Source organism: Pleurodeles waltl, chromosome 8, assembly GCF_031143425.1.
Source record: "Pleurodeles waltl isolate 20211129_DDA chromosome 8, aPleWal1.hap1.20221129, whole genome shotgun sequence".
Classification (NCBI taxonomy): domain Eukaryota; kingdom Metazoa; phylum Chordata; class Amphibia; order Caudata; family Salamandridae; genus Pleurodeles; species Pleurodeles waltl.
Window position 1 is genome coordinate 134,819,408 of NC_090447.1, and position 288,358 is coordinate 135,107,765.

The following is a 288,358-nucleotide window of genomic DNA, read 5'->3' on the forward strand; positions in this document are numbered from 1 at the left end:
TGAGTCCATGCGTAAGCGACTGCTACAAATCACCTTTTACTATTGGTTTTCGGTGAGGTACTGCTAGTAAGCCGGTAAGGTTTGGACAACAGTTACAAATAGTTGTAGGAAGAGACCTAGTCACCTACGAACGAAAGTACTGTCATCCTGAGACCAGCAGTCTTGCTCAAAGCAAGAGTCCAAACTACGACATGGCGCCACCAACGATGGTGTTTAGGCACTAATTTACGGATACCCTGACTATCACTGTCTCACAGACAACAGGTACCCTCAGTACCATTATACGGAGACGTCCGTGGTCTTTGGGATAATCCTCCTCAGCAGAACAGGTAACACCTGCTTAGGCTGTAGGTTGTTCGAGCTCGAACTCACAAAAGGAAAAACTTCCCCTATTTTGGTGTTCCGTTTCTCTAAACAACTATGGCTAATACCATAGACATTCCTGCAAATGCTAGACATGCTCTTACACAACATTTATTAGCACATGGCCTTACAGAAGAGGGCGGGGAAGTTACTTTAATTATAGAAGCAACTGAAGCATACCAAACGGAAACATTTTATTGTTGGGTTGCCTTTCCTGAGGCTGACCAACGAACGCACACATTTCACACTTATGACATTGCGGACGTACCCGTAAGGTACGAAGCATACCAGTATCATGAAATATCGCTCACATATCAGGAGCATCAAAACTGGTTTGAAGGCGCCCTACCACATATACTGCGGCGGGTGAGGCTAGGTCCTTTAAGTAATGAAGGGCCTACGTGGCCCATGTTTGCCACATATACACCTCATCCAGGCATTCAGACTATGCCGCTTGTAGATTTAAGGATATTATATAATGAATTAGTGGCATTATATAGACAATTAGTCCAGTTCGTAATGCGAACTTTGAACACTACACCAGCGCGTCCAGCACCGCCAGTAGCTGGTGGTTATCAATTGGCTACTGGGATTAATCCACAAACGGTGCATACCATTATGGGTAAAGTGCCCTCGGATCGAGAAAAAATACCGTTCTGGATTGCTCAGAAAACAAATCAGCTGGAAGCTGTGTTCCCCCATACGGGGCCACAGGAGAAACATAGATTGCTCACTATGTGCTTGCCATTCGGGATGGTTCCCTCGGTTGATGAATGTGCCACTTGGGGTACAGTCTCAGCTGCCGTTTATACTACCACGCATGGTACCCCTACACTGGCCAATTTGCCGGAAGTATTGAAACAAATACAAAATGAGCATGGGGCTGCACCAGCCCTAGATCTGGGGATGAAATTGATGCGTAATTTTGACGCAGTCTCCTCGATAATATTGAGTAATATTAAAGGGGAAGCAGTAGCACTGGCGATACGTCAGCGTCTCCGGGAAATTCCACACCAGGAACAAGAGAGACAGCTACCCAAAATAATCTCTGATACCTATACTAGTATAGGACGGGATGGGCTGGGAGCCAAACCGAAGAAATTGGACATACCAAGTACCACCCATAAGGAAGGTACGAAGCAAGCACAAGAGGGCTCTAAAAAGCACTGGGAAAAACAAAAAGATTTCAAGGATAGGAGAACTAAAAGAGCTGATTCTCCTCATCCGGAGTACTCCGAAAGGAGATATAATCTCAGAAATAGGGATAACATTAGAACTCCAGACAGATATACTGATTCATGTCCTTCTCGTTCCTTTCAGGACGCACCGGATAGACGTAGCGAGAGAGGGGGCCGTCAAGATCGACGTCCGGAATACGTGAAAGAAAAGAAAGACTCGCCACAGTCTATTGTTAAAAAAGAAGAAAAGACTCCTCAACAAAAGCCACAATTTAAAAAGAAAAAAGTGGCTGCACTGACCATTAAAAATGCCAGTAGTATTGAGAACACTGTTGAGGAACAAGAAGTGGGCAGTGACTCTGTTGGACAGCGCGGCAGAGGTCACGATATGTCGCCAGAATCTGAAAGATCATCTGGATGCGACAGCAACTAGCGATTACATCGCAGTTGAAACGGCGGATGGCCGCGTATTTCCACCCGATCGGGTTTTTGATTTAACGATTCAGATAGAGGGAGACGTGGAACGCATTATTAGTGTAATATTCTGGGATGATCTTACTAGTGATATCCTGTTGGCCGAGAGAGACTGGCCACCTGAACATGTCCGCATGCTCCCACATGGGGAAGATGTCATTTTGCCTTCTTTCTCCGATCTTGTTCCGGAGACAGACAAACGAGCAATAGCTGCTGAATGGGCTTTGGCGCAGGCACCTGCATTATACCGTAATCATGTAGGATGGGACAAGGACTCTCCTTGCCATGTTATTCCCGTTCGGTCTACGCCACACCCGCAGCCACAATATCCTGTTAAACATGAAGCAAAAGCTCCGGTGACGGAGATACTGTCACAACTTGAATACCAGGGAGTAATTGAGCCCTGTACATCGGCAATGAATAATACGCTATTTCCAGTTGTGAAACCTGATCATTCATATAGAATAGTGGTTGATTATAGGCACTTGAATAGTCATACACGCACTTATGCTATACAAAATTCACACAGCACAGCGCTGATAAATAGTATAGTGCGTAAAAAATACAAAACTACATTGGATATATCTAATGGTTTTTTCTGCCAGAATTTAGCACATGAAAGCAGAGACCTAAGTGCATTTTCCTATGGTTCCCAGAAACGCTTTTGTCGTTTACCCCAAGGCTATCAAAACAGCCCAGGACTGTTTTCGGCCCGTGTCACATCGATCTTACAGGAACTTGATTGCGAGGCATTATCATATGTAGATGATATCTATCTCACTGATGACACCCTTGACATTCATCTTGCCAGGGTCGATCGGATAATTTTGGGATTTGCCGCCTTCGGATATAAATTTAATTTTAAGAAAAGCAAGATAGCGTTTCTTAGTGTATTGTTCCTAGGATATGAACTGTCGAACGAAGGGAAGAGCCTGGCCCCACACTTCCTAGAGAAGTGTGCTCAGCTACAGCCTCCGAACACGCTTAAGAAATTACAGTCATTACTGGGTTTCTTTAATTTTGGCAGAACATATATTCCAGATTATGCTTAACGCGTAAAACCATTATATGACTTAATTCAGCCCAATTATTCTGGCAGGCGATGGACAATTGAACATACACACATCCTAAGGGACATACAACGAGACATGCTAGAAGCTAGACACTTGTACACACGGGACAATAAAACAAATTTGGTCATCAGAATAATAGCTGGTGCCCTCGGATTTACCTATGTCACCTTTAATGAGGGTGACACGGTGCCAATAGCATACAAATCACATTTGTACTCCAATGCAGAAAAACGTTTTGCTCCTACTGAAAAAATTCTGACGACAGTTCAGATTGCCGTCATAAAGGGGAGACCGCTTGCCCATGGGAAACGCATTGTTGTTGTCTCCCCGGTTCCGGCCTTAGAGGCTGTCACTAAAGCGAGCGTTCCTAACGCTAAGGCGTTGCATCCACGCTGGATTCAATGGGCAACATCTCTGACCGCCACTGATGTTGATTATGTGTTTGATCCCAGACTTCAGACACAAGAATTTCTCCCTTACACATATTGCCAATAGACAGTTATGATACCATCATTTACACTGACGGATCGGCACAACCGGCTGTGGGTACTAAACATCAATACTCGGCAGCTTGCGCAGCCGTGTGCGGGGTAATGGAAGACGGAGTTTTTTGTCCTCATAACACATACACTCAGACCTTAGGGGACTGCACAGCCCAGTTGGCCGAGCTTAAGGCTTTTCTTCTAGCGCTCGAACATTCAGAGCCAGGAAAGCAGACTTTGATCGTCTGTGATTCGTATTACTGCGTCCAGTCATACAATGATTACCTCAATCATTGGATACTGAACGGGTTTAGAGATTGTAAAGGGAACACCATTAAACACAAAATATTGTGGGGAAGGGTGGCTGATCTTAAGGATAAGCTGCCATGTGTCCATGTAGTTCATACATTGGGGCACCAACGTGTAGGAATACATGTTGCCGGTAATACATTGGCTGACGAAGCAGCCAAAGCTTCAGTAGCTACGGCTTCTGTGGCTGCAGTGACTCGTTCTCGGATGAGGTTGGATAATGAAATACTGCTTGCCGTTAAAGCCTCAGCTGCAGGCAAGCCCCTTCCGAAAGGATACCCTACGAACTATAAATATCATATCAGTGCACAGAATGTTGCTTTTGCAACAATTCCAGATGTTGGTGATCGAGTGATCCCAAATGAAGATCAGAGATTGGAATTAATTACAGCTGCACATGAGGGTGTCGCTTCTGCACATGCTGGTATACAGGCCACTATCACCATTCTACAACAACGGTACTGGTGGCCTGGTCTATGCAGACGGACTAAACAGTATGTCCTTTGCTGTGACATTTGTCAGCAGATTAAGGGCTCGACTATCAGACGCCCTCCGCAGACATCTCTCTTAGTGTCAGACAAACCACTCCATTGTGTGTACCTGGACCATTGTGGTCCTTTGCAACCTGATGGTGCATACAAATACATTTTAGTGGCTGTGGATTCCTGTTCTAGATTCCTGTGGGTATGGCCACAGCGGTCGGCTGACGCCCGGACTGTTATTAAAGATTTGCTGATCTTTATCGGTACATATGCGGTTGCAGCATTCCATTCGGACCAGGGCCCTGCATTTGCCTCTAAGGCTTTCAGGGACACCATGAGGACGATGGGTGTTGAACTCCATTACTCCTCACCATACCATCCCGAGGGAAATTCGGTCGTGGAGAGGCGGAATCGTGATCTAAAGCAGTCCTTAACAGCTCGAGTATTAGGTTCAGGCCGTAGTTGGTTACATCACCTATATGGGGTCCAGAGAGCACTGAATAATCTGCCAAGACGGTCCTTGAGGGGAAAGTCTCCATATGAGGTTCTCTTTGGGACAACTATGTATGTTCCCGATCTTGATGCCCCTGGTATGGTGGCAGCAGAAACACCATTTGACATAAAAGAACGTCTCGCTGTTTTACAGGAGCTTCAACATTTCCGTGATGATAAATCATCTGCAAGCGCTGCCACCTTGGGAATAAGGGATTTGGCGAAAACTTCGACTGGCTGGATTCCTAGTGTTGGGGATCTGGTTCGTGAGAAGATCGCTGTAAAAAAAGAATTTGGTCCAGCATACAGAGCACCTGTACCGGTCTTGGGGATAAAATACTCCAGGACTGTCATCCTTCGGCCATTATCTGGTTCCAAATCAAACAGATTCATCTCCATTGATGACATCAAATTACACCATGTGGCCGATTCTTCACAGTAGACCAGGAGGTCCCTTGGGTGGTTCCCGATCCCCTCTCACTACCCAACAGGACATCCCTCTACATAGTAGGATGACCATCGCTACTACTGACTATGCAACTATGTCAGCTGCTGTTCCGGACACCTCCTCGAACATGGGGAGGGCGGAAAATGAACTTTTGTTGGTTCCTGTTACAACTTCGGAGAACGCACCGCTACAGGATTTGGCTGTATTTTACACAAACACTTCCACGACTGGTGACATCATCTATCATGACCCTCCGCGAACAATGGATGGGAATTCGATGAGTCCTGTGTTTGCGGAGACTTCCTCTGGCTATTTTGTGGACATTGATGATTTTTCTTCAGATTTATTCTCAACTGTGACTAACAAACTTTCCAGAGGTAGCAAGTTCTATCAATGGCTTAAAAAGAACTATTTGATATATCCATGGAACTATCTCTGGTTCTGTTTGACATTTATTGCATTGTTTTTTTGGATTGGTTTTGTGATTGTTTTCTTTTTATTAATTAATGGTCACTATATTGCTGATCGCTCCTCAGTGGAGCCTGTTGATGTAATTTTAACACTGCATCTTTCATCACATAAGGTCCGACGTGATTTGTCCCCTGTCAATATTACAGCTATTCCAATTTCTGATGGGATTGTTTGGGAAAAAGTTCCGTTCGATATATACGGGCCTACAGAGATAATTCAAATACCATACGTGTTCAAAATTTCTATGTCTGATGTTATTACACCTAAAGTTGTCTCTGATGATTGGGATGTCCGAACAGTGGATTCCATGCTAAATGAAATGAAGGACTACTCCGCTTTTGGTAGTGATGATGTATATGATTTTACAATGAATTATGGTGAAATGTTTTGCTATAATAATTGGGGACATCACTACCTGCACCGAGCAACAAGATATAGGCCTCTTTTTAACTACACACAATGGGAACATTGTTCAACACCACGGGTGGGGAGTCCAAAGTATTACAGTGACAAATTCACATACTTTTCTGGGCATGATACAACAAAAGCTGAATCTTATTATTTTAAATTGCCTAAGACACACATTAGAAAATTGTTGCTAACAGATACAAAATTGATTTATTCGGATCCCTTTATTTCCCGACTTTCAATTGAGGGTTATGAATATTGGAAGAACACTATCGATTTGAAGAGTGTATGGGGGACGCAGGATTGGCAGATACAGGGTAGGGAGGCTTTGTTTCGAGCTTGCTTAATTCCTGTGCAAATGATTTTTTTAAATGACACTGTTGAGCAGACATCATGTCTAGGATTAGCCAAAATAAAGGATCTAAACACGCCCAGTATCCCTACACCGACAAAATTTAAAGATTGGCAACACTTTCTAAATGTTTCTGATAATAGGCTAGATGCATTGGTTAAGGGTGGTGACTATAATTCTTCACTTTCCAGTCCCGGGGGACGGTTGGTATGGCCCACCGATACTGATGAGTGTCAAAGGCGTTTTTTGAACTCTTCAGGGGGTTTTTCCATTCATAGACCAGACCCTCGCTTTTTGTCAGGTCAGCATGCTGGTATAATTACAACTTACAGTGTGGGCAAGCTGTGCCAACAATGGGTACAAACGAGCACCTTAACAGCGGTGAAGCAACACCTGAATACTATTTCTGACAGTATAGACCTACAAGATTTCCTATTAGGTCCTAGAAAGCGACGCTCGAAGCGGTTTTTATATGCCATGTATAATGAAGTTTGGAAACTTTCTCAAATTGAGGCTGCTGCACGTTTACGGCAACTTGATAAAGAAAATTTGGAAAATACATTAGCTGTTGTCGACAATGGCATAAACACACTTTCCAACAGTATTTATTCCCTGTCGAATATAGTGTCATCCGCTATTGATATCACTCAGACTGATTTGTCTCGGTTATATCATGGGCAAACACAGCTGCGTTCCATCATGCAGCTGAGTTGGGCATTGCAGACACTGAAAAGTGGCCACATTCCATGGAAATACCTTAATGGGAGTGAACTATTTGCTGTTTTTAATTTTTCCGGAGAACAAGTGACAATGGCTAAAAGAGAGGCTCGTTTCACCTTGCTTCAAGTAGAAAAATTAGATAAGTTGCCCTTCACGGTAGCAGAGAGTCCTTCAACTATCTGGCTCTTACACTGCATTATTAATTTACCGTTTTCAACGTTTTGTTTCTCGAACTGCCTGAAACATCTTGCAGTGGGACGATATGAACGGCTAGGAGATAGCTTTATTAAGGAAGAGTGGGAGTTGCCCTTTGAGTATCGATGTCTGAACGGCGAACAAGAGGTCTTTCTTAGCGGAAGTGAATGTGAGACTAATGTTCGTCATTCCATGATATGCAAACAGGTGTCTCTTCACGGTCTTTGCAATGCGGGGGTCGCAAATTTGGCCTGTTTTCTGAAGGGTACTCCCGTCCCCTTGATTCGTTCAGTGTTTCATGTTCTTTCTAATGGGAGTTATGTTCTTCTGAGCGATGACAGCTGTTGCGGCTTGCGACCTGGAATTGCCTACGCAATCTCAGTCACGAAGGTCGTTACGTGTTGTGGCCATGTTTTGTTTCCCCCCACACGAGAGATACAAGTATCTGAAATGTGGCCCCACATTGTTACTATTAATGTGAACTATGACAAGTTGAGTAGACTGAAGGCGCTATTGTTTCAAACACAGGTCGCCTTGACATCCGCAAAAGAGACGTATGCTCTCCAGGTTGCGAGATCATCAGCCGAGATACAATCCCTTTTAAATACCGATTTCCCCATACACTTTGGTGAGTTGGTATCGAGAATATTCAATGCTTCAAGCACCACTGGGATTGTCCATTTCTTTAAGGCTGTCGGGTCTGGTTTCGTGTCCATCTTCCAGACTGTCTTCGGAGTCATCCCATCAGCCATCCATTCACTCTTTTCCAGTGTGTTTGGTGGCTTTCCAATTATTTTGGCTTTAATTGGCGGACTACTACTGCTATATTTTCTGATTCGCGGTGGTTGTTTCTTTCCAGCGACACAGAGCAATGGAGCCGCTCCCGTCAACCCCGCTGTGCCGTGAACGCATGGTTCGGATCTTCGGTACACCTTTGCTGGTGGAACTAGAGTTTGACTGGTCATTGTCATTTCGGCCTGTACTATGGTGTGTACAACCGGTGTTCCGCTGCATATGGTGTCTCTTTGAACATCTGCCTATGGTCTGTCTTGCTGTTGCACCGACATCTCCTGTGGACCACGAACTGCTGATGTCCCCGATGAGGGTTCATACACGGTCATGCCCCTTGAGACTGAGGTTGCTCCGCGAGGCCACCTATGAGCCTTCTGTTATACAAACTAACATGGATGAGAACGCTGCAGCGAGTGTCGATGCACCGATGAATATGGCTCACTTCTGCTCTGTGGATCCGTTTGTCCGCCCAGCTCTCAATTTCACTCCAGACGATGTTGACTCATTTTTGAGCTCCTTGAATGGTGACTTCGATTACATTCTTCAAGATCATGCATATAGCACAAAATTTGATGAATTTGCTTGCCAGTTCCCGATTCTAATAAAAAAGGCAATTATACTATAAGTTTGCTATACTTGTCATGGTTGATATTAAAGTATCTGAAATGTTTTTTAAGAAACGAATTTTATAACACAGCATTCGTTAAGTTTTTTGCTTTTAGTTCAGTAGCAGCTTTTTAGCGATTGGGTTTTCTTTACCTTCATCATACCTGTTACGGCAATGGGGAGGGTGTAGTGAATCCTAGTTTGTTTTAACGGGTTAACAGGAGTTAGCTTAGCCATAGGCTTGTAAACTCGTGCCCCCGTCACCCAGTGACTTTTAACCTACTTAGCTTGCTCTGGCTTAGTCCATTTAATTATTTATTTCCTTTAAAATGGCGGCCTTGTTTATAGTTAGGCCACTTGTTATGGGTTCCATTATCAGTGTCACTGCGCCAAGGCGTCAAGATCAAGCACGAAAGACAAACATACAGTAGGCATTCACACTTAGGGATTTTCCCTCTCTATACTTTCGAGGGATTGTTGATATTAATTGCCGTCCCAAGCATGCCTGTTATCTATTTTTATGAATAACACTTATGTCAGGGGACCTTGTAGATCTGTATAAATACTACACACTTTTAGACAGATAATCAGAGGGATTCCGACCAGAGGGCATCGCCACCATCGCTGATACCGATGCTGCAGTCATCTTGACACTGATCCAGTCTTTGTGTCCCTGCGGAGTCTGAGATAGAGACCTCATTCCAAGGTAACAAGGGTTGGGGGCTCCTCTCATGGACACGGTTTTGGCAGATTAGGTTTAACGAACCCAGCTCCTCCTTTTAAGGTAGAAGGTTAGACCTACTCTCCTTAGGGTATTAGGGCTTATTCCATCTTTTAAATATACATACATTTTTATCTTATATTGCATAATGGTGGGGGTCTTTATAACAATGACTCTCCTCTTTACTATACTGTTGCTTGGTATATTCATTATCCTAATCATTGCAGTTCATGCAACTTATCACAAATTGCAGTTATGTTGAATAAAAACTATTATAACTTTACTGCATCTGTGTTATTACCTTTGTTGGTATGAGACATTATAAATCTGTGAGAAAAGGGTAATTTCCGTTTTAACCACGACAACCCTGAGATATTGTATTTTGAGTCCATGCGTAAGCGACTGCTACAAATCACCTTTTACTATTGTGTTTTCGGTGAGGTACTGCTAGTAAGCCGGTAAGGTTTGGACAACAGTTACAAATAGTTGTAGGAAGAGACCTAGGGGGTGATTCTAACCCTGGCGGTCGGTGTTAAAGCGGCGGCCAACCCGCCAACAGGCTGGCGGTAAAAAATATGGGATTCTGACCCTGGCGGGAACCGCCAACACAGACAGCCACTTTAACACTCTGACCGCCACGGCGGTACAAACAAACAGCGCGGCGGTCACCGCCAACAGACAGGCGGCAGCCAATGTACCGCCCACACTATCACAACTCACCAATCCGCCACCTTTTCCGGGGCGGGAGCACCGCCGATAAAAACACGGCGGAAACAGACTACGGACGGGAAAACGCTCACCACTACGCACTCCAGGAGGAAGGAGGACAGCATGGAACCCGAATTAAACATCCTACCTGCTCTCGTCTACCTTCTCATCTACCACGAGTACGAAGTCCGGCGCAGACGACAACGGTGAGTACTGCACCTACGACACACGGGAGGGGGAGGACGAAAGGTTACGGGCACACACATATGCGACCCCCCCCCCCCAACTATGTACACACCAATGCAGAGCAACAAGTCACAGTGACACCACCCAAACACCCCTGAAAAATGCTAGGACATAATCAAATTTGGAATAAATATTTATGTACCAAAAAGCTCCTGAAAATTATCGTACAACCATGAAAGATATTCACTACAAAACTAATGACATACACATCAGTGTATAACTGAAGTAACAAGTCCTGCACATCCTACGAATTCATCATGTCCGTGGGCCAAAGTTTGGAGAAACAAGGGCAAAGCCCACACAGGAGACCTGAGTCCTTTGGAGAGAACACTGCAGGGGCATCAGATGTAAAAACTACAGGCACCTCAGGGGGAAGGGAAGGGGGAGGCACCACAGCCACATGAGTCCACGACGCCAGATCCACGAGGAGCCACCATGCCCACTGTACCATCCTGGGGAGTGCAAAGCCACAGTCTCTCAATGTCTCTACAGTGGGTGGGCTGCCCACTGTACCATCCTGGGGAGTGCAAAGCCACAGTCTCTCAATGTCTCTACAGTGGGTGGGCTGCCCACTGGACCATCCTGGGGAGTGCAAAGCCACAGTCTCTCAATGTCTCTACAGTGGGTGGGCTGCCCACTGGACCATCCTGGGGAGTGCAAAGCCACAGTCCATCAGGTGGATGACAGTCTCCACTGGTCAAGGAGGAGGCATGGTGGGCACAGTGAACCATAAACAGTGATTGAGACAGCGGTGCCCAGCGGAGCGGTGATTGAGAAGAAGGGCCCAGCGTAGAGGTGGAGAGACAGCGGTGCCCAGCGGAGCGGTGCTTGAGATGAAGGGCCCTGCGGAGCGGTGCTTGAGACGGCGGTGCCCAGCGGAGCGGTGCATGACAGGAAGGGCCCAGCGGAGCGGTGCTTGAGATGAAGGGCCCAGCGGAGCGGTGCTTGAGATGAAGGGCCCAGCGGAGCGGTGCTTAAGATGGAGGGCCCAGCGGAGCGGTGCTTGAGACGGCGGTGCCCAGCAGAGCGGTGCATGACAGGAAGGGCCCAGCGGAGCGGTGCTTGAGATGAAGGGCCCAGCGGAGCGTGCTTGAGATGAAGGGCCCAGCGGAGCGGTGCTTGAGACGGCGGTGCCCAGCGGAGCGGTGCATGACAGGAAGGGCCCAGCGGAGCGGTGCTTGAGATGAAGGGCCCAGCGGAGCGGTGCTTGAGATGAAGGGCCCAGCGGAGCGGTGCTTGAGACGGCGGTGCCCAGCGGAGCGGTGCATGACAGGAAGGGCCCAGCGGAGCGGTGCTTGAGATGAAGGGCCCAGCGGAGCGGTGCTTGAGACGGCGGTGCCCAGCGGAGCGGTGCTTGAGATGAAGGGCCCAGCGGAGCGGTGCTTGAGATGAAGGGCCCAGCGGAGCGGTGCTTGAGATGAAGGGCCCAGCGGAGCGGTGCTTGAGACGGCGGTGCCCAGCGGAGCGGTGCTTGAGAAGAAGGGCCCAGCGGAGAGGTGGAGAGACAGCGGTGCCCAGAGGAGCGGTGCTTGAGATGAAGGGCCCAGCGGAGCGGTGCTTGAGACGGCGGGGCCCTGTTCAGCGGTGCTCTTCTGCACCGCGGGCCCTGTTCAGCGGTGCCTATTTCCACGGCGGGGCCCTGTTCAGCGGTGCTCTTCTGCCCCGCGGGCCCTGTTCAGCGGTGCTCTTCTGCCCCGCGGGCCCTGTTCAGCGGTGCTCTTCTCCCCGGCGGGCCCTGTTCAGCGGTGCCTATCTCCACGGCGGGGCCCTGTTCAGCGGTGCTCTTCTCCACGGCGGGCCCTGTTCAGCGGTGCTTATCTCCACGGCGGGGCCCTGTTCAGCGGTGCTCTTCTCCACGGCGGGCCCTGTTCAGCGGTGCCTATCTCCACGGCGGGGCCCTGTTCAGCGGTGCTCTTCTGCCCCGCGGGCCCTGTTCAGCGGTGCTCTTCTCCACGGCGGGCCCTGTTCAGCGGTGCCTATCTCCACGGCGGGGCCCTGTTCAGCGGTGCTCTTCTCCACGGCGGGCCCTGTTCAGCGGTGCCTATCTCCACGGCGGGGCCCTGTTCAGCGGTGCTCTTCTGCCCCGCGGGCCCTGTTCAGCGGTGCTCTTCTCCACGGCGGGCCCTGTTCAGCGGTGCCTATCTCCACGGCGGGGCCCTGTTCAGCGGTGCTCTTCTGCCCTGCGGGCCCTGTTCAGCGGTGCTCATCCAGCAGGTCAAGGGAGCCAGACCTGGCCTGGACTCCTGGCTCAGTCGCCCTCGGACCGTGACGTTTCTGGACCCTTCGGGGACGGACTCTGGCATCCTTAGTGTCCTCCTTCCCAGCTGGGATGTGGCATGTGGGGTCCACCTTCTCCGCGCTCCTGCTGCCCTTCCGCTCCTTTGATGGGGCTCTCGGGCCCTTGCCTCCCCTAGATGGTGTGGGTGGTGAAGTGGCCGCACATTGCTCCTTGGGGGCAGCCCTGTCGGTCCTCACACGGCGGCCCTTGTTTTTGCGGGTCCTCTTGCCGGGGGGGGGGCTGGACGTGTCCTTGCTGCTGATGGATGTGTCACTGCTGGCAAAGGGTGGGCTCCAGAACCCATGCACAACAGTGACACCCGAAGCTGGGCTGGTGGTGGCTGCGGTGCTCTTGGGACTCTTTGAAGATGGATGGGGGAGCTCATCGGGGGGAAAGAGGTCAAGGTTAGCCAGGAAAAGTTTTTTAGGGCCAAGGTAAAGGGTAGGAGAAGTGGAGATGGAAGTGGAGGTAGAGGAGGTGGTTGTAGGAGAGTCAGGTGTGCTGTCATTGGGTGAAGGTGCTGGTGCTGTAGGCTGTCGTGAGGTGGATGGCTGTTGGGTGGGTGTCTGCCTGCGTTTGTGTGTCTTGGAAGAGGGGGTGACAGACACAGTGGGAGAGGACACAGGGGACGTGTAAATGGCAGTGGGGGTGGTGACTGCACGAGTGTGGACTGTACTGGAGGGTGAGGTGGTGATGGAAGCACTGGCTGATGTTGGGGTGCATGCAGGTGTGAGTGTAGACGTCACAGGGAGGGAGGAGGGAGACGAGGAGGAGGGGGACACAGGGGTGGCAGTGGCTGTTGGCATGTCTGCATCTGGGTGTTGCTTGGGTGAGTGTTTGTGGGATCTGTGGTGCTTGTGTTTGGATGAGCTGCTCTTGGGTGTTGAGGTGTGTGCAGGCTGGTCTGATGGTGTGGATGGGATAGGCTGAGGAACAGGAGACAGAGAAAGGCTGGAGGCAGTAAGAAGAGGGAGGCTGGAAATAGGGACAATGGCTGCCGTCAGTGCTGAGGCCAGAGCAGTGAACGCTCGTTGATGGGCAGCCTGACCCGAATGAATGCCCTCCAGGTACGCATTGCTCTGTTGCACCTCCCTTTGCACACCCTGGATGGCATTCAAAAGGGTCGTCTGCCCAACAAAGAGCGTCCTTACCAGGTCAATGAGCTCCGCACTGAGGGCAGCAGGGGCAACAGGGGCAGGGGCTGAGGTGCCTGGGGCGAAGGAGACGCTCGCCTTCCTGGGCGAACCGGCACGGAGCGAAGACTGAGGGGCTGCTGGGAGGGCGGGGCTGGTGCGCTGGGTGGCGGCTGTACCTGTAGAGGCGGGGGGCACGGATGTTGCCGCCACCGCTAGGGAGCTCCCATCCGAGGACGTGTCGCTTTCGCTGCTCTCACCAGCGGTCCCCGTCGTGGTGCTCCCCTCGCCCTCTGGATCACTGGTGCCCTCGGTGTCTGTTCCTGGGCCCACCGGGGCCTTGTGTCCTGCAGCTCCCTCGTGCTCCGATGCCAAATCTCCTCCGCCTGATGATGCTAATGCACACATGCACAAGAAGATGAAGAGAAAGGGTGGGGGGAGAAAAAAGAAGACCAGGTTGAGTGCATGCAATGTCAACACCGTTGGCGGAGAGGACAGACACAGGAGCCTAATGCACTAAGCCGCGCATTCGGGGTACACTACTCAGTACTACTGACTAGGACAACAGGCCAAGAGACGTCAAACGCGCACATGGGAGATGCTGGACCTTCAATGGCTGTACTTGTCACCCTACCGAGGTGGGGGCCGGGGGCACAGGGCCATGCCTAAGGGAGAGGACTACACTACAGAAAGCGCCCTGGCCTAATGTCACCAACAGCCCTCCTCCCCCACCCAGACGCCTCCACTGCGCAGAAAGATAGGAGAATGTGCTGATACTCACCCCCTTGTGTCTGCTGTGATGTCTTAAAGCGCCCATCCAATTCTGGGTAAGCCACCGCCAGGATCCGGGACATCAGGGGGGTCATGGTGCGACTGGCACCCCTCCTAGGTTGGGAGGCCATCCCCAGCAGTGTTTCTGCGGTCTTCCTTGTTCCGCGGCGGATGTCCTCCCACCTCTTGCGGCAGTGGGTGCCCCGTCTGTTGTGGACCCCCAAGTTCCGGACTTCCTTGGCGATGGCACGCCAAATCTCGATCTTCTGATGGGCGCTGACCTATTTGACATGTACAGGGTGGAAAGGAGGAAATCATCAATGACCTGGATGTTAGATGTGATTGGCCCCCCCCACCAACTTTGCCATATGGCACATGCTCTCATGTGTTGTGCGTTGCACTCCTCATTCGCCCCCCACCCCACCAACTTACATCCACCCCAATCCACACAGGCATAGCCCATTCCATGTGCACCCGGTGTACTCACTTGTTGGTCTGGAGGACCGTAGAGTAGCGCATACTGGGGGAGGACCCCATCCACGAGCTTCTCCAACTCTTCAGACGTGAAGGCAGGGGCCCTTTCCCCAGTCGCAGCAGCCATTGTATCTTCCAGACCGAGGTCACAGCAGCACTTGCAGTATAGGTCCTCTCCTGTGGATGATCAGGTCTCGAGTGATTAAGCAGATAGAAAATGGCGGTCACGCCCGCGGCGGTGCGTACCGCGGCGGTGCGTACCGCGACCGTCGGCGCACTTCGTCATTGGCTCCTGAAACCCATAGCCTTCAATGTTAACCAATGCGGCTTTGCGCCGCGGTCTTCGACCGCCTACCGCCACGGTGTGCCCCGCCAGCGCATTGACCTCACATCCCATTGTCCCACTTCACAGGTCAGGCAGCCGCCATTTCAAGGGCCTACATGGCTTAATTTTGACTGCGACACACAGGCCTAGGCCTTGCATTGCCACACATACACGCCTTTCAACCCATTGCCATTCTTTAACTGTGCAAGCTGTCTGTACGTACCTGTGGTTTGGCTGACTCTGTGCTCCATGTTGTCCTTCCTAGGCACCGTCCGCTGGGACTTGCGATGAGAAGGAAGAATCCTCGCGTGTACCGACCGCTGGTGGACCTGTCGACAATGGAAGAACGCCATATAATACTTCGATACAGACTTGACCGTGCCACTATCCATGAACTGTGTGCCCAGCTGGAGCCAGCCCTGATGTCCCCCATCCGCCAACCCACAGGGATTCCCCCTTTGGTGCAGGTTTTGTCAGTCCTCCATTTTTTGGCAAGTGGGTCATTCCAGACCACAGTGGCCATGTCATCTGGAATGTCTCAGCCTATGTTTTCAAAGATTTTGAGTAGAGTGTTGTCTGCCCTGATGAAACTCATGCGGAGCTACATCATTTTCCCAGAGGAGGGTGACTTGCCTACAGTGAAGGGTGATTTCTATGCCCTTGGACATATCCCCAACATCATTGGTGCCATTGATGGGACCCATGTGGCTTTGGTACCCCCAAAAGACGATGAGCAGGTGTACCGAAACAGAAAAAGTTATCATTCGATGAATGTCCAGGTGGTCTGTTTGGCTGACCAGTACATCTCCCATGTAAATGCCAAGTTCCCAGGGTCAGTGCATGACGCGTATGTGATGCGAAATAGCAGCATCCCCTATGTGATGGAGCAGCTACAGAGACAACGTGTGTGGCTAATAGGTGACTCTGGTTACCCCAACCTGCCTTGGCTACTGACCCCAGTAAGGAATCCCCGGACAAGGGCAGAGGAACGGTACAATGAGGCCCATGGGCGAACTAGGAGGATCATCGAAAGGACCTTTGGCCTCCTGAAGGCCAGGTTTAGGTGCCTGCATATGACTGGGGGATCCCTGATGTACTCACCAAAGAAGGTGTGCCACATCATCGTGGCCTGCTGTATGGTTCACAATCTGGCATTGCGACGTCAGGTCCCTTTCCTGCAGGAGGATGGTGCAGATGGTGGTGTTGAAGTAGCTGTGGAGCCTGCGGAGAGTGAAGAGGAGGAAGACTCAGAGGACGACACAGACAACAGGGACAGAGTAATAGCACAGTATTTCCAGTAGCACACAGGTAATGATCACCCATGCCATTTTACATTTCCTGAAAGCCTCCTGCATCTCAACTTTGTCGGTTTCCCCCCAGACCTATGGACATGATGTTTGAATTTCCCTTCCCTTTTCTGTGCTGTATGAGCCACTGCGTGACCTCGGCTTGGTTGGCCCATGGACTAATGCTAAGTTACCTCGGTATGTGTAATTCACAATGTTCACAATACGTAATTGATATGTAATGTGTCATACATTTGTAAATAAGACAGCCTGAGTCCTGATTGATTTCAGTGCAATGTGTGATTTATTATTAGTGCATAGATATTGGTACATGATGGTGAAACAGTGATGGGTGGGGGTGGAGTAATGTCCATGGCGGAGTCCAGTTCTCAGTCTCACAGGTGCATTGTCCATATGCCTGTGGCAGGATGGAGCAGGGGCAGTTCAAGGTTTGACAGGGTGGCAATGTGGGACAGTGGGAGGACTTCAGGGGGTATGTGATGCTGGCGGGGGACTTGACATCCTACTCTGTCGTTTTTTTTTATCTCAGGCTCCTTTTGCGGGGCGGTTGTTGTTCAGCAGGAGGTGGGGTTCTGGGGGGCTGTCGTTGTGGTGGGGCCTCCTGTCCACTAGCGCCGGCGGAGGTGGTAGGCTGTTCCTGTTCCTGGCTAGTGACAGGGGCCCTGTGTGATGCCAAATGGTCCCGAAACGTGTCCTCTATGCGGTTCAGGGCCTGGACTATGCTCCCCATAGCGGTTGAGATGTTGCTGAGTTGGTCGCTGAACCCCATGTAGTGTTGCTCCTGCTGTGCCTGGATCTCCTGGAACCTGGCCAGTACCGTCGCCATCGTCTCTTGTGAGTGGTGGTAGGCAGCCATGATGGTGGTGAGGGCCTCTTGGAGAGTGGGTTCCCTGGGCCTCTCCTCCCCCCCTGTCGCACAGCAGCCCTCCGAGTTGCCCTGTTTCCCTGGGCCTCTGTCCCCTGGACGGTGTGCCCACTCCCACTGCCCCCAGGTCCCTGTTGTTGTTGGGTTGGTGGGTTACCCTGGGGGCCCTGTAGTGGTAGACACACCGCTGCTTGACCTGTCCTAGAGACAGAGGCATGGGCCCGCTGGGTGGGAGCTGTGCGGTTGTTCCCAGAGGGGGTTGGGTCTGCAGTGGCCTGTGTCTGGGTGAGGGGAACCGACTGCCCAGAGGTCCCCGATGGTCCGGGCTGGTCGTCAGGTTCCAGGTCGACAGAGCTGCTGTCATCACTAGTGGCCTGTTCCGGGGGTGGGATGGACATTTCTGGTCCCTCCTGACCGGTGTGTTGTCGTTCGGGTCCTGCATGGGGTAAGAGGGTATGGTTATTGTTTCTGTGTGTGCATTAGCTTGCGTTTTATAGGTGCCCTTGTCCCCCAGTGCTGGCATTCCCTTGGGGGAGGTGTTGTGAGGGTGTTTTGTGGGGGGGGGGTGATGGGTATGTGCAGTGGTCATGCTTAGGTGATGGGTGTCCATAGTTTGGGGGTGGCATGCAGGGGTTGGTGTTGGGTGGGTTGTGCTGGGGAGACATTCTCAGGGAGGATGTGTGCTGGGGGGTTGGGGGTGAGGGTGGGGGTTAGCATGCTGGAGGTGGGGTGAAGTGGTTGGCCTTGTACTTACCAGAGTCCATTCCTCCATGTACTCCAGCGAGGCCATCAGGATGCAGGATGTTGAGTACCTCCTGCTCCCATGTTGTGAATTCGGGTGGAGTGGGTGGGGGTCCCCCGCCAGTCTTCTGCACTGCGATGTTGTGTCGCGAGACCATCGAGCGCACCTTCCCCCGTAGGTCGTTCCATCGTTTGCGGATGTCCTCTCTATTTCTGGGATGCTGTCCCACCGCGTTGACCCTGTCCACGATCCGCTGCCAGAGCTCCGCCTTCCTCGCTATGGTGGTGTGCTGGACCTGTGAGCCGAAGAACTGGGGTTCCACTCTTATGATCTCCTCCACCATGACCCGGAGTTCTTGGTCCGAAAAGCGTGGGTGCCTTTGTGATGCCATGGGGTGGAGTGTATGAGGTGTGGGGTGGTGTATGTGATGATGTGTGTGTTGGTGTGTGGTGCTTTGTGCTTCTATGTGGTGTGTGTGATGTTGCGGTGTGCCTCTGTGTGTCTGGCTATCTATTCTCTGATGTGTCTCTCTCTCTCTCCTTCGTCTCTGGTTTTTGTTGGTAGGGGTTTGTGGGTGATGTGGGTGTGTGTTTTATATGGTATTGGATGTGTGGGAGTGGTGTGTGTATGGGTTTCAGGTGTGTGCCTTTCAAATTGTCCAATGTGGTAGGGGTTTGTAAAGGTGTGTGTATTTTGACCGCGGCGGGGTCTACCGCCAATGGAATACCGCGGTTGAATGACCGCCGCGTCGATTTGCGGGTCATAATGGGATGGGCGTATTTCTGTTGGCGTGGCGGTGGAGGTTTGGTCTTCTCCAGTTTACCGCTGGCCGCTGATGTGGCGGACTGCAGTGGAGGGCGGATTTTCGGAGGTTTTGCAGTTGTGGGTCAGAATGTCCATGGCGGCTGACCGCGGCCACGGCGGTATTGTGGGGGCCTTCTGACCGGCGGTAAGCGGCTTTTACCGCCGAGGTCAGAATGACCCCCCTAGTCACCTACGAACGAAAGTACTGTCATCCTGAGACCAGCAGTCTTGCTCAAAGCAAGAGTCCAAACTACGACACTGGCTTGCACTTGGGAACACTCGTGGGCACGGGCGAATCCTCTATTGCTAATAGAGGTTCAAAGCGATTAGTACAGAATAAGCTAGGGACCACCTTGATCAACGGGGTCAGTGGTAGGAGAGTTGGTGTGTGTGGTACATGTGGGAGACCCCACTGGGATACTGGAGGACTCGCTATGTTATGAGTGGATTTTGGGAAGGGGCCCCTACAGTTATGCGGGCCCCCATCTCCATCAGCCCCTGATATAGTATCTATAGAATCCCTTGACCCCTTCTTTTTAAATATCTCTGGGATTTTTCTATCCTTAGGGGGGCCTCTCTTTGGATTATTTGCCCCTATAGTTGTTTGTGTACCTAGCATAGACTCAACTTCTTTAACTAGGAGGTCTATTTCATCCAATGGGTTAGACCCGTTGGGTGTACCCAGATTCAAAGGTCTACTTGGGCGTTTTTTGCGATTTTAGTACCCTTGGATTGCGCTGGTAAATCTATAGCCTTTCTTTTCCCCATTCCAAGAAGATGCCCGTAAGATAAAATAAACACAAAATACAGTGGTAAAAGAAAAGAAAAGGAAGACAGCTCCCTTTCTTATGAGTTGAGTGTCCTGTCACTGGAGTAACTGGCCCTGCCTAACAACCCTCTTCCGGGGATAGCTGCGTCTCACTCGTTAGCTGGGTGCTTGTTTTGGATTTGTTTGGGAACAGCCCTCTGGGTGATATCCTCCGGATGCCTGTAGAAGCTTATGGAAGAGGCCTACTGTTGTTGTAATGCGGATGAAAGAGGGGGGCCCAGCCCAGCCTCCTCCGGTCTCAGACGGGCGCAAGACGGGCCCGCCCTTGGCCCGGGCTTTGCCCGGGCGCCGCCCGCACGCATCCCGCGCGGCGGGAGCGCTGAACAAAGTTTAAAGGGCTCCTGCCCTGACTGCTCCTCCCCTCGAGTGACACGCTTCCCGCGGCGGCGGGAGCGCTGAACAAAGTTTAAAGGGCTCCTGCCTTGACTGCTCCTCACCTCGAGTGACGCGCTTCCCGCGGCGGCGGGAGCGCTGAACAAAGTTTAAAGGGCTCCTGCCCTGACTGCTCCTCCCCTCGAGTGACGCGCTTCCCCCAATGGCATGTATTTCTACGAGCTTTCTGGAAACAAGGGGTTAGTAAGATTTTCCAATAATCACTTCTCCATATGGGAGATCAAGGACAAATTCTGGTGGCCAATCTTTTATGGCCAGTAAAACATCATAAATAGTGACAAAGCAGTCCCAAAAGATAGCGTCAATTGTGTGTTCAATGTCTCCCTGTAACCTTATCGTTACTTCATACACCCTTTCGGGTGTGGAGACATGCGTGTACGCAGTCTCAACCTGTAAGAAGTCATCAGTTGCTTTAACCTCCAGATGCTCTTGACGATCCAGCAAACTATTGTGACCTCTGCTGCACTGTCTAGTAGTGCCAGTGCCCACTTCCTGTTCTTTAGTAAAGCCCTCTTCCTGAGTGACATGTCATATTGCAACTGCTGCTGCCTTTTTCTTTTTTAACTGGGGCTTTTGTTGGGGAAGTTACTCTTCTTTCTTAACGGAAACTTTTTTATAGTGAGTCCTGAAAGGAGCGAAATTGGTGTGTATCTGTATATTGATACCTGTCAGGCTTTTTTATATTATCTCTATTTCTAAGATGATATCTATTTTGAGGGGTTTCTGAATGTGGAGATTCTTTTTTCTTTTTTAGGCGTTTGCTGTTTTTTATCTCAGAGCTTTTTGGAACCTTTAGGTGCTTGCTTAGTAGAAGCTTTATTAGATCTACCTTGTAATTGTGGTTTAATGGGTCTGGCCCCCAGACTATCTCGACCAATACTAGAGTAGGTCTCAGCGATAATCTTTTGCAGCTCACGTTCTTGATCCTGTACAGGAACAACATGGAGCCACATGCGCACTGCTAGTGCAACTGCTTCCCCTTTAAGGTTACTTAATATGATTGAAGACACAGTGGCAAAATTGCCCATTAATTGCATTCCCAAGTATTGGGCTGGGGCAGCCCCGTATTCATCTTGAATTTGTTTTAACACTTCTGGAAGATTGACAAGTGTTGGTGTACCGTGTGTGGTAGTATAGAGCATGGCAAATACAGTGCCCTATGTGTTGCAGTTATCTACCGTGGGAACCATCCCAAATGGCAAGCACATAGTGAATAGTGTATGTTTCTCCTGATAACCTGTATGGGGAAAAACTATTTCCAGCCCATTTATTTTTTGAGCTAACCAAAACTGAATTTCCTCCCACGTGGTGGGTGCCTTACCCATGATCGAATGTACATTTGCAGGGTTAATACCGGATGTAACTGCATGCGGTTGCACTTGGGCAGCACGTGTTGGGTTAGTATTTAATATTTGCATTTCAAACTGTACCAACAGTCTGTATATTCCAGTGAACTCTGTATATAAGTGGCAAACCTCAGCTACAGCTAAGGTTGCTGCATCAGGGTGTGGTGTATATGTAGCCCATGAAGGCCAGGTTGGGCCATCATTGCTCAGATGACCTAACCTAAACGTGGAATACTGTATGTGGTAGGGCACCATCTTGCCAATTATCATGGGTCTTGATAAGATAAAGATATTCTAAATATGCATAAGCTATGTATTGTGCAGGTATGTTTTCAGTTGTATAGTGATGAAATGTATTTGTGTTCCCACAACTGCTGAAAAAGTGACCCAAGAATAAAATGTTTCTGTACTGTAGGCTGGATGAGCCTCAACAACAAGTGGGACTTGACCCCCCGAGCCATTAGGCCATTTGCCAACAATTGTACAGTAAGTGGTGGTCATATATTTACTGAAATTGCTACCCGTTCGCTATGTTAATGATAAAGGTGTTTGTTCAGAGATAAGGATATCAACGGGAGATTCATCCTTTTAAGGTGTAAGCTTGAACAACTTACAGCATTAGATAGGTACGACCTACTTAGCTGAGGAGGAAATCCTAAATACCACGGACGTCTCTGTATATAGTATCAAGGTGTCTTTAGCCTTTAGTGAGACTGAGATACTTAGGAGGATCCGAAAATTAGTTCCTGACCAAACGTTGGCAGCGCCATGTTGCATAGGTTCCTATTATCCTAATTAGGCTACTGGATTTGGGCGGCAGAATCGCAAAGATTGTGGGGTATTAAGTACAGTTTCACACCATGTGATGCCTTTCGGCCTAATCTGAGATTTCCAGCTAACTAGCAACGACTTGTCTGTGCCCAAGAACAGAGATGATTGTGGCAACCGGGTGCATGACAAGAAAGATTCCTAAGGTGAATCGTGGTCAATCAGATCTCGTCCCTTTCTCTCAGTTACATTAGTCTCACATAGGCAAAGACAAACAGAGGCAGAATATAGTTCAATAAGGGTTTATTAAAGTAACTGTATCTTAGATAAAATGCCATGTATTGCAATAACTAGGATGTTAAAACACAATAAGAACAAGATTGTGAAAAGGAGAGTGAAACACAAAAACAGTCCCAACATACTGTCACTAGGAGTGATGCATACCTTTCCTACCTAAGCTATGTTAGAGCACAGCATTATAAGCATAATCATCCCTTCAAGTCCCCCCCTGGGAAGATATCATCCCCCACACCTGAGCAAGGGAGCCTGTAGTCTAGAGAGACACTGTCCCCATACAGGCCAGAGATTCTGTAGTCTATGCAACCAGCTGTTGCGAAGGCAATCAGCATGCAGTTGTGGTCATCTGGCTGGAATCTCCCTCTAATGTGTATTGGACAATGGAGTGTTTTTATAATAAAGTAGTTGACATTCTAAGTAAGGGTCCCCACGTAGGAATATGTATGTTTCTGTAAATGTTGGAGACACAGCGTATCACTTTTGTCGGCAATACTATCTGACTGCAGCCTTGAGGAAAGTACAAAGTGAAATGAATGTCCTGCTAAGAACAAAAGGCAAAAGAACAATTAGATAGAGAAAATTAAACAACACTGTAATTGTGACTATTGCTAGAAAAATAAAGCAATGCTGATTAAAATGTAACTAAGTTAAAGTGCACAACGGCAGGCCTAGTTTACTAAAATAACGTGTCTAAAATATGGCTAAAATAGCTATACAACAAAAGGAGGTCCTTTAGAAAGAGCTCACTTGCTGGCAGTGGTGGGTGCCTTGCATCTGTACCTCCTGGATTCTTTGCTGGATATCCATGCTTGTGAGGGGGTAATCTGCTGCTGGAAAGTCAGAAGTATCTGGGTCTAGATCTTGCTCTGGCAGGGCCTCCCTTCCAGTGACTGACATCGGTGTTGATGGGCCTGCTGTTGACGAGCCACAGGAAGGGGAGGATTGGTTTTGAAAAGCCCAACTCAGGGCTGTGTGAATGTCTTTCAGCATCCCTGTTACGGAGGCCATGTTGGTAATGTAGGCCTCCATCTGTACTCGCATGTCCCTGTGGATGTCCCTCTGTAACTGATTGTTTTCTCAGAGTTCAGTCAAGGTCTGGCCCATCACACCTTGGACTTGCTGATAGAAGTGGCTGATGGTGTCCAGACCAAGATCAGCCCCATTGGCCTCAACCCACTGGCCCACAGTATCACTCCCCCACACCCTAGCCGCACTGGCCTGTGCCCTTGCCACAGGGGCCCCTCTCAAACTTGTTCCTGGACCCTCATTGTCCGAAGTGTTGAGCTGCAATTCAGGATCCAGGGCTGGGGACACAAGATGGTAGACATTGTGCTCAGTATACAGGTTTGAGGTGAATGGCTGCCTGTGATGTTGAGGCAACCGGGCTGGGAGGTGTTGATGTGGGCATAGTGAGACTCACTGCCCAGATGGATCAGAACCATCTTCCTCGTCCAGATGTCCAGGAGTGTTTCTTCACTGAGGGCTTCACCCAGGGGGATAGTGGCTGTCTCTTCTGTGGCCTCTGTATGCCCAGTGACAGCTTGACCTCTTGATGTTAAAGTTAAAATGTTACTGGTTGTATTGTGACATCTACCTCCAACTGTTTAGGGTTTCAGTAAGCACAGACCTTGTGCAGAGTTAAGTTGCAGTTAATACAATTGTGGCAAGTACCCATGGTATTGGTTGCATTGACATGACATTTGTGGAGCATGTCAGATCTTTCTGACTGAAGCAGCTGCTGAAATGTGCAGACTATTAACACTTGGGCGGATGGCCTGATAATCACATCTTGCCACAAGTGCAGGCAAAAGAGTAGCAATGCAAGATATGGCTTTGGCCATTTTGTAGCCTAGTTAATTGTGATGCAGGCAGACTGAGGAGTTTGTATATGTATGTGACTGGAGTCATCATGTGCTTAGGACAGTGTGAATGTGTCTGCTGCCAATACCATTCTGCTTATGCATCTTGAGTCCTTAGGGATCATTGTTTTACACACTGGGTAATCTGTCCTTACTGTCCTCAATAGTTTTATCTTGGTTTAGCAGTTCATGATGGAGCTAGGTAGCTAGCTACATCTCTGAGTTGAGCATGATCTGTATCTTGGCCACTCCCAGGTGGGTAAACTTCAATTGAGAGTCAGCAAGCAAGGGTATTTGGACAAGTGACCACTGGTCTGGTGTTTGGATGGAGAGAAACAGTGCCTCCTGGGATTTACAGTCATGTCACTCTCTCTCCTGTACAAACACATGACAAATGTTATCCTCCCAGGTGGGAAAAATTACTTTGAGAGTTCTTTAATAGATGGATTTGGACAAGTGAACACTGGGCTTGTAGTTGGAGTTCAGGGCCTGTTGGGCTTTGCATTCATGTTACTCCCTCTACTTCCCACCACTATACAAATGTTATCCTCCCAGGTCAGAAACTTCAATAGTGAGTTAACAAACAGGGGTATTTGGGCAAGTAAACACTGGGCTTGTGGTTGGAGTTAAAGAATCAGGGCCACCTGGCCTTAGCAGTCATGTCACCCCCTCTACTTCCCATGCTTGACAAATGTTATCCTCCCAGGTGGGTACACTTCATTTGTGAGTTACCAAACAAGGGTATTTGGAGAATTGAACACTGGACTTGTGGTTGGAGTGACAGAGCCTCCTGGGAGTTGCAGTAATGTAACACCCTATACTACACACACTATACAAATTTTATCTCCCCAGGCGAGTACACATACTGTGTTAGTTATCATACAGGGGTATATGGGCAAGTGACTACTAGTCTGGTGTTTGGGGTTACAGATACAAAGCCTGCTGGTAGTTGCATTCAGGTCACTCCCTCTACTTCCCAACACTTCACAAATGGTATACTTTCAGGTGAGGGAAGAGCATTGGAGAGATTACAAACAGGTGTATTCGGGCAAGTGAACCCTGTGCTGGTGTTTGGAGTTGCAGACAAAAAGGTTGCTGGAAGTTGCAGTCATTTTAATTTCACTACTACACACACAATACAAATGTTATCACCCTAGGCGAGTCCACTTCAATTGATAATTGTGAAACAGATGTATTGGGGCATGTGCCCACTGTAAAGATGGTTGGAGTTACAATAATAGGGCCTCCTGTGAGTTGCAGGCAGGTCAGTCCCTCTACAACACACCCTTGACCATTTTTTTTCCCGTAGGTGAGTACACTTCAATTGAGAGTTCACTGACAGATGTATTGTAGCATGTGACCGCTGTGATAGTGTTTGTAGTTACAGGAGCAGTGCTTCCTGTGAGTTGTGGGTGAGTCAGTCCCTGTACTACACACTCTTGACAAATGTTATCTCTGCAGGTGTGTACCCTTGAATTGATGTATAAGAAACAGGAGTATTTGGACAAGTCAGTCTGGTTGGACTGGTCTGGTATTTTGAGTTATGAAAATAGTGCGAGCTGGAAATTGCAGACATGTCATGTCAGACCATATACTACACACACTATGCAAATGTCATCTCACCAGGTGAGTGCACTTCAATTGGGAGTTGCCAAATAGAGGTCTTGGACAAGTGAACACTGGACTGGTAAGTGGAGTAACAGTAAATGAGGCAAAAGGTGTGCTATGAGCATGCCTGACAGCATTTCTGTGACATATTTTTGTGTTGTGAGTTACCAGACTCCACTCCTCCAGGTAGTCCTGTCAAGCCATCAGGATGCAGTATGGCCAAGACCTTCTCCTCCCAGGGAAAGGGTATTAATGGTGTACTGGGAGGGCCAGCATCAGTCTTCCTGGCCTTCAGCTGGTGCCTGGAGACCAGGAATGGGTGTTGCCCCTGTGGTCATTCCTCTTCTTCCTGGTGTCCTCCCTTGTGCTCAGGGGGGTGCCTCCAGCATTCAGCCTGTCAATGATCCTCTCACACATTTCCATTCTCCTACTAAGAGGAGTATGCTGGACTTGTGCCCCAAACAATTGTGGGTTTACTCTTATGATTTCATCCACCATAACTCTTAATTTATCTTCAGAAAAACAGGGATTTTTGGAACATGACATGGTGGTAAAAAAGCATGGGTGACAGTGACTTATTAAACAGGGCAAGTGCAAAACGGTGTGAATGGACAAAAGTGTGTGCAGAGTGTTCAATAGTATAGTGACAAAAGGGGTGCCTGATATGTGGACTCTGTGGACAAAAAGCATTCTGGCTGCTGTGTTTTCCATTGAAAATGCAAAGGATTCTGGTATATGAAGTGATATGCTTTATGGTGTCCTTTGCAGGTGTGCTAGTGTGGTAATGTGTGTTAACTGTGTTGTTTTCAAATTCATCCAGTGTGCAGTTGTGTATTGCTTTGCAAACTGCGAACCACTTTGGTTGGGACCGCCATGGGGGACTGCCACAACTGGAAGCGCTGGAGGTTGGACTGCCTATTTCCAGGGCACCGTGCTGCTGGTGGTCTGCCTTTTTTAGTTGCCAGACATTGATCTGCCTCTATAACTCGTAATTGGATGGTCTGAAAGACCGCCAACATGGCAGTCTACTCAGGACCGCCAACATGGCAGTCTGACCGCCAAACTCAGAATGAGGCCCTCGGTCTCCTGCACACACAAAGGAAACTAGCACTAGGCCTTCTCTGCCTTTTGTCACTATACACACTGTTTGGAGGATTGGCAGGGTAAGGGGAAGAAATTTCCAGAGCCAGATTTGTAGGCAGGAGAGGGAGTCACCCCACACAAAAGCTGGCACCAGGTATAAATATTGAGCGTGACTCTTCAGAACACTTCTGTACCTGTGGATGTTACAGTAGGACTGTCCTTGTTCCAGAAGACTATCCTGTTGCTTGACGACTGCCTTGCTGTATGAGAAGGAAGACTGGACGTGCTTGTCTTCTTCCTTGACTAACTAGAATGACACCAAGGGTTAGCTGACTAACCTCCTGTGAAGCTACATGGACACAACACTCTTCTGAGCTCTCCCTGCAAATGTCTCATGGACTTGCTATGACTAGACCTGCCTGGAACTGCAACTGGACCTGCCTGAGCCCTGCAGACCTCTGTTGAAGTGATTTCTAATCCCCAAGAGCTGCCGCCCCCTGTCTTGGACCCTTATTGCCATCAGAATGTGCTCTTACTAAAGCAAAGATGGAAATCCTGAAGATTAAGCTCCTCACAAACATGAACTGGCCTGTTTGTGCCAAGATTCTGCCACACGCGATGACCACAAATGCAAAGTTCCATTGAGACCTGCACTTAATGCCAAAACTAACCGCTCGCAATGCCTGGAAATCGAGACCTGCACTTTGCAATAAGCAATGACAGCCTGCAATGAACGACACTGGAAACCTATAACAATGACCACCCACAATGCTTGACTGGCAGCAACAACAGTCTGTGAAGCCCAACCTGATCTTTGCAGCCTCCTCCAATGTGAACGGTACTCTTGCTGTGGGACATAGAAGGAACTTCTCAGTGGGACTAGCCTGGTCCCTGATTCTGGCCCATGCTCCATCCTGGTCGGTCTGAATTTGGAACTTTACCCCAGGTCTAACACAACAGTATAACTGTGAGGGGCGCATTGTGCTTTCAGGTGATATTTGGACTAATAACTTTACAATTCCATATGTCTGGTTCTACTGGTTGATTTTTTTTTGTTCTTCTATCAGTTTATTTGTTGAAATCTACTATATAACTCTAAAATGGTTTGGAATTTTTCTTGTGCTGTGTTTTCACTTTATTACTGTTTGTGTGTGGCATAAATATTAGTACACATTGCCTCTAAGTAAAGTCAGACTTCTTTGTGCCAAACTACACAAGGGTTCAGCATAGGTTTCTTTAGCAGCTTTTGTGGTTCAGCCCGATGGGGTAGTGGTTATTTCCTGAGTTGACCCTCTACATCTCAACCAATGACCCAATTTCTTAAATCCTGGCAAAACATTTTATAACATGTATTTCCAGTAAAAAATAGTTTATAAAATGTAAATGCAATTTATGTTTTTTTGTAGAAAAAATGTTATGTGAAAGAAAGTAAGAAAAATGTTGAATAGCAATGAACTAAAACAATAAAAATGTTGTTTAAAATGCTGTACTGTGTCTACATAAATGAAAACATTTACTTTAACTATTGTGTAATTATTTGATAATAAATGAAAAACATTAAAAACTATCCATTTCACCAAAAATGTAAAATTCATTTTTATCATTGTGAAATGTGTTAGACACAAGAAATATTGGGAAATTGTGTTGAACTTTGGATGTATCAAAAACAATATTCTCACTCAAAACTCAGGAGCCCTGGGGAAAGTTTTAAATTTATAGAAGTCAAATGTATTATTCCCTCTTTGACCTATACAATTTTGAAGAAAGTGTTGCACTTTGGAGAGGCATTATTACTATCCCACACCATCCTAAGCAACATTTGTGAAAGTGATGAACTTTGAGGGGGCCGGATTTACTATTCCCACTTCAACATAAGAAACATTGAGAAAGTGGTGGAGCTTTAAGGGTTCAGATATATTATTCCCACTCCAACCTCAGTCAATAAAGGGAAAATATTTGGACTTTTGAAGAGTTACATTTATTATTCACTACCCAAACTAAACAACATTGAAGAAAGTGTTTAATTTTGGAGGGGTCGGATTTACTCTTCTCACTCCATTCTAAGTTACATTGTGAAAATACTTAACTTTGGAGGGTCAAATTTACTATTCTGACTCAAATGTAAGTAAAGACGTGGGAAGTGTTGAATTCTAATATTTCCAAATTTCTTATTCCCACTCCAATTTAAGAAACACTACGGAAAGTGTTAGAAGTGGGATTGGCCAAAATTACTACTACCTTTCCAATATACACAAACATTGATAAAATGTTTACATTTCAAGGGATCTCATTAAATATCACAAAATATCACAAAATAAATGTAGAAATTGTAATTGAATAATGAACTTGCGATGGAGATTATGAAATGTGTTAAATCATTAAAATATTTCAATACAGATGACTCAAAGACAATAGCAAAGCAAACACAATTTGAATGATTGATACAAATTACTAATAAGTAATATTTTTCAAATAAAGTACAATATACATACATAGTTAAATATGAACATCATAAATATAAGGAATATTATAACATATACTCCTTAATAATTCAACTAAAAATAAAATAGCAACAAACTAACCAAAGAACACCAAAACCTAAGAAAAGCTAACAATTAATTCAGTAATATATTGCTACCAAAGTAAAAAAAAGTTCATCACATAATTTTTTTTTAAATGGGTACCCCCTTTCAAACCCAACAGCCCATCAAATATAATATGATCAAGCATATCCTAAAAAACAGAAACCACTGCTATAAACTGAAGATTACAAATATACAAATAAAATAAAAGCTACAGAATATTCAAATAAATGATATGGAAATGTAATTTTTTTTTAAACAACCTATAATTAAATAGATAAACACTAAATGCTTACAACTAATTCAATAGTTAACCAATTACCAATAAAAAATATAAAAAATAACAAAACATATATACGATAAAACACTTCTCACAATACTGCTCTACTAACTCAACGTCCCACCAAAAAGTAAATAATATTAAAATAATTCTATATGCAATAGAAACATATTGTAAAATCAAAAAGCTTCAAAAAATGTACACAATACAAAAAATAAAATATATTTAAAAACAAAACAGTACACTAACAAAAAATAGGTGTTATATAAAATGATAGTAAAAAAATATGTTTTACATTAACATTTTCAACAAAGTGAAAAAAGTTAGTCTTTGCTTTTATATTATGTCCCATGATATTCTTGACATCTCAAAATGTTTCCCACCACACTTTGTACCAGTGATGATTCTTGAGTCGATATTAATGTGGAACACTGGTTCTCCCACATTTAAATGGGACGAGTGAGCCAAGTCTTTGCGTAAAAGAAATCCACCATTTTTAGGCAGATAACCTGCTCCTGAAAACCTCTAAATAACTGAATAAAACTCAAAAGATTACATTTTTGATTGTGCTAAACTCTAATATTTGAAAACAGTTGATAAAATGTCAGAAGTTGATAGAATGATGACAGTAAATAAAGCAACAAAATATGAATTGGAGCTGTTTGTGTACTAAATTCCGCAACAATATTGGTCTTGTAGCATTGCTTGATAAATAGCTCACGTTACTTTTGTTAGTTTTAACAGATCACTTGTCATCACAGGTGGCCAATTAGGTTCTGAGGTTGGCATGGGAAGTGCTTGCTTATCCTACATTAGAATACTACAGTCATTTATGTACGTCACAATCATTTGAAGATCCTACCCTATGCCCTTCTGTGTTAAGACACATTTCATTCAGAAAAGAAATTAATTATACTTATTTGGCATCACACTTAACATACAAAATATATTTTTATAGTGAAACATGTATTATTCGTGCAGTTTCTTTTTCTGTAATTGCATAGTACGTTAAAGCCTTCAGTATGTATTCTGTGCAGATGTTGTCTGCGCTCTGCTGGTCACACCACACCTGCTCTGTTCAAATTATTTTTTAGAAGATTGTATACTTTCTTTTGAATTAAAAAGTGAAGGCTTTTGAAGAGAAAATAGTGCCTTAGACTTGAAAATCCTTTTCACTGTGTCTTTTATTCTAGATCAAATGCATTGTGTGCATATTATTTTCAATACTAACTGGATAAAAGATGTACTTAATAAGAGAGGCTTCACACAATGCTAGGTTCTGATACAAAGTGAAGACCGTGAACCTTAAAACATTCCTAAATTGTTCCTGCCAAGTCTGTTTCAAGTTTATTGAACAGCAGTGCTGCCAGTACTAATAAATATTGAGAGACTGCCATTCCTTGTCAGACATAGGTGTTTGAAGTCATCCTGTTGTTTTACTTTGCAAGTAAAAAACCTGTAAAAATTTCAGAGAATGCTGCTTGTGCAGATCCACATTTTAGAATTTGAGGCCAATATACTATGGGGGTAACTTTCAGTTTTGCGGCTGGAAAAACACCGTCCGCCAAACTCCCGACACAGTGGCTGCTGTCTACATGGCGACCTCCCCACCAGTGTTATTAAGGGTTTCCTGCTAGGTTGGCCGATGGAAATCTAAGTTTCCACCCACTGGCCTAGCGGGAAACAGGCTACATCATTGTCTCCAGCTCGTAATTGAGCCAGTGGCAATGCTGTAGCGAGCACGTTGCACCAGCTCCCTCACAATGTTCAATGTCTGCTGGTGGTGCTGGGCAGTGGGGTCCTGCACTGCCCATGCCACGTGCATGGACAGTACAGGGGGCCCCCTGTGACCCTCTGCATTTGTTCTCTGCCTGCCTCTTCATGACGGTGGTACCGCCATGGAAAGACTGGCGGAGAACGAGTCATAAGACCGCCACACTCGTAATCAGGCCCTATGTGTTGGCAAGACTAAAAATGAAAGACAATAAGAATCAACCAGCATTTGAAACATAAATCGCCAAAATTTGGAAAGGAAGTTACATGCATGGTGAGACCCACCAGAGAAGGCTAATTGTCCATTTTCCTAAGCTAGTGAACATCACTAACGTGCACAACCCTATAACAACTGTTACATGTGTCTTCAAAGTCCTCAGAAAGAAAATTATGGAAGGATAACTGTCATAAAGATAACACAGAAAAACTATTGACATATGCAAAACAAACACCTTGCACACAGCCTTGAGGAACCCAACATAAAAGGTCAACAAGAAAGGGCATGAGCTTTATCAAACATAGCTTGATCAAAAGAACCAAATACACTTGAGGTACATGAGGCATAAGAGGTCAGATCAGCTGGAGGGAAATACAATTCTCCACAAAAGAAAATAGAAAAAGAAGACCATATAGCAAATGATGAATTAACAAAGCAAACCTAAATGCAATGACCATGTGAAATTGTACATATCTTTCACTATCTACTATCACAGTGGATCACATGTTTTATGGTTAATGTGAGAAAATGCCCTTTTTGCTTGGTCATAACCCGTTTTTCCTGTACATTGTTAAGTTGTTTAGACTCTGCATGGTGAGACACTGATGTCAAGGTTCCAGTGCATGTACCTTGGTCCCTAAAACATGTAAAGATTGGCAAAATCCTTATCAGCATATTTACCTCTCTTATAAGGCTATAGCATATGGTATAAAACTATTCCCATGGCATGGCAAGTTAATGTCACATGTGGACTGTAGCACTTATTGTGCCGTCCATTTATATGACAAGGACAGCATGGCTTAGGTGTACCATTGTACACCGACAATTGCAGTTTAGTTCTGCAGCGCGATCTGACAAAAGAAACCTTTTTGACAGGGGAAATACCTTCCTTTAAATATAAATGTCACCTCTAAGTAGACCTTGTAGCCCACAAGTAGGATGCAAGTTATTTAAAAGGAAGAAATGCAGAAATGTAATGTTACCATGTTCCTGCAGTGAAAAGCAGGCTGTGTTATGAGAGAACTTAAGTCCAGATGAAAGTATTAAATCTGCCATGTTGGGTTTGGGACCAACTGGAAACATGTTTTACTGCTATTTTTAATATTTATCAAATGTTCAATTCAATTGTGAAGTCAGGTTTTTAAATAAATATTTATGAAAGCAACTGTTAGAAAGTTACATTTGTTTTGCCTAAAGTGCTTAAATGCTCTGCAGCAGACGTTCCAGCAAGAACTTGACCTTAATGAGATGTGAAAGCTGCTCCCAGCCAGAGCAGAGACAATGGCCTGCAGGAGGTGTTTTCCTCCCCTGGCTGGAAGACCAATCTGGATGGGCCAAGGAAGTTAATTAAGAAACCTACCCGGTCATAATGTAAGGTGACACCTGGAAAGAAGCGGCCTCTGTGCCTCCAGTCAGGCTGATATCATACCCAGTGGGAGGAGAGCTTCCCCAAGAACCAGTTTTAAGTGGCCACAGAGGAGATGACTGCTCATTACCTTGGTCACACTCTTGGTGGGCAAACAGGCTTGGAACAAGGTCGAGAAGGGTTTTCCCATTATGGATTGTGGGATTAAGGTTCACTGTGCATTTGATTGAGGTAGTGAAACAGAACTGCTGCAAAGGTGGGTAGGGTTACCCCAGGGAATATTTACCCATCTAATTAAGGAGGAGTCACAAGTCACCTACAACCACAAGCGGGCACCCAAGGCGCTATCCTCAGAACACATTCATGACCTGTGCAAGTAAACAAGAAAGACTGTACCTTCTGTTTGAGACCTGTGAGGAGAGTTGAAGGGGTGTACCTGATCCCACGTTTGCCAACAGAAAGATGTGGAGTGCAAGGGTTAGTTGGTTGACCTTCATGTGGCTACCGGGGCAAAACAAGCTACAAGTGGCATTTTCCTGAAGTTACCAACTGCACCTAGAACTGGACTGGGTCCCGCTGGTGGCTTCTGCTGAAGTGATTGCTTTCCTTGAGGTCCTGGGACCTTTAACAGTGTGTAATTTGATTTTTAATGTCTCTAAGACGTTTTGGACTTACAGACCTCTAAAGGGCTAGGACCAACCGCCCAGGCAAATCAGCCAAAGAAGTGTCTCTCTGTGCTGAGCAAGTATGTTTGTCCTGGTCAAAGATTCCCCACAGCACCAAATTAATTTCAGTGGTTCTCTCAGTGTGATGATTTTTAACTCATGGAATTCTTATTGGACACAGTCTGCAACCTTGTACCACTGGAAGATTCTGAACTGGAAACCTGGCTAAGGGCCTGATTTAGAACTCAGCGGATGGGTTACTCCTTCAGAACTGTGACTGATATCTAGTCCGCCTAAATCTAAATCCCATAGGATAGAATGGGATTTTGATTTTAGGGGATGGGATATCCGCCACTGTTAAGACGGAGTAGCCTGTACACTAAGATCTAAATCAGGCGCTAAGTTTGAATGTAGAAATCCTGAGTAGGTGAAGATGTGAAAAGTATTCAACCAACAAAAGGACTTTTCGGAGTATGAAATTAGAATTTTCCTACTCTGGACTTTTCCTGCCCAAACTGAAGACTTCCATGGGAGATTGTACAATTGCTAACTGACCTTGTGGAACTCTTCTCAGATACAGAGTGCAACATAGGGGCTGACTATAAGTTTGACAGTCCCAACACGGGACCGCCAAACTTGTGGGGAGGACACCATAGCCATGGCGGTGGTATTTCCCCCCACCCTATCACAAGATTTCTGTCGGTCTGACCTGGCTGATCGGTGGAATTCTTGAAATAGAGCATTCCCGCCGGTCAGACTGGGGGAAACAGTGCTATGAGATAGAACTCAGCTCCCTTAAAGGAACCAAGTGCTATCTCATTGCACAGAGGGGGCCAACCAGAACCCTTTGGGGCCAAAGCAGACAGTGCACATTCAGAGGGTGCTGGTCAGGGGGACCCTGCACTGCCCATTCCAATGGCATGGGCTGCACTGCTCATGCCATGGGCACGGGCATGGCAGTCAGTGCACAGGACCCGCTGTTGCCCCCAGCCCTTGTTCTGCACCAGTCTTTCCATAGTGGGGAAGCTGGCATGAAAAGTCTGGCAGATAATAAGGTTATAATCAACAGGGCGATGCTGAGTTCAGCTCCACCATCACTGACTACAACCAGGAATGCCGTCAGCCCTTCAGAATCTTGGATTCTGGTGGAGATGGCGGTCTGTTGGCAGGTGTGCTCACCAAACTCGTAATGTGGCAGTCAGACCAACACAGACCCGGTGGTCTGACCGCCACTGTGAGCCTTGTGACCACCACTAGTAATCAGGCCTTAAATCCCAGGAAAAAATCACTGACTTGTACAAACTGACTTGGTGTATCTGACCCACGATCCATCACTGTTGGCCTAAAATCAAACCCAGGTCCTAGTCAACCTCGAGCATACACTGCAATTGTCGTTTTACTTTTTTCTTGGCATTTTTTTACTTATATCTTACACAATTTATATCTCAGGTTCCCCTCGTTAGATGTTTTTGTTGTAAATTTACTTATTAGATTTTCTCTATTTTTATAAATTTTAGTGGCTTTTGCATTGTGTTATGTCTTTGTTTTTTTAATTGCTTTGGTACTCTTAAATACTATAAATTTAGCATGTCTAATCTGTTCCAGGCTACAATGGGTTGAGCTCAGGCTTACATTTCTGAAGCCTTTAACTGGATTTAAAAGGTCAGTGACTTTTCTGTTTGTAGTGTACACTCATCCAGCTCAATTGATAATTCACTTTTTCACAGTTAGTGTGTCATACGTGAGAGATCCTATTAGGAGGAAACTATCATTACAGATTTTTTTAACTATCATAACTATAATCTGCTTTGATGTGACTATGAATGGGATTTATCATCTTGGTACAACAGGCAATCAGTTAAAACAAATTGCATATTAATGGCCTTGTACTTACCAAAATTCTAATTCTTGTGGAAAACAATACAGCTTTGTGGGAAAGTCATCCTTTTTGCCCTGGTCAACCCCAAACTTTTTGACTGATACTGGTGGTTACAGACTCTGACTGTGCCCTGGGCCCTGCCGACCAGTCCCAGGGCCAGTGCTCTGTGTAAAATGGTATATGCAAATTAGGCTAATCATAATTGGCTATGATAACTTACCTATAAGTCCCTAGTACATTGTAGGGCATGTAGGTTTAGAGACTCCAGGATAGTTTGTGCACCCATAGGTGCACTGTTGTGGTGCCCAGTGTCATTTTAAAGCTAGGTTTGCCATACCTGGCTGCCTTTAAAGTAAAGTTAACCTCAAATTCAACTTTGGAATTAAAAGTACTTCCAAAGTCTTAAACTATCTTGTTTTTACATATGTCACTCCCTAAGGGCTACTCTAGGTGCCTCCAGGGTTGGGTGGAGTGCACATATATATAGGCAGGGACTTTATAAAATATGTTTTATAAGCACTGCTCAGGGAAAAACAGCCAAAGCCATGTTTCCCCATTGTAGTGAATGGGCTCTACAGGATAACATGGAAAGACTTTATTTAAAATTAATAAAGTCTAATTTCCCCAAAATTTGGTATAAAAATAAATGATATAATAAATCCAACAGCTCACCAAGTTTGGATTTCTGGTAATTAGTACAAAGACAATTATAACTTTTTCTGAAAGTTACCAACTTCAGCCCAGTAGTTCCCTTTCCTTAATGGTCAACCTCTGGCAGCCTGAGCCAATCTGGCTTGATGAGGTGTGAAGCGGTCCAGGCTGAAACAAAGGAAGCATCTAGTGGGAGGAGAGCTGTGACAACAGATGGCAGAGCAGGATGGGGGAAGAATAGCCAAACTGGTCTTCAAAGGTGGGAAAGCCACTTGGGACAGTAACTGAACCTTCCTCATATCTTGCTCCCCCAGACAGATGGGAGCCCCAATGACCAGAATAAGAGAGGGGCTGGAAAGGGGTGTGCTGGGGAATCTTTGCCAAACCAGTGGGTGGACTCAGCCAGATCTAACCTTTAAGGAGAAATATTCTCTTGTTGGATTTTTAGAGGTTGTTGCTTTCTAGGACTGATTTTTGCCACACTTCACAGGAAGTGGTCACCCTGGAAGGTAGTAGCCTGCGTCCCATTAGAGAGGAGCACCCCCTGCTTCTCACCCCAGGAGCAAAAATAAATATGGCAGAGCTTCCCCATAATTTAGAACCCTGCTGGAAGATTCTAGAGAAGAGGAACTGGCCTGCTGGACCCTTGGCCTGCACCTGGAGAACTGCACTCACAAGGACTGCACCAGCTGCACACTTTGGCTTCACCAAGAAAAAGACTTTGCCTTGCCTCTACAACTCCAGGAGTGGATTCCCTTTAAGTCACAGGTATAAAGGAGCTAACCAGAATCCCCTGCATCAAGTCCTGTAAGAAGAGCCCAGCTAACCAGCATCCAGTGGCCATATGAGGATTCTGACCAGGTGCATTCTGGGAACTGTAGTCCCAACTTCTAAGAAGAAACTCAGACCTCCTGGAACCATGGATCAAGTGTGTGGGTATTTCAAGGATGTAAAAGGTAATCCGGAAAATGATGCAAAAGTTTGGAGAAGTTTGGAGCAACTTTTGAAAAAAGCTCTTTAAGGTGACTGACCCGTCGATGAGAGTCAAGCCAGCAACGTTGAACCGTGACCCAGCCTGAATTTCAGGTTCACCCACTAAAGCTGTAGAGCCTTTCCTCATTGACAAGACTTCCAGGAGCTGACTGGGACCCCCAAACTGAGTCAAGCCATCATTGTCAAATTGCAACCCAGCCTGAAGAGGAGCCTTGCCCAACGCTGAGAAAAAAAGCTCCAACAAAGTGATGAAGTCAGAAGGTAGCATTTCGACGAAGGCCCTACTGTATTCGAGCAGGGCTTCATTTCAGCCAGCCTCAACACATGTCCCTGGTAGGCACTTTTGTTTTTTAGGAGCTAGAAAACCTTTTTTCACATTTAATCTGGAAAATCCATATCTCTGCTTCCCTATTTTTGTTGTTTTTGTGTCATTTTAAAGATAAAACTTTTTCCTATTTTCAAAAATTGGTGTTGGAGTTTTTTAGTATGTGTACTGTTTTACTTATTTACTGTTTTGTTGATATTACATGCTTTACACACTTGTCTCCAAAGTCTAACTGCTCATAGGCCAATCTACCAGGGGTTGAGCAAGTATTAATTTATTGTGACCTTGACTGGACCTAGTGGGAGTTTGTGGCCTATTGATAAGTGTAGGTACCTAACTGCCCTTACCAATAATCCACTTTCCAACAAGCTTCAACAAGAACTTGGTGTACTCCTCGACAATATCTTTCTAGATTGTCCTTCCTTAAGTGAATACATGTTTATCTGATCAATTCATTGCAATCCAGATAGTTTTAGAGGACCTCATGAATTCCTAATGAAATGTAGCCTTCCTACTAAAATGACACCGTTGAAAAATATTCTTTATAGCCATCATTTGTTTTACACCATTAAAAGTATGGACCATATAGCATTACCAATGGGTTCTAAGTGGCATCAAATAGACAACAAGAGTGAGGCTTGAGTCATTGTGAACCCAGAGGTGAAAAATATCCCTGCGATTCACTTTCTACCCACTAATACTTTTATTATGTGGGGCCCCCTCAGATAACATGTCCCTGCTTTGAACTGCTACACAGAGGCAGAGGAGAAAAGGAGGGAACCATACAAAGCATGGCCTCTTCTCTTTGTCCCAAAGAAAAATACCTGACGTCCTGTCATCCACACTACCACTTTCTGTTCTTCCCTTCCCTCTCCTTCATAAACTGTGTTCCCTCTATTCCAGCACTGCTTTGACATGTTCTCACCTAGCACAGCCAAGGCACCCTGGAATTATTTAATGATGTAGCAGCAGTGACTTACAGGATCTGTAGCCCATAGTTTCTATATCACAGAAATTAATTATCAGATTTAGAATCTAACATTTACATAAACAGCTCTCAGAACCATACATAGTATACATAATTATGGCAAGTAACAGTGACTTACTTAAGGGTAAACCTCAAGTTGTCTATGGTATCTCTCAGAACCCCCAGGTGAACAACATCTCTGTAATTCCCTTTTTACCTGTCTGAAACTGTACTTTATGCATGATCCCCAAGGTCATCTGTCAGTGCTTTCAACTGCTACATGGGACAAGAGATTAACAGGGGAGCTATACATAACACATCCTCCTCCATGTCCCAAATAAAAAAAAGCTATATCTGCAAGCCTTGACCAACTCTGAGCCACCTTCCCTGCCTTCAATTCCCCTTCTGCAGCTGTGCTTTTCGCTTTCATTCAAAGCAGACAACATGATTTTTGCTGATTGGAAGGTGATATATCTGTCATTTTGGGCATTGCCTCCCCTGTCTTTTTTTGCCTTTGCTTCCTTTGTTTTGACTGTGTGCTGGACTCTGTGTTTGCTGTTTTTGCTGAAGCACATTGAGGGGGTGGGTCTGTGGAAGCACTGTGAGGTAGAGAGGAGAGACATTCTGACATCCTTAGAGGATCCTCAGGGACTTACCTACTCTATCATGAAGGACGCCCTACACACAAGGTATGGTCTCACCCCTGAACAGTACAAGGACAAGGTTAGGTCCTACAAAAAAAGGAATACCAAACCTGATTGGTGTGTGTAGAAACTTTTTGCAGGTTACTGGATGGTTGGATGAAGAGCAGTAACGTAACAAGTTATTAGGGGCTTTACAAATTAATTGCTTGCAAGCACTTATACGGTCCTTGTTTTCCAGAGCTGTGCCAGCACCTAATTGACAGCAAGCTGACTGACCCCAGAAAGCTTGCTCATGAAGTGGACCGATGGGAAAGCACCAGGGTCCAGAAGAGGTATGGGGAGACCATGCCAAGAGTGGCCAGGGTCCCCATCAGAAGAAGTGTTAAGAGTAAACAGGGGGAGTTCTCTAAAGAGCCCCAACCTAGTTCCCAGGGTACAAATTCACAGCCCCCAGTTGAAAAGAAACCATGGGTCTACAGTGAAACCTGCAGAGAGGGGTCCCCGCAAATGCTTTGGGTTAGGTGGGTCACATGAGGAGGGATCTCAAATGTCCCAAGGAGACAAAGGCACACTGGTGCTCAGTCACAGGGTTTGGCCAGTGTAGCCCTTGGGGAGGAGTTGGTTCTAGGTGGGAGGGAGCCAGCTAAAATGACCCTTATCTCACTAGGGGACAGTGGGATAGTTCAGAGGACCCTTGTGTCTGAGAACACTAAAACGTACAGGGAATGGGTGACCATCAATGGACAGAGGGTGGAGGCTCTGAGAGACAAAGGAGCCAGTGTGACTACTGTGAGAAATCACCTGGTGTCTGAAGAGCAGGTAGATCCCCATGCATTCATCAAGTAGTTGCTGTAGACAACTCAGAGCGTCTGTGCAGAGTGGCGCAGGCTCCCTTCGAATGGTGGGGGGTTTCAGGTTCCTGGAGGGTAGCTGTGAGTCCAACCATGCCTGTGGGTGGTCTGCTTGGCAATGACCTGGAGGATTCCCTTTGGAAGGAGGTGGAACAAAGGTCTCTCTTGGAGATGTTGGGTCTGCTGGGTGGGTGTGTGTCCATCCGGTCAATGGTAGCCTCTCAGGGTGATCAGGAAGCCCTGGAGCCTGAAAGAGTGGGCCAGGTGTCTGCCAGAAGGAGGAAGGGCAAGGGGCTAGGGAAACCCGCTCCAGAAGTTCCATTGGTCTGGGAGGAGGCTAACCCTGAGGGGGATCCCCGGAGACTACAGGGGAACAAGTGGCTTAACTGGAGGGGGTCCCTGAGCTGACTCAGGAAGCAGGACCAAGGAAGCATTCTGTGAGGCACAGAAAACATGCTCTACTCTGGAGGGTTTATGGCACCAGGCTGCAGTCCAGGTGTCTGGCAAGGAGTCAGGTTCACATATGATTTATTGGGGCAATGGCCTCCTATGTAGCGAGCCAAAGGTTGCTGAGCCTGGGGCAGCCCGTGTGCTGGTGGTACCCCAGTGCTTCAGATCCTTCCTACTGGGATTGGCTCATGATGTGCCTTTACCTAGACATTTGGGGCAGGATCACACCTTTGAGAGGCTTGTCATCCCCTTTTACTGGCCCAAATGCAGAGGCACTAGGATGCTCAGTGTAGGTCTTGCCAAACTTGTCAGACAAGTGGCAAGAGTGGGGGAAATGTAAGGCTCTTCTCCAACATTTTCCTGTTGTCAGAACCCCCTTTGAAACAGTTGGTATTGACATTGTGGTGCCTCTGGATCCCAAGACGGCCATGGGCAATAGGTTTAGCCTGGTCTTGGTAGGCCATGCCGCCAGGTACACAGAAGCTATTCCTTCGAGACCAATCACTGCCCCTGTGGAGGGATGTGCATTGATGGGGGTTCTTACCAGCATGGGGTTCCCCAAGGAGGTGGTATCTGAAAGGGGTACCAACTTCTTATCTATATATATGAAGTCTCTGTGGAAGGAGAGTGAGGTAACCTACAAGTTTACCACCCCTTATCTCCACCAAGGAAATGGTCTGGTTGAGAGATTCATCTGCCCCTTGAAGGGCATGATTATGGGCCTATCAGAGCACTTGAGGTGTAAGTGGGATGTCCTCTTGCCATGCCTTCTGTTTGCCTACAAGGAGGTGCCACAAAAGGGTCTTGGATTTAGTCCTTTTGAGTTTCTCTCTGGACACCCTGTCAGAGGACCTTTGAGTCTAGTAAGGGAAGGCTTGGAGAAAGCCTCAAGTAAGCCCCCCAGGATGTATTCAGTCACATTCAGGCTTTTAGGAACCAAACTGCCCATTTCAGGAAGCTCGCTCAAGAGAACCTGGAAGCAAGACAGGAAGATATGAAACATGGTATGACCTGGTTGCCACTCTGGTTGAGTTTCATCCTGGACAACAAAAGTGTGGGTGATGGCCCCAGTGGAGCCTCGCACTCTCAAAGTCAAGTGGACTGGGCCTTTTGAGGTGGTGGACTGCAAGAGTGATGTCACCTATCTGGTAAACTTGTGGACTTCTAGGAACCCTTTGAGGGTCCTACATGTGAATCACCTCAAGCTTCACTTTGAGAGGACAGAGGTGACTATGCTCTTAGTAACAGATGAAGGGGTGGAGGAAGAGAGTGAGCCTCTTCCTGATCCCTTGGCTGCCAAGGAGAAGGATTGTTTAGTGGAGGGTATACACCTCTCCCCCTCACTGACTGTAAAACAGCAGAGGGACTGTCGTCAAGTGTTAGGACAATTTGCTTCTCTCTTTTCCCTGATCCCAGGGGTCACGCACTTGTGCACACATAATGTGGACACTGGAGAGAGTCCACCTGTGAAACATAAACTTTACAGGGTGACTGACAAGGTTAGAGCCAGCATAAAAGATAAGGTATCCAAAATGTTAGCTCTTGGGATTATTGAGTTTTCCAGTTGCCCTTGGGCCAGTCGTGTGGTCTTAGTCCCAAAGGCTGCTGTTCCTGGTGTCACTCCAGAACTTAGGTTCTGTGTGGAGTGCCGGGGACTCAATGTAGTCACAAAGACTGGCGCTCACCCCATCCCCTGAGTTGATGAGCTCATTGATCGGTTAGGGGCTGCCAAATATCTCAGCACATTTGATTTAAAGTCTGAATATTGGCAGGTTGCTCTGACTGAGGGGGCCAAGGAGAGGTCTGCATTTTCTACCCCAGATGGGCACTACCAGTTTAGGTTGATGCCCCTTTGGGATGCAAAATGCCTCTGCCACCTTTCAGAGGCTGGTTAACCAAGTGTTAGCTGGATTGGGAGATTTCAGTGCAGCCTCCCTGGATGACATTGCTGTGTTCAGCTCGACTTCGGAGGAACACTTGCAGCACCTCTGCAAAGTGTTATAGGCCCTGCAGAAGGCAGACCTCACTATTGAAGGGAGAAAGTGCCAAATAGGGCAGGGTTATGTGGTGTAGTTGGAACACCATGTGAGGAGAGGGCAAGTGGCAACCCTACAGCCAAAGATTGATACCATCCTGACTTGGGGGTCCCCCCCCCCAAGACCCAGGCTGAGGTGAGAGCCTTTTTAGGTCTCACAGGTTACTATAAGATGCTTATTAAGGGGTATGGCATCATTGTTGTTCCTTTAACAGAGTTAACTTCCAAGAAACAACCAAAGAAAGTGATCTGTACTGAGACTTGCCAGACAGCTATTGATGCCCTGAAGGCAGCTATGCGCACAGTACCGGTGCTGAAGGCACCTGACTTCTCTAAATAATTTGTCATACAGACTGATGCTTCAGAGCATGGTGTGGGAGCAGTGTTGTCAAAGCTAAATGAAGAGGGCCTAGACCAGCCTGTAGCCTTCATTAGTACGAGGTTACCTCCCCGGGAACGTAGGCAGAGTGCTATTGAGCTTGAAGCTTTTGCTGTGGTCCGGGCACAAAAGAAACTAAGACCCTACTTGTTTGGGACTCACTTCCAGGGTCAGACAAACCACAGGCCCCTCAGATAGTTAATGCAGATGAGGGCTGAGAACCTGTTGAGGTGGTCCATCTCCCTACAGGGGTTCTACCCACTTTCAGCCAGGAGGGATATGTGTTAGACCTGGAATCCTTGGCATGATCTCCCCCGGTCTTTTTTTGCCTCTGCTTCCTATGTTTTGACTGTGTGGGCTACTCTGTTTTTGCTGTTTTTGTTACTCTGGGGACTTTACCTCTGCTGACCAGTGCTAAAGTGATAGTGCTCCCTGTGTAAATTGTATGTGTAATTGGCTTTTCCATGACTGGCATATTTGATTTACTAGTAAGTCCCTAGTAAAGTGCACTACAGGTGCCCAGGGCCTGTAAATGAAATGCTACTATTGACCCTGTAGCACTGGTTGTGCCACGCTCATGTGTAGCTGTGTAAACCTGGCTCAGAACTAGCACTTTTTTAACCTACCAATTTGACATGGCAAGTGGCCCAAACCTTCCCTTTTTATACATGTGAGGCATCCCTGAGGTTTGCCCTAGGTAGCCCCATGGGCAGGATGCAGTGTATGTGAAAGGTGGAAGATGTAATGTGTTTTACATGTCTTAACATTGAAATACTGCCAAATTTGTTTTTCACTGTTGCAAGGCCTATGTCTCTCATAGATTGACAGGGGGCTGCCTTAAAATATCTTTTAAGTGCAGTTTCATTTTGGGAGCAGATAGAAATTTGGAGTTTGGTGTCTCTGAACTCAAAATTTAAAAATAAAACTTTTGGTAAAGTTGGTTTTCAGATAGTCAGTTTGAAAATGCTGCTTTTAGAAAGTGGACATTTTCTTGCTTAAACCTTTCTGTGACTCTGCCTGCTTGTGTATTCCCTGTCTGGGTCAGACTGACAGTTGGGCTGTTAGTGAATCTCTGCTAGACAGTAACACACAGGGAGCTGGGGTGTAGCCTGAATATCCTGAGCAGCCATCTGGGCTAGAGTGGAATGAGGAATGTTCACTTAAACTTGTGCCTTCCCTCATACAAAGTAGTCTCCAACCCCCTGGTGTGAGTCTGGAGCCAGGCCTGGGCAAGGCAGGATCTTGTGAACAACAGAAACTTTCCTTTGAAGTTTGCTTACTTCAAAGGCAAAAATGGGTATGAGTAGTGGACCCAAAACCCCCGATTTTCAGATTACTGCTGGAACCAAGAGGAACCTCTGCCAAGGAGAAGAGCAGAAGCGCTGGAGGAGGAGTAATGCCCCTTTGCCTGTTACTATACTTTGCTGGGTTGGTCTGCAGTTGCTGCTTCTGCCTGAAAGAGGACAAAAAACTGGACTTTGTGGTATATTACTGCTTGTGAAGTCTCTCCAAGGGCTCTTGCCTCCTATTTTGAAGTCTCAAGGCCATCAAAGACTTCCCTTGCTAGCATCTCAACTCTCTGCTGAGACTCCTGCCCTGCCAAGTGGTGCCCTATCCAGTCCCTGGGCCCTTGAATGGTGAAGCTGGTAGAAAAAGGACTGCATTGCGGCTAGAGAAATGACGCAACACCTGCTTGTGGCTGCTGAAAATGACACAAACCCTATGCTGTATCACGGTTTGGCCGAATTTCTCCTGCATTATCGCTGTGCGTCAACATCATCATGAACCTGCATGGATCCAAGGTGCCCCATTCAGAAATCAACGCATCACTCTCTTTCTCTCAGGGAATCGATGCATTGCAGACTTTTCTGATGCATGCTCGCCTGTGCAGCTTTATTTTTTACGCAAACCAGGTACTTTGTGTAACAACGTTTCCACTGTTTTCTATGCAGTACGACTCTTTTTACTTTAAACATGTATACCTTTACTTGTGTATATTGGATTTTTGTCGTTTTAATCTTGTTTAATTTAGATAAATTTTGCCTTTGAGATGAGCCTGACAGTGCCCAGGGTTGGGTGCAGTGTAACTATAAGCAGGAACTTTATAAAAGTTATTTTCATAAGCCTTGGTGAGGGAAGAAAAGCCACATTTGTTTTTCCCCATTGTAGTAAATAGGCTCCATACGCTAACATAAAGAGACTTTATTTTAAAATAATAAAGTCTTATTTTCCATATTAAGAAGCTATACATAGCAAGTTAGGTTTCAAATTAAGAGTTATAATAAATCAAACAATGCACCACTGTTGAATTTAATATTATTTGGACAGGGAAAGAGTTTTAGAACCCCTGCTGAATGTTACCAACTACAGGCCTGTAGTGCCCCTCTCGGATTGATTAACCTCTGGCAGCCTAAGTCAGGCTGCCTTGATGAGGTGTGAAGTGGTCTGGGCTGAACAAAGGAAGCACCTGGTGTGAGGAGATCTGCCTCAGCAGATGGTATAACAGGATGGGGGGAGAGCAGCCAAACTGGACCTCAAAGGAGGGAAGGACATTTGGGAGTGCAACTGGAACTCCCCCATTTTCTGCAGCCCCAACCAGGTGCCCCTTGATTAGATTAGTAGAGGGCTGGAAAGGAGTGTGTTAAGGGAAATTTAGCCACACCAGTGGGTGGACTCAGCCAGATCTAAACTCTAAGACTGAATTTTTGCCATCTTGGATTTTGAAGGAGTTTTGCTCCCTGGGATTAACTTTTGCCACACTTGGTCACTCAAGAGGGTGGTGGCCTGCACATGATTGGACAGGAGCTCCCCTTTGCTTTCCATCCCAGGAGCAAAGATAAATGTGGCAGAGCTGTCCTACTCTTCAGATCCCTACTGAAAAAAAGACAAGAAGAAGAAGGACTGCCTTGGTGGACACCTGGCCTGTATATGGACACTGTACTCCAAAGGACTGCACCAGCTGAACACTTTGGACTTCACCAAGAAAAGGATGTTGCATTACTTCTACAACCTGGGAAGGGACTCACTGTAAACTACAGGTAGAAAGGAGCTGACGAGAGTCCCCTTCATCAAGTCCTGCAAAAATAGCCCAGTTGACTAGTGGCCATTTAAGGGCGTGGACCAGGTGCATTCTGGGAGTTGAAGTCTTTACCCTCAAGGAGCAGTTCAGAGCTTCTGGAACCTTTGAGTGAGTTGTGAACACTTAAAGGACCTTAAAAGTACTTCCAAAGAAAATCCAGAAGTTTGGAGAAACTTTGGAAAAAAGCTTTATAAGTGGACTGACCCGACGTTGAGAGTAAAGCAAGCCATTATTGACCACAAACTGGCCGGACTTGCAGGTTCGTCCCACTGAAAAGCTCCGGAGCCCTAGACTTCCAGGATTTGACCCAGGGCTCATGGTGAGGCAATCCAACGACATTGCATCTAAATCGGCTTGCTGAGGAGGACTGCCCGACGTTGTGGAAGAAAGCTCCCAAAATGTTTCTAAGTGATGAGGGAAAGTTTGATAAGGCCTCCCGTGCAGCGTATCTGAAGAGGGCTGCAGCGTGGTTGGCCTCAACTTTCAACTTGGTCCTGGTCGGAGGAAATCTTTCCAAAAAAGTTTCTAAGTACGAACGTATTGACTGAGGCCTCCCGCGCAGTGTGTCCAAAGAGGGGTCCAGCGGGGTTGGTCTCAACTTGTGACTTTGCCCCAGTCAGAGATAAATCTTAAAGAATTTTTCCAAGTGTGAAGGTAAAACTTTATCCAAAGCCTCCAACTCAGTGTAGCCGAGTAGGGCTCCATCGCAGTCACCCTCAACTTTTGACTTTACCCCGGTCAAGTGCGACCAGATGTCCAGAGTGGTGCTTTTTGTGCTTCTAGGCACTAGAAAACATTTAAGGCCTTATTGTGAGATTAGTGGTCTCAGTACTGCCATGTTAGTGGTGGCGGTCGTACCGCCAACAGGCTGGCAGGGAAGACCGCAAACTTTTGTCCATGATGGTATTCACAACAGAATACAGCCAAAGCAACGCTGGCACTGCCACTGTGGTCTGTCCGCCACAGGTGCCAGTTGCCACCTGCAGGCCGGCAAAGACCATGTTTCTGTCGGACAGATTATGAGGTTGCACACCGCCAAGGTTCCCGCCGCCGTCGCACCACCACGAAAACCCAGATGGAAACCAACTGTTTAAAAGGAGACATTCAACTTCAGGAACATATACTCGTATGGAGCCCCGATGAAACCTGAACTACACATCTTCCCGCCTCTCGTGCTTTAACAAAGACTTCACAATCTGCAACAACAGCAACCTTAAGTACACACTCTTACCTGGTACTGTTGTAGATTGGCAATTTTTGTTCACTCAGACAACAGACATTCGAGAAGGGGGTGCGAGGCTGACACTCACAAGTAACTGCACACTTACTTGCATACCCACATACAGTCACACACACACTCGCATATACACAACAAATGTGCCGGGGCCACCAAACACACACACACATACACATGTCACTAACATACTCAGGTACGAACAGAAACACTGCACAGGCCCACTCTCACACAGTACCACACAACATGTCACAAACACAACACAACCGTATCATCCCCAATCACTTGGCAGGGACCCACAGGTGACACTACCCAGGGACACATCACACATACATCACAACGTAACACCAACAGGCAAAAAATACATACAAATCCACAATCATACTACTTATCGATCCACTTACCAAGAACACCGTATCTAACATTCCATGTACATAATACACACATAGTCAAAGCACACAAAGGCGCACAGCACACCAACAAACACATCTCCACACAAACAGCACATAATACCAACACAACAAAACCTCTTGAACACACAAATGTCCATCACACAACACATACCATACCACTTTAAGACAAAAGCACTGTACACAATCTCACATGGGGTCAGATGTAGGAAACTCCGATTCGCAAAATCGGATGCAGAACGGTGTCGCAGACACCGTCTACGAATCTCAATGGGGTTGCAAAGAGCCACCTCATTAATATTAATGAGGTGGGTCGCATTTTGTGACCCCATTGAGATTCCCTGCACTCACAGGGATGGTGGCCTGCTAGAGACAGCAGACCTCCATGTCTGTGACTGCTTTGTAAATAAAGCAGTTTTTTTTTTTGTATTGCAGCCCGTTTTCCTTTAAGGAAAACGAGTTGCAATACAAAAAAATAACTTAACCATTTGGTTTCGGTTTTTCAGAGTAGGCAGTGGTGCATTGGACCACTGCCTGCTCTGAAAAAACATTAACGGCAACATTCACAAAGGGGAAGGGGTCCCAATGGGACCCCTTCCCTTTTGCGAATGGTTTACCACCAGTGTGACACTGGTGGTAACTGCGAATTGCTTTGCGACCGGGTTCGCGGTCACAAAGCAATTCTGCATTGCGGTGCAAGTCGCAAATAGGAAGGGAACACCCCTTCCTATTTGCGAGTTGCTTTCCCATTTTGCGACTCGCAAAATGGGAATGTGCATCGCGATGCGCGTTTTGCATGGTGCCAACTGCGATTTTCGCAGTTAGCGCCATGCAAAACGCTTACTACATCTGGCCCATAGTGCCTAAACAACACATGGAGCCCAAACAGAACACACATGCACACATACAGACACGCAACTAATGTCAGCCAGGAACAGCTCCATACAAGGGAAAGAAATGCATGACAAAGATGTAATCAGGAAACCAACTACATGCTCATTTAAGTAACTGTTAAGTAAAAGAAAAAAGGCCACAGGCCAGTCAATTTTTCAACAGTCTGTGTGCACACAGTCCACAGATGTGTGCCCTGAACTTGACTTCTGACTGCCATTTAACCTGCACAGGTAGATGCTATATAGGGCAAGCAGGCACCTCATGGGTTTTCTGGTATAGGAGGGCAAGAGGGGAGTTTGGGTTTAAGTTTCAGAGGGGTGCCTTTGGCATCTGGCTTGGGAGCGAGGGATTAGGGTTTGGCCTGAGGTGTAGGGGACGGTTGGCTTTTAGGAGGAGGGGTTGACTTCTTGGCAGGGGGAGGGGCATGGGAAGGTCTTGGAGGTGGAAAGGCCTGACTTGGGAATGGACACAGAACGTTTAGGGGTATCACAGGGTTGGAGAGGAGTAGGGAAAAGGGCAAACTCCAGAAGGAAAGCTTTTTTAGACACCCGGGGATGGTCATAGCAAAAGGGTTTGGGTGTGGAGGGAGAGGGGGTGATTGTCTGAGGTTGGTGTGGAGGTCTTGGGTACATGTTTGTGTGAGGTAGGTTTGTGGGTGTCTGTTGGGTGGGTAAGTGAGGGCATTTATGTATATTGGGAGGAGGGGGTGGAGGTGCTGGGAGATGATGTGGTAGGTGGGTGACTGTTGGGGTGGTGACTGCAGGTATGGTGGATATGCTGCATGTAGGTGTGTCTGTGGTTGTGGTGTCTGTGGGTGTGGTAACTGGGGTGGATGTTTGAGGGTACGCTGTGGTGCTGTCTGTGGGTAGGATAGGTGTAGTTGCTGGATCTGTGAATGCTGGTGTGGTGTCTGCAGGTGTGTTAGGTGTGCTGTTAGTGATGCTGAGGGTGGTGGGAGTGTCAGGACAGGTTATGACTGTTGCTGTGTATCCAGGTATATGCTGCTTGTGTGCATGCCAGTGTTGTGTCTTGTGGTGCCTATGTTTGTCTAAGCTACCCTTGGATGTTGAGGTGGATGCATGCTTGTCTGTCTGTGTGCTTTGACTGGGTTGGGGAGGGGGGTTTGGGATTGGGAAGAAGAAGGCGGAATGGGGACGGGAGACAAAGGAAGACTGGCTGACATCAGTGTGGAGGCTAGAGCCTGAAAGGATCTCTGTAGGCCAGCCAGTGAACTGTGAATGCCCTCCAGAAATGCATTACTCTGTTGGACTTGAGTTGCCTGTCTCTGGATGCATTCATGATGGTCAACTGACCCACCGAGATCAACCTCAGGAGGACAATAACATCCTCACTGAGAGCAGCAGGGCTAACAGGAGCTGGAGCAGAGGTGCCTGCGGCAAAGGAGACACCCACCCTCTTGGGTGAGCAGGCACGAGATACAGTATCATCACATCTTTGTCTTAGAAAGCCCCAGGTAGGAACCATTTGGAACCTACATCATGTCATAACTACAAACTTCCAACAATCCTATATGACAACAGTCTCACCCACAACATGAGCCAACCATCTGACTGCTACATCACCATCCTATCAATTCAGCTTGAACACAAACTATTCATGCACAAGCTGAATTGGCAACATACTAAGTCTCGCTCTATACAGATCATCAATGTGTATCACCAAATCAGCCTTAGCAAATGCTGCTAACTGACGTCACAATATCATGTCTACCCCTAATCCACACTTGCCCAGTCCATCACCAGTACTCATGTTCCGTGAAAGTATACTCATCTCCCTTCAAATACAACACAGCATGTTGCACTGCAATCACATACCTAACATGTGACTCTGTTCATAACATTCACATTGTAAAATACCGCAGATGAAATCATTACATATGGCATAACAAAATAGTAAGGCTCATAAAGGTACCTAGCATGTTATTTAAACATCTATCAAAAGTCCTTTACAAATGTTTAGATAGAGTTTCTGGACCCACTCATCATACTGATTGACACAGAGACAACAAATTCATGTCCAGCAGTAGATGCCTACTTAGCACACAGGATATACCCACAGAAAACCACAGGGAGCATATCAATACTATTTCACTATTCATGCCGAGCAGAAAACTCTACATGACCACATTACAAAACCTAAATCACTAATATCTGTCATGACATGTGTGACCTAACATCTTAGGACGGAGGTAACACTGTCATAACCCACTTCTAATTTGACCATGATGGACACATACACCTAGAGTCCAGAAAATTGACTGACAACATATCCCATTCCACCAACATATTTATGTCAAATGGAACATCTACTACTAGTAAGTCTGGCTGAAATGAGCTGATCCATTACAAAATCTGTCTTAATAGCCCCAGATTAGCAAAGGTAAGTATGGCAAGGTAGAGTCCTCAACATAACAAAAGGCACGGAGTATCAAATAACACATGATGTCGGCACAAAACAGTGTATGTTGCACTCATATATGTATGGTACTGCCCTATGTAGCATGGACATAATATATGGCCTAAAGGATCAGCAGGGTAGCCCCCTACCTTCTCAATACCATATACATGATACAGAACATTTTAGAAGACATGTCAGTGAAATGTCTTGTACTGTTAATGTATAATTACCACCATCCTTTTTACTATGTAGTATGTCCTCCCTAATCAAACATCACATTTGCCAACGTATAGTTCAAACATAACAATATGACATCCTTCACACCTCAGAGGGTGTGTAGTAAGTATGCCATGTCAAATTCCTGATTGGGATGGCAGCTTCACATAAAGTTTCCATCTATTTCAGAACACAGGATTATTTGTCCCTGTTACTCATCTGTCATACCCTATGTAGCACATAGAACTAGATCCAGTGGAACAGGACTGGTCAGAGAACTGGACAACTTACCAATTGGGTATATGGAATGTGGATCAGTAGGTGGGGATGATGCCACAACTGGTGGAATTTAGGTATAGCAGTGCAGAGGTACACATATGACACTGGCACATGTGCACCACCATATGCTGTCATACTATTTGGTAAACATAGGTGAGAAACATGTCCCCATACACAATACAATGTCCACATGTGTGTGTCAATGGAGGCAACAATAGTTCTATGTCTTCCTAGGAGACCCTTTACCTGTAGCACTTACCACTTTTTATTTTATTTAACACAAGCTTTATTTGGTCTTTAACCATCATAGCAAAGAGAAAACACATAATTCATATAAATATATGTACAGTAAAATCCATAAAAAATAAGTAACAGCAATAAAAACATAATTCATTATTAACAATAAGAACCAATAAAATCTATCAGCGCACTACTCAGAGCATACCTAAATTAAAACTATAGCAGTTTTAAAAAAATGCATTCGTATATAACATGTGGCCTCAAGAAACTTGATAACTGTATGAATCAGAGTAACAGAAGTATCGCTCTTTAAAATCCTGAGAACTGTGACAAATTGCCTAAAACCCAACGTCTGACAAGCCAGGCGAAACCACTTGCGACGAGGAAGGGTGTACGCTGAACAGAAGAACATAAAATATTCAACTGTTTCCGGAATAGTTTTACAACATGGACATAATCTAGTTTCCGTCTATAGCCTCCGGCTATTAACAAAAGGCAGGAGCGGTAAACACCCATAACGGAAACGAACATACAAACTCTTCCCCATGAGATCTAAAAAGGACTTGAACTCAGGTACCATTTAAAACCAAGAAAGGTATTAGTCTATCATTCATGTGATAAACCAAGGATGTAATTATTTCTGTCATGAGACCAATATGCTTTTTTCAAAAACAATTTATGGGTCTTCTCTAAATCCTGTGGGTTCTCCCAATAATTCCTAAGGCCCAGGGTACAAAACCATTCGAAAACATGCCTGAACCATGGGATTGATGTCACATTGGGTCTGTTTAAAAGATCAGAAAAAGAATCCCTGTAGCTAACAAGCTGGGGAGTCGTCCAAATTCTTACTCAAAAGAGTAGTGGTTTCAAAGCTATCACGTCAGAGATGCGATTGAAACCAAGATCCAAAAAAATGGGTATCAAGGGGGTACTGCCCGGGCACACGAGTAATGCTCTGGCAAAATTGTTATCACCCACTGCCAATTTAAAAGTCTTACAAGAGCCCCACACTTCAGCGCCATAAGTAGCAGCGTTCTGTGCTTTGGCTTTGGCCAGAGAAACCGCTTTTGTAGTTATGCTCTTATAAAAACGCAGAATGGCCCCAGATCTATGTTGAAGAAGGGATACACTCTTGTTGATCTGATCTTCTCAAAGCAGTTTGTTAGAGATCCTCACACCAAGGTAATCTATTGAATTTACCTCCCCCCAGAGGGGGCCCAGCTAGAGTGATAGTACATTTCTTAGCTGAACGAGATCTAAGTACCATTAATTTGGTCTCACAAGCATTTAGTTCCAACCCATAATCATTGAAAAAGGTTGTGAAATTATGCACTAGGATCTGGAGACCCATTGGGGTCTTAGAAATAAGGAGAGAGTCATCTGCAAAAAGCAATATAGGAATCTTCTGATTATTCAAGCTTGGAGCATCGTTTTGGCATAAGGACTCAGCTTGTACCACCTCATTTATATATAAAGTAAATAAGGTGGGTGCCAAAACACACCCTTGATGAACCCTCCGTTGAATAGCAATATGGTTTGTCTATTCACCCTGGTTGCCCCACCTCACCTGAGCATATGTGCCCTCACGTAATCTTTGTAAGAGGTGGATTATGTTTGGTGGAGTACCACTTTTGTATAAAACATCCCATAATTTTCTTCTAGGGACTGTATCAAGCGCAGACCGTAGGTATACGAAGGCAACATACACATTTTTGTTTGGCAAGCGTTACATATTTCCAATAGAGGAGTGCCAACCTAAGAACCTGATCCATAGTCCTAGTTTTGGGGTGAAAGCCTGCCTGAAGTGGGGACATCACGTAACAGGAATCAACCCAATATGTAAGTCTTCCCAGTAGTGGTTTAACCAAATTTGTTTGAAGATTATCAATAAGACTAATCGGCCTCTAGTTGCCAGGTGAACTCACCAATCCCGTTTTATAGATAGGAACTATTTTGGCCCCTTTCCTCATACTGGGTATTAAGCCCCCCAACATTGTCACAGCTTAGATACTTAGACTTCATACACCAAATGACAGAGACTTATACATGTGTTTAGTCAGTACTTCCCCCCTTGCAGCTACTGTGCTGCCCTCAAATGCCCAACCACTTCAGGGTAGTCCACTGCCAAAATGCGGGCCATAATGTGGTCAAGATCTGACGGGCACTCCCTCCCTCACTGGGAGGACATCCCAAGCTATGCATCTGTGGTCTTCTGGGCCCAGCATTTCAGGTCCTCCCACCACTTCCTATAGTGAGTGCTACATCGGCTCTGGACCCTCGGGGTTCGCACTTGCTTGGTGATGGTACACCAGATTCCCTTTTTTTGATGGGTATTGACCTGCATAGATGCACAGAAAAAAGGAAAAAGTAATGTCCACATGCACCATACCAACACAAGTAGACAGAATACTTCAGTGACAGCAAGTAGGCAAACATTACCATCCTCTAAGTTGACAATCATGCAACATTTTGCATCTGCATGCATCAACACCTTCACAACTTCACATTTCAGGTACACCATTATATACCCCACCTTTCACACATTGGTAAACCATTGGACTCACCTGCTCTTCTGGTGCACCATATAGATGTTCAAACAGGGTTGGACCTCCTCCACGAGCTTGCCCAGCTCTTCTGGGGTGAAGGCTGGGGCCCTATCACCTGCAGGACGTGGCATGATAGCTCCCAGAGGCAGTACACAGCAGCTCAGGCAGTGGAGGTCTTGCTGGCAGCAGTGTTAGGAGTCAAGTGAGTAATACAGCAGTAGATAGCGGTTACGTACGCCATTTACAGGACCGTCACCGCCGGCAGACATCGCCATTGGCCCAAGTCCACCAAAGGCTGTAATGTGTTCCAGTGGCAATTTCCACTACGGTAGTGACCACCTACCGCCATGAAAACATCCGTTAGCAGAGTTAGGTCACTTCCACATGTCCAGAACAGTAGGTCAGCGGCTGCCATTTTGAGCACATTTCATGTACAGAAAAGTATTTGAATCTGCGTCATTAATAAAATCCATTGTTGTGCTAATTATCAGTAAGGACTGCCTTCAGACGTATTTGTCTATTTGTGCATGTCAGTAGTTAAAGCAATGTAACAGAGGGATTTGTGGTGATATAAATGTACACCTATTCTTAACATCCTATGCGCGTTAGTAATGTAGATAATGTGCTGCAAAATGTGTTTCACATGTAAAATCGGTTAGACTAACAAATACTGACAGTCACAGATAAATATGCATGTATTGTACATTAGATAATTGAGGAAATGTGCACCAAGGGGAGTGTGATAGGATGCACAGGAATATGTGGTCCTATAGATGTTGGATGTTGTAACCAACCTCGGTTGCAGATATGTGTGAGTTGTTTATGGACATGTTCATTGTGTGTGCATTGTTCATGTAAAATACACATTTTATATGTTTCCACCTAGTTACCTTGGCATGAGCAGAGGAAGACAACCTCCAGTGTACTGCCCACTGGTAGTCCTGCACACCATGGAAGAGAGACATACTATCCAGACACATCGCCTGAATAGGCATACAATCATGGATCTCTGAGATCAATTGGAGACTGATCTGATGCTTGCCATTTGCAATCCCTATAGCATACCTCCCATGGTTCAAGTAATGTCAGTGCTGCACTTCCCGTCACTGGGTCCTTTCAGAATACAGTGGCTCTAACTGCAGGGATCTCTCAGCCCATGTTTAGTCTGGTTTTTAGGATGTGCTGTCTGCATTGTTGAAGCACCTGGATATCTACATTAGTTTCTCCAATGTGCAGATTTGGCCTATGTGAAGGCAGAGTTTTATGCAATGTGACACATTGCACATGTGGTTGGAGCAATAGATGGCACCCATCTAGCCTTGGTTCACCCTAGTGCCAATGAACAGGTATACAGGAACTGGAACAACTACCACTCCATCAATGTTCAAGTAGTGTGTTTGCCAGATCAGTACATTTCACAAATCAGTGCAAAGTATCCAGGACCAGTCCATAATTCCTTCATCATGCGGAACAGCAATATCCCACTGCTGATGAGACGACTCAACACAGAGAGGGCTTGGCTGGTTGGTAAGTCAGATTTGATGTGTGTTTGCAAAGTTTTTCTCCTGCTATCACAATAGTGCATGTCCTCAATATGTGTTTGTGTTTTTCCACCTATTTGCCTACAGGTGGCTCTGGATATCCAAACTGCCCTTGGTTGTTGACACCAGTGAGGTACCCAACCACGCCAGGGGAAGTCCGCTGCAATGAGGCCCATGGAAGGACAAGACGTGTGATGGAGAGGACTTTTGGGCACCTGAAGGCAAGATTTTGATGCTTGGACAGATCAGGAGGATCTCTCCTCCACTCACCGAACAAGGTATTTCAAATAATTGTTGCCTGCTGTCTGCTCCACAACCTTGCCCTGAGACATCAGATACCATTTCTACCAGACGAGGTACCATGCCATATACCATGCTTGAAGCTGTTAAACAATGTTGGTAGTGATTGGACTGCTGATACCATCTTATGTTGTCTGATTATTGACAAGGGTATTCATCTTTGTTGCCTACTGAAGTGTCTGACATGAAACATGTACATAAAAGAGGTATACAATGCACACTAGTGTCAAAGTAGTGACACAGTATGGGAGTAAGCAATAGAGATTGACCTGTAACTGGATGTACTGCATGTACATTCACTTTGGCATCTAGATTTCCACCCTCAGGTGGGTATATTTCAATCGTAGGAATCTTTTTTCTAAGGGCATTGTGTTTGGGCACTCAGCTATAGCTATGTTTTGCTAGTGATGATAGAGGAAGTGGGCTATTGCATTGCTGTCATGGCATTAACTGTTTCACACTTGCACATTCAGGATGGATTAGACTGGTAGTGTCCCATGCATGACATCTCACATTCGGCGCACCGTTCAGATTTTCACGGTGGTGGGATATTGCATTCAGGGAATATTAGTGCTATGAGTTGCAAGTGCCATTACCAAGGGCTGTGGAGCTAGGTGAGCTTAGTGGACACGTAGCACGCCAGAGAGGGCTATTAGAACATTTGAACAGAGGTGTAGTGGGTGATATGTTAATTGGGTTGGGTTAAGGTGGTGAGGGATCATGCAGGACATGACAATTGGGTGACATGGATTTTGTGGGAACTTACCTGACTCCACTCCCCCAGGTATTCCTTTCAGGCGCTCAGGATGTAGTATGTCCAAGACCTTCTCCTCTGAAGATGTGAAAGTAGTAGGAGGAGGTGGGGGTCCACTGCCAGTCTTGAGTACCACCAGCTGGTGCCTGGATGCCTTCCCTCTGAGGTTGTTCCACCTCTTCCTGATGTCCTTCCTTGTGCTTGGATAGGTGCCTACAGAATTTACCCTGTCGACTATTCTTTGCCACAACTCAATTTTCCTGGCAATTGATGTTTGCTGGACCTGTGCTCTGAACAGATATGGCTCTACCCTGACAATTTCATCCACCATGACCCTCAACTCATCATCTGTGAAACGTGGATGTTTTTGTGGGGACATGGAAGTGGTGGTGAAGACGTTGTGGTAGTGTTAAAAAAAAGGGTGGAGAAAAAGGTAAATGGTGAGGTGTAGGTGCTATGGTGTGAGTGGGTGACAGTTGTTGTGGACTGTGTGTGGTAATAAAATGTGTTTTGTGTGTGCTATGCAGGTACGTGTAGTGAAATGTAAATGGGTGCCTATTCTTGTTTTTTGTATCCTTCAAAAACGTTGGTTGTCTGTAGCTGTGTGTGGCTTTCTGTTTGCAAAGGATTGTGGGTAGTAGAGGGGTGTGTTTTATAGTGCAGTGTGTAGGTGTGTCAGATGTGTGGATGTGTGTCAGGTGTGGGGTATCCAAACTGTCCAATGTGGTGTTTTGCTCAGTGTGATGTGAGTTGAAAACATTGCAGTTTGCACGGCCAATGGCTTTCCATCATGGAAGAAACTCTGCCGTGATTGGTGGATCGTAATGTGATGGGAGGATTTTTGTCAGGCTGGTGGTGCTGGTGATGGAACTGCCTCTTCTCCATCCTCCAGTGTCCTGGCGATTTGGGAAATTTGGCTGGTTTTTAGCGGACTTCACAGTGTGATTCTTAATATGGCTGTCGGATTACCTCCAACATGGTTGTCTTTTGGCAGCCACCATCGACAAGGTCTTACCGTCAGACCGCAAAAGTTGTAATGAACCCATAATCTTTAAAAATTAATATCTCTGGTTCCCTACATTGGATTTTTGTCATTTTGGGGTCTGTTTAAAGATAAAGATATAATCTATTTGTTTTATAAATTGGGCTTGGATTTTTATGGTGTTTTGCATTTCAGTTATTTACTGTTCTGTTGATTTAATGCTTTACACACCTGTCTCCTAAGTTAAGCCTAACTGCTGGTGGCCAAGCTACTAAGGGTTGAACAAGGATTAATTTACTGAGACCTTGACTGGACCTAGTGGGGGTTTGTGGCCTATTGCTAATTGTAGGGTCCTACCTCTCCTTACCAATAATCCACTTTTGAACAGTAACCAATTTTATTGTCTACTGATGCAATGCCGCAGCAGTAGGTTATGACATTTGCAAACTGCAAAAAAATGAAGCAGGTTTCTATGAGACCCATACATAACAGTATCAAAATCCTAACTTTGTATTGATTTGGAACATTAACATCAGGCGTGTTCCCAAACTCCAAATACAGTAGTTCACTCTCATTTCGGGACGCTGTACTAGAAAGTGAATATCTTTTAACCCAACATGTTGAAAGTATGTTCAGCTCACCTCTGTTTTTTAATACTATTTCATTAATTTCTCAGCAGTTTGACACAGCTAGAAATTGAAAAATCGATATGGGTTCTTGAAATCCACCTTTACCCATGAAACAGTGAATCATCTAAAGCAATACGTATTAGCATGTAAAAGGTGAATACCAAGTTGAAGGTGGTAAGATCAATGTAGCCTAAACATGCTAGGCTATTTCATGGAATGCTTAGTACCGCAACAATATTTTATTGGTCTTTGCTGAAGTCAAAACTGACGGCTGACTTTTGGAAGCTTGACTCCCTAACAAATAAAAAAAAAATGGACAAACATATTTACTAAACTATATCAAACATATTTAAGTTTATTTCAATACTGTAGTATTTAGTTATTATTTCCCCACTACGACAAACGTTGACTTGATTCACATCCGCCAGAAAAAAACAATCTAAAATGGATTATTTGACAGTGTCAAAGCTCAAAAGGTATCTTTGTAAATTTCTGCAATATCTCACATATTATTTTCTTAAGAGTTTTGGAAGTTTACATTTAGATATAGAACAAACATCTCTTATAGTCAGTCATTTAAATGTTGTTCACAAATGTCACATTTTTATAATTTGAGTTGCTATACAATTTAGTACAATATCTGAGAAGACTGGACCTCTGTTGGCAAACTCCTTCTACATTTTCTATTATGTTTTATGGCAATCAGACTTGAATGTAAAGGTATTCGAGCCTTGGTAATTACAGGTATTGACCAGTAGCATGGTACTGTGTCAAGATTAAATGAAAATAGTCAAGGAAAATATATTACACCTGTAGCCCCTGATCAACATCAATGGGGGTGCTAATAAGTTATATATTAGTCTAATTTCCGTTTTGAGTTGTAAACTTTTTCTTCATAAAAAAGCTTTGATTGCCAAAGTAAGCTATGTTCCCAGATATCTCATGCTGTTAAAATCCTTACTAGATTTACTAGACCATTACTTCTGTCTTTTCCCAGTTGGTGCAAATCACTTAAAGGGTCATTTTGATGTTGGCAGGATTCCCCGCCGTCCCCCCCGTGCCGGTGGTCAACGGAAGACCGCCAGTGGTGGCGGCCGGCATACCACCAAATAATGGTTCATGGAGTCTCACTGCCATTGATGCCGGTGAGGGCTGCCATGAGCCATTCTGGCGGTTGTTGGCAGGGGTGGATGCTGCTCCACCCTCACCACCACGTCAGTCCAGACACTGCCACGCCTATAAAGATGCATTCATAGGTGTGGCAGTGTATGGAGAGGTGGCGATGACGGCGGAGCAGCATCCAGGGTGCCCGTTCCCTCCCGGAGCAGTGTGACGAAAGAGGTAAGTGCCGTCCGAGAGGGAAGGGGGAGATGTGTGTGACTGCGCGAGTGCATGGGGGTGTGCATGAGCGTATGTGTGGGGGAATGTGTGTCTGAGTGTATGTATGCGTGTGTGCATGTAGGTGAATGGGTGCATAAGGATGTGGGGGGTTGGGGTTTGGGGGGATCTGTATGTAGGATTGAGGGGTGGGGAATGTTGAGGGTTGAGCTGGGGGTCCTACATGGGGTTTTGGGGGTGGAGGGTAAGTTTTGGGGGATCAAGGGGTGGGGGGTTGGGTCGGATTTAGGGGTGTGGAGAGTGGGTGGGTGTAGTGGCAAGGGGGGCCTGGCATGTCACATACAGAAAATCCCTGGTGGAAATGGGATAATAATCCCACCGTGGGTCCGGCCTCCACCGCCAGGTCGATTGTACCTACAGTCGGCCAGGCAGTCGATTCTGGCCTGGCGGTGGGTGGTAGTGAACTGGCTGCTTTCCAGGCAGTTCACTACTGTGTTCAGAATGTGGCGGTCTGGACCACCATGCCGTTGGTGGTAATGACACCTACCACCGGCATGGCGGTCCAGACCGCCATGTTCATAATGACCGCCTAAGTCATAGTTTTGAAGCCAGGCAAACCATTTTGTGTGGCTTTGAATGTTTTCAAAAATATGGAGTAAAACAAGGAAGTGCAAATTGCCAATTTGCCTTACTCTGCACTAGAGAGACATTCCACGGGTGCTGCATGCATATTCCCACTCAACTCCCCTGGTTTTTGACACATCCACAGATTTACCAGCCCCGGTAAACCTGGGAATGTGCCAACATCCTATACATCCCCAGGTGAGGCCTACCAACGAAAAAAAAAAAAATTCTATGTATTTTTCCTTGTCCTGTGAGTGTTGCATTCTGCAGCATACATAGAAAGAGGAAGGCACCTCTCAGGGTTGTTTTTTGTCCCTTCGTGCACAAAAACAATCCTGCATGCAACGCAGGCACCCTTGCACCATGGTGCAAGAATGTCTGCATTGGCAGTAGGCTGTCAAAAGGGTGCCAGCACAGGGGGAAAGAACAGGAATGCGCCATATTGGTTAAATACACACATTACTGCCCTTTCTCTGGTGTACAGGGCAGCACAGAAATGTGACTTGCTGCACTGGCCTGTGCCACAATTTTCATAAATCTGCCCTCTTTTTTTTTTAACTCAGAAAAGAAAACATTTACTTATAAAGTAATTTTAGAATGTGTACATTTCCTGATCCTAATGGGATTTTACAGACATTCATGAAAAATTCAAATTGCTGGATTTAATAGCAGTCATAGGTGTCATTTGTTTTAGTGACAGGTGCAACATAATCACAGACATTGGTGTCATTCTTGGTTCATGAGGTCAAATTAATCATTCAGAGCTCTCCTTGAGATAATGAAGACATCTAGGGAGGTTTTTAGCAAATGCAAATTGATTACTTTGGGTCATTTTACACATGCAACAATCACATACAGTTGAGAAGAATGTTCAGCCCTTGTTCATATATTGGTCTGTTTGGGATAAGAGCACTTGAATAATTTGTATAAAAAAGCTTGAATTAAATTTAATGAAGAAGTTCGGAGTGCTTCAATGCAATTTAAAAACTTTGGGCCAGTTGTATGAAGCCTTTTGCATTTAAAAAACTCTTGCTTCACAGAATCAGGCAATTTGCAACCCCAAAAAGGATTTTATTATGTGTGGAACGCAAACTGCAATTGGGTAGCATGTTACCAAGTTGCAATTAAGGTTTGTGAACAGGTACTGATTCAGTATTTGAAAGAGATGTATTTAAATTGTCCCTTCGAAATACTTAATCAGATTGAAATGCATTAGTCGTTTGCAACTGAAATATGGTTTCAAAACATTAGTACTTTACTGAATGAAATGTAGTGATAAGGCATTTCCAAACTGGAAGTGGTCCACTATGTGAATGTTGAAAATACATCTTGGAAGAGTAGGCAGTGGTCCAGTGGAACACTGATTATTGTAAAAAGATGTTAGCAAAATGTTTTTTTTAAACACATCCAGTTTTCCTTGAAAGAAAATAGACTAAATTTAAAAACTCAGCAGGCCACCATCCCTGTGATGACTATGGATCCTATTGGGTCACAATTTGTAATCTATTTCAATAATATTTATGAGTTATGTCAAATTGAGACCCACTAGGAATACATATTTTTGCAAACTGACCTATTAGTTGATTGGTTCGCAAAATACTACACTGGTCACCAATTAAGTACATCAGGCCATTTGTTTCCCAAGGCAAGGGTATGGGTTGCATACTTTTTTGCAAGAAGTATTTAGCAAGAATTTCAGAATCAAAATATAACACATTAGGATAAATAACAGAAATAAAGTTTCTCTTGTGAGACAGACTACAGATATAACAATAGACAAATTAGAGACTTGTGGGAGATGGGAGAGGGGAGTGATGGTTTGCATACTGGGGTTTACCATTTAAGTAGTTGGTCTCTATAATAGTCTGTATCAGGTGTTGAATATATCATCAATATCACAGAATGCAGTATACAGCTTAAGGGGTGGATATATCAGAAACACATGTCTCAACTTTGGAGAAGGACCATATGCACCTATCAATGTGTTTACTGGGATGAGGAAAATAGGCCATAGAGAGAAATGAGGAGTTACAGATTGTTTCTCAAATATGGTGAGAACTTACCGGAGGGAAGTGAAAAGAAGTAATGTCACTGAGTAGAATGTTGCTTGACATGAGCACTGCAATCTGTTGCATGAAGATCAGTGGGGATCTCTTTAGTGGAGTGCAGCAGAGGGTCACATGTTGCATAACATACTTTACATGACTTCAGAAGACTTTGCTTACCAAAAGGTCTATAGTACAGGTTTGGGGATAGTCAGGGGAGAGGTTTGGGGACATCATGGACACCTATGGGCTTCAGAAATGGACCCCAAATCTGTTCAAAGATGGCTAGTTGATCATCGAGGTAGGTTATTGCCTCTAAAGCTGAAGAATGTTCTGTTAAACTACTGCTAGCAACCTATGTCTGCGGCATGATAATTCCACCACATCTGTCCAATCATGTAGTATGTCCAGATGCCTTGAGGTGGGTAATGGTACCTCAATGGTGAATGATAATGTGTCACAAAACAATGGTTGCACAGTTCCACAGTAAAGATGGTAGATCTAATCCCAGTCTGGGAAAGATCGATAGGTCCCTGTGGGTATCCTTAACCAGGAAGAAGAGACCTCACTCACCATTTGGTGACATGCTTCGTCATCGGTCTTTGCACCTCGTCAGGGCAGCACTGCAATGCCTGATGGGCCCCTCAAGGGGGCTTTTTAACAGAGATCTTTTATTACAGATGTTTGCAGGTAGGTGAGGGAGGGTATGTGGGAGTAGTGAAGAATGGGTGAAAAATGGACTAGAGGGGACAATGACAATAGAAATATTCATTAAGAAAATGAGCCTCAGTCAAGATTAAAAGCAATGGGTAAGGGGAAAATCAGATTAATGTCTATTTTACTCTATTTAACCGTGGTGTGTAATGACCACAAACCCTATAGTCTAGGGATTTGGTCAGGGCAGGATAAGAAGTCCCTAAACTGTCAAAATGAAAAAGGTCAACATATTTCCCGCTCAAATTGTCAACAAAGATCAAGATGCGATTCGTCAGGACTTAAAAAGAGATACTTAATCCTCACTCTTGTAGTAAACTAAATTAAATATACGCAGAAGGAACCTGAAAGAAAAATCAAAATATAAAGCACAGTATTAAAATAACACTAGGTGCACAGAAAAAAAGGTGTAAATCAAAACACACTGGTGAAAACCCCTTGTGATATTCTCAACAAGTAATGAATATAAGTGAATGTTCACTTCTAATCATCAAAGACTGCCACCATTACCCTCCTTGTATTAAAGGATAGGCCTCATAGGGATAGCGCCGGGCTTAAATGGTCAAGTCAATATGAAAATCTACATATATATGGATGCAAAGGAATATAATTAGAGGATATCTTAATAGATAGCTTCATATTGCCAGAACTACAGGATAGAAAACTGATGTAATGAACTCAAGCACAAAAGCACATTGTAGTCCATATCGTGCATCTTAAGTAAAGTAACTAAGTATCAATAACAGGAAAAAATGCGCAGAAATAACTGTGTACTCGCACAACTCACTGTGCAGTAGACCATACACATTTTAAAGTTTACAGAAGTATTTCAGTAATATTTCACAGGGTAAAAACAGTCAAAATCAATTGCATGTAATAATATAGTTGAACGTATGACAGCTCCCACCAAGATAGTGCAAGCTTTTGTGGTGACCTTAAGTCATAAATCAGATTCGCTAGTATGTAGAACGTCATTCTGGGGTAATTAGACAGCTCCCACCAAGGGACATATACATGATATTATCAATTGGACCCTAAATGGGTAACCACAGAGTCGCAAGCATGATAAATTTGTTAGCGGTAATAGTTACGCAAGGTATCCAAACAGCCATCGTTGGGGAGGTTGAGAATTGAAGAAAACCACGCACAGTCACAAAGAACCGGCACGGGACTAACAAGAAAAATAAGGCACTTACTTTTCAATAGTTCGACGGGTCAGTCACACCTACCCCAGCACCGCACTCCCTGGAATGAAAAGTGGAGCAGTGGGCTGGGCTTATAACGAACAGGTCTTCAAAAATTTGAAAAAAAGAGGACTAGTAGTGGAGTCAAAAAAAGATGGTGGCCATCTTGAAGGGTGAGAGAAATACTTGAGTATTGGAACAATGGCAGCCATCTTAAAATATAAAAACAAAACGTGTTGGAAGTTAATGATAGTGGCTAAAGGAAAGTGCCCAAAAAAATGTGTCATCACTCAAGGAAATTAATAAGGTTCCAATCAAAGGAACGGAGACTAAGGTGGTCATTATGAACATGGTGGTCTGGACCGCCAGCCCGGCGGTGGTGATCATTACCACCAACAGGCATGGCGGTCCAGACCACCATTTTCTGAACACAGTAGTGAACTGGCAAAGTAGCCAGTTCACTACCACCAGGCCAGATTCGATCACCGTGCCGACTGTGGGCACATTCGACCCTGCAGTGGAGGCCGGACAGGCGGTGGAATTATGATCCTATTTCCACCAGGGATTCCATGGTGAGTTACCCTGCCAGGTAATCCCTGGTGGAAAGCATACAGGTGACAGGAATAATCATTCCTGTTACCTGTATGTGACACGCCAATCCCCTCCCACCTTTCCACTACACCTACCCACCCCCTCAAGCCCCTAAAACAGGCCCCACCCCCGGACTCCGAAAACCGACACCGCAACCCTCCACCCCCAAAACCTCATGTAGGTCCCGACCCCCACCATCCCCCACCACCTGACTCTACATACAGGTCCCCAAAACCCCAACCCCCCCATCCACATGCACCCATTCACTTACATGCACACACGCATACATGCACTCAGACACACATCCCCCCACATACACTCACGCACACCCCCATGCACTCACACACTCACACACACACTCCCCCTCCCTCCTTCCCTCTCGGACAGCACTTACCTCTTCCGTCGAGCTGCTCCGGGAGGGAACTGGCTCTCTGGATGCTGCTCCGCCGCCATCGCCGCCTCTCCATACACCGCCACACCTATAACTGCTTCATTATAGGCGTGGCGGTGTATTGTCTGACATGGCGGTGAGGGTGGAGCTGCATCCACCCCTGCCACGGACCGCCTGCGTGGCGCATGCCAGCCCTCACCGTCATCAATGGTGGTGAGGCTCCATGCGTCATTATTTGGCAGGATGCCGGCTGCCAAAACTGGTGGCGTTTTGTTGACCGCCGGCACGTTGGCAGCGGGGCATCCCGACAAAAATGTAATGACCCCCCTAAGTCTTATGTTAAATTGTATCACATGGTAAAAGGGGGTATAAATCAATAAAGTATCGACCCTCTTAATAAATTGAAGGTAAACTTAGAGGGGTATGAGGTGGAATATTGAAGACATAGAGAAGGTCAAAGTCATCAGAAAGTCAGTATATGTGTTAGATAAATTCGGACCATGGAACATCATCATTAAGTCCTGTAGTATATGTACCTAATCTATGCATCTAACGTTGTTCTTTCTCAAATAGTCTTCTGGTACTTTCCCTATTGTCCTTTACACATTCCAGGATGACCCATTTCATGTCATCAGACTTGTGATCCTGTTCAATATAAGGGATCGTCAATTTTGTTGAAGATCGTCGGCATCTTATTGTGCTGCGATGTTCATTGATCCGTATCTTTACCATCCATGTGGGCATACCAATGTAGCGGAGGTCACAAGGGCATATAATCATATAAATGCAGTTTTTAGTGTGGCAGTTAGTATGTTTGATTAACTGTATTTTTTTGCCTCCCCCAAGCCTATCTCAGAGGTGTTCATAGACAAAGGACAGACATTACATCCTCCACAAGGGTGGTGTCCTACAACTCCAAGCCAGGGCTTTGGCAAGGGGGTATCACGTTTTTTATACGTATTGGTCTGGTGTGTACTATTAGGTCCCTGATGTTCTGTGTCCTTTTAAATGCAAAAAAAGGGCGTTCCAGGGATTCCCCAGAACTGGTCAGTATCGGCCAGCATTTATTGTTGATCTTTTTGACACGGTTGTTCAAGGGAGTAAAGGTTGTAACACATCTTAATTTTGTTTGAGGATTGCTTGTGGAATCAGTCAATAAAACTTCTCTAGGTGTATTGCGGGCTCTTTTTTTAGCCTGCAAAATGATCCGCTTAGGATAATGTTGGTCCCTCAATTATTGACTCAAAATATCAGCTTGTGTATGGAAGTTAGAAATGTCAGTACAATTGTACCTCAATCGCAAAAACTGACCAAAAGGTAGGTTGGTCCTCAAAGACTTTGGATGATGGCTATCAAATAACAGCAGGCTATTTGTTTCAGTCCCTTTGAGAAAGATGGATGAGTGCAAAATCCCATCTGTCATTATGATCCGTAGGTCCAGGAAGGAAACATCCTCATTGGAAATAGTGGTACTGAAACGTACGTGTTGATCCAAGGTGTTAACCTTGATAATGTGTTCCATGTATCTGACAAATGGCCAATAAGGTTAAGGCACCATAATAGAACATGCATAAGATCACATCCCACCAAAGTACACTTCCAGCAGCAAGTACAGTGGTTATGGAGTATTTTGATAAACAGATTTGCTTCTTGAAGGTACTTGCTACACAAGACAGGTAGTATAGTCTGCTCCTCAAAAGAGTAGTGCAGAACCCAAAGAGAATGTTTGTTCAGTTGTGACCAGCCAATCAGATCATTTGGACTGAAAAATCTGATAAGCGAAAAACCTCCCTCAGAAAATCAGGAATTCTTATTTATCACATTTATGGGACCAACCGCACATGTATACCTATTTTTTAACCCTTCAAGCCAACCTAAGCACCACTTTCACAAATTTCTCAAAAATGACTGAACAGATTTGCACCAAATTAAAAACGCATGCTTTTTGAATAAAGTTTTAATTTTCTGCCAAATTTGATGTTATTCCGATCAGCTGTTTCTTGTCTGTATCACCTTCCAAAATTTCATGGTAAAACCTCCCAAAATTAACATGGTAAAACAGTATTTTGGGACCCACCTTTTTTCTCAGCCCTCACTTGATGAATCACCCTAAATATTTCTAAGATGAATCTGATATGGATGAACTTGTTTTTTAGAATTTTTTTTTGAGTATTCATCAAATGACACCAAAACTATTAGCAAAACAAAAACACTCTTACTTTGGAAAATCAGGTGTAGCTTTACATATACATACACAGTACATATGTACAAACATGTTTGAATTGTTGTGGTTTCAATAAGGTTTGATTTTAATTTTTCACTTCTTACTCTTACAGGAAGGAGAGGAAGGGGACTGGAAGGAAGAAGCAAAGGATGTTCGGGTCGGTTCACCATCAACCCCCTACCCTTTTCTTCTCTTGAAGGGCTAATCCATACCAACCTTAAGCTACAAGCTTTTATTTTGTTTGCTTTTGGAGCCAGTTATGCAATTCTGCAGGCATAAGAGGCCATTCTGCAGTCTCAAATTACCCACTATGTGCTTGATTTGATATGTGCCACTCAATGGAAATTAGTGATTTATGTTGATGTCAATTATCTGTTTATGCCACCGGCGGGCCATCAGAGGTTGATTTCTATGGCGGCTATATTTGCCCACCATAATTTGCATACTATGGACTTGTTTTGCGGACTCGATAACACATGACCGCTCATATTGAAGTTATAAAATTGAAAATGTGTTTAAAGCCTCATATAGGATTGTACACATGAATGTTGTGTTTATGCAACTTTTGACCATGAAATCTTAAGTTGATTACACTTATAACAAATGTTTATCTAGTAGACATTTGGGTATCAGGGCAAAACATTTTTTTAGTACACATAATCATTATCCTTACACATTCTAAGATGGCACCAAGTAGATAAACTGAACTGAGGTCATTTTTTTATGTTTAAGCACTTATATGGCATTTATGAAGCACTGGTATTATATTTTGTCATACTGTGAGCAAGACCATGTTGATTGAAACTTGGGGTGGGCAAAGAGTTCTGCTTCGCTTCCAGAGCTATCCCCACTCTGAACAGACCACGGAGTTCTGACACAGAGCGGAGTTTTTTCTCTGGTGCTCACGAACGTTAAGTTGAAAACCACGTGTGATGCAGTTTGCCCTGATTTTACAGTGTGGGAGAAACTCCTGGGGCAATATGTAATAATACATTTTTCCATTGACACAGAATGGGAAGAACCCTTTGCTACATCTGGCCCCTGGTGCTAAAAATCTGCGCAAACAAAGCAGTTTATCCAAACTCCACTGCTCGCACAATGCTGCGTAGCACGGCTGAGTTTTTTTGGCACTACGTGGAGTTCTGAGTAACAGAACTCCATGAACTCCACCCAGGGCTATGTCAAACACATCAATGAGGCAATAAACAATAAACGTCTGTTCTAGCACACCTGTGTGTGCATTTTTTCTTGCTTTGTTCAAGTATGTATGTGTGTACATATATATATATATATATATATATATATTTATTCACTGGAAAAAAACAAAGGTTACAGAGACATGATAGTTAGGTTCTTCATTTACTCGCACAAACCCATAGAAATTCAGCAGTTATAGTTAGAGTTGTTTGAAGCAACTATAACTCATGCCCTAAGGTAACTATGACCTGCACCACCGCTATGCACAGTTTTCTCTTCAATAATTTGACTGCTAATGTTTAATTGATATTTTTAATGATGTTATAAAAGTTGTATTGAGTCCTGTAATATCTGGGGTAATTAGCAATGCATGGCGAGGGCGGAAGTTATAGTTATCTTAGGGCACAAGTTATAGTTACTTGAAATAACTCTGACTATAACTGCTGAATTTCTGTGGTTTTGTGGGAGTAAAACCAGAACCTAACTGTAATGCCCCTGTAACCTTTGGTTATTTCAGTGAATTTCTATGCTCTTTTCAACCAAATGTAATTTTAATTACTACACGTTAATCCAACCACTGCCGCACACAGCTTTCGGCAGAGGTTGGCTGCAAGTCCTGGCTTGTGGCCAACCCCCTATAACCACACAACCCCATGTCACTTACAATCAGAAATGTTCTAACAAAGTGAAAAAAATATAACAGACAAGTTAAAAGAGTCATATTAGCTTTCTGTATTACCTTAAATATTTGAAGTTGAAAAGAGTTTTAAGCTGAGAATAACAACTGACACACCTAGACTGAAACCCTCAACCTTCTGTGTAAGGGTCTGATACCTTAACCACTAGGCCTCAGGTGACTCCATACAGTGCATTCTCCAGACATGTCTATCACATTTAAACCCTCAGATTTTGATGGCAAAAAGACATAAATGTTCCATCACTAGCAATGTTTAATAATGCTTACCAATTTTTAACATTAAAAGCACGAGTAAATAAACAAACACGTAGGGACACTGTCATGAGATACCAGGATTTAAACCTTTGCCATGCTGAGTTACAGTCCAAGAGCTCTAAAAGTAGAGCAGATGTGACTCTGATCTGCAGTGCATCAAAAGGTAAATATAACATCCCGGCCAAACATCTCGCTTGTGTGCTGCTATGAAGTTGGAAGAGAGAGAGAGAGAGAGAGAGAGAGAAAAAGTGACATGACCGTGGGGGGGGGGGTGCTCAAGGCCCCAACAGTTCTAGCCGGCTCCCTGTATCCTCCAGAAGTCGGCATTGCTCTCACACGCAGGGAGAGATTGCAAATAGCAGCTCCCTACATGTGTGAACAATGTTTTCATCTCTTTCCCAGTCTGCAAGTCAGGAGCATTTTGACAACTCCTGCTTGCTGAAATCGGAGTATTTGATTTTCCTTGTCGGAGCTGTCAGCTCCCACCAAGCAAAAACAAACAGCTACCTCCTGAGGGTGGGCACCTCGGGAGGTAGCAGGAGCCGGCCCTGAGGGATGGTGATGCCTAGGCTCCACGGAGGGCAGCATGACCCCCCTCCTTATTTTCAATATTGTCCAAGGGACATAGTGGTCCCCTGGGAGGGATGTCTGCGATGCACCCTCTTCTTAAATGTTTTTGTAGCTCTGGGGTGGTGGTGGTACCTGGTGCCAGGGGTGTCCACAGGACCTATTTTTTATCAGATGTTTCCCCCAGGAGGTGGGGGTCCCTGGGGAACAGGGGTGCCATGTGCCCCTGCTGCATATTTTTAACATATTGCCCTGGGGAGTTGGTGGTCCCTCGGGTATGGGAGGGTCCGCAGGACCCCCCTGTTAAATTTATATGTTGTCCTGGGGAGGTAGTGGTCCCTGGGGTGTGGGGTAAGCATGTTCCCCACATACCTCAAAACCATAGCCCTGATGAGGTGGTGTTCCCAGGGATCCTGAAAGCCCTAGGAAAGGAGCCCTGTGTGCCACCTACTTTTTTCCCTAACATGCTCCAGGGGCCTGGCCCACCTGAGGACAGCAAAACATAGAAAGGTGGGAGACCTTGCCTATTGGTTTTATTGAGGGGTCTTCACATCAATATATATAATGCAGACTTATTACAAAATTTGTATATAAGTGATTGTCCTAAAATGTGTTTGATAAAGCTGTATAAAAACTACATGTATTTGAGTCTTTCTTTTTACATTTTTCATGCCACAAAGTGCAGCCATAAAAACAACCACACGATGAAGAGCTTAGAGCTCCAGCTTGGAGAGCTTTAAAAAATATAGTATACTCTCCTAGGGTGATAGATGTATTGACCTACGAGAAGCACTGTTTTTATTATGCTATTGGGTGGCTGGTACATTCCCCTCAGCCCACCACAACATTAAACAATGCTTAGTGGTTCCCCCGACCCTTCTAGGGGCACCACCAACTTTCACCAAGCACCCAAATAGTATAAGAAAAAAGACCTTTGAAGGCATTGGGGGACATTTCATGCCAAGGCAGTGAATAATAAATATGAGGCTCCGGTTGCTCTGGTCTCCACCTTTAACAACCACATCTTTATTTTTTGCTGTTTACTGCGGGGGCACTGGGGACCCCGCGACCCACCGACTCCTTCCAAGTGGCCATATGGCCATGCAGGAGCTTGTAACATTTTTCTTTCAGTTTTTAAATAACAAGGGTGGCCTGATGACCACCGCAGGGCAGCCTGCAGCATTTTGTTACATTAGAAGCTCCGTGGATAGCCCTGAAGTACATGCAACCTCACCTGCTTCTATGCCAGCACCCATAACAGCCCTGGGAGATGGGGTCACTGGGACCATAGTATGACTCTGGAAGGGGGCCACACAACAACTTTGTTTTAAAGATGGCTCCAAGGATGAGATGCTAGGGCTTCCTCCACTTTATTTCAAATACAGCCTCATTGGGTGGGGTCATGAGGACCTTAAGAAAGCTCATGGAGAGGGACTGCACTGCCCCTCCTCTTTATTTAAGTTGTCAGCCCCAAGGACTGGGGTCTCTATGGCCCCATTGAGGTTTGTGGAAGGGGGCTGCACACTGTCTGCCCTTTATTTAATATATCAGCCCCCAGGGATGGCATCTTCAGGGTCTAATGAGGCTTGGAGAATGGGACAGCAACCCCTGCACTTTAAAATACATTGTGAGTCCCCTCAGGCACTGTCCCAGCCCAGGGGGGTTGAAGAGCAGGGAAAACCCCTATATTTACATTGCATGTCCTACTTCCAACTCTATTGCCCTAAAAAAACTAGACCAGCAATTTTATTATCCATCACAAAATGTAACATCTTCTATGCTGATGTGAACAACATATGCACACCTCAAGGCCAAATGGAGAAGTTTGAAACAAACAGATTGACAAATTACTATCAACGCAATCCTGGTATAAACAATATCCATATAATATCAAAGTCAATCTAATTTCATGGACAATGTTCTCTAAATATTCCAGAACTCTTCCTAAAAGTTATCAACTTCAGCCATGTAGTGCCCTTCTCTGATTGGTCAGCCTCTGGCAGCCTGAGCCAGGCTGCCTTGATGAGGAGTGACGTGGCCTGGACTGACACATAGGAAGCATCTGGTGGGAGGAGATCTGCCTCAGCAGATGGTGAAACAGGATGTCGGGGTGAGCAGCCAAACTGGTCTTCAAAGGAGCGAAGGACATTTGGGACAGCAACTGTACCTCCCCCATTTCCTGCAAACACAGATAGCAAAGTGCCCCCTTCTTAGATTAAGAGAGGGCTGGAAAGGGGTGTGCCAAGGGAAACTTAACCACACCAGTGGGTGGGCTCAGCCAGACGTAACCTCTGAGATTGCATTTTGCTAGCTCTGATTTTTGGAAAATGTTGCTCCCTGGGATTGATTTTTCCCACACTTCCCAGTAACTGGTCACTCAAAACGGTGGTGGCCTTTCTCGTGATTGGACTTTCCATCCCAGGAGCAAGGACAAAACCGGCAGAGATACACCCCACCTCAGATCCCTACAATACAAGAACAAGGACTGACCTGCTGGACCCCTGGCCTGCACCTGGACACTACACTCAGAAGAACTGCACCAGCTGCACACCTGGGCTTGACAAAGAAAAAGACTTTGCCTAACTTCTAAGACTTCAAGAAGGGACTGTTTGCTACAGGTAGAAAATAGCCGACCAGAGTCCCCTGCATCAAGCCCTGATGAAACTGACCAGCTGACCAGTGGTCATTTTTGGATTTGAACCAAGTGCATTTTGGGAGTTGGAGTCCTAAACCTCAAGGAGGAACTCAGAACTTCTGGAACCTTGTGGTGAGTTGAGGACTCCTAACGAACCTTGTAGGAACTTCTGCAAGATGATCTAGACATTTGTAGAAGTTTGGAGCAACTTTGGAAAAAAGCTCCATAAGTGAATCAACCTGACATTGTGAGTTAAGCTGGCTTACGTCAACCGTGAACCGGCCTGACTTGCAGGTTCATCTTGCTGAAAAGCTCTGGAGCCCCAGACTTCCAGGATTTCAACAGGGGCTCGAGCAAAGGCAATCCGACGATGTTGACTCAAAATTGGCTTGCTGTGGAGGGTCGTCTGACGTCAGAGAGAAAAAGCTGCAAAAAATGTCTCTAAGTCTGAACATAAAGAGTTGACCGAGACTTTCAGTGCAGGGGATCCGAGAAGGTCTCCAGGAAGGTTGGCTTCAATTTCAAGCTGGTCCCGGATGAAGATTTCCATCATGAAAAATCATGTAATTCCGAACATAGAATCCTTGACTGAGGTTTCCTGCGATGCCCATCCAAAAAGGGCTTGAGGGAGGTCAGATTCAACCTGTGACTCCGTCCCGGTCCAGAAAATCTTCACAAAAAAGACTAAGGCCCTCATTACAACATTGGTGGTAAAAGCTGCTTACTGACGTGCAGAAGACCGCCAACACACCGCCGCGGAATTCCGCCACAGCTATTATGACCCACATTTCGGAATCCGCCAAAATTCAGACACCCACACAAGTCCGCCACACCAAAGGTCAGTGATAAACTGGTGAAAACAAAACCTCCACTGTCACGCCAACAGAAAAACGCCCACACTATCACGACACACGAATCCACATGGCGGTCTTTCAACCGCGGTATTCCATTGGCGGTACACACCGCCACGCTCAAAATACACACACTCTTACAAAACACAGCCACATTGGACAATTCGAAATACACACACCTGATACACATACACACACCACTCCCACACACCCATTACAATATAAAACACACACCCACATCACCCACAAACCCCTACAACAAAAAAATTACAAAAGAAGGCCAGAGAGAGACAGCACCAGCAAGAACAACAGCATCCATAGGCACACAACACCATCACCCACAGAACTTCCACGCACCTTACACAACACACCACTACATATCAGCACACTTATCACCACACACTCCACCCCACACATCACCTACACCACCCCTATTCGGATCACAGGTACAGCACACCTCAATAGCAAGGAAGATGGAGCTATGGCGAAGAATAGTGGACAGGGTCAACGCAGTGGGACAGCACCCAAGAAATCGGGAGGACATCAGGAAGAGGTGGAACGACCTACGGGGGAAGGTGCATTCTGTGGTCTCAAGACACCACCAGGCGGTTCAGCGGGCTGGTGGCGGACCCCCACCTTCTCCCCCACAACTAACAACATGGGAGGAGCAGGTCTTGGCGATTCTGCATCCTGAGGGCCTCGCAGGAGTAGGTGGAGGAATGGACTCTGGTAAGACAAATCTTAATTATTACATCCCCCACCCTACCTGCATGCCAGCACATACCCCTACCCTCACCCTCACCCCCAGCACCCCAACTCCTCACATATGTCCCAACATCACAAACCACACATCCCAACACCAAGCCCTGCATGCAACAACAAAGCATGGACACCCATCACTAAAGCATGCCCACTGCACATACCCATACAACCCCCTAAACCATCATCACACAAGGTCCCACACAGGAATGCAAGCACTGGGGTACACAGTCACCCAACCATTGCACACCATGACACACACAGATTTAATAACCATCCTTTTATACCCCTGCAGGACCCCTACCCACCGTCACCGGACAGGAGGGTCCACACATGTTCACAACACCAACAGAAGAGGCCCACAGTGATGACAGCAGCTCTGTCCAACTGGATCTAGATGACCAGCCCGGCCCATCGGTGACCTCGGGACTGTCGGTTCCCCTCACCCAGTCACAGGCCACCACAGACCTTCCCCCCGCTGGAAACACCAGCACAGCACCCACCCAGCGGGCCCATACCTCCGTCCCCAGGACACGTCAATAAGTTGTGTGTCCACCACTACAGGGATCCCAGGATAACCCACCACCCCAACAACAACAGGGACCTGGGGGCAGTGGCAGTGAGCACACGGTCCATTGGACGGAGGCACAGGAACACAGGGAAACTGGGAGGGCTGCTGTGCGACAGGGGGCGACAGGCCAAGGGAACCCACTCTCCACGAGGCCCTCTCCTCCATCATGGGAGCCTACCACCACTCCCAGGAGACGATGGCAACGGTACTGGCCAAGTTTCAGGAGACCCAGCGCCTGCAGGAGGAACAGTATATGGGCTTCAGGGAGGAACTCAGAACCATCAGCTCCACCCTGGACACCATCGTAGGGGTGCTGAAGGAAGTACTCAACACCAGGAAGGACACTGTGGCACTACAAGGGGCCCCTGACACTAGCATGGACGATGAACTGCCCACCACCTCCACCGGCACTAGTGGACAGGACGCCCCACCACAGGACAACCACACCAGCACCCCACCCCCTGCAGAGGGAGAACCACCCCGCAAACGGTCCCTGAGATCCAGGACAAAGACAGAGCACAATGCCAAGACCCCCGCCAAGAAATAAGACCACCCTGATTGTCATCCTACTGTCCCACTTTGTCACCCTGTCCATACTTAAACTGCCCCAGCTCCACTTCCTGTGCCATATGGGCAATTCACCTGTGAGACTAATAGACTGGACTCTGCCATGGACATTCCTCCGCCATCACCCCTCACCATTTCACTACCCCCTCCAATATTGAGCACTTAAATAAACACACTTAAAGCACAAAACAATCTGGAGTCTGTCTGTGATTTCGAAATAGTGTATTAGCAATTACAGTGACAAAATGATCTTTCAAATGTAATGTCAACATACCTATGTCACACAGCTCTAGTCCATGAGGAATCAAAGCAGATGTCACACAGTGGGACCCACATCTGTGAAATCGTAAGGGAAATTGAACACTCAGTGACCATACACTGGGTAAAAACGACAGACAGTAGAGAGGCAGTAGTGTTTAAGTACATGTAGTAGGCAGGTCTGTACTCTCACCTGTGTCTCAAAGGAAATATTGCTGGATCACTGAGTCCCTGTTGTTCATGTCTTCTTCCTCTGCTTCCTCGTCTTCACTGTCCACAGGCTCCACAGCTGCCACAACACCGCCATCTGGACCATCCTCCTGCAGAAAAGGCACCTGTCGTTGCAAAGCCAAGTTGTGAAGCATACAGCAGGCCACGATGATCTGGCACACCTTCTTTGGTGAGTAGAATAGGGATCCACCTGTCATATGGAGGCACCTGAACCTGGCCTTCAGGGGGCCGAAGGTTCGCTCGATCACCCTCCTAGTTCGCCCATGGGCCTCATTGTAGCGTTCCTCTGCCCTTGTCCTGGGATTCCTCACTGGGGTCAGTAGCCATGACAAGTTGGGGTAACCAGAGTCACCTCCAAATGGTGAGGGACAACTGTTAGACACGCACTAACCTGGAGGGATATCCCCAGACCCAGACAACCATTCCCACTGACTTGCTTCCAGGTGCTCACCTAATAACCACACACGTTGCCTCTGGAGTTCACCCATCACATAAGGGATGCTGCTATTCCGCAGGATATAGGCATCATGCACTGAGCCAGGGAACATGGCATTCACATGGGAGATGTACTGGTCTGCCAAACATACCTTTATCTGTACATTCATCGAATGATAACCCTTCCGGTTTCTGTACACCTGTTCACTCCTTTGGGGGGGACCAAAGCCACATGGGTCCCATCAATGGCACCTATGATGTTGGGGATGTGTCCTACCGCATAGAAATCACCTTTCACTGTAAGCAAATCCTCCACCTGAGGAAAAACGATGAAGCTCTGCATGTGTTTCAGAAGGGCAGACAATACTCTGGACAATACGTTGCAAAACATAGGCTGGGACATCCCTGATGCTATGGGCACTGTTGTTTGAAAAGACCCACTTGCAAGGAAATGGAGCACTGACAGCACCTGCACTTGAGGGGGGATTTCTGTGGGATGGCGGATTGCTGACATCAGGTCTGGCTCCAACTGGGTACACAGTTCCTGGATTGTGGCACGGTCAAGCCTGTATGTGATAATCACATGTCGCTCCTCCATTGTCGACAGGTCCACCGACGGGTCGGTACACCGGAGGATGGCGCCATCTCCTCACATGTCCCAGCGGACGGTGCCTATGAAGGACAACAGCGAGCACAGAGTCAAACAACTCAGAGGTACGTACCCACAGTTTACACAGAACACCATTCATACACAAAAGATGGCCTGTATGTGTGTAGCGTCTAGGCCTAGGTATGTGTGACGCAGTTGAAAATGAAGCCATTTGGGCCCATGAAATGGCACCGGCCTGACCTCTAAAGTTGGACAATGGGATGTGAGGTAACTGCGCTGGCGTTGTACAACGTCGCGGTCGGCGGTCGAAGACCGCGGCGCAATGCTGCATTGGTTAACATTGGACGCTAAGGGTCCCAGGAACCAATGACGATGTACGCCGGCGGTGACGGTACGCACCGCTGCGGACGTGACCGCCATTTTCTATCTGTTCAATCACTCGATACCTGGTCTTCGACAGGAGAGGACCTACACTGCAAGTGCTGCTGTGACCTCAGTCTGGAAGAGACAATGGCTCGAGTGTCTGGGGAAAGGGCCCCTGCCTTCACATCAGAGGAGTTGGAGAAGCTCGTGGATGGGGTCCTCCCCAGTACATGCTACTCTACGGTCCTCCAGACAAACAGGTAAGTACACAGGGAGCATGTTGTATGGGCTATGCCTGTGTGGAGAGGGCTGAATGTAAGAAGGAAGGGGGGAGAGTGCTGCGTGCATGAAAGACTGTGAATGCATGTGCCACATGGCAAGGGTAGGGATGGGGGCCAATCAGTTTGACGGTACAGTTGGTAATGACTTCTCTTTTTCCCATGTACATTTCATGTAGGTCAGCGCCCAACTGAAAAAAGATATTTGGCATGCCATCGCCAAGGACGTCCGGACCCTGGGGGTCTACCACAGACGGAGCACCCACTGCCGGAAAAGATGGGAGGACATTCGCCGCTGGAGCAAGAAGATGGCGGAGGCTTAGCTGGGGATGGCCTCCCAACGTGGGAGGGGTGCCCGTCGCACCATGACCCCCCGGATGTTCAGGATCCTGGCGGTGGCCTACCCGGAGTTGGATGGGTGCTTGAGGGCACCACAGCAGCCACAAGGGGGTGAGTACACTCTCATTCTGCTGACTTTGCGCACAGTGGAGGTGTCTGGGTGGGGGAGGTGGGCTGTGGGTTTCCATAGGCCAGGGCGAGTTCCGTAGGCAAGGCCCCTCTGTAAGGCAGGCCATGTGGCACCCCACCCCACCTCTGTAGAGTGCCAAGTACACCTAGTCATGCCCCTGTGTCATCTATGTGTGCAGATGTCGTCCATAGCCTTGTAGGCCATTTCCCAGGAATTGAACAGTGGACCCCAAGAGCGTGGCGTAGTGCAGGGGGCTCCTGTGTCTGTCGTGTCCGCCAACGGTAGCGGTAATGCAGGCACTCAACATGTCTTTTTTCTGTCGTCCCCCCCTTTTTGTTGTCTCCCTGATCTTGTGTGCATTAGCATCATCAGGCGGAGGAGCAGTGGCACCGGAGCACGAGGGAGCTGCATCCCACATTGACCTGGAGGGCGAGACTACAGACTCAGAGTTCACCAGTGGGACGAAGGGCGAGGGGAGCTCCACAGCGGGGACAGGAGCTGACACCAGCGACACGGACTCGTCCTCTGATGGGAGCTCTCTTGTGGTGGTGTCAACATCTGTGCCCCCGCATCTACAGGTACAGCCTCCACCCCACTACCAGCACCGCCCTCGCAGCAGCCCTTCAGCCTTTGCCCCGTGCACACTCACCCAGGAGGGTGGGCATCACCTTTGCCCCAGGCACTTCAGGCCCTGCCCCAGTCACCCCTGCTGCCCTCAGTGAGGAGGCCATTGACCTCCTCAGGTCCCTCACTGTTGGGCAGTCTACCATTTTGAATGCCATCCAGGGTGTAGAGAGGCTGTTGCAACAAATAAATGCATTCCTGGAGGGCATTCATTCTGATCAGGCGGCCCTTGAGCGAGCTTTTCAGACTCTGGCATCAGCACTGATGGCAGCCATTGTCCCCGTCTCTAGCCTCCCCCCACCAACTTCCTCCACCCAGACCCAATCCCCTGTACTTCAGCCTATTCCAAGCACACCTACAGACCAGCATGCACACACGTCAACACACAAGGGAAGCTCTGGCAAACATAAGCACCACATATCCCACAGGCACTCACGCAAGCATCACACACATGCAGACACACCAACATCCACTGCCTCCACTGTGTCCCCCTCCTCCTCATCTCCCTCTTCCCTCCCAGTCTCTTCTACACTCACACCTGCATGCACTACCTCTACAGCCACTACGTCCCTCTCCAGCACACCCACCACCACAACCCACTCACGTGCAGTCACCACCCCCACTACCATTCACACGTCCCCTGTGTCCTCTCCCAGTGTGTCTGTGACGCCCCCTCCCAAGATACACAAACGCAGGCACACACCCAGCTAACAGCCATCCACCTCACGTCAGCCTCCAGCCCATGCACCTTCACCCAAAGTCACCAAACGTACACCTCCTACAACCACCACCTCTTCCTCCACTCCCAAACCACCTCCAGCTACCCGTCCCAGTGTGTCCAAAAAACTTTTCTTGTCCACCCTTGACCTCTTTCCCACACCTCACCCACCCCGTCCGTCTCCTAGGTCCCGAACTAGCACCTCAGCCACAACATCTCTGGGACAAGTTGTGCCTGTAGTCACCGGAATCTGGAGTGCACCGGCCATCAGGGCAGCCAGTGTGGCACGGAGCCACAGCATGGACAGTCCCCCACCTGTGAAGCATCAGAAGTTGGTCAGTGCCCGGCGGGAGAGGGGGAAGACTCCAGCCGCCAAAGCTGCTCCTAGGGGTCCCAGTGGGAGTGTGGAGTCAGCTGTGACACCTTCCAAGGTGGGGAAGGGCCCCAAGAAACCCGGCAAGTCTGGGAAGAGCAGTACAGCGGAGAAGACCGCCATCATCCCCGATGCCCAGGAGCCCACCTCCAGCACAAGCCCAGCTGCCCAGGACAGGACCGCCAGCACTAGCCCACCTGCCCAGGAGGGGCCTGCCAGCACCAGCCCACCTGCTCAGGAGGCCACCGCCAGCACCAGCCCAGCTGCCCAGAAGGCCACCGCCAGCACCAGCCCGGCTGTCCAGGAGGCCACCGCCAGCACCAGCCCACCTGCCCAAGAGGGCCTCAGCCAGCACCAGCCCACCTGCCCAGGAGGCCACCGCCAGCACCAGCCCAGCTGCCCAGGAGGCCACCGCCAGCACCAGCCCAGCTGTCCAGGAGGCCAGCACCAGCCCACCTGCTCAGGAGGCCACCACCAACACTAGCCCCGCTAGGCCATGAAGGACCGCCAGCAAAAGCCCCGCTGGGCCACTAAGGACCGCCAGCAAAAGCCCTGCTGGGCCATGAAGGACCACCAGCAAAAGCCCCGCTGGGCGATGAAGGACCGCCAACAAAAGCCCCACTGGGGCATGAAGGACCACCAGCACTAGCCTCGCTGGGCCATGAAGGACCGCCAGAAAAAGCCCCGCTGGGCCATGAAGGACCACCAGCAAAAGCCCCACTGGGCCATGAAGGACCGCCAGCAAAAGCCCCTCTGGGACTTGAAGGACCGCCAGCCCTAGCCCCGCGGGGCCATGAAGGACCGCCAGAAAAAGCTCCGCTGGGCCATGAAGGACCGCCAGCAAAAGCCCCGTTGGGCCATGAAGGACCGCCAGCTGCTGAGACCCTGCAATGGAGACCACCATCTCAAGCACCGCTGAACAGGGCACCGCCATCTCAAGCACCGCTGCACAGGTCACCGCCGTCTCAAGCACCGCTGCACAGGGCACTGCCGTCTCAAGCACTGCTGAACAGGGCATCGCCAACTCAAGCACCGCTGAACAGGGCACCACCGTCTCAAGCACCGCTGCACAGGGCACCGCCATCTCTGGCACCGCTGAACAGGGCACCGCCATCTCAAGCACCGCTGAACAGGGCACTGCCGTCTAAAGCACCGCTGAACAGGGCACCGCTAACTCAAGCACCGCTGAACAGGGAACCGCCGTCTCAAGCACTGCCGCACAGGGCACCGCCGTCTCAAGCACCGCTGCACAGGGCACCGCCATCTCAAGCACCGCTGAACAGGGCACCGCCGTCTCAAGCACCGCTGCACAAGGCACTGCCGTCTCAAGCACCGCCGTCTCAAGCACCGCTGCACAGGGCACCGCCGTCTCAAGCACCGCTGAACAGGGCACCACCGTCTCAAGCACCGCTGAACAGGGCACCGCCATCTCAAGCACCACTGAAAAGGGCACCGCCGTCTCAAGCACCGCTTAATAGGGCACCGCCATCTCAAGCACCGCTGGCACATGAGCGGCAAGGGCACTGACGCAACTGAGTCCGTCACGGGGTGAATGATGCACTCTCGTCACCATGCCCCCTCCAGGACCAGTGGAGACTGTCATCCACTACCTCTGTCCTTAGCAGGATGAAGCACTCTGGGCACCATGCCCCCTCCAGAACCAGTGGAGAAAAGCATCCACTACCCCAATCCTTGGCAGGATGAAGCACTCTGGGCACCATGCCCCCTCCAGAACTAGTGGAGACTGTCATCCACTACCTCTGCCCTTAGCAGGATGAAGCACTCTGGGCACCATGCCCCCTCCAGAACCAGTGGAGACTGTCATCCACTACCTCTGTCCTTAGCAGGATGAAGCACTCTGGGCACCATGCCCCCTCCAGAACCAGTGGAGAAAAGCATCCACTACCCCAATCCTTGGCAGGATGAAGCACTCTGGGCACCATGCCCCCTCCAGAATCAGTGGAGACTGTCATCCACTACCTCTGTCCTTAGCAGGATGAAGCACTCTGGGCACCATGCCCCCTGCAGAACCAGTGGAGAAAAGCATCCACTACCCCAATCCTTGGCAGGATGAAGCACTCTGGGCACCATGCCCCCTCCAGAACCAGTGGAGACTGTCATCCACTACCTCTGTCCTTAGCAGGATGAAGCACTCTGGGCACCATGCCCCCTCCAGACCCAGTGGAGACTGTCATCCACTACTTCTGTCCTTAGCAGGATGAAGCACTCTAGGCACCATGCCCCCTCCAGAACCAGTGGAGACTGTTATCCACTTGTGAGACTGTGGCTTTGCACTTCCCAGGATATAGCAGTGGGCCAGCCACCCACTGTAGAGACTTCAGAGACTGTGGCTTTGCACTCCCCAGGATTGAACAGTGGGCAAACCACCCACTGTAGAGACTTGAGAGACTGTGGCTTTGCCCTCCCCAGGATTGAACAGTGGGCAAACCACCCACTGTAGAGACTTGAGAGACTGTGGCTTTGCACTCCCCAGGATATGGCAGTGGGCAACCCACCCACTGTATAGACTTGAGAGACTGTGGCTTTGCACTCCCCAGTATTGCACAGTGGGCAACCAACCCACTATAGAGACTTGAGAGACTGTGGCTTTGCACTCCCCAGGATAGAACAGTGGGCATGTGGCCCCCTTGTGGATTTGGCGTCGTGCACTCAAGAAGCTGAGGTGCCACCCCTTTCCCTCCCCCTGAGGTGCCTGTTTAGTTGCTCTATGATGCCCATGCAGTGTTCTCTTCGTCATGGTCGGGGATCTTGTGTGGGCCTCGCCCATACCATGTGGTCCCAGTGTTCCACGGACTTTCTTAGAGCACTACCTGGACTACTATGCTTGGTATATATTATGTACATGGTGTATATATATATATTTCTGCCTACTTGCTTTTAATATATTACAATGGTTACACTCATTTTCTATTGTCTTTGCTTTCTTCTGGGGGACTTGGGGGGTGTAACTGTGAAGTATTGATATGCATTAGTGTGTGTGTTGTAGTGGGTGAGGGTGGGGGTGGTGCGTGTGTGTGTCCCTGTTTTTTGCCTCCCCCCTCCCCTGTGTCGTAGGTGCAGTACTCACCGTGGTCTTCGCCACCGGCGTTCATGCTCCTGGTAGAGGAGCAGGAAGACTATTGCAGGTAGAATTTGGAGTTCCGGGTCCATGGCGTCCTCGTTCCTCGTGGGGTGTGTAGAGGTGAGCGTTTCCCCTTCGGGATTCCTGTTTCTGCCGTGTTTTTATCCGTGTTTAATCCGCCCCAGAAAAGGTGGCAGATTGGCCTGTCATAATAGTGTGGGCGGTACATTGTCTCCCGCCTGTCTGTTGGCGGTGACCGCCGTGCTGTTTGTTTGTACTGCTGTGGTGGTCAGAGTGTTAAAGTGGCTGTCTTTGTTGGCGGTTTCCGCCACGGTCATAATTGCACATTTTTTACAGCCGGCCTGTTGGCGGTCTTACCGCCGCTTTAACACCGACCGCCAGGGTTGTAATAACCACTTAAGTCCAAATGTAAAACTTCCACCAAGGCCTCCCGCTCACTGTAGCCGAGCAGGTTTCCATCACAGTCAGCCTCAAACTTTGACATTTTGGCCCGATCGAGTGCGACCAGATCTCCATATTGGTTCTTTCAGTTTCTATGTGCCAAAAAACATTTAGGCCCTCATTACAACCATTGTGATAAATCCCGCTTTCTGCCATGCAGAAGACCGCCAACATACCGTTGCAGCAGCGGAATTCCGCTACAGGTCTTATGACTCACAGCTCGGAATCTGCCACAATACAGACACCCACACCACCCTGGTCACCATTGCAGGGTTGCTGGCAGTCCTTCTCAACACTAGGAGGGACACAGTGGCACACCAACGGGCCCCTAAAACTAGCCTGGACGATAAACAGCCCTCCTCCTCCGCCGGCGCTAATGGACAGGAGGCACCACCACAGGAACAACAGGCCACCAGCACCCCACCCCCTGCATATAGAGAACCACCGCGCAAACTGTCCCTGAGATGCAGGAACAAGACAGAGAACATTGCAAAGACCCCCGCCAGGAAATAGGACCCCCCTGAATGTCACCCTTCTGTCCCACTTTGTCACCCTGTCTACCTTAAACTGCCATTGCTCCACTTCCTATGCCCTATTGGACAATGCACCTGTGAAACAAATAGACTGGACTCTGCCATGGACATTCCTCCACCATCACCCCAGCCCATTTCACACACCCCTCCACTTATTTGCACAGAAATAAACACACTTGAATCACAAAACAATCTGGAGTCTGTCTGTGCTTTCACTAATGTGTAAATGCAAAACCTCTGGAATATAGCCATGTCAATGTACTTGTTCACAATATAACACAGCTGTAGGCCAGCAGTAAACATAGCAGAGGGCACAAAGTGGGACCCAGATCTGTGAAATGGAAAGGCAAAGTAACAAGTGAGGGTCCATACACTGAGTGAAAATGACAGACTTATACTAGCTCCAACAATAGTATGAGATGTGGGAAGCAATTACATCTTCTTACCTGTGTCTCACTGGAAGTATTGCATGATGATGTTGTTTCGGTTGTCGACATCTTCTTCTTCTGCCTCCTCCTCTTCACTGTCCACAGGCTCCACAGCTGCCACAAGACCACCATCTGGCCCATCCTCCTGCAGAAAAGGCACCTGGCATCGCAAAGCCAGGTTGTGCAGCATACAGCATGCCACGATTATCTGGCACACCTTCTTCGGTGAGTAGTATAGGGAGCCACCTGTCAGATGGAGGCACCGGAATCTGGCCTTCAGGAGGCCGAAGGTGTGTTCTATAAACCTCCTAGTTCACCCATGTGCCTCATTGTTGAGTTCTTCTGCCCTTGTCCTGGGATTCCTCACTGGGGTCAGTAGCCATGACAGGTTGGGGTAACCAGAGTCACCTGCAAATGTCGAGGGACAACTGTTAGACACACACTAACCCTTAGGGACAACCCCATACCCAGACACCTATGTCAACTGTGTTGGGACCTTGGCCTCACCTATTAGCCACACAGGGTGCCTCAGGAATTTCCCCATCACATAAGGGATGCTGCTATTCCTCAAAATGTAAGCGTCATGCACAGAGCCAGGATACTTGGCATTCCCATGGGAGATGGACTGGTCTGCCAAACACACCATCTGCACATTCATCGAATGGTAGCTTTTCTGGTTTCTGTACACCTGTTCATTCCTGCGGGGGGGGACAAATGCCACATGTGTACCATCAATGGCACCAATGATGTTGGGGATATGTCCCAGGGCATAGAAGTCCCCTTTCACTGTGGGCAAATTCTCCACTTGAGGGAAAACTATGTAGCTGTGCATGTGTTTCAGCAGGGCAGATAACACTCTGGACAACACGTTAGAGAACATTGGCTGGGACATCCTTGATGCCATGGCCACTGTTGTTTGAAAAGACCAACTGGCCAGGAAATGAATTATAGACAGAACCTGCACTAGAGGGTGGATTCCTGTGGGATGGCGGATAGCTGAAATCAGGTCTGGCTCCAACTGGGCACACAGTTCCAGGATTGTTGCACAATCAAGTCTGTATGTGATAATGATGTGTCTCTCTTCCATTGTCGACAGGTCCACCAGGGGTCTGTACACCGGAGGATGCCGCCATCTCATCACCTGCCCCAGCAGACATGCCCTATGGAGGAGAACAGCGAGCAGAGGGTCATCCAACACTTAGGTATCACAATGTGTTATTTGCTAAAACGTTGGAAAATCACAATGCACCAGTATCTGTCTGTATTCCAGGCCTAGATAGGTGTGAAACAGTTTTCTTCCATTCCATGTGGCCCCCTGAAATGACGGCAGCCTGACCTGTAAGGTGGGACAAGGGGAAATGAGGTAACTGAGCTGGCGTTGCACACCGTCGCAGTGGGTGGTCGAAGACCGCGGCGCAATTCTGTATTGGTTAACATTGGGCCCTATGGGTCCCAGGAGCCAATGACAATGTACGCCGGCAGTGACGGTATGCACCGCCACGGACGTGACCACCATTTTCTTTCTATTCACTCACTTGATACCTGACCTTCAACAGGAGAGGACCTACACTGCAAGTGCTGCTGTGACCTGTGTCTCGAAGCGACGATGGCTACAGTGTCTGGGGAAAGGGCGCCTGCCTTCACTTCGAAGGAGATGGAGAAACTGGTGGATGGGGTCCTCCCCCAGCACACGCAACTGTACGGTCCTCCAGACAAACAGGTGAGTACACTGTGAGCATGTTGGATGGCACCTGAGTGTATGGAGTGTCGTGGATGGAAGAGGGTGGGAAGGGGGACAGGCCAACATGTAAGGATTCTGTGTGTATGTATGACAGGGCCAGTGTGGGAGTTGTTTGGCAATGCGTGAGATGAAATGTACGGGCTAGAAACATCCATTTTTACTTCACTTTTCCTCTAGGTCAGCTCCCACCAGAAGAAGGGTATTTGGCGTGCCATCGCCAAGGACGTCCGGACCCTGGGGGTCTACCATAGACGGAGCACCAACTTCCGTAAAAGATGGGAGGACCTGCGCCGCTGGAGCAAGAAGACGGCGGAGGCTCAGCTGCCGATGGCCTCCCAACGTGGAAGGGGTGCCTGTCTCACCATGACCCCACTGATGTACCGGATTCTGGTGGTGGCCTATCCAGAGTTGGATGGGCGCTTGAGGGCATCACATCAGCCACAAGGGGGTGAGTACACTCTAATTCAGCTGACTCTGTGTGCGTTATGAGGTGTCTGGGTGGGGGAGGTGGGCTGTGGGTTCCCCTAGGCCAGGGCGAACTTGGTAGGCAAGGTCCCTTGTTAGGCAGGCTCTGTGGCACCCCAACCCCACTACTGGTAACAGCCATCTACACCTAGTCAGGCTCATGTGACTTCCAGGTGTGCAGCAATTGGCCTTAGGCCTCGTCCCCCATGGGCAGGTGAATTTGCTAGGAACTGTTAGTGCATGGCTTAGTGCAGAGGGCTGCTCCCTGTGTGTTGTGTCTGCCAACAGTAGTGGTGTTGCATTCACTGAACATGTTTTTCTTCTGTCTCCCCCCCCTTTTTTTTTGTCTCCCTGTTCTTGCGTGCAATAGCATAATCTGGCGGAGGAGCAGTGGCACCGGAGCAGGAGGGAGCTGCAACCCACTTGGCCCTGGAGGGTGAAGCAATGGAGTCTGAAGCCACCAGTGGGACGGAGGGTGAGGGGAGATCCACGACGGGGACAGGAGCATACACCAGTGACAGCGACTCCTCCTTTGATGGGAGCTCCCTTGCGGTGGCAGGCACCTCTGTGCCCACCGCATCTACAGGTACAGCCGCCACCGCCCTCCCAGCAGCCCCTTAGCGTGTGTCCCATGCACGCTCACCCAGGAGGGTGGGCATCTCCTTCGCCCCAGGCACCTCAGGCCCTGCCACAGTCAGCCCTGCTACACTCAGTGAGGAGGCTATTGACCTCCTGAGATCCCTCACTGTTGGGCAATCTACCATTTTGAATGTCATCCAGGGTGTTGAGAGCCATTTGCAACAAACAAATGCATACTTGGAGGGCATTCATTCTGGGCAGGTGGCCAAACAGAGAACATTTCAGGCTCTGGCCTCAGCACTGATGGCAGCCATTGTCCCTGTGTCCAGCCTTCCCCCTCCCACTTCCTCCACCCAGACCCAATCCCCTGTACCTCAGCCTATCACAAGCACACCATCAGACCAGCATGCACACTCATCAACACACAAGAGTTGACATGGCAAACATAAGCACCACACATCACACAAGCACTCACACAAGCACCATCCCCATGCAGACACAGCAACAGCCACTGCCTCCACTGTGTTCCCCTCCTCCACGTCCTCCTCCTCCCTCACTGTCTCGTCACCACTCACACCTGCATGCACTACATCCTCAGCCACTACCTCCATCACCAGCACACCCATCACCACACACTGCTCACATGCACTCACCACCCCCACTACCATTCACACATCCCCTGTGTCCAACTCCCAGTGTGTCTGTGAGCCCTCCTCCCAAAGTACACAAACGCAGGCACACACCCACTCAACAGCCATCCACCTCACAACATCCTCCGGCCCATGCACCTTCACCCAAATTCAGCAAACCTACACCTCCTACAACCCCTACCTCTTCCTCCACTCCCAAACCCCCTCCATCTTCCCCTCCCAGTTTGTCTAAAAAACATTTCCTGGCAAACTTTGACCTCTTCCCTTCACCTCCCCCCCCGGCCTTCCCCTAGGGCCAGGCTTTTCAGGTCCCAGCCCAGCACCTCAGCCACCAAATACCCAGCCACAGTGGTGCCAGCAACTGCGGGGTCATCAAGTGCGCCACCCATCAGGGCTACCAGTGTTCCTCCTTGCGAGGCCAAGGACATTCCGCCACCTGCCAAGGTGAAGAAGGTGCCAACATCCTGGAGGGAGAAGCCGCACCTACCAGCCACCAATGGCTCCACCAAAACAAAAGGGGACAGTGGCAAGACACCTGCGGCACCATTAAAGGTGGGGAAGGGCAAAAGCAGAAGAGCAGGTCAGGAAAGGGCACAGTGGCACTGACTAAGGGACTATTGTCACCACTTCTGTCAACCACTGTACGACGGCAAACACCGCAACCTGCCCAGCCACCTGCACCTCCACCAGCACCGCAACCTGCACAGCCTTCAGCACCGCCACCTGCACAGCAAGCTGCACCGCCACCTGCATGTCTGCAGCCTCAGCATCAGTCCCCAGCATCTTCCCCAGTGGGCAGCCGTCTGAGGCTGCAAAAAACATCCTGCTGTGTCCCACAACAGGTGCTGACACATGCACCACCGCCAGCACCGACGCCACAGACACCTCCGCAAGCACCACCACCAGCCCCGCGAGGTGCTCGGACAGTGGCACCACCGCTGACATGGCTACCATCCCCAGTGGTCAGCCATCCGAGTCTGGAGGAGACTTCCTGGACCCTGCCCAGCTTCCATGAGGCATGACTTTCATCACTGTTTGCACCTGCATGTGGAAGGGGAAGCCGCAGCAGGGTGGGGTATGTCTCTGCCTCCATGGCGTATCATGTTACCTGTTCCTAGGCAATCTCGTGGCACACACACCCATGTGAGGGAATGGACCGGCTACACTGCACGTAGAGCACTCTGGGCACAATGCCCCCTCCCGAACCAGTGGAGAAAGACATCCACTACCTCAGTCCTTGGCAGGATGAAGCACTCTGGGCACAAGGCCCCCTCCAGAACCAGTGGAGAAAGGGATCCACTACCTCAGTCCTTGGCAGGATGAAGCACGCTGGGTACAATGCCCCCTCCAGAACCAGTGAAGAATCACATCCACTACCTCAGTCCTTGGCAGGATGAAGCACTCTGGGCACAAGGCCCCCTCCAGAACCAGTGGACAATCACATCCACTACCTCAGTCCTTGGCAGGATGAAGCACTCTGGGCATAAGGCCCCCTCCAGAACCAGTGGAGAAAGGCATCTACTACCTCAGTCCTTGGCAGGATGAAGCACTCTGGGCACAAGGCCCCTTCCAGAACCAGAGGAGAAAGGCATACACTACCTCAGTCCTTGGCAGGATGAAGCACTCTGGGCACAAGGCCCCCTCCAGAACCAGTGGAGAATCACATCCACTAGCTCAGTCCTTGGCAGGATGAAGCACTCTGGGCACAAGGCCCCCTCCAGAACCAGTGGGGACTGTTATTCACTTGAGAGACTGTGGCTTTGCACTCCCCAGGATAATGCAGTGGGCAAACCACCCACTGGAAAGACTTGAGAGACTGTGGCTCTGCACTCCCCAGGATAAAGCAGTGGGCAAACCATCCACTGGAAAGACTTGAGAGACTGTGGCTTTGCACTCCCCAGGATACAACAGTGGGCAAACCACCCACTGGAAAGACTTGAGAGACTGTGGCTTTGCACTCCCCAGGATAAAGCAGTGGGCAAACCACCCACTGGAAAGACTTGAGAGACTGTGGCTTTGCACGCCCCAGGATAAAGCAGTGGGCAAACCAACCACTAGAAAGACTTGAGAGACTGTGGCTTTGCACTCCCCAGGATACAGCAATGGGCATGGAGCCCCCTCGTGCAGCAGTGGCGTCGTCCGTTCATCCGGCTGAGGTGCCCCCCTCCCCTTTCCCCCGCGGTGCCTGTTTATTTTCGATCTAATGCCCTTGCAGTGTTCTCTCCGTTTCGAGTCAGGTATCTTGTGTGGGCTTCGCCCATGCATTTTGGGACCAGTGGTCCACGGACAATGATTGGTACACTATCCGGACTTGTGTAGTTGGTGTACATATTTGTATATACTGAATTTTGAACTTTCACTATCAGATTTTTCATGATTACAATAGTTACAATCATTTAGTTTTGTCCTTGCGTTCTTCCAGGGAGTGGGGGGTGTATATGTAATGTTGCTGCATGTATTTGTGTGTATGGTGTTGTGGGTGAGGGTGGGGGTGTTTCGTGTGTGTCATTCTCTTTTCCCTCCCCCGTCTCCTGTGTTGTAGATGCAGTACTCACTGTGGTCGTCGACGGCGTCTGTCCTGCTCCTGATAGAGCAGGAGGAAGACCAGCATGGGCAGGACCTGTAGTTGGGGCTCCATGGCGTCCTGGTTCCTCGTTGGGTGTCGAGAGGTGAGCGGTTTCCCTTCTGTGTACTGTTTCCTCCGTGCTTTTGATTGCGTTGGTTCTGCCCTGGAAAAGGTGGCGGATAGGCCTGTTGTTATACAGTGGGCGGTACTTTGTCCTCCACCTGTCTGTTGGCGGTTACCGCCGCAGTGTTTGTTTCTACTGCCGTGGCGGTCGGAGTGTTAAAGTGGCTGTCTATGTTGGCGGTTTCTGCCATGGTCATGATTCAATTTTTTTTTCTGCCGGCCTGTTGCCGATATTACTGCTGCTTTACCACCATCCTTCAGGGTTGTAATGAGGGCCTTAATCTTTAAAAATTCCCTATATTGGATTTCTTTTTGTTATAGTGTCATTTTAAAGATAAAAATATAATCTATTGTTGTAAATTGTTGTTGCGTTTTTATTGTGTTTTGTGTTTTACTTATTTATTGTTTTTTAAATGCTTTACACACCTGTCTCCTAAGTTAAGCCTAACTGCTCATTGCCATGCGACCACAGTGTTGAGCTGGGATAACTTTTTTGAGACCTTGACTGTACCTATGGGGGTTTGTGGCCTATTGCTAAGCTAAGGTATTTACCAGCCCTTACTAATATTCCACTTTCCAAAACATAATTTACCCATTCTGTAAGTAATTTAGTACAAGTTACACATATATTCCAATGTCCTGTTACCTCCACCTTGTTTCACCCAATCTTTGCTAGATGTTTCTATATACAGTGGTTTCTACATCAGTAACACATATTGCACATTAGATATGGCCAAATACTGTTTAAAAGCGCACATTTGTGACATTACTTAACAAATATTGCACATTATTGAACGGCTTTCTTGAAATCATTGCAGTAATCATACTCATTCATGTTAGAGATATAAAGTGGGTTCCAAAGTGTACATGTGCATTTATAGAAGTAACTGCATAATTATCTCATATCAATGTGTTCCTTGCAAATGTGCAAATATGCAAAATTCAAATCCACAAAGATTGCCTCCATGCAAGTCCATATTATAAACTGCATTATGAAACACCAGAAATCCATATGTGTAAGTCAGTGTTTTAATATGTATAATTTATGTTTGCAGTAGTTATCCTAATGCAAGTACATGTTATAAGAGGCATTATGATAAACAAAAAGTACATATGTGCATCCAAGCAGAGCATTGCAGAGTGCAGAATCATGCTTTATCAGACCGCAAATGTGTAAACATTAAAATGTATATATACACATTATGAAAATTCACTATTGGCATTATCATTCCAGAATGGAATTTTCCTACTTAAAACATAGTTCAAATGATAATTCAATGAAGATGTTAACAATGTGCAGTAAAATGGAGTGGCAAAGAAAGTAGACACCTCCGTATCTAAACAAGCATTCATATTTCTTGGTTTAAAAAAAATAATACCTCCATTCTTCATAATGTAAAAACAACAAAGATGAACACTTAGCTCTGCATCGTTCTGTGGCCCCACAAATTCTCAAGTCCAACATTAAATTCACTTTTGATTCCTGTTTCCTTGACTCCAGTTCTCTGTCACATCTCTCGGGATGTTTTTTTTCACATGTTTTATATCATAATATTTAAATATGTCCAGTAAGCCCTCATGCACCTCCATGAAATTTTTGATGATAGGGTTGTATCTTATGATTTGTTATGGCTCTGATGTGTTGTAAGATTCTCACTTTCAATTTTGTGATTGTACTCCCAACATATAATTTCCTCTAAGCACGCTCAAGAACATAGACTACAAAGTCTGTGTTGCATTTTATTCTCTCTTGTATCATTTGGCCTTCAACTATTTTATACTCTTTTTGTTTTGCTCAAATGTACCTGTTTTGTAGGCATCACACTTCAGAAAACTCTTTCTTGGCTCTCTTACCGAATCCATGGAGTATTTCCCAGGATCATAGAGGTTGTGAGTGAGAATGTCACCCATGGTTGCAATTTCCTCAGAAGTAATATTGGGATGTGGACCCACACATTCCATCTGATGTTTATCATTTTCCAATATTTGTCAATTTCATTTCAATTCATTTTCATTTTGAAGTGTTCCAGGCTGTTTTAATTACACATTCTAAATTTAATGTTACCTGATTTGCCCCTTGTATTCAACTCCATTGTGTTGGTATCCATCCGGATATAGGAGGCAATGCCTATCTCTTGACGTTACTCTCATTAGGGCATCATTTACAACATTGTTCGAATATCCACAGATAATAAACCTATATAGCATTTTGGTTATTCCATTCTCTAAAATTTCCACTGTGGTATATATCCCCAGGGCCAATACCATCTGGATGTACACAATGTTCTGGATGGAGTTTACAGTCATGGCTGTTCTATGAACTGTTATATGCAGTGTGTCTCTTTCAACATTCAGGCTCACATCTAAATATTCTAAACACGGATTACTGTAAATTCTTGTTGATCTAATATTTGAGGGCCTGTATATATTCTTTCAAACTGGTCTCATTTTCATCCTACATGATGAACAAGTTGTCAGTAAATGGTATCTAAAATGGTATCTAAATGGTGTCCTGTAACGTTAATCCATCATTTTCTTCTGCCAAGACGACCTCCTTCTCCCATATCCCATCAATAAATTTGCATAGGTGGGGATAACAGAGGTCCCCATGGAGGTTCCCTGTTTTTGTAGCTATGATTTATTGTCAATTAAAAAGACATTGTGGGTGAGACAGTACATAAGCATTTGAATAATCATCTGTATGGGCTCCAACTATTCAATAGGCCTGGCTCTCAGATAATAACGGCAGTTGGTTGATTGACATATATAATAAAACCACATCTAGTTAAACATAATGTAACTTGTCTTCCACGGTATGGAGTTGATCTTCTTTAGAAATTCAGATGTGTCTCTTATGTACAATGGTAAACTGGTCACATATGGATAGAGAAACAGATCCAGAAATCTTGAAGCGTTTTCCAACAAAGCTCCTAAATAGCTAATAATTGTTGTCCGTGTTGGTCTTTCTATACTTTTGTGTACCTATGAGAGAAAGTATATGGTGGAGTCTCTTGCATTTGTGACTCTCATAGATTGATATTCTTCCGGTTCAAGGAGACCATCATTCATCCAGTTGTAGAGTAATTTGTGGGATACTTTGTCCTTCAACAGACAGATCTTAAGGTCTTGATAGTGCTATCAGTTGTTCAGCTGTTGATAAGGTTTCAAGAGATACATATTTTTGTCTAATTTAACAATGTTACCCCCTTTATTTGATGCTTTAAATGTTGAAGAGTCATTATGTTTCACCAGGTTGATGTTTTTCCAGTACCTTTATGGAAATTACCTATTTTCCAACATCTAGATTTCCTCCTCAATTTATTGATATCTTTCACTTTCATTTAATGAAATAGAACAATTATATTGCCTGGGTATTACTGAGGATGAAATTTGCTTTCGAGGTACATTGGTATTAAATCCATTCCTGCTTCATACATGTCAGACTGTGTGTTCATTGCTTCTGGATTCAATGGCCTTGTGTTCATTGCAGATACTTTAAAATTAAACTGATCAACATCAACTAGGTACAGAATAACCATGATGGTAACATTTAACATATTTACTAGAACTTAATTGTTTATGAATTTGTAAAGCTCTATTCATAAGTTGGTAAAGTCAGGAGTAGTTGTTGGGCAGAAGCTAAATCCATAACTTAACAATATTTCTTGATCGACGGTCAATTTGACTGATGAAATATTGATAACCAATGGTCTCATTCACATCAGCTTTCTCATTCATGTTCAATTCCACTATTTCCTGGATTGGCCCAAGCTTCTACCTCTTCCCCCTTTGTTCTACATCTCATTTGTCTCAACTTACATGTTTTCCTCGTCCAGCCTGTCGTATTGTCATGTGAAGAAGGTGCATTTCTTCCAGAGGGACCTTCATCCACAGTATCTCACTATTAATCTCTGGAGTCGATTTTTCAGCTCTTTGTTTCATTCTCATAATGCCAAACCTCTCCTCTATGAGAAGGTGTATACCCTTCCACACTGGTAATCATCATATACAAATATCTATGACCTCTGACCTGCTTTTGGTCAGGAGCTCGCCCCCCACGCTCGCAGCACCACCTAGCTGTGCCCGTGTTCTTGAACCCCGCCCATGCTGCTGTTCGCGTGTTCGAGGCCCTCCTCCACCCGCAGGCACTCGCCTGCGCCTCATCCCTGGTGTCTAGTGGGCTGCAGGTAAATGTCCCTAGACTTGTGCATTGTTTTATTGTGACTGTTTCTATCATTTTTATTGTGCCTTGTTTTTCCTGCTTCAGTGTATTTTGTGCCATTTTGCCCCTTGTGCGCTCCTCTGCCAGCTCTCCCTGAGCCGATCCTCTGTCTTCCAGCCGCTGCGTCCCTGCGGCCGTGCCCCCTTTGCACCCCCATTTGCTTTCCCCTCTCACCTCCCAGCTGCTCCTCCCTCCCTCCTCCCTTATTAATGGAAGTTGCTGCACGACTGCCTAGCTGGCACGCCGGAGGCGCACCAGAGGCAAGCCCGTAAGCACCTGGACCGCGCCAAGCACCAATCCCCCTGGCCCGCGGCCCTCCCACATCACCAGACGCCGTTACACTGCCAGCGACCTCCACGCCCTGAACCCAGGACGCTCCTCCACCTGTTTCCAGTCCACCCCTAGGACCACCAAAGGACCCATCGCCTGCCAAGCCTGCCACTTCACTTGCACCCTAAAGTGCCACAACAGATCTGCTAACAAGCACCTTAACTGCATTCTACTCAACATCCGCTCCATCCACGCTATCGAACTTTGGGACCTGCTGACCTCCATATCACCCGACATCACCTTCCTCACCGAAACCTGGACAAGCTTGGCCTCTGAACCCGACATTGCCATAGCCATCTCTGAAAGCTACAAGATCACCAGGAGGGACCGCACTAATAAACCAGGAGGGGGAATCGCCATAGTCCACAAAAGCACCATCAAAGTCTCGACCAGCACCCACGACACCTTAAACTCCGCCGAACACCTCCACTTCAATATCCATGTCAACGCCAACACCACCCTCAAAGGAACACTGATTTACAGACCTCCGGGCCCCTGAGCACAATTCTGCGACACCATCACCGACATCGTCAGTGCCCAGGCCCTCGCCTCAGCAGATTACATCCTCATCGGCGATCTGAACTTCCATCTAGAAAACAACAAATACATCAACACCAACCACCTACTGGACAACCTCGGCTTCAAACAACTTGTCACTTCACCACTCACACCGCAGGCCACACACTCAACCCCATCTTCGCTGCCAACAGCCACGTCTCCTTCAGCCACACCACCGAACTCGGCTGGACAGACCACCGCTGCATCCACTTCACCTACCTGAAACCAGCCACCCACCACCACCGCACACAACCCCCCGACGCAACTGGAGCAAAATCTCAACAGAAGAACTGTTCTCCACCCTTGCCCAGACCCCTCTGCCAAGAACCACGCACCCCGACACAGCCGCTACCAACCTGCAACGCTGGTTAGCAGACTGCTCCAACACCTTCACACCGCTCAAAAAACTCTCAAACACCCTGCACAGCACCAAACCCAACTGGTACACCCCATATCTACAAAACTCCAAACGAGAATGCTGCAAAAGAGAGAAGGCCTTGTGCCTGGATCCCACCAAATACAACCACATCGCACTCAAGCAGTCCATCCGCAAGCATCACCAGCTGATCCGCACCGCTAAAAGGGCCCACTTCAAAAAACATAGAGACAACAGCGCTCAAAACAGTAAAGAAATCTCAAACCCCAGGACCTGCTCCAATGAACCCCTTCCTACGCAAGAGGTCTGCAACTCCCTCACCACCCAATTCCGCCGCAAGACAGAAGAAATCCATGACAGCTTCAACCCCAATCAAACCACAGACACCCCCATACTCGACGCCCTGAGCAACACCAACCTCCTTCACACCTGGACCCTCGTCAACAAAGATGAAATCGCACACACCATGGCCTCCATCCACTCCGGATCCCCAGCAGACCCCTGCCTCCACTAAATTTTCAACAAGGCGAGCAACATCATCGCCCCCCCACCTCTGCGACACCATCAACAGCTCCTTCGAGTCAGCCACCTTCCCGGAAATCTGGAAACACGCAGAAGTCAAAGCACTACTAAATAAGCCAAAGGCAGATCCTGATGACCCGAAGAACTACTGGCCGATCTCCCTCCTCCCCTTCCCGGCCAAGGTCATTGAAAAAGTCATCAATGCTCAACTCTCCCGTTTCCTAGAAGACAGCAAGGCACTCGACACCTCCCAATCCGGTTTCAGAAAAAATCACAGCACCGAGACCGCACTCATCGCTGCCACTGACGACATAAGGACCATGCTCGATAAAGGCGAAACCGCAGCACTCATCCTGCTGGACCTCTCTGCAGCCTTCGACACGGTATGTCATCACACCCTACTTACACATCTCTACAACGCCGGAATCCGTGACAAGGCTCTCAACTGGATCTCATCACTTCTCACCGGCAGAACCCAGAGAGTCCGCCTTCCGCCTTTCCTATCAGAGGACTCCAGGATCATCTGTGGCGTCCCCCAGGGATCTTTCCTCAGCCCAATGCTCTTTAATGTCTACATGGCCCCACCCGCCAACATCGCACAGACACACCACATCAACATAGTATCATACACAGATGACACCCAGCTGATCCTCTCCCTTACGAAAGACCCTACAACTGCGAAAAACAACCTCCACAACCAACTTCATCCCATCTCCAACTGGATGGAATCAAGCCGCCTCAAGCTTAACACCGATAAAACAGAGGTCCTCATCTTCGGCCCCAACCCCTCAGCATGGAACGACTCCTGGTGGCCCAACTCTCTAGGCACCGCACCCTCGCCCACCACCTACGCATGCAACCTGGGCTTCATCTTGGACTCCACTCTCAGCATGACTCAGCAGGTCAACGCAATCTCCTCTTCCTGCTACAACATTCTCTGCATGATCTTCAAATGGATCCCCATCGAAACCAGAAAAACCGTCACCCACGCCCTGGTCAGCAGCAGATTGGATTACGGCAATGCCCTATGTGCAGGAACAACAGCCAAGCTGCAATCAAAGCTACAATGAATCCAGAACACATCTGCCCGCCTCATCCTCGATGTCCCACGCCGCAACCACGTCTTCCCCCACCTCAAAGACCTGCACTGGCTACCCATACCGAAGAGGATCACCTTCAAGCTCCTGACCCATGCACACAAAGCTCTCTACATCACAGGTCCAGCCTACCTCAGCGACAGACTCACCTTCCACGCTCCCACACGCCATCGTCGCTCCACCAGCCTCGCTCTCGCCACTATCCCCCGCATCTGCCGCACCACCGCCGGAGGAAGATCCTTCTACCTCCTCGCTGCATAGACCTGGAACTCGTTACCACTCCAGTTACGCCAGACCCAGGACCTCCGGACGTTCAGGAAACGCCTCAAAACGTGGCTCTTTGACCCTAACGGGTGAGTAGTGCGCTTTATAAACATACTGATTGATTGATTGACATCTATAACCCTGCTTCCCATTGTACCTATGGCCCAGCAGAGGTGTCACTTCTAAAATTGGGGACAACACCAGCTGCATCAATTGTCCTCCCAAGTCCAATATCACAGAAAGACAACATTGAATGCACACAACCTTTGTAGTGTAGCCATTTTTAATGTAGCTTTATGCACGTTTGCTTAAAGTATTGGGCCTCTGTGCACTTTGCCCTAGATGCATTTTATTTAGCCTCGCAGTGTTATTTCACAATAACCAGTTTCACGGTCTTGTTTTATTTTCTTCTATCACACTGTTTAGCTTACTTCAGCACTGAAGTTCTCAAACAATACATTCTTGCTCACTCTGTGCTTCAGTCAAGGATATAGGGGGTTATTACAACTTTGGAGGAGGTGTTAATCAGTCCCAAATAGACGGATATACCACCAGCCGTATTACGAGTTCCATAGGATATAATGGACTCGTAATACGGCTGGTGGTATATCCGTCACTTTATCGTCACTTTTGGGACGGATTAACACCTCCTCTGAAGTTGTAATAACCCCCATAGTCTGGTACATTGCCGATAGATGTGGTAGAAGTTTAGTCTTTAGGGTTCGTAGACAGTACACATTCTTACGTAGGGATGTTTCTTAGAACACCGGCGTGTTAGTTATAAAACACTTTCTAGTCCTGGTACAAGTAAGAGGGAGATTCCGACCAGGAACCCACAACTAGATGCTGACTGCCCTGTTGCAGATGCTGATCCAGATCACAGGCTTTTGCTCAGGTATGAGGGTTGATGTCCTCCCGGGGGAACCTGAAAGGCAGGCTTAGAGCTTAACATGCTGTGCTCAAAATATAACTTAGAGAGAGAACGTAACCTAGTTGCACTATAATAGCATTATTCTTATGTTTCACTCTCCTCGTTACTATTTCAATCCTACTGTGTTGTATGGTTCTGGTTATTGGGGCTCACGCCTTGTTATCTAAAATGCAGTTGTTTTATTAAATCACTCTTTAAAACTCAAACTGCAATTGTCATTTATATATGAGACCGCACTGTGTATGAGAGAACTGTTTGTGACCTGAGTGACCACAACTTCCCTGGGAACCACTAAGATGTCATGCGCTCGGCTGCCCAATTTTCTCTTCCCTTTGGGAAAGAGAAGGAACTGCTAGTTAGCCAGAGCTTACCCCGGATTTGGGGTGACAAGGGTCCTGCGCGTGGGTCAGACTTAGTCCCCCACACTGTGAACGATCTTGCCGCTCAAAAATCCAGTAGTCTCATTAGGATAATCAGAGCCTACGCGACATGGCGCCGTCAACGTTTGGTCTGGCTCTAATTTTCGGGTCCACCAGTTTCTCTCGGTCTCATATAATATAATGATCCCTCAGTTCCTTTAGCGGAGACGTCCGTGGCCCTGAGGACTTCCACCACCGCGGTTTAGGTAACCCTAATTACAGCGGATGGTTGTTCAAGCTTGAACCTTAAAAGGAATGACCCCGTCTTGGTGTGCCTTCTCTGAACTCTCACTGTTTTTCTAATGGCGAATCCCCAGGCAATACAAATAGCTCTTAACATGAGACAACCACTAAGAGCACATTTGCTTGCGCATGGTCTTACGATCCAGGGTGGTCCAGTCACGTTTGTGGTGGCCGAACAGGCAGCCTATAGAACAGAACTTTTTTACTCTTGAGTCACATTTCCAGCAGTTGATGGGAACACAAATACATTTCATACATATACGGTTGCGAACACGCCTGGGCAGTACAGGGCGTACGCATACCTAGAGATACCTCTATCTTATCAAGAACATAATAATTGGCTTGATGGCGCCCTACCCCATACAATATTACCAGTAAGGTTAGGTCCACTAAGTAATGATGGTCCATCCTGGCCTTTATTGGCCACATATACACCACATGCTGCGGTTGCAAATATGGCGGTGGCTGAAGTTCGACGTTTATATACAGACTTAACGGCTACATATAGACGCTTAGTACAGTTTGTGATGCAGACACTAAATACGAACCCAGCGCGTGCTGCTCCAGCACAACCACATGCAGTAGCACCAGGTATAAACCTGGTGACTGTACACTCTATTATGGGAAAAGTTCCAGCAAAACGGGAGGAGACTCCATTTTGGCTGACACAAAAAATAAATACGCTGGAGGCGGTATTTCCCGATATGGGACCTCAGGAAAAACATAGAACACTAACTATGTGTTTGCCATTTGGAATGGTTCCCACAGTGGAACATTGTAATACATGGGGCACGGTGCTTGCCGCGCTCTATACAACAACACACGGTACACCGACATTGGCCAACCTATCGGAAGTGCTTAAACAAATTCAGGATGAATACGGGGCTGCACCGGCCTTAGATTTGGGAATGCAACTGATGGGCAACTTTGCCACGGTTTCTTCAATAATCCTAAGTAATCTTAAAGGGGAAGCAGTTGCACTCGCAGTGCGTATGCGTCTTCGTGACGTCCCGCAACAAGATCAGGAGCGGGAACTGCCAAAAATAATAGCGGAAACATATTCCAGTATCGGTCGAGATAGCCTAGGGGCTAGACCACAAGAACCTCAATTTTAGGGAAAAATTAGTAAAGAAAATGCTAAACAGCAACCTGAGGGTAATAACAAGCGCTGGGAGAAAAAACAACAGACACCTAAAAAAGAAAGGGGAGAATCTCCACGTACGGAGACCCTGCAGAATAGGTATAATCTCAGAAATATGGATAATATAAAAACGCCTGATAGATATCAATATACTGATACACGCCAATCTCGTTCCTTTCAGGACTCATCGGAAAAGAGAAATAAGAGAGGTGGGCAGTCAGAGCGGAGAACAGAGTACGTGAAACCGAGACAGGAATCACAACGGTCTTCGGAGGTTTCTGTCAAGAAGGAAGAGAAACCGATACAACCAAAACAACAGTTTAAAAAGAAAAAGGTGGCGGCAGTCTCAGTTAGACATGCCACTCAGGAAGAGAATTCTCTTGAAGAACAAGACATGGGCACTAGCACTGCTAGACAGCGCGGCAGAGGTCACAATAGTTAGCCGGAATCTTCTAGAGCATCTGGAGGTGAAAGCAACTGATGACTTAATACAAGTCGAAACAGCAGATATGCGTGTCTCTGAACCCGATAGGGTGCACACAGTGACTTTACAATTGGAAGGAGACATTGAACGCACAATACACGCAATCTTTTGGGATCGTGTAGTTAAGATATATGACGTTTTGCTGGCTGACACAAGATTGGCCGCCTGAATTTGTCTGCACCTGCCCAGTTGGGGAGGAGGTTACTAAAAGTTCATTCTTGCCTCTTGTTCCAGGGGAACTTGCAGAGTCCTATTGCATCAAATGGGCTCTAGCACAAGCACCTGCCTTATATAGAAATCATGTAGGGTGGGATAGGGATTCTCCATATCATGTAATTCCGATTAAAGGTGAACCTCAGCCACAACCGCAATATCTAATAAAACATGAAGCAAGGGCACCGGTGAGGGAAATACTTGCACAACTGGAATACCAGGGGGTGATTGAACCCTGTGTCTCACCGATAAATAATCCCTTATTCCCTGTAGCTAAGCCGGACCATTCATATAGAATAGTCTTAGACTACAGACATTTGAACGGACATACACGTACATATGCTATACAAAATTCACATAGCGCTGCACTGATGAACAACATTGTGCGGAAAAAATATAAAATGACTTTAGGCATCTCAAATGGATTCTTCTGCCAGAATATAGGACCCGAAAGCAGGGATTTGACAAGCCTTAGCACGTTAGGCTCCCAGAAATAATTCTGTTGTTTGCCTCAGGGGTATAAGAACAGCCCGGGACTGTTTGCGGCTCGTGTGACTGCAATTTTACACGAGTTAGACCCTGAAGCATTGTCATATGTAGATTATATATATCTCATGGATGACGAGTTGCTTCGACATTTAAGACGAGTAGCCCGCATTGTTGTAGGGTTTGCCAAAATTGGCTACAAATTTAACTTCAAAAAATCTAAAATTGCCTTCCTAAGGTCATATTCCCGGGATACGAGCTATCGATCGAAGGTAAGAGACTAGCGCCCCAATTCTTAGAAAAGTGTGCACAATTGCAAACACCTAATACGATTAAGAAACTCCAATCATTGTTGGGCTTTCTAAATTTTGGCAGAACGTACATTCCTGATTATGCTACACGCATTAAACCATTGTATGAATTAATCCGTTAAAGACCTCTTGCCCAGGGAAAACGCATGATTGTTGTTTCCCCTATTCCGGCCCTCGAGGCTGTTACAAAAGCTAGCGTTCCGAACGCAAAAGCACTGCACCCGCGATGGATACAATGGGCTACGTCTTTAACAGCCAATGATGTAGATTACATGTTTGACCCAAAGTTACAAACTCAGGAATTTCTACATTATGAAGTTGAATATCCAGTTCCCACTGACACGTTGCCTATTGATCAATATCAAGTAGTCATGTACACCGATGGCTCTGCGCAACCGGCGGTTGAAACAAAACACCAATATTCGGCTGCATGTGCAATAGTTTGCGGCCATATGGAAGGGGAGAAATTCTGCCCCCAACATACTTATACACAGACCTTAGGAGATTGTACGGCACAATTGGCTGAGCTGAAAGCTCTACTGATAGCATTAGAACATACAGATCCGACACAGTTTACCCTGATTGTTTGTAATTCGTATTATTGCGTCCAGTCTTTTAATGAATACCTACATTACTGGCGCTTGAATGGGTTCAGAGATTCAAAAGGTAACACCATAAAACACAGACTACTGTGGGGGAAGGTAGCATACCTGAAAGAGACGCTACCCAAAGTCCATGTTGTACATACACTTGGGCACCAGCGCGTTGGAATGCACGTTGCTGGGAATACTTTGGCTGATGAAGCCGCAAAGTCGGCAGTGGCAGTTGCTACTGAAGCTGCAGTGACTCGTTCGAGTTCCAAACCAGACACAGAGATTATGGCTGCCATAAAGGCTACGGTTGATGGCACGCCTTATCCTAAAGGATTTCCTAATAAATATCAATACTTCATGGGAAGTATGCTGAACGCTGAAGTTAAAATCCCTAGCGTAGGCGTACGCGACATCCCCAATAAGAATGTAAGACCACAATTGATTAAAGCAGCGCATGAGGGAGTGGCCGCTACAATTTCGCTATTGCAGGCCCATTACTGGTGGCCTGGTCTCTATAAAGAGACTAAGCAGGATGTCCTTTGTTGTGACATCTGTCAACAAATTAAAGTTTCAACAGCTAAGCGCCCGCCGCAGACACCCCTCTTAATATCCAACAGACCATTACAATGTGTGTACTTGGATCATTGCGGTCCACTAACACCAGATAGTGCATACAAATATGTACTTGTCGCTGTTAATTCTTGCTCCAGATTTGTGTGGGTGTGGCCACAGCGCTCGGCTGACGCTCGGACTGTTATTAAAGATTTGCGAGTCTTTGTCGGTACATATGCAGTTGCGGCATTCCATTTGGACCAGGGCCCTGCTTTTGCCTCAAGGGCATTCAGGGACACCAGGGCTTCGTTGGGGGTCCAGCTCCAGTACTCGTCTCCATTTCATCCAAAGGGAAATTCTGTAGTGGAGCGATTAAACCGCAATTTAAAGCAATCCTTAACAGCCAGAGTGTTAGGTACGGGTCGTAGTTGGCTAACCCACCTGTATGGAGTTCAGAGAGCACTAAATACCCTGCCTAGAAGGTCCCTGGGGGGTCGTACTTCATATGAGTGCCTGTTCCGAACACAAATGTTTGTTCTGGATCTTGATGGTCCTGGTGTGGAGGCGGTGGAAAAGCCTTTTGACATAAATGATTGTGTCACTGTTTTGCAGGAATTACAGCAGTTCCGTGAAGATAACTCTTCTAAAAGTGCTGCCTCCACAGGAATTAAGGATGTGCCAGTAACACCTACCCGCTGGATTCCCAGGGTTGGGGATCTTGTGCATGAAAAGGTTGCAGTGAAAAAATAATTTGGCCCTTCTTATTGAGCACCAGTCCCTGTGTTGGGGATACACAGAACGAGAACTGTTATTCTGCCACCGTTGCCGGGTGCCATAGAAAATCGCTTTGTTTCCATTGACAATGTCAAGTTACAACATGTGGCCGAATCTACACAGCAGACCAAGAGGAACGTCCAGTAGTTCCCAAATCCCTCTCACTACTGGGGAAGATGTTCCGCTTCAAGTTATCTATACCAACACTGTCGCCTCTCCGAGCTTGGGGAGGGTGGATAATGGTCTCGCATTAGTTCCACTGACAACAAATAACGTAGAAAATTTTGATCAAGTCACCATGACTACTGATGGTGCTATCTACAGTGTACCACCGCGAGAAACACCAACTCCTCCATTGACTACAGCGACACCTTTTGCACAAACTGCCTCTGGTTACTTTGCCAACAACAACAATGGTATATCGGACTCGTTTGCCTCTTCGACTTCTGACCTATCAGGTCCTCGTAAGCTGATGTGTTGGCTTAAAGATACGTATTTTGTTTTTCCATGGAACTATCTGTGGCTCTTGTTGACTATGCTAGCATTTTTTCTTTGGTTAGGGTTTGTCATTACCTTTTTTCTGTTGATAGATGGTCATTTTCTTCCTGAGAGTTTAGCGGTTGAACAGGTGGAGGAGGTGTTGAAGCCACATTTTTCATCACATAGGTTTCGAAGAAACTTTTCCTTTGCGAATATTTCTGCAGTACCGATTCCGGATGGGATTGTGTGGGATAAAGTAATGTTTGATATATACGGTCCCACTGAGATAATTCAAATACCGTATGTCCTAAAGTTATCTATGAATGATATAGTAATACCAGGCATTGTATCTGATGATTTGGATGTGAAGACAGTTGATTCCATGATGACTGAATTACAATATTATACTGTCTATGAAAATGAAGATGTTTACCAGTTTAAAGACAATTATGGTGACATGTTTTGCTATAATTATTATGGGCACCATTTTATACATAAAGCAAGTAGTCCAAAAACGATATTTGACTATACGCAATGGGAGCATTGCCCAACTCCCCCGCAAGGGAGTTCCAAAACTTATTCTGACAAATTTATGTATTTTTCTGGGCATCATCAAATGAATGCTAAGTCGTATTATTTTAGGTTAACTCCGTCTAAAGATAAACAAATGTTGTTGACTAATACGAAATTCATTTACTCAGATTCTTTTGTTTCCCGACTGTCAATTTAAGGTTATGAATATTGGCCAAATAATGTTGATTTGAAAAGTGTTTGGGGAACAAAAGATTAGCAGACATAGGGTAGAGAAACATTGTTTAGAGCATGTCTCATTCCCGTTCAAATTATTTTTTTAAATGAAACAGTACAACAGACTAGCTGTTTAGGCTTAGCAACAATCAGAGAATTGAATATGATATAATTACTACATATAGTGTGGGAAAATTGTGCCAACAATGGTCAAAATCATCCTCGCTAGATGCAGTTAAGGCACATCTCACTCTCCTGTCTAATAACACTGACTTGCAAGATTTTTTGTCAGGCCCAAAGACACCACGTAGGAAGCGTTTGTTGTATGAAGTATTCACTGAAATATGGAAACTTTCCCAGCAGGAGGCTGCAGCCCGGTTAAGGCAGATAGATCAGGAAAATATGGAAAAGGCATTAGCTGTTGTGGATAATGGAATTCACACCTTGTCCGACCGAATATATACGATCAACAACATTGTTTCTTCTGCGATAGACATAATACGACCTGATATGTCTTCTTTATATCATGGACAAAGTCGGACCAGGTCCATTATGCAGTTGGTTTGGACACTTCAGATGTTGAAGGCGGGTTGCGTTCCATGGCAGCACATCAGTGCCAGGGAGATCTTTTTTTCCTTTAATTTAACGCGACAACAACAACTAATGGCTAAGAAGGAGGCGACTTATGTCATGCTCAGCATTGAAAAATTAGAAAGATTGCCTTTTACCGTGGCCGAGATCCCCTCTGCAGAGTGGTTGATACATGGGGTTATTAATCTGCCCATTTCTACGTTACAGTTCACTCCTGTTTGAAACATGTTCGGTAGGCAGATATGAGAAGTTGGGAGATAGTTATATCCATGAGGTGTGGGAGCTTCCCTTCTTGTACAAATGCCTCAATGGCATGAAAGAGGTCTTTCTTAGCGGTAGTGAATGCGAGACTTCAGTCAGCCATTCGATGATTTGTAAGCAGCTGTCCTTGCATGGGGCATATAATGCCTCGGTTGAGAACTTGGCTTGCTATCTGAAGGGAGTTCCGGTCCCCTTGATTAAGCGCATATTCCAGGCGCTTTCAAACAGCAGCTACATCCTCCTCAATAGTGAAGACTGTTGTGGCATGCGGGCCGGAATAGTTTACGTTGTTTCGGTCACTAAGGTCGTTACTTGCTGCGGGAGTGTGTTGTTTCCCCCCACTAAATTAAGGGAGGTAGCAGATATCTGGCCTCACATTGCTACTTCCAAGGGGAAATTCGACAAGTTAAGTAGACTAAAGGCTTTATTGTTTCAGAAGCATGTGGACCTTACATCTGCACACAAGACCTTCGCACTTCAGGTGGCAAGGTCATCAGCGGAAATACAGTCCCTGTTAAATACCAACTTTCCGAGCCACTTTGTTGAACTCGTGGGACGTATATTTAATGCGTCCAGCACAGCTGGATTAGCACATTTTTTCAAAGCCGTTGGTGTTGGTTTCGTTCACACCTTCTCTTCCATATTCGGTTTAATACCTTTGGCTATTCATTCAATTTTCGGAAGCATTTTTGGGGGATTTCCGATAACTTTGGCCTTATTAGCCGGCATTTTGCTGTTGCTGTTGTTTTTCCGCAATGGCTGTCCCGCCGCAACAAGGACGAATGTGGGCGCTGCCATCAGCGCAGCTGTGTCGTGAACGCATGATGCAGCACTTTGGAGCAACACTCCTGGGACATTTGGAGTGTGACTGGTCTCTGTCATTCAGACCGGTTTTGGATTGTGTGCAGCCTGTGTTTCGGTGCCGTTGGTGCGATTTGGAACATGAACTGGATGTCTGTCTCTCACAGCAACGCCCCACAGTGGTTGATGCTGATCTGTTGATGTTCCCGATGAGGGCTTGTTACCAGACAGAGGCGCTGCGGCTGTGTTTGCTTTGTGAGGCTGATTACGAGATACCCTTCCTGGAGGAAGTTGATATTAACTCGTTCACAGGCTCTGTACGGGATGCCGCCCTGGTTGACACTGGGGCTTTGGAACACACCTGCTCCTTGATAGTCTTTGGCGTGGATTTTCTGGTTTTGTCATCTGCTGAAATGGAGAATCTCCTGCTTTCCATGACTAATGTTTGAATTGCATCTAGTCTAAATTGACTCTATTATATGGATTTGGCATTCAGCCACATGCTTATTTTTAAATTGAGGATTAGTGTGCTTTGATGTCCTCTTGACTTGTTGAAATTCTGTAGGTTTTTAATTATGTTTTAGCTTAGGGCATTTTTAGCTTTGACTTAAACCACTTTCTACTGACAAGGGGAGGGTGTAGTGTAACCATTTTTAATGTAGCTTTATGCGTGTTTGCTTAAAGTATTAGGCCTCTGTGCACTTTGCCCTACATGCATTTTAATTAGTCTCACACTGTTATTTTACAATAACCAGTTTCACTGTCTTGTTTTATTTTCTTCTGTCACACTGTTTAGCATACTTCAGCACTGAAGTTCTCAAACAATACATTCTTGCTCGCTCTGTGCTTCAGTCAAGGATATAGTTGGGTACATTGCCGATAGACGTGGTAGAAGTTTAGTCTTTAGGGTTCGTAGACAGTATACATTCTTACGTAGGGACGTTTCTTAGAACACCGGCGTGTTAGTTATAAAAACACTTTCTAGTCCTGGTACACGTAAGAGGGAGATTCCGACCAGGAACCCACAACTAGATGCTGACTGCCCGGTTGCAGATGCTGATCCAGATCACAGGCTTTTGCTCAGGTATGAGGGTTGATGTCCTCCTGGGGGAACCTGAAAGGCAGGCTTAGAGCTTTACATGCTGTGCTCAAAATATAACTTAGAGAGAGAACGTAACCTAGTTGCACTATGATAGCATTATTCCTATGTTTCACTCTCCTCGTTACAATTTCAATCCTACTGTGTTGTATGGTTCTGGTTATTGCGGCTTACGCCTTGTTATCTAAAATGCAGTCATTTTATTAAACCAATCTTTAAAACTCAAACTGCCTTTGTCATTTATATATGAGACCGCACTGTGTATGAGAGAACTGGTTGTGACCTGAGTGACCACGACTTCCCTGGGGAGCACTAAGATGTCATGCGCTCGGCTGCCCAATTGTCTCTTCCCTTTGGGAAAGATAAGGCACTGCCAGTTAGCCGGAGCTTACCCCAGATTTGGGGTGACAAGGGTCCTTTGCCGTGGGTCAGACTTAGTCCCTCACACTGTGACGATCTTGCCGCCCAAAAATCCAGTAGTCTCATTAGGATAATGAGAGCCTACGCGACACCTTGATGAGGTGTTTTGGCCAAACGGCTGTAAACACATACCAAAACACCTTTTTTGTGGTTGCAGATGGGAAGATTCTGTGAATACAACCTTTTGGGAATGCAAAAAAGCTTCATACATCATAGTTCTTTATAGGAATTACTACCCCCATTATAAAAGTACATGGAGATCCACAACCAGGTGACAGGATTTCAGTACCTAAAAGTAAAACCATTTTTATACATATTTTCATAGTTCTACCACAAGGTCTCTGCCACAGGAATGTTGCCTTATGTACCTGATTTCATCATATTTGAATCCAGTGAACTTAGCATTGAGTAGGACCAGTAGTGTTTGGCTGTGGGGAAACTTCTGTCATGATATTTAAAAACCCTGAGATGGTGCAACACCTTTAATTTATCTTGTTTGGTGATGCTCCTACAAATTTCTTATTGCTTGCAAAATATAAACCTTATATTGCTGTCCATACCACAGAACCTAATGTGTTTCAACCATAATCTCTTGACATGGTACCTTATGGATTACATGCAGACTGAGACCAGAAAAGTGATTTAGGTTTAAAGTTGCTATGTGTATTTTTTTCTTAATCATTATGGAACTTACACCACTTAGAATGAGCAAGCACAAATATAGAGACAACCTTACATGGACACAAAGAAAAGCATTATAGAGGCTGGCTTGTAAAGAAGACATAGGCCCTCATAACAACTTTGCCGCCCGCCAAGTTGTAACCGCCACGCGGCCGCAAATGCGGCCGCACTTCCACGGTGGCCATCACAACATCCCTGCTGGGCCGGTGGGTGGAAACTGAGTTTCCACCTGCCGGCCCTGCGTGGATGTCGCCCGCAACACGGGAGCCGGCTTCAAATATAGCCGGCGGTGTTGCAGCGGTGCGACGGGTGCACCTGTCGCGCTTTTCACTGTCTGCTATGCAGACAGTGAAAAGCTCCATTGGGCCGTGGCAGGGGGCCCCGCGACTTCCCTTTCCGCCAGCCTTTTCATGCCGGTTCCTACAGCCATGAAAAGGCTGGCAGGAGGGGGACTCGTAATCCCCTGGACAGCGGTGCAAGCAGCGCTGCCCTGGAGGATTACAACCGCCGGGACCAACGTGGCGGTAAAGCGCCGGGACCAACGTGGCGGTAAACCGCCAGGACCAACATGGCAGTAAACCGCCGGGACCAACATGGCTATAAACCGCCGGTCCCGGTGGTGCGACCGCGGCGCTTCCGCCGCAGTCGTAATACACAGGATTGCACCGCCAGCCTGTTGGCAGTGCAATCGGACGAAACAGCCAGTTGTAATGAGGGCCATAGTAATCAAACAGCAGATAAAAAGGCAGCATTGTTATTTTTTCCTACATCTGTGTAAAAAAAGTAAACCTTGGGAGAGTTCTCGGACGGGTTATAGTTAGAGTTACCTCAAGTAACTATATTGCGTGCCCTAAGGGAGGTATAACTCGCACCCCCACCATGCACAGTTTTTTCATCAACAAATTTACTGCAAATATTACATTGATATTTTCAGTGATGTTATGAAAGATGGCAAGAGTGCCTTAATGTGAGGGGTAATTAGCAGTGCATGGCGAAGGCACGAGTTATAGTTACTTTGGATTTTCTTGAATTTCTCTAAAACTACTGAATGGAATTACACAAAAAGTTGCTTTCTGGACCAGGACCTACCTCTCTGCCAAATTTGGTGTAATTTTGTCCAGTAGTTTTTTTGCTATTGCTGTTCAAAATCCCTATTGAAAAATAAATAGGGAAAACAAGTTTTGGGGCCCCCTCCTTTTCTTTGCCCCCCCTGGACAGATCACCCTGACACTTTCCAGGCAGCAACTGACGGGACTGGCAAAATATTTGGGAAATTTTTGTGAAGATTCAACAAGCGGCGCCAAAGATATAGGCAAGTAAAAAAATGCTTTTTATATAGAAACTAGGTCCTAACTATAACTACCTAGTGGAGCCCACAAGTAGGTAATATATATATATATATATATATATATATATATATATATACATATATATATATATATATATATATATATATATGTATATATATATATATATGTATATATATATATATATATATGTATATACTGTATATATATATATATATATGTATATATATATATACATATATATATATATATATATATATATATATATATATATATGCATATATATATATGTACATATGTATATATATGTGTATATATATATATATATATATATATATATATATATATATATATATATAGTAAAATACCCCAATTCTTCTTTATGATGTCATAAAAAGATTGAGAATCATGCAAAAAATTGATGATTATCCTGGAGATTTGCTCACCCTTTTGTTTTAATGCCGTCTTTAGATTGGTGACCAGTAGGATCTTCCTTTCTATTGCTCTTACTGTGTTTTGGGGTAGCTGCTACTCACAAATCTTTCTAGAGTGTTTCTTTCAGCTTCTTCATATTTGTCAGGCAAAGAACAGTTTTCTATACAATGTTGTATGGCGCTGATTATCCTGTACATAAACCAGTAGGTCCAAGAAAGGAACTGTAGTCTCACTAACTTCACAAGTGAATCTTAAGTTCAAACCATTAGTACTCAGCTTGTCTATGTACTGTTCCTCTGATTCCCTGGAGCCCTTCCGCACAATGAAAAACTCTGGCCCTAAGGATCCCCTGTTTCACCCAACCATCATTCTCTTCTGCCCAGGCCACGCACTTCTCCCACCAGCCCACAAAAAAGTTCATGTAGCTGGAGGGGAAGCATGTGCCCATGGCAGTCCCCTGTTGCTGTTGATACAATTGTCCTGCAAAAAGAAAAATTGTATTGTGCAGACAAATGGCAATCATTTGCAGTAACATCACATTATGTTCATGAGATTTCAAAGATCTGCTTTTGAGGAAAAATTCTACTGCCTTAACCCTAATTCATTGGATATACATGTGTACATACTTGTGATGTCCAAAGTTATCAAAAGGAAATGTGGGTCCCACTGGATGCCTCCAATGATTTGTATAAAATCTGTGGTATCTCTAACGTATGAACTCCAGTCACTGACAAATGGAAAAAGAAATGAGTCAACTAAAATAGAGGCATTTTCCAGTAGGCTTCCTTTTGAAGAAAACAATTGGATGGCCCCGCAGAGTTCTAGCATCTTTATGGATTTTGGGTATCTGATAGAATGCAGGGATATGTCGGTGCTCTACCCTTTAATATTGTTACTCTTCATATTCCAGAGTCCCTCTATCCCTCCAAAAATACAATAAGTCATGAAGGTTCTAATACTTTCCAACTATTGATCCCTGGTGATAGGCTGATAGCATGACCTGTCGTTAAGTTGCCTTAGGGCTTCCTCCAAATATGTTTCCTTAGTTTGCAGTACAATGCTGCCCCCTTAATCTGAGGGCTTGATCACTATCCTATCATAATTTTTCAAGGGCAATACCACTTGCCATTGTTCTCTGATCATACTGTTGCCACATTTGAGCGACCCTTGACCCTAGGGTAGGGTAGGTCGCTTCCCCCGCCGCTGCAGCTCCACCTGCCCAGGCTCCTGCCACCTCCAGCAGACCGTAAGTACTCCTTTGCGCTCCCCCCTGTCCAGCCCCTCGTTTTCTCTTCTGTCTTCTGCGCTCTCTCCCTTGTCCAAACCCCTTTCGTTTTTCTGCTGTCCTCTGTCTTTGTCCAATTTCCTTCGTTTTTCTGCTGTTCTCTCCCTTGTCCAATCTCCTTAGTTTTTCTGCTGTTCTCTCCCCTGTCCAATCTCCTTCGTTCTTCTGCTGTCCTCTGTCTTTGTCCAATTTCATTCGTTCTTCTGCTGTCCTCTGTCTTTGTCCAATTTCCTTCGTTTTTCTGCTGTTCTCTCCCTTGTCCAATCTCCTTCGTTTTTCTGCTGTTCTCTCCCCGTCCAATCTCCTTCGTTTTTCTGCTGTTTTCTCCCCTGTCCAATCTCCTTCGTTTTTCTGCTGTTCTCTCCCTTGTCCAATTTCCTTTGTTTTTCTGCTGTTCTCTCCCCTGTCCAATTTCCTTTGTTTTTCTGCTGTTCTCTCCCTTGTCCAATCTCCTTCGTTTTCCTCTGTTCTCTCCCTGTCTTTGCTCCTCGTTTCGCCTCCATCTCCTGTGAATTTTTCCCTTTTTTTCACACTTTCCCTTCTCTCTGGGCCCCCCGCCCCCTGCCCTCTGCTTTCCCGCCGCTGCCGCCACCCGTGCGGCCCCGCCCCCCTGCTTCCATTCGTCACCCTCCCTCCCGCCCCCAGCTGAACCCTCCTCCCCCCCACCTCCCTCTTATGGCGGCCGAGCGCAGCGGGCACGCCGCTGGCATGCCGCTGGCGCGCCAAAGAAAAGCCCGTCTGCGCCCGTCTGCACCTGGACCGCGCCCTGCGCCAGTACCCCTGGCCCCCAGCACTCCCAAACCCCGCAGCTCTGCTACGACACCGCCTCCCTCCACGCACTCAATCCGGGACATACTACAACCTGCTACCAAGCCAGCCCGAAACGCACTCATGGACCCTTCGCATGTCAAACCTGCAAGCATACCTTCCACCGCGACTGCACCCTGCCCACCAGCCCACGTGCCAATAACCACCTCAAGTGCATCCTCATCAACGCACGCTCCGTCCACAAGCACGCCATTGAACTATGGGACCTCCTGGACTCTACCGCACCGGACGTCGCCTTCATCACTGAGACCTGGATGAAAGCCTCATCGGCCCCCGACATCGCCATAGCCATCCCCGTCGGCTACAAGATCGCCAGGAAAGACCACACCAACCAAGTCGGAGGAGGATTCGCCATCATATTCAAGAACTCCATCGATGTCACTACCTCCGCCGAAGACACCCCCCTCGCCGCCGAACACATGCACTTCCAGATCCACACCGACCTAAGGACCACCCTCAGAGGAACTCTCATCTACAGGCCCCCTGGACCACGTGCCCTTTTCAGCGAATCCATCACAGACTTCATCTCCCCGCACTCCCTAGCCTCTCCAGACTACATCCTCCTCGGAGACCTGAACTTCCACCTGGAGCAGAGCAACGACACCAACACCACCACCCTGCTCGCCAACCTCGCCAACCTCGGTCTCAAGCAACTGGGGAACACCCCCACCCATATCGCCGGACACACGCTCAACCCCATCTTCTCCGCCAGCAACCACATATCCTTCAGCCACTCCTCCGAAATACACTGGACCGACCACAGATGTGTCCACTTCACCTTCAGACGCAAGACTCTCCACCTTCGCACACAACCTATCTCACGCAGACCTTAGAACAAAATCTCCACAGAACAGCTACTCTCCACTCTCAACCACAACCAACCTACCATCACCTCCGACGCCAACAACGCAGCCCTCAGCCTCACACAGTGGATGACCAACTGCACTGACAACCTCGCCCCCCTCAGACGTCTCCCAAGACAGACCAACACCAGGAAACCTCAATGGTTCACAGACGCCATCAAAGAATCCAAGAAAACCTGCCGTACCCTTGAGAAAACCTGGTGCAAAGATCACACCGCAGAAAACATGTCAGCCCTCAAAATCGCCACCCGCGAACACCACCAGCTGATCCGCGCCACCAAAAGAGCATCCTTCAAAGAAAGACTGGACAAGAACACTCACAGCAGCAAAGAACTCTTCAACATCGTCAAAGAGCTCTCCAATCCCAACGCCAGCTCCAACTCCATCACGCCCTCACAAGAACTCTGCAACTCCCTCGTTACCTTCTTCCATCGAAAGATCACCGACCTACACGACAGCTTCAGTCCACAGACCCCGCGACCACCACGGAACCCACAGCCCCAGCCGTCACCCTCAATGCCTGGACACCCATCAGCGACAAAGAGACCAAAACTACCATGAACACCATCCACTCCGGTGCCCCCTTCGGACCCTTGCCCACATTACATCTTCAACAAAGCCGACGACATCATCGCCCCCTATCTCCAGACCATCATCAACAGCTTGTTTGCATCTGCCACCTTCCCCGAGAGCTGGAAACACGCGGAAGTCAACGCACTCCTGAAGAAACCCACGGCGGACCCCAGCGACCTGAAGAACTTCCGCCCCATCTCGCTCCTCCCCTTCCCGGCCAAAGTCATTGAGAAGGCCGTCAACAAACAACTGACAAACTTCCTCGAAGACAACAACCTGCTCGACCCCTCCCAATCCGGATTCCGGGACAACCACAGCACGGAAACCGCCCTCATTGCAGTCACCGACGACATCCAAACTCTGCTGGACAACGGAGAAACAGCCGCCCTCATCCTCCTCGACCTCTCGGCTGCCTTCGACACCATCTGCCACCGCACCCTAATAACCCGCCTCCGCTCCACCAGTATCCAAGGACAGTCCCTGGACTGGATCACCTCTTTTCTCTCTGACTGCTCCCAAAGAGTCTACCTCCCGCCGTTCCGCTCGGAGCCCACCGAGATCATCTGCGGCGTCCCACAGGGCTCCTCGCTCAGCCCTACTCTCTTCAATGTCTACATGAGCCCCCTCGCTGACATCGCACGCAAACACAAAATCAACATCATCTCCTACGCCGACAACACCCAGCTGATACTTTCCCTCACCAAAGACCCAGCCACCGCCAAAACCAACCTGCAGGATGGAATGAAAGACGTCGCAGAATGGATGAAACTCAGCCGCCTGAAGCTGAACTCAGACAAAACGGAAGTCCTCATCCTCGGAAACACCCCGTCCGCCTGGGACGATTCCTGGTGGCCCACGGCCCTGGGCACCGCACCGACCCCCTCAGACCACGCACGCAACCTCAGATTCATCCTGGACCCCCTTCTCACCATGACCAAACAAGTCAACGCCGTCTCGTCTTCTTGCTTTCTCACACTCCGCATGCTCCAAAAGATCTTCTGCTGGATCCCCGCCGACACCGGAAAAACTGTGACCCACGCCCTCGTCACGAGCCGCCTAGACTACGGAAACACCCTATACGCAGGAATCACCGCAAAACTTCAGAAACGTCTTCAGCGAATACAAAACGCCTCTGCACGCCTCATCCTCGACGTACCCCACCACAGCCACATCTCCGCCCACCTGAGACACCTGCACTTGCTACCCGTCAACAAAAGGATCACCTTCAGGCTCCTCACCCACGCACACAAAGCCCTCCACAACAAGGGCCCAGAATACCTCAACCGTCGCCTCACCTTCTACATGCCCACCCGTCAACTTCGTTCCACCAGCCTCGCACTCGCTGCCGTCCCTCGCATCCGCCGAACCACTGTAGGTGGGAAATCCTTCTCCTACCTGGCAGCCAAGACATGGAATTCCCTCCCCGCCCACCTCAGGACCACCCAGGACCACCTCACCTTCCGGAGGCAGCTCAAGACCTGGCTCTTCGAGCAGCAGTGACCCCCACCCCATAGCGCCTTGAGACCCTCACGGGTGAGTAGTGCGGTGTATAAATATGATTGATTGATTGATTGATTGATTTGTCCTTGGATCTTCTCTTCTGAATTGGAAACCCCTCCAGGTCCCGTATTACTTCCTCCTGAAAGCAGTCAATCTCTTTGTGGCGTGTTTGCAGAATCACTCTTTATTTTTCTTTGAACTTACTGCTGCCACTATGCTGAGAGATCCCAGCGCTCCCAGAGAATGATCACGGTTTCATATTTGTCTCCACCTGTTCCTTCAGTCATTCCTTCCCCCAGGACCTGAAGTATTATTAATAATTGTATTCCCCTGTTAGGTTGTCCGTTACTTTCCCTCTATCACTGGCTATGTCTCTTGGCTTCACCGGATGTTAGACATGCACTTTCATTAATTTCAACTTTCTTATAAATTGACCTAAAACAATGCAGAATCCAGTCCTGAGGAGGGACAGAAAGTGAGAGGCCTACTTCACCAGAGCATCATAAAAAGTGACTCTCCAGCAGTGCATGCCTCTTGTAAAACATGGGGCCTCATTTACAAGAGGCCTGCTTCACCAGAGCATCACTTTTTATGCTGCTTCAGAGGAAACGCAATGGGGAGAAATATCTTTATTTCTTCTTGCTTTTTCCTCTTTCTAAGTGTGCTGTGCATGCTGCATTCTGCAGCACACATAGAAATAGGAAAATGCCTCCATTGATTGTTTTTGTGCAGGAAAGTGTCCTTCCTGCACGAAAACAAGCAGGCCAAGCATGCAGACACCTTTGAACCATGGTGCAAGGGTGTCTGCATTGGCGCTAGGCACCAATTTTGTGTGCTGGCGCAAGCAGAAGGGACAGGAATGTGCAGTATTTCATAAATATGGTGCATTTCTGCCCTTTCCTTTTGACGCAGTGCAGCACAACAAAGTAACTTGATGCGCTGCCCTGTGGCAAAAACTAGTAAATGAGGCCCACGGTGTGTGAAAAAAGCAGTGTGCAGGACCATCTATAGCAGATGGCCTAAAGGTGGGCAGTGGTCATCACGACTGATTACCTATATTCTCCTTTCCTTACCAGGGTCACTGCATGGCAACAACACTCTTGGTCATCTACCCGAAATTTATAGGATTTCATGGTATGCAAATCTACATTTCGTACTAGGTACCTTGTGCAACAATGACCAAGCAGCAGCCAGCCTATATACTAAGACCCATAATATGGATATCAACTGACCCGGACTTAGGCCCATATTTATACTTTTTTATCGCCGCATTTGCGTAATTTTTTGACGCAGAAACTGCGCAAACTTGCAAAATACAATTGTATTTTTTGTAATTTTTAGTCAAAAAGCGGCGCAAATGCGGCGCTAAAAAAGTATAAATATGGGCCTTCGTTTTTCCCACTGGACATTTCCCTGGTGGGCTGGACCATTTGCAGGGCCGGATTCAACGATGGGGTACTGAGAGATTCAGTAAAGAGAGAGACAGGAAAACAAAGGGATGGGAGAGCGAGGAAGCAGGGACGTTTTTGCAATCGCTATTTTTATTTCCTAATCCTGCTTGGCTACCGATGACTTTAGTAGCTTTTGTCAGGAAATATTTGTGCCACTAATATGTTTACATTTCTATCAGAAGAAAAAATGTAACTAACAAGGTAGACTGGACCTTCCTGACACGTTTTCTTTTTCAAGTTTATTTGAATTTGTTAACGTAACAATTAGCACACCACTGTACACACTCATTGTACCACTAATACAGTACCAAATGTAACCTATGCTTCGATTAAACAACGATAAACAATACAACAATAATAGGTTTGATCTTTTTATTTATTATCAATACAGTGAGTGGATGTAGTTGGGCTATTTATTTTGTTGTAGGGGGTGTGATTACCCAGCAACAGCAACACTGAATTCATTCTCTTTTACACTTTTTGGAGGTTTGATATGATGTCGATCTCTTATGATACGATTCATGAAGTGGGGGTGACACCAGGTCTTCAATAGAGTTACCCAGTATCCTGCGGGAGTATACATGCAGAGGAATCTGGTTCAAGAGGGTGTCTAGCACTGTTGCCATCTTGTAATCCATTACTGCAGTGTTCAATACAGTCAAATATGTACACCTCTGAATACATTTGGACTGTAGCTTTTTCAGCCTCAGTCTATTCCTACACCTCTGTTCATAGAACACTTATTTTGAGACTTTCGAGTACTTCCTTGACATGATTAGTTGTCTAGCGGCTAGAACAAAAGTCAAATCAATTTATGTGCTATCCTATTTAAGTTCTTTGGTCTGATCATTAACCCAAGCAAATGTGCCGGGTGTGCCTATATTTGTTCTTCACGTAGGCGTTACAATCACGTTTCCCACGTCATTCTAATCATGTGTAATGGTAAAACATGCCAAGAACACATGAAATAAATCTGTTTTGCCTGTATTGCAACATGGACTGGTGTCTGGCACTTCTGGGTATATTTTGTGTAACCACTGTGGAGTTAAACATGTCCTGTATGGAACATTGTACAGTATCAGGTTAAAACTGCTAATCCTAGCCAGGGTACGAGAACTAGTGCCCATCTACTATCTGACAATCCCCTCCCCATATCATCTCATCAAAAAAATCTTAACAAATTTAAGGTCATCCTCGTCTTTTTCTGTGTTCTCTGATAATATGTTGAGACCCTTTATGTTCCCCTCTCAAATATAGGATTTCATTTAAAACTTTAGGGGTTCAATCACCTTACAGCGTCGTGTTGTCGGATTATATTGGTTTATGATACAAATGTTAAAAAGTAATCTACAGGTTCCCGATATGTTAGTGTAAGGCTCTCAAAAGTGTGAAATGCTCCTTCATCAAACATGTCATCCAGCGCCTTAATTTGTGCTATGCTTCTGAGAGAGAGTAGTTTATATAATCTATATTAACATGAATGTTTATGAATTAATGTGTGATAATGCTGCATAGAAACTATAATGATAATTTTGCATAAAACGTGAACCTGAAGTGTGACCACGGGGAGTGGCCGTCAATGGATACGTAGACTAATAATGATGACTAAAATGTTTATATTATGTCCAAATAAGTTTGTATTAATGATTGCGTTATTGAATCTGTGCTAAAAACCTTATAGGCCTTAAGTTAGCACGAGCCGAAGCTTAGCTGCTTGGCTCTCATATTAAATGTATTTTCTATTTTGCACTGTGCTGACTCACAAAAGGACACGACCCCGTATGTTCTTTTTCCTTCAAACTAAAAGACGAATGTAACCATGTTAGATCCGTTCTCATAGTTTTTCCTTGCTTGCAGAATAAATGTTAAAAAACAAAATGAAACAGTGTAGATTAATGTAATATACAAGGTCATTCAAACCAGTGAAGACAATGAAGTTACTGACCAAAGATGTGCAAAGGATTACAGAAAGATGAAATCATACCGGACGTGCCACCTCTGAAGATGAAGACGTCAATTACGGAGATCAATCAAAGACTTGTAAAATAATATGGGGTGAAGAGTTAGGTGACCTAATGTGTTTTCTGATAGGTTAAAGATAGTGGGGTATAACAATTGTCCAATAAAATCTTGGGGGAATGTATGATGGAAAAGGGATAAAAAAACATGTCACAGGAAGTCATTTAGAATTAGGTAGGGAATGTTATTGATTTTATCCAGAAACTCTATCACTCTGTTTGGTGACTTGTTGGTTTACTTAAACCATCCTCGCCTTTAGATTGTCCATTTTACACTTTACCTCCTTATGAGGGAAGTGCCCTTTTGCCCCGGAGCTGAGTTCTGACTGATGTCGAATTGACTGATGTCCTGAAGACGAAGACTGAACCTGTGCGCTGACCTAAACTTTGGAGGGTAATTATGACAATGCAAATGTAATGTCTGTTTGCTTTTCCTTTCTAGGTACCAACTGCTTACTTTTGACAGAGACCTTAGTTGATGTTTTCCAAATTAGTGTTCTAAATTGTTTTGCATGAAGCCCAACATGCGAATGCTAATCAGTGGTTAGGACAGGGGTTCACCAAAACTGATGCAAATAGACAAACGACCGAGCCTATGCTTTGTTAAACTGACGTGTTATTGACACTCTGCTAAAATTGATCTATGTTCACGCCGTGTTATGTTCTGATGTTTGTGATTCTCGCTTTAATGAAATCTTACCAAAGTTGCCATATTGTGACTATGCTATTATGTTTCTTGGTGTTGAGATTAACGCATCTGCTCCTAGATTGTAATTAATAGGGAATAAAACTGATAAACTTCTACTAAACTGGTGTGGTTATTCATGGCTGTAAGGTCATGGTAGAATCTTGTATTAATTAATGACTTTGACTAAAGTGAAGTGTTTTGTCGTGATAAATATTGATGACATTATTGACGTTTTGATTGACATATTGATTAGCTATCTCGTCCTAAGGTGTCTCTCAACTGGGTCAAAAGATTCATTGGCCTAAAACAAGTCCTGATGTGTAATAAATTATCATAAAGGGACGCGTCCACAGTTTCTGGTAGCAGAGCGACGGTTTGGCCCTTTGGGGCCCTAGGACGGAGAATTATTGTTTAAATTGTTTTTCTGAGATAATGCAAATTGGAGGTATGATGTGTTTCTAAATTCATCATGACTTTCCTGGGATCTCGGAGCCCGCCTAAGTGAGTTGGGGATGTTCTCTGCATTATAGTATGTGTGGTGTAGGATTTGCGCTTGCTCAGCTTATGCATTTTGCAGGTGATTTGTGAAGTTTGTGTGTATCTAGGCCAGGTAAATATTGTTTTAGTAGGAGTGGGCATACTCCGCAGTATGAGAGTAGGGAAGTCGGCGTACTTCTTTTGAGTGTGGCGCTTTGTGTGCTCAAAATTATCCGCGTGGTTGGTTGTTCATGTACGGACCCGTCATGGTCTAAGACTCCGGAGTATATTGACAAGTGTGGGAGACACTTGGGTTTAAGTTGTAATTTGTGCGGTTTAATTAGGTCAATCGGGCGTGGTTGATATGTCGAGTTTGAGTCAAATTGTATGTGTAAAACCTTCGATGGAGATTTGGCAAGTTCTAAAGTGCACTAGAGCAAAGCATTGACAAGTCGAGAGTAGGATTTGCGGGTCGAATTCTGCTTGTGTATGCGGGAACTGAGAAGGAGAAAGCAGCGGCCGAGGCTTCAAGTGAAATCTCTGTAAAGTTCTGAAGCAAATGTGTTACCCTTCCTGTAGCAAACCAGCAAATTTGTGTTGTTGTTAAGGTGCTCGCAGTAATTTTGCATTAGTTTGGTGCGAATCCAGTGAGGGGCGGACGAGCCGCAAGACTTTGTCAGCTGCAGTGTGTGAGTGTGAAGTCAGTGGTGCCGCGCTGAGATAGGTCAGTTGCCGAGAGGGGTCGCGCACGGATTGGCTGCCGTCCGTGAGAGGCAATAGGTTGAGGAAAAGGTGGGTGAAGAGTGTCCTGGGAATTAAAGTCACTTCTTGATTAAATACAAACAAAAGAAAAACGTAAAAATGAACTTTGTCAAAGCTTTTAAGAGTGCTCTGAAAGGAGACGTACACAATATGGCGTGTGAAGGGGAGCCTACACCGCCTGAGGGTACTCCAGCTTACATAGTTATGGAGGAAAAAGGTGTCGCGCCTTGTTTATGGATGAAACAGTGGCGCAAATTGACAGAAAAAGAGGGATGTTTGGCGTTCCCGGAACACAGGACATTCAATACGAGAGTTCTAAAGAATTTAAGGTGGATGTTAAGTGTACAGAAGCCACCTCCGATGCCAGCTCAGTATGAGGCATTAGCAATTTGGGATTTAATGGCTATTAAACAGAGACAAGACAAATTCCAAAGAAGAATAAAAAGGGCAGAAAAGACTTTAGCGGAAGCTAGGTGGGATAATGAGAGCAAAATGTGGAGACGGGGAATAGTTGATGGATTAAAATTGTTCCCAGCAATAACACAGGGAGATGAGGCACAGGGAAAGAAAGCCACATGTAAAACAGACAAAGACTCTAGTAAGCCTAAAGAAACTAAGAGATCTTGGGAAGAAGAAGATGATTCTGATAACGAAGAATTTCTAAATCAGATATTACATGATCGCCCGCCATCTTATGCGGTAAGCGACAATGTCCTGAGCCCTAGTGTGGGTCCTGGGAACCAGACGCAGGAGAAGGGAGTTACTGATACAGTACAGACTAGTGATACGGGTTCGATACAGAATGGTGTCAGTGTACCCACTGCGCCAGTCATGCAGATACAGTTGCAACCTCCACCGCAGATACAGAGAATCTATCCAGACGTCCCAGTACTAGAGCCTACTACAAATCTGATAGTGCTGCCAGACCCGATATACACAAAATCGAGGTTAGTGCAGATTGAGCCAACTCCACAATTGCTGCTCCAGCCACAACTGATACCTGGGTATAATCCAGCAGCAGGACCTCCATTAATACCTGCCCCAGCTTCAGAGAATCAGACCTTTGGAGTCGCTGCTCCACGGAGTTTTGGACCAGGTCAGACACCTGCGGCCATATCATTGCCGATTACTGTTGGTCCACCGGTGCCATTGTATGCACAAGGTAAGCCTGGTGTATGTGATCAGGGAGTAATGACCCAAGATACAATAAGAGGAGGGTCCATAGGAACTCCCCAGTTAATGGCCCCAGGAGAGCAAGCGGTTGAAAAACCGAGGTCTTTGTCAGACCTTAGCCCAGTTGAAGCACCATTGGAGGCAATGAGACAGGCAGGACTAGGAGTGCTAACCCCACAAAAAATAAGTACGAAAGCTTCACAGTCACCAAAGATGCATGTAGGGAACATTTCACTGCAAGGTTTTACGGTACAACAGTTGAATGAGTGGTTAGAGAAGACCTATGCTTCACAGAAGACTACAGTAACTGCATTAGAACCGGAAAGGATAGGGAGAGATGAGTATCTGAATTTTGTGGGACTGGGGGTGGAAGCTGCTGAACTAGTGGACGGAACAATGGGGGTGAACAGATTAGAGTCATACACAGAAGCAGAATTGAGGTATCTGTGCCCTAAAATTACTAAATAAGTAGGTAAGGTACATCAGAAATTAGCGAACCTGGCAGACAAATACAATATTGATATTGAGAATACTAAACATTTGAAAAGAAGTTACAGGTTAGAATTTGATTCAAAAGACTTCGAGCATATGAGGTCTGCCGGAATGAAAGCGCATTTAAAAGAAATACTGCAAAGTGCGCAAATCTGGGGAGCTTTAGGAAAGTGGGAAGGCAGATGGGCAAAGAAAAGAGACAAGGAGAAAGGTGACAGTCCAGGATCGAGTAAAGCTAAAACTTCACCAGATACAGAATCAGTAAAGATGCTACCAATGAGAGAAACAGGTGGTGGGTTTCTAATTCATGTACAGTGGTCCAGGGGAGACATCTTATCTTTCACAAATGATTATCCCAGGTTGAGGGAAAAGCCGATGGAGTGGTATCAGCAAACAGATATGTTTGTGAAGCTTGCAAAGTGTTTCTGGGAAGACTTGAATACCTTGTTTGAGATCATTGTTCCGCCCAACCTATGGCTTGAGTGCAAGAGAGGTGTAGACTGGCCGACGCAGGAGTCGGCAAGGGATAAAGTGACTGGAGCACCATCCGAGGAGGTGATGAAATATTATCACAAAGTAATTGAGTTTTTGAAGCAGAAAGTGTCGCCGAAAGTGACTGATTGGCAGAAAATTGACCGGACCTCACAGGAGGTTAAAGAATCGATCCATGCTTACTATGAGAGGTTGTTGAAGGCATTCAAACATTACAGTGGTACTGAGACCATTGAGCCGAAAGACATGAACCATCTCGTGTTCAGATTTGTTGAAGGGCTGAGACCAGAGGTTAGCCAGATGATTAAGAATCATTTGATTTGTTGGCAAGTGAAGCCGATTGATGAGGTGTTGCAGTATGCTAAATACTGTAGTGATGAGATCGAGCTGAAGCAGAGAAAACTAAAGGAGAAAGTGATGGTGATGCAGATAAGGGCTGCGCAGGCAGGAATGCAGGGAAATGGAATTCAGCAGATGATACAGCAGCAACCGCAAGGGAATGGTGTGATTCAGATGCAACCGAGAGGCCGAGGTTGAGGTTTTGTGAATCACGGTCCAGACTTGAATACTGTTGTAGTTCAAAATGATGTACAAGGGATGAAAAAGATGTCACCATGTCACACGTGCGGGGGCGTGGGGCATTGGAAGCGGGAATGTCCAAATGTGGTGCAAGATGGTGTCGTTCAACAAAGCACTAATGTCGGTACATTGCAAAATATGAGAGGTCCAAAATTGAGAAATCAAAATCCGAACTTCCAAAATAACATGGTTCAGATGCAAGGGCTACAGCCTATGCAGCAAATGCAAATGCCACATGTTCAGCCAGCACAAATGCAGCAAGTACAACAGCAGGTTCCCATGGTACCTAGACAGCAAATGCAACTACCAATGGCTCCAATGGGACAGCAACAGGTGAGGCTTCCTCAGCAGGTCACAGGTCAAGTGATGAGCCAAAATAATAAAGTACAGCAACTCCCATTGCGTGGTGAAGATGGAATGAATGAAGAATGGTCAGATGACAGTTCAGACAGTGAAGAGTGCAGGCTTTCAGCGTCCCTACAAGTAGATCAGGGGGGACCCTATGTAGAGGGAAAGGTGATGGGTCACAAGGTTTCATTCTTGGTTGATACTGGATACACGGTCAGAAGTGCGGAGGTTCCAAAATTACCACTATCAGGGCGTACCATAAGGGTGGTCGGAGTAACAAACCAGTACTTGACAAATCCAATTACAGATCCGGTGCAAGTTGAGATTGGCAACCTCCAGGGACTGCATAAGTTTGTAGTCTGCGATTCAAGTCTGGTATCCCTACTGGAAAGAGACTTAGGGGGTTATTACAACTTTGGAGGAGGTGTTAATCCGTCCCAAAAGTGACGGTAAAGTGACGGATATACCACCAGCCGTATTACGAGTCCATTATATCCTATGGAACTCGTAATACGGCTGGTGGTATATCCGTCACATTTGGGACGGATTAACACCTCCTCCAAAGTTGTAATAACCCCCTTACTGTGCAAGACGAAATGCTCGATTACTTGTTCCAATGATGGAATTGAGGTGCAGACAAACAGTGATGATGAAGGGGATGATGGTCAGTTCTCAGAGTTAGAAGCAGAAACCGCAAATGAAGATTACCCTTTGATAACCTTATTCCCGATGCTTACAGTGACTGATTTACCAGCCGAGTTACAGGGAACAGTGACGGAAAAGGTGTGGGATTTGTCAGGAAAGGAAGTGGGACTGATAAAAGGAGTGGAACCAGTTAAAGTACAAGTAAAGCCAAATGCAGTGTTTCCCCAGGTGCCACAGTACCACATGGCGCAAGATGTCCTTATTCAGGTGTCACAAATAATCGCGGACTTTGTGAAACAAGGAGTCCTGAAGGAAGTATTGAGCAGCCCATGTAATTCACCGATAATGGGTCTGAAAAAGCCTTGTGGGAAGGTTTGAATTGTTCAGGACTTGAGGAAAATAAACAAGATTGTGGTGAAGTATTGCCCCATAGTACCAAATCCAGCAGTGATCATGTTTCAGGTTCCGTGCGATGCTGAATGGTTCACCGTTGTAGATTTGTCACAAGCTTTCTTTTCGGTGCCTCTTCATGGGGACAGCCAGTTTTTATTCAGTTTCAAATTCCTGGACAAGGTGTACAGTTGGTGCAGAATTCCTCAAGGGTTTTTTGAGTCACCGTCCATCTTCAATCAGATATTGAAAAAGGACTTAGAATCCTTAGTACTGCCTTTCAGTTCGACACTAGTACAGTACATTGATGACTTTCTGATTGCATCCAGGACAAAAGATGACTGTAGGTATGACACAATTGCCTTACTGAATCATTTGGGAAAGAATGGACATAAAGGCCCGTATTTATACTTTTTTTAGCGCCGCATTTGCGCCGCTTTTTGACGCAAAACGGCGCAAACCTACAAAATACAATGGTATTTTGCAAGTTTGCGCCGTTTTTGCGTCAAAAAACGACGCAAATGCAGTGCAAAAAAAGTATAAATACGGGCCAAAGTGTCGCCAAAGAAGCTGCAGTACTGTCAGAAAGAGGTGAGGTACTCAGGACATTTGATTGAGAAAGGGTCCAGGAGAATATCAAAGGAAAGGGTGACTGCTATTTTGCAAATGAACCCACCGACAACAAAGAGAGATGTCAGGATGTTTTTGGGAATTGTGTGCTACTGTCGTCAGTGGATACCCAACTTCTCAATTATCTCAAAACCATTGATAAAGCTGACAGGTAAAGAGATTAAGGATGAGCCGTATACCATAGCTTTATCCAAAGAAGAGCTTGAGTCATTTATGGAATTGAGAGAGTGCATGTGCAGGGCACCAGCTTTGGGTATGCCTGATTACACAAAACCTTTTCTACTGTTTTGTCATGAACGTGATGCTTGTTCTTTGTCTGTCTTAACACAGGTCCATGGAGGTGCAAATCGCCCTGTAGCATATTTTTCTACGGACGGACCGGTGGGCCTTGCATTTCTACTAAGGACCTTGTTTGGAGGCTTATCAGGGCTTCCTCGTCTCTATCTTCGGTTACTGGAAGAATAAACACTGACCATGCCAGGCTCAGCACATACCTTCTACCTACCTGCATACCAAACACGTGTTGGCTGTTTTTCTGCAAGACGAAACTTACCTACGACAAACGTTGTCTAAGAATAAAAGACTTTGTTCAACACCAACTTGGAATCAGCGCTTTCTTCTCCGCTTCTGGACTCACACTACCAGGGATACCTTTTCCTACAAACTTTGCTGGACTCTGCTCCTCTGAGTGCCTTGGTCATCTTGCAATATTTTTCAGCTACATTGGACCCCGTCGCAGCAGCCTTACCGGGTTGTTTGCGCGCTGTTGCAGCAGTTGGTCAAAGCCTCATGCAGTGTGAAGGCATAGTGATGGGACATCCTTTGACAGTAATGGTTCCACATTCAGTTGAAATTCTGTTGCCTCAGACACCAAAACTCAGCACATGACAAATGCCCGACTTACCAGATAAGAGACAATATTTTTGGGGTCGCCTAATGTTTCACTGAAGCGATGTACTGTATTAAACCCGGCAACTCTACTTCCTGTTGAGAGCACCGAGATTAATAATGAAGAGGAAGTGGAGCATGATTGTCTTGAGGTAACAGAACTATGTACCAAGCCCGACCTGATATTCAAGATACACAGTTAAAAGAAAATGACTGCATTATGTTTGTTGATGGATCCTGTTTGAGAGACTCAGTCGGAATGCTGAGAGCCGGTTATGCTGTATGTACCATAGCTGGTATCATTGAGGCTTCCTGGCTCGAGAGAGTTTATTCCGCACAAGTGGCAGAGCTAATTGCCCTTACTAAGGCATGCCACGCAGCTGAAAATCTGAGAGTCACTATCTATACTGACAGCAGATATGGATTTGGAATTGTACATGATTTTGGCCAATTGTGGTCACAGAGAGGTTTCATGACCTCTTCTGGTTCTCCTGTGAAAAATGGGAAACAAATTAAGGATTTGTTACATGCGATTCAGTTACCTCTCGAAATTGCTGTGGTGAAATGCAATGCTCATGTTAAGTCACAAGACTTTGTGTATATGGGAAACGGCTATGCAGATCAAGTCGCAAGGTTTTGCACATTAAACTGTATATCATTTAAGGATCAGTGGGAATTGTTACCGCAAACCGAAAATGACACATGTTTGAACCTTGCATTAAGGGTGGTTGATACACTAGATGAACTAAAAACACTACAGGTTCGTGCTAGCAAAGAGGAAAAATGCTCCTGGCAGAGAACACAATGGGGGTCATTCACCGCCCGCCAAAGTACCCCCGCCAGAACACCGCTGCGCGGTCAGAAGACCGCCGCGGTGATTCTGGCTTTCCCGCTGGGCTGGCGGGCGACCGCCAGAAGGCCGCCCGCCAGCCCAGCGGGAAAGCACCTTCAACGAGGAAGCCGGCTCCAACTGGAGCCGGCGGAGTTGAAGGCGTGCAACAGGTGCAGTAGCACCCGTCGCGATTTTCAGTGTCTGCATAGCAGACACTGAAAATCATGGTGGGGCCCTCTTACGGGGGCCCCTGCAGTGCCCATGCCATTGGCATGGGCACTGCAGGGGCCCCCAGGGGCCCCACGACACCCCATACCGCCATCCTGTTCCTGGCGGCCAAAACCGCCAGGAACAGGATGGCGGTATGGGGGTCGGAATCCCCATGGCGGCGCAGCAAGCTGCGCCGCCATGGAGGATTCCCCTGGGCAGCACAAAACCGGCGGTACACCGCCGGTTTTCCATTTCTGACCGCGGCTGTACCGCCGCGGTCAGAATTGCCCTGGATGCACCGCCAGCCTGTTGGCGGTGCATCCGCGGTACCCTACCCTGGCGGTCACGGACCGCCAGGGTAGGAATGACCGCCAATGTGTATAAAGAGCTGACGACTTATGGGTCTCAGAGGAGGGGAAACTGGTTTTGCCAAACAGTCTTCTGTCACAATTTGCGAGGCTTTACCATGGACAGGCACATCTTGGGAGAGATGCAATGATCAGGTCATTCAAGATTGACTGGTTTAACCCAAAATTCAGACATGCCGCAGAGGTTACTTGTCACAGGTGCATCATCTGTTGACAGATGAATGCCGGAAAAGGGACTGTGGTAACTCTGAGCCACATAGGGAGAGCTGGTGGTCCATTTAGCAAGATGCAAATGGATATCATTGAAATGCCTGTTTGTGGAGGATTGAAATACGTGTTGGTGATTGTGTGTGTTTTCAGCCACTGGATTGAAGCTTACCCCACCTGTAGAAATGATAGCCTCACAGTTGCAAAACTGCTGCTTAGGGAACTAATACCCAGGTTCAGTTTTCCGGTCTTTATAGAATCAGATAGGGGCAGACACTTCGACAATGAGGTGATTAAGCTCTTGTTTGCTGTATTAGATATTGAACAGAAACTGCATTGTAGCTACCGCCCTGAAACCTCAGGACTAGTAGAACAAATGAATGGTACCTTGAAGTCAAGAATGGCGAAGATGTGCGCAGCTACCAATATGAATTGGCCAGATGCATTACCCTTAGTGCTGATGTCGATGAGGAACACCCCTGATAAGAAGACAGGACTATCACCCCATGAGATCTTTATGAGGTTACCCGCAGTACCTGCAAATGCTCTTGAGAATATCACGGATGATATGGTGTTGGACTACTACAAAGGTTTGGCTGATGTGGTTCGCTCCTTTTCTCACCAGGTGGAAGCTAACACATTGCCACCGATCAGTGATCCAGGTCACACCCTGCAAGCCGGTGACTGGGTGGTTGTCAAGAAGCATGTGAGAAAGTCGTGTTTGGAGCCGCTTTGGAAGGGGTCATATCAAGTAATATTGACAACAACCACTGCTGTGAAATGTGCAGGCGTCCCAAACTGGATACATGCCAGTCACACAAAGAAGGTAACGTGTCCAACTGATGAGAAACTTGAAGTTTCTGGCACAACAGTTCCAGAGAGGGAAGTCTCAGGGCCTGAAAATAGCCAAGAGGGAACTGAGACTGCAGGAGAGCCCACTGAGAACAGCCTAGTCCCTCAAACAGTAAACGAGTTCGAGAGAGGTGACAATGTGCCTATCTTAGTAGAGGCAGCAGGAGAACTAAATCAAGGAGAGATTCTCCCAGAAGCAGACGGATACGGGTTAGAGCTTGAACCTGTTACAGATCTAGAAGAAGAAGGGGAAATAGTAGAGAGAGATCAAAGTACACCGGCATCCCCTGAGCCAGTTGCAGGTCCATTAAGAGAAAACACCATAACACAAGAGGAGGGTGCTGTTCAGCGTCCTGAAAGGACAAGCAGGAAAAAGACGCATAAGGGAGATAACTGGCCAGAGAAGCAGGCTGCGAAAGAAAAGGTCATACCAGGTGAAACAATAACAGAAGAAACTGATACATCCCGAATAGAGGATCTAAGTGAAGGAGAATTGCAAGGCGAACGCAGATTGAAAAGGAAAATAACCGCAAATAGAAGGTACGCAGGACCTGAGTGGGCATATGCAACAACATCTGAATGTCAACAAGAATTCTTAGCATTCTGTTTTGATCGAGAAGTACAAGGCCAATACTATGGTACCTGAATATCAATTAAAATAAAGAGACTGCGTTAGAACTGAAATTTGGAAAAGAAAATAGAAAGCTGAAAAACTGAGAAAGAGACTTATAAATTACTGGATGTGACTCTAATAACCTGATTTGACTTTGAAAACCCAATTATGACAAGCTGCTAACCTGATTTGACAAAAGGGTCCTGGAGTGAGTGAAACGCTGTAAATATACGCAGAGAGAGAAAGAGACTTTTGCATCAAAAAAAAAAAAAAAGAGAGTTCTTTATATCGTTCTCAAGTTGATTATTGTTCTGCTATCTGATTCTTTACAGACATGGCTTATAATAGAGGTAGTAACAAAAAGGGTAAAGTGTGTGGTTGGTTGAGTCTTATAATAAGTATTGTGTGTGCAATAATAATTGTAGGTGTTATTGTGGGAATGCCGTGGTTGGATGAGAAAGTGACAAACAATGCTTCAAAACCTGAGACTACAACACTAACACCACGGGAAAGTTTGAGCAGGATAGAAAACACTTGCATGAGGGAACTAACTCAAAAGGGGAACTTTCCACTAATGTCTTCTATCGCTTGTTGAATGAGTATGTTGAGACCATGGATGCGAAAAACTGTTATGTGTGCACAAAGATTCCTTCATCAGTACAAGAAGGGGTCACCTATCATAGTCTTCCTTTAACTTACGGGATAAGTTGTTGTTTGCTATTAACAAGATTCTATAATCAAGAGCATGTGCAATATCTTTATTCAAATTTGGATGTAGTGTTTTCTTTTGTGCCTGTGATTGAGTTCCTGAATAAGTTAGCTAAGGAGCATAGTATAAAATTAGTTAGAGGTTTCTTTGAACCAATGCTTACATTTGGGACAGCTTATGCACACCACAACAATCTGACTTGCTTATTGATACCTGTAGAGAAAAGCTTCTTAGATCACACTGATGATAGACGCAAAGCATTGAAGGAAAGATTAGAAAAGGGGCTAGAAAAACGCACATATGCAAATGATTATGCTTACACTCAATAAAGACGCAAGGCAAATTAGCTATAGATGCATTGCATGTAGGAAGGCTTTGTATATATAGGCCGAAATCTGAACATGACACTTTATTTGTGGGAACGACTGAATGCAGGCATGTGTTTTTGTTTCAGAGTAAATGGACATTCATGTTAAATGGACAGGATCCAGCGATCCCTGGGATCTATTATACCTGTGGACTTAATGCTTATTACCGTCTCCCTAAGGGATGGTATGGGACATGTTATTTGGGAATAGTTTTCCCAAAGATTTACCAGATTGATGACTTAAAGCAAATACCTATAACGTCTGAATTACAACATGCTAGACAAAAACGAGAGACAGCGGCTGCTGTCGTTGGTGATATATTGGGAGCAATAATTCCTTCAGTAGGGGTTATTTTAAATTCCATAAAGATTCAAAAGTTGCCTACTATTGTGGATAACATGCTGACAAACTTTACAGGGGCTGTACTCCTGATGGATACTGAACTTGCTGCAGAAAGGGCTATGACTCTTCAAAATAGGCTTGCTTTAGACATTCTTTTAGCAAAAAGCGGCGGAGTCTGCAAGATGCTCAACGAGCGTCATTGTTGCTCATATATACCTGACAATAGTAAAGAGATTAGAGGTATGCTTACTAACCTAACTAAAGATAGTGCAGACTTGAAGGATTTGAAGGAACCTGGAGTGTGGGCGAAATTAGGAAAAGGAATTGCCAGAGAGGGGAGCTGGTTTAGCAATGTTTGGAATGGGGTACTTGCAAACATATTAGGGGGTCTATTAATTGTTCTGGCCTGTCTATTAAGTTTATGGGGAGCATGCAAAATTAATGACAAAATTAAAAGAAATTGGACAAAGAGAAATAAGAAAAACGAAGAAAGTGAAAGGGAGAGAACGTTTAATGAAATCTGGGAAAGTTCACACAAAGGACAAGATGTTGAAATGCGCATTATGCGTAAAGTGAAAAATTAAAGTGAAAGATCAAAGGAAAAGGTTTGTGTGATGAAGAACGTCATCAGAGGAGGGACTGAGAGAGCGTAGTTTATATAATCTATATTAACATGAATGTTTATGAATTAATGTGTGATAATGCTGCATAGAAACTATAATGATAATTTTGCTTAAAACGTGCACCTGAATTGTGTCCACAGGGAGTGGCCGCCAATATATACGTAGACTAATAATGAGGTGAGCGCGTGTCTGTGTTTTTACTGCTGCTTTTATCAATTTTATCTAACATTTGCTTTATTCTGCGATTGTAATCACTGTTAGAATTGAATCTGTGTCCTACTCACTTTTAAAGTACCGAGGGGCCGTTTTTTAGGCTCGTTCTAGACAGATACTTTTTATTCCCACGTGCACTTTACACTTTAGCTAAATATTTTATTAGGCATTTTCTTTACCTTGCTGATGCTTTCCTGAGGGCTGTTGGAGAGCTCATTTTCGCCGGGGGTCCTTTTTAGTTTTTTGGACCCGTTTTTCAGGAAGTCTGGGCCTGTTAGAGCCCACTTCCTGTTTCCCCGGCAGGGACCGCGGTTAGCGGTCTAGTTGATCTGCCTTCATTTGATCGAGGGGGGATAAATGATGGCAACAACACGGCCGCGCATTGGCCGCACCGCTGGCGCGCCGCTGGCGCGCCAAAGGCAAGCCCGTCTGCGCCCGTCCGCGCCAGAACGGGCCTGAGGGCCAGGGACCTTACACCTTGCTCTAGAAGGAATAGGTATACCTGTTCTGAGCTTAATAGTTTTGCAGGCCCTCGGTGCACGCACACACTTATCCCTGGCATTTCCTATGCTTGGAGGTGCACGCAGTGCAACTGGACGGCGCCTACGCCACTTACGGTGGAAGAACAGAGAACCCGGGGAGCCCGGGGAGAAGGAAGAAACAAGCCAGAACATGCCCCTGGTAGAGGCATAAGGGATTTTAGAGTTATGGGCTCCTTTGCACTCATTAATGCCAGATCCCTCCCCAAACACAAATTTGAAATTAGTGAACTCTTTTCCACCCTTAGTATAGACTGTCTCTTCTTAACAGAAACATGGCGAGGCCGGACTCGGATCCTGACTTCATTGAGGCAGCTCCTGTCGGCTTCTCTTTCCATAGGGTAGACAGGACTACGGGTAGAGGAGGAGGCCTGGCTATTATCTGCAAGTCTGACCTCACCTGCATCTGGAGTAGCGCAAGCGACACGTCAGAGGCCTGTGAAACTATGGCCTTTAAACTTCTCTATGGCAATTCCTTGGTCTCAGAAGGCTTGCTAATTTACCGCCCCCCTGGTCCCCTCCCTAAGTTCCTCTCTACATGGACTTTCCTGTTGGAACCCCTTATCATGGCCCCTAAAGCTATCATTTTAGGAGACTTTAATATTCACATTGATGATACGAGCGACCCGCTGGTTACTGAATTTCTTAACCTCATGGCGGCTCTGGACTGGGTCTTAAAGGATGGGTTGGCCACTCATAGAGTAGGCCATACCCTTGATGGGATTTTTACCCATCCTGCGGAGGAACTTAGGGCCATATGTACGAACACATTTTACCATTGACACAGAATGGGAAAAACCCTTTGCTACATCTGTCCCTTAATCTTTCAACTACCCTGTTAGAGTGGACTGACCACTCGCTCCTGACGTTTAAATTTTTGGTTAGACAGCCTCTTCCGACACCCATTCCCCCGAAAAAACTACTAAGATCTTGGAAAAGTATTAAGGCAGAACCTTTGGAAACGGCATTAATACAGAGTTGGAAAGATCCTAAGGTGTCTACTCTGTCACCGCTTGCCAGGTTCAATCAGGGCATCACTCTGGCAATGGACTCATGTGCCGGCGAGGGCCTTTGCTCCACGCATTTGGAAAAAACCCAGCCAACCATGGTTCTCTCGGGACCTCAAAATATTACAGAGGAAATACCTACAGAAGGAGTGCTGCTGGAAACTGAATCCTAGGGACAATGAGAGAGACAATTTAAAATTAGCCCTAAATACGTATAAAGAAGCTTGTTTTGTAGCCAAATCGGACTATTTTACACTTAAAATCAGGGAGGTAGCTAACTCCTGCAGAGAGCTATTTAGAACTATTAATGTTCTTACTACTCCCTTAGGCACACCTAAAGTGGAGAACTCCCAAGATTTCTTTAACAAAATAGCCAAATTCTTTGAAAGTAAAATTCTTAACATCTATTCTAGTTTCACCCCGGACAAGGAGCAGGTGAATTCTTCTCCCTGGACAGCTACGCCATTGCTCCCTGTGGTGGCATCCAATGGAGCTCCAGATAAGCCATATCTACTATCTAGGTTTAAAACGCCATCTCAAAAGGTTATTTGCAAGCTGCTTCTTGAATGCAAATCAGGTTCCCCATTGGACCCTTGTCCCCCCCCCGCCATCCTTCAACTAGTACCGGAGTTGGTGGCATCCACGCTGGTCCCCATTTTTCAGGAGGTCCTTACGACTAGCCTATATCCTAGGGCATGGAAAGAAACCATCATTATTCCATTAAAAAAGAAGGAAACTGGTAAACCTGATGATCTGACAAATCTACACCCAATAGCTCTGCTCCCCTATGTGGCCAAAATTCTGGAAAAATACGTTAATAAAGAACTGGTCGATTTTCTGTCAGACTCAGGGGGCCTAGACAGCTCGCAACACGGTTTCCGGAAATCCCATAGTACCGAATCAGCTCTCATTGCCTCATCCGATGCCATACGCAGATTGGTTGATGAGGGTCAGGGGGTCTTCCTGGTTCTATTGGACCTGTCGGCAGCATTTGACACCATTGCCCCACACATCCTGCTAGAACGTTTACATCAGGCAGGCATTAGAGATCAAGCTCTCATGCTTATTGAATCCTTTCTATCTGATAGATGGGCCACAGTCAGCAGTGGTGACTTTAGATCCCCTGCCTACCTCCTGCCGTGCGGGGTCCCTCAGGGCTCTTCTCTTAGCCCGACGCTATACAACGTGTACGTGGCACCGCTGGCAGAACTAATTCACTCTTTTGGTTTTATCCCGACCTCCTATGCAGATGATACCCAGCTTATCATCCCGATTAACAAAGACATGGAGGAAGTGGCGACCCGCTTTAATGCCTGCATGATAGCGGTGAACAGCTGGATGAAGGCCAATTGGCTAAAATTGAATTGCGAAAAAACTGAGATCCTGTGCTTTGGGACAAAGAGGGAATATTGATCTTCCATTTGGTGGCCCAAAGAGTGTGGCACCCTCCCTGTGCCAGGGTCTACCTCCAGGAACTTAGGATTACTGTTCGACGATCAATAGTCCTTTAAACCCCAGGCTAATCAGATAATTAAAACTTGCATGTGGACTCTAAAGAAATTAAAGAAAGTCTTTCCTTTTATCCCACAACCTTGGAGAATTGGACTATGGGAATGCGCTTCTGCTCAACCTGGATAAAGGATCGCTAAATAAGCTACAGTTGAGGCAGAACACCGCTGCTAGGCTACTATTAAAGCTGCTAAGAAGTGCCTCAAACACCTACACTGGCTTCCGGTGATCCAACGGATCTCTTTCAAGGTCCTCTGCATTACTCACAAGGCCGTTCATGGGATTGGGCCTAAGGCCTTGACCACTAAGCTGGAATGGTACAGACCGAAAAGGTTGTTGCGATCTGCCACCGCCTATTGAATTAAAACTCTCCGCACCAAAAAGGCGAAGTGGGGCGACAGAGCTTTTACTATTGCAGCTGCTAAAGTCTGGAACTCACTTCTACTGGAACTAAGGAAAGAACACAATTATCTGACGTTCAGGAGACTGGTTAAGACCTGGCTGTTCCCTCCATAAGATTCAGAGTCCCCCCTTAAGCGGATACAGCCTCACCCCAGTTAGCGCTTCAATGCCCTTGGGCCGGAATGCGCTTTATAAATACTCAATACATACATACATACATAATGATGACTAGTTCAAATTATGTCCAAATACGTTTGTATTAATGATTGCGTTATTGAATCTGTGCTAAAAACCTTATAGGCCTTAAGTTAGCATGAGCCGAAGCTTAGCTGCTTGGCTCTCATATTAAATGTATTTTCTATTTTGCAGTGTGCTGACTCACAAAAGGACACGACCCCGTATGTTCTTTTTCCTTCAAACTAAAAGACTAATGTAACCATGTTAGATCCGTTCTCATAGTTTTTCCTTGCTTGCAGAATAAATGTTAAAAAACAAAATGGAACAGTGTAGATTAATGTAATATACAAGGTCATTCAAACCGGTGAAGACAATGAAGTTACTGACCAAAGATGTGCAAAGAATTACAGAAAGATGAAATCATACCGGACGTACCACCTCTGTAGACGTCAATTATGGAGACCAATCAAAGACTTGTAAAATAATATGGGGTGAAGAGTTAGGTAACCTAATGTTTTTTCAGATAGGTTAAAGATAGCGGGGTATAACAAATGTCCAATAAAATCTTGGGGGAATGTACAATGGAAAAGGGATAAAAACCCATGTCACGGGAAATCATTTAGAATTAGGTAAGGAATGCTATTGATTTTATCCAGAAACTCTGTCACTCTGTTTGGTGACTTGTTGGTTTACTTAAACCATCTTCACCTTTAGATTGTCCATTTTACACTTTACCTCCATATGAGGGAAGTGCCATTTTGCCCCGGAGCTGAGTTCTGACTGATGGCGAATTGACTGATGTCTTGAAGACGAAAACTGAACCTGTGCGCTGACCTAAACTTTGGAGGGTAATTATGACAATGCAAATGTAATGTCTGTTTGCTTTTCCTTTCTAGGTACCAACTGCTTACTTTTGACAGAGACCTTAGTTAGATGTTTTCCAAATTAGTGTTCTAAATTGTTTTGCATTAAGCCCAACATGCGAATGCTAATCGGTGGTTAGGACAGGGGTTCACCAAAACTGATGCAAATAGACAAACGACCGAGACTATGCTTTGTTAAACTGACGTATTATTGACACTGCTAAAATTGATCTATGTTCACGCCGTGTTATGTTCTGACGTTTGTGATTCTCGCTTTAATGAAATCTTACCAAAGTTGCCATATCATGACTATGCTATTATGTTTCTTGGTGTTGAGATTAACACATCTGCTCCTAGATTGTAATTAATAGGGAATAAAACTTATAAACTTCTACTAAACTGGTGTGGTTATTCATGGCTGCAAGGTCATGGTAGAATCGTGTATTGATTAATGACTTTGACTAAAGTGAAGTGTATTGTCGTGATAAATATTGATGACATTATTGACGTATTGATTGACATATTGATTAGCTATCTCGTCCTAAGGTGTCTCTCAACTGGGTCAAAAGATTCATTGGCCTAAAACGAGTCCTGATGTGTAATAAATTGTCATAAAGGGACGCGTCAACACTTCTTTTTTTTAAATTACTTGAATGTGATGTAGATCAACATTATCAAATCTGATTTGTATGCTGATTTAGCAAGGCATCGCTTTAAGCAATGCCAAGCAGTGTTTATTACTTTATTATGGCATCCAGGGCCTTATGTTTCGTCAAGGGCCCATGTCCCACTGTACCTCTCAGAATCTAGGCTCCTCCTTATGTCTGTTGGTTTGTGAAAAGAATGGATCCAGATCCTTTAATAAAAGTTGATTTATTATAAATAAATGGGAAGTAAAAATGACTCCGTCAGTGCTCTCTAGCAATTCTTCTACAATCGTATCAAAAAATGTCATTTTAGGTTAGTGGCATGAACATTCCATTCTTATGAAAACATGTCTTTAAATACAATACAACACATTCTCCCATCCCCCCAAAAATATAGTACATATTTTTTATATATTCAATGCAACCTGGAGTAAAGAATAATACATTGACATACGGTTATTACCTTCACAGGTAAGGTACTATATCATCACACAACCAGGTAAGCCGCTTTCTTTTCCTGTTGGGATGTGAACTTCCTGTTCCAAATTATCCTGCTCACTGACATCTTCTTTGTCAACAGAACAAGAAACTAATCTCTTTACATTTCATGACTCGCTCCAATAAAATATCACAATGTTCCCATATGCCTCACTAATCTTCTTTGGCTTGGGCAGTCTCCATTGTCCCTTCTTTACCTTGGCTCCTAACTGCACTCAAACCGAATCTTCCACTTTGAAACATGAAGAAAGACTTATCAAGCTAGCAGTTTGCCTCTGATGATAAACATCTTAACTATTTACTCTTTCAGCATCTTTTTTACATCACACCAAGCTTCCGCTTCACCCTTCATCCACCAAGGACATACCGCAGTTGTCGGTTTTCTTCCACACAGAAGCATAAAAAGGTACTGTGGCGTTGATCTATAATTCAACAGCAGACCGTTAAATCTCTCAACTAAAATGTTTTCTCAAGGGTGATGTAAGGCGGTTCTATGATGATGTAAATTGTGGAATGGAGAGAATTCTGAGATTCTTTCAGAAACAAACTGCGGACCATTGTCTGTAACAACCTCCTGAGATATAATCTCAAATGCAAAGTTATAATTTTGTCAGTTCTCACCTCATTTATGATGCAGACCTCTGACCATTTTTAGTAATGATCAAGAAATACAATGGCAAATGTACCACTAAAATCAGCATAAAAAAGCCAACAAATGTTTATACCTTTTTTTTCATGGTCTGATAGCATATTCGATTAGTACTGTGGGAGATTCCCTGACTACACACGTCTGGTTACTCAACATACAACAATAAATTGTTTTTTACATATTTTCGATGTTTTTATTCAAGCCTGGACCCCAACAATCCATACGTGTCTTTAATTTCCAATGTGCCTCCATGTCCCTCATACAAAAAAATTATACGTCTCTGGCACAACCAATCTCATGTCTATCTCTAAACATGTATAATATCACTCACCACTGACAATCTTAACTGAACCAATTTATATTTGTCAAGCATGGCATCACTATTCCATTCCCATTTCCATCCACCAGCCAAACTGTTAAAAATTGGACATATAGTTGGCAGAGGTATACACCGTTGTCCAAGTAGGGACCACAATCCTAGTCAGGGTAAGTCACAACACAAATCAAATTATCCTGTGCTCATCCTCTGGTAGTTTGGCAAAGAGCAGGCAGGCTTAACTTAGAAGGCAATGTGTAAAGTATTTGTCCAATAACACGTACAGTAACACAGTAAAAACACTGCAAATATTTACCACACATGTTTGAAAAATAGATACTCTTTATCTGAATAAAATAAGGTCAAAATGACAATAATCCAATTAGCACAAGTTGAAATATCATTTTTAAAGGTTTAAGAGAGTCTCAGTCCTTAAGAATCAGCTGTGGTTTATTTTTAACACACTGTACCTGGGATGCGTCAAAAATAATGATGCACAGGGACCACAGAGGAGGAGATGCATGGAAAAATAAGATGTTCAATCAAATTTTCCAATGTGGCACAGAAGATGCGTTGTTTCTTTCCACGCTGCATAGTAATGCCTTGATTTCCAGGAGCGCATACTTGGTTCCTTACTGCGATGCTGAGATATTTTGACACCCAGTATGATGCGTTGGAAATCCTCGATGTGCTGGGAGAAGAAGCAGGCACTGCATCGATCGAGTCGGCGATGCAGTGAAATTTCAGCTGCGAGGCAGGCACTACATCTGGTTTCCAGTTGTGAAGCCGGATATGCTTCATTCTGATTGGCGGTACAGCACTTTTCTAGCCGCAATGCAGGTGCTGTGTCCGTTTCTGCAGGCGTTGTGTCAATTTTCTGACACACAAGGATTTCTTGAAGAAATGAAGTTTCTGTTGGCCCTGAGACTTCAGAAACAGGAGGCAAGCACAATCCAAGCCCTTGGAGAGCACTTTAGGAGGAAGGCAGAGTCCTTCCAGCAGAATCAGTAGTACAAGGAAGAAGGGCAACAAGCAGGAAAGTAGTCCTTCAGCAAACAAGTCCAGATGAGTACTTTGGACAGCAGGGCAGTCTATCTGACAAAGTCGAGGTGTAGGCCCAGAAGTGTCTGATTTAGTGGAGGCAGAGACCCAGTTTATATACCCAAAAATGCCTTTGAAGTGGGGGAAATTTCAAAGAGTGGTTTTGAAGTGCACAAGTTCACCTTTCAGCCCAGTCCTGTCTGCCAGGATCCCTGTGGGAGTTATCAGTCCTTTGTGTGAGGGCCTTTGAAATGTAAGAGGGAGCCACTCGACCCTTCTTGCCAGGGAGACCCATTCAGTATGCAGATGAATGCAGATGTGACTGAGGTGGTCATTCCGACCTTGGTGGTCTTCGACTGCCAGGGATACGGTGGCGGTCTTCACCGCCAACAGGCCGGCTGTGAAGACAGCCAGATTATGAATTTGGTGTGTGCCAAACTGCTACTTACCCATTCCTACCGTCAGGTCGGTTGGACCCGCCGGGCCAGAGATGAGCATCTCCGACCCGGCGGTCCACCTATACCGCTGGCGGTATCACAAGTCCCCTTTCCAGCAGGGATTTCATGGCGGTAGCATCTCCACATAATCCCTGGTGGAAAGGCTTCCGGCAACAGGTATTTGCAGTCCTGTCACCAGTAGATGACTCCCCCATCCCTCCACCATTTACCCAAGAGCCCCCACCCCCTTCCCTTACAACATTCCCACCCCCACCTCACTAAACCTCCCAGTAACCCCCACCCTGATCCCCATGCTTACTCCCCACCTCTGATCCGCATACTTACCCCCACCCCTGATCCCCGTACTTACCCTCAATCCCCCTGCATACACGCACGCACCCACAGACACGTACAACCTGCACTCACTGACTCGCACTCACAACACACTTACACTCATGCACACACACACACAACACACCTGCAAATCCATACACACATAGACACTCACACGCACAACACCCCCACTCACACATGCACTCAGTACATTCACCCCATTGACACGAATACACACTCATTCACCCCACTCCCTCCTCTTCTCAACATGCAGACACACATAACACCCACCCCTGTCTACATATATACACACATGCACGACCAAGCATTCACATTCACCCACACACCCATCACCATCACCACATTTACACACAGCCACACACCACGCACACACAAACACTCCCAACTCATCCCCCTATTCGTACACGCATACACACACTCACACATTTACATTCACATACCCCACCCCCTCCCCTTGCGGAGGACACTTACCTCGTCTGATGAGGTGCTCCTCCCTGAGGGGATGCGACCCGGAACTCCCACCACCGGCAACACCTCGTCATCAGTACATCGCCAGGCCATTTTACAGGTTGTAATGCAGCGGGCGGTATCCTACTGGAGGGGCGGGCCGATGGTGGAACTGCCCCTGCGCCTTCAACCGCCAGCACGACTACTGGAGGATTTCCCCCCAGATTGTTGCGGAAATCCTTCAGTGCTTGTAATATGGCGGTCGGAAGACCGCCAGCAATGGAAGTCTTCTGGCACCTGTGACTTCGGCGGTCTAAGGAAAAGACCGCCGAAGTCAGAATGACCACCTGAGTGTTCTGTGTTTATGGTCGTCTGGGTGGAATGCACAAGGGGAGCTGTCAACCAGCACAGACCCGACATAGATTGGAGACAGGCCATAAGTCACAGATAGCAGTAAGTGCAGAGAAACACCCACTTTCAAAAAGCTGCATTTCTGAAATAGTAATATGAAACCCAACTTCACCAGTGAGCAGGATTTACTATTACCATTCCAACCACATGACAGGGCCATTCCTTCCAGATCAGAATCTTCCACTCAAAAGTATATGAGGGCAGGTCTAATGCTAGTCTATGGGAGGAGCAGGCTTCACAGTAGTGGAAAATGAATTTGTGTGTTTTTCACTACCAGAACATGTAAAACTCATATGTACATGTCCTGCCTTTTACCTACAAAGCACCCTGTCCTATGGCTTACCTAGTGCCTACCTTATGGGTGACTTATATGTAGAAAAAGAGCGGTTTAAGGCTTTGCAAGTAGTTTTAAATGCCAAGTCGAAAGTGCAGTGAAACTGCACACACAGGCCTAGCAATGGTAGGCCTGAGATATGATTAAAGGGCTACTTATGTGGGTGGCACAATCAGTGCTGTAGGCCCACCAGAAGTATTTATTTTACAGACCCTGGGTGCAAATGTATGACAGAACAACTAGGTTGCAACCAACGCATGCATTTACAACAAACGCTAAACAATGAAAAGGCCTGAACCACAAAGTTATAAACAACGAAGCCTAAACAATGAAAAATCTCACCTAACAAAGAACAGACCTAAACAACGAAAACAATTACCACACATACCTGAACCACTACAACAGTAACCATAAATTACATTAAAAATGGCGTAAATGAAAAATACCATAACCATGTTGAAAAAACACATTTCAAAATATAGAAAGCAGTGAAAACAGCTTTGTAAAACACAGCTACAATAAATAACATAAATTAAAAAGAATTTAATAATGAAATCAAACACACAATAAATAAAATGTTGTTACTGCATCATAAAGATAGTCCTACTACTATTTCAACATTACCCAAGAAGTATTTCTTCACTTTATTTAGTGAGTGACCTTCAGCATCTGAAGCATATACAAAAAAGCACTTTAAAAATGTGCAATATAAATATATGTTTAGTCGGAAACACGATCACCCAAAAAAACATACCCAAAACATATTTGAAAAAAAAATATGGTATTCCCCTGGAAAACGTATATAAAAACAAGCGTCCACCATTTTGTGTTCAGTGTCACACAGAACACCTTAGTGACAAGACGTGTGTAGACAAGCGGGAACAGAGAGAAATTTAACCCATGAACAACAGCGTGATCTACAGACTCAAAATGGTAAATTAATACAACATTTAATAAAACACAACAGCAGTATGACAGAACAAGTAATGTACATCATCTTCTTTGTCTATATTTACAGAGTTCATAAAGAATTTTGACATGTGTTGATATTGAGAAATCAACAACTTAACATTAAAAGGTAAATTAAATTAAAAGGAATTACCTTGTGTAGAACATTTTGGAACGTGCTAAAAAATGACTGTGACAAAATTAGCATTAGAACTGAGATGGGATTTTATTCATGAGTAGGCGACTCAAACAGAAATTTACCACACCTACTGAACAAGATACTCACAAAGCGCAAATGTGTTGTAGACTGCCTAAAAATAAAATAAGTATTGTTACTACAGAAAGAATTTACCTGAGAAATAATACTGTACAATGATTAGAGTTGAAAAACAATTAGTACTGCTATAGGTATAGAAATAGTACTACATACTGGAGAGTGAGAGGCAGAGGGCAAATTACTATTCTCAGACCACTTGATACTTACCTCAAAGTATGTGCAGGATGTAGACCAGAAATTAAGATTACCATTCTCACTCCCCTGCCTAGTTATCTCAGGGAAAGTTGAATACAGTGACCAGGGGGCAAAATTACTATTCTAACTCTGCTGGGTACGTACCTCAGGGCAGGTGCTGGGCAGTAATCAGGGGGTAAAATAAGTATTATAACTCCGCTGGGTACCTACCTGAGGGCAGGTGCTAGACAGTGACCAGGGGGCAAAATTATTATTCTAACTTCACTAGGTCCTTACCTTAGGGCAGGTGCTAGACAGTGACCAGGGGGCAAAATTACTAATCTTACTCCGCTGGGTACTTACCTCAGGGCAGGTGCTGGACAGTGACTAGAGGGCAAAATTACTATTCTAGCTCCGCTGGGTACTTATCTCAGGGCAGTACTAAATAGTTCACTGTTTACTGTTTTGTTTACAGATTCCTAATATAAAAATTAGTACTAGAGGATATCAACTGTTAAAAGAAGAAATCGTACAAAAATCAATAAAGGGCCACCAGAAAATAAAAGTAAGTATAATCTCAAAAACAATATATAAAAGAAAAATTAAAAATTACATAGCGTACTATAACCTTTCTTTTTTTGCAAAGCAGAAACGAGAGAAACAAAAAAGGACATAAGCAAAGATGATACCAGGAATTACCTGTCATCGGTGACTGCTATGAGGGTGGTTTCTGTGCTGTGGTTGGCTCGAAATCCAGATTGGGATGAGTCAAGCGAGTTGTTAGCCTCGAGGAAAGCAGTCAGCTGCTTATTGACGGTCTCCTCGATGACCTTGGCCGGGAAGAGAAGAAGAGAGATGGGGCGGAAGTTCTTCAGGTCATTGTGGTCTGCCGTGGGTTTTTTCAGGAGGGCGTTGATTTCTGCGTGTTTCCAGCTCTCGGGGAAGGTGGCTGATGCGAACAAGCTGTTGATGATGTTCCGGAGATGGGGTGCGATGATGGTGTCGGCTTTGTTGAAGGTGTGATGGGGGCAAGGGTCCGAGGGGGAGCCGGAGTGGATGGAATTCATGATGCTTCTGGTCTCTTCTGAGCTGACAGGAGTCCAGGAGCTGAGGGTATTGGTGGGGGCTGCTGGTTCGGTGGTAGGAGGCGGGGTCTGGGGTCCGAAGCTGTCATGTAGATCTACGATCTTTCAGTGGAAGAACGTGGCGAGGGAGTTGCAGAGTTCTTGTGACGGTGTGATGTCGTTGGAGCTGGTGCTGGGGTTGGAGAGCTCTTTGACAATGTTGAAGAGTTCCTTGCCGTTGTGGGTGTTGTTGTCTAGTCGCTGTTTGAATGATGTCCTTTTGGTGGAGCGGATCAGCTGGTGGTGTTCACGGGTGGCGATCTTTAGGCTGTCATGTTTTCTGTGGTTCGTTCGTTGCGCCAGGTTTTTTCGAGGGTTCGGCAGGATTTCTTAGATTCTTTGAGGGCGTCCGTGAACCATGGGGTTTTCCTGTTGCTGGTCCCGCCTGGGGGGTTCTTAAGTGGTGCGAGGTTGTTGGCACAGTTGGTGATCCACTGTGTGAGGCTGTGGGCTGCATTGTTGACGTCAGTGATGTTGGCTGGTGGGTTCTGGTTCAGTGTTGAGAGGAGCTGGTCTGTGGTGATTTTGCTCCAGCATCTGCGGGGGATTTGTTGTGTGCGATGGTGGTGAGTCTCCCGTTTGAAGGTGAAATGGACGCATCTGTGGTCGGTTCAGTGTAGTCTGGAGGAGTGGCTGAAGGAGACGTGGTTGCTGGCGGAGAAGATGGGGTTGAGTGTGTGGGGGTGCTCACCAGTTGCTTGAGTCCGAGGTTGGCGAGGTTGTCGAGCAGGGTGGTGGTGTTGTTATTCTCCAGGTGGAAGTTCAGGTCCCCGAGAAGGATGTATTCTGGTGAGGCTAGGGCGTGCGGGCTGATGAAGTCTGCGATGGTTTCGCTGAATTGTGCGCGTGGGCCCGGGGGTCTGTAGATGAGTGTTCCTCTGAGGGTGGTTTTGGGGTCGGTGTGAATCTGGAAGTGTACGTGTTCGGCGGCGAGGGGTGTGTCTTCGGTGGTGGTCGTGATGTTGAGGGTGTTCCTGTAGATGATGGTGATTCCTCCTCCGATTTGGTTGACGCGGTCCTTCTGGGCGATCTTGTAGCCATCGGGGATGGCTATGGCGATGTCTGGGGCCGAGGAAGCGTTCATCCAGGTTTCTGTGATGAAGGCGACATCTGGTGCTGTTGTGTCCAGGAGGTCCCATAGTTCGATGGCATGCTTGTGGACGGAGCGTGTGTTGAGGAGGATACACTTGAGGTGGTTGTTGTTGTTGCGAGGACCGGTGGTCTGCAGGTTCGGAGGCATGTGTATTTGCAGGCTTGACAGGTGAAGGGTCCATGGGTTCGCTTTGGGCTGGCTTGGTAGCAGGGGGCTGTTCTTCCGGTGTTGAGGGCGTTGAGGGAGGCGGAGTCGTATCTCAGTTGGGTGCCTTGTGTGCGGTGGGGGCCAGGGGTTCTGGCGCTGGGCGCGGTCCAGGCGCGGACGGGCACAGACGGGCTAGCCTTTGATGCGCCAGCGGCGTGCTAGCGGCGCGGCCGCACAGCAGCCACCATAAGAGGGTAGGAGGGGAGGAGGGGTCGGCTGGGAGACGGGAGGGTAGGTCAACGAATGGGAGCAGGGGGGCGGGTCCGCACGGAAGGCAGCGGCGGCGGGAAAAAGAAAAAAAAGAAAAGAAAAACGGGGCTGAAAGGCCTAACCAGGCGGAGCAGGGGGGCGGGCCGCACGGGAGGCAACGGCGGCGGGAAAAAGAAAAAAAAGAAAAGAAAAACGGGGCTGAAGGACTAAGCAGGACTAAGCAGGCAGAGCTGCAGCGGTGGGGAAGTGACCTACTCGAGGGTCAAGGGTCAAAGGTAATAGACAAAGTTTAAGAAATTGCAAACATGTAAACTAATCAATAGAAAAAGAAGGATAAAGAGAGAAGTAAATAAATAATGAATGTATGTTTTTTCAACACACTGTAGAAAACAACAATAATTTGTCTTTCCTATTTCAGGGAAAGCAAATCAACAGATGATGTGAGAATAAAGAAAAAATAGACATGTATTTACTTTTTTTTTGTATTCCTTAAAGATTTGATAAAAATGGCATCACAGCGCAAAGCAAGCTATGTTACCTCTGGTGCAGGTCACCAACTTTTAAAATATCATGGGTATCTCTACCTCAGAGATAGAGTTAATGAACTCAGGATCCATTGGAGGTGTGTGCAATAATTTTATTCACTCTCAAGACTTCTGCAACAAAATAGCTAAAAAAATGTAATGCAAGATTTAAAATAATTACTCTAGTTTTATTTCGGACAAGGCTCAAGGGAACTCTTTCTCTATGGATGCTACGTCTATGTTCCCCTCTGTTTCACTCACTGCCACCGTCGATAATCCTCGCCCACTTTCAAAGCTTAAAACGCCATCTCAGGATGGAATCTGTAAGTTGCTCCACGCATGTAAAAAAGGCTCCCCGTTATATCCCTGCCCCCCTGCTATTCTTCAATTGGTCCCTGAGTTGGTAGCATCTGCGTTAGTCCCCATCTTTCAGGAGGTCCTCACTACCAGCATATACCCAATTGCATGGAAAGAGACTATCATTATCCCCCTAAAAAAGAAGGAAATCTGCTCTTATTTCTTCATCAGATACTATTCGCAGACTGGTAGATGAGGGCCAGGGTGTCTTTTTGGTTTTGCTGGACTTGTCAGCAGCATTTGATACCATTGCACCCCATATTTTGTTAGAACGTCTATATCATATAGGTGTCAGGGATCAAGCCCTTAAGCTCATCGAATCCTTTCTAACCAATAGGTGGTCTACGGTAAGCAGTGGAGAATTCAGATCCCCTGCTTATCTTTTGCCATGTGGGGTTCCGCAGGGCACGTCGCTCAGCCCTACTTTATTTAATGTTTATGTGGCCCCTTCGGCAGATTTAATACGCTCGTTTGGCTTCATTCCGACCTCCTACGCAGATGATACACAACTTATCATTCCGATCAATAAAGACGTGGAGGAAGTTGTGGCTCGTTTTAACGCTTGTATGTTAGCTGTAAATAGTTGGATGAAGGCCAACTGGCTAAAATTGAACTGTGGAAAAACTGAGATTCTCTGTTTTGGGATAAGCAGGGAACAGTGGTCTTCTAGCGGGTGGCCTAAAGAGCGTGGCACCCCTCCTACACAGGATTCCACCTCAAGGAATCTAGGACTACTTTTTGACCATCTATCTTTTAAACCCCAGGTCAATCAGAACGTTAAAACCTGCATGTGGATTTTAAAGAAACTGAAGAAAATGTTTCCCTATATTCTACAACAATGGAGAATTACAGCTACTTTGGCCCTTGTCCTGTCCAGATTGGATTACAGGAACACCCTTTTGCTCAATCTGGTCAAAGGATCTCTTAATAAACTGCAGCTGATGCAGAACACAGCTTCTAGAATGTTATTGAACCTTCCACGATCGGCTTCTGCTAAGGAGAGCCTCAAATGTCTACACTGGCTTCCGGTAGCCCAACGGATTTCTTTTAAAACCCTTTGTATTACCCATAAAGCAGCCCACGGGATCGGATCTAAGTATTTGACAGTCAAATTACAGTGGTGCAGACCTAAAAGACTGTTGCGTTCTGCCAGCACCCATCAAATTCAAGTCCCCCCGTACCAAGAAGGTGAAGTGGGGGAACAAAGCCTTCACTATCGCGGCTGCAAAGATTTGGAACTCACTCCCGCTGGAATTTAGGAGAGAGCACAACTACCTTACGTTTAGGAAACGGGTTAAGACCTGGCTTTTCCCACGATAAGTCTGGACCCTAATTTTTTTTTTTTTGCTTGCAGAGATTGCACATTCTCACCTCAGTCAGTGCTTCGATGCCCTCAGGCCAGAAAGCTCTTTACAAATACACAATACATACATACATACAAACATACAATAAAATTTTTAAAAAAATTGTTTGTTTTCAAATAACACTCTGTTAATGTGTTAACCCTATTTTTATTACAATTCACAATTCATAACAAATATATTATTAAATATTACATAAATTCATATTTAATTTGCATTAAGAAAAAATCTACAAATATTTTTAAAAGCAAAATAAAATAAATACAAATTCAATAAAAAATCATGCAAAAGTATTAACATTAATACTTTATTATTAATACACCCCTCACCCATTACACCTGAATCCCTAGTATCCCACCCCTGAATAAAAGTGCAGCAAATATTTTGTGCTTTACATTTTATAACTCCCCCCAAAAAAATTCAGATAGTGCAATTGTTTTCCTATCATTATTAAAATTCACAATTCAAAGCAAAAATGCTATTAAGTATTTTATTATTGTAAAATTATTGTGAATTTGGAAATATTGTGGAAAAATGATAAAAAATAAAATAAAATGAGTTTAAAATTTAATAAAAAATTATACTCAGTTATTAACATTATTACCAGAGTATTAATACACTTCCCCACCCGTAATCCCTGCATCCCGCCCCTATATTAAACCGCTCCAGTTTTCTCTAAACTTCTTAGTTTTATACCCCAAAAAAGTGTTTGTGCCAAAAAAATACTCTAGTATTGATACTGTAACCTGGAACAAATAATACTAAGAAAATGTGATAATTTTTTTTTAATAAATATAATTCACAATTCTTACACAACATGTTCCTGATTATCACATTTCTGAATACTTTATTTGCTTTTAGAAATATTTCATAAATAATTGTATAACCATGATAAAATCAATTCAAAATTAATAAAAACAATACTTAAGTATTACAATTAATACTTGATTATTTAAATACGCTCCCCCACTTATTACCCTTGTAACTCTTGCATCCTGTCCATAAAAGAAAGTGCTGCAATTTTCTACTCACCTTTATTGTTTTAAATCTACCAAAAAAGATAATGATTGCAAATAATGCCCTCCCAAAAATTCCACAATATCATTTAACATTATTAAACTAAAGCAAAACAATTAAGTAAATTATTTTAAAAAAAATAACAAAAATAAAAATTATTACATCAGTATTAATACACTACCCCAACCATAACCCATATAGCCCTTTCATCACGTCCCTTATAGAAAGTAAAAAGTAATCAAACTGCCGAAAATTAAAATTATGCGAAAAAATATTAATTAAAATATACAAAAAAATACTCATTTTGAACACCTTACATTTAAAAAAAAAAATTCATTATTACTTAAAAAAAAAAATCTTCACCAAATAAAATGTTTTACAATTTTATAAAGTGTACATATGTATAAATAAATACATATTTATGTATGTATATATATATATATATATATATATATATACATTTATATATATATAAAGACATATATAAATGTTATGTGTATATATACACATATATATGTATATATATGTGTGTGTATATATATATATGTGAATATATATAAATATATATATATATCAGTTTCATAACAAAACCTTAACTACTTTTAAACTAAACAGAAATTTATTTGTAAAAACTTACATTCAGGCATTTGTTGTGCAGCCAGAATCGTTGTTAAGGCAGTAGTTGTTTAATTAGACGTTGCAGAATCTTTTTCGTTGTTCAGACTTCGTGCTTCAGGCCAATCGTTGTTCCAACATTGTTGTTCCGGATCTTTCTCTCAGGCACATGTAGTACACTTTTCTAAGTACTAACAAGTAAATTTAATATGCCAATTGGCCACAAGCGAATGGTACCATGTTTTAGGGAGATAACACATGCACTTCGGCACTGGTTACCAGTGATAAATTGTCAAGAGACCTAAAGCCAACAAAAATGAGATAAAAAAAAGAATAGAGGAAGGCAAAAAGTTTGGGGTGACCCTTCAGAGAGGCGATTTTCGAACACAAACTTTACTTCACTTTCTTCAAGTCTACATCATTATTCAGAGTCACCCGCCATTCATTTTCACAAATGCCTCCTCTTAGTGCCAGTTCAACACCATCCATTCCTAAATCTACTGTAGACAACAGAGGTAGACACGAAAGGCAATCCACCTTGACATTACTGGTACATGTTGAACATTAAATGAATATTCTTGAAACATAAAAAGACAGCTTTTTCTCCACCCAAGCAGTAAATCCTTTAGTGGTTTGTGATCCGTCATTGTTGGACCTGGCCCTTTTTTCAGGGTCATCCCAAGACATTTTGCCTCCTTCCTCCTATTTTTTTCTGACCAGTTTTTTACTGGGTTTAGGCCTCTGGGCGCTTTAACTCCCCAACAAGTGCTAAAGTGCATATGCCCTCTGTATATGTTGTATTGGTGATTGGTTTATCCATGATTGGCATGTTTGATTTACTAGTGAGTCCCTAGTCCCTAGTATAGTGCACTAGAGGTGCCCAGGGCCTGTAAAGCAAATGGTACTAGTGATCCTGCAGCACTGATTGTGCCACCCATATAAGAAGCCCCATTAACATGGCTCAGACCTGCCACTGCAGTGTCTGTGTGTGCAGTTTTTAAACTGCCAATTCGACCTGCAAGTGCATCCACTTGTCAGGCCCAAACCTTCCCTCTTTATACCTGCAAGGCACCCCCAAGGTAGGCCCTAGGTAGCCCCATCGGTAGGGTGCAGTGTATGTTAAAGGTGGGAAATGTACTAATGTGTTCTACATGTCCTAACAGTGAAATACTGCCAAATTTCGTTTTCACTGTTGCAAGGCCAATCTCTCTCATAAGTTAACATGGTAGCTGCATTTAAATATCTTTTACATGTAGTTTCCCTTTGGGAGCAGATTGAAATGTGGAGTTTGGTGTCTCTGAACTCACAATTTAAAAATACATCTTTTGGTAAAGTTGTTTTTTTAAATTCTCAGTTCGAAAATACCACTTTTAGAAAGTGGTCATTTTCTTTCTTAAACCATTCTGTGACTCTGCCTGTTTGTGGCTTCCCTGTCTGGGTCAGACTGATAGTTGGGCTGTTTGTGAATCCCCGCTAGACAGTGAGACAAAGGGAGATGGGTTGTAGCATACATATACTGATGGGCCATCTGAGCTAGAGTGGAGGGAGAAGTGGTAACTTGCACCTGAATGGGCTGTGCCTGCCTTCACACAATGCAGTCTCCAACCCCCTAATGTGTGTCTGGGGTCTGGCCTGGGCAAGGCAAGATCCTGTAAAAAACAAAGACTTTACTTTGACGTTTGCCTACTTCAAAGGCAGAAACGGTTATATGTAGTGGACCCAAAACCCCAGATTTTTACATTACTTCTGGAATCAAGAGGAACTTCTGCCAAGGAATAGAGCTGGTGGAGGAGTACTGCCCCTTTGACTGTGACTGTGCTTTGCTGGATTGGCCTGCAGTTGCTGCTTCTGCCTGAAAGAGGACAAAGACTGGACTTTGTTGTGCATTCCTGCTTGAGAAGAATTTCCAAGGGCTTGAACTGAGCTTGCCTCCTGTTTCGAAGTTTCAGAGCCACCAAAGACTTCCTCTGCCAGCACCTGGGCTTCCTGCAGATACTCCTGCTCTGCCAAGTGGTGCCCCTTCCAGTCCCTGGGCTCTTGAGAGGTGAAGTTGGCAGAACAAGGACTGAAATCCACGCACAGAACACCGTGCAGGGGCATTTTTGACGATCCACATGCAACTCGGCTGAAAAAGCATCCATTTTGCAGCTAAAATCAACGCTCCACCTGCATCGCAGCTGGGAGATCAACACATTGCGGCTGGAGAAATGATGCAACACCCACTTGCTGCTGCTGATAATGACACAAACCCCATGAACTGCGGTTTTCCAACACCGTGCGACCGAATAAGACTGACTGCTTGTGCCAAGCTACCAAGGGGGGGAGCAGGGGTTATCTTGAGTGTGTAACTTCATTGCCTTGACTAGAGTGAAGGTCCCTGCTTGGACAGAGTGCAAACTGACTACCAATGAGAGACTCCATTTCTACCAGTCATTAATTAAGCCTGATGGGCCACAGATAAGTCACGAAATGTTTAATACCCCACCAACAGATCAATGCCTCCTTCTCAATCACAAAATACTGTAACTCAGGACCATGTTAAATACTTGATGCTAATGCTACAACCTTTTGGGTCCTTAATTTATTTGTAATAGTACTGTTCCAAGTCCATATACACTGGCATCAGTAACTAAGACTGTTTTTCATTTGGGATCAAACAGTTTCAGTATTGACATTTGCCAATGCTCTTTTTGACACAAACAAACAATTTCTCACACTCATCAGACCAAAGATACCTTTCACCATTTTTCAACAATGCTGTCATAGATTTTGTTACATCAACAAAATGATCAACAAATTTGGTGTACTACTCCCTTAAACCGATAAATTACCTCAGCTGTTATTTATTTGCTGGAATGGGAGCACATTCATTAGCCCCTAGAAGCATCAGCTTTGGCTTATATCATCTACATCAATCAGATAACTCAAATGCTCCACTTCAGTAACAGAAAACCTATTTTTTTCTACTTGAATAGTCTAACTGGCATCACACAATTTTTCTAGTATCTGTTTCACTATATTGTCATGGTCAATCTTGTCCTAACATAAACTAACATCCCATCCTTGAAATCAGTAACTCTTTTATTTCACTCCAGTAGCTTCTATTTCACTCTCGGAAATACAGAAAGTCAGAAGTCAAAGAGAATGGCATCCTCAAATTTTGATTATCTTCCCATCCTCTTTTGTGGTAAAGCAATTGCACTACACCATTTCCATGCAGTCAATAGGCTCAATGACTTGTTCAGCACCTATCACATATAGTTCAGACTACATCATTTCTCCCACAGACAAAGGAAGCCTACTTTCCATATGAACCTTCTGTATAGCATTTTATTTTAGAATAATTCTATTCAAAAGCCTTTCGCTTTACCCAGTGTTTCTTGGAAAACTGCAGGAAAATCAGTCTTCTCCATCTTTCTCCAAGATGCTCCTTACCACAACCTGATCAGGATGGCTAGGCTTAAATATGATTGCTAACTTTTTATATTCTTTCCATCCCAAAAGCAATCTGCCTTACTTAACAGTGTACACCTTTCATCTGACAAATTGCCCTCTAAAACTTAAAGACAAACCAAAGCAACTCATTAAAGTGAACTTGGTTCTACAGTATCCGAATGAAGTTACATCAGTAGTTTCTAATTCAAGTACATGTACAAAAAGATTAATATATGTGAAGAACAGGAATTTACCCATGTGCCAACTTTCACACCTTCTATGTTCACCATGCACTTAGGGGGTCTATATGGTTCAGAGATATCAAGGACTTTGTCGTTTTATTTACACACCACCCATCTCTCATCATCGTCTGATGCAACCTCTGCAATCATTTGCAATGAACTTGCTGTCTTGTTAGGTAATTCCTTCCCTTTATCCGGGAATTCGAGAATTTGCTAAACATTTAAACCTACAACATCTAAAGCATTGTCTTTTATTATTTTATTGTGTTGATTCTAAAGCCCATTTTATGCCCAGCTTTCTTGCTAGTGACCACATTCATTCCTTGGTTACTTGATTCACCACACATTACGTCTTGTATAGCCTTCTTCACATCAGATTACAAAACCTTCAAATGAGATGAGGAATTTTCTACTTTGTTGGCAATTGCAATGGCTTTTTCTAAAACCCTTCCCCCAAACTCTGCAATTTTACCCGAAATGTAACATTAGTGTGTTAATGTATTAATGTATTGTTAATGTCAGTCTTCAAATACATTATCATTATTTCTTAATGTGGCTCTGGGACAACAATACAATTGTGATCTTATAAGCCATGTAATTAGGCCAAAACCTTATCAACCTCTTCATGTTGTGAAGCTACATATTTCTTATCACCTTCTTCATGTTGTGCAGCTGCATATTTCTTATAATTGATTACACTCAATCCCTCCATTAGTGTTGCATAGTCAGCATGCTTCTGTGTAAGTTGTTCCCTGGTCCCCATTTCAGCCACTGCTTGCTGTTCTATCATACCATTTTTAAGTTTTAATAAAACATCCATTTATTTACTCTTTAATCTCTTTCCACTGAACTAATGTATTACACACCCATCCCATGGTTGCAGTGAAATAAATCTAATTGTGTGCTCTTATGTTTTTACGGACGGCTGTCTTGACTAGATGACTAGATGAAACTGTAACCACCAAAAAGTAAAACTGTTAATTTCACACCCAAATAGAATGTCAATGATAGTGTGATGTTGTCCAATAATATCCTGCTCAGATATACCAATGGTGCTATTTGGCCATGAAAATATGGCATGAGACGGTAGGTGTGCAACCCATATGAGAGGCCTAGCCTGGGAAATAAAAAGAGTAGTCTCTGTAGAGTGAATGAGAGGCATCCCATATTTCTGTTGCATACCATTTCTATAAACAAGAGGGGAACCTGTCACATTTGGTGTTCATAGTTCTTGTGGGCAGAGGGAGTAAAAAAAATATCCAGGTTGAAGTAAGAAGGCAGACAAAGTCACCTCCCCAAATGGTCGGGACATGTAGTGAACTTGATTACTGTGTACCCAATCTTTCAGTTAACAAGCTGTGAAACTTTACAATTAAAGTTAATAGCACCAAAAGAATAGATAGGGGGTCACTTATGCATTATGTTAAAATATCTATCATCCAATTCCACAGACTTTGAGGTTTCATCAAGGAATCTAAGACAAAAGTAGATATTTTAATGAAATATGGACAGAGCAGGCCACCATAATTAAAAATGCAAAATGAACAGATAATGGACAGAATGCTGAACAAATCAAACTTTCACCCGCAGTCACAGATCTGGGTTAAATTCATTTTTTTTGCCGGCCATGCCATTCCAGTTTGGGCCAAATCATATGCAAATCGGTTTTCACTGTGCTCCCCAGGGGAACAGTCCAGCCTGAACTGCCAGGCCAGGTCCTCCCTAGAATGGAAACAAGCATCCTGGGACCAGTTTTGGGGTATTAACCGTCATCAGCCAGGCTAGCTTAAATCCATTGGCATAGTAGTCACGGGGACCCACGTCTGGGCATACACTTCCCACTCATGGCAACAAATGCAAAGAGAAAAGATGATAGATGGAATACTGAACAAATAAAACATTCACTCTCAGTCACAGAATATAGGTTAAATCCATTGTTTGTTTGTCCACTCTGTCATTTCAATTTGGACCCAGCCATATGCAAATCAGTCTTGACCCTGCTCCCCATGGGAACAGTCCAGCCTGGATGGCCAGGCCAGGTCCTCCTTGGACTGGAAACAAGCATCCTGGAACCAGTTTTAGGATATCACTCTTCAACAGCCAGGCTAGCTTAACTCCAGTGGCATAGCGAGCACGGACCCACATCTGGGCATACCCTCCACACTTAGGGTGACAAATGCAAGAAGAACAGATGATGGACGAATGCTGAACAAATCAAACATTCTCCCCAGGCACAGAGCTGGGTTAAATCCATCAGTGTTTGCCTGCCATGACATTCCGATTTAGACCCAGCCATATGTAAATCAGTCATGCACTGCTCTCCATGGGAACAGTCCAGCCAGTACTGCCAGGCCAGGTCCTGGTATCAATCACTCACCCCAGGTGAATGTTAGCATTGTTCAGTATTTCGTCCATCATCAGGATTCCGTCCATCTGTCTAAAGGAAATAAATTAGTGGGCCATGTCCACTTGCTGTATCCGAGCCACGCTCTATCACGAGTGGCCTTAACTTTCCACTTTGGCCTGGTGTCATGTTTTTAGATTTCAGGTGTTGGCGCTTTGATCGTTTAGGTACTATGTTGAACCATAAAATTAAAAATTCATAACTCTGATTGTACTGATTTGATTTTTGTCATTTAGGTGTTAAATAATTTAATAAAAATGCACTCTATTTTACTAAATTGATTTGTTATTTTTCTTGTGTTTTGTTTTCACTGTGTTACTGTTTGTGTGCTACATAAATACTTTACACATTGCCTCTAAGTTAAGCTTGACTGTTTTTGGGCTAAGCTACCCAAGGCTAAGCCCAGGTTAATGTAGAGACTTTTTTTGGTTCACCCTGCAAGGGATTGTACATACAGCAGTTTGATACCTCATGACAGGGTTAGCATTTTCAGCCAATTTAATGAATGGGAAATGAATCAGATCTAATCAAATACAATCTATCAGTTGCTCTGAAATGGGAGGGTAAATATTTGTCAGGCTTTACCTAGCAAAAGCAGTAACCTGGTTCAAGGCAAAATGTTACTTGATGTAATTTTTCAATATTGCCTCATTTTCCAGTAAACAATTGTCCTGTCTAAATTAAAACAACTTTAGTGTAACACCGAAACAGGAGTCCCCCTATTTGGTGATTAAAATCTACAACAGGTCGACTCCCTTTTACTAAACCTTCACAAACACTAAAAATCTCAAATGCTCTTATGGTTGACTTGGGCCCCAGTCTTTGTGTGATTATTGTGAGCAATTTCAACACGTGCTTTGAATCTTATCAAGAGTGAAGATAAATCTTGGGGCATGCCTTCTTTTAGTGCCATTTGGAAATCTCCTACAATGAGCTCTGCAGCCTCCCAGGTTATAGATATAATGGTTTTGCATGACCTGAGACCAGGTAATGGGATTTTCCCTTTAGATGCTGCTTTGGGCCAGGAGTACACTTTGTCTCCACCAGCCTGCCTCCATGCCCCTGACCCCGCTGTTTGCCGCTGAAAGGAAGTTCGAGGCCCTCCACCACCCGCAGGAACCCGCCTGCGACTCATCCCTGGTGCCTAGTGGTAGGCGTATCTAGTGTGCTCTTTACTTCTGTTGTATTTTGTTTTTGTATTTGGTATTTTGTTTTATACACTGTTGTTAACTGTATTTGTGCCCTTTTACTGCCTGCTTCATTCTTCTCATTGTAATTTCGCCTGTTTTTCTAAGCCTGCTCTTGCAGGTTTCCTCGTTCCTGCCGCTGTGTCTCCTGCGGCCCCACCCCCCTCGTGCCCCCCTCGTGCCCCCATTGGTCTCTCCCCTCCCACCTCCCAGCTGCTCCTCCCTCCCACCACCCCTTCTTACTGGCGGCCGCACGCAGCGGGCATGCCGCTGGCATGCCTGAGGCACACCAGGGGCAAGCCCGCATGCGCCTGGACCGAGCCCAGCGCCCGTCCCCCTGGTCCACGTCTCTCCGACCATCCAAAATTCCAATACTCCTCCACAGATCTCCATGCCCTAAACCCAGGCCAGTACCCCATCTGCGCCCAGGCCAACCCCAAACACACACATGGACCATTCACATGCCACTCATGCCATTTTTCCTGCACCCACACTAACACCAGCAACACCAACAAGCACCGCAATAACACCAAACCCCGCAACCACCTTAACTGAATCCTCCTTAACGCCCGCTCTGTCCACAAGCACACCATTGAGCTTTGGGACCTGCTCACAACATACTCTCCTGACATCGCCTTCCTCATGGAAACATGGATGAACCCCTCATCAGAACCCAACATCGCCATAGCCATTCCAGAAGGTTACAAAATCACCTGCAGAGACCGCATTAACAAACCAGGAGGAGGTATCACCATAATACACATAAACACCATCAAAATCTCCACCAACACCAATGATACCCCAGACAACGCAGAACAACTACACTTTCTAATACACATCAACGCCAACACCACCCTTAGAGGAACCCTCATTTACAGACCATCAGGACCCCGCCCCCCATTCTGCAACACTATTGCAGATACCATCAGCTCCTACGCCCTCACCTCTACAGACTACATACTCCTTGGTGACCTCAACTTTCACCTGGAAAGCACCCACGACTGCAACTCCACAGCCCTGCTGGACAACCTCACAAACCTCGGCCTCAAGCAACTGGTCACCTCACCCACTCACTCAGCGGGACACACGCTTGACGCCATTTTCACCTCCATCAGCCACATCACCTTCACACACACCACCAAGCTCCACTGGACCGACCACCACTGCGTCCACTTCTCCATCATGAACCCCCCACCCACCACCAACAACACACTACATGTCAACCCCAGGGCAGTGCGCGCTCTATTGGCGACTAAAATGCAAAAACCCAGCACTCTCAAAACAACGTAATATATGCATTGTGCTGATATGTTGGGCCGTATTTATACTTTTTGGCGCACAACTGCGCCAACGCAGTTGTGCGTCAAAAAATTTAACGCCGCCTAACACCATTCCAAAGCGCCATTCGGGCGCCTTATTTATGGAATGACGTTAGCCGGCGGAGCTGACTGGTGTGCGTCAAAAAAAATGACCCAAACCAGGCAGCGCCGGCGTAGGGGAAAATGGAGCTTGGGCGTCAAAGAATGGGGCAAGTCGGTCTGAGGCAAAAAATCTGCCTCAACCCGAGTTGCGCCATTTTTTTTTACTCCCACCCTCCATTGACATGACTCCTGTCTTAGCAAAGACAGGAGTCATGCCCCCTTGCCCAATGACCATGCCCAGGGGACTTATGTCCCCTGGGCATGGTCATTGGGCATAGTGGCATGTAGGAGGGCACAAATCAGGCCCCCCTATGCCACAAAAATAAAAAATAAAAATACTTAACTGAACTTACCTTAAGTTCCCTGGGATGGGTCCCTCCATCCTTGGGCGTCCTCCTGGGGTGGGCAAGGGTGGCAGGGGGTGTCCCTGGGGGCATGGGAGGACACCTCTGGGCTCCTTCCGAGCCCACAGGTCCCTTAACGCCTGCCCTGACCAGGCGCTAAAAAATGACGCAAAAGCGGCTGGACGTCATTTTTTTTGACCCGCCCACTCACGGGCGTCTTTTTTGCCCGGGAGTATAAATACGGCGCACATGCCTCAGAGTAATTTTTTAGACGGGAACGCCTACCTTGCATATCATTAACGCAAGGAAGGTGTCCACGCTAAAAAATTACGCAAACTCCAAGATCTTTGGGGCTAGATGGGTCTAACGCCAAAGTATAAATATGGAGTTAGTTTTGCGTCAGATTTGCATAAAAAAAAATGACGCAAATCCGGCGCAAACAGAGTATAAATATGCCCCGTTGTTGTTTAACCTTTTGCATTGCAGAGTTTAATCCTGAAGACTGATTTTTAATGTGTTTACAAATACTGTTCATTTGCAATGTATTGCTGCAGGCTTTCAGAGTGTGTTAGGGTGTGGTCCCTTTCCAGGGCCTTCCAGAGACTTCGCCTGCAGCATGCCTGGGTGTGGTTGTGGGCTGGGCCAAGACTCTATAAAAGGGTGCCAGCCCAGCTCCAAGTGCTCACTATTCAGAGGTCCCGATGCAGAGCAGCAGCTACTTCCTGAGCTCCTGTCCCGGTGGCCTATTTGATCTTCCAGGCCTTTGACCTTCATTCTTCATTGGTGATCCTTGTTCTGGGCGGTAAGACGGTGGTTGGGCTGGCCTCCCGACGCCGTTATCGAGAACTTTCATATTCTTGGCTTAATTCTTTAATGATTTACAGATTACTTTGCGCGCTACCATTTCTTGACATTTGTATGGTGGTTTACGAATCGGCAAGACGCGCAATTTGTTTCATGCTGATTTAATCTTGTTATTCATTGCTCGCTACCATTCCTTGACATTTGCATGGTGGCTTAAGAATCGGCAAGATGCACGATTCATTTCATGGAGCTTTAACCTTGTTGTTCATTGCGCGCTACCATTTCTTGACATTTACATGGTGGCTTAAGAATCGGCAAAAGACGCGCAATTCATTTCATTGTACTTTGATCTTGTTATTCATTGTGAGCTGTTATTTCTTGGCATTTACATCGTGGTTTACGAATCAGCAAGATGCGCGATTCGTTTAATGATGATTTGACTTTGATATTCATTGCGTACTACCATTTCTTGGCTTTTTACATGGTGATACTCGAATCGGCAAGACGCACAATTCTCTCCTCGAGTTTAATTCATGTTGTTTATTGTATGCCACTATTCTAAGATATTTATCATGTAATATTCGAGTTGACAAGTTATGTGATTTGTTTTTCCTGAATCCATATTGTGTTATTCATAGTGCACAATTCTTTTATGGTGTTTACTATATATATACAATATGCGCAATTTGTGTTGAAACATTTTAAGAGTACACAGAAGATCAGAGTTTCTAGATGCAATATTGTATGGTCCTAGTATGCATTCTCAAAAAAGGATTAATATGACTGGTTTAAAATTTAGTCAGAAAGTTTTTCTGATTCTCATGTAAAGGAAAGTACTTGAATAAGAAAGTTTTCATTTAATCCATCTTGATTCCCTTACAGGTATCCGGCCATCTTGAAACTTAGTCATTTTAAACTTAATTCTTAGATTGTTCATGTTTTCAGAATGACTATGATTAGAATCATAGTCTAGTATTGATTTCAGGAGATATAATTTTCATATTGTGTGTTCTAACCTTTTTCTTACTACAGGTCTCCTTCCCAGCTGTTACCCTTCCTAATCCCCTCTTCCCCTCTTGAACTCTCTTAGCCTCTGTGATTTATCTATCAGAGTCTTGGAGCTGTTCAGTGGTGGATGTGTTGGGAACATGCGCAGACCCGAGGATCTGGTGACTCTGACACTACACCCATGCAAGTGGAACAAGATCTCCAAAGAACACCTGATCGCCAACCTCACACAAGCTCCACCTCCCATCACCAACTACCCCAACGCTGCCGCCCACAACCTCACACAATGGCTAACAACCTGCGCAGACTCCTTCACCCCATTGAAAACAAACAACAACACCCGCACCGTCAAGACCGCCCCCTGGTTCACCACAGAACTCCAGGCTTCCAAATGAGAATGCCGCAAAATTGAGAAAGCCTGGCGCCAAGACCCTCAATGAGCAACTTCTCTGCCCTCAAAACAGCCATGTACAAACACCACCAACTCATCCGGACCACCAAACGGTCCTTCTACAAAGAACTCTTAGGCATCAACACACACAACAGCGAGGAGCTCTTAGCCATCCTCTGCAACTCCCTCTCCAACTACTTTCACCGCAAAATCACAAACATACACAACAGCTTCACATCATCAGCAGCCACCATCACCACCACTGACAAAACAAATAACACAACACCCTCCTGCACCAACCAACTACACGGGACCCCCTCCAACGACAAAGAAATTGGCAAAACCATGAATTCCATCCACTCAGGCTCCCCAACAGACCCTTGCCCCTACCACATTTTCAACAAGGCCAGCCAAATCATTGCTCTCCAGCTCCACGCTGTCATCAACAGTTTCTTCAACACCGCAACCTTCCCAGACGTTTGAAAGCACGCCGAAGTCAACGCTCTTCTCAAAAAACCCAAAGCAGAACCGGAAGACCTCACAAACTACCGTCCCATCTCTCTTCTCCCCTTCCCCACAAAGGTCGCTGAGAAGATAGTTAACGCTCAACTGTCTCACTTCTTAGAAGAAAACAACATAATCGACGCCTCCCAGTCTGGATTCCGCAAGAACCACAGCACTGAGACCGTACTCATCCCCTGCACAGATGATATCAGGATAAGAATGGACAAGGGTGAGACCGTCGCCCTCATCCTCCTAGACCTCTCTGCAGCATTCGACACTGTATGCCACCAAACCCTCCGTGCACGACTTTTTGATGCCGGAATTCGACACAAGGCCCTGGACCGGCTTACCTCCTTCCTCGCCGAAAGAACCCAAAGGGTTCGCCTCCCTCCTTTACGGTCTCCAGCCACCAAGATCATCTGCGGGATCCCCCAAGGATCCTCTCTTAGCCTTACTCTCTTCAACACCTACATGGCCCCTCTCGCCAACATCCTCCGCCTCCACGGAATCACCATCATCTCATACGCAGATGACACTCAGCTCATCATCTCCCTCACCAGGGACCCAGCCACCACCAAGATAAACCTGCATGCCGGACTCCTCTACATCGCCAAATGGATGACAGCAAGTCACCTGAAACTAAACTCAAACAAAACATAAATCATCATCTTCGGCACCAACAAGACGGCATGGAACGGCTCCTAGTGGCCCAACCCCCTTGGACCACCCCCAACACCTACCTCCCACGCACGCAACCTTGGCATCGTTCTAGACTCATCTGTCTCCATGATCCAGCAAATCAACGCCATTTCATCCTCTTGCTTCAACACCCTTTGCATGATATGCAAGACTTTCAAATGGATTCCTTTAGAAACAAGAAGAACAGTCACCCACGCCCCCATCAGCAGCAGACTGGACTACGGCAATGCCCTCTATGCAGGGACCACAGCCAAGCTTCAAAGAAAACTTCAGCAAATACAGAACACAGCCGCACGCCTCATCCTCAACCTCCCTCACCACAAACACATATCTGCCCACCTCAGATCCCTACACTGGCTGCCCATCAACAAAAGGATCATCTTCAAAGTCCTCGTCCACGCTCACAAAGCCCTCCACAACACTAGAACAGCCTACCTCAACGAACGAGTAAACTTCCACAAACCAACTCAACAGCTCCACTCCGCCGACCTAGCCCTCGCTATAGTCCCCCACATCTAACACTCCACCACCGGAGGCAGATTCTTCTCCCACCTCACCGCCAAGACCTGGAACTCCCTCCCCACCAACCTACGCAAGATCCAGGACCTTGAGACCCTAACGGTTGAGTAGTGCTCTTAAGAAATTATTGATTGATTGATTGAAAACCTACATTTACAAGGGGGACTATAAAAGTCACATTGATTTTATTTTACTGGATGTGAGAGTTTGGCATCAGATAAAGGCTATGGCAGTTATCGAGTGCTATGATAGAGAACATTTTCCAATCACCTTGATCTGGGATAAGGTACAGATAAAGTCTAGGGAGTGCTTAGACGCACATGTGCCACCCAATCCTATGCTCATTAGCAATAACAAAAGTGGGGGGTTCTCTCCAGTTCACAAAAGGCCATATCTGAAATTCATAAAATTGTATTTGATGAACTCCAAGCCTTTGAGTGCCAAAAATTGTCCCCTGCCCAGATAGTGATAATGCATAGAAATCTCTTCAGCAAAATGGGTAGCGTACTTGTGAATGATTGCAAGGGTGGAAGGGGACCTTGGGAATTGAGTTAAAACCAGTGGTTCAAACAGTCCTGTAAAAATGCCAAAAGAGCACCAGTTGCTGCCCTAAAAAGTAAACAAAGGATGCTGATTTCCACAGCTAGATAGTATACCAGGGTGATTAAGGCCAGTAAGGCTCAATGGGAGGCTAGTATCTGGATGACTTGTTAGAGGTGGCAAGGCTTAGAGACATAAGCGCTTTTAGCACTTGGTTACACATAATGAGGGTACTGGCTCAGCTTGTCCTGATTGTCATTCTGCCCTGGAAGAATGGGTTAAGCACTTTTCAGCCCTTTATTGAGATAAAAAAAAAGGGGTGGTGCTATGGCAGAGCATTCACCTGACTTCCTTTTTGATTTCCAGGGTGAAGAGGTAAAGCTATTTTCGCATAAGGAGACCAATGCTGCAATCCAGGCGCTAAAAACAGGGAAAACCTCAAGGTTAGATAAAATACAGACAGACTTCTATCGCTGTGAACTGAAGGTGTGGGGGCACCTACATAAAATCTCTGTCAAATGCTCTGATAGTAGGAGCCCCAATTCCAAGCTCCTGAAAAGGGGATGAATAATTCTGATTCATTAGAAAGGAGATAAATCCATCCTGGAGGATTACAGACCCATAAGCTAAATTGATAATATTCAAAAAGTGATAAGTACACAAATTCTAACTAGTTTATGGAGCCAATGTGCATCCAAATGTGCTATCCCACTTAGAAGTGGGATTCAGACAAAACATCAGTACAATCAATCAAATTATATGTTTCCTCTCCATCAAATGTAAAAAAAAAATGATATTGATAAGGTGATGCTGTTTGACGCATTTGTGGCTCTTCGATCCGCATTTGACCTAGTTCTGAAAGCCAAACCCCGTGAGGTCTTGAAAGGACTAGGGCCCTGGGATCCACTGACCCATCTAGGCTTTGTATATATATAATTATGCAAGAGATAGGTGGGGCCCCATAGGGGAATTGACAGAGGACATTCCTATTAGGAAAGGCGTTTGTCAAGGGTGTGTACTGGCCCCTACGCTCTTCTTCTTATATATAAACGCTTGTATCCCTTAACTCTTAAATTGCGAAATCAATTTTCCCAAGGTAAAGGAATCCAAAACACCACCTCTACTCTTCACGGATGACACTTTGCTGCTGTAAAAAAAACCTTGGGGCTTATCTATGTAACATCTCTCTTTTCTGAGAAGAATTTGATTTGGAAATAAACAATAGCAATACAAAATACATGGTGTTTGTTGCCCGCAAAAACATTAAGAAAAATATACTTTTAGGGGTGAGGTTTTGGATAGGGACTACGAGTTTGATTACTTGGGCACCAGAGTTGAAGATTCCCATAGATGGATATCCCAGATTGGGAATAGCTCAATAATACTAAAACAAAGAGCGGGAGCTATATTAAGATTCACAAACAAGGTGTCTACCTTTTCCACCCTCCACCCCCTATGGAGATATGTAAGATCCAAACCTGTGTGGCTGCCCTGTATGGTGCATATTTATGGGAATTAGCAGATGCCTAAGTAGGAAGCATATTGTCTAAAATGCGTTTTTAGGTGAAGTTCAGTGGCTTGTTTACTGTGGGTCATGGGCAAATGAGGGCTCTAAGATTACTGATGTAGTTGGCACGTCTTGCTACAATACTTAGGTCTGTTTGTGAAAAGCATGCCGCAAAAGCCTCCTTGCAGTTGTGGGAACCTTTGGCTAAACATGTTGGCTGCAATAATGACCTCCTAGTGGCCTCTAAGACAGGGCAGCAGCACTGTATGTGGAGTCAAGATTATTTGCTAAACTCACAGAGCCTGCAGGTCCCCCTCTTACCCAGCTGGGGCCAGGCCAGGTAAAAGTCCTTCACAGGTATTGCTAACACGCGTAGGCACATGATGTTGTTGCGGGTGTGGCGTTTAATAGCCTCAAGGAGGTAAGGCTTAGTTTTTTTCCCATCAAATTTGACACATTAAGGGGGCATAAGATATCTGATTTCTGTTGTGATACCATGTTTTGCTGAAATGATAGAAGGCACACCTGATTGTTGATGGCCCTGTTCCATGATGGCAGATCCATTGAATTGAATGCAAAGACTGCTGTATCTATTTGAAGTGATTGAATTGCCTTCTGAGGTTGGTCCTGCCATGGGGACCCTGGTCTTTCAAATGTGTCTTTCAGACAGGCTTTCAGGGATTGACCCCTTGGCATCCAAATGTGGTATTTCAGAATGTCTGATGCATATACTAGTTGTTGAATTGACAGTACAAATTCCAGCCAGACCCTAAATCTTTTCACATATCTGAGAAGTTGGAAAACCTTTTTATATCCTAGGGTCTGCAGGTGGTCCAAGATGGTAGTGAAGCCCTCTGAGAATGCCTAGTGCATTTGAAAGACTAATTACTATAAGTTTATGTTTTAAGGGGAGAGCATTATGAATATGATATTGTATATTTAACCAAAAGTGAACTGCAAAAATTAAAACACAACTGACATATGAGAATATGAAAATGTGTGTAAACATAAAAAGTATAATAATGAAAAGTATGAATAAACATAAAAGGGAATTCAAACATTCAGGAAGGTTTGAACGTTTCTGCTCTGAAAATCTGTTTAGTCGTAGAGGGTGTCCTAGTGTGAGATAGAAACATGTTGTAATAGATAGCAATAATAATGCTCTATAATAGACTTAAGGGTAGAGTCTGGGTACACTCTATTAATCTGATGATAATGACATACTGCATGCCATCAGGCCTTGTACAAAATTTTCTAAGTGTATTTTCAATACTAATTATTTTTGGAAAAAATGTGAAAGCCAATTTTCAGCCAAACTACCTAAGAAAAGAGGAGCAATACTAAATGAATATCTGTTTGAAAATAATATTAATAAATTAATATGACACCAAACTTTATGTCAAAACAATAAAATATTAGGTAAGAAAATAATATGTTTTAGATCACTACGTGTATTTTTAAAGGGTCGCCAGCAAGGGTCAGAAATCGTGGAAACTTTAGACAGGGAGAGAGGAGTAAAATATAGTATATTATAAATATAAAAAAGTTTGAGTAAGAGAGGCTGTTCTTGAGGATTTGTGGATTTTCATTACCTAATTTATCTCAAAGGAAAATTGACCAGGAGCATCTCAAGTCTTTGTTCAGGGATGGCTAGAAGAACGTAAAAGCTTTTATATAAAAGAAGCTTTAGGATTTTAAATGTTAACCAGTTTTAACATTATATATACTGTTTATGGGGATTGACCTTAGACTAAAGAGACTAGCTCACCTAAAACCACTGTCAAATAGATTTCAGAGTGTGACTGGAGGACAAACACAATTTATTTTCTGTTATTCTCTATTCTCTCTTATAGAGATAATTATAGATTTCACACCCAAAATTGATTCAACAATGGCACGTGGGATGCTAGTTTTTCCAGATGCCTGAATAAAAGTCTAGAATGATACACTATACATGAATTGTGTATGGCAACTAAAATGTTTCTGCTGCAAAACAATCTGCACCATAGATTTTTGTTAGAATTAAACTTACTATCATATCTCTAATCATTGAGATGTTATTTAACTTGCCTTAGGCCATTTGCCAGACCTACCCTAGGCACATTCAAAGCACTTCTATGTAGCAGGATGATGCAGCCTAGAACAAATATTTTTTTTTCATACAAGCTAGGCTAGTGGGAATCATTGACAAATCTGTCCAATGATCACTGTGAAACGCTGCTCAGGCAATCACTAGGCAATGGTAAATTTGATGTTGATTTAATGAAAGCACCACAGAGCCTGTGGTCAAAGTATTTTATATCTACAAACACTTTTGCCAGGCTACCTTATATATTCTCTTAGAGGCATATGTGAAGCATCACTTTCTCCACCTTGTTTGGAATTGGAAGGCTCCTTGACTGGAATTCCTAAAATAAAATATCTGTGTTGCTGTTTCACACTGTACCTGCCCACGTTCAATTTTTAATGAAGAATCACACAGTACTAGTCAGCGTTTACACTATGCATCACTGTGAGGAGTAATCAGATCTTAAGCTGTGTAACACCATTTCAGAGGGAGACTGCAAAGGGAATTTGTAAATTGCATCAGTTTCACTTAGAAACTCATTAGAACCAGTGAACAGTAGTCATGTGACATAAACCTAATCATTAGGTTAAAAATATAGTACATTTTAATTTCGGTGGCTTATTAGCTCATATTCCTAACTATATCATTATGTTATAAACCTGCTAACTGACTTTGGAAGCCACCATTTAATTGCCTTTATTGTTACTATTGTAATATTATTTTAATAATACACAATAAATGTATTGCATTCTAAAATGTTATTTCGAGTTCCAGTTGACCAGACTATGGCCCTCGTTACAACCCTGGCGGTCCAAGACCGTAAGGGCCGTTTCGGAGGAAGCACTGCCAACAGGCTGGCGGTGCTTCCCAAGGCATTACGATGCAGCGGAAGCGCCACGGTCGCACCGCCGGGGCTGGCGGTTTCCCACCACAATGGCCCCGGTGGTTGTACTCCACCAGGGCAGCGCTGCTTGCAGCACTGCCCAGGGGATTACGAGTCCCCCTACCGCCAGCCTTTTCCTGGTGGTTTGAACTGCCAGGAAAAGGCTGGCAGTACGTGGAGTTGCGGGTCCCCTGGGGGCCCCTGCACTGCCCATGCCACTGACATGGGCAGTGCAGGGGCCCCCTGACAGGGCCCCATGCAGCTTTTTACTGTCTCCTATTTTTGGAAGGCCCATCTGCCCCCAAGGGCCATACTCCCACCACAAATAAATGGGGCCAAAGTTGTTCTGCCCACCAGTGGGCAGATGGGGCAATTACCCCTGATCCACACCCCAGGGGGCAGAAAGTCTGCTAGAGGCCAGGGAATTAAAAAACAAAAAAAGTGGGGAGGTGGCTACCAACCAGTATGGGCCTGGTTATGCCCCTACCCCAACAGAAGGGGGTAACAGTCTTTCAGCTCCCCCGCGCACACTAAAGCATCTTATCCCACAGCAAGCAAGAAGACATTTGATTATTAGGGGTTTTGGTTTTACATTTGGGCTGTGAGAGCTTGGTTAACTCTCAAAATCGTCCCACTTGGAATGGTGAGGGCTGCACTTTATGGACTTTGGGATACTGCCATGTAGAAAAACCCACAATACCTTGACACATCTGAAAAACAAACACCTGGGTGAGTCCGGGGTGGTGTTTTTCCCCACATTTTTGTGATGGAACCTTCTGGAATCTGCAGGAATCCACAAAATTCCTACCACCCAGCATTTTCTCATCTATACCAATAAACATTCTGCTGCACTTGTCAGCCTAAAGATGTTTTTTTTTCAAACTGCCCTTTTGGACCCGCTTTGGTTCCCCCTCAATTTCAACATGTTTGTGGCTCTTCCCTGTCACAAGCACTTGGCCCACCTACACAAATGAGGTATCGTTTTTACCAGGAGACTTAGGTGAATGTTGGGTGGTAGGAAATTTGTCCCGGTGCGGTGATCCCACACAGAAATTTGGGAAAAATTTGATTTTTTAACTAAATTTGAGGTTTGCTGAGGATTCTGGGTAAGAAACCATTGGGGAATCCACGCAAGTCACACCTCACTGGACTCCCTCGGGTGTCTAGTCTTCAGAAATGTCTGGGTTTGGTAGGTTTCCCTAGATGGCTGCTGAGCCCAAGACCAAAAACGCAGGTGCCCCCTGCAAAAACAGGTAGTTTTGTATTTGATCATTTTGATGTGTCCAGTTAGTGTTTTGGGGCATTTCTTTTTGCGGACAGTAGGCCTACCCACAAAAGTGAGGTACCATTTTTATCGGAAGACTTGGGGGAACACTGGGTGGAAGGAAATTTGTGGCTCCTCTCAGATTCCAGAACTTTCTGTCACCGAAATGAGAGGAAAAAGTGTTTTGTTGGCCAAATTTTGAGGTTTGGGAAAGGATTCTGGGTAACAGAACCTGGTCAGAGCCCCACAAGTCACCCCATCTTGGATTCCCCTAGGTGTCTAGTTTTCAAAACTGTGCAGGTTTGCTAGGTTACCCTTGGTGCCGGCTGAGCTAGAGGCCAAAATCCACAGCTAGGCACTTTGCAAAAAACAGCTCTGTTTTCTTTGCGAAAATGTGAGGTGTCCATGTTCTGTTTTGGGGCATTTCCTGTCGCGGGTGCTAGGCCTACCCCCACAAGTGAGGTACCATTTTTATCAGGAGATTTGGGGGAACACTGGATAGAAGGAAATGTGTGGCTCCTCTCAGATTCCAGAACTTTCTTTCACCGAAATGAGAAGAAAAAGTTTTTTGGGGCCAAATTTTGAGGTTTGCAAAGCATTCTGGGTAACAGAACCTGGTCAGATCCCCACAAGTCACCCCATCTTGGATTCCCCTAGGTGTCTAGTTATCAAAACTGTGCAGGTTTGGTAGGTTTCCCCAAGTGCCGGCTGAGGTAGAGGCCAAAATCAACAGCTAGACACTTTGCAAAGAACATGTCAGATTTCAATGTAAAAATGTGATGTATCCATTTTGTGTTTCCTGTCACGAAAATGAGGCCTACCTACACAAGTGAGGTACCATTTTTATCCGGAGACTTGGAGGAACACAGAATAGCAAAACAAGTGTTATTGCGCCTTGTCTTTCTCTAAATTTTTTCCTTCCAAATATAAGAGAGAGTGTAAAAAAGACGTCTATTTGAGAAATGCCCTGTAATTCACATGCTAGTATGGGCATCCTGGAATTCATAGATGTGCAAATAATCACTGCTTCTCAACACCTTATCTTGTGGCCATTTTGGAAATACAAAGGTTTTCTTGATACCTATTTTTCACTTTTTATATTTCAGCAAATTAATTGCTGCATGCCCCGTATAGAAAGAAAACCTATTGCAAGGCGCAGCTCATTTATTAGCTCTGGGTGCCCAGGGTTCTTGATGAACCTACAAGCCCTATCTATCCCGCAACCAGAAGAGTCCAGCTGACGTAACGGTATATTGCTTTCAAAAATCCGACATCGCAGGAAAAAGTTACAGATTAAAACGTGGAGAAAATTGGCTGTTTTTTTCACCTCAATTTCATTATTCTTTTATTTCAGCTGTTATTTTCTGTAGGAAACACTTGTAGGATCTACACAAATGACCCCTTGCTGTATTCAGAATTTTGTCTACTTCTGTGAAATGTTTAGCTTTCTGGGATCCAGCATTGCTTTCTAATTTATTTCTGTCACTAACTGGAAGGAGGCTGAAGGCACAAAAAATAGTAAAACTGGGGTATGTCCCAGTAAAATGTCAAAATTGTGTTGAAAAATAGGTTTTTCCAATTTAAGTATGCCTTTTCCTGAAAGCTGGGAAGATGGTGATTTTACCACCAGAAACCCTTTGTTTATGCCATTTTCAGGTGAAAAAAACACAAGCTTTCTTCTGCATCCCTTTTTCCCCATTTTTTTTTTAAAAAAAGCCAAAATGTTTTCTGTATTTTGGCTAATTTCTTGGTCTCCTTCAGGGGAACCCACAAAGTCTGGGTACCTCTAGATTCCCTAGGATGTTGGAAAAAAGGACGCAAATTTTGCCTGGGTAGCTTATGTGGAGAAAAAGTTATGAGGGCCTATGTGCGAACTGCCCCAAATAGCCAAAAAAAGGCTGAGCACAGGAGGGAAAAAGGCCTGGCAGCGAAGGGGTTAAGCTGGTCTCATCAAAAACTCCTTGGGATATTTTCTGACCCTAATGCAGATCCACGAGTTCAGATCAGGAAGGTTGTCACTGTGCCAGACAAGTTTATGCATGAGTTGTCAGATATTTTTCTGGGATGATTTGGTGTATCAAGGGATACTAGCATCACCATTGTTAGAAAGAAGGAGCCAAACCCCCGTAAAATACACGGAGTGTACTTTTCAGTTTATGAGAAGCCATAGAAACAGTGTTAAACTGCCTCAAAGAAGAAGAGATAATTGAATCTATGGATGCTTCATAATGGGGTGCACCAGTTGTTGTGGCCACCAAAAGCTCAGGTGACATTAGACTTTGTGTGGATCAAAGGCATCTCAATAAAGATATAGTTGAAGACAAACAAACTTTGCCCAACATCATGGAAAATAAAAGCTTATCAAGTAGTGCCAATGTTTTTACCACACTAGATTTTAAATCTGCATACCGCCAAGTTAAACTGTGTGATGAGTCCAAATACCCTACCACGTTCCTAATCCTCTTTGGTGTGGTCCATTTTAATAGGATACCTTTTGGACTTTTCTGCCTCAGTTTTTCAGAGGCTCATGGCTGACTTGTTGGGCAAAGTTATTGGTGTTATGCTTTTCCAACATGATGGTTTAATTTTCTCTGACACCCAGGAAGAACAAATGTGCAGAATTAGGTGTTGGGGATCTTCAGTAACAGGGCGATTACCCTCAATATTGAAAAGTGAAAGGTTTGTCATTCTGAGATATTGTACTTGAGGCATGTTATCATGAGTGGAGGCAACCTACTAAGAAAGAAGATGTTCAAGCCTTTTAGGAATTGTGGAGAACTATGCAAGGTACATTCCTAATTGTCGAGGTTTTCTCAAAAAGGGGGCTCAATTTGTTTGGTATGAAAAATGCTAGAAAGTATTTCAGGATATAAAAATTTATCTAGCATGAGCTCAGATTTTGAAAAGTTTTATAGCTGATTTTCCATGTTGTGTAATCATGGGTGCAGGTGAAAAGGGCCTTTGTGGGGTTTTAAAACAGGTTCAGAATGACAGTAAAGTCATGTTCTGAGGTCACTTAAATGAGCAGAACCACACTATTCCACTACTGAAAAAAGGCCTTAGCTGTGTTTTAGGTGCTAAAAAAATTGAAGCAATTTATGTGGGGTGTCTTGTTTATTGTTCAATTAGACCATGAGCCTTTTCAGGAAGTGTTTGGTAAAAAAGGTTTAGACTGTATTTCTTTGCATATTTGTAAATGGATTGTTGCATTACATTGTTATAAGATTTTCAGGTTGTGATCAATTAGATCCTCGTGTGGATAATAAGCACGCAGACTGTTTATCAAGATTGAGGGATGATATTCCAAAGTCCTGTAGTGATGAAGAGGTGAGGTGAAAGAAGGAAGATGTCAAAGTTTGTGCCATCACCTTGGGGTCTGTTTCTGAGAGTGAATGGAGTGCAAGGTTGGAAAAGGATGAAGTTGTCAAATGAATGCAGGATGATATAGTCAGTGCAAGGGATGCCTGGATTTGTGATTTGAATTTTAAAGGATTTGGCAAGGTATCTGGTGAGCTTGTAGCCAATAAAAGCCTCTTTTTAAGAGGGAGCAGGTTGATTCCACCTGGTAGCGTGAGAGAGGGGCTAATGAGATTGCTCATGAGGGACACCATAGTATTTGCAAAAGTAAGGAAAGGTTGAGGGCCACTTTATGAGGGCTGGGTATGGATCTGATGGTCAGGAGAATGGTTTGGGACTGTTGTCAGTGTAAGTGATAAAACTTTGAAAATAAGGACATCCCCATATTATGCTGATACATTACAATGGAAATCTGGGATAAGGTTGCACTGGATACTGTGAGACACATAAGTGGGGGTTCCTCCTTGAAATATAAATTGGTGGTGATGGACATTCTTTCTAGGTGGCTGGGTTTATTGGTGAAAACTGAAATCACCATAACCGTGGTTATCAAGTTTTAATAGAGGTTTTCTCTAAAGAGGGGAATCCCAGAAGTTTGCAGATGGACAACGAGGTTCAGTTGACCTCCAAAGCCATGGAAGAGTTTTTGGAAGGGGTATTATTCACAAGAGATGTTTTTTATACCTTCCAGAAACTAATGGGATAATTGTGAGGTTTAATAAAACATTGAAAGAGACTGTGTCAATTGTAAAACACAAAAAGGGGTAAACTGGATTGATTTGGTGAAATGTAAAGTTGAGGAGTACAGGTATACTCCACATACCACAACATGGACTAGTCCATTTGTTCACTATAGAAAGTGCAATCCTTATACAAAGGTGTGTCTACCATGTGTGAATGTTTATTTTAATGAGCTTTCTTGAAAAACAGATCTGGGTGAGAAAGTGAGATTGTGAGAAATCCAACTTCAGGAAAGAAGGAAAGAGTGGTACAATTTATGCAAAGCAGTTAAACAATCTGACATTCAAGTGGTAGACATGGTGAAAGTTAAACTGCCAAAGAATTCCATTACTGCTCTGTCTCACTTCAGCAGTCCTCAAAAGGTTATCAAGGTGTTTAGAGTGACTATCAAGGTGAATGAGAGAGGATTTGAAATTTCAATCAAATAGTGGTGTTGCCTAAGAAATAATTTCTTTAGTGTTTAGGAACTAGTCCTTTAGTTCATTTCTTGTCTTGTTTGTTATTGTTTTGTGAGGTTATAGAGGTGGATGCATGGTATTATCACCATATTTCATTTAGTTCATTCCCTTCTTCCCCGTTGTTAGTGTAGTATGATCCTGTAGAATGTTGACATTCTAGAAACAAACTGTGTAAGCTAGAACTCTATGTTGGAGCCCATGATGGAGCTGTACTGTGCTGTGGTTGGAGTTTCTTCTATGCAATAAAAAAGAAGCTTTTCTCTCAAAGTCTGCATCATTTTTTGAATGGGACTTCAAAGTTTACCTTAAACTTGCCTCCTGTGGCTACTCCTATAATTCTATTTACATACTCCCAGAAAGTCTTCCTGGTAGGGGAGGATACAAACATGTGCATGTCATCTGCATTTGAATCACCACACGACTTGCATGTAGTTTTACTTAGCCTTGCCCATCTTGACATTTTTTTGGGACTCCAGTAAGCTCTATGCAAAGTAAAAATGAGGTAAGCAGGACTGACAAAAGTGCATAAAAGCTCAAATGTTAACATAATAGTTGATACCACTTTGCCACTTCTTTTTTCTTGTGTACCAGACATACATAAGTCTCTTTCCATCATCAATTTTCAACACATCTGTCTGGTTCTTGTGCCTTGAACCGAGAACTGAGTTGCAGTCTTTTAAATCTTGCTATGTTTCCTCTCATTTTTTTGGTGGATTTCTTCCCAATACCTCAGCTCATTGTCCACAATGAGATTACCCAAGCTTACATATTTTGCTAATTTGAGAAAGCAACTTAAAGGATTTTTTCAAACATTCAGGCATCGCCAGGGATTCCCAAATTGGTGCTTTTGCTGAGTAGTAAGGAACTCCCCACGTGATCCACACTTTATACATATTATTGCACCTGCTTTTAAAACCTTTAATCTGACCTTATTATAAAACATAGGCCAAATCTGTAGAAAAACCTTCAGTGCACTTCATACTACAAGTAATTGTCAGGAATACTTGTGTGACTGTCATTTGGCACTTCAAGCATTGGCCAAAGTCTTTAAATTGAAAGGCCCAACAGTAAAAATTTGCAGTCTGGTAGCCCTAAGCAACTCTGCTCTAACTTCTGTCCTAGTTTTTTCCAGGCTATTCTCGCCCCTTACCTTCCCAGAAAAAAGTGTTAATGTCACCCTGAGTTTTCTGGAGAGCTCCTGGGTCAAACATTAAGGGGATGCAGTTGATTAAGAAAGTAACCTTTGGAAGGACACATCTTCTTTACCATATTCACTGTCCCAAAGATAGTCAATGGGACATACAGCAATTTCTTTAAGTCCGTTTTAATATCCAATGGTAATCAATGCAAATCTCTTCTAGACACCAACCCCAAATCCTGAAAGATGTCTACCCCACCTATCTAATTTGTAGTCACAGTTTAATAGTACAATTGGGTGATAGGACTCACACTTATGTGGAGGTTCATTAGGTTTAGGGATAACTACAATTATTGCTTCCCCCCACTAGCATGGTAGTTCCAGACCCTTACACAGGATGTAATTAAACAGCTCCAGCCACATAGAAATTATTTATTCAGCTAGGATTTTATACAGCTCCACCATCCACCCATTTGGGCCTATGGCCTTTGACCTTGCCACTTTCCAACTTACTAATGGCTGCTCTAATTTCTTCTTCTGAGATTCTTGTGTGATGTCTTCCTGCTGATGAGAGTCTAACTTTGGAAGGGTAAGTGAGTTTAACCAAGCTTCTCTTTCTTGTTCACCCACACATACTTGCTCATTATGTAACCCCTGAAAAAAGTCCCAAAAGAGTACTTCTATCTATGTACTATCCGAACACATCCCCCCAGATGCATCCTAAATTCAAGCTGTATTATTCCTCACCTTGTGCCTCCAAATTTGTCAAGATAGGGGTCTCCCAGACTTCTCACCATATTCAAACCTCTGAAGATTACTGGCTTCCCAACTCTCTTGCTACTTGCATTCTGCCTGAATCCTACTATCCAGTTGACACCTCTCTAATTCTTCACTTAAACTACACTCTTGTATGACAAGTGTAGTGTCTAGTAGCTGTGTCTCCAATCTTAACATTTTATCTACCAATGCTAGCTTTTCTGCTTGCTTTGCCCTGGGTATATTTCTTGGCCCACTCAGTGATGATTCCTCATATATACACCATATATGCATCCCTCACTACATTTATAGATGAGCTACCTAGGATCATTTCAGCATAAAGTTTAGAATTAGATTTTAACTTCATAATTAGTGTGGGTTTTGCAAGAAATCTTCTTTCTACAGCCTATCTGTGAAACCTATCATTTTTGCCCAATATTATCTCCAGACTAACTAAGGTATGATTCACGAGAAATTATGGTATGTACTTAATTACTTTGACATGGTGTACCAAATTACAGCCAATCAATCAGTAATCAATACATGAACTGGGGGTATATTTTTCACAATAGAAAGAGAAAACCTTTTCGCTACCAGCTTTCTCTCTCCTGATGTCTAAAAGACCTAGATCCGACATAATATTCCTAACACTTGTTGCCATTCTGGGTGTATTACAGTGTGGACGGCTGGTGGTATGGTCTAGGGCCTTATCCACCAATGTGTTAAAATCTCTTCCAGAGTCAAGTGGTGCATTATAATCTAATTATCTCTCATTTTGTTTTGCTGTCCCACACAACCTTTAGTACTGAGGGAATTTAAGTTGTGCCTTTGCCCCTACTCATTACAGTTCATTAATTTTTTTTGCCAAGTTTCTGTTGTCTTTTTTCTGTCATGTGGCAGAGGTCAGCTCTTATTCCACAAGTAAAGTACTTGTATGGAAGGGATTTACTTTTGAGAGCCACAGATTGTTTTTATCTTTCACTGGGTAGGTATGAAAATTCACTCACATCTCCCTAGGTCTACTTCCTATAGGATTAAATATAACCATATCTCTGTGAACCTCTGTATTTCCTGTGTCAAATCATCTAGCAGGCGGCCACCTTTCCCTTTAAAAAGGCCAGCTTGGATCAAGCTTATCACAGCCGCCCTTGTATTTCCAGCCTCTGCACCTTCTGAAGCATTCATAATCGTAATATTATTTCTCCTAACTTGATTTTTCAGTCTCCCCAGAGCTTTCTGCATAGTTATATCTCTGTCCTTCAAGACAGCGAACTCCCTGGTATTTCTCTCTGCTTAATTTGTATTTGCGACTTGCTCTTCCAAGAACGAGATTCTTTCATACAATTTGTCTAACTTATCACTCAAAACATGACAAATATCTTGAATATCCTTCTGGTTTGGCTCAGAAATATCAAACTCATTTTTAATTTCCTCCAATCTACTCCTCAACATACTTTCAATCCCTCCAGTATCCTCACCCTCAGACTCTTGTTGTTCCCCCTGAAGCTTAAAAGTCAGCTCACATCTCTCGCTTGATGGCAACGGGGTCTTGGAGCCTACCACCCTCCTCACTAGACACATGAAAAACTGGAAATCTATTACAAAAGTGAAAGCAGGCTATCTGTTTTGCTACCTCTCATCTCCCCCACATCCTGACATTTTCTGACACCACTGCTGACCCACCATGAGGTTTCTTCCCTCTCACCTGCACCAGGCCTCTCTCTATCCTTGGCACCTTGTGCCCTGTCTACCATAATCTCAGCGATTGGTGGGGGTGAGCCTATAAGTTTAAAAAAGTTCTTAAGAAAGATGTTGGCTTAGGGATACTATGGCCTGCAACTGTCCCTGTAGACTTTTTATGGCAGGGGCTCTTGGAATCTACTCTACTGCCTAAAACCCCAATTACTAATTGATGACTTAGATCAACCACCACCCAGAATGTTCATAGAATTATTAAGTTTACTTATTAGTTCTCCGATATCAGTTGGTAACCCTTGAGAAAAACCCTCTTCCCACTCTGCTTAGTTTTTGGCATCAACCTTTTTGCTCAGTTTAAGGGACAGCTGGCTGATTACAACTAAGAGTGTGTTGCCAGCCATCTCCAGCATACCCTTGTGCTCTTTTGGATCTACATGGGCCTGACAGTAAGACCTTATCGGATGAGCTACGTCCGTGCAGCCCACACGCTCTCCACTCCTCAGTAACCAATGACTTTCCCCCTACCCAGTGCTGATGATGCCACCCTTGCCAGTGAAGGAGTTTCACTTCTCCATGGAGTGGTCCCTTGCTAGAAATTTTGCTACATGAGTCCACCTTCCCAGTCACTCAGGAGGCTACGTTGTAGAAATCCACCCGGCCTGCGCCAGCTGTGCTGCTCAACCTGTCACCTCAACCACGGTAAGTGTACTCATCGCCATGTTTCCCCGGGGATTACATTAGTACTAGGAGGGATAATGAGGCGAAAGGTTAAAATGAAGGGGTCATCCTCAAAAAGCTGCGATTTTCTGTGATGTGTGGTGGGAGCTCCCTGCAGCAGGTCTCACTCATTTGCTGCCATTTTCCCCGCATGGATGGATTGCTTGAATTGATATCACTGAGGAAGACAACAAATTATGGGTGGATTTCTTGAACTAATCTGAGTTACTGTTAATTACTCTACAATGCATTTCAAGCCATAATTTTTCTACCCACCGGCCATGTGAGACAGGTACCAGCCATGTGCAAATGGCCATACTACAATAGTAATTGTATATCCTGGGTTGTCAGACCAGATTTCCTGTGAGCAGAGACAAAAGCAACCCCAGACTGGTCTCAGCCTATTCTGGTATTTTCAGAAATGTGCAGCTTGAGTCCTATGGCACAGTAAACACATGGCCTAGGACTGTGCCATAGGACGTTCCCAAAATAGGCATAAAAAACTGAAAACAGCCATTATGGTGGTCATTCTGACCTCGGCGGTAAAAGGCGCCTACCGCCGGTCAGAAATCCTCCATAATCCCGCCGCGGTCGCGGAAACCCGCCACGGTCATTCTGACCCGCAGAAGGCAAACCTCCGAAAATCCGACCGCCACAACAGACCGCCAGACCAGCGGTCGGCGGAAAGGTGGAGGTGACAAAACCTCCACCGTCACGCCAACAGAAATACGCCCATGCCATTACGACCCACGAATCCACGCGGCGGTCATTCAAACGCGGTATTCCATTGGCGGGACACACCGCCGCGGTCAGAATACACACAAACGAACAAAACCCAGCCACATTGGACGATTTGAATCCCACACACCTGATACACATACACACACCACTCCCACACACACAATACAATATAAAACACACACCCACATCACCCACAAACCCCTACGCTAAAAAATTCGTAAAGAAGGCAAGAGCGAGACACCAGCATCCAAAAAATAACAGCCACAGCCACTCAACACCATCACCCACACACTAACCACACACAAAACAACACACACCACCACACTCAACTCACTTAAATACACATACTCCACCCCACACATCATACACACCACCCCATGGCACCCCAAAGACAACCCCGCTTCACAGACGAAGAACTCAGGGTCATGGTGGAGGAAATCGTTCGGGTAGAGCCCCAGCTGTTCGGCACACAGATACAATACACTAGCATTGCCCGGAGGACGGAGCTATGGCAGAGGATTGTCGACAGGGTGAACGCAGTGGGACAGCACCCCAGAAATCGGGAAGACATCAGGAAGCGATGGAACGACCTACGGGGGAAGGTGCGTTCCATGGTATCCAGGCACAACATCGCCGTGCAGAAGACTGGCGGAGGACCCCCACCTCAACCCCCACAATTCACATCATGGGAGGAGGAAGTCTTGAACATCCTGCATCCTGACGGCCTCGCAGGAGTCGGCGGAGGAATGGATACTGGTAAGTTGAAGCTTCAATACTGCTTCCCCCCCACCTGCATGCCAAATCAGACCCCAACCCTCACCCCCATCCTCGAACCCCACCCTCACCCCCACCCCCATCCTCACCCCCACCCTCACCCCCACCACCATCCTCACCCCCACCACCATCCTCACCCCCACCACCATCCTCACCCCCACCCCCAGCACACCTATTCCCCGCCAATGTCTCACCATCACAACCCACACATCCCAAAACCTAGGCCTGCATGCGTCCACTAAGCATGGACACCCATCACCAAAGCATGCCCAATGCATATACACATCCCCCCCACAAGCCACCCTCACCAAAGCCCCCACACACGAATGCCAGCACTTGGGGACACGAGAACCCACAGATACACCCATATGCCACACATTGAAACTATAACCATACCTCTATACCCCTGCAGGACCCGACCGTCAACACACCGCGGCGGAGGGGCCAGAATTATCCACACCCCCCACCCAAGAGGCCGTCAGCGATGACAGCAGCTCTGTCGATCTGGACACCGATGACCAGCCCGGACCATCGGGGACCTCTGGACAGTCGGTTCCCCTCACACAGGCACAGGCCACTACAGACCCTAACCCCTCTGGGAACACCAGCACAGCTCCCACCCAGCGGGCCCATGCCTCTGTCTCCAGGGCGCGTCAATCTGCGGTGTGTCTACCACTACAGGGCACCCAGGATAACCCACCACCCCAACAACAACAGGGACCTGGGGGCAGTGGTAGTGGGCACACCGGCCAGGGGGCAGAGGCCCAGGGAAACAGGGGAACTCGGAGGGCAGCTGTGCGACAGGGGGGGGAGGAGAGGCCCAGGGAACCCACTCTCCACGAGGTCCTCACCACCATCATGGGAGCATACAACCGCTCCCAGGAGACGATGGCGACGGTACTGGCCCGGTTCCAGGAGATTCAGGCACTGCAGGAGGAACACTATCGGGGGTACAGGGAGGACATCAGAGCCATCAACACCACCCTGGTTACCATGGTAGGGCTGCTGCAGGACCTCGTAAACACCAGGGCGGACACTGAACAACACCCAAGGGCCCCTGCCACTAGCCTGGACCAAGAACAGCCAACCACCTCCGCCGGCGCTAGTGGACAGGAGGCCCCCGCACAGCATCAGCCCACCAGACCCCCACCTCCTGCAGGAGAAGAACCACCCCGCAAGAAGGCCCTGAGATCTCGCAAGAAGACAGAGTAGGATGTCAAGACCCCCGCCAGCAATGGATACCACCTGATGTCATCCCACTGTCCCACATTGTCACCCTGTCCGTCCTTGAACTGCCCATGCTCCATCTCTCCACAGGCCTCTGGACAATGCACCTGTGTGACTGTTACTCTGGACTCTGCCATGGACATTCCTTCACCATAGCCCCCACCCACTTGAAACCACCCATCCCATTTTGAGCACTTCAATAAACACCTATTTTGCACCAAAATATCTGGAGTCTGGCTGTGATTTCAATAGATTGTAATTGACATGACAGTGCAAATATGTCCTTGTACATGGTGAAGTCAACAAACAGCTGCCACAAAGCTGTAGTCCATGGGGAAACGAAGCACAGGACTCGTAGTGGGGACCCCAGATCTGAAATAGGGAGGGAAAAGCCAAAACTCAGTCATCATACACTGGGGCAAATAGACAGGCAGCAGAGATGCTGGAGAGTAGTTCACATTTACTAAATTATCTTTGAAATGTTACCTGTGTCCTATTGGAAGTACTGTTCAATGATTCTGTCCCTGTTGTCTGTTTCAGCCCCGTCGTCTTCCTCCTCGTCACTCTCCTCAGGTTCCACCGCTGCCACAACACCACCGTCTCGACCATCCTCCTGCAGGAAAGGCACCTGGCGGCGCAAAGCCAGGTTGTGAAGCATGCAGCAGGCCACGATGATGTGACACACCTTCTTAGGTGAGTACATTAGGGATCCACCTGTCATATGCAGGCACCTAAACCTGGCCTTTAGGAGGCCAAAGGTGCGTTCGATCACCCTCCTAGTACGCCCATGGGCCTCATTGTACCGTTCCTCTGCCCTGGTCCGGGGATTCCTTACTGGGGTCAGTAGCCACGACATGTTGGGGTACCCAGAGTCCCCTACTAGCCATACACGGTGTCTCTGTAGCTGTTCCATCACGTAAGGGATGCTGCTATTCCTTAGGATGTAGGCGTCATGCACTGACCCTGGGAATTTGGCATTTACATGCGAGATGTACTGGTCAGCCAAACACACCACCTGGATGTTCATTGAATGGTAACTTTTTCTGTTCCTGTACACCTGCTCCCTGTCTCTTGGGGGAACCAAAGCCACATGGGTCCCATCAATGGCACCAATTACGTTGGGAATATGTCCAAGGGTGTAGAAATCACCCTTCACTGTAGCCAATTCGCCCACCTCAGGGAAAATGATGTAGCTCCTCATGGATTTCATCAGGGCAGACAACACTCTGGATAACACCTTCGAAAACATGGGCTGAGACATCCCAGAAGCAATTCCCATGGTTGTCTGAAATGACCCACTTGCCAAGAAATGGAGTACTGACATGACCTGCACCAGAGGGGGAATCCCTGTGGGTTGGCGGATGGGGGACATCAGGTCGGGCTCCAGCTGGGCACACAGTTCATGGATAGTGGCACGGTTAAGACGGTAGGTCAGGATAATGTGGCGTTCTTCCATTGTCGACAGGTCCACCAGCGGTCGGTACACGGGAGGATTCATCCGTCTCCTCGCCCAACCCAGCGGACGGTGCCTAGGAAGGACAACATGGAGCACTCAGTCAAGCAACCCACAGGTACGTACTCACAGCTAGCACAGTATACGATTCTCTATGCAGTGAATGGCGTGTCTGAGTGGCTATGCAAGGCCTAGGCCTGTGTGACGCAGTTGAATTTTAGCCATGTGGGCCCTGGAAATGGCGGCTGCCTGACCTGTGAAGTGTGACAATGGGATGTGAGGTCAATGCGCTGGCGTGGCACACCGCGGCGGGCGGCGGGCGAAGACCGCGGCGCAAAGCCGCATTGGTTAACATTGAAGCCTATGGGTTTCAGGAGCCAATGGCGAAGGGCGCCGGCGGTGGCGGGACGCACCGCCGCGGTACGCACCGCCGCGGACGTGACCGCCATTTTCTATCTAATTATCCACTTGCGACTTGAACTTTCACAGGAGAGGACCTATACTGCAAGTGTTGCTGTGACCTCGGTCTGGAAGGGACAATGGCTGCTGCACCTGGGGAAAGGGCCCCTGCCTTCACTGGAGAGGAGTTGGAGAAACTCGTGGATGGGGTCCTCCCCCAGTATGCGCTACTCTACGGTCCTCCAGACCAACAAGTGAGTTTAATTCAATCTGGATTTGGGGATACTGGCTGGCTTGGGGGCCTGGCGGGGGGCCTGGCGGGGATGGGGGGCATGTTGGGCCTGGCGGGGGGCATGGCGGGGATGGGGGGCATGTTGGGCCTGGCGGGGGGCATGGCGGGGATGGGGGGCATGTTGGGCCTGGCGGGGGGCCTGGCGGGGGGCATGGCGGGGATGGGGGGCATGTTGGGCCTGGCGGGGGGCATGGCGGGGGGCATGGCGGGGATGGGGGGCATGTTGGGCCTGGCGGGGGGCCTGGCGGGGGGCATGGCGGGGATGGGGGGCATGTTGGGCCTGGCGGGGGGCATGGCGGGGATGGGGGGCATGTTGGGCCTGGCGGGGGCATGGCGGGGATGGGGGGCATGTTGGGCCTGGCGGGGGGCATGGCGGGGATGGGGGGCATGTTGGGCCTGGTGGGGGGCCTGGCGGGGGGCCTGGCGGGGATGGGGGGCATGTTGGGCCTGGAGGGGGGCCTGGCGGGGATGGGGGGCGTTGGGCCACTGGAAAGGAAAATGCTGACAAACTTGAACGTGGTATTTCTCCCTCGCTGTACGTGTCACATAGGTCCGCGCCCATGAGAAGATCGGGATTTGGCGTGCCATCGCCAAGGAAGTCCGGACCCTGGGGGTCCACCATCGACGGGGCACCCACTGCCGCAAGAGGTGGGAGGACATCCGCCGCGGGACCAAGAAGACCGCCGAGTCTCTGCTGGGGATGGCCTCCCAACGTAGGCGGGGTGCCTGCCGTCAACTGAGCCCCCTGATGTTCCGGATCCTGGCGGTGGCCTACCCTGAATTGGATGGGCGCGTGAGGGCAGCACAGCAGACACAAGGGGGTGAGTACAAGCATTATCTACTCTGTTGTCGCGCAGTGGAGGTGTCTGGTTGGGGGAGGAGGGCTGGGGGTCCCCCTAGGCCAGGGCGATATCTGTAGGCTGGGCACCCCCGTAAGCCCCTGTGTCCCCAGCCACCACCCTCAGTAGTGTGTCAGTACAGCCATCCCTGGGCCGTGTCATCCATGGGTGCAGTTGTCAACTCTAGGCGTGTAGGGCATGTTCCACGGAATGCGTAGCGGACCCCAAGTGCGCAACTTAGTGCAGGGGGCATCTGTGTCTGTCATGTCCGCTAACTGTACCGGAGATCCATGTACTCAATATCCCTTTATTTCTCTCTCCCCCCCCCTTTTTGTTTGTCTTTCTGTGCTTGTGTGCATCAGCATCATCAGGCGGAGGAGAAGTGGCATCGGGGCAGGAGGGAGCTGCATCTCACATGGCCCAGGAGGGCCATGCCACAGAGTCAGACTGGACCAGTGAGACGGAGGGCGAGGGGAGCTCCACGACGGGGACGACTGGACCCTGCAGCGACACGGACACGTCCTCGGAAGGGGGCTCCCTTGCGGGGGTGGCACCATCCGTGCCCCCCGCCATTACAGGTACAGCCGCCACCCAGCGCACCATCTCCGCCCTCCCAGCAGCCCCTCATCGTTCGCCCCGTGCCCGCTCTGCCAGGAAGCCGGGCATCTCCTTCGCCCCAGGCACCTCAGGCCCTGCCCCTGTTACCCCCGCTGCCCTCAGTGAGGAGGTCATTGACCTCCTCCGAACGCTCATTGTTGGGCAGACTACCCTTTTGAATGCCATCCAGGGGGTGGAGAGGGAGGTTCATCGCAGCAATGCGTACCTGGAGGGCATTCATTCGGGTCAGGCTGCCCATCAGCGATCGTTCCAGGCTCTGGCCTCAGCACTGACGGCAGCCATTGTCCCTGTCTCCTGCCTGCCTCTACTAACTCCCTCCTCCCAGTCTCCTGTTCCTCTGCCTGTCCCACCCACACCATCAGACCAGCCTGCACACACCTCAACACCCAAGAGAAGCTCATCCGAACATAAGCACCACAGATCACGCAGACATTCACACACGCAACATTCCGATGCAGACATGCCAACAGTCACTACCACCTCTGTGACCCCCACCTCCTCGTCTCCCTCCTCCCTCCCTGTGACGTCTACACTCACACCTCCATTCACCTCACCATCAGCCAGTGTTTCCATCACCAGCACACCCTCCACTCCAGTCCGCACACGTGCAGTCACCACCCCCACTGCCATTTACACGTCCCCTGTGTCCTCTCCCACTGTGTCTGTCACCCCCTCTTCCACACCACACAAACGCAGCCACCCACCCACCCAACAGCCATCCACCTCACGACAGCCTATCCCTCCTGCACCTGCACCCAAAGACAGCAAACGTGACTCACCTACAACCACATCCTCTCCCTCCACTCCCATTCCCACTGTACCTACCACTCTCCATTGTCCCAAGAAGCTCTTCCTCGCCACTACTAACTTCTTTCCTGACCCTGAGCCCCCCCCTCCTTCTCGTTGGGGTAAGAAGAGCACCTCAGCCACCACCAGCCCTGCAGCCCCCTTGACAAGGGTGCAGGGGTATTGGAGCCCGCCAGCCCGCATGTCTGGATCTTCGCCCAGCAGCAAGGGGACAGCCAGCCCACCCCCTGGGAAGAGGAGCAGAAGGCGGAAGGGGCGCCGCAGGAGCCCGCCTTCTACATCCCCCCCGGACACCACCCAGAGACAGTCACCAGCCACAGCTCCAAAGGGAGGAAAGGGACACAGGCCCACGACTAAGGAGGGCAAGGGCAGCAAGTCGGAGAGGTCAGGCAGCAGGCCTGCTGCCCAGGAGAAGCCCACAACCCCCATAGCCGCTGCCCCGGGAGGAACCAGCACAGCTGCCCCGGGACAGCCCACCACCCCCATAGCCGCTGCCCAGGGAGGACCCAGCCCAGCTGGCCAGGAGGGCCCCACCACCCACAGCCCAGGTGGGCAGTGAAGGAGCACCATCCCCGCTGCCCAGGAGGGCACCACCAGGCAATTAGCAGTTGGCCATAGACCGGCCGCCGTCTCAAGAACCGCTGAACTGGGCCCTTCAAGGCAAGGACCGCTGAACTGGGACCGCCGTCTCAAGAACCGCTGAACTGGGCCCCGCCGTCTCAAGAACCGCTGAACTGGGCCCTTCAAGGCAAGTAGCGCTGACCTGGGCCCCACCGTCTCAAGAACCGCTGAACTGGGCCCCGCCGTCTCAAGAACCGCTGAACTGGGCCCCGCCGTCTCAAGAACCGCTGAACTGGGCCCCGCCGTCTCAAGAACCGCTGAACTGGGCCCCGCCGTCTCAAGCACCGCTCCGCTGGGCCCCGCCGTCTCAAGAACCGCTCCGCTGGGCCCCGCCGTCTCACGCACCGCTCCGCTGGGCCCCGCCGTCTCAAGAACCGCTGAACTGGGCCCTTCAGGGCAAGGACCGCTGAACTGGGCCCCGCCGTCTCAAGAACCGCTGAACTGGGCCCTTCAAGGCAAGTAGCGCTGACCTGGGCCCCGCCGTCTCAAGAACCGCTGAACTGGGCCCCGCCGTCTCAAGAACCGCTCCGCTGGGCCCCGCCGTCTCAAGAACCGCTCCGCTGGGCCCCGCCGTCTCACGCACCGCTCCGCTGGGCCCCGCCGTCTCAAGAACCGCTGAACTGGGCCCTTCAGGGCAAGGACCGCTGAACTGGGCCCCGCCGTCTCACGCACCGCTGAACTGGGCCCCGCCGTCTCAAGAACCGCTGAACTGGGCCCCGCCGTCTCAAGAACCGCTGAACTGGGCCCTTCAAGGCAAGTAGCGCTGACCTGGGCCCCGCCGTCTCAAGAACCGCTGAACTGGGCCCCGCCGTCTCAAGAACCGCTGAACTGGGCCCTTCAAGGCAAGAACCGCTGGCCCTTTGGCAGACGTGGCAGGGCAGGATCTATCTCGGGCAGGGCTGCAGGATGTCCTCTGGCCAACTTGCCTCCTCCAGTGGCAGTGGGGTCTGTTATGGACTGTATGGACTGTGGCTTTGCTCTCCCCAGGATGGCCCAGTGGGCAGGCCACCCACTGTATGGACTGTATGGACTGTGGCTTTGCTCTCCCCAGGATGGCCCAGTGGGCAGGCCACCCACTGTATGGACTGTTTGGACTGTGGCTTTGCTCTCCCCAGGATGGCCCAGTGGGCAGGCCACCCACTGTATGGACTGTATGGACTGTGGCTTTGCTCTCCCCAGGATGGCCCAGTGGGCAGGCCACCCACTGTATGGACTGTTTGGACTGTGGCTTTGCTCTCCCCAGGATGGCCCAGTGGGCAGGCCACCCACTGTATGGACTGTATGGACTGTGGCTTTGCTCTCCCCAGGATGGCCCAGTGGGCAGGCCACCCACTGTATGGACTGTTTGGACTGTGGCTTTGCTCTCCCCAGGATGGCCCAGTGGGCAGGCCACCCACTGTATGGACTGTATGGACTGTGGCTTTGCTCTCCCCAGGATGGCCCAGTGGGCAGGCCACCCACTGTATGGACTGTATGGACTGTGGCTTTGCTCTCCCCAGGATGGCCCAGTGGGCAGGCCACCCACTGTATGGACTGTATGGACTGTGGCTTTGCTCTCCCCAGGATGGCCCAGTGGGCAGGCCACCCACTGTATGGACTGTTTGGACTGTGGCTTTGCTCTCCCCAGGATGGCCCAGTGGTCATGGAGTCCCCTCGTGGATCTGGCGTCGTGTACTCAAGTGGCTGAGGTGCCCCCCCTTCCCTTCCCCCTGAGGTGCCTGTCCGATTTTCTTTCTGATGCCCCTGCAGTGTTCTCTCCGTGGAGTTCTTGTCGTGGGACTGGGCCTTGCCCCTTTGCACAGGAACCCTGTGATCCACGGACAGTGGTTGGACTACATTTAGTAGCTGTATATATTTTGTATATAGTTTATTTATTTATTGGGATTACTGGTGTCCATATTTCAATATATCTGCCCGTTTATGATCTCTTCTTTTGGTCTTTGCATTATTTCGGAGGGGGGTGGTTTGTGGGTTGTGACAGTGATCTGTGGGAATGCATTGATGTGTGTGTTGTAGTGGGTGTGGGTGGGTGGGTGTGTGCCGGTAATCTTTTCCCTCCCCTGTGTCGTAGGTGCAGTACTCACCGATGTCTTCCGCGCCGCCGGGCGTGCTCCTGGTATATGAGCAGGAATAGGAGTGCGGGGATGACCTGCAACTCTGGTTCCATGCTGCCGAAATCTCGCGTGGAGTGCGTAGAGGTGAGCGTTTTCCCGTTCGTAGTCTGTTTCCGCCGTGTTCTTATCGGCGGTGCTCCCGCCCCGGAAAAGGTGGCAGATTGGTGGGTCGTAATAGGGTGGGCGGTACATTGTCTGCCGCCTGGCTGTTGGCGGGAACCGCCACGCTGTTTGTTTGTACCGCTGTGGCGGGCGGAGTGTTAAGTTGGCGGGCTGTGTTGGCGGTTCCCGCCAGGGTCAGAATTGCATATTTTAGACCGCCGGCCTGTTGGCGGCTTGGCCGCCGCTTTATCACCGACCGCCAGGGTCAGAATGAGGGCCTATGTGTCTATAACCCCAAGGGTCTGAAACAACTCTCTCTGTCACTATCAGACTGGCTGACACTGCTCCAATGTAGAAAAGAACTGGACTCACTTTGTCAAAGAATACTACATCACAATACTTTAAACACTCTCCTCTTTGAGTATTGTAACTGACACTCCCCCCACTTTGTACAGCTCCCTGTTGCTCCTACTTAGCTTTCTTTCTATAGATAATGAAGGAAAATCAAATCCCAGGCAATATTTTGACAATTTATTTATTGCCTCATTGTATCCATCATTCAAGAAGGCAATTCTTTCATAGCACCTTAAATTGTACCTGATTCCCCTCAATATCTACCTGACAGAGCAGAAAGCCTTAGCAAAGGAGAATGAAGAGGAAGACTCAGATTTGGGCAACATGCCTATTAACTTCACTACTTGCTGGGGATATTTGCTGAGCAAGCTATTCCCTTAGAGGCTGGGGGCCAGATTTATCATAGTGTTGCATTGCCCTTCTGTCAGTCAATGTAACACAAGGGCAACACAACTCTAAAGTCAGATTTACCAAACAACGCAAGGCTACCTTGTGTGGCCCTGTGGTGCTTGGTAAATGTGGAGTAATGCAAGGCAGCGCAAGTCGCTGTCTTGCATCACTCTGCACCAGGGGGGCATTCAGTGGGTGGAGCGTGGATGTTTCCACACATCCATCCATTGATTTTGGTACATTTCCAGATTTACCATGAGTGGTTGACCTGGGAATGTGTCAAAATACTTTGACTTCCCAAGAGAGGCATAATGAGAAGAAATGTGTTTATTTTTCCTCTTTTTTCTCCATTTTGCAGCACATGTTGGAGAAAGGTAGCTCATTGTGCACCAGCACAAGTAGAGAACAGGAAGACAACCTATGTTTAAATATGGCACATTCCTGCCCTCTCTCTTTCATGCAAAGCAACAAGGTGTCTTGCGATATTGCATTGCTTGACAGTTTGTTACATCTGGGCCTGGATTTCCAAAGTCTAATTCTGGATCTCAAACTGATGATGATCCTCTTTTACGGAGTAATACTTCTGAAGCACTCACTCTCTCCATGTTAGACAAACCTCACCAATAAAATGCAAAAAATATAACTGAGCAACAAAGGAATACCACAGATCTGGCAGAAAAATTTGATAATATGTGTTGTAAAGCTCTTCTTGTGCTGGGGGTACTGGAAGGGACTAAAGGGTATGATCAATATTGATTCACAGCTTAGTAACCTTAGAAGTCCTTTGCATTGCTAAATGATTGGGATATAGATTGCCAAATCCATCACTTACATGGCTTACCCTTCAATAAGACAAAGGCCCTCATTACAACATTGGCTGCAAAAGCCGCTTACCGCCGTGCAGAAGACCGACAGCACACCGCCGCGGCTGCAGAATTCCGCCACAGCTATTATGACCCGCAGCACTGAATCCGCCAAAATTCAGACACCCACACAAGTCCGCCACACCAAAGGTCACTGACAAACTTGAGAAAACAAAACCTCCACCGTCACGCCAAAAGAAATACGCCCACACTATCACGACCCACGAATCCACACGGCGGTCTTTCAACTGCGGTATTCCATTGGCGGTACACACCGCCACGCTCAAAATACACACACACATACAAAACACAGCCACATTGGACAATACCAAATACACACACCTGATACACATACACACACCACTCCCACACACTCAATACAATATAAAACACACCCCCACATCACCCACAAACCCCTACTACCAAAAATTCCGAAAGAAGGACAGAAAGACACAAGGTCCCACACAGGAATGCAAGCACTGGGGTACACGGTCACCCACCCATTGCACACCATGACACACTCAGATGTAATAACCATACTTTTATACCCCTGCAGGACCCCTACCCAACGTCACCGGACAGGAGGGTCCACACATGTCCACACCACCAACAGAAGAGGCCCACAGTGATGACAGCAGCTCTGTCCAACTGGATCTAGATGACCAGTCCGGTCCATCGGGAACCTCTGGACATTCGGTTACCCTCACCCAGTCACAGGCCACCACAGACCTTCCCCCTCTGGAAACACCAGCACAGCACCCACTGAGCGGGCCCATACCTCCGTCCCAATGACACGTCAATCAGCTGTGTGTCCACCACTACAGGGAACCCAGGCTAACCCACAACCCCAACAACAACAGGCACCTGGGGGCAGTAGTAGTGCGCACACGGTCCAGGGGACAGAGGCCCAGGAACACAGGGGAACTGGGAGGTCTGCTGTGTGACAGGGGGCGGACAGGCCAAGGGAACCCACTCTCCACGAGGCCCTCTCCTCCAACATGGGAGCCTAACACCACTCCCAGGAGACGATGGCAACAGTACTGGCCAAGTTTCAGGAGACCCGGCGCCTGCAGGAGGAACAGTGTATGGGCTTCAGGGAGGAACTCAGAACCATCAGCTCCACCCTGGGCACCATCGTAAGGGTGCAGAAGGAAGTACTCAACACCAGGAGGGACACTGTGGCACTACAAGGGGCCCCTGACACTAGCATGGACGATGAGCTGCCCACCATATCCGCCGGCGCTAGTGGACAGGACGCCCCGCCACGGGACCACCACACCAGCACCCCACCCCCTGCAGACGGAGAACCACCCCGGAAACGGTCCCTGAGATCCAGGAACAAGACAGAGCATGATGCCAAGACCCCCGCCAAGAAATGTGACCACCCTGATTGTGGGCCACAAGAAACCTGGCAAGTCTGGGAAGAGCAGCACAGCGGAGAAGACCGCCATCATCCCCGCTGCCCAGGAGGCCACCTCCAGCACAAGCCCAGCTGCCCAGGACAGGACCGCCAGCACAAGCCCAGCTGCCCAGGACAGGACCGCCAGCACAAGCCCAGCTGCCTAGGACAGGACCGCCAGCACAAGCCCAGCTGCCCAGGAGGGGCCCGCCAGCACCAGCCCAGCTGCCCAGGAGGGGCCCGCCAGCACCAGCCCACCTGCCCAGGTGGGGCCCGCCAGAAGCAGCCTACCTGCCCAGGAGGGGCCCGCCAGCACCAGCCCACCTGCCCAGGAGGGGCCCGCTAGCACAAGCCCCGCTGGGCCATGAAGTCCCGCCAGCAAAAGCCCCGCTGGGCCAAGAAGGACCGCCAGCAACTGAGTCCCTGCAATGGAGACCGCCGCCTCAAGCACCGATGAACAGGGCACCGCCGTCTCAAGCACCGCTGAACAGGGTACCGCCGTCTCAAGCACCGCTGAACAAGGCACCGCCTTTCTTAAGCACCGCTGAACAGGGCACCGCCATCTCAAGCACCGCTGAACAGGGCACTGCCATCTCAAGCACTGCTGAACAGGGCACCGCCGTCTCATGCACCGCTGAACAGGGCACCGCCGTCTCAAGCACCGCTGAACAGGGCACTGCCGTCTCAAGCACTGCTGGCCCATGAGCGACAAGGGCACTGACGCAACTGAGTCCGTCACGGGGTGAATGATGCACTCTGGGCACCATGCCCCCTCCAGAACCAGTGGAGACTGTCATCCACTACCTCTGTCCTTGGCAGGATGAAGCACTCTGGGCACCATGCCCCCTCCAGAACCAGTGGAGACTCTCATCCACTACCTCTGTCTTTGGCAGGATGAAGCACTCTGGGCACCATGCCCCCTCCAGAACCAGTGGAGACTGTCATCCACTACCTCAGTCCTTGGCAGGGTGAAGCACTCTGGGCACCATGCCCCCTCCAGAACCAGTGGAGACTGTCATCCACTACCTCTGTCCTTGGCAGGATGAAGCACTCTGGGCACCATGCCCCCTCCAGAACCAGTGGAGACTGTCATCCACTACCCCAGTCCTTGGCAGGATGAAACACTCTGGGCACCATGCCCCCTCCAGAACCAGTGGAGACTGTTATCCACTTGAGAGACTGTGGCTTTGCACTCCCCAGGATGGTGCAGTGGGCAACCCACCCACTGTAGAGACTTGAGAGACTGTGGCTTTGCACTCCCCAGGATATGGCAGTGGGCAAACCACCCACTGTAGAGACTTGAGAGGCTGTGGCTTTGCACTCCCCAGGACATGGCTGTGGGCAACCCACCCACTGTAGAGACTTGAGAGACAGTGGCTTTCCACTCCCCAGGATATGGCAGTGGGCAAACTACCCACTGTAGATACTTTAGAGACTGTGGCTTTGCCCTCCCCAGGATTGAACAGTGGTCAACCCACCCACTGTAGAGACTTGAGAGACTGTGGCTTTGCACTCCCCAGGATATGGCAGTGGGCAAACCAACCACTGTAGAGACTTGAGAGACTGTGGCTTTGCACTCCCCAGGATTGAACAGTGGGCATGTGGCCCCCTCGTGGATTTGGCGTTGTGCACTCAAGCGGCTGAGGTGCCCCCCCTTTTCCTCCACCCTAAGGTGCCTGTTTAGTTGCTCTCTGATGCCCCTACAGTGTTCTCTCCGTCATGGTCGGGGATCTTGTGTGGGCCTCGCCCATACCATGTGGCCCCAGTGTTCCACAGACTTTCTTAGAGCAATAACTGGACTACTATCCTCGGTATATATTTTGTAAATGGTGGATATATTACAATGGTTACACTCATTTTCTGTTGTCTTTGCATTCTTCCGGGGGGTCTGGGGGGTGTAACTGTGATGTATTGATTTGCATTAGTGTGTGTGTTGTAGTGGGTGAGGGTGGGGGTGTTGTGTGTGTATGTCCCTGTTTTTCCCTCCCCCCTCCCCTGTGTCGTAGGTGCTGTACTCACCGTGGTCTTCGCCACCGGCATTCGTGCTCCTGGTAGAGGAGCAGGAAGACTATTGCAGGGAGAATTTGGAGTTCCGGATCCATGGCGTCCTCGTGGGGTGTGTAGAGGTAAGCGTTTTCCCTTCGGGATTCCTGTTTCTGCCGTGTTTTTACGCGCGGTGAATCCGCCCCGGAAAAGGTGGCGGATTGGCCTGTCATAATAGTGTGGGCGGTACATTGTCTCCCGCCTGTCAGTTGGCAGTGACCGCCGCGCTGTTTGTTTGTACCGCTGTGGTGGTCGGAATGTTAAAGTGGCTGTCTTTGTTGGCGGTTTCCGCCACGGTTGTAATTGCAATTTTTTTACCGCCGGCCTGTTGGCGGTCTTACCGCCGCTTTAACACCGACCGCCAGGGTTGTAATGACCACCAAAGTCTTCTCAGTCAAAACTTACCTGGGTGCTATTATTATATATGTTGGTATTTTTCTTTTACATTCAATAGTCTATCAGGCTGAATGACCCCCTGAGCTTAGCAGGAGAATAGCCTTTTGTTAGATTCTGTGTTTGCCATTCCACAATAGAGTCTGATGGAAGCTATTGAAAATTATGCCTTCTTTTGGGACGATTGGGGCCCAGGTCTTCTTCCAAGAACCAGTCAAAAAGAAAACAAGATACTATTCCCAAACCTGTTTGCTCCACATGCATGAAAATTTAATCTTGTCTAGACAAGTGGTCAAAAGGATATTCTTCAGATGTCGAGTGATATTTAAAACAGGAGCAAATAAAAAGAGGTTCCTTCCGAGGTTCTCTCACAAGGGGTTTCAAAATTGGGGCTAAAGAGCAGTCTTCAATAGTTATGGATGAATTTATCTTATCTTTTTTCACAGTATGTCTGCAGGGCGGCTCTCCACCAGTGACACATAAGATTTAATTTAGGGAGCCCACTCTGCCCCTGCCAGGGTCACCGCTGTATTGGGGAAGAAAGCCGGGAGGGAAACCTTACGGTATAGGGTTTTGTGTCCTTTTCTGTGGCACATCTTCTGTTGTTTTTGTTTTGGATCTATGTTTATTCATCCATTAAATTCCTTTACAAGGATTGACTTCTCAAGTGAGATTAGGGAATTATGTGGACTAGCATCCCTATTTATAGGAGGAAGCAGCAGGTCTGTGCCATATTCCTTCATCTATTTGCATTAAATCTCAAAATATACTCAATATATTTGAAACTAAATCCAGATATTCCAGGATTGAGAGTAAACAAAATAAATTTTCATTTAGCAGTATATGCAGATGATAGCATGATTTTCAGTAATGATCTGATTAATACTACTTCAGATATAAAGCATAAGGCAATTAGATTTAGAAATGTAGCAGGATATCATCTCATTCAAAATAAGACGCAAATCCTTCATAATGGTAATCCTTCAAGGTTGGACCCACATATATTTCAAGGGAACCTATTGAGAGGTTGCATTGCCTTTTCAAGGAGAAATTTCAGCTTTATGAGTTGCTTACAAAACTGTAGCTTCTTTGACAAGATGGAATATACTCCAGTTGGGAATTACAGAAAAAGGTAATGGCAATAAATTGACTATTCTCCCAGGTTTTTGTTTTGTTTAAAATGTTCCCCTTGTGGTTAATGTTTGAGGTGAGAAATCACTGCTCTCAACTAACACTACTTTCATACATCAATCAGCAGCAGCCAAATCATTAGTGATTCAAGCTTTTTTATACTGTGGGATATGCCATGAGTGTTACCTTTTTTCCAGAAGCATCTGTTTGAGCCCATTGATTCAGTGGATGTTTAGGCCCACATTATCCATTAGGTAGTAATGATAATTTAGCTGGTGTTTGGATAATAAAACACAATCCTGATTAACCCTTCCCCAACATCTTACCAGCAAAGTCATGGTGCAAGGTTTATGTGAGAAAAGGACCAGAACTGTTAATTTAATATGGAACTCAATACCTCAAACACTGATTCTTAAGGTTATACCCCATGTTTCAGGAGATCATTAGTAATTCAAGTTTAATCCTGTATCACAGAATGAAAGTTCCCTGTGGTATCAGTAAAGCTGTAGGTAGAATTAGTAATGAAGTTCCTTCATGCCTCTAAGAGTCTAAGGGGGTCATTCCGATCCCGGCGGTCAAGGACTGCACCCGTCGCACATCCTCCACTCCGCCGGCTCCATTCGGAGCCGGCTTCCTCGTGGGGAGGGGTTTCCCGCTGGGCTGGTGGGCGGCCTTCTGGCGGTCGCCCGCCAGCCCAGCGGGAAAGCCAGAATGGCCTCCGCGGTCTTTCGACCGCGGAGCGGCCATATGGCGGCTCCCTCCAGGCGGGCGGCTCCCGCCACCCGCCGGGGTCAGAATGACCCCCTAAATGTTGGCCCATGGAGGTAGCATTTGTGGTAGTAAATATTTCAGTCCAGAGAACTGAGGACCACTTCTTTGCCAGGAACCACGCTAGCACTTTTATTTCGTATTGAAGAGTGTTCCATCATTTCAGTTCAAGAACGTATTCTTCTTCCATTTGTATCAAGAGTTTAAATTGAAAGATGCTGAGGCTGCCGTTTGTGTGGTCATTCACAGTATCTGGACAGCAAACGAGGCATTTATCCATCTTTGGAGAAAACAAAGCCTTGTAGGAAATTTGAGAATCTCTTCTTGACATTTGATGCATATAGTTTATGGTGGAAGCACCTGTCATTATTTCGGCAGACTGATTTTCTTATTAATTGCCTTGTCTTCTACATTGTCTCAGCTCCCTCTTCTGAAGGTATTTGGTTTCATCTACTCAAGCCATGGTGGCATGGGAAGCAGAGGGTGTGTTGTCCAACTCGTCTGGTTTATCCAAATCCCTACTATTACTCGGTATGCATTGATTAGTAAAGGCAATGAAAGACATTGTGAGGTTAAGCATGGATTACTTACAGTTATTATCATTTCTCCTATCCCTATTATTCTTTGCCAGTGTTGTTGAATTTGACCTTGCTGCCAGCGGCACTAGGGCTTTTACAAACAGTTGTCGCAGCTGAAGGGCAGTAAGGGATAAGGGTGTTATAATGCTGCCTTTTAGGATTTTTAATTTTAATATCTCAAAGGTCAATTGCTACTGATGCAGAAGGAGCTGTGCCATACTAAGACTGTGGTGAGGAACAGTGGAACATGAAGTAATGAAGAGAATGTCTAGATAATTAAAAAGATGATCAAAGCATGATATGACCAGATCACTACAAAAATCCTAAAACAACTCTTCTTCTATCCTGGATTAAGAAATGTAGCATTCAGTCAATAGTAGGGACATACCTAAACATGTGGTGGGAGTGCCTGCAGACACAAAAGTTTTGGACCCAAGTTTTGGGTGTAATAAAAGAAATAAAAATGTCCTACCAATTTAACCTGTACCAACTTTATTTGGCCTGATTGAAAATGAGGGGTTGTCCACCTCTCCCCACACATAACTAAACTGATTTACTCCCTGCTTTTAGCAGCCCACAATACGGTGGCACGGAAGTGGCAGTACCATACACCACTGGGCATGGGGTGGGCTAAAGTATATAATACCCAAGCAGTGACACAACTCGTGGGAGCAGTATGACATACTATGCCCAGATATGAAAAGATATGGACTCCCTTACATGTCTAAGTCAAATGAGACATGAGGGTACTCAGGCCCTCAGAACTAGTGTACCTAAGTGAGGACAGTACTAGGACCCCACAGACTGATGAGAACATTCATTTAAACATGGTGGGTTGGGAGGAGGGACCAAAGTGTTGTGGCCTTAATTGGGGAAAATGATGAGGTCTATACCGCCGTCCTAGTCTTGTACAAGTGGTTGCTCTTTACAAACGATTAGTTTGAAGGGTAATGTAATTACAAATTATGCTTCTACAATCACTTTGTCCTTGCCTGGGGGAAGAAACTTTAAGAAAAGTTGTAAAATAATATTTCTTATATCAAATCAGATTTTAGAGTGTATACATAAGGGATTATTCAGGCTAAACAATAACTTTTACCTACAGTGTTTTCCATGTAAAAACCACCATCACTGAAATATGTGTTTCACCCAAATCAACACCTGTATGTGAAACAAAAGTGAGAATACTCTGCAATAAGATAAAAATAAATGATATTTTTATAGAACGTATTGGTCAGTCGGCACATAATGCAAATATGTAAAGTAATTACATACATTAGGATTCCATATTTAGGCACAGAGATTTCGATTCACCAAGAAATTGTAAATATCCAGGTGGGTACATTGTGCTCAATATGGAGATTTGAGACTGTTGCCTTGATTCCAAAATGCATGATTTTTGGAAGCTTTGCAAGTGTGTATGTGTCAGCAGTGGTGTAACGAAATTTAAGGGGGCTTCCCTTCACAGTACATAGAGGGGCCCCCATCAGACTCACTCAGGAGCTCTCATGCCAGGGTACTGGGCTGAGGGGGCCCCCTGGAGCTCACCACCAGACCCCAACCCCCCTGCACTGCAGGGGCTGAGGGGGTCTTTGTTACGCCACTCCATGTAAGTACATGTATTGAGTATGTATTATCAAGCCGCACATGTGCAGAATCTTTGCATTGTAGAGATCCCAGGTGAATAGTCTAAAGAAAGTATTAGAAATACACGTTTATTTATTTTCCTTTCGCACAAAACTCTTTTTCATGGAAAGTATTTTTCCATACACACCTTATGTGAAAATGGAAAATACTGATGCACTTTTACACACTTTCTGCACTTTGTGCGCTTGAATAAAACAGTGGGGCATATTTAAGACCCCTAGAGCCTCTTTGCACCACATTAGCATCATTTTTTTAATGCTAATGTGCCTAACGAGGCCAAACTCCCTGCTCCATATTTACAAAGTGGTGCAATGCATGCACTGCGCCACTTTGTAATTCTTTGAGTTACATTATGCTTGCGCCAGGCATAATGTATGCAAAGGGGGCGATCCACCATTAGGGGAGCAAAAAAAATGGCACAAAGAAATCTGATAGATTTCATTGCAGCATTTTTTGCAGCACTTGTAATGCCTGCTCAGAGCAGGAGTTAAAAGGAGGCAAACCATTGATTACATTGTGCCTCAATGGGCTTTGCAGGATTAGCATAAACATTTTGGACGCTAATCCTGCAAAGCTCCGGACGAGTGTAAAAAATTATGACGCTAGTCCCCTAACTACCGCCATGGTGCTCCTTATTTTAAATACAGCGCACACATGGTGGCATTAGGGAGTGCTAAGGGGTGCAAGAAAAGTGGCGCTGCACTGTGTGCAGTACCACTTTTCTTAAATATGTCCCAGTGTATCTTTAGAAGTATAAATAAGAGCGATACGTCAATTAAATTGTTGATGAATACGAATACGCCAGTATTCACCTCACTTCAATTTCTGAACAGCCTTCAGACACTACGCTTGGAGAAAACACTACTATTCCTCAAAGTATCCCTTGCTAAAGCGGTATTTTGTTTAGTGAAATGGCCCTGACATGTTTTGTGACTGAAATACACGATAGCGAGTGCCAAGTTTCAAAAGTCGTAACAGAGTTTAGTCAAGTTATAAATCATTCAATGGTGATGCAATGCTAATGGCCTGATTTTCAACTAGGCAGATGGGATATCCGTCACTGTTGTGACAAAGTAACCCGTCCACTGAGTTCTAAATCAAGCCCTAAGTATTTAACTTGTAGTGAGTTCTGAAGTAATTTCGTTAAAAACCTCTTGTGCTATTCTCCAGTTCCCCAATGTTCCTGAAGAAAATATGCTGGATAAAAAGTCTGGATTCAGACCAGGTAGGGGCACAGAGTCTGTTCTTGTATAGCTATGTGATGACCTAAACCTCACAGTGGACAGGAACAGAGTGTCTGCCTCCCTGCTTCCTACCTATCAGTTATAAGCAGCTTTTTAAAATATTCACCACAAGCATTATGGAGTCCTTGAATATGGAAAAAGCTCTGAAATTGATTTCTTCAGACAGAGAGAGTTTGGTTTTCACATTAACTTTCAAATCTACCCCTCACCTCCAACATTGAGCATCTTTAAGGGCCCAGTCCTTTCTTCTCTCCTAATCAATATCTACCCAACCCTTTTACCAGATGTGATCAAATTGTTCAATGCTATGTGCTGCAACTATCCAGATTAGACACAAACCATTCTAAAAATTGATTTACCAGTAGACCTCTTCAAGTCAAGACGTGGGTGGTCATTACAAGTTTGGCGGTCCCCGAACCGCCAATCCGGCTGTGGCGGTCACACTGCCGCCAGGCCGGTGGAGTAGACTTGCATGTCATGAACACAGCAATGATCCAAAGGGAACACAGCCAATATACCACCAGTACCGCCAGTGCGGACGGACTGCCCCGGTTAGCGGTAGGCATCTCCAGGCCGGCAGAGACCATGTTTCCGCCGAGCACGTTACGAGGTTGCACATGCCAGGATTTCCGGGGCGGTCTCACTACCATGAAAAGCCTGGCGGAAACAAAGAATATAAAAAGGAGACGCTCAACTTCAAGAACACAGGCATTTCCGCTGCCGCTATGGAACCTGAACTTGAAGTCTTCCCACTTCTCCTGCTGGCTATACAACTCCAGAACCAGTGACGGTGACAAAGACAAGAACTCTAGGTACACCCTCTTAGCATACACTAAAGGAAAGGCTATTAGTACAGACCCACATACAACACGAACAAACACCTGTATCGACACACACACACACACCTACATACACACACTCACAGAAAAACAACACACACACCACGGCCAACATACACGTGCCATACACACACAACACCGCACGCACACACCACTGCACTGTCAAACACATTCATACACAACACCACTGAGTAACACAACAACAACACCATTGCAACCACACAAACACATTGGCAGAGAAGCACACCGCACCACACCTACAAAATATACTGGCAGCAACACGTAACAACAGCACACAACCAATCCAAACCAAAACACTGTCAAACAACGTGTCAGATCACACGCCACGTTCACCCAAAACACAAAGCACATAACAGATGCATCACTACACACACAGGAACACATGCCACTACCACACAATACCACACAATGCCACAAAACACAATCACAACACATCACAAAATGTCCATAGCACAAGTCACCTACATAACTTATGCTGCTACACAAACACATCACATACACAGAAGACACACAACAAATCACACAAATACAACATATACATGTGGAAGGAAAGGCAGGATAAGCTTGTTACCCTCCACACCAACAGTTCTGTTCTGAAATAAATATGTTATTAGAAACATAAACTATGTACAGCATAGGCCTATTGGCCACTCCAAATGTTTTTAGTGCTCCAGGCACACTGGACAAAGGGCCAGATGTCCGAAATTTTTTTGCACTCGCAAACGGTGCGAATCGCAAAATTCATCCATTTGCAAGTGCAAAAAAGTGGTCTGCAATGCATGAAAGGCATTCGCAGACCACAAAGAAGAAATCGCTAAAATTGCGATTTCTTGCGTTGCGACCTGGTTTTGCGAGTCGCAATTTGCGATTCGTAAAATCCACATCGCAAGGCGATGCTGCAAAAAATCGCAAATTGCGATTTTTCGCAGAATGGCATTTTGCACATGCAAAATACCATGATATGAACCAGGTGGTAACCTGGTGCAAAATTTAAAAATGCAGTTAAAATGCATTTTTAAATTGAACATGTAAAGCACACATGCCCTTTTGGCATGTGTGCACCTTACATGTCCCCCAAAACATTTTTGGGGTGCAGCAGAGGGGACCTTAGGCCCCCAGCACCCTGGGCTTTTGCATTTCCAAAATTGCAATTTCTGGTTCAGAAATCGCAATTTTTGAAATGCAAAATGTTAGAAATGGGGTCTTTGGTTGACAGCCAGGTTACCCCCTGTTCAAGCAAGGACCCTCACTCTAGTCAGGGTAAAAGAGAATCACCCTCAGCTAACCCCTGCTTACCCCCTTGGTAGCTTGGCAGAGCAGTAGGCTTAACCTCAGAGTGCTATGTGTAGCGTATTTGTACCAACACACACAGTAACTTAATGAAAACACTACAAAATGACACAACACAGGTTTAGAAAAATAGGAAATATTTATCTAAACAAAACAAGACCAAAACGACAACAATCCGACATACAAAAGTCAAGTTATGAATTTTTAAAGATGAAACTCAAGAATAGCGCTTAGAAACAAAAATGCTTCGATGAGATGTTAACACAGCGTCGTGACGGAGTCGTTCCCAACAAGCCGACACCAGCGGCGCCGGACACGGAGTCGTGTAGACCCCCAAGTACAGTACCTTTGTTGAAGAGTGAAAACAAGCAGATGCGCGAAGTCGGGGATCGCGGCGTCTGTGCGAAACGTTGAATCCGTGCACTTCAAACGGCGTCGGTCACGACGTGGTGCAGCGACTTCCAAGGAGTCGCGGACTTCAGCGGGCTGCAGCAGCATCGGGCCTGCGAAGAGCATCGCGTTCCAGCGAAGGTTACGGCGTCGGGTGCAGGCGGCGTCACCGGATTCAGCAGCGCCGTCGGTCCGGAGTCGTCCGAAGTCGATTTCCTTGGATTTCCACCAGCTTTCTTTTCAAGGGCCCAGGGACTGGATAGGGCACCACTTGTCAGAGCAGGAGTCTCTCCAGAGACTCCCAGTGCTGGCAGAGAGAAGTCTTTGCTGTCCCTGAGACTTCAAACAACAGGAGGCAAGCTCTAACTCAAGCCCTTGGAGATTTCTTCACAAGATGGAAGGCACACAAAGTCCAGTCTTTGCCCTCTTACTCTGGCAGAAGCAGCACTGCAGGAAAGCTCCACAAAGCACAGTCACAGGCAGGGCAGCACTTCTTCCTCAGCTATCAGCTCTTCTCCAGGCAGAGGCTCCTCTTGGTTCCAGAAGTGTTTCTAAAGTCTGTAGATTTGGGTGCCCTTCTTATACCCTTTTTAGTCTTTGAAGTCACCTTTCTTCAAAGGGGACTCACACCTACTTGTGAAATCCTGCCTTGCCCAGCAAGGCCTCAGACACACACCAGGGGGTTGGAGCCTGCATTGTCAGAGGCAGGCACAGTCCTTTCAGATGAGAGTGACCACTCCACCCCTCCCTCCTAACAGAGATGGCTAATCAGGAAATGCAGGTTAAACTCCAGCTCCCTTTGTGTCACTGTCTAGTGCGAGGTGAAAAACAACCCAACTGTCAAACTGACCCAGACAGGGAATCCACAAACAAGGCAGAGTCACAGAATGGTTTAAGCAAGAAAATGCTCACTTTCTAAAAGTGGCATTTTCAAACGCACAATCTTAAAATCAACTTTACTAAAAGATGTATTTTTAAATTGTGAGTTCAGGGACCCCAAACTCCACATGTCCATCTACTCTCTAGGGGAATCTACACTTTAATCATATTTAAAGGTAGCCCCCATGTTAACCTATGAGAGAGACAGGCCTTGCAACAGTGAAAACGAAGTTGGCAGTATTTCACTGTCAGGACATATAAACCACATTACTATATGTCCTACTCTATCCATACACTGCACCCTGCCCTTGGGGCTACCTAGGGCCTACCTTAGGGGTGCCTTACATGTAAGAAAAGGGAAGGTTTAGGCCTGGCAAGTGGGTACACTTGCCAAGTCGAATTTACAGTGTAAAAATACACACACAGACACTGCAGTGGCAGATCTGAGACATGATTACAGGGTTACTTGTGTGGGTGGCACAATCAGTGCTGCAGGCTGTTGGAAAATGGGTTATTGGTAGGGCAGGTAGGTACCTACACCTAGCAACAAGCCACTAACCTCCACATAGGTACAGTTAGGTCTCAGTAAATTAATCCCAGCTCAACCCTTGGTAGCTTGGCAACGAGCGTCAAGGCTTAACTTAGGAGACAAAGTGTAAAGCATTCAAATATCACAAAACAGTAATTAAATAAAACACAGGAAACAGTTTAAAAATCCAAAACCAATTTATAAAAATAGTTTATATTTTTATCTTTAAAATGACACAAAAACGATTAAAATCGGTTCAGGGGAACCGGAGTTATGAATTTTTAAAGAATTATTACTTTTCTAGCGCTTATAAACAAAAAGCGCCAATCGGGTCATCTGGTTGCACCTCGACCGGGGCAAAGTCAAACTTTCAGGCCGACCGCGATGGAGCCCTGCTCGGCTACAGGTCGCGGGAGGCCTCGGTTAAAAAGTTACCTTCTGACTTAGTCTTTATTTTGAAGTTTTTCTTCACCGGGACGAACTTGCCAGTTGAATCCGACCTCCTGGAGCCCATGTCCGGATACGCGATGTGGGTTTCCTCGTGGAGACTTTTACCTTCGGACTTAGTTGTTTTTTCGAGATGAAAATCCTTCGACCGGGGTAAACCTGGATCTTGATCCGACGTCCATGGAGCCCTTCTCGGATACGATGGCTGGGAGGTCCCGGTCAACTTTTTACGTTCGGACTTAGTCTCTTTTTTGGATGTTTTTCTTTACCGGGACGAACCACGAAGTCAGGCCGGGTTGCGGTTGAGGCAAGCCGGCTAGAATTTCCGCGGCGGGTCGGTCCCTCTCTGGAGCTTTTTTACAAAATTTGTCAAATCTTCTCCAAACTTCTGGGGCTTCACCCAGATGTTCTTTTAAGGTTCTTTTGGGGTCCACAGCTCACCCCAAGGGTCCAGAAGTTCTGTGATGGTCCTTGAGGGGTGCGGACTTCAACTCCCAGAATGCACCTGGCGCAAACTCCTTTTTGGCCACTGGACAGTGGTCATCTGGTCGCTTTCTTCAGGAGTTGGTGCAGGGGACTCTGGTTAGCAATTTTTCACCTGTAGCAAACAGGGAGTCCCTCCTTGAACCAGTTGAAGCCAGGCAAAGTCCTTCTTGTGGTGAAGCCCAAGTGTGCAGCTGGTGCAGTCCTTCTGAGTGCAGGTTCCAGGTGCAGGCCAGGGGTCCAGCAGGGCAGTCCTTCTTCTCCTTAAGTTCTTTCTTCATGAAATTTGGTGGTGATCTGAGGTGTGGGTGCAGGTCTGCCAGTTTTATCCTTGCTCCTGGGTGAAAAGCAGGGGGGTCCTGGTCCTCCAATCAGGTACAGGGTCGTCCCCCTGTGATGACCACTTCCTGGGAAGTGTGGCAAAAATCCATCCCAAAAGGCAACATTCTCTAAAAATCCAACATGGCTGAATCTGATTTTTGGAGGTTACATCTGGCTGAGCCCACCCACTGGTGTGGCTAAAAATCATAAACACACCCCTCTCCTGCCCTCTCCTAATCTAATCAAGGGGGCACCTAATTGTCTGGGGTTGCAGGATGTGGGGGTGTTGCTGGGTGCTCCAGATGTCCTTCTCTGCCTTTGAAGACCAGTTTGGCAGCCCTCCCCCTTCCTGCCTCACCATCTGCTGAGGGGAGATTCTCTCCCCCAAGCACATTCCTTTGTGTGAAGCCAGGCCACATCACACCTCATCAAGGCAGCCTGGCAGAAGCTGCTGCAGGCTGGCCAATCAGAGCACAGCAGCAAAAACAATGCAGAGCTGAAATTGGCAACTTTTTAGGTAAAGTCTAAACTTTTTACCTGAACAAGTTATATTAAATCCCACAACTGGAAGTTGTGGGATTTATTACAACAATTAATTTGATACCAAATTCTTGGTATGTAACATTTAAGGAGACTTTAAAATTTAAAATAAAGTCTGCCCATTCTAGCCTATGAAGGCCATTTACTTCAATGAGGGAAAAAACGAATTTGGCTGTTTTTACCTCACCAGGGCTTATAAATTTATTTTTATAAAGTCCCTGCTTATAGTTACATGGCACCCAGCCCTAGGGGCACATAGGGCACACCTTAGGGGTGACTTATATGTAAAAATAAGGTAGTTTAAGACTTTGGAAGTACCTTTAATTCCAAAGTCGAATTTGCATATAACTTTAATTTAAAAGCAGCCAGCAAGGCAGGCTTGCTTTTAAAATGACACTGGGCACCTCAGCAATGCACCTAGGTGTGCACCACCTATGCTGTGGTCCCTAAACCTACATGCCCTACCATATACTAGGGACTTATAGGTAGGTTGACTTAGGCACTTATAATTAGCCTAATTTGCATATCCATTTTACACAGAGCACAGGCCCTGGGACTGGTTAGCAGTACCCAGGGCACCTTTAAAGTCAGGAAAACACCAGCAAAAAGTGGAAAATGGGGGCAAAAACTTATGGGGCCTCTGCAATCAGCCCTGTTTTCTTACACAACCCCCCCCCCCCAGCCCACACGCCCAGGAGACTCAGCCCAACCCTGGGAGAGTCTTCCTGGCTTGTTAGGCGAGGAAGACAGTGAAGAAAACTGGCTGTCCCTTTGCAGGGCCTACTCTGCCTTATATCCTCCTGTCAGGGTCACTCCCTATGGGTAGTGAAGCCATCCCAACAGTAAAAGGACCCAACACAAACTGAAACTTTCCTCTAGGGGGGACTTCCTCCTTTCTCTCTGCCAACTTGGGTAGTGAGGTGCCCACCTCCCCTACTCCAAACTTTGCTAGGGCAACACCTAGCTTACCCAAAGAGGTCACCCAACACTTGAGCAACCCCACCATGACCAATAGGGTCAGGGGGCCTACTTTGCTATTGGCCCTGGGGTCTGCCTCCCAGGCCAAGTACAGTGCTGCCAGGAAGGCTAGCACCCAGCAGAGGCTACTGACAGCTGTCAGTACCCAGAACCACACCCTAAGCTCTCCACTGACAGGTGGCTGAGCTGCTTTAGGGGCATCTTTGGGGTCCTGGCACCCCTCTTGCTGTCTAGAGTGGGGGGCTACCACCTCCTGTGGCAGACAACCTCCTTCCACTCTCCCTTATGTCAGTGCAGGGGCAACACCTTGCATCTGGACAGCTGCCTGACTACTCAGGACTTCCTTGGGGTCAGGTGAGGCCTCACCAGTGCCAACTCTGGGCTCCCCCCCTACTGGGGCAGAAGGCCCTTGGCTCCCTGGAACTCTCTTTAAGAGTGGCCTACCCTTCCTTTTCTTCTTTCCTTTTCTTGGGGACCCCTGTTTCCTAACTGTAGGGACTGACTCCCCAGGACTTTGGGTTGGGGGGGCGCCCTGGGCGACCACCCCATCTGTGACCAGACTCACCTCTGGGAGGTCATTGCCCAGGATACAATCTAGGGGGAGATCAGCACTGACTACCACCCTAATCCAGTCAAGGATACCCTCCCTCTCTAGGGGCACTATGGCTACAGGTTTGGAGGTGACCTCCCCTGTGGCTATCCTGACTTTCTTTGTCTTTCCTGGGACATACATGTCTGGCGTCACTAACCGGTCACTCACTATAGTGTGACTGGCACAGGTGTCCCTCAGGCCAGTGGTAGGGATCCCATTCACTTGAATGTGGTGGAAGTGCCTACTCCCACCCTCAGGGATCACCAGCTTACCATCTGGTCCTGTCTCCCAGCACAATGCTAGGAGGACTTCATCGTCTGAGGAATCCTCCTCTATGGCTACACTGGACAGCCCAGTGCTAACCACCTTCCTTGGACAGGCTGCATCTCCTCTGAAGTGACCTGTCTGCTGACAGTCAAAGCAAGCCCTACTGTCCAAGAGTTTTTTTAACCCTGGGTCTCCCTGTCTCTGCTTGTCAGAGTGGGAGTGGGATTTACTCTCCTCCTTCTTAGGGTTCTGGGGTACAGAGGGAGTCTCTGTGGTGGGCTTACCACCTCCCTCCTTAGGTTTTTGGGGACCTGTCCCCCCCTTCTTGGAGTCTCCCCCCTGGGACTTGACAACCACCCTGGTTCTCAACCACTCATCAGCTGCCTCCCCTAGCTCTCTAGGGTTGGTCTGCTTAGAGTCCACTAGATGCTGGCGTAACCTTTCTTGGGTACAATTGGTCAAGATGTGCTCTCTCATGATCAGATTGTATAACCCCTCATAAGTATCTACTTTGTTACCAATAATCCAGCCCTCTAGTGCCTTTAGTGAAATGTCCACAAAGTCAACCCAAGACTGGGTACTGACCTTCTGGGTGTCCCTGAACTTCATTCTATATTGCTCTGGGGTCAGACCAAACTTCTTGGCTAAGCACCTCTTCATACTAGGGTATGAATCTGCCTCCTCCCCCCTTAAGGTCAGAAGCCTATCCCTCCCTGAGTTGGGGACCAACTCCCACAAAAGGGAACCCCAGTATTGAGGCCTAACCCTTCTCATTTGGAGTGCCCTCTCAAAGGCCCCAGGCCACTTATCTATGTCATCCCCCTCTAGATAGGCAGGAACCACCCCTTTGGGTAATCTGGGGCAAACTCCCCCACCCATGGACACCTCAGCTTCTTTATCGCTGCTTCCATCTCTTTTCTCTTTGTATGCCCACTTTTTCTTTTCTAGGGCCAGCTTCTCTGCTTCCAAAGCTATGTATGCTAGCTGGGCCTCCAGCTCTCTTTCTCTGATGGATGGGTTCTCTCCTCCTGAAAGGACCCCCTTTCCACCACTAGCTTTGGGTCTGCCCCTAGTGACTGTATTTACTGAGGACCGTTCTTCCTCATCCTCACTTAGGCTCAGATGCCTTCCATCCCCTGAGTGGTTAGAGCTTGCATCCTCCCTTCTTTCTCCCTCCTCTGGAGCTTCTTCTGACTCTACCTCTTGGGCCTCAGCCCATGCTGTCAGGGATGTGATCAGGATTTGCTTCCTGAGATCAGTGGTTGCAGGCAACCCTCTTTCAATACACAACCCCCTAAGCTGGACTACTGTCAGTGTGGGTAGGCTAGCCAGATCAAGCTCCATGGTTCCCTAGTTTTGTGTCAACAAAAACTTTTTGCAAAAATTGGAAACAAGAATTTAGAAAAATTACAAAAATTCAATAATTGAAATTAATCCAAATTAAAAATTAAAAACAATTTTTGCACTAGGACAATTTAAAGGATTTTTAATTTGTTTTACCTAAAACTGTAACGTGATATTGAACACAAGTACAGGATCCCGTCGCTGCTTCCAATTATGTTGGAAAATGGGTTATTGGTAGGGCAGGTAGGTTCCTACACCTAGCAACAAGCCACTAACCTCCACATAGGTACAGTTAGGTCTCAGTAAATTAATCCCAGCTCAACCCTTGGTAGCTTGGCAACGAGCGTCAAGGCTTAACTTAGGAGACAAAGTGTAAAGCATTCAAATATCACAAAACAGTAATTAAATAAAACACAGGAAACAGTTTAAAAATCCAAAACCAATTTATAAAAATAGTTTATATTTTTATCTTTAAAATGACACAAAAACGATTAAAATCGGTTCAGGGGAACCGGAGATATGAATTTTTAAAGAATTATTACTTTTCTAGCGCTTAGAAACAAAAAGTGCCAATCGGGTCATCTGGTTGCACCTCGACCGGGGCAAAGTCAAACTTTCAGGCCGACCGCGATGGAGCTCTGCTCGGCTACAGGTCGCGGGAGGCCTCGGTTAAAAAGTTACCTTCTGACTTAGAGGGTCATTCTGACCCTGGCGGCCGGTGGCCGCCAGGGCCACCGACCACGGGAGCACCGCCGACAGGCTGGCGGTGCTCCAATGAGCATTCTGACCGCGCCGGTTCAGCCGCGGTCAGAAGCGGAAAGTCAGCGGTCTCCCGCTGACTTTCCGCTGCTCATTGGAATCCTCCATGGCTGAGGAGCGCGCTCCGCAGCCATGAGGATTCTGACCCCCCCTACCGCCATCCAGTTCATGGCGGGAAAGCCGCCATGAACAGGATGGCGGTAGGGGGGGTCGCGGGGCCCCTGGGGGCCCCTGCCGTGCCCATGCCAATGGCATGGGCACGGCAGGGGCCCCCGTAAGAGGGCCCCAAAATGTATTTCACTGTCTGCCTTGCAGACAGTGAAATACGCGACGGGTGCAGTAGCACCCGTCGCACCTTCCCACTCCGCCGGCTCGATTACGAGCCGGCATCCTCGTGGGAAGGTCGTTTTCCCCTGGGCTGGCGGGCGGTTTAACTGGAACCGCCCGCCAGCCCAGGGGAAAACTCGTAATACCCGCCGCGGTCTTTTGACCGCAGCGCGGTAATTTGGAGGGCGGGATCCTGGCGGGCGGCCTCCGCCGCCCGCCAGGGTCATAATGAGGCCCTTAGTCTTTATTTTGAAGTTTTTCTTCACCGGGACGAACCTGCCAGTTGAATCCGACCTCCTGGAGCCCTTGTCCGGATACGCGATGTGGGTTTCCTCGGTGGAGACTTTTACCTTCGGACTTAGTCGTTTTTTCGAGATGAAAATCCTTCGACTGGGGTAAACCTGGATCTTGATCCGACGTCCATGGAGCCCTTCTCGGATACGATGGCTGGGAGGTCCCGGTCAACTTTTTACGTTCGGACTTAGGGGGTTATTCTAACTTTGGAGGAGGTGTTAATCCGTCCCAAAAGTGACGGAAAAGTGACGGATTTACCACCAGCCGTATTACGAGTCCATTATATCCTATGGAACTCGTAATACGGCTGGTGGTATATCCGTCACTTTACCGTCACTTTTGGGACGGATTAACACTCCTCCAAAGTTAGAATAACCCCCTTAGTCTCTTGTTTGGATGTTTTTCTTTACCGGGACGAACCACAAAGTCAGGCCGGGTCGCGGTTGAGGCAAGCCGGCTAGAATTTCCGCGGCGGGTCGGTCCCTCTCTGGAGCTTTTTTCCAAAAATTCTCAAATCTTTTCCAAACTTCTGGGGCTTCACCCAGATTTTCTTTTAAGGTTCTTTTGGGGTCCACAGCTCACCCCAAGGGTCCAGAAGTTCTGTGATGGTCCTTGGGGGGTGCGGACTTCAACTCCCAGAATGCACCTGGCGCAAACTCCTTTTTGGCCACTGGACAGTGGTCAGCTGGTCGCTTTCTTCAGGAGTTGGTACAGGGGACTCTGGTTATCAATTTTTCACCTGTAGCAAACAGGGAGTCCCTCCTTGAACCAGTTGAAGCCAGGCAAAGTCCTTCTTGTGGTGAAGCCCAAGTGTGCAGCTGGTGCAGTCCTTCTGAGTGCAGGTCCAGGTGCAGGCCAGGGGTCCAGCAGGGCAGTCCTTCTTCTCCTTAAGTTCTTTCTTCTTGAAATTTGGTGGGGATCTGAGGTGTGGGTGCAGGTCTGCCAGTTTTATCCTTGCTCCTGGGTGAAAAGCAGGGGGGTCCTGGTCCTCCAATCAGGTACAGGGTCGTCCCCCTGTGATGACCACTTCCTGGGAAGTGTGGCAAAAATCCATCCCAAAAGGCAACATTCTCTAAAAATCCGACATGGCTGAATCTGATTTTTGGAGGTTACATCTGGCTGAGCCCACCCACTGGTGTGGCTAAAAATCATAAACACACCCCTCTCCTGCCCTCTCCTAATCCAATCAAGGGGGCACCTAATTGTCTGGGGTTGCAGGATGTGGGGGTGTTGCTGGGTGCTCCAGATGTCCTTCTCTGCCTTTGAAGACCAGTTTGGCAGCCCTCCCCCTTCCTGCCTCACCATCTGCTGAGGGGAGATTCTCTCCCCCAAGCACTTTCCTTTGTGTGAAGCCAGGCCACTTCACACCTCATCAAGGCAGCCTGGCAGAAGCTGCTGCAGGCTGGACAATCAGAGAACAGCAGCAAAAACAATGCAGAGCTGAAATTGGCAACTTTTTAGGTAAAGTCTAAACTTTTTACCTGAACAAGTTATATTAAATCCAACAACTGGAAGTTGTGGGATTTATTACAACAATTAATTTGATACCAAATTCTTGGTATGTAACATTTAAGGAGACTTTAAAATTTAAAATAAAGTCTGCCCATTCTAGCCTATGAAGGCCATTTACTTCAATGAGGGAAAAACGAATTTGGCTGTTTTTACCTCACCAGGGCTTATAAATCTATTTTTATAAAGTCCCTGCTTATAGTTACATGGCACCCAGCCCTAGGGGCGCATAGGGCACACCTTAGGGGTGACTTATATGTAAAAAAAAGGTAGTTTAAGACTTTGGAAGTACCTTTAATTCCAAAGTCGAATTTGCATATAACTTTAATTTAAAAGCAGCCAGCAAGGCAGGCTTGCTTTTAAAATGACACTGGGCACCTCAGCAATGCACCTAGGTGTGCACCACCTATGCTGTGGTCCCTAAACCTACATGCCCTACCATATACTAGGGACTTATAGGTAGGTTAACTTAGCCACTTATAATTAGCCTAATTTGCATATCCATTTTACACAGAGCACAGGCCCTGGGACTGGTTAGCAGTACCCAGGGCACCTTTAAAGTCAGGAAAACACCAGCAAAAAGTGGAAAATGGGGGCAAAAAGTTATGGGGCCTCTGCAATCAGCCCTGTTTTCTCACACAGGCCCACTAGTAACATTTGATTTACAGGCCCTGGGCACCTCTAGTGCACTTTACTAGGGACTTAACAGTAAAACAAATATGCCAATCATGGAGAACCAATTACGTACACATTTTAAACAGGAGCACTTGCACTTTAGCACTGGTTAGCAGTGGTAAATTGCCCAGAGTAACAAAACAGTAAAATCTGAGTCCAGCACACATCAACAACCTGGGGAACAAAGGCAAAAAGTTAAGGGAGACCACGCCAAGGATGAAAAGTCTAACACAAAAAATTTGTAGCTATGGGCCAACAGGCCCATAGCTGCGAATGGGGTCGGTATCGCAATTTGCGATTCGGTAATAGCATTTGCGATTTTTAAGAAATCGCTATTATCGAATCGCAAATGTGATACATGGCACTTTGCGAGTCGGAAATAACGATTTCTTAAAAATCGCTATTTCCGAATCGCAAACGGCCGTGATGATACCTCTGGCCCAAAGTCTCTGGCCCCAACTTGACTCCTGACTGCATAGTGGCCTCCACATGGCAGGGGCATCAATGGGGCAGGCAGGCACCACAGGGGTGAGAGGGGGTTTGGGTTTGGGAGGGGGGTCCTTTGGTTTGGGTTTTGGTTTGGAGGGGCTTTGGATTTTGTTTTAACGTTTGGGGGAGGGCCCTTGGCCTTGGGTTTTGTAGGGGTGACCTTAGGTTTGGTGGGGTCTGTATTTCTTGCAGGGGGAGGGGCATGGGCAGTACCAGGGGGGCATGGGAGCACTGGGAGGTGGAAGGACTGGGTTTGGGGAGAGTAACCATGCTTTTGGGAACCATGGGCTGGGACAGTGGGAGGGAACAATAAAAAGTCCTAAAGGAATCTTTTTTTAGGGACACAAGGGCGGTCATGGGAAAAATGCGTGGGAGTAGAGGGAGAGGGAGTGTTTGAGAGGTGTGTCTTGGTAGGTGCTTTGGGTGCTGGTGCGTGGGTGGAAGTCTTGTATGTGCTGGGTTTCTGTAGGGTGGGTAAGTGCGGCCATTTAAGTATCTTGAGGGCGGGGAGGAGATGTAAAGGGAGATGCCAGGGTGGGTGTGTTAGTGTCTGTTGGGGTGGTGCCTGCAGGTAAGGTGGACGTGCTGCACGTGGGGGTGTTGGCATTTGTGGTGAGTGTGCCTGTGGTGTATGGGGTGGATTTATGCAGGTCTGCTATTGTGGTGACGGTGGCTATGAGGGGACTTGTGGCTGGATCTGGTAGTGTTGATGTGGTGATATCAGGTTCCAGTGGTGTAGTATCTGTGAGGGAGGGAGTGGTGGGGGAGTCTGTGTAGGGAGTGGATGTTGTTGTGTCTGCATGTGGTGGGTCTTTGTGGTGCCTGTGTTTGTCTTTACAAACCGTGTCTTTTGAGGTGGATGAATGGTGGTCTGGATGGGTGTTGGGAGTGGGGTGTAGGATTGGGCACAGGTAGCTGGATGGGGGACAGGAGATGAAGGGACAGTGGCTGCTGTCAGCGAGGAGGCCAGGGCACCGTGAATGCCTTCTAGGTAGGTATTGGTCTGCTGCATCTGTGATGCCAGTGCCTGGATGCATTAACATTGGTTGACTGTCCCAATAGACATGGACCTCAAGAGGTCAATAGCTTCCTTATTGAGGGCAGCAGGGTTGACTGTGGCAGAGGCAGAGATGCCTGCAGCGAAAGAGACACCCACCCTCCTGGATGAGCGGGCAAGACAACTGGGTGGGGAGCTACAGGGAGGGCGGTGCTGGTAAGGGGGAGCAGACAAGGATGGTGCTGGGCTTGTCCCAGATGGGTCCGCCACCAGGGATAGTCCATCGGAGGAGGAATCCGAAGAGGATGTTGAAGATCCGGTCTCTCCCATGGCACTCCGCTGGACCTCGGGCCACTGGTCCCCTCATCTCCACTGGTGTCAGCCTTCTGGGTCCCTTGGGCTGCAGCTTCCCCACTCGCTGGTGCCCCTTCTCCTTCACCTGATGATGCACATAAAGACAGAGGAAGAGAGGCAGGGAGGGTGAGAGAGAAAGAAAGGGTGGAATGGGTCAATACCTACCTATCATTCACACAGAGCAACAACACTTTTTGTTTTGCGGGTAAGCCATAGCAGGGCATGCCTTTCAGATTGACATACAAAAAATCATAGACATATCCTGTACTCTTTACTCAACCGAATCCTGCATGGTAAGGTAGCATGGCCACACATTAATTAGCTATTTGGTCAGTAATTTCTTGGCCCCCGCAGTCATCTGCACATTCAGTAAAAGGCAGCTGATTGAAAATTCACAACTTACCTCTGTCACAGTGGCAGAGTAATACTGATGGCAATGCTCTAACACCTCAGGTTTACTGATGCTGATGGAAGGAGCTGGTCTCTCAAAAGAGGTGAAGGGTGTCCAGACAAACCCAACATTGGAATTTATCCCCTCATAAGTCACTGTCTGCATGGTATTGGAACACATATTCAATACAAATCTTGTCAGGGTGGCTGATACCCATAGTCGATGTGCATCTACCAATGATCTAGACTACATCTTCCCACTAGTAGGCTACACAAACCCATACAAGCCTAACATTAGTGAGGTGTGACTGTGTACTTATCCTCTTGTGGCTGCTGTGCTGCCCTCAAGCACCCATTCACCTCATGGTAGGCCACCGCTAAAATGCAAGCCATTAGGGGGGTCGGGGTCCAACGGACACCCCTCCCTCGTTGGGAGGATGTCTCCATCTGGGCCTTAGCAGTCTTATGGGCCCAGCGTCTCAGGTCCTCCCAACACTTTCTATGGAGGGTGCTCCGCTGGCTATGGACCCCCAGGGTCCACACTTGTTTGGCGATGGCACACCAAATCCCCTTTTTCTGATGGACGCATGGTTAAGACAGACAGAAGGAGAAAGTCTTGTAGAGTGGCATCACAACAACAGCAGTGAACTTCACACATCAGGCACATCTCATGCCCACACTAACGTGTCTTAATACCACAAACGCACCAACTCCTTTGTGACCTGCATGCATCCCCTCATTGTGCGTCCTCACAATGCCTTTCAGCCTCACACATACCACTATCAGAAAGGACAGTAACAAACCTGCTGCTCTGGTGCTCCATACAGCTCTCCATACAGGGGTAGGCCACTATCCACTAGCTTCTCCAACTCCTCCTGGGTGAAGACAGGGGCTTTGTCTCCTGCAGGACATGGCATTATGGGGGTCATTACAACATTGGCGGTAAAAGGCGCTTACCGCCGTGCAGAAGACCGCCAATACACCGCTGCGGCGGCGGCATTCCGCCACAGCTATTATGACACACATCTTGGAATCCGCTGAAAATCAGACACCCACACAACACTGCCACACCAAAGGTCAGTGATAAACGGGCGGAAACAAATCCTCCACCTCCACGCCAACAGAAACACGCCCATGCTATTACGACCAATGAATCCACGCAGCGGTCTTTCAACCTCAGTATTCCATTGGCGGTACACACCGCCGCGCTCAAAATACACACACATCTCCAAAACACCGCCACATTGGACAATTCAAAATACACACACCTGATACACATACACACACCACACCCACACACCCAATACAATATAAAACACACACCCACATCACCCACAAACCCCTATGACCAAAAATCAGAGACGAAGGCGACAGAGAGAGAGCACAGAATAGACAACCCCACCACACAGAGGCACACAACACCATCACCCACATAACATCCACGCACAAAACACCACACACCACTACACTCACCACAACCATCACCACATACACCACCCCACACATCACCCACACCACCCCATGGCACGCCAAAGACACCCCCGCTTCTCCAAGGAGGAGCTCAGGGTCATGGTGGAGGAAATCATACGGGTAGAGCCACAGCTATTTGGCTCACAGGTACAGCACACATCCATAGCCAGGAAGATGGAGTTATGGTGCAGAATAGTGGACAGGGTGAATGCCGTGGGACAGCACTCAAGATATCGGGAGGACATCAGGAAGAGGTGGAACGACCTACGGGGGAAGGTGCGTTCAACGGTCTCCAGGCACAACATTGCGGTACAGCGGACTGGCGGCGGACCCCCACCTCCTCCCCCAAAACTAACAACATGGGAGGAGCAAGTCTTGACCATCTTGCATCCTGAGGGCCTCACAGGAGTCTGTGGAGGATAGGACACTGGTAAGTCAAATCTTAACTATCATATCCCCCACCCTACCTGCATGCTATCACACACCCCCTCCCTGACCCCCTCCCCTATCACTACAACTCCTCACTAATGTACCCATGACACCAACCACCCATCACAACACCAAGCCCTGCATGACACAACTAAGAATGGACACCCAGCACTAAAGCATGCCCACTGCACATACCCAGTACACCCCCACAACCATCACCACACAAACCCACACACAGGAATGCTTGCACTGGGGTACACAAACACCCACCCATTGCACACCATTACACACACACATGCAATAATCATGCTCTTATGCCCAAGCAGGAACACGAAGGACCGTCACCACACCAGAGGGTCCAGACAACACCACTCCACCCCCAGAAGAGGCCCACAGTGATGAGAGCAGCTCTGCCCTACTCGATCCTGATGACCAGCCCGGACCATCGTGGGCCTCGGGACAGTCGGTTTCCCTTGCACAGGCACAGCCCAACACCGACCTTCCACCCTCTGGTAACACCAGCACAGCACCCACCCAGCGGGCCCAAACCTCCCTACCCAGGACAGGTCAATCAGCGGTGTGTCCACCACTACAGGCAACCCAGGATAACCCACCACCCCAACAACAACAGGGACCTGGGGGCAGTGGTAGTGGGCACACGGTCCACGGGACGGAGGCACAGGAACATAGGGGAACTGGGAGGGCTGCTGTGCGACAGGGGGCGGACAGGCCAAGGTAACCCACTCTCCACAAGGCCCTCTCCTCCATCATGGGAGCCTACCACCACTCCCAGGAGATGATGGCCACGGTCCTGGACAAGTTGCAGGAGACCCTGCGCCTGCAGGACGAACTGTATTTGGGGTTCAGGGAGGAGCTCAGGACCATCAGCTCCACCCTGGGCACCATCGTAGGGGTGCTGAAGGACATACAGCAGACCTTGAGGGACACCGTGGAACTCCAAGGGGCCCCTGACACTAGCATGGACGATGAACTGCCCACCACCTCCGCCGGCGCTAGTAGACAGGACGCCCCGCCACAGGACCAACACACCAGCACCCCACCCCCTGCAGACGGACAACCACCACGCAAGCGGTCCCTGAGATCCAGGAACAGGACAGAGCAAGATGGCAAGACCCCCGCCAGGAAATGAGACCACCCTGATTGTCACCCCACTGTCCCATTTTGTTACCCTGTCCATACTTAAACTGCCCCAGCTCCACTTCCAATGCCCAGATGGGCAGTGCACCTGTGAGACTAATAGACTGGACTCTGCCATGGACTTCCTCCGCCATCACCCATCACCATTTTACAACCCCCTCCCATTTCTGAGCACTTCAATAAACACCCTTGAAACACAAAACAATCTGGAGTCAGTCTGTGATTTAGTAAAAATGTATTATCAATGACAGTGTCATAATGGGTTTACCATTGTAAAGCTAACATACCTATGTCACACATCACAAGCCCTTGAAGGATGCAAGCAGTTGACACGTAGGTAACCACACCTGTGAAACCGTAATGGGAGGGTACAACTCAGTTACCAAATAGTGATTGAAATCGAAAAACAGGATAGAGGTAGACGTGTGAAAGTTAATGTAATGCTAAAAATGAAAAATTTCTCACGTGTGTCTCATTGGAAATATTGCTGTATGACTGACTCCCTGTTGTCGTTGTCTTCTTCATCAGCTTCATCCTCATCACTGTCCACAGGCTCCACAGGCTCCACAGCTGCTACAACACCGTCATCGGGATCATCCTCCTGCAGAAAAGGCACCTGGCGTTGCAAAGCCAAATTATGGAGCATGGAGCAGGCGATGATGATGTCGCACACCTTCTTCGGTGAGTAGAATAGGGATCCACCTGTCATATGGAGGCACCTGAACCTGGCCTTCAGGAGGCTGAAGGTGCGTTCGGTCACCCTACTAGTCCGCCCATGGGCCTCATTGTAGTGTTCCTCTGCCCTGGTCCTGGGATTCCTCACTGGGGTCAATAGCCAGGACAGGTTGGGGTAACCAGAGTCCCCCAATAGCCATACACGGTGCCTCTGGAGTTGACTCATCATATCAGGGATGCTGCTATTCCGCAGGATGTAGGCGTCATGCACTGAGCCAGGGAACATAGCATTAACCTGGGAGATGTGCTGGTCTGCCAAACAGACCATCTGGACATTCATGGATTGATAACTCTTCCTGTTCCTGTACACCTGTTCACTCCTGTGGGGGGGGACCAGAGCTACATGGGTCCCATCAATAGCACCTATGACGTTGGGGATATGTCCAAGGGCATAGAAGTGACCTTTAACTGCAGGCAAATCCTCCACCTCAGGGAAAATGATGTATCTCCTTACGTGTTTCAGCAGGGAAGACAACACTCTGGACAACACGTTGGAAAACATAAGCTGGGACATCCCTGATGCCATTGCCACAGTTGTCTGAAAGGACCCACTTGCAAGGAAATGGAGCACTGACAGCACCTGCACATCAGGGGGGATTCCAGTCGGATGGCGGCTTGGTGACATCAGGTCTGGCTCCAACTGGGTACATAGTTCCTGGATTGTGGCACGGTCAAACCGGTAGGTTATGATGACATGTCGCTCTTCCATTGTCAACAGGTCCACCAGCGGTCGGTACACCGGAGGATTCCGCCATCTTCTCATATGTCCCAGCAGACGGTGCCTACGAAGGACAACAGCGAAGAACCAGTCATTATTCTTCCAGGTATATACCCACAGTCACACACAAGACTACACCACTCACAAAACCCTTCCTGGATGTGTGTTGAGTGTAGGTAACTATGGGGGTCATTCTGAGTCTGGCGGGCGGCAGAGGCCGCCCGCCAGACTTCCCCCCTCCAAAATACCGCTCCGCGGTCGAAAGACCGCTGAGGGTATTTTGGCTTTTGCACTGGGCTGGCGGGCGACCGCCAAAAGGCCGCCCGCCAGCCCAGTGCAAAAGACCCTTCCCACGAGGACGCCGGCTCAGAATTGAGCCGGCGGAGTGGGAAGGTGCGACGGGTGCAGTGGCACCCGTCGCGTATTTCAGTGTCTGCAAAGCAGACACTGAAATACAAAGTGGGGCCCCCAGGGGCCCCACGACAACCTATACCGCCATCCTGTTCCTGGCGGGAGAACCGCCCGGAACAGGATGGCGGTATGGGCTGTCAGAATCCCCATGGCAGATTCTAATGGGCAGCGGAAAACCGGCGGGACACCGCCGGTTTTCCGCATCTGACCGCGGCCAAACCGCCGCGGTCAGAATGCCCTGCGGGGCACCGCCAGCCTGTTGGCGGTGCTCCCGCCGACCCTGGCCCCGGCGGTCCGTGACCGCCGGGGTCAGAATCACCCCCTATGTGTGACGCAGTACTAAATGAAGCCATGTGGGCCCCTGAAATGGTGGATGCCTGACCTCTAAAGTGGGACAATAGGATTGTGGGGTAACTGCGCTGGCGTTGCACACCGTCGCGGTAGGCGGTCGTAAACCGCGGCGCAATGCTGCATTGGATAACATTGGACCCTATGGGTCCCAGGAGCCAATGAACAGGTGCGCCGGCGGTGATGATGCGCACCGCCGCGGACGTCACCGCCACGGACGTCACCGCCATTTTCTATCTCTTCAATCACTAGATACCTGACCTTCGACAGGAGAGGACCTACACTGCAAGTGCTGCTGTGACCTCGGTCTGGAAGCGACGATGGCTGCTGCGTCTGGGGAAAGGGCCCCTGCCTTCACTGCACAGGAGTTGGAGAAACTGGTAGACGGGGTCCTCCCCCAGTACATGCTACTCTACGGTCCTCCAGACCAACAGGTTAGTACCAAGGGAGCACGTTGTATGGGCTAGGCCTGGGTGGAGAGGGCTGGTTGGAAGAGGGAAGGGGGCAGAGTTCATAGAACATTAATGCATGTGAATGAATGGGCCACATGGCCAGAGTAGGGAGGGGGCCACTCACAACGACGGTGCAGTTGGTAATGACTGTTCCTCTTTCCTTGTGCATGTCATGTAGGTCAGCGCCCACCAGAAGAGGGACATTTGGCGTGCCATTGCCAAGGAGGTCCGGACCCTGGGGGCCCACCAGAGACGTGGCACCCACTGCCATAAGAGATGGGAGGACATTCGCCGCTGCAGCAAGAAGACGGCGGAGGCTCAGCTGGGGATGGCCTCCCAACGTGGGAGGGGTGCACGTTGCACCATGATCCCCCTGATGTTCCGTATCCTGGCCGTGGCCTACCCGGAGTTGGATGGGCGCTTGAGGGCATCACAGCAGACACAAGGGGGTGAGTACAACCTCATTCTGTGGACTTTGCGTGCAGTGGAGGTGTCTGGGTGGGGGAGGAGGGCTGTGGGTGTACCTAGGCCAGGGCGAGTTCCGTAGGCAAGGCCCCTCCGTAATGTAGGCCATGTGGCACTCTACCCCACCTCAGCAGAGTGCCAAGTCGAGGTATAGTTGCCCCTCTGGCATCCATGTGCGCAGATGTCCACCATTGCCATATAGGCCAGATCCCAGAAATTTCATGTGCAGAGGGCAGGAGCATGGCATAATGCAGGGGGCAGCTGCGTTTGTCTTGTCCACCAACGGTAGCGGTATGCCATGCACTAAAACCCTCTTTCTTCTGTCTCCCCCCTTTTTCTGCTCTCCCTGTCCTTTTGTACATCAGCATCAACAGACGGAGGTACAGTGGCACCGGAGCACGAGGGAGCTGCATCCCACATGGCCATGGAGGGCCACACCACGGACACTGAATGCACCAGTGGGACGGAGGGCGAGGGGAGCTTCACGTCGGCAACCGGATCACCAACCAGCGACACAGACTCGTTCGACGATGTGGGCTCCCTTGTGGTGGCGGCACCATCTGTGCCCCCCCACCTCTACAGGTACAGCCACCACCTCCCCTACCAGCACCGCCCTCCCAGCAGCCCCTCAGCATTCGCCCCGTGCCCGCTCACCCAGAAGGGTGGGCATCACCTTCACCCCAGGCACCTCAGACCCTGCCCCAGTCGCTCCAGCTGCCCTCAGTGAGGAGGCCATTGACCTCCTCAGGTCACTCACTGTTGGGCAGTCTACCATTGTGAATGCCATCCAGGGTGTAGAACGAGAGTTGCAACATGGTAATGCATTCCTGGAGGGCATTCATTCCGGTCAGGCTGTCCTTCAGCGAACCCTGCAATCTTTGGCCTCAGCACTGATGGCGGCCATTGTCCCTGTGTCTAGCCTCCCCCCTCCAACTTCCTCCACCCAGACCCAATCTCCTGTACCCTAGCCCATCCCAAGCACACCTACAGACCAGCATGCACACAAGTCATCACACCCAAGTAGCTCAAGCAAACATAGGCACCACACACACCACAGGCACTCACGCAAGCCTCAGCCACATACACAACAACATCCACTGCCTCTACTGTGTCCCCCTCCTCCTCTTCTCCCTCCTCCCTCCCAGTCTCGTCTACACACACACCTGCATGCACCACATCTACAGGCACCATGAATCGCACCAGGACACCCAGCACCACAAGCCGCTCACCTGCACTCACAACCTCCACTGCCATTTACACGTCCCCTGTGTCCTCTCCCAGTGTGTCTGTGACGCCCCCTCCCAAAGTACCCAAACGCCGGCAATCACTCACCCAACATCCATCCACCTCACGACAGCCTCCAGTACCTGCACCTGCACCCAAAACAGCTAAAGTGACACCTCCTACAACCACCTCCTCTTCCTCCACTCCCAGACCCCCTCCAGCTACCCATCCCAGTGTTCGTCAGAAACTGTCCCTCCTAAAATTGACCTTTTTGCCCCCCCCCTCCAATTCATCAGTCCCGTCGTAGCGCCTCATCCAAAAAGCCTCCAATACCAGTGGTGCCTATTCAAGGTTTTTAGAGTGCACCATCCACCAGGGCAGGCAGTAGGACCCGGAGCCAAGGCACTGGCAGCCCACCCCCTGTAAAGGCTCTAAAATTGGAGAGTGGACGACGGGACCGTGTTAAGACTCCTGGTGGGAAAACAACTGACATGGGTTCCAAGGGGATTGGAGAGTCAGCTGTGACTCCACCAAAGGTGGGGAAGGGCCAGAGGAAGTCTCCCCAGCCTGTTGTGAGTGTCACGGTGGAGAAGTGCGCCATCATTTCCGGCGGTCGAGACCCAACCCCCAGCACCGTTGTCACTGGTCCGGAGACCACCGCCAGAGTCACAGCCCAGGAGGGCCCAAGTATCGTCACTGGTCAGGAGACCACCGCCAGAGTCACAGCCCAGGAGGGCCCAAGTATCGTCACTGGTCAGGAGACCACCGCCGGAGTCACAGCCCAGGAGGGCCCAAGTATTGTCACTGGTCAGGAGACCACCGCCACCGCCGGAGTCAGTGCCCAGGAGGGCCCAAGTATCGTCACTGGTCAGGAGACCACCGCCGGAGTCACAGCCCAGGAGGGCCCAAGTAACGTCACTGGTCAGGAGACCACCGCCGGAGTCACAGCCCAGGAGGGCCCAAGTATCGTCACTGGTCCAGAAACCACCGCCCAGGAGGGGCCCGGATGCCACAGCCCTGCTGGGCAATGATGGAACGTCATGCCACCCACCAATGCTCATTGTAGAGAACGTCATGCCACCCACCAATTCCCATTGGAGAGAACGTCATGCCACACAGCAATGCCCAGTGTAGAGATCGTCATGCCACACACCAATGTCTGTATCAGAACCGCCATGGCAAAGCACCGCTGAACAGTCCAGAACCACCATGGCAAAGCACTGCTGAACAGTCCAGAACCGCCATGGCAAAGCACCGCTGATCAGTCCAGAACCGCCATGGCAAAGCACCGCTGAACAGGGCAAAGACCGCCATGGCAAAGCACCACTGAACAGGGCAAAGACCGCCATGGCAAAGCACTGCTGAAGAGGGCAGAGACCGCCATGGCAAAGCACCGCTGAACAGTCCTGAACCGCCATGGCAAAGCACCGCTGAACAGGGCAAAGACCGCCATGGCAAAGCACCGCTAAACAGGGCAAAGACCACCATGGCAAAGCACCACTGAACAGTCCTGAACCGCCATGGCAAAGCACAGCTGAACAGGGCAAAGACCGCCATGGCAAAGCATCGCTGAACAGTCCTGAACCGCCATGGCAAAGCACCGCTGAACAGGGCAAAGACCGCCATGGCAAAGCACCGCTGAACAGTCCTGAACCGCCATGGCAAAGCACCGCTGAACAGGGCAATGCACCGGGTAGGAATGAATGGACCACCACATCAGGCATCCTTATCCCATGTGCAGCTGGGACAGTGACAGGACACGACCTTTCACGGGGAGACTCATCCAGTCTGGGCACAAGTCCCCCCCAAGACCAGTAGAGACCTGCATCAACTTGAGAGACTGTGGCTTTGCACTCCCCAGGATGGCACAGTGGGCAACCCACCCACTGTAGAGACTTGAGAGACTGTGGCTTTGCACTCCCCAGGATGGCACAGTGGGCAACCCACCGACTGTAGAGACTTGAGAGACTCTGGCTTTGCACTCCCCAGGATGGCACAGCGGGCAAACCACCCACTGTAGAGACTTGGGAGACTGTGGCTTTGCACTCCCCAGGATGGCACAGCGGGCAACCCACCCACTGTAGAGACTTGAGAGACTGTGGCTTTGCACTCCCCAGGATGGCACAGCGGGCAAACCACCCACTGTAGAGACTTGAGAGACTGTGGCTTTTCACTCCCCAGGATGGCACAGTGGGAAACCCACCCACTGTAGAGACTTGAGAGACTGTGGCTTTGCACTCCCCAGGATGGCACAGTGGGCAACCCACCCACTGTAGAGACTTGAGAGACTGTGGCTTTGCACTCCCCAGGATGGCATAAATGGGCATGGAGCCCCGTCGTGGATCTGGCTTTGCAGTCATCCGGCTGAGGTGCCCCCCCTTCCCTTCCCCCTGAGGTGCCTGTAGTATTTCTATCTGATGCCCCGGCAGTGTTCTCTCCGATTGTGGTCAGGTATCGTTTGTGGGCCTCGCCCATGCATTTTTGGACTGTTGGTGCACGGACATTGTTATGTACATATCTGCACTACTTCTCGTCTTGTATATAATTATGACTGATTTTCAAATATATATCTGTATATTTTTGTATGACATGTATATTGGCACATTACATTGTTTGACCGATTTTCGCTTTGTGTATACATTCTTCCGGGGGGATTGTGGGTTGTTACTGTGAGTTTTTGTGAATGCATTGGTGTGTATGTTTTAATATGCGAGGGTGGAGGTGGGGGTGTTTGGTGTGTGTCCCCCTAACTTTTGCCTCCCCGCTCCCCCATGTCGTAGGTGCAGTACTCACCGTTGTCTGCGGCGCCTACGTAGCTGTTGGTCGTAGAGGAGCCGAAAGACAAGGGCAGGGAGTAATTGGAGTTCCGGCTCCATGGATTCCTCATGGGATATGTTAAGGTGAGCGTTTTCCCATAGCAAAAGCTGTTTCCGCCGTGTTTTTATCCACGGTGAATCCGTCCCGGAAAAGGTGGCGGATTGGCAGGTTGTAATACTGTGGGCGGTACATTGTCTTCCGCCTGTCTGTTGGCGGTGACCGCCGCGCTGCTTGTCTGTACCGCTGTGGCAGGCGAAGTGTTAAAATGGCTGTCTTTGTTGGCGGTTTCCGCCAGGGTCATAATTCCCTTTTTTTGTCTGCCGGCCTGTTTGCGGTATTTCCGCTGCTTTAACACCGTCCGCCAGGGTTGTAATGACCCCCTATGTCTCCCAGAGCCAATGCTAGCATCTCATGCAGTGGAGGTCTTGCTTGCATGAGTGTCAGGAGTCAAGTGAGCTATGCAACAGAAAATGGCAGTCACAGATACCGCGTACATGAGCGTCACCGCTGGCGGTGATCATCATTGGCCCCAGTCTTCCATAGGCAACAACGTTATCCAATGAGGAGTTGCACGGCGATTGTGACCGCCTACCACCATAGCAAGTAACGCAGGCAGAATGAGGTCACTTCCATCTGTCTTGTGCATGCAGAACAGGTGGCTGCCATATCTCATTTAGTTAGTGTATTGTAGGTAAATAATAAGTGGGTCAAGGATGAATTGTAGTGACATGTGCATATTTTGAGTATGTTTACACATCAAAGTTGGGTTCTAACATGTGACATTCATTGTCAGTTTAGTTAGATATACTGATGACTATGACAGGACAAGTGCAGTTACCTGCTGCCTCATTGATGGGCTAACCATATCTGTATGTTAAAAAGTTACATACACCTTATTATATGAGGGAATAGGGTGTTGTTACATAGAGTGTCAAATGTTTTGTGTGTGGAAAGCTGTTTGTCTGGGGCTGAAACAATAATTTAGGATGGCATACATGTTCGGTCTACATGCCCAAATAGATTGTCTATACTTCAGCATTATGTCCACAGTACTACTGTGTGCTACAAGTATAGTTTTAGGTGGCATATGAACTGTCAACATCAACTTGTGGCTGTTCCTCTCTCCTATTACTAGATACTGTGCAATAGTGAGATTGATACATGCACTGGAGTACCAGCCCTAGTCGACCTTTCTACCCTGGAAGAGAGACACATCATCCAAACCTATCGTCAGAACCATCAGATCATCATGGAACTGTGTACCCAGTTGGAGATGGATCTCTTGCCTGCCATACATAATCCCTATGCCATCCTTCCCACAGTACAGGTCTTGTCAGTGCTACACTTCCTTGCCTCAGACTCAGTCCAGATTACAGTGGGCTTGGCAGCAGGGATGTCACAGCCAATGTTCAGTCTTGTGTTGAAGGATGTACTGTGTGCTTTACTCAAGCACCTGGACAGCTACATCAGGTTCCCCCAACGAGCTGATTTGCCCACTGTTAAAGCTGACTTCTATGATATGGGACATGTCCCTCATGTGATAGGGGCCATAGATGGCACCCACATTGCTTTGGTTCCTCCCAGGGCCAATGAACAAGTGTATAGGGTCAGGAAAAACATTGACTCCATAAATGTCCAGGTGGTGTGTCTCGCTGACCAGTAAATCTCCCAAGTGACGCCAAGTTTCCTGGATCTGTGCATGACTCCTACATTCTGAGGAACAGCAATGTTCCACAAATGATGGCAGAACTACAGCGAGAGAGAAGCCTAGCTCATTGGGATGTATCTAATAGTAGGTGTGCAACTGTAATGTCACCTCTCTTCACATTCTGCCCTGTGTCTCTACCAGTATTGTGATAGGTCCAACCGTTGTGCACACAGGTAACTCTGGCCATCCTAACCTCCCGTGGCTATGGACACCAATGGGATACCCAACAACAGATGGGGAAAACCATTTCAATGAGGCCCACAGGAGGACAAGGCATGTCATCGAGAGGACCTTTGGGCTACTGAAGGCCAGATACTGGTGTCTACACGTCTCAGGAGGTGCCCTGCTCTACAGATCACTATAGGTCTGCCGATTGTTTTTGCCTGCTGCATGCTACACAGTCTGGCCCTGAGACATCACATATCATTACTGGATGTTGAGGAGGTGGCAGCTGGACCAGTGGCTGATGATGGTGACATTGAAAGTGATGAGGAGGCTGATGATGAGGATGCAACTGACTCTAGAACAGAGTTGATCCACCAATGCTTCCAATGAAATTCAGGTATGTGTTAACTGTACTGTATGTGAACTCTACTCATGTCTGCCTTGTGACATTGATCCTCCTGGTGGGTGCCATCAGTGGAGATGTTAAGTGCAGCTATCCTTCTGTGTGGGTTTGGGGAGAAAACATATTGCCCATCAGGGGAGGTGTTACTGTTCAAATGTCAGAGCTGTGTTTACTATGCTGTTTGCTACCATCACATATGCAAAGGACTGGGCATGTTGTATGTTCCCAGTACTGCTATGTCAATTGTAATAGGACTGCCAACCAAAGTAGTGTTATCAGTATTGCTACTTATCCTCACTGTACACAATGGATGAATATGGAACCTAACGTATACTGATAGTGGAACTTGGTTTTAGTTGGGTAATGTCAGCTGTGAGGGATCGGACATTGGGAATGCTTGTCTTTGAAATGTAGATCTGCCATGGTAATATGTGTTAACATTCCACTTGCCAATTCGCACTAGGGAGCACAACAAGGTACTGCATGTGTGTTGAGTGTCAAACATTGACTCCTATTGTGATTCAAAATATGTCTGTTCTACTGTCATACTTGCTGCACATTGCATTCTGTCCATCTTACAGACTTTTTGCGGTCAATGGTTTAACTGAAATGACATATTATACTACAGAAAATCGTACTTGTTACAATAAAGACATGTATGCAGTAGCTGTGCTCAATGGTGTTTAATGTGATTCTCAAGTGCAATGGGTGATGAGTGGGTTCATGGTGGGTGAAATCATCAGAGTAGTTGGCCCAGCTGTAAGTCGTACAGGTCCAATATCCAAGGGCCATGGGAAAATGGAGACATGACAGTGGACAGTCAACACGGTGTCTCAATGACACACAAAGGAGAATGTTCAGGAGAGGCTCACTTCCTGGCAGTGGTGGTTTTGGTCTTGGCATTAGGTCCTACAGGATGTCTGGATGGATGACCTTGTTTGCTTGGAGATGCCTCAGCTACAGAGGGAGGGGTGCTAGTGACCTGTGGGTTCTCTGGCAGGGCCTCCATTCCACTAGCTGTGGCAGAAGTGGATGGCTCAGTTGGTATGTGGCTAGTGGATGGGGCCTGCTGGTGGGTGGAGGACGCACACAGGATGGTTGTTAGTTCCTTGAGGACCCCTGCAATGGAGGACATGGTGGCATTGTGAGCCTGCCACTGCTGCATGGCCTCCTGGTGCTATTCCCTCTGCAGCCGCTGGTTCTAATGCAAGGTGGAGAGTATCTGGCCCTTCTTGTCCTGGGATTGCTGGTATGCTCCCAGGACTTGGGGGATGGCCTCCTGGCCAGTCGTTTCCCTTGGGGGCCCCATCCCATGGCCCACAGGTGCACGCCCACTGCCCGTGGCCCCCTGTGCCCCTGGCACAGTGTGCCCACTCCCAGTTACACCAGGACCTTCATCATCTTAGGTGTGAGATGTAGACTCTGGTCCCTGTACTGTGGGGCACACAGCTGATTGACCAGTCCTTGGGACACATGTTTGGAGACAAGGGGTTGGCTGTGCTGTTATTGCCACAGGGGTGGGGGCTTAGAGGTGGGCAGGGTGATGCTGGTGGTGGTTGACTGACCAGCTGTCCCAGATGGGACAGGTAAGTCATCAGTGTCCAGATATTTAGATTAGTAGTCCTCAGTGGGGCCTTCATCCTGGGGAGGGCTGGTTGTTTCCGGCATCCTCTGCAGGGTGGCAGTGGCAGGGGTACCTGTGGATGGAAAGGGAGAGAGTTACATTGTGGAGGTGTACTCATTTGTATCATAGTCTGATGCACACAATAGCTTGACTTGCTTCCTAGTGATGGCAATGAAAAAAGTTGCACTGCAGACATTATTTGTGGGTGATGGATTGTGACATTGGTTCCATGTTCCATTGAGGGTTGTGGATAGTGGATAGCATTGCTGTCATTGCCATGTAGTAGTATGCAGCCAAAGCATCCAGTTGGTGTAGCTGGTGTGATGGTTTTACGTGCAGGTGTTCCACTGTGAAGTGGGAAGAGCAGCTTTTCATGTGTAGGGGGTAATGCATTTTGAGAGTGTTAGTGCTTGCAATTGTGAGTGCTATCCGTACACTAGGGAGGGACTGTGTGGGGATAGTGGCAGTGGGGTGATGTGGCATGCAGGGGAGGGGCATTAGGTGATTGGGTGGGGGAGGAAGTGGAAGATGGGGTGAATTGAGGAGTGATAGGGTGGTGGGGATGCATACTGTGCAGGGTTCGTTGGTGCCAGGGGAGTGTTAGTGACTTACCAGAGTCCAGTCCTCTGGTCATTCCAGTCAGGCCCTCAGGATGCAGGATGGCCAAGACCTTCTTCTCCCACTGTGTGAACTCTGCGGGAGGAGGTGGGGGGCACCACCAGTCTTCTTGATGGCAATCTGGTGTCTGGATGCCATGAAATGCACCTTCCCATGTAGATCGTTCCACCTCTTCCTGATGTCCTCCCTTGTGTGTGGATGGTTGCCCACTGAGTTTACCCTGTTGACGATCTTCCACCATAACTCAATTTTCTAGGCTATGGATGTTTGCTGGACCTGTGCTCCCAACAGTTGTGGCTCTACCATGACGATTTCATCGACCATGACCCTCAACTCTTCATCTGTGAATCGTGAGTGCTTCTGAAGGAACATTTTGGTAGTGAAGTGGTTTGGGGGGTGTTGTGCACAAGGATGGAGTGTTTGGTGCTTAATGGGGTGTGAGGGTGTTTAGTTTTGTATGCTGGTGTGTTGAGGTGTTTGTGTGAAGTTGTGATGTGCTTTATGTTGTGGCAGAAATGTTCATAGCTTAATCTTTGATTTTCTAGCCATTCCTACTTTGAATGCTAATAAAAAAGGGGCCAGAACATGGACTTACATTTTTACAATTTCTGCATTTTTTCTACTTTGTGTGTAATGAGTTACGGGGCACTAGGTAGTCTGAGTGATTACCTAGATTTTCCTTAATCTTCAAGAAATTTCTAGGGTCAGTGCTATGAGTCTGGTGGAGTTTGAGAGCTAGCAGTGGTCCATATATTTTTAGAATAGTTGTGCATTTTCTACTTTATATTCTTACAATCTGAGGAGTGTGTAAGTCCAGGGGTTGTCCCTTGATTTTTCCTCATCTTTTATCTATTTATTTACTGTGCATGTCAGGGGTCAGGGGATGTTAGAAGCTTGAATTTGACCCTAGATTTTTTTTTCATTAATATGTATGTTTCTATTCTATATCACAGGAGCTTGAGGACTTTCAGTCTGGGATTGCACACAGATGTTTACCCTGGTGTTTAACCATTTTCCACAGTGTTTCATGTTGGGCCACACAAGTTGGAGACCTGGGTGGAAGGGGGAGTTTCTACATTTCCCCTTAATGTTCATGCATCTTTGCACAGTGACAGCTAAGTCTGTTAAGTTTTCTGGTTCTAGAAGTAAACCCTTAATTTTCCCATGATTGTTAATACATTGCCTACGCTGTCAGCTACGAATATGGTGTTGTTGAAGGCCTGCAAGCAAAACAGGATGTGGCAGATTTACTAACATTTGATGCAGCACAACAAAGCAAGACAACTTGCTGTGCTGAACTGCGTCAAATGGAGAGGGCAGGAATGCACCATATCTACTAAGATATTCCTGCTCTCTCCCAGTTCTTATGCCTTGAGTGCAGCCTAGCGCCAACACAGGCACCCTTGCACCATAAAGCAAGGGTGCCTGTGTTACAGCCAGGATTGGTTTTGTGCAAGCATGGACACTGTCCTACACAAAAGTACATTTCTGAGACTTTTACCTCTTTCTACATGTGCTGCACAATGCAGGACAAGTAGAAAGAGGAAAGAGTTAAACACAAGGAGAAATAAACATATTTCTCCTTTTTATGCCTCCACTTAAAAGGTGCAGCATTTTGACAAATTCACAGGATTACAAGTGTTAGTAAACCTGAGAATGCACCAAAACCAAGGGTGGAACCGTGGGAACACCCTGCTCCACTCATGCAATGCCTTCTCAATGCAGGGTAACACAAGGCAGTGACTGGGGTAGCCATACATTACACCAGATTTACTATGCCACACAGAACCATGCAAGGTGGCTCTCCGGGGTATTATAAATTTCACTTACGGGTAGCGTTGCCATTGTGTCACCTTGCATGATGGAAGGGCAATGCAAGCCCTTGATAAATCTAGCCCAAACTGCTTTCTTAATTAATATATTTGGTAGAAACCTGAGTGGTTGGATGTTTAGGATTAGCCACATAATTTGAGTCTGGGATAATCCTCATTGACAAAAGAAAAGGTCTCTCCAATCAAAATGTTGAAATACTAACCATGTAGACAGTGGACAGCTATCTACTACAAAAAGAAGAAGCACCAGATGATGTGAAGTTTTATTATTTGTATGCAATTTGCATTCCAGCAAGTACAGTCTCATACTTTAAGGACGAGAACATTATTACTTAAAGATTTTTATTATCTGGCCTATCCTCCACACCAACTCCACGTCCTGTTAAATTTGTCCATAGATTACCTTCCAAATTTATTGTAGAACAATTATTGTGTCCCACTGAAAACATAGATTCTATAGTAGAATAATACCATTCGTACTTTATTTTCTAGTTTTGAGCTGCCATTTGGCGTAAAATAGAGGACACATTGCAGTGCAAATTCTACTAGTAGGTTAGGAAGAATGCATTGCAATAAAGCAGAATCATTGAGTATACTAGCTTCTGGCACTTTCACTTCCAGAAAAAGAAATGCAAACACAATGCCATCCTCTGTCAGGTCGGGAAGTACCTGCAACCCATGTACCAAGTTATTATACTAGTGTGGATAAATACTTGCAGATACAAAAAGTTATGAGTCTAAAGGATAAAGAGACACATCAAGACGAGACCAATCATGTGTAATAACCTAACGAGTGTTGAACTAAAGGGTTGAATTTGTAAGAGACATCATTATTTGTACTATAGGGTTAAAGTAAATGTTTTAGATTCATTCGCAGTCCCTCCAGCTATGAAATGTAAATGATACAGTATATAAGTTTATTTCCGATCTCTTATTTAACATGATCTATTATTTTCAGCACTGCTACAGTCTTGCTTTTCCGTAGGATGGCTTGGTTGTGATGCCAAGGAGACTAGAGCACCAAAAGTTAGGACTGCTGATAGCCCACCCTCTTCAAACATTTTCCTATTTAGAAGGTTCTAAAAGGTGTGCCTTTTATTGTTTGCACAATTTACTGTACTGCTGTCTTGACTCACTATCGCTGTAGATCACTTCAGGGCAAACGGCAGCAGTATATCTGTGACACGCAGTGAAAAATAATGAAACAAGCAACACCTTTGAATTAAAGTGCTCGTACCAGAGGAAGAACACAGATGTGGACCTTGGTGCCATGTACTGAACTGTTTTAAATCTTTTTTAATTTTACCACTTACCATTTGCAAAAGCTGCAATTAAACGGGCAACAATCACGTCGTCTGCGTTTTTGTTCATTTTTATATCAGTTACATACGTAAATGTATGAATATTTTAAAATGTTACATGCAAAGCAATTTTATGCATACATCATATGATCATTTTTGTATACAATAAAATGTTGATAGCCTCAGTTATTAATGTTTTGCACTGAGCTTTCCAATAAAAAATACATTAGCATTTTTCATCCACAAGTGATATTCTGTGCGGATGGTAATGAAAATTATATAATTCCAACGATTCGCATAATTCTACCTAATTTTTGTATTCAACCAATTTTATTTCATGTCCCTCTTTGCCCTGATTGGGAGGTTTATTAAGCGGTAGCTTTCATTTTCACCACACATTCACATTTCCTGGGGTGTATGGTGCACTCATCTGCACACCCGTCCATGACATTGTACAGATTAACCTTTGCATGCATGGCTCCCCTTTCGATAGCTTGATGAAGGAGACAAAAAATACAATGCCTTATGTTAAAGTTATATTGCGAGGAAGTGATTAGGAAACTGTTGGAAGAACATAGTAATAATTTACAGTTTGGTGGATGAGATACAACGTCACAAAAGTGGGGGATGCTCCATCTGCTGTGTTATGATGGATTATGGCCTATATTTATACTTTTTGACGCAAACCAGCGCAGGCGTAGGGAAGAATGGGGGTTGTGCGTCCAAAAATGGTGCAAGTCAGGTTAGGGTCACAAATCATGGCTCTAACCGGACTTGCGCCATTTTTTGACTCACAACCCCCATTGAAATTACTCCTGTCTTAGGAAAGACAGGAGTCATGACCCCCTGCCCAATGGCCATGCCCAGGGGACTTCTGTCCGCTGGGCATGGTCATTGGGCACAGTGGCATGTAGGGAAGCCTAAGTTAGGCCCCCCTATGCCACTTAATTTTTTTTTTTTTATTACTTACCTACACTTACCTGTAATTACCGTGGGATGGGTCCCCCCATCCATGGGTGTCCTCCAAGGGTGGGCGAGGGTGGCAGGGGGTGTCCCTGGGGGCAGGGAAGGGCACCTGTGGACTGCTTCCATGGTCAGAGACCATGGAAATTAGCCCACAGGTCCCTTAACACCTGCCCTCACCCAGGCATTAAAAAACAGTGCAAATCAGGCTGTGTGCCATTTTTTAAGGTACACCCACTCCTGTGCGTCAAAATGACGCAGGAGTATAAATAAGGCGCACATGCCTTAAAGTCATTTTCTGGACAGGAACGCCTACCTTACATGTCATTAATGCATGGCGGTTTCCCACATCCAGAAAATGACTCAGACTGCTGAATTTTGACGTTCGCGGGGTCGGGCGTCAAAGTATAAATCTTGTGTTAGGTTGGCACCGAATTTGCAATTTGGCGCAAACAGAGTATAAATATGCCCCTATATTCTAAGACACTTGTAGTAGAGCGGAAGGGGCATTCATCCTATTTTGACTGAATATCCCATCTGTCCAAATTCTTCACTCTTTTCACATAAATAATGCTCCTACTATGATAAGGGTAATGATAAGGGGATGAAAAAATACCATATGGTGTTGGTGCATACCAGAAAGATGGTACCTTAAGAGTGCCAGTGTCAATGAACCCTTATTTGTGCTCCTTCTCTGATGGGCTGATACACTCAGTGGAGGTAGTTAGTGTTGGTATGTTTGTTATAGCTGTCTCCTAAGGCATGTCATTCAGCAGGAGCAAGGACCTCCACCTGTCCTGGATGCGACTGCTGTTAATGTGCCTGTCAATCTGCTTCTTTCTTACCAGCCTCCTTAATATGGCTGTGATTCAGTTTACGTATGCCTGCAGCGTGACCTATGCAGCAGATCCACTTCTTTATGGGCTGGGCTGCTAGGCTTGAGGGGCTGGGGCCTCCAGTGATGGCAGTGAGGTAGCAAGTGCTCTTTGTTGCTGGTCTTTATATGGGTAATAAAGGGTACAATTTTAGTACAGGCTGTAAGCATTGATCCACACTGATTGTTGTTTAGAAAAAGAGCAAAACAAAAAACACAATCCATGGTCCTAAACGGGTGCTGAATGAAAAGCATCTTTTTACCATCTCTTCAAACACGCAACTATTTCAGACTATGCAACTTTTTATTGTACACCAACAAGTATTTCATGATATCAAATTTTACATACCACAAAGGCCCAGATTTGCTATTGTTTTGGGACATGTTGTATCACTTTTGTGGAAGAGCCCCACAGCAAAATCCTTTTTAGCATTTAATGAGACACACAAAGTTGATTTGCATGGGTTTGCATGGTTTAGAAATACACAGTAGCGCAATACAGCATGTTCTCAGTCATCACAGTTGGTTGCTGTTGGGGTCAAGAGCATGGAAATTCACATTGGTGGTTATTGGGGCTCCTAATATTCGGTGAGAAGAGGTCACTTCACAGTAGCAAGTGGCCAAAACTTCAGAATTTTCTCCTTGCCTTGTGGAGGAGTACTCACTGATGACAGCCAAGGGTCCAAGATCTCAAAGGCACCTCATGGGGGGCATGACTCACTTCAACAGTGGCCAGCAGCAGGGCTCAGGCAGGTCCATGGAAACTCAGTTGGCGCTGGTCTGCTGGACATTTGCAGGGAGACTTCTGAAAGCTTGTTGTGTTACTGTAACTCACACAGGAGGTCAGCTAACTAACCCTTTGACTCATTCTATGAAGTATGAGATCAAGGCAGGCAGGTGAAATCTTTCTTCTTCAGACAGCAAGTCAGCCCTTCACACAGCAGGGCAGTCTTTCAAACAGCATGGAAGCCCTTCTTCTGAATTTTGTACAAGTCCAGGAGTGTTCTGATGAATGGTTCTGAAAGTCCTGTTTTTATACCTGGTACTAGTGTTTGTGTGGGGGAATTCCCTGATCTACCCCCAAAACCAGTTTTGGTCAGTTCTTCCCCTGTTCCTGTCTTACAGCTGTCTAGTGTGACAACGGCATGGAGAGGCCTAATGTCAGGTTCTTTTGTTTATGCTGCAGACAGGGCCCTTTGAAATTTAATCAGGGCAGTGAACTGATCCAACCCAGCCATCCTGTCAGAAAGACCTTCTCTCCTCATTTCTGGGCTTCCTTTGTCTCACTGTCTGGAAGCAATACACAACCCACAAAGCAGAGCCATTCACAGTCATATCACCCGGGACACTTGCAAAAAGGCACGGTTGGTTTGGGCAAGAAAATGCCAAATTTCTAAAATTGTTTTTTTCAAAATTGAAACTTACAATCGGAGTTCACTACTAAGCAAGATTTCAAATTACATTTTATTTGAGTGCAAACATCTGATCCCTATTTGCTCCCAATCTGACGTTAGCATGTATTAACTATAATAAGGTAATTCAGTGCTATTCTATGGGAGAGATAGCCTTAAATAGTGAAAAACAACTTCAGGAGTTGTTCACTGCTGGCATATGTAAAACCTAAATGCATATGCCCTACTTTTTAAATACCTTGCATCCTGCCTCATGATCCTTTAGGGTTTACCTTAGGGGCGGCTTATAAGTATTAAAAAGGAAGGTTTAGGCCTGGGAATAGGTTTATTTTCCAGGCCGATATTTCTGGTAATACTGCACTGACGAATGCAGAGGCAGGCTTGTCATGTGTTTTAAAAGGATACTTGAGTGGGTGGCACAATCAGTGTTGCAGCCCACTGGAGCAATTAGTTTAGAGGCCCTGAGAACATGTAGTGGTACCATTTACTAGGGCCTTACATGTAAATCAGCTTTGTGTAGTCCAATTTTACCATGTTTTAAGGAGCAAGCACATGCACTTTAGCAGTGGTTAGCAGGAGTGAGGTGCACAGAGCCCTAATGTCATCAAAAACGAGTTTAGCAAAGTAAGAAGACAAAAGGTTTGAGGGAATACACCAAGGATGTCAGGTCTAACGCTTCATCTTTCCATGTGAGCTGCATTCTGCAGCACACGTAGAAAGAGGATTATGCATCATTGAGTGCACCAGTACAGGGACAGAGCTGAAGAGCACCATATCTTTGTGAATATTGCGCTGTTCAGCTTTCTTCAGCTCACGCAACGCAGCCCAGCTGGTTTACTTGCTGCCCTTCATGGAGTGAACTTTTAATAAATATCCTCCAAACTGTGCAAGATGCTCTCCAATTTATATAACAAAAACGTTTGCATTCTTTCTGCCCACAAGTGACTGGTTAAAGAAGAAAGTATCTCACCAGAGGCATTTCACCTCCAAGGTAACATTTTCTCCTTGCACCGCTCTTCCACGGTTATCTCCCTGACAATTCTGTGCAAGATACGGTCCTTGTGGAGAAATTTATTTGAGGTACAACTGTAATGTAAGTTGGGAAATAGGAGTAATTTTTCAAAAATGATGAGCCTTTTGCAAAAATGCATATTGTGCATTGTATGTAATATAGCATATAAGTAACCTCCTACTTCATTAAATTGTGTTTCATTGCGTTCAAGTACCACCTGTGATTTATAATGCTCACTAAACTAATGGCTGATGGCTTCAACGCATATGATTATTACCCTTATTATGATGACTGTTTTTTTTATTATTATTATTATTACAACAACATAGTTTAGTAGCCATGATACTATATAAGTTATAGTTTTGCAGTTCATAGCAAACGGCTGTTGTTTCTCTGGCATTACTACTCGCTGTGCCAATCTTAACCATTTTTTTTTTGAGCAGTCAAATGTATCATTAGTCTGTCAAATGCATGTGAGGTCATCCTAAATTTCACTTCCTTTTTGAAAGTACACACAGCTTGAAGTCTGCCCTGAGGGACTCAGGACACTATTACTCTAGGCCATGGGTATAAGTTTGCTTACAAAAATTAAAATTATGTACAGTGCTTTATCTTTTGCTGTGACACCTGCAGCAGGTCACCTCCTGGGCTATGATGGCCGTCCAGCGGTGGCTCGTTGCTTAACGGTAGGCATGAGGCTAGTTTAGCGCCACACGCTTCCGAGCACTTTAGCTTAAGAACTCAATGGGCTCACCACGACAGCTCATTTTGGGCTGCATGAGGTGGAGATGATTATGAAAGTAATAGATAAGGACAGACAACTACTCCTCAAACACTATGCAGTGCTGTTAGAAATCCCTCGGACAACCACCCCAAATAAAATGTGGCAACAAAAATTGCAGGAAAGAATGACAGAAACTTTCTGAGGGTCACAAAAACTCTTTGCAACTTCGGACGCACTTTCTATGAGCACACAGGGTGAGAAATATCGGGTCAGTGATTACAAACGCGGCAGAAGAAAAAGAGCGATTATCAATCAGCTTGCGTATGTTTTCAATGAAATATGAAAACGCAGCAGATAATAATGTGTAGTGCAATTGCACAAGGACGCCTTTAAGGGGCGCTATTTACTAATATGCAATCAAGCTGCCAAGATGACAAACCATATCACCTATATCAGGACAAGCGCAATTGTGAGTAAGCGAGATTTCAGCTTCCCAATCCCTGGTAATTAACGTCAACACCTCTTAGATAACGTTAAATGGGAATTGACAAGTAAGAACAGTGAATAATTTCATCCTGAAGCAATTTTGCAGGAAAGCTGTTCGAATCCATTTGTCTAGATAGGACTCTAGATAAAATAAGCAAATAGCATGCTCCATCATTATGTCATACGCCACAGATAGGAACAGCATATTAATTGGAAAATCAAAATCAGTTAATAGAGAAAAAAGATCTGAAATGGATGGTAAAGCCGGGGCGAAGGAAAAGCCATATCATTTCAGAAGATAGAGACTTGAAAAGAAGTATTCCAGTAAGCAGAGCGTCTGCATCCTTCTGTGGTCACAGAGAAGCAGGCATTTCATGGAGAACTCAAAAACATGGCTAATAGAGCCAAGTCATTTAAAAATAAAGAACAATGGCCAATATTTAAGGATCTTGACCCAAAACTGCGCTAACGCAGTTTTGGGTCAAAATCCATAGCGCCTGCTAGCACCATTCCGTAGCGCCAGCCATGCAATATATATATGGAATGGCACACAGTGGCGCAAAGGATAGGCTAATGTCTAAAGAAAAGATGCTAGCCTGGGGGGGATGATGGGAGGGCAAAAGGCGCTAGAGGGACAGAAATTATGCTAGGGTTGTCAGCGGCAATAAGTATGCCGCAAACCAGCCTAGCATCATTTGCTGACGCACCACCACCCAAACATGACCCCTGTCTTGATAAAGACAGGAGTCATGCCCACCACCCCAATGGCATCCCAGGTGACCAGTGTCCACTGCACAAGGCTATTATACCCAGTGCCAGGCAGGGGGCCCCATGTAAAGGGTCCCCAAAGGAACAGAAAAAAAAATGCTTTGAATTGGCGCTAGCAGGCGCTATGGATTTTGCGTTAGCGCAGTTGTGCATAAAATCTATAAATATGGGCCCAAGTCACCTTGCTGTGTGACAGGGAAAGGTCAGGAATGTGCTGTATTTACAGGAATACGGTGCATTCTTGCCTTTGTCCCTGCATTGGCACCAATTTGACTGCTTAGAACCAACGAGGAACCCTTGCACCATGATACAAGTGTGCTTGAGTTGAAAGGAAGATTGTTTTTATGCATTAAGGAGCACCTTCCTGCATAAAAACAATCCCCTGAGGCATTTTCCATTTTCTATTATGTGCAGTAGAATACATCACATAATAGGAAGAGGAAGAAACAAGGAGAAATAAATATATTTCTCCTCGTTACACCTACCCTGGGGAAGCATAGCATTTTGACTAATTTTATGATAAATCTGTGAATGCAACAAAGTCAGTGGGAACACCCATGCAACACCTATGAACCACCTCCCTGGGGCAAAGTAATGCAACACAGTGATTTGCACTGTAGTGCTTTACTCCAGATTTATCAAGCCACTCAAGGCCCCACAAAATGGCCTTACACAGCTTTATAAATCGCATTTTGGGCTTAAACACCACATGCAACCCATTGCATGGTGCAAGGGCAATGCAACCCCCCATTTTAAATATGACTCTCTATGTATAGTGGAACAATGCTCCACATACAATAGCAATTAAAAAAGCTATTGAACTGCAATGTATGCTAACATCCCAGTCAGGTAATATGGCTTGAGCTCAAGTAATTCTTTGAAGGCTTTAGTGAAAATAGCATCTAAGTGGCTGTACGGAAAGGAAACTTGAGCTAAATTTAATTACCTGCTATGTCATGTCTTTTAATTGACCACTGAACACCAGTGATCTCAAAAAAGTGTTTAAATACAGACTAGAAAAAATTGGGCAAGCATCCTAAGAAAATAAAAGCACATTTAATATTATCACTTCAGTGTTTAAGACCAAAAGTGAAAATAGAACACCACAGGGCTAAAAGAGGAGTGCGGCCTTATCTCCCACTCCAAAAGATCACCATACAAATGGAAAATAGATTAAAGATTGTCAGCTAGCCATAGAGTTAAAAAAACGTGGCATATGTGGCAGTAACATTGTTCATGTAGGGCTCAATTCACAAAAGTGGTCTTCTACAAGTTAGAAATGTACTCAGGTAGGATTACTTCTCCCCCGGCTCGTTACTGGGCTGGAAATCAGGAATGATGTGGATGAAAGGACCCAGTATTCCTGGGCCCAAATTCAGGCCCAGCTTTAGGGGGGTGTAACTGGTGAGGCTACACTGGGTGCTGACCTGGAGGGGGATCTGACGTCGGGGGTGCTGTGTTGAGCAGTAACATTTGACTTTAAAGCACCTGCTGCAGAGTTCCTTGTGAGTCCAGCTTTCAGCAGGAACATAAAATTGTCAGTATAACTCTTGTGATTAATCTTCCTGCAAGAGAGAAAGGTCCAAGTTTGTCTAGTAGCACTTTTGACTCTCCATATAGTAGCGCAGAGGGTTGATATTCCTGCTGCAAACCACAGTTCTGTATTCTATGTGGATAGTTGAGTGGATCATTAAGGCCTGCCTTTACCAATGCTTTAAAACAACTGAAATGTATGTTAGAGAGGGGATATGTAGAGATGATGGGCACTTTTGCCTGGTGGTAATGAGGGAATCTGAGGAGGAAGTAATGGGGGAGCTGTGCTAAAAAAGATTGCCACACCGGGCACCACCAGCACTAATGCCAGTCCTGTCCAAATGTTGTAGCTGGTAATGCCTGTTACATGGTGCAGGGATGCACCAATCAGAAATTGTGGCCTCTTTGTTAAAGATAATATTTTTTGTGTGTTTAATAATGCTTTATTGAATAAGTTAACAAACATTAGTATAATAAGATAACTACATTGGAACAAAAATGTCATGAGGATAATTATACCTATAAAAACAATTTATATACATAATCAGAATAAAATATTGTACCATAAAATAATAGCATTTTTGTTATATTTTAGTGAAGAAGAAAGAGAAGAGAGAAAAGAAAAAGAAAAGAAAAGTGGAAACAATTCAAAATGAAGATCACATGTTCTCAATAGAGCATACATTAATTCTAAATAAAAAAAGAAAAAAAAAGTGAAAAAAGAGAAAGAACACAAACAAAATAAAACACATTCAAGGAGGTTCAAAGCAGCAGTATTAACAGTAGTATGAAAGGTCTTGTGTTTTGAATGAAAAGATGTAAGAGGAAGCCATAACCTGTCTCTTTTAATTAACAGTTGAGGAGTATTAGCATTTTCTCAATCCATTCTGTGATTATAGCACATCAGATTCCACCAAGCTACAACAGATATTTTTGTGGCATTTTTCCAATTAGAAATTATAATTTGCAGTGCACTAGCAATGAGTACATCAGCCAGTTTGCCAAGCAGGGATTGGAAATGCCAAAAAGGTGAGATACTACCCAAACAATATGCAATATACTGAATGGTACATTGATGAACAAAATGTAATTGACTTTATTCCCAAACTTGTTTCCAAAAAGTATGGACTGAAGGACATTCAAAAAACATGCGTATATAATCGTTATTTTCCTCAGAACACGACCAGCACTTACTGTCTGTAATAAGTTTACATTTATAAAGATCTATAGGAGTATAATACAACTGATTATAAAAAAAAAAGAATGTTTGGGTTGTAGATGCTGAATGGGATATTGTATGGAGTTTTGACCATGTAGATATAGGAACATTTTGATTAAAATCCTGTTCCCATGACTATTCTATTTTAGACTTTGGTCTCACGTGACTTGTATGTGTAAGAGTTCTGTATATTAAAGATGCTGGGACTTATGAAGAGAAATTATAAGGCTGGGAAATAGGCTGTGTAGAAGAGCGAGTATCCAAAGTATTAGATAACAATTTATAGAGGATAGCGGGGAGAGATTGGTACTGCACAGCGTAGTGAGAGGAAATGTGAAAGGTCTGTTGAATATCTTGAAATGCAAGTACGGCATCATCTAGAATTAAATGATCCAGAGTTATAATGCCTTTGTGCATCCACTCCTTCCAGACTAAAGTTCTAATATGAATTTTAATATCCTTGTTGTACCATATGGGAGTTTGCCTAAGGTTCTCAGATGAGGAGTGAGAGGCAATAAGTAGTGGCTTGGCAATAGAGATAGAATGAGTGATTATCGGAGACTGAAGGGATTTAGGGGGTTTTGAAAGCCAAATTGCACCTCTAAGAGTAAATGGTGTAATTTGTGAGTGTTTCAATTGACTCCATAGAGAGGTTCCATTGTGAAAAGTGGGAGAGAGGGACATCCAGATTTGTTTTAAAACAAATGCAGAATGGTATCTTTTAAGGCATGGACAATTTGCACGTCCATTATCTCTAGGTTCTTGTTGTTTGATTAAAGATATACGAGATTTACGTTTGTTCCATAAAAATTTCATAAATAGTGTATTTATAGTTTTAAAAAAATAGATTGGAGTTTAACTGGGAGCATAGATAGATAAAAATTTAAAATGGGCAGCAACATAATTTTGATTGTGGCCAATCTTCCCCACCAAGGTAAATAAAGAGGGTACCATCTGTCAAGAAATTTCTAAATCTTTGACTTGTCTTCTTTGAGATTAATTCGAATAGTGTCTTTAATAGAATTGGAGTAGGATATGCCCAGGCATTTAATATGCTTACAGTTTCAAGTAAAACCAGTATCTTTAAACATGTCGGGTAAACAATAAGCATTTAATGGCAAAACCTCTGATTTGTCTACATCAAGCTTATATCCTGAGACATTTCTCGTAGTAAGCGAAAAAAATCCAGAATAGTCTGTTGAGGATTAGAGATGAAGAGCAGAATATCGTCAGCATATGCTGTAAATTTAATCTCTACTGTATGTCTTTGTGCTTAAAGCCGTAAAAATCAGACGACCTACGTATTTTCTCTAGAAGGGGTTCAAGGGCTAATATAAATAAAAGAGGTGATAGAGGACAACCTTGTCTAGTACCTCTGTGTAGGAGGAAGTAACGGAATTGTTTACCATTGACTAAAATAGATGTAGAAGGTGAGGAGTATAAAACACTAATAAGTTTAAAAATATGAGGACTACAACCATGCCATTTTAAAGTTCCAAACATAAAATCCCAACAAACTCGATCAAAGGCTTTTTCAGCATCGAGAGTTATAGCAGCTATAGGGTCCCTGGATTTGGAAGCAAGATGGAGAATATTGAGAAAAGTTCTAGAATTATCTGATATGTATCTGATATGTGTCTATTAAATCTGGGATAAAATGATTAATACATAAGGCAAGGACTTTTGCAAACATTTTACACTCAACATTGATAAGGGATATAGGTCTACAATTACCATATTTGGATAAATCTTAATCTTTTTTAGGAATCAAGCTTCAGAAAAAGTGCCCTTTGCTTGATCTTGCGATAAGAAATATTGTATAATTGTTAATAACTTTGGAACTAAAATTGATGCAAATGTTGAGTAAAATTGAATTGAAAAGCCATCAGGACTCGGGGCCTTATCTTTAGTAAGTTTGGTGATCGCATTTTTAATTTCTAACTCAGATAGTTCAGAGTCTAATAGAGACAAGTCTACTTTATGTGCCATAGGAATAGAGTGGAAGAAAGCATCAACCTCCTATATATAAGAAGTATTTTCAGGAGTATATAATATGGTATAGTGATCAGTAAAACATTCCAGAAATTTTAAGTCATAAGTGTGTCTGTTTCCAAATGTGACTGTGATAACAGTCATTTTAGACTTTTGTTGACTTTGTTTTTTTGATCTTTAAGTAGTTTGCCAACAGTTTACCAGCTTTATTTTTCCCCCCATAAAATTTGGAATTTATTTTGAGTAGAGTACCACATGCACTATCCAAAGATTGCTTATTGTATTGTAATTTAGCAGCAATAAACCTGGACAGAGTATCTGGTTTGTTAGAGGAGAAGTATTCATGCTCTAGACGCTTTATTTGTGCAAGTAATTGAGAGGAAACTTTAGAATTTTCTTTCTTTTTAGGTGCAACATAATCTACAATAAAGCCTCTAGCAGTAGCTTTGAATGCATCCCATATAAAATTCATCTGGGTATCGGAAGATAAGTTGTGCTTAAAAAAGTCTTTGGAAAACATTGTAAATTGTTCAAGAAATAAATGGTCTTGCAATAAGACGTTATTAAATCTCCAGCGATTAGAAGATGAGGAAGTGCCTGGAAAGTTCAAATCAATAATTACTGGGGCGTGATCTGATATAAGAATAGAGCCAATGTCAGTATGTGAAATTGATTGTAAAATATTTTGTGTAGCAAATATATAATCTATTCTAGAATATGAGTGATGTACTGCAGAATAAAACGTACATTTTAATACATCTGGATGTGCAATTCTCCATATATCACGTATACCTCTAGAGGAGATTGCTTGATGAAATGCTTTTTCATTTTATTAGGGATATAACGAGTTTAAGAACAACGGTCTACAAAATGATCCATAAGCTGATTGCAATCACCTCCTACCACAAGATTGTCAGAATTGCAAGATAATAATGAAGAAGAAAACTTAATCCAAAATTGAGGCTCTACTCCAGTTGGACCATAGACATTGCAAATGGAGTACAGCACCCCATTAATTTTAGCTGTCAATAATATCCATCTACCTGTAACATCTTTAAACTCTTCTATAACTTGTATATGTAAAGATTGCCCAATGAATACCCCATTTTTGTTATGAACTGCAGAGGAACCAAAAAACACGACCAACCCAATTTCTATTTAAACTTTTAAAGTTCTGCTCCTTAAGATGTGTTTCTTGTACAAGAGCAACCTAACAGTTTAATTTAGAGAGATGTTGGAGCACTCTTTGAATCTTAACCAGATTACGTAAACCCTTAACATTCCATGAAATAATACGAAGACTGGTCTTTTAACTAGGGGAAGACATATAGACAAAAGACCCTTAATGCAATCTAAGATACATACAACATATGAATCATATAGTAAGGTGGAAAGGAAAATTCTGACCACATATCCAGTTGAGGTTGCTTGTGGATGCCAACATTGCATTGTAAGGTAGAAAAAATCTAAAAGAAGAAAGAAAGACAAAAAGAGAAGAAGAGAGGACGAAAGAGACAGAGAAGTAAAGAGGTGGCGAAAGCACCCCATTGATAGAAGAAAATCAAGATGACGAAAAGCCAAAAGGCTTCAGTCATAATTATCCTGACAGGAAGAATATATTTTGCAAGGGAGAAAGGGAGGAGCAAGAAAATTAGAGGCCAATCAGCAACAACATCCCTGAGGAATTAAAATAATTATATTGCAAAAGGGAGAAGAGATGTTAAAACAGATTAAATACATTACAGTATAAACAACTGACTACGTGACTTACCAGCAAGGGAAAGAACACTATGATGACGAGCTATTCAAGAATATAGACACAATCAGAAAGGGGATTTTCTTTGCTTGACATTTCAGTGTTTTCAATACCTGTAAAGCAAAAATAAATGATTTAAGAATCCAATATTAACCAATCAAGTCTTGCTGAGTTCCATTGCCTCCCCTTTGTGGGTATATATAAATTGTTTCAAATCAGAAGGATTTTCAAAAGTAGTTTTCTGTCCTTGAAGGTAACTTTAAAGAAACATGGATGAACAAGGCCAAATATAGTGTTCATACATCTTAAAGCTCGTCGGAAATCCAGAAATTATTTTCTTCTTTTGGCTGTTGCTGTGGTCACATCCTGGCTAGAGAAAATCTTTTGGCCTGACCACAACATTTGTTTACGTTATTTGGCGGCGGTTAAGACTGTCATTAAATATGAGTATTGTAGAGAGAGGGCTATAATTTCTCTTGGTTTAGATGTAGAAGAAGAACCAATATGATGGGCTCTTTGAATGTTAAGGACCGTGGTATTCTGCAGACCAACAATCTTCGGAATATGAGTTTCCAAAAATGTTATCAAATCCTGACCTTCTGAGCCTTCCAGAATGCCATAAATGCAAAGATTATTGCGCTGATTACGATTTTCCAAATCTTCTGTCTGTTTTTTAAGTAGTGTGACTTCTTTAGTCAGATTTTCAGCTTTAATAGTAGTGTCTTGTATGTCGCTGATAATCTGCTCCACATCAGAAAGTCGAAAATCCAGACGTGACCATTTCTCCTCAATTCGTTGTAGTGCAATATTTGTTTCCATAACAAAAGGCTTTATTAACTTAAGTTCATCCATGATGTCTTCCAATGTAAGAGGCAATGGAGACTTAGTTGGAGAGGATGGGTCGTTTTTAGCTCTTTTGTTACCCCTGGTGTCTTTGCAACCATTATAATTAGATCAGAGGACACAGATACCTTTGAAGTATGAGGAAACTCAATTTTAGCGATGCAGTGTAGAATAAGTACAGTATTTTTAATTGATGTTCTCTCTCCGTCGGTTAGATCACTTCAAAGGACGAATGTCAAAAATTATAGAAGAAAATCCAAAATGAATAATCTAAAATGATTTCGGAGTCGACATCTCAAAATGACGAAAAAAAAAATATATATAGAGATCCCCACATTAATTAAAATAATAGTGGGTAATATAGCGCGTCGCCAAGGTGAAAAAAGAAAATTTTTAAGAATAAAAGAGGTCCTCACAAAATGGTGGTGACATTTCTGTGAGAAAGGGAGCAGCAGGTTTAAAGAAATAAACTTTGTGAAAAAACAGAGTTTAAAAGATTAAAAAACTCACCAAACTGCTCCCTGCATGTTCACATTGCACATTTTGAAGAAGAAATGTGCCAGTCATCGAATAAACACTCCCCGGGGTTAAAAAAACTGCCTCAGCGGTTCAGGAGCATCGCTATCTCGTGGCCATCTTAAATGCTCCGGCGCGCAATCTCCCCGTTAAAGATATTATTAATGACAAGCAATCATATAGTTTTGTCTTTGTCAATTGCTTAATGAAAGTTTCAGTCATGATGAATGGAGGTGACCTATTTTTTGCACATCCAGGTACTCTGGTGCTAAACAGGTGTGTGCCTAGCACTATCTGTGGTAGGTTCATTAATTAAAAAGCAGTCTTCACCTTTTTGCAGAATTCAAGGTGAGAGCAGGATACTCTGATGTGTAGCGGAAAGTCGTTTGATGCTTTAAGCAATGGAAGAGAATGCCTGTCCTCCACATCTCATTCTAGGTATATGTGGCATGTGTGCAAGTAGGAGTCCAGGAAAACAGAGGTATCTGGGTGACTGGTGGAAGGTGATGAGACTGTTTAGGTAGGGTGCACCTGAGGTGTGCAGTGCATTAAATGTTTGTGTAAGGAGTTTGAATTGAGACCGTTTTTGTTTCAGAGCCAGTGTAGTCCCCTGAGGTATTTTGGTGTGAATTCTTTGTGGGATGTTGAGGATCAGTCTGGCTTTCAAGATCTCAATAGGTTGCAGTCTTCTAGTGAGTTGCTTGATGATATTGGCATAAAGGTTGTTCCTTCTGCCCGTAGAAGTAGAGGCAGGGGTGACATCGCCCCCTCTCGCCTCTGATCTAGTATTGGGTAGTATGTTTATCACAACCACCTTTAGACTGCCTCAGTGGTGATGCACTAAACAGAAGTACCATAGGTGACAGGTTCTCTCTCACTCCTGGAGATGCAGCAGCAGTCACTAGGTGCTGAGGAACATATGGCCTGTCCTCTTCCACTGTGTGCTACTGCAAGCAGAGTGGCCAAAAGTGAGATAATGGGACATAATAATTACACCGTATTCAAGATATCTCATGGGCATACAAAATAAATATTATGAGCACTATAAACAAAATCACTTTGGCAATGCATTTATTTTTAGTTATGTTAATGAACAATTATTTCATTGACTTGATGGGATGGTGCCATCTTTCTTTAATTCAGATGTAGAGCAGGATTCTAGCGTCTGAGTCTAATAGTTCAAGAAACATAGTGGTCTTTGATAATGTGCAGAATGGTGAACAACTGCCAATGGTGCACCAATCTGCCTGCAAAGTTTAAAATGCAATTTGAAACTTGACACATGATATTGACCACAGTGTAGATTACCTACTTTGCAGAAAGAATGCAGCTGTAAGAATATGTGAATATAACCACAATTCATGACATTATGATGACATTCCTGAACAACAAAATAATAGAAACCGAAAGTCCCAAAGTATTGATAAATGTAGTGTGCATGTGTTGTGAAACAAGAGACAACCAGGTAGGTTGACAGGCAAGCAGGCAGTCAGGCAAATTGCAAAAAAGATAGATAGATAGATAGATAGATAGATAGATAGATAGATAGATAGATAGATAGATAGATAGATAGATAGATAGATAGATGATATATTTGTAATACTTCATGCCTTTTCTACACTCTGTAAATAACATTTGGTACCATTGTATTCAATTTATCAACCTCCCAAGAAAGGCATTGCTGACATACAAATTTATGACCTGCAGATAACTCTATGTTCATGGGTGACAAGGCAACTCATTGATAGGTAGCAACCCAATAGCCGATGAGTTAGGTTGCAATCCAATAGCATCACCCCCTGTCCACAGTCATAAACCTCCAAGTTGCTGGGTGACTACAACCCTAACTTTGTGTGCTTTCATGTAGGTGATAGCATAGGTTGCCTATCCCTTCACCGCTCACGGATGGGTCACTGCAAGCTCAGTCTTCTAGTCCCTATCCATGTGTGAAACCAAACCACATGCTGGTGCCAGACCCAGGCTTTGGCAGTTGGAGCTCACTAGGACCCAAATACTACAGTATGCCAGGACATACCCAGAATATGAACCCAAGACAAAGCACTGAACAACATGGGAATTCTTAAAGATGCCTTCCAAGGCCACAGGATACTATGAAAATCCAGAACAAACCACAGAAAACATACAACTGTTCACTGAAGAGGCATCATTGCCATAAGGAAAAGTTAGGTATGTCAGATGATGTAATTCTGTGAGAGGTAGTCTACTGTCTGAGGGGATAAGTAGTCCTCTGTAATATCCAAGCAGAGCCCGAGACCACCACAGTGTGATGACTATGAATTAGGGCACCTTGATTTTGTGAGGTAGGTTGTATTAGGTGACATAAGTAAAATGAACTTCTGCTATCATATACCAACCAATCAATGAATCAGTAGACAAGTAGAGGGCTTCTTGTCCCCCATGAGTGCATTAAGGCTCTAGCATGGTCCAGCTGATTAGATGAATAGCCAGGTCTTCAAAGACCTAAGGAACTTTGGAAGAGATGAGGAGGTCCAGAGATGAAAAGGTAGTTCATTCCATGTCCTTGCTGCCAACAATAAAGTCCAATAATTGGATACAAGTATCATGTAGAGCAGACATACTCTGGAGTGGAAATGTCAGAATTGTATGTGTGGAAAGGTCCATAATGGGATGAAGCAGCAAGACGGACTTAGGAGCCACTCATTTGACCGGTATGAAAATAAAATTAAACATATTAATTTCATTTTTTTATGGCATTTTTTCTACAAGTCTTTAATTCTTTGCAAACCATTGGTAGTATATGGAATTGGTATCTCAAAAATACCAATTGTTTTGACTTCATCATAATACGATATGGAGTTGTGTTGGACTTGGCCCTTTTCCGCAGCCTTCATCTTCCCGCTTTCTGAACCTGTTTCTGTTGGCCTCTAGGACTCTGCACACTTTACGTCTGCTAACCAGTTCTAATGTGCTTGTGCTCTCTCCTTTAAACATAGTAAAATTGGCATAAACCAGATTGGCAAATTTATTTACTTATAAGTCCCTACTAAATTGGTTATATATGTACCCAGGATCTGTAAATTTAATGCTACTAGTGGGTCTGCAGCACTAATTATGACACCTATTTAAGTAGGCATGTAAAACATGTCTCGGATATTCAAGTGCAGCCATTGTGTGCAGTTTTAAACTGTAATTTCAACCCAGCAAAATAAACCTTTTGCCAAGTCTAAACCTTCCTTTAAATGCACGTAAGTCGTCCCTAGGGCAGGACCTACAATATCCCAGAGGGCAGGTGTGAGAAAGTAGCCTCTTTCTAGCCTTGTTACCCCCACTTTTGGCCTGTTTGTGAGTGTATGTCAGGGTGTTTTCACTGTCTCACTGGGATCCTGCTAGCCAGGGCCCAGTGCTCATAGTGAAAACCCAATGTTTTCAGTATGTTTGTTATGTGTCACTGGGACCCTGCTAGTCAGGACCCCAGTGCTCATAAGTTTGTGGCCTATATGTGTGTGTTCCCTGTGTGGTGCCTAACTGTCTCACTGAGGCTCTGCTAACCAGAATCTCAGTGGTTATGCTCTCTCATTTCTTTCAAATTGTCACTAACAGGCTAGTGACCAATTTTACCAATTTACATTGGCCTACTGGAACACCCTTATAATTCCCTAGTATATGGTACTGAGGTACCCAGGGTATTGGGGTTCCAGGAGATCCCTATGGGCTGCAGCATTTCTTTTGCCACCCATAGGGAGCTCTGACAATTCTTACACAGGCCTGCCACTGCAGCCTGAGTGAAATAACATCCACGTTATTTCACAGCCATTTTACACTGCACTTAAGTAACTTATAAGTCACCTATATGTCTAACCTTTACCTGGTAAAGGTTAGGTGCAAAGTTACTTAGTGTGAGGGCACCCTGGCACTAGCCAAGGTGCCCCCACATTGTTCAGGGCCAATTCCCCGGACTTTGTGAGTGCGGGGACACCATTACACGCGTGCACTACATATAGGTCACTACCTATATGTAGCTTCACAATGGTAACTCCGAATATGGCCATGTAACATGTCTATGATCATGGAATTGCCCCCTCTATGCCATCCTGGCATAGTTGGCACAATCCCATGATCCCAGTGGTCTGTAGCACAGACCCTGGTACTGCCAAACTGCCCTTCCTGGGGTTTCACTGCAGCTGCTGCTGCTGCCAACCCCTCAGACAGGCATCTGCCCTCCTGGGATCCAGCCAGGCCTGGCCCAGGATGGCAGAACAAAGGACTTCCTCTGAGAGAGGGTGTTACCCCCTCTCCCTTTGGAAAATGGTGTGAAGGCAGGGGAGGAGTAGCCTCCCCCAGCCTCTGGAAATGCTTTTTTGGGCACAGGTGTGCCCAATTCCGCATAAGCCAGTCTACACCGGTTCAGGGGACCCCTTAGCCCTGCTCTGGCGTGAAACTGGACAAAGGAAAGGGGAGTGACCACTCCCCTGACCTGCACCTCCCCTGGGAGGTGTCCAGAGCTCCTCCAGTGTGCTCCAGACCTCTGCCATCTTGGAAACAGAGGTGCTGCTGGCACACTGGACTGCTCTGAGTGGGCAGTGCCACCAGGTGACGTCAGAGACTCCTTCTGATAGGCTCCTTCAGGTGTTGCTAGCCTATCCTCTCTCCTAGGTAGCCAAACCCTCTTTTCTGGCTATTTAGGGTCTCTGTCTCTGGGGAAACTTTAGATAACGAATGCAAGAGCTCATCCAAGTTCCTCTGCATCTCTCTCTTCACCTTCTGCCAAGGAATCGACTGCTGACCGCGCTGGAAGCCTGCAAACCTGCAACATAGTAGCAAAGACGACTACTGCAACTCTGTAACGCTGATCCTGCCGCCTTCTCGACTGTTTTCCTGGTGGTGCATGCTGTGGGGGTAGTCTGCCTCCTCTCTGCACTAGAAGCTCCGAAGAAATCTCCCGTGGGTCGACGGAATCTTCCCCCTGCAACCGCAGGCACCAAAAAGCTGCTTTACCGGTCCCTTGGGTCTCCTCTCAGCACGACGAGCGAGGTCCCTCGAATCCAGCAACTCTGTCCAAGTGACCCCCACAGTCCAGTGACTCTTCAGTCCAAGTTTGGTGGAGGTAAGTCCTTGCCTCACCTCGCTAGACTGCATTGCTGGGAACCGCAACTTTTGCAGCTACTCCGGCCCCTGTGCACTTCCGGCGACAATCCTTTGTGCACAGCCAATCCTGGGTCCATGGCACTCTAACCTGCATTGCACGACTTTCTAAGTTGGTCTCCGGCGATGTGGGACTCCTTTGTGCGACTTCAGGTGAGCACTGTTTCATGCATCCTTGTAGTGCCTGTTTCTGGCACTTTTCCGGGTGCTACCTGCTGCTGAGAGGGCTCCTTGTCTTGCTCGACGTCCCCTCTCTCTCCTGGTCCATTTTGCGACCTCCTGGTCCCTTCAGGGCTACAGCAGCATCCAAAAACGCTAACCGCATGATTTGCAGCTAGCAAGGCTTGTTGGCGTTCTTTCGGCGGGAAAATACTTCTGCACGACTCTACAAAACGAGATGGATCCGTCCTCCAAAGGGGAAGTCTCTAGCCCTTTGCGTTCCTGCAGAAACCGCAGCTTCTTCTGTCCAGTGGAAGCTTCTTTGCACCCGCAGCTGGCATTTCCTGGGCATCTGCCCATCTCCGACTTGCTTGTGACTTTTGGACTTGGTCCCCTTGTTCCACAGGTACCCCAGATTGGAAATCCAGCGTTGTTGCATTGTTGGTTTGTGTCTTTCCTGCATTATTCCTCTAACACGACTTCTTTGTCCTTAGGGGAACTTTGGTGCACTTTGCACTCACTTTTCAGGGTCTTGGGGAGGGTTATTTTTCTAACTCTCACTATTTTCTAATAGTCCCAGCGACCCTCTACAAGGTCACATAGGTTTGGGGTCCATTCGTGGTTCGCATTCCACTTTTGGAGTATATGGTTTGTGCTGCCCCTATCCCTATGTTTCCCCATTGCATCCTATTGTAACTATACATTGTTTGCACTGTTTTCTAAGACTATACTGCATATTTTTGCTATTGTGTATATATATCTTGTGTATATTTCCTATCCTCTCACTGAGGGTACACTCTAAGATACTTTGGCATATTGTCATAAAAATAAAGTACCTTTATTTTTAGTATAACTGTGTATTGTGTTTTCTTATGATATTGTGCATATGACACTAAGTGGTACTGTAGTAGCTTCACCCGTCTCCTAGTTCAGCCTAAGCTGCTCTGCTAAGCTACCATTATCTATCAGCCTAAGCTGCTAGACACCCTATACACTAATAAGGGATAACTGGGCCTGGTGCAAGGTGCAAGTATCCCTTGGTACTCACTACAAGCCAGTCCAGCCTCCTACATTGGTTGTGCAGTGGTGGGATAAGTGCTTTGAGACTACTTACCACTCTTGTCATTGTACTTTTCATAAGAGAAAAATATACAAAACAAGGTCAGTGTATATACACATAGCCAAAAAGTTTTGCATTTCCTCTTTTCACTCTTCTAAGTGCTGAAAAGTACTTCTAAACTTTGTAAAAAGTTCTAAAAAGTTTTAAAAGTTTTTTTTCTCTGTCTTTCTAAAAAGCTCTGACAAACTTTTTTCTCTTTTTCTATCACTTTAACTCTCTCTAAAAATGTCTGGCACAGGCCAAAATGTTGATCTGATCAAACTTGCATATGACCACCTTAGCTGGAAAGGAGCAAGGAGTCTCTGTGTAGAGAGAGGTTTGAGTGTAGGGAAGAATCCTTCCTTGGAATTGTTACTTAACATGCTTAGAGAACAAGATAAGGCTATAAGTGCCCCATCTGTTGAAAAAGTACCTAATAGTTCCCAATCTGATTCAGGGACTCCCCCAGGAAAAGATTCAGGAAAGAAACTTCCTAGCCTTCCCATTACTAGACAGTCTAGCATAGTTGGTAATGATGATGAGCCACACCACACAAATAGTGTTGTCTCACATCATAGCAAAAGCATTTATTCTCACTATACTGGTAGTAATGTTTCTGTTAGCCAAGCTGTTAGGGTGGCTTCTGTAAGGGACAGGTCTCCTTCTGTTCATTCCCATCATACCTCTGTATCTAGGAATGTCCCTCCCACCAACCCTGATGACAGAATGTTAGAGAGGGAACTCAATAAGTTGAGGGTGGAACAAACCAGACTGAAGCTTAAAAAGCAACAGCTGGATTTGGATAGACAGTCTTTTGAACTAGAGAAGGAAAGACAGAAGTTGGGTTTAGATACCCATGGTGGCAGCAGCAGTATTCCCCATAGTCATCCTGCAAAAGAGCATGATTCCAGGAATCTGCATAAGATAGTTCCCCCTTATAAGGAGGGGGATGACATTAACAAGTGGTTTGCTGCACTTGAGAGGGCCTGTGTTGTACAGGATGTCCCTCAAAGGCAGTGGGCTGCTATTCTATGGCTATCATTTAGTGGAAAAGGTAGGGATAGGCTCCTTACTGTGAAAGAAAGTGATGCCAATAATTTTACAGTTCTTAAGAATGCACTCCTGAATGGTTATGGCTTAACCACTGAACAGTACAGGATAAAGTTCAGAGAGACCAAAAAGGAGTCTTCACAAGACTGGGTTGATTTCATTGACCATTCAGTGAAGGCCTTGGAGGGGTGGTTACATAGCAGTAAAGTTACTGATTATGACAGCCTGTATAACTTGATCCTGAGAGAGCATATTCTTAATAATTGTGTGTCTGATTTGTTGCACCAGTACCTGGTAGACTCTGATCTGACCTCTCCCCAAGAATTGGGAAAGAAGGCAGACAAATGGGTCAGAACAAGGGTGAACAGAAAAGTTCATACAGGGGGTGACAAAGAGAACAGTAAGAAGAAAGATGGTGAAAAATCTCAAGATAAGCATGGGGATAAGGGTAAAACCAAAGATCCCACTTCAAATCTTAAACACTCTTCAGGGGGTGGGAATAAAACAAATTCTTCCTCTTCTTCTCAACCTACACAATTTAAAAAGCCTTGGTGCTTTGTGTGTAAAAATAGAGGCCATAGGCCAGGGGATAAGTCCTGTCCAGGTAAACCCCCTGAGCCTACCACCACTAATACATCAAGCTCTAGTGCCCCTAGCAGTAGTGGTACTAGTGGTGGGACTGCTGGCAACAGTCAAGTTAAGGGTGTAGTTGGGTTCACTTATGGGTCCATAGTAGAAACTGGGGTAGTAACTCCCAAGACAGTTTCTGTCACACCTAGTGGCATTGGCCTTGCCACACTGGCTGCTTGTCCCCTTACAATGGATAAGTACAGGCAGACAGTTTCAATAAATGGTGTTGAGGCCTTGGCCTACAGGGACACAGGTGCCAGTATCACTTTGGTGACTGAAAACCTAGTGGCTCCTGAACAACACATCATTGGACAACAGTATAAAATTATTGATGTCCATAACTCCACTAAGTTTCTTCCCTTAGCTATAATTCAGTTTAGTTGGGGTGGAGTTACTGGCCCTAAGCAGGTGGTGGTATCACCTAGCTTACCTGTAGACTGTCTCTTAGGTAATGACCTAGAGGCCTCAGGTTGGGCTGATGTAGAGTTTTATGCCCATGCAGCCATGCTGGGCATCCCAGAGGAATTGTTCCCTCTCATTTCTACTGAAATGAAAAAGCAAAGGAGAGAAGGCCTGAAAACTCAGGATCCCTCTCCATCAACAGGTAAAAAGGGTATCACAGTATCCCCTAACCACCCTACCATTCAGGATACCATTCCTGTGGTGGGAGAAACCTCTCCTGGGGTGGCACCTGTTCCAAGGGAATCATCAGTTGGCAAAACTGTACTCCCTGAGGTAGAAGTACCTCTCTGTGGGATAACTAACATTGGTGAGAAAAAGAGCACCATTTTAGTTAACATGGAGCATCCCTCCAACCCCCCCAGAGAAACTTTAGTGCAGAAACTCTGCACTGCCTCACAACACTTAGGACAGCATCCCTGCCCTAGTGTGGAGCTCATAGGACAGCATCCCTGCCCTGCTCCAACCCAAGAGAAACAGCATCCCTGTTCTCTCTTCCAGCCAGATGGACAAAGTGTTTGCCCAGCTATGGCTTTTCTGAGAAAGCATCCCTGTCTGGCATTTCCATCACTACAAATAGGTTCAGTGGACAATTCCCACTGCTCTAAACTAAAACTTACTGATAGAAACTCTGAAAATACATCTTCACATTGTTGCTTAGCTAAAAAACTTCAAACAGGGTGGTTTACATCCCCACAGGGAAGTAACCATATAGTGGATGATAAAGGCAGTAACCAGTCTATTGCAGAGCTACTCTCTACTTATCACCACTTAGACAATAAAGTCTCAACTGGCCAAGGTTAGCCTTATTGTCCTTCGTTTGGGGGGGGGGGGGTTGTGTGAGAAAGTAGCCTCTTTCTAGCCTTGTTACCCCCACTTTTGGCCTGTTTGTGAGTGTATGTCAGGGTGTTTTCACTGTCTCACTGGGATCCTGCTAGCCAGGGCCCAGTGCTCATAGTGAAAACCCAATGTTTTCAGTATGTTTGTTATGTGTCACTGGGACCCTGCTAGTCAGGACCCCAGTGCTCATAAGTTTGTGGCCTATATGGGTGTGTTCCCTGTGTGGTGCCTAACTGTCTCACTGAGGCTCTGCTAACCAGAACCTCAGTGGTTATGCTCTCTCATTTCTTTCAAATTGTCACTAACAGGCTAGTGACCAATTTTACCAATTTACATTGGCCTACTGGAACACCCTTATAATTCCCTAGTATATGGTACTGAGGTACCCAGGGTATTGGGGTTCCAGGAGATCCCTATGGGCTGCAGCATTTCTTTTGCCACCCATAGGGAGCTCTGACAATTCTTACACAGGCCTGCCACTGCAGCCTGAGTGAAATAACGTCCACGTTATTTCACAGCCATTTTACACTGCACTTAAGTAACTTATAAGTCACCTATATGTCTAACCTTTACCTGGTAAAGGTTAGGTGCAAAGTTACTTAGTGTGAGGGCACCCTGGCACTAGCCAAGGTGTCCCCACATTGTTCAGGGCCAATTCCCCGGACTTTGTGAGTGCGGGGACACCATTACACGCGTGCACTACATATAGGTCACTACCTATATGTAGCTTCACAATGGTAACTCTGAATATGGCCATGTAACATGTCTATGATCATGGAATTGCCCCCTCTATGCCATCCTGGCATAGTTGGCACAATCCCATGATCCCAGTGGTCTGTAGCACAGACCCTGGTACTGCCAAACTGCCCTTCCTGGGGTTTCACTGCAGCTGCTGCTGCTGCCAACCCCTCAGACAGGCATCTGCCCTCCTGGGGTCCAGCCAGGCCTGGCCCAGTATGGCAGAACAAAGGACTTCCTCTGAGAGAGGGTGTTACCCCCCTCTCCCTTTGGAAAATGGTGTGAAGGCAGGGGAGGAGTAGCCTCCCCCAGCCTCTGGAAATGCTTTGTTGGGCACAGATGTGCCCAATTCCGCATAAGCCAGTCTACACCGGTTCAGGGGAACCCTTAGCCCTGCTCTGGTGCGAAACTGGACAAAGGAAAGGGGAGTGACCACTCCCCTGACCTGCACCTCCCCTGGGAGGTGTCCAGAGCTCCTCCAGTGTGCTCCAGACCTCTGCCATCTTGGAAACAGAGGTGCTGCTGGCACACTGGACTGCTCTGAGTGGCCAGTGCCACCAGGTGACGTCAGAGACTCCTTCTGATAGACTCCTTCAGGTGTTGCTAGCCTATCCTCTCTCCTAGGTAGCCAAACCCTCTTTTCTGGCTATTTAGGGTCTCTGTCTCTGGGGAAACTTTAGATAACGAATGCAAGAGCTCATCCGAGTTCCTCTGCATCTCTCTCTTCACCTTCTGCCAAGGAATAGACTGCTGACCGCGCTGGAAGCCTGCAAACCTGCAACATAGTAGCAAAGACGACTACTGCAACTCTGTAACGCTGATCCTGCCGCCTTCTCGACTGTTTTCCTGGTGGTGCATGCTGTGGGGGTAGTCTACCTCCTCTCTGCACTAGAAGCTCCGAAGAAATCTCCCGTGGGTCGACGGAATCTTCCCCCTGCAACCGCAGGCACCAAAAAGCTGCATTACCGGTCCCTTGGGTCTCCTCTCAGCACGACGAGCGAGGTCCCTCGAATCCAGCAACTCTGTCCAAGTGACCCCCACAGTCCAGTGACTCTTCAGTCCAAGTTTGGTGGAGGTAAGTCCTTGCCTCACCTCGCTAGACTGCATTGCTGGGAACCGCGACTTTTGCAGCTACTCCGGCCCCTGTGCACTTCCGGTGGCAATCCTTTGTGCACAGCCAAGCCTGGGTCCACGGCACTCTAACCTGCATTGCACGACTTTCTAAGTTGGTCTCCGGCGACGTGGGACTCCTTTGTGCGACTTCGGGTGAGCACTGTTTCACGCATCCTCGTAGTGCCTGTTTCTGGCACTTCTCCGGGTGCTACCTGCTGCTGAGAGGGCTCCTTGTCTTGCTCGACGTCCCCTCTCTCTCCTGGTCCAATTTGCGACCTCCTGGTCCCTCCAGGGCCACAGCAGCATCCAAAAACGTTAACTGCACGATTTGCAGCTAGCAAGGCTTGTTGGCTTTCTTTCGGCGGAAAAACACTTCTGCACAACTCTACAAGGTGAGTGAGATCCGTCCTCCAAAGGGTAAGTCTCTAGCCCTTTGCGTTCCTGCAGAAACTGCAGCTTCTTCTGTCCAGTGGAAGCTTCTTTGCACCCGCAGCTGGCATTTCCTGGGCATCTGCCCATCTCCGACTTGCTTGTGACTTTTGGACTTGGTCCCCTTGTTCCACAGGTACCCCAGATTGGAAATCCAGCGTTGTTGCATTGTTGGTTTGTGTCTTTCCTGCATTATTCCTCTAACACGACTTCTTTGTCCTTAGGGGAACTTTGGTGCACTTTGCACTCACTTTTCAGGGTCTTGGGGAGGGTTATTTTTCTAACTCTCACTATTTTCTAATAGTCCCAGCGACCCTCTACAAGGTCACATAGGTTTGGGGTCCATTTGTGGTCTGCATTCCACTTTTGGAGTATATGGTTTGTGCTGCCCCTATCCCTATGTTTCCCCATTGCATCCTATTGTAACTATACATTGTTTGCACTGTTTTCTAAGCCTATACTGCATATTTTTGCTATTGTGTATATATATCTTGTGTATATTTCCTATCCTCTCACTGAGGGTACACTCTAAGATACTTTGGCATATTGTCATAAAAATAAAGTACCTTTATTTTTAGTATAACTGTGTATTGTGTTTTCTTATGATATTGTGCATATGACACTAAGTGGTACTGTAGTAGCTTCACCCGTCTCCTAGTTCAGCCTAAGCTGCTCTGCTAAGCTACCATTATCTATCAGCCTAAGCTGCTAGACACCCTATACACTAATAAGGGATAACTGGGCCTGGTGCAAGGTGCAAGTACCCCTTGGTACTCACTACAAGCCAGTCCAGCCTCCTACAGCAGGGTGCAGTGAATTGAAAACAAATGACATGTATTTTTCAGTTTTATGTGTTCTGGTACTGAAAAACTCCTAAATTCACTACTGTAAGCCTACCTCTCTCATAGGATAACTTTGGGTTCCCCTATTACATTTAATAAGTGATAACTCTCAATTGCGAGCAAGTAGGAATGTCGAGTTTAATGTCTACAGAATTGTAATTGAAAAGCCTCTTTAATGGTAAAGTTGGACTTAAAGTCACAATTCTGAAAATGACTCTTTTAGAAACTTGTCATTTTCTGTTCTATCTCAACTATTCAGTACCTGCAGCGTATATCCTGGGTCACATAACTAAGGGCACAATGATGATGGATATACCATCCACCAAAATAGAAAGCCCATGATATCCTTTATAGATTTATATTTCCCCAGACAAGATATCCCTCACAGTTGTAACAAAGTAATCCCTCTGCCAAATGCCAAATCAGGCTTTAAGTATAGCTCGAAATTGGTCTTTGTCTATTGATCCCAGACAGTGAGACAAAGGGGAATATATATTGTCCAGATGGGACAATGACTTGATAGGGTGGCAGAACTGTCACATAGCACACTTTCACATCACTAAAATCTCTGCCTCACCCCACTCACAAAGGGTTTAATGTTTGTTTTTGTGCCTCCAGCAACGGTGGGTCTATGGCGGGGAGGCGAGAAATTCCAGACTCCTTTGTTGTGGCAGGACTCTAGAAGTTTCTATAAATATTGGACCCTCAGACCAAACTCTGCAGCACACACCTGAACATGTGGATACTGCTGCCCTTCTACTTGAGTGCTGCCCTGCTTGCTGAAAAGGAAGGTTGGACATGCCCCTTCATCTTTGGCTGAAGTAATTCCAAGGGTCAACACACTGACTCCCTGTTCTGAGCTGCATGGGCTTAATAAGCTCTAGAATACTTCATTTATCTCCCCCGCTGACATGCTGCCTTGGTCTGCTGCCTTGTCCTGCAAATGGAACTTTCTGGGCCCTGCTGACTACTGCTGGATTGAGTTCCTGATCCCCATGAGGTACCCTCAGGTGTTGGACCTTTGGAGTGGCATCAGCTGAGCTCCCCCACCAAGAAAATGGAAAATCCCTGAAGTTTTGGGCTTTTCCCAACAGTGACTGGGCCCATTTGTGCCAAGATGTTTCTGCCTGCTGCAACCGCCAATGTGAAGGTCCGGGGAACTTGACTCTCTTAAGGGGGAGGACTCTAGAAGTTTTGCCTATTTGAAAATGGGCACATATTGGACTCTCAGATCCAACTTCATTATACTCCTGGACCTGTGGCTACTACAGAAGAAGTACACCCTGCTGCATTGTGGCATGAGTCCTGCCCTGCTTCCCAAAAAGGAAGACTGGACTGAAGTGACTCCTAGGGTCAGCTAATTGACCTTCTTTTCTGAGAAACAGGGAAGTAATAGCTGCAGAGTCCTCGCTGCATCTGCCGCACTGACTATTGCCTGGACCTGCAACTGGGACTTCCTGAGCTCTGTTGGCCTCTGCTGGAGTGAGTTCCTAAGCCCCAAGTGGTGACCCTCAGGTCCTGGACTCTTGGTTTGGCATCCGTTGAACTCCTGATCCAAGAAAAGGAAAAGCCCTGAAGTTTGTGGCTCTTTGCCACAGTAAATGAACCCATTTGGGCCAAGATCTTGCAGCCTGCACAGACCACCAATGAAAAGCTCAGGTGAACTTGACTCTTAATGATATAGAGACCACCAGTGATGACTGGCAACAAGAGATCCACACTTCATGCTGCAGCATCGACAGTCAGCAGTAACCATTACAGAGAATCTCCAGCTACGACCCTCCGCTATGCTTTCCCACTTATGGTCTCCTCCACCATGAACTGAATATTTTTGTCCTGGACTCTAGAAGGTAACGTTTTCAGCTGGACTAACCTGATCCCTGTATCAAGTCCACCCTCAATTGTGGTTGGCCTGAACTTTTGATTTTCACTCAGTCTTGCATGACCAGATAACCTCAGGCCGAGCTTTGGACTTTTAGGCACTATACTTAACTTAAATCTTTGAAATTGCATATTACCGGTTCTACTTATTGAATTTTTGTTGTGCTGGTGTAAAATAATTTATTAAAATGTACTTTATGTTTCTAAATTGGTGTGAGATTTTCTTGGTGTTCTGTTTTTGTTTTATTACTGTTTGAAGTACTGAATAAATACTTTACACATTTCCTCTAAGATAAGCCTGACTGCTTTTGTTCCAAGCAACGAGAGGGCTGGGAACAGGTTCATTTTGGGTTTGCTTGTGTTTCACACTGACAAGAATTGTGGTTGATATTTGAGTAGAGTTTCAACTCCTTCAACCAGTAGCCCAATTTCGTACAAGTTGTATAGAACTACTACAGATATCATAACATTTGGGAGTAACTACTTCACATTTTTAACCTTTTTAGTCACTATATAGCATTTGTGTTACATAGAGAAAAGTTACCTTTACGTTTCAAGACACTATTCCAATTTCATTTTACATCCTATTTTTTATTTATAAGTTAAAAAATTAAAAAGGACATTTTTCTTCTTGTTCACTTTTGTAAGAGTCTCATTTCTAAAATAATTCCGGAATGATTTTATATATGGAAATGTTAGTGTCTAAACATGGTGGGCACAATGAAGTTTAAAAACACGTAGAAACTATTTCCGTTAAAACATAATAAGTGTCTATTAAAGCATTAATTTTGTTTTGAAAACTATACAAACATATGAGTTTTATACCAAAAATGGCATTCGTGCAACTCATATAATCATACTCACTGTCAGTCTGAGCAGATTCCTTAGTAAATCAAGCACCTCCAACTGGACCCAATTTAGGAATATTCAACCACCACTGCCAACAGCCAATTCATGACAACAAGTAGAATTTATTACAAAAATCACAACATTTACATTCACTTTTCAGTTCAGTGTTCTTTCATGAACATGCTGAGGAAGACGACTCAATGCATGATTTAATGAACCACTAAGAAACAATACTTTTCTGAGAAATACACCTCTTTTTCATTTTTGAAGAACCGTAAAACAATAAACAAGCAGCTCATTTTTAAGAAATACAATTTTTTGGGAAAATAAATATTTACTTCAGCGAGCTATATTAAAGCAATGTCTTTGAAAAACTGTATTTGACTACTGTGCGAGTAAAGTTGTCAGTTAAAAATAAATCATTTAGAATTTATTTAAAAAATGAACATTCCTGTTCTAGAAGATTTCTTTGACTACTGCAAGAGGGTTTTTAGAATCAAAAGAGTTGAATCAAATTAATGGAAATAAGGTAATAAGCAAATTAGTGAAACATAGGTTTTAATTTAACAACACCCTGATTAGCTGGAAACACTTATGAAAGAAGTAACATCGCTTGTACGTTTTTCCTAAATTTTAATTCACAGCAATTGGTATAAAATCAAGGAGGTTGAATCAGCTTCTTTCATCTTATGTTACGTGTCCTAAGGGAACGGACTCAGTAACACAGTATTCTTAAAGTGTAAAAGGCCATTTATTTAGGGAAGGATTGCCTCATATACAATACCATTAAACAACTAAACTTTAACCAAGTTCAAAACTCCCTCACCCCTTTGAAAACCTCTCCAGTCCTCTTTTCACTCATTCCCTGCATTAGCATCCGTTCATCCATCTTTCACTTCAATTGATCCACACATCCCCCTTTTTCATTCACCTCCTGCCTGCTTCGGGCATCCCCCATGCTATCATCTTTCACCTGTTTTCTTTCTCCCCCCTGGAAGAGTGGGCAAGCCTGCATCTGACTCTCCACCCTTCCCAATCTACTGCAACTCAGCACAAACCCGATAGGCGTTTTGCTGCCCCCACCAGCGAACCTGCGGTGACACTGCATGCTTATGCTCAGTCTCTGAGCCACATCATCTCTCCCCACAAATCTCCCAGCATTAATCACAGCTCCATGAGATAATACGCATTCCCCAGCTCAGAGAGGTGCACACGATCTGACCTGAACAGCTCAGACACTGCTTCCTTAATGTCCTCATGTTTCAACACTTTGATCCTATGCGCCCAACAGAAACCCCCCATGGCTCTATTTAGCTTCCTCCGAGCCCTCTCCACAGCCCCATGTTTCAATGCCCCTCTCCAATTCCTCTGAGGTACAAAGTCGGTCCATATTATGCAGGTACCATGCATCTTCTGGCAAAGCAATTTGAGATCTCGTTGCGTCTGTTGCAGTAGGGTGAGCCCTGAAAGTTTCACCAAGTAATTTTCTCCTAAATGCAAGAACAGCATATCTGGACAACCCGATTGGGCATCATTGATGTTAGAAAAAGGAAGCAAACTGTCCCACCTCATTCCGCTCTTCCCCCACCACAAAACTTCATGCAGTTTACTTGACAATCCCAATGAACAGCCATATATCTGCCTTTCTGCGTGTTGCGCCACCCAATGGATGAATGAATGACCGAACATCAAAGTGACCATCTTCCCCTTCCTGGGACCAGCCACACAACCTGGAAAGAGAACAGATATTAACACCAGGATACCACTCTCCCCTATCCCAATCCCTCTTTTTTTCCCCCTTCAGCATACTGCAACACCACTCAAGCCCTCACATAATGCTCACAGCACCGTGACCTCCACCTGCATATATGCCTGATAGGCACCCAGTCCCAATCCATGTGTGCAGCGGCAGTGGCTGCCCCAATATTGAAGGAATGAGTCCCATAGCACTGTGCCTGTCTCCCAATCCTTCTCAGTGCCATGTGCAAAACAGCCAGCAACTAGAAAGCTGTGAGCTTTTTGCCACTCGCATGGCTAAAAACACCTTTATCACCAATAAGCCATGCCGCCCTAAAACTGCCCACTCATCAATCAGACAAGCCGCTGCAGTCCCCCCTCTATTCAACCATACCCACTTTCCTTTTCCCATCTGGTCCGTCTTGGACTTTCTAAACCATTTGCCCAGGTACTCCTCCTTCAGGCAGATGTCACCCCTCCTCACACCAACCCCTTTTCCCACCCCCAACAACTCAGACACCCAAAATGCTCCAAAAAACATCCAGACCATACAAAAACTAAACAAAACCAGCTCACAGAGGTCAACACAACAAAACAGCAACACATGCAACAGCTCCAACAACTCAAATGTAATAGGTTCCTTTGCTGCCTGACCCCTCTCCACCCTCACTCTACCCCACTCCTTCAACATTCTACCCAAAATATAATATTTTGCCTGGTCACAGTGGAAAAATAATTTCCCATAAAAAGAAACACCGGCCAGCTTCCCCCAATCGTTGCAGGTGATAAACCCTTTTGAATCAAGAACAACACAAATCTCAACGTACGAGACTGCAGCATATCTCTACTCTGTACCCAAAAGTCCCCATACCAATGTTCAAAACTCTGAAATTCCAACCATGCCAGTCGATAATTCCTCTGAGATGAATCTGCTAAAGACTTCTCCACCAGCCCAATGACCATTACACCCCCATTCCCAAATGTCTGCCGGGACCGTTGTCTTGAGTTGCTCTCCTTCTGGCGCCAAGCTGGGAAACAGATGCCACTGTGAACGTGGCAGGGAATCTGCAATGACATTGTTCACCCCAGGAATGTGTTCTCCCTTGAAAATAACATTTAACGATATACATCTAAGCATAACACATCTCAACAAATGCAACACCCTCAGGTATTTAGCTCTCTGTCTGTTCACCAGTTCCACTACTGTCATGTTGTCCATGTGAAAAATTACTGTTCTGTTGGTGAGTTCACCATGGCAGACAGTCAATGCTACTAATAGAGGAAAGAATTCCAAAAAGGTGATACTCCTGCTTTGTGTCAGCCAACACCCTGGCCACTGCTCCGCACACCAGATGGCATCCCAAAAAAGACAGATCCCTGAAGCCCCTGTCCATCCGAGAAGATTTGTTCCTGCCAGATCGTGTCCTTCTCCCGAAAGTTCATGGAAACCCCATTGAAACTTGCCAAGAAGTTCTCCCATACTCTGATATGTTCCCAAAGCCCTACAGACACTTGAATCCTATGATGTGGGAGGGAGGCACACGACATAGCAAGCCCCAGGTGCCTACAGAATGTCCTACCTCCTCGTACAACTCTGCATGCAAAGTTGAGGAAACCTAAAAGCTGCTGAGCCATGTGCAAATCAATCTTGTGCAAGCCTCTCACTTGTCTCAAAAATTCCAACATTTCTTTCACTTCACCCACCAGCAATCGTGCTACCAGAGCCTCCGTGTCCAATTCGATCCCCAAAAATGTCAGAATACAAATCGGGCCTTGGGTCTTCTCAGGAGCCAATAGAACTCCCATCTCACTGGCCTGTCCTTCAAAACTGATCAATGTCCTGCTACAGGCCTGGGACCCAGCTCGTTCAACGAAAAGGAAGTAATCTAAGTAGTGTGTCACCTCTCTAAGCTCGCACACTTTTACAAAGACCGACTGCAGAAAAGTACTGAAGGCCTCAAAAAGTACACATGAAATTCCACAACTCATAGGGAGAACACTATTCACATAGGGACCCATGTCTGGGCATACCCTTCCCACTTGGGGCGATAAAAAAGAGCAAGTGATGGAGAGAATGCTGAACAATGTCACACATTCACCCCAGTACAGAGATCTGGGCCTAAATCTATAATTTTTTTGCCACCCATGCCATTCCAGTTTGGACCCAGCCATATGCAAATCAGTCTTGACCCTGCTCCCCATGGGAACAGTCCAGCCTGAACTGCCAAACCAGGTCCTCCCTGGACTGGAAACAAGCATCCTAGGACTGGTTTCAGGGTATCACCCTTCATCAGCCAGGCTAGCTTGACACCAGTGGCATGGGGAGCAAAGAACCCATGTCTGGGCATACCCTTCCCACTTGGGGCGACAAACACAAAAAGAACAAGTGATGGACGGAACGCTGAACAATGTCAAACATTCACCCCCACTACAGAGATCTGGCCCTAAATCCATTATTTGTTTGCCACCCATGCCATTCCAGTTTGGACAAGATCTTTGTGACTGGGTGTGAATGTTTGATTTGCTCTGCATTCTGTCCATCATCTGTTCTTTCTGCATTTGTCACCCCAAGTGGAAAGGGTATGCCCAGACGTGGGTCCCGTGCTCACTGCACCATTGGATTCCAGCTAGCCTAGCTGATGAAGGGTGATACCCTGAAACCGGTCCTAGGATGCTTGTTCCTGTCCAGCGAGGACCTGGCTTGGCAGTTTGAGCTGGACTGTTCCCATGAGGAACAGGGTCAAGACTGATTTGCATATGGCTGGGTCCAAACTGGGATGGCATGGTGAGCAAAAAAACAATGGATTAAACCCAGATCTTTGTGACTGGGTGTGAATGTTTGATTTGCTCTGCATTCCATCTGTCATCTGTTCTTTCTGCATTTGATGCCACATTTAGCCAGCTCCGCTCCTCTACCACATACCGGAATGAGCCGAATGACATCGTTGACTGAAGCATACAGAACCCTTGTGTCCTCTTGTGCGATAAAATCGTTCACCGATGCCCCTTCTGGCCATGGCAAATGGTGGATCAGGCGAAACTCACCTTTGCTATTCTTAGGCACAACGCCAGGCGGGGAAATCATCAATGTGTCTAGGGACCAGTCAAAGAACAGACCTGCAACTCTATCTTCCGCTACCTCTTTTGCCAGTTTGTCTGCAACCACCTGTGGCAATGTTTTAGCAGACCGCATATTGTCTGCCCACCTCCTCTGCCGCGGCCCTTGATAACCTATTCAAAAACCTTCCTTGAAGCCCCATTCCAACGTGCATGCTATGTCCCAGTTCAGGTACATACCAACCAAGGCATAAAAAATTCAAGCTTAATTGGCGTAGGTGCACTTTGGCGTAGGAGCACCCTGCATCCCTCTATTCCTGGATGACCTCCACTGTTCTGCTGGATTTGAGAGAGAAAAACATTGCATGGCTGGGTGTCGTCCCCCGCATTTGGAACACTTGTGCTTGAATATACAGGGAGGGCGCGAGCAGAAACCCTTGGTATAGTTCCAGCATGCTCCAGACATGGACGATTTGTTTGCTGTAAAGCGCCCGTGCCCCCTTGGGTGGGACACGCCTGAAAGGGCTTGTACACCACAGGCAGTGCAATGGCAGTGTGTGTAGATGCAGCAGAGTGTGAGGAAGCCATCCACTGTATCCACAATTCCGAGTCAACATCCCCCCAGGGTTTATTGAGATTCACGCTGACCCGAGCTCTAAATTCTTTGTCATAGTTCAACCATGCGAAGACCCCAAAATGCATTTGCACTTTGCGTTTAGTGTTCATATATTTAAAAAGCGCAATGGCCCGGTCAGGAAATTTTTCACAATAGATACTGACATATAAAAAATGCAGACGTCCAGTTATTCATCGTAATTGGCACCCTGGGCCTATGTGCTAGCTCCCATTCATCCTCTTTAGCGCCCTCCTTGGCCTGAATGACCATGTGGAGCAATTTTAAAACATCTACATATTTGTGGCGCCAAATCCTGGACTTTGTCTTTTCTGCCACGTGAGAACCCAAGGGCATCGCCAGACCCATATATGGGAGTGCTTCCTAAGCCCTTCTCCGCCTTTGTCATCACCATCCCTTCCATTCCCTTTCAAGGTATCCCCGTGCCCACCGCTGCCTCAGCCTGAATTGCCTGTGCAATGTCCCCCACCTGGGATGCACCAACTCCAGGTTCATCCTGAATAGAATGATCACCCACGCCAACTGATTTATGTGTAGTTGTCACAACCTTCTTTGGACCATTGCCCCACACTGACTACTATTCTCCCTTACCTTGCTACTGTGGTATCTTCCCTTTAACTGCCGTCTGGGCCGGGCAAACGTGTTCTTCCCCGCCTGTGGCCGTCCTCGCCTTTCCTTTGACTGCTTGCTCCTGTAATACAGAATTGGGAGGGGGGTTGCGTCACTCTTGTGCCCGTCCCCCCTCCCGCCTTTGCTTCTCACCTCGCTTTCGCGTATCTCCCCTTCTTCCCATTCATCAAACTCATCCTCGTAATCCAGATCCACCTCCACATCATCGGATATCTCACATTCGTCATCCACACCTTTCCCAGCCAATGTCTCGTTCACCTCCTCGTGCGCGTGTCCCTAATGGCGTCCACCATACTTGCACTCAATGTGTTGCTGCGGTGTAGAGAAGGCTGCCAAAGACCCCTCTAGCACTTCAGACCAATGTCCAGGAGCCGTGTTGCGCCTCATTGGCACAGCCTTCCTTCTGCCAGTCCCTTCCACTGACATTGACTCTTCGCACCACTCATGGCCGTATGCACCACTCGTGTCCATTGTACGGCTGGACCCCTCGGATGCACAAGCCTCTTGACTAACCTCCCCTGGGACCCACACCCAAGTGCCTTACCCAGACTCATGGTCCCTATGACTCCCCACCTCTTCCTTGTCTGCCTTCCTTTTGGGGCGACGTACCTTGTCTTGGGCCTCCTCCCTGCCCTTGCATAACTGGGCCCATCTGTCTTCCATCTCCTGGACCAACTGCCTCTGTTCCCTGATTCTTGCCTCAATGTCCACCATGGACCAGTCATGTACCACCGGCTACACAGTGGCCCTGCCAGCTGATGCCTCCCTGCATGGGCCCCTAGGGGCCCACCATGTTCCTTGCCGCTCCTCGCCTGCCCCCCCGCTACAGCTCCAAAAAACTGTCACCCTGCACCACCTCACCCTGCACGCCTACGATCTTGGCCTTACGCTTACTGGTGGCCCCTTTTGCCCCCACTCTCCTGGGCCCCACCTTTGCAGCATGTGCCACTGCAAGGTGGCTTGTCTGCTTACCAGTGCTAGCACCCTGGCCTGCCTCACCCCTCTGTGTTGGGGCCATTGACTGCCTTAGGGTCTGCTCCAGGCCCAGCTTTCCCTGCTTCCTCTGACAGGGCTGGGGTGGGGGCCCTGAGGGCGCTTTGATCTGCACGCAGTCACCACAGTGGCCACGCCGCTGGAGGCCGCGCGTGCTGTGGTCGTCATTCTGACCCACGCCTGGTCTAGAACACCAGGCCTGAGGTGGTCGGAATGGCTGGCTTCGCGAAGCAGGCGAAGCGTGGCCCGCACTGCAGCAGTATCGTGGCACTGACCGATGGTGCTACAAATTAAACTCAGAAAACTTCCAGCACCTACAACTGCACCTACCCCAGGGGACCGGGCAAAACATCCACCTGTGCGAACGGCTAGTGCGGAAGAGGCTGGTCCCAAAACCCCTTGTCTCTTTATACCCCTCCCATATTCCACCCCCATGTACCTTTTGCCCAATCCTGCCATCCCTCCATCCCTTCCCTCCTGAATGCAGCCGTGGAGAGACTAGACTACATTTGCTCTCCATTAGAGAGATATATTGAGCTAAGGACTCCCTGCAAATGTGTGAACTGTTACTGTAGAGATTTTCCTGATAAATGCCTCTTCAATCCAGTCATTCTTATTCCTAGTAATTTAAAGTCAAATGGAACTAATGAACTTTTACTTCTCCTAGATAAAGAAAAAAAAAAGCAATCAATGCACAATAGTATTCTCCACCTTTAAAAATCTTCGGATCATTTAACAAAGTGATATTTTGATAATGGATTTGACAGCGTATACTTTAATAGTTACCCTCCAGCCATCACCCGAATATGCACAATTACTGACAGATAAAAGTGCTCAGACTTACTGTTTATTTTACATTAAGTAGTTAATACAATTAATGACACTAATTCAACGTAATTCTGTAATTCATTTTGAGCTAGCTATGATTTAAACTTTTTGAAAAATTGACGAATAATTACAAATCAAAAAGTGCTCTAATTCCTGCTTGCGCAGGTAACCTGGCTCATATTTTTTTTTTAAAAGGTGCCCCGGGAAGTTTGTATATATCTAACAGTAGATACCCAATGATGAGTTAAAAAAGTAACTGCATTAGGTTCTATCTTACTCGAGCATAGATGGACAGTGTAATGGTGTAACACAAATTGAGTATCTTACAAAAATGAAGAAAAAAGTGCCAGTGTACTAAATTATTCTTGAGACACAATTTTTGGCCATCTATATAATTCACTACATCGGAGGCTACCAAGATATTATATTAGCTTCTGCTAGACCTAAAGGCAGACAATATTGTGTAATTTCATTTAAACTTTGCAATAGAAAGGTTCCAGGAATTGAGACAGTCACATACCCAACGTTATTTTCGAATAAAATGAATAAACTCTGGTGAAATGTTAAGCTATGTGCAGAAAATTCTACCACATAATATGTACACAATCTAGAAACTATGGACCATATTTAAGAAAACGTGGTGCATCAGACCTTGTGTGCCACTTTTTCTGCGCCCCTCCATTGGCACCGAACGACACCATGGTTCTGCCCATGGAGATCATTAGCACAATAGCGTCAACATTTTTGACGCTATTGTGATGCTTTGCTACACTAGCGTACAAAATGTTGACGATAGTGTAACAAAGTGCAAGGAGGCCCAGAGGGTTCTATGGGAGCGTCATTTTAATGCCTGCTCTGAGCAGGCTTTAGAAATGATGCCAAAAATTTTAAATCTGTTAAATTTTACTGCACCATTATTGCGGGCCTCCTAGACTTGGAACTCCCCTCTTGCATACATTATGCCTGCTGCGGGCATAATGTGGCGCATGGGTTTACAAAGTGGCGCAATGATAGCATTGTGCCACATTGTAAATATGACGTGGGCAAAAAACACTTTAGCTCAGCCTTAGCATGAATAAAATGATGCTATGGCAGCACTAAGGCGCCGCTAGGGCCTTTTAAATATGCCTCTAAAGCTTTTACTCTGCAGTACTCGGTCAAGCATTATAATTAACATTTTCCCTTTACATACATCATAAATGCCAGCTGTCCACCTGTAATACGGTGTGGCAGTGTCCAGATGGTGAGGCGCTGATTGTGTGTGGATGGGGGTGAGTGTTTGTGTGAGTAAACAGGGAGAGAGGGTGAGTGTGTGTATGCAGTGCAGGGGTTGGGGTATGTGAATGCATGTATGTGGTACAGGGGGAGGGGGCGTGAATGTAGGTATGCAAATGGGATAGGGGGAGTGAAAGCATGCGTGTATGCAGTGTTTGTCAGTGTGAATGGGTGTGTATGTTGCTTTTGCGTGAGTGAGTGGGGACGTGTTTGTGTGTAGAAATGTGTGTGGGTATGTGACGTGTGTGTAAGTGTATCCTGCTACTGGAATGCTTTTTCCTGTCACCAGGGTGCAAGACCACCAGCTTTTTCTGGTGGTCACATCCTAATTTGGCAGTATGCACTGCCGGCCTGTCAGGGGTGACACTGCCACAGCTTCCCTTGCGGTCTTTGGACCACCATGGTAGTGATGAGGGCCATAATCTAGTGAATTAGTCATTTAAAAAAAAAGAAAACATCCAGGAAGGCCAATTCCAGTGGCAGCAATACAAGAACATGAAATCAAAAAAACTAAAACAAATAGAAAATGTAGTATATTTTTCCATTAAAAGGCAGTGTCTTTAAGAATTGTGACTCAACTGAAAAAGGAATCTACTTTTGCAATCAAAACACTTAAAAATGCTAAGAAATCTAAAAAAAAAGTAAAACAAAAGAATGAAAGGCTGGTTTTAATGTCTTAAAAAAAACATTTCCCTAGACCCATGTTTCAAGCAGAAAATGGTACCCTTTATAAATTTTGGCTCTGTAACCCCAGAAATTTTAACCAGGGGTCCCTTACAAATCTGCAAGAAAAGTATTTAAAGGTAAATATTATACTATGCTTACCTAGAGCAGAGTAATCGCAACCACTTGCACATCTTTTGGATTCTGTGACAGTGAAGAACAACTTTATGCATATAAATTATAACCAAAAATACAGGATAATATTGAATTACCATTGTTTTCCATCTGAAAGTTAAGTAAACAATAATATAAAAATGCATGTAGTTATTTGATTTTGTTTTGTTCAAAATTTAAATTTGTAAATTAATGTATGTAACATATTTTTTCCAATCATATTTATGAATGAAAATTATCAAAAAATAGTATAAATAATATCCAGCATTCTTTATGTTTTGTTATTATAATCTGTACATAGGGGTTCATTAAAAAAAAAAAGTATATAATAATTTTTCATGGGGTCAATTCTCTTCCTTCTCTACATCCAGATTTGTATTGTTTTGTGGTTCGACTCAATACGTGTTCTTTTTGGGGGAGAAAAAAGCAACAAAATGGGAATGTTCAGGGAATATTTCATACAAGTATAATGGAGTGTGTTTTTTTCACTTTTACGAATAAGCAGTTGGGCTTTGCAGGTCTGATTGACAAAGGTATATTGGGTATGTAAAAGAGTACTCCAGCAGCACTCTCTCTTATACTCATAAATGATTTTGCCAATTCACAAAGGCACATACGAGTATGTAAAAGAGTACCACAGGAGTACTCCTTTGTGTACTGCAAAATGAATTCATGCCACTGTCATGTCATTAGCATTGCATTGACTTTCCAGGTATGGATTACGGAGCTAACCATACTTAACATATTTCTGTGGTTTTTAGGATTTTTTGTAAACATAGCTTCACTTTATGTGTGTTTTTATATGATATTCAGAACTTTTTTAAACATATTGCAAAGTGTTGTAACTAATCCTAACTATAATTTCACTTTAGAAGTACATTTTTTCATTAAGGTTCAGGGGTTTAGATGATACATTAAATGCAATTTCTTTAAAATTGATTTAATTTTTCTTGCACACAGCTTTCAGCCATACAATACTTAGCCTTTGGATGGGCCCTGTGAGCAACCAGACAACATTTTTGTGTATATTTCGTTCCTGATTTTTAATTTATTTTCGGTAATCCACCTGCTTCTTAATGTGCTAATTGACCAAAAACACAAAGATGAATTTCCAAACCAGAGGGACAGTTCACCTCCATTGCAACCACTGAGAATGACTTTAGCAATAATTTCTGTAAATGCAAGTAAATATTTTTGAGCAACATTATGTCCTTGTGCCAGTTACAGAAACTTAATTAAAATGTAGATAGGGTGATGATAGAATGACAAACGTTTAGTGTTCTGTAGAACATTATAATTCTATTGTTATTGAATTTATATAGTGTTAATTAATCCAGGCAAGTTGTTAAAGCATATCTAATAGGAGTTGTTAAAAGACCTGCAGTAGATGTGAAACAAGCAGCAGCAGACCACTAAATCAAATCTCTTTATTTGTATTCGATTAATTAAAATCATACAAAAGCAGGTCAATAATAAAAATTCATAAAAGGATGAAGCTATGAAACACCACGTGTTTATGCCATTAAATTTAAAATACAAACAACAGCAACACTGTCTTCCCGAAGACCTGGTTTAAAGTGTGAGTGTGCAACTAAAAAAGATTCAGTGTGCAGTTCAGTGAAGTTTGAAATAGTCACACAAGTGTCTTTGTGTCATGCAAGCAGCTTTGTCTTGGAGTTCCAGGGTGCAAGGATAGCTCTTGATCTTGATAAATAGTAACTGTTTCCCAGCTAAAACCCAACCCTGCTTATGAGTACTTATTCAGGAGTACCTGTGGGGACCAACGGTGAATTAAAGTGCAGACACGTAACTGCTGTTTAAAGTGCATAGGTGCTGCTAGTGGTTGCCAAATGCAAAAAGAATGGATGATGAACAGAATGTTGAACAATTCAAACATTTACCCCCAGTCACTGAGATGTGGGATTTATCCATAATTTTTGTTTGCCCACCACGCTACCCCAGTTTGGAACCAGCCATATACAAACCAGTCTTGACCCTGTTCCCCATGGGATCATTCCAGCCAGAACTGCCAGGGCAGGTCTTCACTGGACCAGAAATAAGCACCCTGGGACCAGACTTGAGGTATCAATCCTCATCAGCCAGGTTAGCTTGAATCCAGTGGCGCAGTGAGCATGGGGCCCATGTCGGGCATACCCTTCCCAATTAGAGCGACAAATGCAAAAAGATCAGATGATAGATGGAATGCTGAACAATGCAAACATTCACCCCCAGTCTCAGGGATCAGGGTTTAATCCATTTGTTTTTTTTCCCACCCCCCTTTAGACCCAGCCACATGCAAATCAGTCTTGACCCTGCTCCCCATAGGACCTGTCAAACCAGGCCCTCCCTTGACTGGAAACAAGCATCCTGCACCATGCACAGTGGTAAAGGCAGCAATTAGGCGCTCCTCTTATTTCTGATAGTTTGCAGCTGTTGTTTGGCCGTTACCTTATGATCAAGTAGTACTCCTAGGTACTTATATTATTTTAATACATATAGAATATGTGTGCCGAGATGGAAGGTTACATTTCCCTTGATTGCTTTGCTAACCATCATCACCTTAGTTTTCTTTCAATTAATGACGTGGTCATTTTGTGTTGCATGCAGGTACAGTGTGTTTATCATGTAGCCCGCATATAATATGCGGTTTGGAGCAAATGTGCCAAAATGGGGGGCATTGCTGTTGGTTTCGTCAAGAGCAGGAGAAAGGTCAACCATGAAAAGTTTGAAAAGACATGGAGCTAGCTCAACCCCATATTTTAAGCCTTGATGGGCATATATCCTTCTTGACATTAGGGAGCCATCACCAATTTTAATCCTCACTTATGTTTGACTGTGTACAGCCTTGAACAAGTGGGAGGGGATGGTCCAAGCCCTGAGTTTCCTCCACAGTTTAGCTCGGTTTACACAGGCAAAGGCCAATTTAAATTTAATAAAGCAGAGATAGATCATGCGATTCTGCTTTCTCATATAACACAGTATAATTGACAGGGATAAGATGTTTGTGATTGTACCTGAACCTTCCCTAAAACCGCACTGAGTTATTGGAATTACTTGGTTTACATCTGCCAAGTCATGAAGAATGAGGGATGCGCAGTATTTTGCTTCATTGTCTAGGTGAGTGATGAGGCTGTTGTTTTTTATCCCCTCCTTTATGGAGTGGGGTGATTACTGTCCCTCACCATGAATTGGGTATGTCTCCAGTGAGAACTGTGTTAGAGTAAAGAGGAGCCATCTTCCCTGCCCGGTATGGCCGGTCTTGCTTATGAATGGCCTGGGGGTTTCCATTTGGCCAACAGGCACCATCCCTCCTGCCTTTGTTGCGAACATTTATGATTTCTTGTTCACAAAGTTGCATACCTTCTGAGCTGAGGGAAAGAAATGTATCCAAGCTTGACATCAATTGACCTTGTGGGTGATAATCTCTGAACTCAGAAAATCTGTGGCACGTGCGTTGGTTGAGAGGTTGATCTACTAAAAAGACTTCTGTTATTGGCAAATTTAATGCTGATGAAAACTCATTACAGTAAGGTGCTAGGCTGTCTGATGGTAGCGAGACAGAGTGTGCCTCTAAAAGCATTTTTGGTGCCAATTTGATTCCTGCTGAAAAATATCTCTTGAGAAAGGCAACTCAGCACACTTCCCTGATTGGGATAGTCCATGGGACTTGCTGCTGTCTGTTTAAGTTACTTATAGTTTGCCAGAAGGATCTTGAGTTGGGTTGCTTCCTATTATAGAGCAGCTTGACCCAGAAGTTAGCCATATCTTTTCTGTTGTCAGTTTGACGGTCTTTAGGTACTCCTTTTTGGCTGTCCTTCGAGCATCCATATTATTTCTTGATTTGGAACCAGTGCTTGAAATGGGCTGGTACTGTCCAGTACTGAGTATCACACTTTTATTTTGAGAGAGAGAGAGTACCTGCACATCTCAAGAAAAACATAATACTTTTCATTGGACCGTACCGGCACTTCTCAGGATCAAGGAGGTACTCTGATACAGAGTACCTGCACTTCTATTTTTCCATTTTAAGCACTGTTTGGAACTGCTCCTATTAACCAGCCTCAGAGACTGATTAAGTTTCTTCTCTGCCAAGTGACAGGCTGCTGATCTCTATTTAATGTTTGGGCAGAATTCTAGGGGTGCTAGAATGTTTTGCTTGAACGAGACAGCCATATTACAGTTGCTGTTAGCCAGTAGACTGATTGTGAATTTTTCCCATCTTTCGAGCTGACTTAACATTAGACTTTCAACTCTTTAAGGACAACCTTGGCACTGTAAGTAATCTTTGCAATACATGTTTCCGAACATTTTTATTTCTTATAGTTTATAGTGAAATGGGAACCAAACATGACTAACCTGCATTCAACAACCTCTCTGCTGAGGTCTAGGACCAGTATTTGTTGGCTATGATTGCTCTTGCAGCACTCAGTGTTTTACAAAGAGCGAACAGCAGGGAATAGAGAGAATGATACAGTATAATAAATGATTGATGCAGACCATGGGTCAATGTAGGTAAGGTTTTTTGGGCCGTCTTCCAGTGTTCCACCATTAAGTGTTCTCATCCTGAGGTGCTTGATGCCTAGCACACAATTATCCCCGCGTTTATCCTTCCCATTCCTGAGGGTTGTCATCTGGGGCTTTATATTCCAAACATTGTTCTGTTGCATGAGAAAGTCATCATTTGCTTCAGTGCTAATCAAGTTCATATTAAAGTCAACTATGGTGATAATGTCAAGTTCTAGTGCACAAAGCATTTTGGGTAACATGATTGATTTAATTTTCTTAGCAATGCTATGTTTTTGAGGTTGAGGAAGGTTGAATGTAGACATTCAATATAAGCAAGGACCATTTATGTGTTAAGCTTGTAATTCATGTACACAGGATGCCTGGGTCTGGCTCTGGCTCTGGTAGCATCTCTATGTGCTCAGCTAAAGGGAGAGAAACATAGGTTGCCATCCACCCAGCGGGGCAGCCAAATTGTTGTGTTTTTCATGCCAGTTTGTGATTACCTGAAAAGCCTGGAATGCTGGGGGAGGGGAGGGGGGATAAACTGTCCATGTCACCTGAAGGGCAACTATATCAAAGTTGTTCTGAAAGGAAAACATTTCCTAACTCCCTAGGTTGCTTCCCAGTATAGAGTTATTCCAGGAACATAACACAAAGCTTGTGTGGCAAGACCCTTTTCCCTGGGTTGTAGTGTCAATTTCTACTCCTGCTGTTTAAGACACGTGGAAACCAGGCCCAGTCTGAGATCCTGCTCTGTGTTTTTTTTGTGTAAGTTGACTTGCTTAGCCTTTATCCAGCGCTGGTTAATTACTGTGTGCGCCACTTAGCACAGAGAGAGTGGATGGAATAGCAGCACTTGCCTTGGAGGGAAAGGTTAGTGCTAGGAGAGCAGGGTAGCAGGAAGGGATGAAGGGTAAAATGATTGTGCCCCATTTCTTACAGACCTCTGTGTCTTTGAGGATTAAGGCATGAGCTTCTGGTGATGAAAAAGTGACCATTGTCAATTCTTTCAAATGGAGCCAGATGTCCATGAAAAATTACACTGAGGCGATCTGTGCTAGGGAGGGGAGGGCCCTGAGCAACCTTACAAGCTTTCCCTGGTTTAGAGCGTCCTGGTAACCCCTAGAGCCAAAATCAGAACCACTAAAATAGCCAGGGGACAAATAAAAACAGGCCTGGGCCCATGGGACTTGCTTTGGAACACCTAATTAAAACAATCATTAGTATCAAAGACATCGGACTGTCACTGTCTCCTCCACTGGTAAGAACTACTTCTAGCATGCATGCACATTGGAAGCCTGATTAAATAGATTACCTAAATTAAAGGCATGCTATCTCTGTCATTTTCACTAACCAATACGTACATTTTATTTAGACTTTGGACCTGACTTAGAGTTTAGCGGATGGGGATTTCTCCACCACAAACATTTTATCCTATGGAACTCATAATCTGGCAGATGGGATATCCATCACTTTTGTGCCGGACTAACCCATCCACCAAACTCTAAATCAGGCCCTTAGTGATTAGATTAAAAGATCATGTGTCAGTTACAAGCTACATATTCTGACCTCAGTATTAAATCCTGAGGCCTTGGTGCAAGAGACATCCTAAAATCGTTGGTCCTCATTTAGAGTTCATTAAAAATCCACAGAAATGGAAATACCACAGGAATTTAGTACAAAATCAATTAAGAGATTGGATCAAACGTTTGGTAATACAATTGTGGTAATGATAGTAGAAGGAAAAATACTTGCTACAACAAGACATTCTTCTGTACACAATACTACAAAAAGTGGAATCATGCATTAAGTTAACACCATCCAAGAACTCTTTCTCAAGAATTGTGCACAAACAATAGCATAACAGGAATGTAGGTGGCAAATCCATTCAGGCTGCCTGGAAAAGATGTAAATTGTGCTGAAAATAACCCTATTGCTGGCCAATTAAAAGAAGCAGGAATTAGATGAGCAAAAAAACTGGTGCATTCCAACAGGGACAGGAGGCAGAGAACTGTGAGTGTGTTCAGCATAAGACTCAATGCACATTGGTAGAATACTATCCACACTGTCTCTCATATAGAACAAACAACAACCTAACCTGTCCATGCTCTGTTTTCCCACATTACTTTTGCCACAATTTAGCACATGATAATGCCATTCAAGTAGAATTGTAGGCCACTGACAGCTCCCCAAATAGTGTTGTCATCACTTGCACATCCACCTGGTGCCACTCATGGACAGGATGTATGCACTTAAAAATAAGTGAACTACAATGCTGATTGAACATTTACACGTTTGCCAGCTTCCCTGACTCTGCACATGACATAGTGGTCCAGCCCAACAGCAAAATGCCATGCATATACAGTAACACTCTGACTAGTGTAAGTGGCTTCTATGTAAGTTAATTGTAGCACAGCCACATGCACCTTGTAACACTGACACACACTATAGGTAAAAAATACCATTGGTCAGCCTGACAGACACTCTTCATGTTTGCAGAAAGTTTGGGGAGTTGCCCCTCCACCAGTAAGAACGGACCAATAATGTTTTGTCCTTTATTCTTTGCTCACACCGTCACGGAGATAGTAGGCCCTACTCAGGGCCCCAGATCCAGCTACCAAGAAAAAAATGTATTTCTTTGTGGGGTATCATACCCCAAACAGCCCCCCTCTGAAAGCAATGCCTTGGGTTCCAGATACCTGAGAATTAAGAACTCACTCCTTCCAGAATTTGCCACATTTGGGGTCATACGTACAGAACAGGCCAAATCACATAACCAGCCTGTTTGCCACAGCAAGGAAGCATTTTTAATGTATAAATGCCGAACTGCACTTTGGTGAGTTGTTACAGAAGCGCAATTTCATTTAGCGATTTGGTATTTGAAAGGGAGTGCTTATGACATCTCTTCCAGTTAACGACTCGTAGTGGTACGTATTAAAGTTTTGTGATCAAACTTAAGGTCACAAAACATTCATTTTGTACATACTACTAAAAGGTAGTGGTAACCATTTGCAAATGGGAAGTGATCACTGAGGGAGAATGCAAGCAAAAATACTTTTTAAGAACACTGCCTAATCTCAAAACAGTAAAATTTTAATTTTTACTTTAAGGAAAATGGGCTATATTTAAAAAAGATTGCTTTCTTAAAAAGTAATCACAGACATGGTGGTCTGTTGACCCCAGCATGTCACCATCCTTGTGACAGCTATCATTCCTTATGGGGATGCAAACTGTGACCAACCTCATTAATAATTATGAAGTAGGTAGATTTGTGACCCATTAGAAATCATTATTCAATAGATGTACGTTTTTCTTTACATAAGGAATTGCGATTTTCAAACTGTGGTTTGGTAAGAATTGAAATTAAGAAATCTCAATTCTTGATTTTTGTTCTTATGGCCCTTAATTCTGCATTAGCAAGGAAACCATTCTTCTTTAAGTGAGCAGTGACTGCATGTAACCTTCTACCCACTAATCTCAGAAAAATAGCATCTATTGTTGTTTTTTAGGAGCAAACACAAAAGTATCTGTTTGAACACAAATTTCTAACGCAATGCTAATACTATCTAACGTTGTTCTCATTTTATCGTTTTTTGTAAAGCACTTGTATACCTGCCTTCACCCTTGCTGTTCTATATAAATACCTAAAAATAAAATTAAAACAACTGATTTACAACTAATGTAATACCAGGTACGTAATTTAATGCAAAATTGGTTAAAGAGGAAGAACTTTGTTCTCTTCTCCCTTTTTCTGCAACCACTGTTACAGCTTTAGTTGAATACTGCGAGACTGTCAACTATGGCATGTGTTCATGTTTCCATAGATCACTGTTATCCTTAAGCAGGCACGCTTGACAGGTCAACACTGTTGCAAAATTCACGACATTTCATTGAGATGTTGCGTTTGTCCAAAAGACTTCCTATTGCAAAATCTGCAGTGATCCCTGTTTTTCTTTGTGATAACCTTGTGAAAACAGAGAATGGAACTTTTTGAGAAAGATCATTAGTCAGTCGCCTCCTTTTGGAGTGCTTGTTAGTATAGCTGTGTCTACAACAAATGAGCAAAGATAGAAGCAGAACTCACGCTGATGTCGCTAGGCTGTCAAACAAAGCAGAACATCAAAACATATGGTGGATGGAGGGGGCGTTAAAAAAAAAAAATTTTGTTCACCAGAATATTTGCTCACAACCTGTTCTATATATAAGCATTAACGCATAACAGCATATTTTCCAATTGAAAACAAAATAAACTTCAAAATTATTTGAGATTACAACGCGCAGCTTTGGTTACACATTTTGCAGTTTATTACCTCGGAAAAGTTACATTTATATTAAGTTATCAACTTCACTAATTTTACTGAATGTATAATGCATGTGGTAATTTAATGAAGCCCTAAAGCATCGTGTTAATTGTGGAGTCATTCCATATGGCACGGGTTCAAAGGTGAACAAGTTCACTTTCTTACGTTCTCTGCTAGTACTTGAGATGAGGCTTCAGAAATGAAAGCTAAGTGGAAAGGGTGAGTGGTGCCTAAAGTTCGGCGATGCAGAGGTGCGGAGGGGTGGATGCCAGGATTCGTCGGCTGAATAACCTGCTTTTCTTTGTCATAGTCCATATGTGTTCTCTTCTGTTCTTTCTTGAGGGCTAGTTCAAAGCTAGGGGGTAAATGGTCCTGCAAATAGTGAGTAATGGGCACACTCAAGGTGGATCATGTGCTATAACACATATTAGTAAAAAATCTATAAAATTATTGTAGGTGTTGGCAGACTTGTCCACATCTTTGTTTGCTACTTGGTTCGACAGCCAGTGGTGGTCTGTAATTTGCAGCAGAGGTAGGGAACACACTTGCACCCTTTCTTTTGCACACATACATCCACACATTCACCCAGCATGCACGCACCCATTCACAGCATACACATGTACACAAACATTCATACATACAAACACTCACAAATGCACCCAACATTAGCCCCCCCAAAAAAACAGGCTGCATCTCCGGTGGCGGGAGGGAAGACTGTTCTGAAGAAATATTTTGCCACTTCCTCTCATTGGCTGACCTTTACTACGTCAGAGAATGAGATGAGATCAAGGAGAGTTGCTGTCCCCACCCCATTTTGTGATGGACTCTTGTCCCTGGGCACTTCACTGAAGTGCCTAGATCCAAATCTATCAGTGACACTCCCTCTCGTCATCAGGGTCAAGCTCACAGTAAGCTTTGCCAGGCTGAGGAAGTCATGTCCACAGGGCTGTGAAATCTGTAGCCTGGCAAATTTGGCTTAGTCAGTCAGGCACCTGTGCTTTTAGCAGTTAGCCAGCACCTGACTGTGTGACCCACACATGAAGTGTGTCTGTCAAGCTGACCTGCTCAGCCTGACAGACAAACTTTATGTGTCTGAAAAAGGTGTAAAGGCAGGGCACCTCCACCCTCAACAACGGGCTGCTGCTGGCGACAGCCCAGGTTTACTAAGCGTTCACTCAACATCTGGCAACAAAGTTTGGGTGAACTCGACAGGGAAGAACTGCAAATGGTGCAGCGCTAGTCTCTTCATGGGCCGGAGCACTTTGTGCAGCAATGTGCCAATGCAGGCACCTTTACACTATAGTGCAAGTTGGATACTTTTTGTGTATGAAGATGGCCCTTCCCACAAAACTATGCTTTAAAGCTGTTTTATCTATATACATGCAAAGATGTCAAATCAAGGAGAAATAATGATATTGCTTCTCATTATGCTAGCAAAAGGTGGGTGCAGGGATGTGGGCATAATACTTGTCTGCAAGACTATGTAGATGTGAATTTGCATTACAATTCATAGATGGAATGCCCATGAACCAACCATGAGTGCCTCCATGACACAAAGTTACTCAAGGCTGTGCTTTGCGCTGCATAGCTTTACTTTTTCTTATACAAATCGCTATTTGGTTGGTTTATTAAACCGAAACAGGAAAGTAACAGGAAACTAATGCAAACCTGAAGCAAAACCTTGGTAACACTGGTCCCACATGTTTCAGTAGCATGTGCACTCTGTGCAACCAATGATCTTGTCACAAACATTTGCAATCACCATCTTTTTGGCAACGGGGTTGGCTAATCAGACAATGTGCATCCACAGCTCCTTTGGGCAGTTGGACTCCCCCAGCCCTGGCAGTGTAACACATTTTGCAACTGCACCATAGACCAACTATGGTTGCTGTATGGGGCCAGCAGTACACTTAATTATGTGGGTCCAATAACGCTTGTTACATTGCAGAATTACTAATGCTCATAACTGTGCGGAATCACTAATGCTCATGATTTCTTTAGTACATAAAAGCGTGTTAAGGTGTTGCAACCAATAATTCTAGTTTTTTATCTGGGGCATTAGAGATTGTGACCCCAGGATGACCTTCTTGTGGAGCTAATATATGTGGCATTACTGCTAGTTACAGTGCAGGAGCATTAACGTGGATTACTGTGTGAGGTCTTAAGAACTAGGGGACATATGTACGAAAGCTTTTTCCCATAGACACAGAATGGGAAAAATCCTTTCGTACATCTGGCCCTTGGTACTGACTGGTGATTCAAAGCTGGTTACTGTGTGCGGTCATTAAGACTAGTTACCATGAGGGGGCGTTAATGCACATTTACTACCAGGGGCAAATAATGTCTATACCATCTCAGATCAATTAGACGAATGATGACTGAGGCTATTATTGCATATAAATCGAGCACACTGGTCCTCATCGTAGTCCATAATGTCTGTGCAGAACCTTGTTAGATTTTGGAAATATACACCAAAGATATATTTGTATACGGATACATTATTTTACATAGTCAAGTATTATCCTAAACATATGGAACTCCTGAACCTATGTAGTACATACCTGCCTAGGACCACCAATGAAGTTTTAGTGTGTGTTGTTTGTTGAGTATTGCCTGGCCCACTGATGCATGTTGCTATTAGGGAACACTGACATATTACTGTCTGTGACAAACACACTCTTTACTATCAGGAGTCATGACATTAACTGGATGGTCACCAAAATATCTCTGCTTTAAGTCCCACAGACTCAGTAAGAGAGGGACAAATGCGAATGAATGCACAGAAAACTGAACATTCGTGTGCATGCTCAGCCAATCCACCCTTCAAAACCCATTATGGATAAGCCTTGGCCAGTGCCATGAATTTGGAGACCGAGGTGGATAAACTCAAACCTATCACATTTGTAAATGTGTGGTTAAGGATTTTCTATGTTCCTGTTGCAGGTGATACCAATTTACCACTTGTAGCACAGTAGCAATATACAATTATTAGTGCATGTTTCCAACATCTGAAACACTGGTCTGAGCACTTACTTCTTTTCATCAAACAAGCTGTTTTTATTATTGTTATTTAAGACTTGTACAGAGCACAATCTACATGAGCTCTGTGTAAATATTACTAGTGAATGTGTGGAGAACAGAAGTGATGAGTGGAAATTCAAAGGTAATTGATGATGAATAACAGCATCACAAAGACAAATTTGTATTGCAAAGATACACTTTCATTATTTATTAAAGTGAAAGGCTAAGATTGTTTTACATATTGTTAGTGCACTTTTTAAATAAACTGTACTATACTACAAAACATAGTGGAACATGCATATGTGGTCAAACGGCAACCTGTTACATTCAGTCAAGATAAAAGCATCTGATGAAACAATAAGCAGTGGCACTGTGCAGCTGGTAGAAGCTGACACAGTGGCTCCTAATGTTTAAACGTAAATGATAATAGTTAGTGGTCAGCATAATCTCATACAGGCATTTGGCAATCCCCGACACTCCTATCCCACACACATCCGCAAGCCTTCTGGTAACAGCATCAGGGTCTGGGGACAATGACAGTGCATCAGTGGCAGATGAGGAAATGCCACAAGGCACATCCTCAGTCTCAATCTGTCCCCTGGCATCTACTCTGGGGCAAGTCAATAATATAGCATCCCAGGCAGGTAATATTAGAACACTATGCACACCCCTAGATTCTTCTTTCCAAACTGCTTCCCTCTCGCAATCCACCCACTTCATCAGCTCCGTTCCCCATCTTTACAAGTCAAGACCACTGGCAGATTTCAAGTTCATAGTCAGCTGTCTACAGGTAAGGATGAGTGTCAAATCCACAAACCTGTCTGTCACCTTTTGGGCTTTGCTGTGAGTTGTACAGGGCCAGCAGGCACAACTTGGAGTACCATCAAAGTGCCTATCAGTGGCTTGACAAAAAGCCTGCAATACAGTAGCCCAGTACAGTGCCCAAGGTGGACAAGACCATACTATATAATAAAATCCTGTTTCAGCCACGTGGCACCTAGGACATTCCGATAAAGCACAGGAAACATGGCATCTAGACATCTTTCAGTGAGGTACGCCCTATTCAGAAAAGATAAACTGAATGAGTTTACATATAGCATTTTGGGACACCTTGGAGGTGAAATCCAGAGTCCTCCTCTAAGCTGAGTCATTAAACGAATGGCATAAATCTACATACTGGGACAGGTCAAATCTACCTCCTAAAGTTGGCGCAGCTGGGACAGGTCAGATTGAGCCCCCTTCAGCAGACCCCAATAAATTAACATGATCACCCTTGTTCTCACCATTATGAGGAACAAATAATGCAGGCAATCATGTTCCAGTGGAGGTCCCGCCCTCATCACTCATGAAGCCTGCCCATAAAAGCCCCATGCATTAGGAAGAGTCCCACCAGGATGTCATACATCTCCTCCAGGTCCAGAAAGGAATTTGCTTCATCCCCCACAAATAGATCTCTCTGTATAGCAATCTCCACCTCCACCCACTGGTTTAGGCTAAACCAACCCCTCAGTTGAGGCCAGTGCTGAATGAACATCAAGGAAAGCTTGCACATGTACATAACCCCGGGTGTTTGTTTTCTGCAATGTTCGTGCCCACACATAGTGCACCATCCTAACCAACATATTCTGGTCACGCACCATTGAAGTGGAGACAGGTTTTATCAAGATTGTAGTCAGAAGAGGTTTGGAAGACAACCCACATTCCCTATGGCTCTCTGTATCCCAGAGCACTAACTGACATCCATTGCAACTGGGTCACTAAAGGCCCGCTTATGAATTTTGCGGATGGGAATACCCGTCCCCAAACTCTCAACGGGATATTCACTGCCGTTCTGGCAACCTCCCCGCTGGCCCCATTTGGACTTTCCCACTGGGCTGACCAGTGGGAAAGTGGCAGCAGCATTGCTGCCAGTTCGTAATAGAATCGGTGGCAATGATGCCGCATGCAAGGGGCACCAGCACCCTCGAAATGCGCACTGTCTGCACAGTGTGCATTTCAAGGGTGGTGGACAGGGGGACCCCTGCACTACCCATGCCATAGGCCCCCTGCACTTGTTCTCTGCCAGTCGTTTCATGACGGTGAAACCACCATGAAAAGACTGCCGAAGAGCAAGGTTCAGCACCACCCTGGCTGATTGCAAGCTGCAGTAAGTTGGTGGGTCTGCCCGCCAACCCCGTAATGTGGCAGTCGGACTACCATAGCCGTGGCAGTCTGACAGCCACCATGGCATTGGCGGTCCCCAGCCCACCAAAGCCGTAATCTGGCCCTTAATATTAAGGCTCGAAATCTGGTGCTGTCATTCCACCCTCATCAACCGTCAAATGTAATTTTCGCAATGCCATGCGAAGCCTTTAAGACCCCCAGTGTAAACTAAGAAAGATATTGTTCAATTTCTGAGAAAACACCCTGGGAAAGGCCATTCGCTGCTGCAGAACTACCATCTGAGAGATGGCTATCTCCCACTCATTGATAATGATAAAGAACTCCAAAAGGCAACCGACTGCCACAAGGCAGTGATGGTCCGAGCAAAATTACTCGTGTAAAATAATTCTGCAGGACAATAAATGGTGACTCCCAATTAGTGAATTGTCACAAGTTCCCAAAGTAGCATGTGCACAGCAGAAAGGGGCCGGGTTTACCCTGAATCAGGTTACAGTGAGTATGCGTAGGACTTGTAAAAGTTAACCTCCAGGCTAGTCCAAAATCGGACAAAGCTGCCACCGCCCCTCCAGATCAGAAGTATCACCCCTCATACACAATAGCATATCATTTGCACACAAAGAAATGTGTAGACAGTCTCCCACTACCTGTAGGCCCAATAATGACCATCCTGCTGAATCACTAGAGCAAATAACAGAGGGGACAAGGGGCAATTCTGCCAGGTGCCCTGCTCCACTGTGCACATCTCTGAAATCACCGATCCAGCCTGGACCCTAGTCATCGGTTGAGTATAGAATAGCTTAGTCCACTTAACAAAGGGGTACCCAAAACCCATACCTAGTAGGGTAGCACACAGCAAGAACTCCCAGAAAAAAAGGGAGGCAGGAAGGCCAGTCCCACAATAAAGGGCCAGCAATACCATGACCCAGACCCCCATCACCATTCAAGGGCTCTGTAGAAAGGGGGAGAACCCCCCCCAACCATCAGGAGTGTCTCCAGGCACACTGTGGCCTATCCTGCAGCTCGCACCCAATCCAAGTTGAATGCAGTTCTGTCAAGCTCCATGGCCTCTGTCTAAACACTGACTCAGCATGTTGCAGCTGGCTGAATGTCGCTCTGCCCTAGTCTCCACTGCCCGCTGTTGTGGCAGTGCCCTTGATCTGGGACCTGTTATTCCCACTAGACACTTGGTTGTCCAGGGTGCTCAGCCTAGCCCCAAACATTGAGTGTGGTGGCTGGAAGAGGCTGGAGGCTCACCGGCTAGCGAAAAGCTCACATGATCTGCTCCTCACTGCATGGCACTAGCTCTACCCCTATTCCACCGCCTGCCTCCAAGCCACCCCGAGGCACACCCATTGTCCCTTCTCCTGTCGGATCTGCAGCTTCACCTGCCCCCAAGCCGCCAAGCACCACGCCAGAACCACACAAAATCTCCTTAGCTGCATCCTCCTCAACACCCGCTTCACCCACAAGCATGCCGTCGAACTCTGGGACCTACTCACCTCATCTTCCCCAGACGTCGCCTTCCTCACTGAAACCTGGATGACTCCCTCCTCGGAACCTGACTTCGCCATAGCCATCCTCGAAGGCTATAAGATCACCCACAGAGACCACACCAACAGACCGGGAGGAGGAATCGCCATAGTCCACAAGAACCCCATCAGAATTTCAACTAACACCGATGACACCCTCGATGCCGCCAAACACTTACACTTCCAGATACACATCATTGCCAACACCACCCTCAGAGGAACCCTTATCTACAGGCCCCCAGGCCCCTGACATCAGTTCAGTGACTCCATCGCCGACATAATCAGCACCCAGGCCCTAGCCTCTACAGACTACATTTTCCCTGGCCACTTGAATTTTCACCTTGAGAACACCAATAACAGCAATTCCACTGCTCTGATCGACAACCTCGCCAACCTCGGTCTCAAACAACTGGTCATGACGCCCACCCACTCCTCCGGCCACACGCTAGACCCTGTCTTCTCCGCCAGCAGCCACGTCACCTTTAGCCACACCACTGAACTCCACTGGACCGACCACAGCTGCGTCCACTTCACCTTCCAGAAACCCGCCACTCACCACCGCCCACAACAGATACCCAGCTGCAGCTGGAACAAGATCTCAGAAGACCAGCTGATCTCCACCCTTGCCCGGGCCCTGACACCCAGCACCACCAACCCTAACACAGCCGCCCTCAACCTCAGACATTGGATAGGCGACTGTGCCAACACCCTCATCCTGCTCAGGAACTCCTCCAACAACCGCACCAGAAACAAGGCCATCTGGTTCACCGCCGACCTTCAAGCCTCCAAACAGGAGTGCCGGAAAATCGAGAAGAAGTGGCACCAAGAGCAAACAGAGAGCAACCATGCCACCCTCAAGACAGCCATCCGCAAGCACCACCAGCTCATCCGGACCACCAAAAGATCCTTCTACAAAGATCGCATCGACGACAACTTACACGACAGCAAAGAGCTCTTCAGCATTGTCAAAGAACTCACCAACCCCAGGTCATGCCCCATCGACCCCCTCCTTCGCAAGACCTCTGCGACTCCCTTGCCACCTTTTTTCATCGCAAGATCATGGAAATCCATGACAGCTTAAACTCCTTGCATCCCACTACCACCACGGCCACCACTAGCCCCAACACACCCAGTCACACCAACCTCTTGCTCTCCTGGACCCACATCAACAACAAGAACACCATCAAAACCATGAGCACCATCCACTCTGGATCTCCCTCCGACCCCTGCCCCCACCATGTCTTCAACAAAGTGAGCCCCATCATCGCCGAAGTCAACGCCCTGCTAAAGAAACCGAAAGCGGACCCCGGGACCTCAAGAATTACTGGCCCATCTCCCTCCTTCCCTTCCCGGTGAAAGTCGTTAAAAGGATTGTCAACAACCAACTGACCGGCTTCCTGGAGGACAACAACACTCTGGACATCTCCCAATCTGGATTCCGTAGGAACCACAGCACCAAGACCGCCCTCATCGCCGCAACCGATGACATCAGGAACATGCTCGACAAAGGCGAGACCGCGGCCCTCATCCTCCTGGACCTCTCGGCTGCCTTTGACACCGACTGTCACCACACCCTCTGCACTCGCCT